This window comes from Vanessa atalanta, chromosome 20 (genome assembly GCF_905147765.1).
Source record: "Vanessa atalanta chromosome 20, ilVanAtal1.2, whole genome shotgun sequence".
Classification (NCBI taxonomy): Eukaryota; Metazoa; Arthropoda; class Insecta; order Lepidoptera; family Nymphalidae; genus Vanessa; species Vanessa atalanta.
The window spans coordinates 4,991,681-5,223,259 of record NC_061890.1 but is presented as its reverse complement, the minus strand read 5'-3'; the positions used below and the strand labels follow the sequence as shown (position 1 = coordinate 5,223,259).

Sequence of the window (231,579 nt, the reverse complement as noted above, 5' to 3'; positions counted from 1 at the left end):
TATATTGAGAGCGTCTATGCTGGATGAGCCGTTTTCACGAGACTTTAAAGTTAAGATTGTGGGCCAAAAATTTATCAGCTGCATAAAAATAAAATATTTGTTAAAAATGCATTTGTTCAAACACTTCAGTGTTTTACCCATAAAAATGCATTCTTTAGAAAAAAGCAATGAAAACCAAGCTAACTGCACAATATTAAGCTTCAAACTTCATGGTGTTTCTACAAAACTACATCGTTAACTTAATAAATATTTATAGTCCAGTCATTGTATATGAAAAAAAGCCTGAGAAATGCTAAATTTTTTTGATTTAATTTACGATTATTTATAATTTATTCATTTTGTAAAAACTACCCACCGACATTGAAACACAACGCCTAAACGGGGATACCGCGCCAACCGGAGGTCCGCCGTCAAAGGACATACACTTACGCTCGTCGTCGTGTGCCATACTCACACATATCTATTTCGTACTTAACTCCCTCTTGGTACAGGTATGGCGTGGCTAAAGCGTTTTGATCTGAAAAAAAGAGGAAATTCGATTGTATTTTACTATTGAATTGAGATATTATTGTTTCTTCAGAACTAGGTAACACGCATTTATTAGATCCCTTAACATATACCCAACCTTAAATAAAAAAAAACCTTAGTGTCTTTAATTTATTGCATTCATTTATTGAAGTACATACTCACGCAAAAAGGAACGGGCTATGATCGGAGTTGCCTATAATACCAAATCAGGAATGACGAAATCATAACCAAAATTACCGACATAGCCCGAAGAATAGCCGAACTGAAGTGGCAGTGGGTGGGGCACAAAGCTTGTAGACGGCCGTTGGGGCAGAAAAGTCAGGCAGCGGTGACCTCGAAACGAAAAACGCGTGGCCAGGCCTCCTTACAAGGTGAAAAGACTTGGTGAGAGTTGCGGAAAGAAACTGTTTGTGAGTAACGCAAGACCGGCTTTTGAGGAGATCCCGGGAGAGACCTTTGTCCAGCAGTGGACGTCTGCCGGCTGATATAATTACATCATTGGTCGAGGAATTGAATAATCTATGATATTGGCATTTTGAACGACAACGAAGCTGTAATCGAAATTTTAAAATTAAAATGGATATAAGTTGTTAAATGGAAAAGGGTTGAAGTATAAATAAGGACATCTGAATCAGACAAACAAAAACTGTTAGTAGTGTACAATAAAGCCACCTATTAGAAAATCACATGAAATGCGTAAATCTAAAGTGTGTTTATCTTTATGCCTTTTTCGATTGGAATATAAATTATGTGTCGCATGAGTATATGACACACGTGTATCCACTAACTCGCATTGGAGCAGCGTTATGAAATAAGCGTGAGGTAACCCAATAGTGGTACATTTATAAATTGTTTAGATAAATACAATCGTATATTATATATATTTTGTATGCGTGTGTGCGTAATATGTAAAGCCGTCCACAAACTCACCGTACGTAGCGGTAATTATATGGTTTAATGAAATTGACATTGAATTCCAATGAAAAGGAACTTCCATTACTAGTAATTACAATGAATTGCGTACCAGTAATTACAATGTGGCATACAAGTTTCGTGAAGCTATTGTCTGTTATAAAAAATATATTTACATTACATTATAATAATGATTTACAAAACACGTTAAAATAATTATTAAAGCGTTTGTCTATCCGTCTGTTGTCAATTGGTTGAACATATCAATTCACGTAACGGATGATTCTAGCGTGTACTGATTTTAGTCTTTTTCTAAATAAGATTATACTTGATTGAAGTCTTTTTAAACTTAAAAAGAAAACCAACCCATATGGACCTAATAAGAAAACAATTGGAGTTATTTTCATTTGTTTTTTATTATAAATTACAAGATGTTTTCGTCGATTCGTTATGGATTTCAATACTACTATAATTTTTTTTATGAATATTTTTTATTTAACTAGGAATGTTTGTTTAAGTGGAATCATGCAAGCTGAATTCGAGCAACTCCCAATTATCCCACGGATCTGAAATTTTGCATGATGTTTCAGTTCCGATTACAAAGTATTATTATAGTATGCACGATCTGATTTTATATGCAGTATTAGCTCCAGACAAAGGAACACTTCATCGGTTAACAGTATAGACACAAAATTTCGTATACGCTCGTTCTAAATACCACGAAATTGCGACTTCATACAAGATTGCCTCTAAAGAGTGAAGTCTGGAAAAGTTGTTTGAAAACAATGTCCAGTGAAAAGCGAAAACAAAATAATAAATATTAAAAAAAACAGAATATTTGTTTACATATTGTCATCAACACTAGCCTATCACAATTCACTGCTAGACATAGGCCTCTCCCAAGGTGCACCAAAGCACCGGTTCTCCGCCACCTTTTTCAGGTTATCGGTCCACCTGACTAGAAGGCGTCCGGCGCTGCGTCTACCTCTCTACTCTAGGTCACGTCTGCTTCAACGGCCATCGGTCCTTCGTCATACATACCAGCCAACTGTCACTTCAGTCTGCTAATCATGCAAGTTATGCTGGTATCTTCCGTTCTTCTCCAGAAAAAAACATTTATTTTGTTACTTTATATTTTATTAGATTAAACTTTACTGCAAGTCTCTCATTTTTTTGTTTTTGAGCCAAATACGTATCTTTACTTAAAAAAAAAGTGTTAAAAAAAAAATCTGAAATATGTGATTGTATTGTCCACAAACAATAAATTTTGTTAATACAGACATACATACTTCTATACTCTTCTATTATCTTCTTCTATACATACTTCTGGAAAAAAATATTAATCAGAGTAACTGCTCCCGGAAAAAGCTTTTTCTTATTTTTCCTATAAACAGGTATACCTCATGAAACACTTTTAGGCGAGTTTGTTTCTTATGAGCAATTGACTTACCTTTTTGGCTGATGACTCTTCCCTTGTTAATACAAATTTGAAAGACTACTTAACCAAATAAGACACATTTTGAGTTAAATGTGACATATACATAACAGTACATATTTAAGAAGTATGATTCGGAAATAGCATTTTATAATATTGGTACAGTTTCGTTCAATAAAATAATTTTCAGGAGTTGATTCTTAATAACATGAATACCATGTTTTTTACATACTTTGTACACAGCCTTTTTTCATTTTTTTCTTAGAAACATACATTAAACTCGATAACTAAGCTTGTGATGTTTTCGAGTTCGCTAAATTTTTTGAAGTTAAAATATTTTAGAAATTTTTCCATTTTAACCGACTTTAAAAAGAAGGAGAAGGGTCTCAATTCGTTTGTTTTGTTTCAAAAATCCCAATTTAAACCAAAAATATTATTTTTTTTCGGTATGGTGGGTTATACTTCCTATTTGGTCCCTTTTTAATTAGAATAAAAAAAAAACCGCTACTTGGTCTCGATTATTTTTATATTTATAATTTATTTTCTCAAAGTATTATTTGAAGTTGATTTTTGTATTCGTTAAAATAGCATATTATGTTTTTAAACTGCATTTACTTTCACAGCGGATATAATGCAACATTTATAAAGATATTATAATAAATAAATGTTTCTAGTTATAATATGAAACCTTGGCATAAGAAAACTTTCAATTTATTTACCTAATCGTATTTGTTAATTCACAAATCATAATACAGTTTTATTATCTATTATTTTATTCAAAATATCGTATTATAAAAATGAATATATTTATATATTAACGATTTTATAAGTAACGATTATGAACTAGTGATAAATATTTTAAAATACGTACAAACTTTTTTTTCGCCTCACGTCCAATATCTACTATATTTTTCCTCTAATTTTTACTTATAAGGAAACACTTTATTGTCATTTATGAAATTAATTTTGCCACATTGTTTTTTTTTTTTAAATTACATCATATTATCTTTATTTTTAAAAACTTCCAAAGACTATGTGTAACAAATATTTCATACAAAATACATTTAAATCATACCTATCATTCAAGTCATTCGCTTTGGCATTTTATTGTTTAATATCGTAAACTCAATGTTAACAGTTTTGAATCAATCAACGAAAATCAAATACTATCAATTGGGCTTATACAAGCACTTTTGAATCGTCAATTTACATAACTATATTAAAAGTGTAGCTACCACCGGTTCGGAATGTAGATTCTAACGAGAAAAACCGGCAAGGAACTATAGTTTCAACATCAAATCACGTCACTTCCACCAAAGGATTAAAATATTAATTAATTCCTAAATATAAAGCGTTGTTACATCTTTGCCGCGCCATATAATAATTTTAAAATACAACATGTAATAACTGTCTTTATGCAAGATTATATGCAAATATGTTAATTAGCTCGTATGAAGTTAGTATTGACGAACTATTTCGTGAAATTCCTTTTTGTTAAGAAACGCGGGTAACGAGCGGAACGACAAATAGAATCGAGTTTTATTTAAAATTAACCTCGAAAAATTATGGCGTCGTTAACATAATTTCGCATTACGGTTTCTTAAGGTTATGTTCTAGACTTATAGTTAAAATACATTTTTATTGAAATTACAATTCTTACAGCTTGATTATGTCACGTTAAGAATGCTAATACTAGAATTTGCTCATCGTCGAAAGACGATAACGACGACAAAAAAGACCTACCAAGTCGAGCCGAAAGAACACAATCAAAATTATCTTGATAAGAGATTTTTCATTTTTTTTTCTTTAGCATTAAAATTAAGTGAAATTTTCATCATTCGACATTCACAATCATAGTAAAACAATTATTATAAGAAAATTGCACACACCAGCACAATTATACAAGACGTTTTCTTTTCCGACACCCACCTCAGAAAAACAGCTAAAAGAAACTCAGAATCTTTACGCATTTTTATGACATAATAACAAATAAATTTAAATTAGAGAATAACGCTCTCATAAGATTAGAGCAGCCTGTATAAGGTCGAGACAGTCTACTTTCCTCAACTTTTGGTTTCAAGGTTAACTGTACTTTGAAAATTTGAGATATAAAAATACCAAATCGACTTTACGTGGAATAAATTAAAATTCCAATAGTAGTAGCAAGCTATCATAATATGAATAGCTACATTGGTACATTATTTATAATGACAATCGTGACATAAAAACGTGCCAAACGTCAACCAAAAAAATACTAAAGCATGTCGTATTTTAAGCTCTGAGCTGTATGTTTTTGTTTACGACTTATATCTCAATCTTATCTTTTATCAGCATTTCTTTGAACAATGATATCATTCCCTGATCACAGATCATAATCAAACGACGAACAAATAAAATAAGGCAAGTTTATAAAGAGTAAAGTTAGCAATTATCTAAATATGTTAGCTTGTCTATGAAAGACCGTTTATTATAGTCCAATGAAACTTGTATAACTAAACTTGAGCACGTAGTCGTTAAATGTTCGTATAAATTTTATTTATGGTTCGTTATTTATAAATAATTAATTGTTCGATCGAACAATAATTGTAAGAAATTACTTTGTCAAATTAATAATACAAAACTATATTTAGATTAAAGAAAAAAAACGCTGTATTCATAGATTTTCGTGAATAACATTTAATCTATTTTGCTTAAAATGCCTAAAGGGCAAATGCCTCCTGTCCCTTTTGAGGAGAAGGTTTGGTGCTTACTCCGCTACGCTGCAATGCGGGTTGCCGAGCAAGAGCAAGTCGTTGCGGCAAACGCCACGACTTACGGATCGGTCATACAATGACTCTTTCGAAACGTTTGCGCACATACAATGCCGCTAAAGCCAACCCTAGCATATTCCCGTCGCTTCAGCGTTCAAAGGCACACGTAGGGCTGCGCCAACTATGCTTCGTAAATAAAGAAAAGTCACAACCCTCAAATTTAGTTAGTTTGTCAAAGTAACTCTGCTTTTTAGATTATTTACATTTTAAATATAAATAAAACAACTTACAATAAATCAGACTGTATTTCAGTTTACAAAGCAAAAGAGCACTTACAAAATCTATACATTACCTATGACGATTTGAAATGTCAATTAAAAGGAACCCTCAGTTTTAGTCAATTTGTCAAACACCTGTAACTTTGGTTGCCGCCACGGCTTACTAGTCGGTCATACCCCATATAAATAATTTTTCATATAAAAAAAGTATAACATTCCGATCGTAACGTAGAGAATTGACTGGATTGATTTAATTTATCGATACAGCAAACAATGTTAGACGTTAAGAAATTATAATTGTATGTAATTCGATTAATTAACGCTATGCGAAATGTGTATTAGCGAAGTAATAAGTAATTACTGAACGATGCGGATCGAGCGAGCCTAACAAATTGTTTATTTGAATTGATTTTTTACAAAGTGCAAACATGTTTCCAACGAGAACAAACAAACGTCAAAATAATTGTTATCAAGTAATATGTATTTTGAAAGTGTTGGATCGTTATTATTATTATTTTTTTGTTTTTTTTTATTGTAATTTATATATATATCAACATTTATGAACAAAATAATACATATTTTACCATTTTTTATAAAATTTATCGATTTAAAGAATCAAGATGGTTGTGGTCTGTTTAAATGTCAGGTGTAAGGAGAGGTTAAAAGCCACGAACGCTTCTCTATATTGTAGATATCTATGGGCGAGTGTGACTACAAGATTACCACCAGGTAGCCCTGCTATAGAGGGCAGTTATTTTAAGTAGAAAAAATCTTAAATGTCCATGTTAAGTACTACACAAAATATATTTTTTTTATCGAGTCAGATCAGTCATAAATTCCTGTCATTTCTCCATTGAAAATTGTATAACAAAATAAAATGTACCTCATTTTAGTAACATGATATTCAATTTTTTTCACCGAACCCAAAATAGTTATTATATAATTCCTACTTCTACACTATTTCCATTTCAAATACTTTCATACGGAATAACACATTGAGTAAGTTTCATAGTGAGTCAGTGATCCACTTTAATTTGAAACTTTCAAACATTAGCCTTAATTGAAAGTATTAAAACTTGTACACGACCATTGAAATAGATTTATTGTACTGAAATTACCTAATTATTATGTTTAAGCTTTTTGGGTGGACATCTAATTGTATATATTTTTACATTATTAATGTTTGTTTTTCACGTTCACTGTTCACCTTACTTAATTTTCTTTTATATTATATTTAGTATTTAGATATTACATGATATTTCATGTTTTTTTTTTATGATATCGGTAGGCGGGGGAGCAAATGGGCCACCTGATGCTAAGTGGTCACCACCGCCCATAGACATTGGCGTTGTAAGAAATATTAACCATTCCTTACATCACGAATGCGCCACTAACCTACAAAATGTTACGTCCCTTGTGCATATAGTTACACTGGCTCACTCACCCTTCAAACCGGAACAAAGCAATACTGAATACTACTTTTTGGCGGTAAAAAATCTGATGAGTGGTTGGTACCTACCCAGACGGGCTTGCACAAAGCCCTACCACCAAGTAATTTAATGTAAATACATATCTAAGGCAGTTAAGTTAAGGCAATTAAATTATTAATGAAGGCATGGGTTCTGCGCTAGGGTATTATCTTCATCTGAATTTTTTGTCAAAACCTTCTAAAGACACCCTGCCCTGGTGGGTCAAGGTCCTGGGATTTAAGTGGGATTCCTACACATTACCCTGATATGGCGGCTCTCCCACCTTTGTCTCCACACATCCTCCTGTAGCTTCAAAGTCCAATTTCTCACGAAAAGGGCTCCATAAAATTATACTGTGCTAAGGGTCGTATAAAAGTTCAAAACTATTACTTTTAATCAGTTTGTCAAAATTACTCTGCCTTTTTTTATATATATATAAAATATAAATAAATATATTTTATTTACGACGATTCCTGATTAATATTTTGTCAATTAATAATAAAATAATCAAATATATATATTAAAATTACGATTAATGCACCTGAAGGTAGTAACTAGGCAGTAGATGGTACCTACCCGGTATACATACGATATCAATAAGTAATATTAAAGGTAAACTATTGCGAAACACGTCGGTGTCCCATTTGTATTCTCCGGCGAACCCTGCAACATAAAGCACGTTGACACTGTATCATGACTGCTCATATTTCTGCATTGTGTAAACATTTGTTTCAACATTCCAAAGTTTACACGAAGCGGGCGTTTGTCGAAACATGATAAACGATAATACGATTGAGAGATGTCATATCACTGGATTTAAGAAAAGAGATTTACTATCTTAATGTACAGTACTTACGATATACTGAAACGACAGTCTCGTTAGTGTAGTTGCGTTCGCGACTGATGCAGTCCCAGGTTTAAATTCCGTCGGGAAACATTAAACTTGTTGGGTTTTTGTTAAGAAATTCTCAGTAGCCTTTGTTAACTCATTATTTTCAGCTTGTAATCTATTATTGTCTCAATATATTCTCTTTATATAATTATGATGTAATATTTTGTTTTAAATTGAAATAAAAAAATACTTACGACAAGTTTATTAAAAGAAAACTACGCAACGGATTTTAATGCGGTTTCTTATCAATAAACAGAGTGATACAAGAGGAAGGTTTATATGGTATAATACATGCGGACTATAGTAAAAATAAGCTGAGAATTTCAACTTTGCTAGCCGGAAAAAAAAATTATATTTGGTCTTCCATCAAAGTTGAAGTCGAGACAGATAGGTAATGTTATGTAAGGTCGCAAAGGTATTTATTGAGATATAACTCAAAAAGAAGTGAAAACACATTATCACCTGGAGTCAGGCTTAGTCTCCGAGAGAGTATATGCTTACCACATACCGCAGAGCAAAGTCGTAAAATACTTTCTTTTGTCACAAGTTCATCCGCACATTTCATAATGTAACCTTTTTCAACCAAAGTTTCGTATTTAATATTTATCTGTTTCCTGCTAATATCGCTTAAAAATATATAAAATATAACACAATTCTACATCCAATTTAATTCTAATATACGACAGTTAATTACAATGTTGCCTTAATGAACTCAAAATATCACACATATGCAAGTTATTTATACGGAAATATTGAACCGGTAAATTTATACTTCCGTATTTAAAAAAAAATTCATATCCAATTTAAAAAAAGTTATCGAGTTGTCAGTTATAATCAGTCGAAAAGTTAATCAATTGTAAAGATTATTAATACTTTAACTCATCACAAATTGTCGGAAATCCGGATATAAAGACGACGGCGCACAGAACAGGTCAAAGTGGAGACAATTATTGTTTCCCACTATGTCCAGCAGTGGACCTCTAAATGCTGATAGCTAAGAAAAGTTTTTTTTTTTTTAAATGTTATACTTATAATTTTATGTGATTATGTGATATGTGATTTTATAGTAACATAGTTCACAAATATTGTATTATTAGAAAAATATCTAACGCTGCAGTCTTTTATTTAGTGAATGAACGCAAATACCTGTTTCACTGTTTAATTCCTTAACGAAGCCTTGAGCTACGAGAAGTTATTTTAATTAGAAACAAGTAGTTTCCTTTTTATTTTACTTGACATTTAATCTGGCCTACAAATATCTTTAACTCCATGTGATCTTTACTTCGAGGAAGGCTCCTTAAAAATTATAAAAAGATTACCTATATTTTTTATTGTGTGTATGACCGGACTGCTCCCACGCACATGCGTCAAAATACCTTAACTTACCTACTTATATTGATTTATTTATTATACATTCCAAGACAAAAATAGTAAAATTTACGTAAATAATAACAAACTATAAGTACTCGTATTATCAAATATCTAAAAAGCTATTAATAAACCTTACCATTAAAGTATAAAAATACTTCTAAAGTTTGTAATTAGTAGGTACTTTGTAAATAAAATCCAACTTTATATATGTAGGTATCAATGCAATAAATTCGGTTGATATTCACTAAAACTACCATCAAAACTTATCAATAGATACTAAATTACTAAATCAAGAAATAAAACAACCAAATACTATAGCCTTGAACGCGAACCCTTCATCTCGTAAAATAAGTACAATGTCAACCGGTACATTTATACTAAATGCGCTATTTGCAACTATCCGATATCAGTTGATAGTCCACCGCGTGCGCAGCGCTGCGCAACGCGCAAATTTTATCTTCAGAAGTCAATTTAACATTAACAAGAATATAATATCTCGACCACTTTTTTACTTTTTCGCAATTCCCGGGTATCGAGTCTTTAGATTAAACGTTTGACATTGTTGTGTCATGTGTAATTTAGCATCGTGTCTTCTCCATCGCACGTGATATTGGCGAAATAATCTGTCCCTCACGGCACAAATAAAAACCAAAGTAATTTAGTATTTTTTTGGTATTTTTGTATGCATCCTGTTTATTTTGAAATGTCACTTATTACGGCGCCAAGAAGGAATAATTTTAAGGTCGAACTAATATTCAACGCTGATAACGTAAAATAATTTTCCTTTTTCATTGTAAAGATTTTTTTCTAAGACAGACAAAAAAGAAAAAATAATCCAAGGAGAGAACGACATTAAACTCTTAGAGTAGACCTAGTAAGCATGTATACTTAAAAGTATGCATCATCGTTTCATTTGCATAACACAATTGAAGTATGACTTTGCAATTCAAAACGGTAAATCATCCTTTAAAACCACACTACAAGTCATCTTGCTTTAAATCGCATTTAATCTGTGGTTTACGACCTTTAAAACATTATATCGGTGTTAAATGTAGTTGGAGTATTAAATTCATCCTCGAAATATCTGTCATTTTTATTATTCGACTGCTTAAAAAGGAAAAAGATTAAAATTTATTACATAGAGAGTATATCTCCAGAACATGATTTCATGAAAAGTGTTCGATACAACATAAGATACCTTTCAAAAATATCTGTGGAAAGCACTTCACTGTTCCCGTTTAAGGAATAATCGTAAAATTATTGCTATTTTTATTTTATATGAAATACCTACATATAAATGTTTATCGGACTAATAAAAACGAATGACTGTCTTCAACAGAAAAATGTGTAAATGGTACAACGAACCACTAAAATAAAAATTATGCTACACTTTAATACAGATGACGTCCTCCTGACCGCCTTCGTTCGTGTCAGTCATTTTCAACGGAGGTTGGGCAACTGCACAGGTTATATAATTGCTTAAGTGTGTGCGCAAACACTAGTGCATCTTCTATTTCCTTATTATTTTTCCGATTGGATGGCAAGAGAGATTAGGCATAGAAGAGCAGAACCAACAGCTTTACCTGTTTTTCAAGGCATATTCGTGTTAATAGCGCCTAGTTCCAATCTTCAGGACGCTTGATGACTTTCTTGACAGAAAACCCAATAATTACCTTTTGACCTGAGCCGGTTTTCGAAGCCAAGGGCTAGAGATCTGCAGCCTTGTGAACTAGCCGTTAAACCAATGAAGCGATTGATACAGATATATCGGATTGAATCACCGTCTCATGTGTCCAAATTATCGTGTAATAGATTTTTATTCTGTCACTCATATTTTTGAAATACAATATTCGCTTTTATACTTAGTTAAGCTATATATAATATCAGTTGTTCCTCGTGGTTTCCCACGTTAGCTCTAAATAAATTATATATGTTTGGATTATTCTGTGACCTACTCAGATTCCGAGTGTAAGAAAATAGATAGTCCGTCTGGTTTTGCGTTTACGTTTTTGCGCAGTTGGCTAGTCCCTTTTGAGAATGACCGCTGGAAGCAAAACCTGTGTACCAATATGAGTATTGACTTTCTTTATAAAATAAGGCTGGTGAGCTAATGGGCCATCTCATGTGGTCGCCCACCGTTGGTACCATAAGAGATATGTATGCATGCATGCATGCATGCATCACAGGTTATGTCCATTTTGTTTGTTGTTGTATTATCAACGAACACAATAATATTTATTTTTGCTGTTTGGTATTAAAATATATGATGAACCACCCATTTGATGGTACCAAATAGCTACCCAGACGGATTTTATTACCTAGCCCAATCTAAACAACGAGGCACTCTAATGGGTTCAACCGTTCATGAGCAATTCAGTTACTTAGCGACGTACAAAAGATTTATATATATATAAAGATTATAGATAAAACATTGTAAAAGTCTCTTACAAAACGTAGTTCGAATTATTTTAATCATTTGTTACGATCTTAAAAGAAATTATTAGCATATTTCGATCAGTCGATGAGGCCTAAAATGCTTTGACCTTGAACGTTACTTAAGTAGTAATCGACCATCGATTCGAAGTTTTGTGCTTTTACGCCTTATCATTATCATCACTTTGACTGATTAATTAATTATTCTTTTACGCCTGCTGAAGCTGTTATTTACTAGGTATAACATATAATCAAAAATCAAAACAAGCACTTTTGAATCGTCATTTAACAAACTATTTAAAGTAAAGCTACCATAAGATTAAGTGTTCTCAAAAAAACATTTTCAATTCGTGCAATTAGATTCAATAGTACGTATCAAAAAGAAAAAAGTTAAGTGCGTCATATATCATGAATTTCATCGTATTAGGAGCCAAAATGGCGTCGTGGTTAGAACACATGCATCTTAACCGATGATTGCGAGCTCAAACTTAGGTCAGCATCACTGAATTTTCATGTGATTAATTTGTGTTTATAATTCATTCGGTGCTCGGTGGTGAAGGAAAACATAAAAACTGCATGTGTCTAATTTCAATGAAATTCTGGAACATGTGTATCCAATAATCTCCAAGCCTTTTCCCAAAAAGAGAAAGGAGGTCTTAGCCCAACCGTGGGACATTTACAGACTGTTACTTTTTATTATTAGATGCGACTGGTATGTATAGAAAAGAATATACTTATTTTACAAAAAAGAAATCAAGGCTTTACAATGACACACTATACTGCAAAGTTTCTGCCGAGTTTGATTGTTTCATTTAGAACTACATATAACATTAATTTGCCATTTAAGTCTAATTGTGTAGATTTATATCAAATCAATATTGTATTACGAGAATCAATCTCAGAAGAGAAAAAAATCTCGAATTCATTATTTATTTCTGTTTGCCATGTAATTATGTGGCTCCATCGAAATCAATGATTTGCAATTTTGTATATTATGTATACGTATATAATATTAAATATATAATGTGACTATTCCATTAAATCATTTCGCACTACTTTTCTAGCTCTTTTTATAATTATATTAATTTCAGATTAGTATTGGTATATCTAAAAAGCCGAGATGGCCCAGTGTTTAGAACGCGTGCACCTTAACCTATGATTTCGGGTTCAAACCCAGGCAAGCACCACTGAATTTTCATGTGCTTAATTTGTGTTTATAATTCATCTCGTGCTCGACAGTGAAGGAAAACATCGTGAGGCCTGCATGTGTCTAATTTAAACGAAGTTCTGACACATGTGTATTCCACCAACCCGCATTGGAGCAGCGTGGTGGAATATGCTCCAAAACCTTCTCATCAAAGGGAGAGGATGCTTTAGCCCAGCAGTGGGACATTGCAGGCTGTTAATGTTACAGGTATATCTACCGCAATAAATTTATTACTAAAATGTAGGTATAAAAAACAATATTAAATTTAACATAAAGTAAGTATTTAAATTTCAAATTGTTTTTATTCTTTAAAAAAGATGATGAAATATAGAGCTGAAGTTGGTCATTATCGCGAGCAATCTTAAAAGCAGTAATACAAGGGCCTTATTCAGAAAATAAATTTAAATGGACGATTCGATCGATCATTGATTTAAAAAAAAAACATTAATGACCAGTAATAATTTAATTTCCCTTACATAACCCGTTCTTGAGGCCATCGAAAATAATACTATGTCATTAGCAATTACAGTAAATTATAAAAGTTTTAAGATATTTTTAGTTTTATCTTTATTAGAAAAAATATGTCACTCAATCATGCAGCGTAAAATAACTCTTAGTAGGTCATATAAACGTAATACATGTTCGTAACACGTGTACAGTCAGTCTCAAATATATTTACCAAATGACGAAAATGTTTTTTTTAATACACCAAGTTTTTTCTTGGTGTATTAAAAAAAATGGGTTATCATCAGGGAGCTAAAAATCAATTGCGAAAGACGACAAGAAAATATCCAAACTAATTAATAGAAGTATAGTACCTGTTACAGTTATATTACATAAAGTTTTTTTAAATTACAACTATATAGCAACATAAACACCTATACAGAAATTTAAACAAAACAAAGTCCTTACTTAACTAAAGACTACATACCCGACTGAAATACATTGGTATACAGACGATCATATCCACTCACTCATACACACACACTCAAAAATGTGACTGACTGAGCGTGTGAATGACTTCTCGATATATTTTATATTATACTAACAAGATATAAAGAAAAAAAAAACATTTATAAAAACCCGCTGAATGACACTCGCCCGCTGGTTCCTCTCATGTTATGGTAATTATTTTCCTAAATGCTTGATTTTTAGCTTTGACAATCAATTATTAAATTTTAAAGTATAAATACTATTAATGTTGTCCGTGAAATATGTATTACGTTAAGTTGTAGCTATATTTATAAATCATTGGTTAATGAGTACTAAACCTTACTAAAACGCTTTAAAGATGTTTGAAGCTGACTGTACGTAATAATATAACCAGCAGCGCCCCCAGACATACAATGTATGAAAACGACATTAATTATACTAAACATAATTGAATTACATACATAATAAAAACATACATAGTAAAACAAAATAACTGATTTTATTATACAAGTAATATTTATTTGTATAATTTTAAATATTTTCGGAATAACCTCAAATTAAATAATTGAAAATTAATAAAATTTATTCTTTTGAATCGTCAAAGATAATATATGGGCAATTTAATTTAATATTAAATATATTTTTACTAATTTGAATATTTTTAAAAAACATTGTAATGTTGCTAGAATGAAAAATCTCACAGATAAATAAAAAATATATTACATAATATAAAAATGTATCAAAAAAAAAAATATATTTAAAAGTAAAATTTAATGTATTCATATATTTCTCATAATAATATTTACATAAATATGACGTCATAATTTTGATATATAATTCAGGTTGGGCATAAGCGAGTAAACATGGGTCAATTACTACCTTCATACTAATTACAGGTAATAAAACTATCGTGTGTACTTTATTTGAATAGTACTGATTTATATTCCTAAATTACTATTTAGAAATTATTACATGAATAGCCTCGAAGTTGATGATGTGTGTTTTTACAAATATTCCTTGTGTTGTCAAACAATATTACTTTAATTAAGATATTTTACCCATATGGTTATTTCTTTATGATATCTTTAAAACTAATTTTATAATAAATATAAATAAATTATTAGTGACAGTACATTTTTAAAAGCATTTCTACCTATTCTGTCAACTTCAACAATAAGGTCTTGTTTTATTAGAATAGTCTCTGCTAATCTAAGAAACGCATAATAAACAGATATTACTTGTTTTTATAACGATTTTCTTAAATGTTGATTATGAATCGATGTTAAAGACTATGAACAACCAATAACTTATTAATTAAAACAAAAAACTTAAAATATTTTATTCATATAAATAACCTGCTACGATTATAATTTTTTTTTAATAAAAGGGCTCTAATGTTTTTTTTTTTTTAAATCGGCCTGAGTTATTTTGTCATTAGTGTGCTTAAACAAACAAAATAAAATCTACAGATTTATAATATTAAGTAAAGATATAGGGTGCAATCCAACTCAGTGTAATGTAGCAACATACCCACGACATAAAATAATGTCTTCAGCGTTGAATTGAAATAAAGTCTAAACTAAGAACGAATGTTAATTCTTAGATAACCAAAATTGATAGACAAGTTTTGTGTGAAGTTAAGTCATTTTTTTCGTCAGTAGATCAGGGCCCATTAAAATTAAACGTAGTTATTTTAATTAGAACACAAGTACCTTTTATATGCGTGTAATGTATTCATATTTTAATGTACTTCTAATAAATATGTTAGTACATTAATAATATTTTAAGTTATTCGATTGTCATGATTTTGATTGTAAATACTTATAAGGTCGGTATGTCAGTACTCAGTAGCAATACGAAAATGAATGACCATTGTTACTAATCAAATATGACCTTTGTTGTAATTTATATTTGCATATAAAACAATTTGATATTTTATTTGTACATATTAAGTATTCAAATTTATAGTATTTGAATAGTAATTGAAATATAATTTATTCATATTTATTTTTCACATCTATTGATAACAAACTGCTCTATAAGGGATTTTTTGTACACAGACGGACAGACAGACATCTTTCGGGTTCGTGTAATGGTGCGACATCTTATCGTGGAAATCAACGTTGCACATAGTAACAAAAACACGTAAGGCGCGACGTTACGCCGACGTGCTATTTTTACGTGAGCTAAATCTTTACAAAAAAAAAAAATATTATTTACCTACACACGGCCCTGATACAGTTTCATTAAAAGGCTAGATAACAAAAATACTTGTAATATAATAATATTATTAAAAAATCGTTGATATAGTTGATTTGATCATAAAAGTCACTTTAATGATGCAAAAAACTGACCTCTGTAGTAATGAGCATAATCTAATTCAACGCGCATTCCAACACGCGCCATATTTAATTTCTACTATGTAAACGTTTTGCAGGAACTGTTCTTTATTAGATTAATAGAATACTTACCTCGTAGACAGCTTGGCTAACCATAAAATAAAAAAATAAATAACTGGGCTTCATTAAATGTTGTAAACGACAACAAATGTGTGACACAATTTTCAAGAATTTTACTATAATTTATTTTTAAATTTTATTAATAAATGTACTGTAGGAACATTCTCGAAGGTATTTTACTTTTAAGGCTTGATTAAAAAACGAGCTTATTATATAAATTATGAGAACATACATTTAAAAAAACATAAGCGAAAGTATAATCGTAATCAAATGTTAATTTAATTTACCGTAATTTAGGCATAACTAGCTGTCGATCGCGGCTTTGGTCGCGTTTTATGGATTGGTCAGTTGTTAGGCTAAAAAGTCTATGTCCTCCCTTGGAGTTCAAGCTTGCTTCGCACCATATTTCAACTAATTCGATGCAGTGGTTTGGACTTGAAATAGCAACAGATAAACAGACAGACAAATTGAAATACTTTCGTATTTATAATATTATTATAGATAATAAAAAGTATATTTTAAAATAACGTAAAAAAAGCTGCTGTTTTTAAAGCATTCAAACTTACAGAATAAAATAAAATATATAGAGAACTAATTATATTTAGAAATTTAACTAATTACTAATAAATAAAATTTAAAGTTTATATATCATTGGTGCTTACATGCATCCGTAAGACTACTCCGCTCTATTCTCGATGTGAAAAAAAATTAAATGTTTTATTTGAAAGGTAAAAACTTGATGGGAGATTACGCTTCTGATCATCTTCGTTCTTCGCCGAAAGTATCCATATATGTATATAGAAAATCATCCTCATCTGCAGACTTCACTAGCAGCTGGGTAAAGGGTTCTCTGGTCTGTGTCTATTTATAGATAAAAATAATCTTTAACTATTTACAGTAAAACAAATGTATTTATAATAAATTTTACCAAACAATCGGGTTTTGATACATTTCATGCTCCAAACAATCCAACTTGCTTCGGTATAATAGGGACAAAGATAATTTGAAGGTAAACTTAGACGCAAAATATAACAATCTTAGACTCCATTTCCAGGCCTACAAATTGGATAATAAATTAAATGAATTTCTAAACAAATCGCGTAGATTATAATTAAAACTATTCTTTCTCTTTATTATTCTTCTATACTGTGCTATTATCATCATTTACGTATATACGAGCCGCTTCGTGCCTAGCGACACGCGCCTTTCACACTTGACTCTTTTAGAAGGCGATTGGCATTCCAGTTCTTTACGAACAATCAAGTTCAAGTTTTAATGAGCTTGATTTAAAGCTTTACCTACGAATAAAGTAAAAGTTGATACTGAAAGTTATCTTGCCACAAATATTCGCACGCGGAAACGATCACTTTGTGTTTTCGTTAATATATCGAAAAAAAATTATTTATAAATCTTTTTTACTCAAAATGAAACCTATGTATTAACTACTGCATCGTCTTTTTTCTTTGATGATTCTCATGACTTAATTTTTTTTTACTACCAAAACAATTTTTTGTCTTTATAATTTTTTTAATTTAATAAGCTCACTAAATGTTTATATTTTGTAAGTGTTATTGTGTAACTTTCTGTAGGATTTGCATATTGTTGCAAAAAAATGTAACGCTGTAAAAGGTATGTGATAGCTGACATGTCGCCCTTGCGACCGGTCACGTAATAACTAGACTTGTGGGTTCCGCGGGCTCACTACAATCTGTTATTTTATCACATAGTTTGCTGTTATACCACATATCATTCGGAAATTATCAAAAACATTTACAACAACAATATTGTATTGCGAAATATAAATAGCAGCTAAGTTATTTTTTTTTTTTACATTTTCAATTAACAGCCTGTAAATTTCCCACTGCTGGGCTAAGGCCTCCTCTCCCTTTGAAGAGAAGGTTTGTAACATATTCCACTACGCTGCTCCAATGCTGGTGGAATATACATGAGTAAATAGACACAGAATTTAGTTGAAATTAGACACATGCTGGATGTTTCTCAGGATGTTTTCCTTCACCGCCGAGCACGAGATGAATTATAAACACATGAAATTTCAGTGGTGCTTGCCTGGGTTTGAACCCGAAATCATCGGTTAAAATGCACGCGTTCTAATCACTGGGCCATCTCGGCTCTGTAATTAATTTAATAATCGTTAAATAACAAATTCCCAAAACAAAAAACATTTTTTTGAACGAAAAACATATCAAATATAACTACTTATTTTTAAATTTAATGATTATTTTATGGTTATTGATAAAATATTTGTTATTTATGAACAAAAGTCTCCTGCTGATATCACGTAGCTAACTAGCTAATTTTCATTTGTTTTACACCAATGGACAGAATGTCTCATGAAGTATGTAGGTTTATAATTAGTTGAGGTTTTGTTTTAATTTAGTGAAATATGGCGTTATAATTATTGCATATGTCAAAAATAATCATTCCTTGAGCTTTTATCAAGATATAATCTATTTATGTAGACAATTATTTAAACCGTGCGAAGACGGGAAGAACATAATATGATATGTCTATAATCATTTTAAGTTTTATATTTGCCGTATCTTAAAAAAGTTTGACTCTACAAGTCTACATATATCCTGCATTGGGTTATTTTTAAAAGCATATTTTCATAAATCAAATTTCAGAAAATATAAAAGTAGACGTCTGCTTATACACATTAATCTTTCTATATTCGGAAAACATCTGTTACTTGATAATAAATCAATAGTGAAGAAAATACGTTTAAAAATGAATAATTGAAATAAATGGAACGAGCCAAAACGGTATGTATGCGACCAACCTTAAATGAGATCAGAGGCAGGCTTCTTTTTGTGGCATTCATTGGCGCAATGCTTCCCGTCCGCTGTGGCCTGACCTGCCAACCTTGGAACTCGAAGGAGACGTACAAACTTTTATTATGTAATTGCTTTGATTTACGCTTGCCTTATTTATTACCTGCTCTACATCTGGATGATCTGCTAAAAGTAACTAACTGATTGATCTAAGACTATATTTTGAGTTGAAATCCTCAGCCGGGTTTAATTTAAGTATGATTTTTCTATCAAAAAGTTCTCAGTAGACCTCACTTACGGAATTGCGTAACTCGGAGAGCACATGAATCGGATGATCCAGCACCTAATCTTTCCGAATTAATATCAAAATATTTTTTCATTAATCCCATCAAGTCATTTTACATCATTGTTTTAAATGTAAAACTAGAAACGGTTCGGAAAACAAGCTCAGAAATTAATCAATATCTTACCAGTTTTCATAGAGAGGTACTACAGTCTGTGTCAGTCAGAATAGAATTTGCGCACACTCGTACAAGTATTCGAGCAAGCGCATGCGTAGACTGACAAGACTGACCAAAACTGACAATTTAAAAATTTAAATCAAATAGAAACGTTAGAAGAACATCATATAATTCAACTTACCTAAACTTATTCGCATGTTTTTAGTTTTTAAATCCGAATGAACCTTTAAAATTTAAAATCAATATAATATTCTTTTTTCGAATAAACTTATAAAAGCAGTTTTGAATCGTCTTGTTACATACAGTATTGAATTAAAAGTAAACATATCACCGGTTAAAATGTTCTATTTATAGTTTATTTTCCAAAGTTAATATACAAATTAATTTTGAATTAAACAAAGTTAGCAATGTTATTTACCGTTAAATTTGTCATGTAATGCAAATCGATGATGAAATCATTTTAACATTTAGGATAAGTTCAAGGATGTCAAACCTTTAATTTTAGGGCGTATTTTATAAATTACATGACTAACGCGTATCGCTACAGTCATGTTATTTATCCTTCATAATGAGGACAAATAGTAATGAAAAAATAATAAACCAATACGAACCCAATACGTGGGTACGATTATTATTAAAGAAATAACTTTGTCTCACGCAATCGAAAACAATCAACGCAAAACAACGTAGAACATTATATGCCATTTATAAAATAATATCTTATATTACAGTTATGTGGTCATCCGTCTGTATTCATTTTGACTGCGTCAGTGCATTTAGGCTGTTTTCACACACCGTCCTAATATATTATTTAAATATATGAAGGTATTATAATTATTTATTTACATAAGAATAAATAAATATTAAAAATAGTTACTATACATGACCGCGTAGAATGGTGGAAAGAATGCTAGCAGCATTTCCCCGTTGAATCGTAACCGAACCTCTGGGCAAAAAATGAACCAGTCCTCCTGTGGTGGTTTTTTCACTATTACTCCGAGTCCAAGTTTGTGTTTTAGTTTTTATATTAAGGTATATATAATATAAGATTTTAACAATGTGTATGTATGTTCAAAACTCAGGTATTTTTTCACCCTGTTTTTATGTGTCTTATTTGTTTGTATAGTTAAAATAATGCTCGTCGTTAACAGAGAGCAACGTGAGTTAATCTGCATGTGTCGGATAAAATTCTCTCATATATATACAGTAGCAGTGGCAGTGGAAACCTCCATGAAGATACTCGGTGTACCGGATTATGTAGGATAACCCACTAAAAATGACTGCAATAGACGTCTTTTTACATTTACATTTACGACGCCACCCGTGCTTTGCTCTGCTCCTAGCTCAGTGGAGCTCTCGTCATACATATGTATGTAGCCAAACCTAAGAAGCCCTCAGCAGAACATCTTTAGGGCATAAGCAAGAAATCTGCTCCTCCAGTGGGTCTTTTATAGGCTGAAAATTTAACATAATCTTAATTAATAATAGCATTAAAAAAATTGTGGTGCATATTCAGTTACAACTACAATTTCTAAACCGGAACTATTATTAAAATTGCTACATAATGTTGTATATTTTCATAAGTAATACATTCTTGCGAATACCAAGACATATTATCATAAATTATTTTTAAACTGCAACAAGAGTTTACTCTGATATATTAAAATATAAAGAATGTTGGAACTCTTTCGTCAAATTTCCTCTAAAGTACGATACATGTGATATATGAAGGTAATTGGCAGCCGCGGCTTCGCTCGCGTTTAAAGGGCTGGTGGTCAGGTGTTAGGTGGTTTAGGTGTTACATTTTATATGTAGCTATGTCCTAGCTTGGGGTTCCAGCTTGTTTCCAGCAAGAGACAAACAGACAGTGTTACTTTTGCATTTATAATATTAGTGTAAATGTGACATTATAGTTTTTAATATTTCTATGATATCGTTTTATACCACCATAATTACATAAGATAAAACAAAGTCGCTTATCACTGTCTGTCTCTGTGTATGTTTAAAATATTACACAACGGATTTTTTTTTGGATGCAGTTTTTTTTCATAGTTAGCGTGGTTCAAGAGGTAGTTTATATGTATAATACATGCACAATATAGTAGATAATCATATATATAGTCATAATTTAAGAGGTTTCTAATGTGATGTAGTAAATAAACTGGTTTTTTAACTTACATTGGAAAAACTGGCTGAACCCAACGAAATTCGGCAAAATAATATAGTACAGTATTGTACATCTTAAAAATGTCTACAAAAATTCCTTGATGATATATGTCTGTCTCTTAGACAACCCACATTAACCATTTTTTATCTTTTACTTTTTACGATAAATAATGGCTTATTTACGAAGCAATTTTAAGCAAACTAGCATTAATCCTTATCCTAGTAAGTACCTTAAATATACTGTGCATTTAATATAGATCAAATTTAACTAAACTTTTTTTAATATACGTAAAAAGGATTGACTCTAGCTTATATGGCTTTAGATTCCGAGGTCAGTAATAAACCGGAAAATCAGTGCTCCCGAACCTGGACTATTTTAAGTCGTTTTGGATTTACTGATCCATCAGCTAGTAGGCAGAAACGTAATCGGGCCACTTGGTGCAATTTTGGGAACTAAGATGTTATGTCCCTTGTGCCTCATTCAACCTTCAAACTAGAACACAACAATACCAAATATTGCTGTTTGCACAAAGCCTACCAACAAGTAAATGAAAAATACTGGAAAGCGCGCATATATTTATACATTTATTTACGCACACATATGTGCAATGCAGTATGTCCTGCGCAGTACGCTATTTTCCCTTGAGAATAGCGATCGTAGCAGAAATAGGCCAGGAAGACTCATTATACTCAAGATTAATATTAGTAAAACGAAAGTCACTTTGTCTGTTTGTTTGTTACATCATAACTTTTAAACCACTGTACCGTGTGTAATGATATTTATAATAAAGGTAACCTAGGACTGGGTAAGATGGATGAGGGAAAGATAACGTCACAGATATACAAATAGACAGAGAGTACTAGAAATGGCTAAGTAATGTAAAACTTTTTTTATGTTATAATCACATCCACAATAGAAGTAGCTACATGATATTTTATACTAACTCATAAAATCGCATAAAATTAAATGTTGCTGTTCAACCAGTTCTGAGCTTAGTTGATAACAGACAACAATTATCTTTGTAACATGGCAAGCGAGCTTTTAGTAAAATACGTCGTATACAATACAAAACTAGCGACTTGCTTTGCTAATGCTTATGCATTAATTAAATTTTATTGTATATTTTTATTTATTAAATTTTGCACATGATTTTACTGTGCATGACATACTCTTAAATTCAAACATTGCTCTCATTAATCTATTTCAAGAAAATACATTTATGCATCCTTCCAACTCTTAGTGGTATTGGATCTCTTTAAACCAGCAAAATATGTACGACATGTAATGACATCACAATACTGCTTTTAATGTAGCCTCTTACAGGGTATTACAGCGTCATTGACACTTGACGTCTTGTCAAATTTTAGAGGAATAAAACACCATGCTTTTAAAATATACTCTGAATTTCGAACTTAAAATCTTATACTATAGCACAGGTTTATGTAAACGCACCTTTATTTAAAACCATAAAAATACCTTCACACGGTCTATGCAAGTCTCGTATCGTTGAAATTATGTAGGTAAGAAATAGAATATATGTAACCAAGTTTGGGTAAAAGATCACATTAAGATATTATCATAGTACTAGAGTTTGACTGAGACTTTTGTCAATGTCATATTTCGAGCTATTTTGTGCAATAATGCAGTAAATGAAGATAGTCGAGAGCTGACCGAATGACAAAGAAAACTCTGTGAACTTTAAAATAAAAGAATACTTCAAATGGTTTTGCTATAAAAAAATCCGATAATATTAAAATAATTTTATTTCATATTTTTTATAAGCATATATATTATTTACATGTAGATAGTATACTTGTAAAACAAAATTAATTTCGACGAACAAAATAAATTAATTCGATACTATCCGACGAGATTTTAATGATTACTAGCCCGATAAAATCGGACGTCTAGACATTTCAGTAATTGCAAGTCAAATAAATGTCTAACCATTTTTTATAAACATAATATGAACAAGAAAATAATTAAATATAATAAAGAATTAAATGATATATATTAAAAACATTTATTTAACTTTCAAGCTAAATTAGAACCACTTACATTATATTAATCGTTCTAATGACAATGCATTTTCAGGGAAAGAGCGTAATTAGATTTCAAAAACAGGATTGGTTCCAGGCTTTGTCGATTTCGCGCGTTAAAAAAAATATTTTCATATAATTTATCTTTAATAATCAGAATAAGTCTTATGTCTACAATAAATTAAATTTGAGCAATGTCAAAACAATCAACCTTCCTCAATTTCATTCCTTTCTTTATAAATATATGTTTTATTTATTCACATACCTTTTATAGTCAGCGTCATGTTTTAACATGAGCTGCAATACAGTGTCCCTGACATTTATGTGTAAGTTTCTTTTACTTGTTTAGACACACATTCTCGATAACAAAGCTTAAAAAAAAACTGTAATACTTCCTCGTTCCTTCCTGCGCGTGTCATGACATTTAATTGCGCTGAAATTATTGTTTCGATGAGTTTTAACTGTTCAATCAAATGAGTGTATCAAAAATTATCGTTGATTATATTCAATATTTTTAATATAATAAAACTTAAAGGAGAGAATAATTACGAGATAAATTTAAATTCTAATCATGTATGTGAGTGTCTGAGCTTTTTATTCTATTAAATAGGCAGACAGTAGTGATCACCATTGCTCATAGCTAATGTGCCAATTTTGGGAACTACAATATGTTATTATGCGTATAATTAGAATACGTCAATGTATAAACTTTCACATGATCGAGCTGTATTATCATATATCTTGTATGTAGACAGACAGTAGTAGGTATGTATGTAGCTATCTTAGAAAAAGATCTTAGAAATTAAATATAAAATTTAAAAGGTCAAAAGATTGGTCCGAAAAATTGTCTATTTTCCTCGTCGTGATATTTGTATGATATGTTTATTTGAATACGATCTAATGACAATTATGATAATAAGCCTTTAGAGAATTAATCATAAACTCTCAAAGTAACGCTTATCCTTTATATATATAGGCATAAACTTACATATTTACGGTGAACAAGAACTCCAAACAACAAAGTGAGATTCAATCACTTTAATAATTTTAATTTAAGATCAATAAAGTTTCATTCAATGGTCTCCAATATATTCATTTTGTTTGTATGTATGTCTTTTATCTAAATATTTAAAATACAAGTTTTTAAAAACACATGAATGGAATTGAGCGTCGTTTCCGGAATTCATGCGCTTATTTGTATTATCGTCAGGAAATGTTTGTGTTAATCGTTTTCCATCAACTAACATTAGTGTAGAATGAAATAAGACCCATTAAAAGACGTTACTTTATTCAATTTCGAAAGCATCCTTACACTTTGATGATTCACTGTTGTGTAAAATCCGTTAGATCATTCTAGAAGCAAGGTAAGTCAAATACTTTAAGTTATTAAAATATATGTTATCTCTTGATGACCTTGCGTACATTTTTCACATAGCTCAAGTTTCCGCTCGATGACTTTCAGATTGGTAGACCTTAATTAAACCGCTTATTGTGAGTTTATATTGGATGTGATTATATATCTTCAAAATTTAATCTATGACCGTAAATTCATTATAATAAAAAAAAAAGTTATTCAAATCGTATCAATATCATATTATTATCTCAGTTATTTTTTTAATAATCATCATAATTAAACAATATAATATTAAATAAAAGGTACTTCATAAAATTCACATCAACAAAAATAAATGTATATAATAGTCCGAAAGGTGTTGTCCTGATGTTTGGCTCGCAGTCTCTATTAGAAAACCCGTGTAAACTGCTAATGCCGTAAACGCCCTTAAGTTTTCAGAATATTCTCAATTCTCTGCACATTTTTGTTAAGGTCTCTTTCCATTAGAACCAACAAACAAACGCAAATATTATTAAACTTTATAAAAAAAGATGAATTAAATCGATAAAGTCGTTCTTAAATTATAGCGTAACCAAGAGGAACAGGGATTACTTATATATACATATATGTATATAGATAATTCTTCTGTATGTCAAACAAAACCAGACTTAGATTCGACCTAGTAGGTGAAACTATAAAAAAATAAGTCTGTTATCACTCGTATGAAGTCAGAACAGACGGCAAGTATAACTTAACATATATATATAATACTTTAAATTATATTTTATACACAAAACAATAATATTTCCATATATAAATACAAATGAATGCCAACAATTTCAAAGGAAGCAAATAAAAAGGTAAAGTTCAGTGAGAGACTGACGTGAAACACGATTTATGCGAGAAAATAGCAAGATAAATTTAAATAATCGGAAGGCACATTGTTAACGTTGGAAGTATACGTTTGAATTGTGAAAAGTATCCACGATCTCAGCGGGACGCGATGTGTTAACAAAAATGTATTACAAGCTACTTACTTTACACATTTTATCTGACTTTAAAGATGTTTTTGGTGTTAGTTGATATCATCATCCATTCATCATCCATTAATACATTTTAATAATTACTTTGTTATTAATAAAAGTGGAATATACAGGAATTCGTTACTTTTTCTAAACGGTGCAACCCTTTGTGACGCATTTTTTTACTTTACATAGGATCGCACCCAAACTGGTGATGATAATGTCATCTTGACCGGCTACGTCAGCCAATCCTAAGGGAGGCCCACTAACGCAGGATCATTCTCTATTTCTCATAATCGGATGGAACACCAAATCCGATACGATCGGAAATAGTCCAGGCGCAGGACCACGGACGTGTACACACTTCCAACTTAACAATTTTTGGCCTTTACTGTGCTCGGCCCGACCTTTGGTTTGAACCCAGGACCTCGAAACCGGCAGTCTCTAGACAAACGAAAAAGTCAACAGTCAAACTATAATCTATAAACGATTAAAAGGTTTATGATTATCGAAGATATTGAGCAACTACCTAACAAATTAAGATCTTCCAATTTAAAGTCTTATGCCACTCATAGGGATTTCTTAATGTATGTGGACCACATACTGAAGTCCTTTCAATAAAATAAGTACAAAATGAATGGATACAATATAAATAAAAGAAACAAAGCCATTTGGGGTGGTCTTTTTTTAATTTAACATGCTCATAAAAAATAAGGCTGAATTGACACACGCCACATATTTAAAAAAAAGTTTTTTTATGATGTTTTATAACTGCGACAATTAAGATAAAAATCTATTCTAGCACATATTTAGCCATGCATATGGAACGTTCCGTAACTCTGCTGTTACTTAAAAGAAAGTTATTCAAACGTTCACACGATAGGTATTCTTAATGAGATTGCATAAGTATTATAATATTTCTATTGAATATAAGACACGTCAGATTTAGATTTAATGTAAGTATAATAGTTTATATTGATTGTATTCAAATCACATTATTGATTATAAAGCGCTAGGAAAGCTGTTAAACCTTGTCCGGTTTCTGTGTGTACCGATTGTCATTTCGATCGGTTAAACAGTATAAAAAATGAAGTGCTTCAGCGCTATATACTATAAAGTTACAATAAAGTGGATCACTAATTAACTTTATTCATGAAAAAAAAAACATACACGACTATATATGCCGACGTTGATTAAGTCCAAATCTCACCTTATATACTGACATACTTTTTTATATGTGAAATGCGAAATTTGCACAGATTATTCTTTTACTTTAAATATACAATTCTTATGTATGCGTGTGTGTCACTGAATTCCTAACAGCTGGACCGATTTTGATGGGTTTGAGTGGCTGGATGGTTTCAATTGGTTCAGTTAGCGCTAAGTGTTCGTCTAGAAAATTTTAACAATAGTAAAAAAGGTCATATTTTAACCGTACGGAGTCGGGACGATAAATTAGTACGATTTATATATTTATTGTAATTAAATAAATACGTTATACAGATACGTCATACAACGACCTGTCGCTTTTGAAAGTTTAAAAACGGGCAACTCCCAGGCCGTGGGTGACAGGTTATAATAAATATTACTCAATTATTTAAATCGGCATGGCGCCGTCATGTTCGATTGTTAATTAATAGTAAGCTGACTTTTCTTTTAAAAACAGCATTATAAATGTGCCTCTCCTTTAAAATTGTATAGCATGTTTATTTGACACGCCTTTAAGCATGAAATTAAAATTCATTTGATTCGTATTCTTATGAATAGTTTATATGACATACAAAATGAAGACAATGTTACCTGTCTCAACGGTTCATCTTGGATTCGAATACCGGATAAAGAAAATAGGATTTTTTTTTATCTATGAGTCTTTAATAGTTGTAATTCGCTCCGATTACGTAAAGAACATGGCGCGTGATTTCAACAGTTGTGTCCAATTTTTATACCATTGTGATATAAAAATTGGACACAACTGTACTCCTTACTGTACTCCATTTGCGTACGTTAATATCTCCAGCGCTTTTGGCTAGTCTCCGCTGAGAACGCCTTCAAATCAATCAGAAGGAACACATACAAATAATACTTATATTTATGGTCAAAATACACAAATCACGAGATTCATGATAAGGGAAGAAGTAATTATCTAATATTTTCTAGAACACTCGGTTAGTTTTCAGTCAGACTCAGACTGAAAACTAACCGAACCGATGACTATTAAATAAATCAAAGACTCAAAAGCGCAATAATAACATTGGATTAATTTGAATGTCGCAGCCCACTTATTTTCCTTATTAAGAAAAAAATAGTAATATTGTAAGAAAATATATAATGCTTGTTGAATTTCTGATCGCTGACGTCCTTAAATATCAATAGTATAATTAATACACTAATTGTAAACGATTACGTAATTCAAAATACATATGTATCATATTAAATAACATTAATAATATAATTTTTATCAGTTTCGTAATAACTTTTATGTAGCTGTTTTTTATATAGAGCCGCCGCTTTCTTCAAATTTATATTCAGTTATTTTATAATAGTTGGACTAAACATGCTCTAAAAGTTAGTAATAACTTTATTTGAAAAAGATTTATCGCGTTATGGTACTCTTTGAGATTACATATCATGGTAAACTTCGAGTATAAATGCCTAAGATTCCGCGTCAAAGAGTGTAAAGCTTGTATTGTATGATTGGAAGGAAGCAATGATATCAAAAATATATCCGATTTGTATTTTTGCGTAGAGTCCTTTATTAGGAAAAAAACGACAATCTGCTGAACCAGCCGCATCGCAAGCTTTAACCCGATAGATACGTCGTCCCTTGGGACTGGCGATTGATATTCACTGTATAATCTTTCTCAATAAACAGGCAATCCAATGCTAAGTATACAATAAAAGCCAAAGTTCTTCAAATGAAGCTGATAGATGCTTGTAACAAAGAAACAAACTCATAAGTAAATTTACATTATGAGCAATATGATAAATACGTTTAATCACCATAAGTATGGGCTTATTTTATATAAAATTATCGCGATAAAATCGCAAGCCACAGATAGTGATTAAATAAAATTTGAAATATACATAATCAAGGTATAAAAACAACGTAATGGCCCGCCTAGGGCATTCTGACACAGTTGACAGACTCGCGGCGCCCGCACCTCAGCAAATTTTCAATTTAAGGATTACAAATCGATCCATAATACTTTTTATATTATAACCTTTATCATATTTTCAAAGTCGAAATATTCGGTTTTATGTTCACACGAAACACGTTAACATCCGAGGATACATAAAGTAAGGACGGAAATAAATTCAGCGCAACAATCATGGCCGTTGAAATCCATAATAAATGACGGTATTAAGAATGACACAGCTTTTGTGCCAAATGGATTATTTCTTTAATAAATCATTGGAATTCAATAAGTGTACCTCTAAAATGTACACACAATGTACAAAATTGCTTAAGGATGAATATTTTTATATGTACATCATTTTTTTATTAAAATTCATTTTATACTTCATCAAACCGCATTTGAGCAGCGTCATAGAAACCAAGCCATCTCCTCAGAAAGGGAAGGCCTTAGCACGGAATTGGGCTGTTCTGCTCCAATGCTGGTTGGTGGATACATTTATGGCAGAATTTTACGTCGAAAGTCCTCACAATGTTTTCCTTTATCGCAGAGTACGAAATGCATTATACACAAATTAAGCACATGCAAACTCAACTTGTTCGAATTTGAACCTGCAATTTTCGGTTAAGATTCACGTGTTTTAACCACTTCACCATCTCAGCTCTTACTCAGTTACTTTAAATTGCATTTAATAATATTCCATTTTTTAACAGCAGGTATTTTATTTTATCGTAATAGATATTATTTTATATATACAACATGCCAAATAACAGTACACTGTATTGTTCTGTTCCGGTTAGAAGGGTGAGTGAGCCAGTGTAATCACAGGCACAAGGGACATAATATCTTAGTTCCCAAGGTTGGTAGCGCATAGTTGATGTAAGGAATGGTTAATATTTCTTACAGCGCCTTTGTCAATGGGCGATGGTGACCACTTACCATCAGGTGGCCCATATGCTCGTCCGACAACCAATGCCATAAAAAAAAAACTTCTAGATTTCTATTCGTAAAAACTCGTTCAGAATCGGCGAAATATAATAAAACTAAAGGTAATTCAAAGTAATAAATCTTCTATTAATTATTCATAATAATTATCAGAGGACTGAGTACTTTGAATTTCCATTCAACAACCCAATAAGACTAAAATCAAACCTGCATTTGTTGCAATATTAAATTAATATTGTGCTATAAGCAATTCTTTTGTAGTTATGTATACTTATAAATTAATTACAAAGAATGTGTATTTTTTTATTTAAATCGCCTTTTATAGCACATGAAATGCTTTCATAACTGTCCGTAACGTAATGTCGTATAAATTATAGCTGTTATGTAAAATAATTATAATATTCATATAAAAAGTACACAATATTCAAGATATAGTTTTAATGATAATGCAAATAGTAAAGAAAAGTAAAATCTCTATAAAAATATATATTTAAATACAAATTATATTGTATGAGTTAATAGTACAATAACAGACCCAAGGAACAATAGATCCCACGATTGGGAATTTTTTTTTATGGCGTCGGTTAGCGTCGATCTAAGGTTTTAAGATAAAGTGCTCACCAGGGCCCATAGACATTGACGCCGTATAAAATTTCAAGCATTTCTAACATAACCATAATGTAATTTACTATCAACCTTTGGAACTACGATGTTCTGCTACACTGGCTCACTTACCCTTCAAGCCGGAACATAACAATACTAAGTATTACTGCTTGACGGTAGAATATATGATGAGTGGGTGGTACCTACGCAGACAGGCTTGCACAAAGCCCTACCAACAAGTAAAGTCGATATGATCGTTATGAATGACTAATATCTTTCAACATTATAAGTTACTACCATATAAAATTTCAGCTGTATATATTTAAAAAAAAAACCTTCGATAATTCATTCATTCATTCATTCAAAACAAAATATCGATTTCGAGTTTAATATACTTATGTGAAAATGAATATACAATTATTTATAAAATAAATATGACAATACGCTTATTGCACGCACTTGACCGGTTTCGCAATCATAAAATAAATAGCTTTATGTGATGTGTTTTTATTATGCTTTCATAAGGATAATAATCACACGATAAATCCGTTTTACAACATTACAGCGTCCCATCAATGATTCGACTATTTTGGTGTCACTTACATAAGCATAACATAAGCAGCCCGTAAATGTCCCACTGCTGGGATAAAGGCCTCCTCTCCCTTTGAGGAGAAGGTTTGGAGCATATTCCACCACGCTGCTCCAATGCGGGTTGGCGGAATACACATGTGGCTGAATTTCGTTGAAATTAGACACATGCAGGTTTCCTCACGATGTTTTCCTTCACCGCCGAGCACGAGATGAATTATAAACACAAATTAAGCACATGAAATTTCAGTGGTGCCTGCCTGGGTTTGAACCCGAAATCATCGGTTAAGATGCACGCGTTCTAACCACTGGGCCATCTCGGCTCTCACTTATTAATTTATATATATTTTATAGTTGTAATGGAATAGGCATTTGTCTTCCATCTCACCTGGTGGAAAGTGTAGATGAAGACGAAAGTGGTACACGCCCATACAAAAGAAACCTGATCACTCTACTCTTAAGGGCTCCAGAGTTCAACTTATCAGGAAAAATAGACCCAGGCAGTTCCAAATATGATTTATATTTCCGGGATTTAATAATTATACAAAATGATACAAAATATTATTAATTAATTTATTTATAATACAAAACTGTATACATATCATTACAGGACATGGTTGTCCTAATTCGATATTACAGTCATACAACAATATTTAAAATAAGTCTCTACGTTATATATGATATAGTCCCAAGTGGCTATAGTTGTGAGTTCACTCAGGCTGCAACAAAACAAATCCACCATGTCGGCTATGATGTTGAGGGTACGTAAGAATTATTGTTATTTAATATGAATTGTCACAAGTGAACAGTGCAAAATTTGTCCCAGTGTGCTGAGTATAAGCTAAACTAAACTTCTTTAGAGTTTATACCATCTCGTTGCTCAATGGTTGGTTAGTGGTTATGCATGTGGCAGATTCATGGCGTTTGCGAGAAGGTTTTATGCTTATTCACCACGCTGCACCAATATAGATCAATGCATTTAGATTCTACGGATTTCCATCTAACACACAAGTTTCCTCACGATGTTTTTCTTGATGAAAAATTTTCTTTATTTTTTCTTTATGTTAGAAAAACATTAAGTGGATGCACTTTGGAACCGAGATGTCCAAGTGTTTAAAATGCATGCATCTTAAGCGATGATTGCAGATTTAAACCCAGGCCAACACTACTGAATTTTCATATGCTTAATTCATTTCGTTCTCCGTGGTGTTGGAAAGAATCATGAGGAAACCTATGTGTGTCTAATTTCAATGAAACTCTGCCACATGTGTAAGTTCCAAACCTTCTCCTCAGAGGGGGAGGAGGCCTTAGCCCAGCAAGGTCCTCCTCCTCACCTGCCTTAGCCCAGCAGTGAAAAAATTTACAGGCTGTTACTAGGTACACCTTATACAAAATTTTATGAACTTTATAAGAAATATGAAAAATAAGCAATAGGGAAAGTAGGAAGTCGATAAACATGACTATATTATTTTTAAAGTGGCTATTATATTAACAGTAACGAGAGTAACGATTGAAAATCACGCGAATTACTTCCGTTACTTGAGAAAAAAATAATCATTGTATTTTTTATTTAATACATTAAGCGCAAAATCATAAAAATTATGCGCTATTGTATATTTGTAACACATCTATAGTTTAGAAATAGTTTATTTAACCTCGTTAATTTTAAGGCGAGGTCTTGAGATCTTATTTGACTCTCATGTGGGACCTCAAAAATGGCTCATTTTGAACACATATAAGTTTTTATTTTTGTTTTCATTGTTATTTGAGTTAGCAAATAAAACTGATTCCTAACTTGGTTTAATAAATATTGAGCACGATGATATCATTTTCAATGAACTATTCTTTATCAAAAACATTAAAAAATGACTTCTAGAATGTCAACTTTAAAGTCTGAAAATAAGATTTCTTAAATATTGCATTTCTTTTCTATTCGACACTTCTGCAATCGTGTATCGAATTCCTAAAAATACTTATGCAAAACCTCAAGAATTCCAGTTAATATTATTCTCTGTCATAAAAGCAATAAAACTATTTTTTAAATGCAATTAAAAGTAGTGCAATGTTGCAATTTCCAAAGATCATTTCGCCTTCGTTACAATAGTCGCTTTCAATAAAACGTAGTCATAATTCTTTAAACTTTTTTTTTTTTTTAAATACCAAATCAAAATACTTATAATAAGAACGAATTCAAAATAAGTGGCTTACGTGTCTCTCCGTCTGTCATACGAAAAAAGGTGTATAGTTTTTTATAAAAATCTCTAAACACATCGGTGATAAAGTATTATGCAAGCCAATCTGGGTACCACCTATTATTCAAGTACCATACAGTAATGTTTAACTACCTATGTTACAAAAGCTGTTTTCAGATCGAAGCTTTCATGTGTAATAAGCACAGGATATAATATCTTAACGAATGTGTTTACGATGCCTCGCTAAAGTAAATACATTAAAAAAGTTAGATGATACCAATAACATATATTAAAATCTTGAACCTATAACGTATACATGCATGTATATACATTATGTCATCTTTAACGTGTTTTTTTAAATAAACGTTTGAAAGTAACTACTTTGTTTAGATTTTTGTAAACTTAATCAATTTGAGCTATCAGTTAACTTTAACAAAATATAAAGTTATAATAAACCAAAACACAAATATATTGAACATTTCCTTTGTATATCTAGGAATACTTAATATACCCGCAAACATTACACACAACCGTATTTATTAAAGGAAAATAATTCGCTTCTACTAGACTTTTCTTTATTACCCCTTAGACCTAAAAGATTTAAATGTTTTAATATTTTCCTTAGTAAAGACTTCAACGATGTTGTAGCGAGCGATGTTAAGCGTTTAACAATTTCGTTATAAGAATTATTAAGATGTACTGACGTGACGATAAGGAAACTAACTAAGACAAATACTATGTTAAAATTAAGTTATAATTCTTAATTATTAAAGAACGTCTTAAGTACGTTGAACATTATGAAAATAAATCTTGGTTCGAAATAAAAATATATTGATAAGTTGACATCCCGATAAATAATAATTTTTTTACTAAATATTATATAATAGTATTTACTTTGAGAATACTTATTATAAATGCAAACACAATAACTTCGATATATAATATATTAATATATTAGAATAACATGTAACTATTAACCGCGTTAGGACCGCAAAGGTATTCTGGCAATGAAATATTAAGATCAATGTCGTGAATTAGCGTATTATGTATAATAATTAATTAATAATATGTTTAAATTGATTTTATTAATATGAACTTCACTTTTTAATAAGTGAGAATGAAACCAAATCTAGGAAGTCACTTCTAACCTATTTATAATTGTCGTATTGATTTGAATCTTAATCCATCAAAAATTAGGATAAATTAAATTTTAAATTGCTTGTAACATTATCAAATGTATTTATTTTTTAATTCTTCAAATACTTTATAATAATTTAAATAATCACCTTTACTTATAAAAATTATAACGAATTAAAAAACTATGTATTTTATATTACTGCTCAGTTAGACACATTTCGTTTAGATCTATTAAGAAATTGACAATCGAACTTGCATTAAAAAGGTTTATTAATAATCCAAATGCACAATAAAATGTAATTAATATTACTATTATACAATCAAATCGAATCTTAAGTTTAATATCTCGGTTAATAACACGGTTTGTATTTATTTCACAAGTGAAACTAGAACGACAAATATTGTGAATTATAACAAATAGAACCTAATAAAATTTTACTTCTTCTATTATAAGATAGAGTTTAAGAAAAACATTACTACTTTATCTTATTTTTCACTTTATTAATAATAATTATGAAGAAGAACTTGAAATCACAATCACACTGTACAAATGTAAAATCATAAAAATTATGCGCTCGTTTATTTAAAACATTGAACACCACACGCAGTAATAAGTCCAAAAAGTCTGCCATTGAAATTTGTATCTATCATATTCGCCTATTATCAATGGCATGTCCCAATACTTTCACGCGCGAACTACGACCACCCCCTCTGCGCACGCGCCGAAGTATAAAAACACGCTCCCGCCCTCATTTCAATCAGACGCAAGTTGCACTTCAACATAGCGATTCCTGGAAGACACTAGTCTTTCAGCAGCGCTATTAAAAAACAAAACTCAATATATAATATATAACTCTTTCTTTCTTTCACTTCTGTGCTTTAATTCTTATTTCAAAATGAAATCCATGGTAAGTACACTTTTTTACTTTAATTTCTTCTTCCACGCTGTATTTTACTATGAAAAAAATTATACTATTTTTTAATGATTAATAGCAATCTAATGATCTAGTATACATCACTTATGCTAATATTGATATATTTCGAATGATTAACTGCGCGCCGGTGGTAGTTTAAACGTTATGACTTAATTTATTGCCGTATCTCTTATCGAACCAGTCGCTGCACTTTGTTAAGCAGCCTCGCCTAATACTAAGCTGCGGGATAGCTAGGCTCTACCCTGCCTGAGCAAGTCTATAACCTAATTATATGGCAGTACAACAAGCTGTTTCTTTCACAAGCTTTCAAAGCGATCAACGAGCAATATTCTGTTAACAGCGTCGGTATAAATGTTAACATTATGCAGTGTAAATTAAATTATAATTTACGATCGTTTTATTATAATAGCTTTATCTATTGGTAAAAAATCGTTTCTCATATCTCAAACGTCTCAAATTCATTTAATTTCCGAAATAACTCTTGACAGATTACAAATGTGTACAAAATATTTTCGAGCATGCTTTTGTTTCTGCATAAATACCTCATGGTTTTCTTGAGAAACTATTGTAACGAAAAAACCGGAAACTGGAGGTCAATATAACAAGTAAAATCGACAATAAAATCTAAATAATATTTATACCCTTTAACACCAGAACTCTAGAATTGACATATTACAATAACTAGTGTAAACTAGTGTAACGACTATGTCGTAAATTAAAAAGTTATCGAGAGTGCCCGTGCGCCCGCGCAGCACGCGAATTGCGGGTCATTGTCACTGAAATATTTTTTTAGTTCGCGCTCCACTTGTAATTGTTTCCTCATATGAATAGAGCACGCTCATGCTTAGTTAATAGTTAAATTATGGTAAATGTATTTCAATTTATTTAAAAAAAAAATCCACATCTACATTATAGACTAGAGTAAATACTGTCCTGTACTTTTCTTTGCTTTAATTAAAAAGGAAATAGTTTGTCAAAAAAATATTGTAAAGTTACACACCAAATTAGATTCTGACAATCACATATGTGCAAATAAAAAGCACTGAATAATTTAACCAAAAAATGTATAAGTAAAATTTTAATATACATTCAACTATTGATAGAGTTAGCAACATTTTTTTTGTTACAAGGTTTCAAGCGTAGCGAATCAGAGCACAAATATTCCCGCGAACCGACGCCACCCTCCGCGTGCGCGTTTCAATGACATTGAAAGTTATCGATTGATGCAATCCTTAGAAAATGCATAGCGTGAATTCTTTGTTTAAAAAATATTAATAGTCTTAAAAAAGTTTATTATTTATTTAATGACGTAATAACTAAATTATCTCTTTATAATATTATTCGTGGTACCATCTCAACTCACATATTTTCACTATATGAAATTCAGAGGACGACTCAAACACCAATACAGTTTTTTCATAATGACATATGAAATATTATAGTTTTTAAAATTATAACTTTGGACGCATAATTATAACACTACTAAGTACAAAAGTACATAAAATATATATACTGCTATACAAATCTTTTGTCATTATTCGTATAATCCTTTTGATAAGTGATCACATTTATGTTATTATTGTCGTCGATTTCAAGAGCATTTTCAAAATTAAAATAAAAAATCATATGATAATGTGCAATCGCAATTACTACGTAAAACGCCCAAATATAGTAAGGTGAACGCTTACAGCTATCACCAATTAACTCGTTCGGTCTGATCATAATCCATTTAAGCATGCAATGTCAAATGGACCAGTGTTGCGAGCCGCAATATCTTACCTATACGTCACCTGTATCTTAATCTTGAAGCAATAAGGTTGAGGTCTAATTTATTCATAACGTTCACGCATCGTGCATCAAATACTCACTAGTGTTGATAACGATTTTAATCAATACGATCGACATATAAAACTAATAAGCTACAATTGAAACACTTTATTATAAAATCTTTGTATTTTGATATGTGATTCTATTTGTAAAGAAATTTTACGTAAAGGGTTTAAAGGTACTGAAAATTTATCATTTTCATATCATGAATTATTGAATCGGGGCCCGTGGAAAAATATTCCGGAGACTACCGGATAAGTTGTTTGTTATTGTCGTTCGCCTCGCCGCTCACTGGCTTTTTGTCTGCATTCCATTGCACGCTAATTTAGAAGGGCAGGCCTACGCGTCAACTCGCAGTATCGATATTCCAATTATATCAAATTATAAAACGCCCACCTCTATTAAAAATTGTATCTGAACTTTAAAATTAAATATAGTACTTAGTATTTTCACGATTTTCATAACTAAGATATTCAAACAACCATTCGAATATAAAATTTTAAAAGGTTTTTTAGCTAGTCCGACCTAAAGTTCTAGAAACGCATAGCATAGTCATAAGACATATTAAAAAAATGTCATATTGATATGCGAGGGAAACCAGTCACTATGTGGCGGTGGGCAGGTCCGGAAGGCTGGCTTCCTGCTCCGTGACCTTCGGACAGCCTTCAGACCTTGACGCCATTCACTTAGTACTGCTTTACTTTTATTTATTGTCAATTATCTACGAAAGCGTTGACTTTGCTTTGTTTCGCGCTTGCGATCATTTACGCACTGAGATATTTTTTGTTCAAGACCAGAACGGAATAAATTAACTTTTCAAGTACTCCAGGAGTCATTTTAACTGTTTTTTTTTACGTAAACTAGGTAACGATTCATCATCGTGAATGAATTAATTTCACCACACAATGCATAAGATATAAAAGAAGGTCGAAGCGCAAACACGTGCGATTTTATCAACAATTTTGTAACTTCGCGTGCTTGTCTTACATTTGTAAAATGTATTTATTAAATCGTCTTTGTTCTATGTCGTGTGAAAAACTTTACGTAATTAAATTATTTTAATAGAAATTACAAAACATTATTTGATTATTCTAGTTATTTGACGTGAGTGATGTCTAAATTAGTCATTTGATTATCTCACTCAACTGGGTGATCGGATCGGACATGACCACAAGCCCTGACATCATTACGTGATTCTGAACATAGGATCGCCACGAATTCCATAATAAATCTATTAAATTTTCGACCATATTAGCTTTCACGATAAATATTTATTTTCTATTGCTATCATTAGCTACATATGCTATATTTTTGCGTGACTACATACATACATATGACTTAATTTAATTCATCGTATCGATTTAATTCTTGCTTGTGCTCGTGGATTTTGTCTTATATTTCCAATAAAATAACATTAAATTGCTTTATAATAAAGCCATTTAGAGCTGGTATAATGTTGAATTTAAGAATAATTGCGTGTAAATTTTATTGCATTTCAAGCAATAATTATATATTTTGTTTCTCATACCTATAATGTTCTCGTATCCTTATTTAGAATGTGCCGTAGAATAAATACGTAGTCTCTATCACTACATACTACCAAGCCCACTAGTTAACATTGATATTATTTCTCACAATACAAGGGCTCTCATTATTTATTCAATAAAAAAAAACTATTCTGAAATACCGGCATGTAGTAAACACTTGAGTAATGCTGTATGACTATCGTTAGTAGCTTTTAAAACGTTCGATTTAATTCAATTAGTTTATGATCATTGTGAAATGTAAGAAATGTGCCGTTAATAAACCTTTTTACACCTGAATCGCCGGCATGCAGGTTTCAGGGTTCTCCATTAGTAACTATCTATTTAAAAAATTACAACCTTTTTTATAAATATTACTTATCGGCTGATTTTATTTTAACAATGATTGATTTGAAATTCGAAATAAGACATAGACAAACATATTTCTTGACTTATTACACCCTTAAACAACAATTATGTATAGATTACTTTTATAAACAAATTTAATTTTTTTATAAAAGTAATATTTTATAAAAAAATTAAATTATATATAATAAGTTTTTTTTGTTGAAATAGTAAAACAATATTTAAATAATAAGAAATATTGTGTTTAATAATTTATTTAAATTTAAACATTAGCTTTGATATCTACCGATGTTTACATTTATGCTTATTACGATAATAATACATTAGCAGTCAAATAATATACCAGTTCATAATATGTAATTCGAAAGATAAAATTACAATTTACAAGACATTTTTGGACCTAAATTTATATAATAAGTGCATAATTCGAGGTCTTTTTATCGGCGTTTTTTTTGTAAAGTTAATTTTAATGTCATGATCTTAATGTTAATGTACCATTCGGTACTCATAAAGAAACATCTTATATGAAAATAATCGATGAAAAGTTTTATACCAGCACAAAGATAAAAATAAAAATTTTGGTTTTTTAAGTCATATTTCCTTTACAGATCGTTGTAGCTTGCTTGGCGCTGGCGTGCGGAGCCCATGCTTCTGGATGGACCGGTCCTCCAGCCAACATTGCGCTGTCTCAAGATGGCCGCAACATCTTAGACACACCCGAAGTTGCTCAAGCTCGGTCAGCCCACTACGCCGCCCTTCAAAAAGCCGCCCAAAACAACCCCAACCCTCAAGATGATGGCTCATACGATCCCCGCTGGAACAACGAACAGTACTGGCAGGGTGGTGAACAAAAATGGAACGGTGCTCAAGCTCAACAGTGGAACGATAACTCCGGACAATGGAACGACAACTCTGGTCAATGGAACGACAACTCTGGCCAATGGAACAATGACGCTCACCAGTGGAACGACAACTCTGGTCAATGGAACGACAACTCCGGTCAATGGAACGCTGCCCCCGCTGCTCCCGCATGGAACGCTGCCGGACACGCCCCAGCACCCGTCGCTGAGACCCCTGAAGTAGCACAGGCCCGTGCCGCCCACCTTGCCGCTCTCTCTGCCGCCAATAGCGCACCCAACAACAACGGACAGTGGAACGCCCCCGCTCACAACCAGTGGAACGCTCCCGCTCAAAACCAATGGAACGCCCCCGCTCAAAACAAGTGGAACGGTTCTCCTTCCTGGCAGGGACCTCCCGCTCAAATCAGACTTGCCCAAAACGGCGCTGGTATCCTTGAGACCCCTGAGGTTGCTGCTGCGCGCGCTGCTCACTTAGCGGCCCACTCACAAGTTGCCCACGCTGCTCCCGCTCACCCCCAGCAGCACTGGTGATTCGTTTCCCTTCTATTCTTTCCGGGTAACTAAACTTCTCTGGGGTGTCACGCTCTCAGAGAATGCGAGTAAGTGACATCCTAGAGACACTTTTAGTTCCTCTTTCTCCTTCGATCTCCTCTTCGTTTAGTAATATTTTCAAGTGCTAGTGCGTCAGACTATTCCTTCCTGTAGCTTTTGTTACTTCTCCTAAGAAATTTCTATTATACGAACATTTTGTACATAATAAATAATTATATGTATGCATAAACGAAATATAATAAACAAAAATAAAAAAATGATTTATTAAAAAAAACCTTGTCTTACTTAACTGAAATCACCCTTATACGTTTAAATTCACCATTTTCAAAAAGTCGAGCTCTAGCTTACTAATAAACTATACTTTTGCATAAAACTCATTCACACATTTCTGTCTTCAAAGGAAAAAAAATGTAATGTAATTGAAGAACATCAATACACACTCAGCCACAAATTGAGATCTAGGCACCTACACTCAATTTTTTTTTTTTAATTTTTCTACATCACATACATTACTCTGATCCCAATGTAAGTAGCTAAAGCACTTGTGTTATGGAAAATCAGAAATAACGACGGTACCACAAATACCCAGACCCAAGACAACATAGATAATTAATGAACATTTTCTACATCGACTCGGACGGGACTCGAACACGGGACCTCAGAGTAGCGTACCCATGAAAACCGGTGTACTCACTACTCGACCACGGAGGTCGTCGTAAAATATAACAATGAAATGAAAAATATCTGCGAAATACTTTCACCTAAATAAAATGGCGTGCTTCAATTATTGAAAATGTTATATAAAACAATTCTAATCGCCGACTTGACATGCAATATGTAAACGGTGAACATCACATAAAACTAGCTGTTCAATATTAATCGATATTTACGGATAATACACTTCATACAAATTGTACTTGCATGCAAATGTCGAATTAAGTATTATAATTAAAGCACTAAATGCTGTTTGTTATATTTACGGTGTATTCAGACCAATAATTACATGGATGAGGTCAGGACGACGAATACCTGTAAAATGTATAATTTTGCCATCGAAAGTAAACTAAGGTGGAACAAGGTCGATTTGTCATGTCCGCCATCAACCGATTAAACCACAAACATTGACAATGTGAAATTACGTTAGATCATGGAAATTTGTAGCTTTTCGTTTTCGTTTTTAGTCGATCAGAATTTCCTGATACAACAAACACAACACGTTAAACACTAAGTTAAATTCTTTTAAAACAATGGTCACTAAACATAAATCAAATATAAAAAAAATGCCGATGGACAATCCTAAAATGGTATGTTAACTTAATATGAAAACAGTTGCGCTTTAAACTTAATTAACTCCAGGTATAGAAAAAAATACTTGTTAAGCAAAGTTAGAGGCATGCGCCTTGATTTCTAGTAATGTGATTAATGAAACAACGATTAACTCAATTAACAAATGTTTAAAATTATTTAGCTAAATTTCTGGGCTACTCAATCAACGTCAAATCCGTGGTATGACTGGAATACAAACAAAACGTCGAGCCGTAATAAAACCGAGGTCAGTAAGTTATTAAGCGAATTGGTTTTAATCACACTAAAGACTTACATTATAACAAAGTCGCTAACTTCTCGTTAAAAGATTACAGTTCATGTGTATTCTGTAATTTCATCATTTCACTAGAAAGCTTCTTGAAAGTGTGATCAATGAATATATATAATATTATGGTAATTTAATATTTAATATCATAATTGTAATTAATAAATAACCTTTTTATATCATGAGGCTGAATAATTACTTGCTTTATGCATTATAGAGTCTCTTTGCAAAGTAAAATATTATGTATTATACGTTAATGGCTAGGTATTAAAAACAAACATTATAAGTTAAACACTGTCAATCTACGTATTTTTTATGTTAATTGTACCAAATTTCACGCAGAATAAACCCTCAAGCCATCTAAATTTTTATCGGTCCTTCAGTCAAGACCTTAGAGAATATTTGTTAACTTCTACGCTGCACGGTCTTCGCTACATCGGTGAAAAAAAACTAACTTGGTTTGAACGGTAAGTAAATAAAATAATAATGATTTATTACTGTGTGAAGGTGAATTCCTTCGCGTATAATTCAACCAGTTCCATTAAAATCAAGTCAATGCTAGTAATTATTTTTATCAGATAATAAAATATGTACAATTTCAATCATTGTTATCGAAGTAGATACCCTTAGATAGATTTATTGAATAGGTATTTTTTTTAAACTATGACGCTTAGAAACAAACATGTTAACAGAACTTAATCATTTACTTAATTTTGTGTATCAGAGCCGGCACATATTACTTAAATAAATATGATACCAATATCAGCCTTTATATTTTCACATACATAAATTACAAGTAAACAGAACTTAGCTGGTGCTAAGCTTAATTTAATTGTATAGATAGTTCATCAGGCGAAATAAATATCTTGCATGAAGAACTATCTGTGCACTTAACAAAATATATATTTTGGCTTCTCGAGCGTCATGACTTAATAACTTCACTGATCGAAAATATATAAAATGTATATTTGTATATATAGCTTAGACTGATAGTCTCACATAATTTTTGACCAATCATCATTTTTTACTGTTCAGTGCCCACTTTCGTGAATCTTACCAGTAAATGGCACAGATGACGAATTTATAGAAGCGTTCACACTGGGCATAAGTTTACTAAAGTTAGTAAACATGAGTATGTGATGCTGATGTTGTCCTAGCCGATATCTCAAGGGAGACAACTACAACTACACAGGCCAGGCCATATGCACAAGTGTGCAAATACAGGTGCAATCTCTATTCCTCACTCTCATAATCCGATGGAACGGCAAATCTGACACGATCAGAAAGAGTATAGGCACATGACCAACGCTTTTACGTGCTTTTTAGGCATAGAAGTGTACACACTTTTAACTTCCAGACTGTTACTCAGAATTATTCAATAAAAAAACCAATAACCTTTTATCAGCCATACTTGTGGCTTAAACCTAGAAAATCGGGACTCTGGCCTTATGTCTAGTCTTTCTTTTCATGCTGTGGAAACCTTGAGAAAGGTACTTGCGCCCCTTGCGGGGCAATATATCTAGTCACTAGGCCAACGAGGCAGTCTGAAGCTAGTATTAGTTATATAGTAATATTAATTTCTATTTTATACCACTATCAAAGTCGAACTTAGGAATCGACTAATTTCATTGAAAATTATTTATAATTTATAGGTTCTTCTGGTTAATCGCGTTCGGTAGTTCCTTGATATGCGCAGGATTCTTCATTTTAAATGTTTACGCAAAATGGCGAATGTCACCTATGATTGTAAGCATTAATCCAGAAAACATGCCTCTTCATAAACTACCATTCCCTGCACTCACGATCTGCAACGTCAATCAAGCTAAGAAATCAGTTGCTGAACGATATAAAAAGTTTGGGTAAATAAATATATATATATAAATAATATTTATTTTGAAAGATATACCATATGTATAAAAAACTGACTCTGTAAGTAATATTAGCTATTTCTTATCGCTATCATTGTACTAGCAATGTTCTGTCTCTTGTTCGTGTTAATACACTGGCCCACTCACTATTCGAACCGGATTAAGGCAGAACAAAGAAAGATAAATTGTCATTGTTACGTAATTCGTAACATCGTTTGTTGACAGGAAATCAAAAGGGCTCGAGGTTTTGTGCACCGAAACTAATTATTATTTTTAAAGTGACAATCATCGGTACAAATGTAATCTGTAAAATAATACTGTCTTTAGTAATTCATCATCACAATTTTCATATTTTCTTAAATTAAGATTTTAGAAGATTCAAGAAGAAAGAAATAAATTATTCGATTTTGTTTATTCCAAGAATAAATTGTTTTATTTTTTTATTGGCTTTTCTTTATCGTAAATAAATCATTTTTTTTTCTGTATAGCGATTCAATCGACAAAAAGCTGTTAGAAAGTCTGTGTTCAGATCAGACGGATGCTGATATTTTTGAAGATAATATTGCTGGAAACGCCGACTGGGATCACACACGCTCTTTTCTTATAAATGTCTGTACTAAATTTCAATTTTATAAACTCATAACTCTGCCAATATCTGCCATATCTTGATTTCCTAAGACTTGAAGGTCCTTTTAAGAAACTAGAAAACGAGGCAGTTTAGAATATTGTATTTAATCAATTAAGGCCGAATTAGGTAAATAATTACACAAATTTGCGTGCTGAGAGAATTGCTAAAATGTGTTCAATATGTTTTTTTATTTCATCTTGTAATCGACAGTGAAAATTAGGAATTATCTACCCTTAACTTTCAGGAATATAAGAATTAATAAAAAGTTGTAGAATTGCCTACGTCTAAATCTAATTGTGTTTGATTGGTATCTATTATATTTGACAGTACGCCAGAAGGCTATGTTAAAGGTCAATCCCGCAGGAAATATGAACTGTAATTATAATCTGTTTATAGATCTTTATATTTTAAATATTTATAGAAAACCTACATCCATAGGTTATGAGAAAAAAGTCATAATAGCTTAATTCACTTCACTGTGGAATTCAAAAATATATGTATAACGCAAATAAAATAAAATTTTCCTCGTTAGTTTTAAAATAAACAAGACTTATTTTCTTGAATTAAACCATAATAAACTTGTATACAATAATATAGGTAACCCAACCGTGCAACGAGATGCTATCATTATGTATTTGGAATTCAGCGAGTATGAATTGTCAAGACCTGTTCAATGCCCAACTCACTGATGAAGGTCTTTGCTGCACATTTAACGTGGTCCATCGGGAAAATATGTTCCGGAATCCGTAAGTGAATTAAAATTATACCTAAGGCAACATTCACACACTTTCCGTTGCGCAGATTCGTTTTATCATAAACGTTATTTTTCGGCGATAGCCATAGTTGAATGAACGCTTCATACGCAACAGTATTCCAGATTCCGTAAAAAGTACCGATCCAACAAATATATCAGGTCTTTACAGGTTCACCAGTTAGCTTAGCAACGGTCTTGTAAATGGATTGTGAAAATAACATCTTGTAGCAAAAGATCTGTTAAATACCACCCATCTGTGTAAATGTGCACGTTGTTGATACTTATTTTTATTTTTAAGTAGTTTTAGATGCCAACAGTGACTTTAATTTTTGATTGGTTTTACGAAAGCTTTTCAGTTTACATATAGAATAGCAATATTAAAAATTGTAATAATTTATTATTGTAGTAGAGACCTAAATGACATGAACATAACATTTCCATTACCGTCTGTGGATTGGACTCCTGAAAGTGGATTCCCTGACAATGCACCGGCTGACGGATTCCCTTGGAGGGCAAAGGGTAAGTACATAATTTTATATGAAAAACCTTTGAATGTTATGTTTTACATGAATAAAAATTTGATTTTAGTTTTTAGTGTACCTTGATGTCTGACGCTTTTACAAAATAATTTAATTAGGTACCTACTCGCCACTCGGCGCCGTAACATATACGGCTCAAGGCTTTTACAGCCAAAAGTGACGTAAAAATAGTTTACATGTAGATGTCTTGTAATATACAACAAGTATACTTACAATTGCTTCACAATATGTTTACAACAATGTTGTGTATATTCACAATAACACAGATTTTTTCGAAAGAATCGGTGACAATCATTGTATACATACAGGAGGAGGAAAGGAAAACTAATATTTCACCTTTCCAGCTTCACACAGTCAATACAATAGTCCTGGGGTATTAAGATTCTACAGTTATTTTTAACTTGGTCTAGTAAAAAGTTTAAAGATCATGTTAAGAAACATTGATAACTAAGGCATATTACTCAATGCAAGATTAAATTAAAGATAAAAAGTTTGACCCTAGTATTTATTGGTTTCTATATAAAAAATGAAATATATTTTAATGACATTCTCTGTAATTAAAATAGTGGAAAAAAGTAACAACTGAGTTGCTTGCCGGTTCTTCTCGGTAGAATCTACTTTCCGAACCGGAGGTAGCTTTACATTTAGTTCTACATTGTACATGACGATTCAAAAGTGTTTTCATGAAGCCACTTTAATCAAGAATATATTGATAATGATTCAATAATAAAAAATAAAAAAATGCCTGTTTATAACTATGTCTAATTGTTTAAAAAAAAATTGTAAATCTTTAACGCTGCTTAGGAATCGGAACTGATCATGGTTTAACATTAGTGTTAGATGCTAATGTTGCTGAATACTATTGTGCGTCTACGAAGAGCCCCGGTTTTAAGGTAAGTGTTTTTTTTCGCAATCATTAGACCCTGTAAATCTTTGAAATACCTTCTCATTACCTGGGCTTATTAGTGCTCATCTATATCAGTAATTTAAATAAGAACGGCCTTAACTGTCTTGTAAATTTAATTAATGAGTCGAATGACAGTTCGAGGATATTTGTTATTATTGAAATAAAGTTTTTGATATTTACGTTAAAAATTATTATTTACAAGTTGATAACTCATTCGCTTGATAAATTTAAGCGATAATCTTGTCAGATATGCTATCTCGCGAAATCCATATTAATTAAAAATTAATGCACTTAAGAGTACAATGAAGTTCAACTAAGTGGCTTAAGTTAGACCGACAGTCTATAGAATAATCTGCTTTTTTCATGTCATAATTTTCCTTTCAACATTATTAAAACCAAAAGTTATATATATATATATTTATAAAGAATTAGATAAAATATAATTATAATTTAATATTAAATTAATTATATCATAAGCATAATCAACTTTAAACAAACTCTTAGCAAACACAAGTAAAGCTGTATTGAAGTTAATTAGCTTTTAATATAATTTATTCACATTGAATGCTCACCTATAAATCTATAATATCGAATAATACTTTATTTCAATCTGTATACACATTGAAATAAAATACCTACTGTACAAACGTCCCAATTAATTCTTCTTCTTATTAATATTATAAATGAGAATTTTGATGGGTGAATGTATTAATACCGACAGAAAGGCAGAACGAATCTCAAAAAAAAATGGCACAGAGATATAGATATAGTCTATCACGTAGATCTTTATCCCATAAAAAATGTTTCTAGACAAACCACACCCAATATGGAGAGTCATACCAAACATAGTTCATAATATATAATATGATATTATTAATTACAAAAAACTTGTTTCACTGCATAAGTTTATTGAATCATACCTAAATATCTTCGTGTTGTGCTACTAGGTACATAGTAGTATCACGTTCAATTTTCATCCTAATTTTTAGGATACATTCGTGACACTGCGCCGTTCGCTCGCATATGAGTCACCTTTTATAATAAACTAGCTGAACATGAGGCTTTACCCGCGCGAAATTTATAAAACACAAACTTCCAATCCCCGTTTTACCCTCTTAGGGGTAGAGTTTCGTAAAATGTTAGCGAATATCTACATCATATAAAGAACCTACCTGCCAAGTTTCAATTTTATAGGTGTTATAGTTTCTGAGATTTCGTGATTAATCAGTGAGCGGTATTTCGCTTTTATAGATAGATTACTTATAAAATTAATAATTTTTGAGACAAGTGTGAGACAGGTCTGCAAAAAAATTGATTTCTTTCTTATATTTCTAGATACTTCTACATAACCCGACAGAAACGCCGAATATAGCAAAACTAGGGGAAGTTTATGGGCCCGGGATTGAGGCTCGTGTGGCAATACAACCTAGGATTCTAGACGCGCAACCGTCTTTGAAATTCATTGATGTCAATAAAAGACTTTGTCTTTTCTCCAGTGAAAAGAAATTAGTCTTCTACAGGTGATTATCATTTTAAGTTAAAAATACTACTTCTAAAGGTAGCGTTTATTTTTAAATATGTAACCAGCGGTAATATCAGCAAATAATGAAATTATTCTATGAAAATTCTAAGAATTATATCCCTATTAATTGACTACGACCCAGAATTCAATCATATTTATAGATATAAGACTAATTGATTGATTGTTTTGTTTTACAGAACTTACACACTGAGGAACTGCGAAATGGAATGTGAAGCTCGTATTATGTTGGATGTTTGCAAATGTGTGCTTTACTACATGCCGAGTACGTAACATTTTATACATTATATTATATTTTATGTGTAAGCCGAGTACAACTAATAACTACTTCTATACATTCTAATAGTTTCGGAACATCAGTTTCAAATAAAACATACTTAGAGTTATATATACCTACAGACGTCAAATTAAGTATGGTTTGGAGAATAAACGGAAAAAGGTTTGGAAGGTGTTTCAATGCGGCATGGTGGAAACACTCGTGACAAATTTCATTCGGCACATGCATATTTCACAGTCAGATGAATTATAAACACATTTAAAAATTCTAAGATACTTGCCTGGATTTGAGCCCACATTATTTGGTTGAAATAAACGTGCTCTAATAACTGGGCCATTTCGAACCTTAGAAGAAAAGAGCTTAGAAAAGCTTAGTAATAAAACTACTTTGGACTTGCCAAACTTTTCTACCAGCAGTATCAAATCTTGTCATCGCTTAGGAAGACCTTTGGACAGCAAGCCCAGACCTATAGTGGTCAAATTTACCGAGACTGCTATTAGGGATAAGGTCTGGTTCGCCAAAACGAAGTTGAAGGGCACCGGTGTCACAGAGTCAGAGTTCCTGACGAAAAGCCGACACAATGTGTTTTTGGAGGCCAGGAAGCGGTTCGGCATTAACAAGTGTTGGACACGAGACGGTTTGATACACATTATCGCCCCAGATGGATCTAGACATCGTGCCGAATGTTTATCTGATCTTGACTCGATTTCAACTTGTAAGTCCCCAGTCCAAAAAATTCCCATCGCAAACACTAGCGATAAAGTTACATTGCAGAGGTCAAAACGCGTAGTTAAGAAATAGTTATTTTATATTTATCTTTCTTCTTATTATTGTTTGTTTTTCTATAATTTAAAAATTATTTCTCTGTCTACCTGCTTTCGATTTAATTTTGTGTTGTGTAAAACTATTTACGAATCTATTTAGTTAAAAGTTAACGTCATTCTGACGTTTGTCAATCAGGCGCCATAGTTTTCTTGCTTTGGATGGTTAGTTTTTTAGTTCTATACTGGACATTTATAAAGATTGTCTCTATTTTATTTTCATATTCGATATAGATAGATAATAGATAAATATAGATATAATATTATTCCTTTTTAGTAAAAAATTTTGTTATGGCTGCCTGATAAATATATGTTTTTTTTTTTTTGTTCATATTCGTTATTAATGTTATTATTGCTTCTATTTTGTTATGTTTGTGTTTAAGTGATTATTCCTAGGCAACTGGCGGGTGAGTGTTCATATGAAATTAATTAACGTATAATTATTCATTTACCTATTTTTATTTTGTAATTATAAAATTAATATATATTATTATTATTTTACATATATATTTTATATATTTATCTTTATATTTTTACTTATTTTATTTGCTGAATATTTAATTTAAAAATGTCTAGAAACAATGACGATTTGGACGAAACTTTTCTTTCTTTTTCTTCTGATGGATTGAGCAGTAATGACAGCTTTCATAGTATCCCTTCGCTCGGTGAAACTATAAATTCTTTATTCACAGACTGTCTGAAATATTTTAATGTTATCCATATTAATGCTCAGAGTATTCCTGCACATTATCCTGATATGTTATCATCATTCGATTGCAATAAAATACATGCTATCCTCGTATCTGAGTCCTGGCTTAAACCCTGCTTACCTTCTACTTCCTACTCTCTTCCTGGATTTCATTTGATCCGTAACGACCGTGTAGGTCGGGCAGGTGGTGGAGTGGCGATCTATCTCCGTTCTCACATTCCATTTTCAATTATAAGTCAATCGACACCTCTGTCCGTTGAAGGGGCTGAACACCTTTTTATTGAGGTTATCTTTGGTCATATTAAGATGTTATTAGGTGTTTACTATAGTCCTAACCTCACGGTCGATTACTTTTCATCATTTGAAATCCTTCTAGAGCGATTTAAACCGTTGTATGCCCATACCATTCTTATGGGAGATTTTAATACATGTCTTTTAAAAAATGACCATCGCTCTAGTCTGTTGAAATCTGTACTGAATAGTGCAGATTTACAAATCCTACCCCTATCTGCTACTCATTCCTTCCCTAACTCTATCCCTTCTCTTCTTGACTTAATTTTGGTCTCTTCCGTTGATCATGTTGAAAAGCATGGGCAGTGCTCCGCCCTTGCTTTTTCATATCATGATCTTCTTTACCTCTCCTATAAAATCAAACCACCCAAAGCAAAATCGAGAATTCTTCTGCAGCGTAATTTTGGTGGAATGGATTTGAATAGTCTGCGGAAGGATGCTGCCAACATTGATTGGAGTGTTATTTTGAATGTTGATACAGTTAATGAGCAAGTTACAGTTTTTAATTCTCTAATAACTCAACTGTATGATTTACATGCACCAATTCGTCCTGTCCGGCTAAAACACCTTCCGGCACCTTGGCTCACCCCAGAAATAAAGAAGCTCCAAGAAAGAAAGAATGTTGCCAAGGCCAAGTATAGGTGTAATCCGACTGACACAAATCGCGACAAGTATCTGAAGGTTCGCAATCGCTGCAACAGGCTATGTAGGGATAATCAACGACGCCATATCCATAAATCTATAGCTGAGGAAGATGAGTCAGCTAGAGTCTGGAAATTTCTCAAGTCCTTAGGAGTTGGAAAAACATCCAAAAACATTAATACTCATAATATTAATTTAAATGAATTAAATAATCATTTTTCGTCCTCTCAAACTTTCGACACTGCTGTGAAGTCTAATACTTTAAAAGAAATTTCTGCTAAATCAACTCCTGAAAATTCTCCTTTTTCCTTTAGTCAATTTACTGATAGTGATGTTAAGAAGAACATTTTAGCAATAAATTCTGATGCCGTTGGTTCGGATTGCATTAGTCGTAAGATGATCCTCCCAATCCTAGATATCATAATTCCTGTAGTCACACATATTTTAAACCAATCCATTATCCTTTGTGAATTCCCTGAATCCTGGAAAGACGCACAAGTCATCCCCCTCCCCAAAAAAACAAATCCCTCATCTTACACTGATTATCGCCCTATATCCATTCTCCCTTTCCTGTCTAAAGTACTTGAGCGCCTTATTCACAATCAATTAAACCAATACCTTTCAAAAAATGTCCTATTGAATCCTTTACAATCTGGCTTTCGTCCTGGTCATAGTACGACTACGGCTCTGATCAAAATAACTGATGACATTAGATTAGGAATGGATAATCAACAGGTTACTGTGTTGACATTATTAGATTTTAGTAATGCTTTCAACACTGTAGACTTTGATATTCTTCTTGCTATTTTGTGTTCTCTTAACATATCTCCTAAAGTAATCGATTGGTTTCATTCTTACTTGTTTGGGCGCCGGCAACGGATAAGAGTTCAAGATTCTTTCTCAGAATGGGCTCCTATAACTGCTGGCGTTCCACAAGGTGGCGTGTTGTCTCCCCTCTTGTTTTCGGTCTTTATAAGTACCATCACTTCTCATATATGTTCTCTCTATCACCTGTATGCAGATGATCTTCAGATCTATTCACAAAGTAAAATTGCGAACCTTCCTGAAACTATACATTTAGTAAATAATGATTTATTAAATATTTCAAAGTGGTCTACTGCATTTGGATTACGTGTAAACCCAAATAAAACACAGGTGCTGATTATTGGTAGTTCAAAATTAATTTCACGTATATCTTTTTCGGATCTTCCGGCTGTACACTTTAGCGGTGTTAACATACCGTTCAGTGTTACAGCTAGAAATTTGGGAATTACCTTTGACCAGCACCTGTCTTGGGAACCACAGATAAGTGAGACTAGTAAAAAAATTTTTGCAGCCGTTGGCTCCCTTCGAAGATTACGCAACTTTCTACCCATCCCTACCAAAATTATGTTAGCACAGTCACTCCTACTACCAATTCTCGATTATGCTGACGCATGTTATCTTGATCTAAAAGAGGAGCAACTTAATAAACTTGAGCGTCTCCAAAATCTTTGCATCAGATTCATATTTGGTCTTCGTAAATTTGATCACGTTTCTGAATTTCGTAAAAAGCTCAAGTGGCTCCCAATCCGGCTTCGCAGGAATACTCACATCCTTCAACTTCTGTACTGTTTTCTGTTCAATCCGTCCTCTCCTTCATATCTAAAAGAACGTTTTCAATTTCTCAGTTCTTCACATAGCCATAATCTTCGTTCTGAAGAGAATTTGGTGCTAAAAATACCTCCCCATACAACATCTTTTTATAGTGACTCATTTACAGTCCATTCAATTCGTCTTTGGAACTCTCTTCCACTAGAAGCAAGACGTGCACCAACTATTACTTCTTTTAAAAAAATGATAAAAGAGCACTATCTTGCTTCATGAAGAAATACTGCAATTCAATATTTTATTTATTATGTAAGTATCTATAGTATGTAAATGTATATATTTATAATGTATATGTATATTATATTGTTATATAATTATATATTTATGGAATATTTATTTATGTATCGTATATATACATATATGTGTGTGTATATGTGTATATATATATACATATATATATATTGTATCTATTTTTTTTTTATGTATTAAATAATTTGTACACCCCTACCATCCTATCTCTCTCCTCTACCAAAGGTTGCCTGGAAGAGATCGCTGTTTTAGCGATAAGGCCGCCTATTGTACATTTTTCTTTTCTTTGTTTTTGTTGTACTCCTATTATTTTTGTCTATATTGGTGTGCAATAAAGAGTATATAAATAAAAAATAAATAAAAATATAAAATTGTTGACCAAGATTTTCTATGAACTTTCTCCGCTATCTAGGAAAAAGAATACATTATGTTTTTGAGTTAACTCAGCTCTGCGTCATGATACAAAAATAGTGTTCATATATTATGCTTATTTGTTAATATTTTCATGATCTACAATTTAGGTGACATACATTTGCCACTTACTGTTGCTCGATGTTGAGATATCGAAGAGGAACAAAAAATATTACGGGACACATCAGACATCGACGTCTAATAAAATGTCTATTATAAAACTTTTAATACAAGTTGAAATAAATATACAAACCCTAATTAATATTTATAATTTATTATTTTCAGAAAATAAGACAACTCGTGTATGTGGCAAAGCAGACGCTAAATGTTACGGCAATATGAAGAAATATGTTCCTCGTGGTAATATACTTAATAGATAGAGTACAGTTTTTTTATATAGAATACTAGCAATACCCCAAATTAATTAAGTAATTACTAATATTCCTATTTACCCCTCCTTTTAAGCTTATCACTTGTGTTAGGAATGGGGACGACGATAGCCCAAGGTATCAGGATCGATCCTGCGACTTTTTATAAATCTCCTGTACTATCTAACGTATGAGCTTATATGTCGTCTTTTACATATGTCGGGTGTCGGGCACGAAAAACAACAATGAATAGATCTACGAAATGATCAAGAGAAATGATTACTGCAAGGGCTCGTTTAATATTATATGTGTATATGATACTCTGTAATCAACCTATACCAGAACTATGCCGATGAGTATTAATATAGGTATGATTGACACTAGAGGCTGTTTGATAACTGACAATCATGCAACGATTACTACGGATTGATAAATAATAAATCTATAACACACTTACCGCGTATTAATGATCGATTCGTATAAATTCATTATTTCACTTATAATAGAAGACGAATTTTTGGCGATGGTGCTGAACAATTAGCAGAAAACTACTGCAAGCGAATGAATGGTGCAAGATATCTTATCGAATATAGTGCACATAAATGTGCGGAAATATAGCTCCGCGCTCTCTATTTCACAATTCCCACTCTCCACAAATATATCCCCAATAGTCCCAAAATAAAAATAAAACGCAATTTTACAGGGTCGAAGAACGACGAACTGCTTTTTTTCCTTATCAGACCATCGGTTGTTACTAATATTGTGTATTCCTACGAAACTATTGATAAACAATCAATCACACAAAAAATAAACAGCCGTTGTTTGCAGGGCGCGAAAGAGCTTGCGAGGAATGTCTTCCGGCTTGTACGGAGATCTCTTACTTCGAGAGACCGAGCAGCGCGATGCTAAGCAAATTTCTCGTGGGCCACTACACCCAGAGCATTACCCTAGCGCAAAACAAAACAGCAGAATATTTTACGTACGTAATAATTACATTTTTGTTTATTTTACAATAAAAAAGTTCCCAGTTTGTTTATGACCAATAAGTATAAACAGCGCTAATCTGTAAAATTCTTGGAAACCGGCGAACAATTTTATGGTTCGCTATTTCCTTAAAATATAACTTTCTATCGTTTCAAATAAGATAAAATTATATATAATAATAGTGTTGCATATGGATAGTCCACTATCGATAGTCTATCGGTAGTTAAGGTGTAAGCGATCGTATCGATAGTTTATCGATAGTATTTTTAATAGAATGTCTTATTACTTTTATTTCAGTGAAAACATGTTAGTGATTCATTTTTACTTTGAAGATAATTCATTCATGAGATTCACAAAAGGAGAAATATTCGGACTCACGGAGTTTTTATGTAAGTCTTTATTTATAGAAATAGTAAATATCTGGTAACCAATCGTTTTAATTAGTCTTCGACATTAACGGATAATGTTTTTGTTTTGTTTTATTAACTCATGCTTGACAGTCAGGTAAAAAATCGTGAGGAAATCTACATATCGGATGAAAATCTATCACACACCACAAGTAGTAGATTTTCATACGCAATGGACCAGCATGGTAAAATAAGCCCCAAATCTTCAGAAGGCGTTAGCCTCGCAGTCGGACGTTTATAAACTGTTTTTATGTATTCTACCAAATATTGATTTAACCTGACTTGTTACTATATACTTAATTTTGGAAATAAAACGGTGTTTGAATCACTTAACGTATTTATTTTTAACTATATACAAAATAAAAATTTAAATATTGAAATCAATCAATGGTAAATTTGTTAAAACAGATTTCTATTGATGAATTTGATATGAAATGAAATGTACCTGGTGTAGCGTACAACCGAACGTCGTCATAATAAGTTAGTCCGGTGGTCGGTGTTCATTTTCAATCATTTGATAATTTTTAAATAGTTCTGTTTTTTCCAAATAACACAGAATAAACACATTAACTCGAAATAAATAATGTTCAGAGTGTATATTATATCCTGCACAATTGGCTAGTCATAAGCATGGCAAGATAACTGCCATGTCTCAAGTCGGTCAGTAAATAAATCCTACCGAAATCATACAAGATTTAATTAAGATATTATATTATGTAAGAATAAAAAGTTATTTTTTAACTCTTCTCTTCTGTTGGATGACAACTCGTAATTATTTTTTCAGCGAACACTGGTGGACTTCTTGGTCTCTGCATGGGCTTCAGTATGATGAGTGCAGTGGAACTCTTGTACTACATCACATTACGAGTCTTATGTGTTGCGAGACAAAGTAAATCTATACAACCATTTAATAAATAAATGATTTGAAAATAACTTACAATGTTTTGTTCAAAGTTAATTTTAATAAAATTCAGATCTTTTCTTATCTGGTAACGTAGTTTGCAGATGGAATGGGATGTTTAGCAACAGTTACTTATCCCCATTTTAAAGACAATAAATAGCATATTTAAATTTAAAATTTTATTCTGAAAGACATTATTATATTTTCTCACAGTTATTCAATCAGTCTCAGACAATTGTATGATAAATTACTTTTACCAATATATCCTATTATCAGGAGTTAACGTCATAAAAATCAACTAATTGCATATAAAGCTGCAATTCCACTGAAATTATTAGTTATTTCTGTGTTGGCAACTCAACTGTTTCCATATGGTCCTTTCCAAATTCAAGTAAGACATACTGAGCAAGGATGCACACAAAGCACAAGAGGTAAGGCCTTACAAATATTCTTTTAATGAAAAATGGAAACATGATCATCAAGATTATTAATGCTTTAGTTGAACATGAGATTTGCCCGGAAACTGTCATCACTAGCATATTGAGAATTTGAAACTGCAATAGTTGCCATTATCCAGTTCCTAGCTTTACCAAATACTAACCAAAGAGACCACCAAATAGAAATCTTAGATATTAATTTCAGGCAACATTAAACTTTCAATAATTTACTTCAATACTCCATATTTAATTTTAAATAACTGTTCACTCAATGTTCACTTTAGCACTTAGTTCATGATTGTTGCCTTGGTTGTCCTTGTTGTGGCGGCGCAGGGGGTGCGGGGGGCGCAGGCGCATCCGGCGGTTGTAGGGTACGCGTACGCCGTCGCGTGTAATGTTGCCATAACAAAATAGCTTGGTCATCCATAAATTTGCAAACCTAAAATAAATGACAATCAATCTATTAATTTAATATTTAATTTAATTAAGACAAGAAAAAGTGCATGTTTTAAGAGTGATAATTAACAATGAGAAAATTGAACCAAAGCATTAGACAATTGAAAAAATTCTTAATATTAGTATGATACACAGAACAGTTGAATTAAATAAAGCTATAATGTAGTTTATACATACACCTTTAAAGACATATCACTTTGAATGTTACCCAATTCAGTTATTAATTTTAAGTGCTTAGTGATGAGTTGATGGTGTAACTTTTTCAATAAATAAATATACAGAATGATATTTTGTATTACTTAAATAGCTAGTTTTGTTGATGGTACCTCTTAGTTTAAGGTGTTTCTATCACTATCCAAGTGCAATAGTTCTATTATATTAAAACCGTAGACTGACTTTTAATAAATTAATATTAGTAATAATACCAACCTGAGCGGAGACACATTCCCTCCTGAATGCTTCATGTTGTAGTAATTCTAGGAAGTGCAAACACATAGGGTATTTCAGATAACGAGCATATTCTGGTTCACGCCAATACTGAAGGTACTTCAAATAGTTGATGAATGGCTGCTCCTTGAGATAGCCACGTTGTGCTAAAACTATGACAAAAAAAGAAGAAAAATTATATAATATTTATAAGTTTTTGTTTCGTTTTGATGTATGATTTTTTTGTGACATAATAAGGCAGAAGGGCCATCTGGTGATAAATGTTCACCACTGCCCATAGACATTACTCTTTTATATACTACGATATTACGATATTACCTCTGTCAAAAATATTTACCATTCCTTACATTGCCAATGCACCACCAGTCTTGGAAAATAAGACTAAGGTTATGTGCCTTGTGGCTGCTCACTCACTATTTAAATTAAAATTATTTTAATATTCATAAATTAAGATCATATATAATTTTAATATTTAATCAGACACAATCTTTAATTAAAATAATGTTTATGTTTATAATCTGTATAATAAACATTGTATTACAAAATATAACTTTATGGAATTGTAATTTATTATAATGAATTTGTTCAACATAATTTAAAGGAAGTAGCTATCTGCTTAACAAAAATGTATAAACTTGTTATATGCACAATAGTAAGATCCTAACCTAAATAAAAGTATTTAGTACACTAAAACTTAACCTAAATGTAAATACAAAACTAAGTTAAGATGTTCTTAATATAGTATAACTTTACAGATATTATGTTGAGGTTTAGCTTGTGGTTATGATATTAAGAATAATCAGATGAAATAAAAAATACAGTTTCAACTTACAATGAATATAATTAGGATTGGCTAAGCACTGCACAAATTCAAGTTCCACTTGAAATCTGATTCTGTTTTGTTCCTCAGTTTCCATGACTGAAATAAACTAATTTATGTTAAAAAGTTCACACAATAACTGGACTTCAATCAATATACTTACTTATTATGAATTATCTGAGGCTGGCAAACACAAATTAGTAAACAGCACTATCAACAAGGAATAATATAAATATACATTACTGTTTTTACCTTTTCCAGCCATCATTTTGTAAGGATTTTTATTTATGCGTTTTATATTCAAACAAAATAAAAGAATTTGTATCAATTCAATTTTCTACATCAGCATTTTAAGAACAAAATAATAAATAAAACTTAATTTACGAAATGAAAGTTACAAATTTCAAAACAATCTACATTTTCATCCATATCAAATAGATGATTCAAAATTGTATTTACATTAATATATTATTTACAATTGTATTCAATTAAACAAAAGGCATAAAAAAAACTTTGGATTCGGAACTGCAGGCAGATTCTAACTTTTAAGTTCTAGCTTTAATTTAACCTTTTAATAACTGTCAAGTGTCAAATGTCAAATTTTAAGTTGGTGATTCTTATATCCAAAGAGTATAATTTAAATTCCATAGTCCACAGATAAGGCTAGACGCTAAAGATAAAATAAGTTAGAGGCACATGTTAAGGCCCAACAGCGGTAGTAACATTATAAAACATTATTAATTTTATTAAAATTCTAAAATAAATTAAGTATAAATTCCTAGAATATTTGAAATCAATGTTATTAAAATAATTAAACCACCGGATGATTATAGTTTTTGTCAACACAATTTTAATTTTAGTCTACGTAAGTGGAAACTTGATTGCTTTTATTAATTATTTATTTTATGATAACTGTATGTACTCCTTAACAATACCTAATAAACAACACACAAATGAAAAAAATTACACATTTGCTAATTGTCAATAATAGTCGAATTGTATTAGATACTTATATTATACCATAACATCTGCTTAAAAAAACAATTCATACAAATAAACGATTATGATTATCAAACTGTAAAGTAACTATGAAAATATTTTTAAAGTTTTCCACCCTGAGACATACCGATTTCCGATTCTTAAACTCGGACTGTCATTCAAAATGTTCAATGACAAACATGTTATTTAACTTGATTTTAACAAAAAATATTTCTAAAATATGCACAAGTACATTATGTCGTTTATATCCCCTAATAACAAGAAGCGCAACAACCACCAGCAATGCCGAAACAGTGGACTTGGCTTATTCATCTTACGAATATACTGATAATACTTCAGCGATGCCTCCGCTAGTTATATTACATGGACTTTTGGGTTCGAAAAATAACTGGAACAGTATGAGCAAAGCCATTCATAAGAAAACTGGTAGAAAGGTCATTAGTATTGATGCTAGAAACCACGGCGACAGTAAACATTCACCTCAACACACTTACCTTCATATGGCGCATGACGTAATGAAGCTGCTCAAAAAGCTGGAAATATCAAAAGTCTCCGTAATGGGACACAGTATGGGCGGGCGCACTGCCATGGTGTTGTCACTACTCTGTGTAAGTTGATCGTAATTTTTATCAATATAAAACAGAATTTGGTTACATATGGAATAAACTGAAATGGATATGAATACATGAATAATATATATTGTAATTTCAGTCTGATTTGGTATCGAGCCTGATTGTTGTAGATATATCTCCTGTTAAGACAAGCCCACAGATATTTTCAATGATAAATCTCTTTGATGCCATGGTCGCTGTGTCTATTAGATCAGGGATTGCCATGTCCAAGGCAAGGAAGCTTGCTGATGACCAACTGAAAGCAATAATCCCAGATGTCAATCTACGAAACTTTTTAATCACAAACTTAGTACAAACTAACAATGGCTCCTACACTTGGAGAGTTAATATACCTTCTTTGAAAGACAATTTTCAGCAAAACATTGCAACCTTTCCAGCCAGCTTAAAAGGTTTGCAATATGCCGGCCCTACTCTCTTTATTGGAGGATCTCTATCTGATTATATTGGGTACTTATTTTTAATATATTTACTGAACATACTATAGAATAAATAACGGTTAATACATGCTAATATATTAGTTTAATAAATAAGTACAATAACATTACTATTGAAGAAAATACCAGGATTAAAATGCTAAAATTTTTATTTATTGTTTTATATTGCAGTAAAAATGACCTGCCAGAGATTCAGGAGTACTTTCCACTAGCAGACCTCACATTCATTGAAGGTGCCGGACATTGGGTACACAGTCAAAAACCTGAGAAATTCCTTGAAATTGTGTGTAAATTCCTTTCAGAAAAATAATATTGGCATAAATTTACATAATTTATTAACTTTAATTTTACTAAATATACTGTGTATGGTATATAAATGTATATATTATATACTTTATAATATATACTCACTATTCAATAAAAAATTGTTTGTTATTAGTTTTTTAGTTGTATAGTTTTACTGTTAATTAATTATATAATTGAAAACAAATGTTTTTGTTTTTATTTATAAATAAAATTATAAATATGTATATTTAAGCAAATTGAGATTAAAAAACTTATTATATTTAGGTTCATAAGCTAACCAACGAGTTATTCACTTTTTAATAGTTGACTTTGAATGTTGCAAAGCTAACTTTAAAACAGATACAAAAATAAATATAAACTGCCTCATCTTATTTATAAGTTCTTAGTTCTTACATACATTTTAATACAAAAAATGTATCCGTTTTTTTCTTATACAATTATTGACATAATATGTCCTAAATATAGTTACATTCTATGGCACTCAGTGATGTGACCGAATACTTTCGCTACAAATGAATAAAATATTTTAATGCTTATTCATAGATATATAATTATAGGAATATCTTTTTTCATTTACTCAAATATGAATAAAATGCGATGTTGAGTTTACAAGATACCTACTTGATAATAAGTTAATAACTATAAAAAATGAACTTCGAAAGTTATATGATAAAAAAGATGTTTCATAAATTTGAAACATTTTGTGTGGATCTATATAAAAAGGCAAAATTTATTATAAAATTTTAACAAACAAATAACCGACTTCAGATTTTTTTTTCATATTTAAATACCAAATGAAAAGTAACTCCCAAATACAAAAAACAAAATTATTTTAATGAATGACATAAATATTCAACCGAATTAATAATCATTTCCTTTTTTGAAGTCGGTTACAAGCCGTTCGTTTGACCTGTCATTTTTGTAGCTATGACGAGCTTTAGTGTAGCTAAACTATCAATAAAAGGATATTGGAAAGAAGAGTGGAAAAAATATTGTTCGAAACACGCAAAACTCATATTGTTATAGACTTTTCATCAATGATTATGGTCGAATTTCGACCAATGAACGTACAAACAAATATAGTAGCTATAAAAGACAAAGGTGAGATCGGATCAATTACCAGTAGAAATATATAAGATTTTTATAAGAATTCATGTATTTATCAGTACTTGTTGCGTAAAGACACAATACAAAACGTTTTTTTAGGTTTTTATTAGAGGATGAGAGAACTTATAAAAAACTTTCTTTTTACAGAGACTTACTATTTTCTATAAAATGTCTCTTATATTGTCACTAACACAAAAGTGTGTGCACAAAGCATGGCTGAATATGAATCTTGTTCTTGATTAAAACTGGTTGCGATATTTGATTCACTAATAATAACAGTTCATGTTAAGTTTTACCTTCTAATGTACCAAATATATTATACAATTAATTGCAGTAACCACATTTTAAACAATAATAGATACTCTCTTATTTATTAACTATGAATAATATATTCTTCCCCATATAAAAATATTCCCAGTCTTTACCATTGAAAAATGAAAATAGGTACTATTTCAGAAAGAGTATTGTTCGCAACGACATAAACGATTTGATTTTTTATTTATTTATTTGTAAAAAAACCGCTTCATAAGAAATTGTTTTAAAAATATAGATCTTTTTTTATTAAACAATGCCTCCTATATATTGTTTGTGACCAAAAAGACAAAACGTGTCTTTAATAAAAATGAACCAAGAATTGATCCCTGAGCAACCACACGTTAAATCGTCACATCATTATAATTTGTATAATACATTCACATTTTTATATAAACGCTAAATATTTTTGAAAACGCCCAATAAATTTGAAGTTAAAATTAAAATTGTTTAAATAGACGGAAGTAGGGCAACAAAACATGTTCATAGAACACACAAAATCGAATCGATGATTAATAATTTAGTTAAAATATTTATTTCTATAACCACAATATAGTATATACATATTATGTTCAAAACAATATTTATATACTGAACGTTAAAGGAAACTCCCGCTTATCCCATCTGCTTAGAGATGGTATAATTATAATCAAAACTGTTTATTTTAAAAGTATTTTTAACTATTAAGTACACTTATGTATGTCTACTACATAGTAGAGTTTTATAAAGAACTAAATTTTACTGAATAGGACCTTTGGTCAGATTGTAATTTTTTTTTCAATAATGGATAATCTATCCAATCTTTTTTCCAGATCATTATACCTAGAAAAAAAAGCAATATGATAAATAATAATAAAAATATATGACTTATTTCACAAAACACATATCATACGAAATTTATCATTTCCCTTTGTGGTTTTGCACTCGATGGTACAACGATGTTGCACACAGAACTAATTATAGGTAATGTAGTATAAAATAACGTGTAACACCGAATTTAATTATTCCCACTTCTCAGTTTGATACTGTGAAGTGAGAAGAAGTTAATTATTAGTGTTACAATATACCCTTTTCACGATGGCTTCCGCACAAAGCTTTGCCTTGTTGTTCGACCGACTTGGTGAACCTATGATAACTCCTAAGGGCGAACAAAACGCTCTATTCCGGCTGACGGAGCAACACTTGGTAAGATACTTACAATAATAATCTATACAATTATTATAAATGTGAAAGAAGCTCTGGCTGTATACCTCTTTACACTTAAACCACTGAAATGATTTAGATGAAATTTAGTATGGAGATAGTTTGATTACCGGGGAAGGACAAAGGATATATTTTTTTAAATCCCAATGTTAGCTGTTAAAATGGGGGGTGACGGTTTGCGGGCTATAGGTAAAGTTTTATAAATTTTGTTTAAAACTGCAGGTTTAGCTAGTTAACTTTACGATGGAAAATATAAAAAATAACAATACGTTAAATACCTAAAGAAAAAAAAAACATTCATCTTTTTGCCTCTTTCTGCCACGGAACTGCCTCTTGTGCGTAATAGCTAAATTTATAGATAAATTTTAATGGTGGTTTATTTTTCTAGTTTTTATAGTGATTTCACATGCAATTACATAAAAAAAATATTTTATATTAATTTTTTTAAGTGCATTTTTATCGCATCAGCTTAACGGCTAAAATAAGTAAAAACCACCTGGTATTTGAGGACAGCGCCAGTTTTGTACCGCCACACCGAGGTCCTCATCCAACTTGCACTGCTACTGTCTATATTAGCGTCATTTATTTTCAACTATCAAATATAGGAATTCGATTTAAACATATTTATGGCTGTCGCTTATTAATAATTAAGACTTACAAATATTTGCCCTATTTGATTTGATGATTGATAAAACTTTGTAATGGTCAATTAAAAACGACGAAAATGATTTGTTTTTTCAAACAGGGAGACAACTATCAAGCTAATGGCATCGAGCTCAACAACCGCTTCGGCGACTCTGCGAGTGAGGAGATATTGCTAGCGAACATGAAAAACGTTCCAGAATTCCGTAAAGCCAAGAAATTACCTCACGATGCAGATTTTTCATTGTTCCTGCCTGCTCATCAAGAGATGGCGGATGAAGTGCTCGACGTACTTATGGGTAAAACACTACATATATGGAAATATAATCGTTGTATTTCATGGGTTGGCGTAGTTCAGTTTTCATCATTTTTTTATCAAAAATTTACAGTTTACAGTTAGTTTTAAGGACCTTGGTCACAAAACATTCTTTCACAATTTACTTAAATCACATTTAAGGACAAAATGTAATTATACAGTGTTTGTTATTTTTTATTTAAACCCTAAAAAGTTGCAACATCAAGAATCTTGAAGAGATAAAATCCATTCAATTTACCATATTCATAATTGTATTGTATATTGTATGTTATATTCTGTCATCCAGCAAAAAATCATGAATTTTTATTGATAAACAAGAGGACTAGAGGAAAAAAAAAACATTCATACAATAAGCTTGCAGTACAAGCAGGCATTATAAATATATTTTCCAATATTTACATAAAAAATTAAAAGCAATTAGTTAGATTAATAAATTAATTGTAAAAATAATTAAGCCAACTTATATTTGTTTATTAGGAATTCCGGAAAATGAACTCCAGCAGTTCTTGTCAACATGTGTATTCACAAGGGTAAATCTTAACCCTCAGCTGTTTAACTACTGTTATTCGGTAGCCCTAATGCACAGGTCAGTACATAAGTACATTATATTTCTAAATTATTAAAGATTTTGTACATTGTTGTTGATAAAAAAAAAATTAAATTGAATAACAGATTAGCCAGAGTTTTGTAAATTTTTTTATTAAATTACTAATTTATCAATTTGACAACTAAACTCATAGAATCTTTGTAATTGTTGTCATTAAGTGATGCTAAGAGACCATTTATTTAGTCCATATATATCTGGTAGAATTTTTCATCTAAAATAATCTTGCAGGCGTGACACAAGGAATGTACCAATTCAAAACTTAGCAGAAACTTTTCCATCTAAGTTCATGGACTCACAAGTTTTTGGACAAGCAAGACAAACTGCTGCAGTCTCAGCTCAGGGTGCACCGGTAAGTCACTTTTTCTCTTTACCTTTACCTTCACAACAATTTTCACACTTTTTGTCTGTACCGGAACATAAAATAGGCTTAAAGTTAGGAGTCCATGGTCCTAAGCTTTCATTTGAGTAAAAATCCATAGGATATGTCCCATCATCTTTCAACCATTTACTATTTCCAAGTGACACAGAAAACTCATATGGTGTAAGTAGAGGCTTCGGAAATGCTGTACCCCAGTCAATAGATAACCTTGGACATGCAACTTGGACAAATGCACCCAGAGAAAATAGTGCTAACTTGCTAGGAAAGATCTCTGATAATAATATTTTTACATATTTCTTTCCAGAATTCTGAATTTGTTTCTCGAGATTACCTAAAACTTTTGTACTTCCTTGCCTGCCTAATGTGCCTAGAATGAGGCCAAATTCACTAGCTTTTTCTGCAATTCTTACTTGATTTATTCTATTTTCTTTCATTAGTTCATGATCATAGGTTTCAGATGTAAATTTCTTATCATATGGATCATATTTGAAAGCAGGAATATTTGGATTGGCTATCATTATAGATTCTAAATGGAATCTTCCATCCCCCAAATAAATGATGTTATCTGAATTGAGCTTAGGGGCTGTACAACCAAGGATTTCTCCAGGCGATAAAGGCTTACATTGAGGCACTGTGACAATATATTCTTCACTACGCAGGGTTTTAGCTACAGAATGTAATGTTGTAACAAATTGAATTGTACTAACTATAGCTAGATGTGTCCGTTTAGGAAAATTCATTTTAATTGTGTCTATAAAGTGTGACGGGTCTATTTTTATATCTACAAATATATACAGCACCTTTATATCACTAGTTTGATCTATTGGTATAAGGCAAGAGTGACCGTAATGTACAAGGAGGTCGACACCAAGCGCAACCGCTGTGAAATCATCTATACAGCAAGCTCCATATGTCACATCTCCCATTATCACAGTATCTGCTTCAGTGAATGTCTCGATTATATCACATAAAGTTGTGGCAAACATTGTTAAGCCTAAAAAAATAAAACAATACCAAGTTAAATACTATTTCAACTTATTTAAATAAATTAAAAGAATACGGACTTTTTGTTAGTAAACAAAAAAAACTAACCTTCTGGTAATTGTAAAGCCACTCTTCTCGCGTTTAAAGACCTTATCCTCCATATTGTCTTATGAATTTCGAAGTTATAATTCTGAGGTAATGTTTCACATGCCCGGTTTAATAGTGGATCATTCAACAGTTCATCAGGAATTTTATTTATTGCACGAATATTTGGTTTAAAAGTTTTTCTTTGACCCTCGGGCTTAGCACGTACCACAATAACATTAGGATCAACTTCTAAATCATCCATTTTAATTGCACATTATTTTTTATTTATAATTTAAACGAAGGTTATATTTTTAGAATATTACAAAGTTATAAACACGCGCGAATTATTTCGATGGCCTACGTGACTTTTAGTAAGTTTCTGCGTTTCATTTCACAACTTAATATTAAAAGTCATAATTTTGAATTTTAAGTTTTTATAACGTATATGTTTATTATTGACGTTAAATTTATTAAAAACACATATTTATTTAAAATGTTAATACAAATGTATACTTTTAATATTATTTAATAGTTAATGCTATTAAAAATAAACTTGAGGAAATGGAACGTAGCTCTTAGTCAACTAGATTGTTGTTTGGTTCTTACCAGTTCTTATAAAATACAATATAATTTCAAATTACAAAAAAATATTTCCTCATTTCTCAAAAAAATAATTTGTAATCCTTTTATTAAATAGCAGTCTTAACAAATCATCATATTATCATATTATAGCACCGTTTTTTTCTTATTAATATAAATTTATATATATAAGAACTATATTTATTAATATAATAGTTTATTAATTTGTTGAAAATTTTACTTGAAGTTTTTAGAAACATATTTATTCAACCGACTTTTTACGCTACTTTTCCGTCTCTTTGTGCCCAGATCAAAGACTTGAACAATCCAGACGACGAAGTATCAGAAATTTGACTAACTGATACAATTATGTGTGGTTGTTTTCCGGGGTACAACGGGGTACACGACTTTTAATACTTAATACCTCTGCGCTGTAAGAAATACATCATATCAATGCTCCACCAACCTTGGGAATTAAGATACTATGTTCTTTGTGCCAGGAAGCCAGTATAACTACAGAGTTACGCTGGCTCATTCAGAATGGGACCACAATAGGTACTAAAGGCATCTGCTTGGCGTAAAAATATCTAATGTGTAGGTGGTACCTACACATACAAGTAAGCACAAAGCTCTTACACCAAGTGATTGATAGCTATATTTTAAAATCGAGTGACGAGCAATGCGAGCTTAAAATATTATTCATACCATTCTTATAGTTGGCCTTAGGTACGAGTAACTGTATATTTAACTCATCTTTTAAAAGTAATCAAATATAATTATTAAAATATTAAATTAGGTATATATTTTCCCTTTTCATAATAGCGTATTCCAATCATCATTCCGAGAGATTACACGGCCACGGATTTAGATATTGAACATAGAATGGCGTACTTCCGTGAAGATATCGGCGTCAATCTCCACCATTGGCACTGGCATCTCATTTACCCTTTCTCCGCCAACCAGCTTAGCATTGTTGCCAAGGACCGTCGCGGTGAATTATTCTACTACATGCATTCACAGATCATAGCTAGGTATGTATAAAATATTAATTATATAGGTTCCGTACCTAATGTGGAAATGTAATAACATATTACAAGACAAACAACAATTATACATATCTTTAATATTTCCCATTTAATAAAACGACAAAAATTTAAAAATACAGGTACAACGGAGAACGTCTCAACAATTCTTTAGCGAGAGTTAAGAAGTTTAGCAACTGGAATGAACCGATCCCCGAAGCGTACTTCCCAAAACTTGACAGTCTGACGTCATCCCGTGGCTGGCCACCACGACAGGCCGATATGGTTTGGCAGGACCTTAACCGTCCTGCCAATGGACTCAACATTACAGTAAACGACATGAAACGCTGGAGAAGAAACGTGGAAGATGCTATTTCGACTGGTTTAGTTAGAAATGTAAGTTTTTATGGAAATATGTATTAACGTTCAAAAACATTGTAATAATGTGTACTTCTTTTTATAATACGTTCTAATTACCTTTTATCATTACATAAAAATAAATACAAGCTGATAAAAATGCATAGTATTGCGAACAAGTTGTACGATGTAAATTTTTGCACCGAAAAAACTACGAGAGGTTTATTTAAGTTTGAAAATATGTAATAGTCAATAGATGAACGACAGTTAAACTGAAGCAGACGCCTTACTGCACCTCTTCAGCCGAACCGGCCAGCCATTTGGCCAAGGCAGTAATCGAATTATATATTTTCAATATTGTTATGTATGTTGTGTAATCTGCGTATTACGGTATTTTTTAAATTTGATTCATTTTATTTAGCCTGATGGAACAACTAAACCATTAGACATCGATACGCTGGGCAACATGATAGAAGCGAGTGCACTATCGCCCAATAGCGAATTGTATGGCGCCCTCCACAACAACGGACACAGCTTCACCGCGTTCATGCACGACCCCACACATCGTTATCTCGTGAGTAAACCTAGTTATTAGTAAAAAGTTCACCAAATTAAAAAGTTATAATTTATTCAAATATGAATATAATATTCTAATTTTTTTTTAATTACACTCAGTCTACAATGAAAGGGAATTCCGAATTAAATATTACGATAATTTTTTTAAAAAATATAGTGGGGATAAATGGGTTTCCGGGGGGTTAGTGGACACAATGTCGATTGACGCTGTAAGAAACATTAAACATTCCTTATGTCGCCAATGCGACACCAACTTTGGGAACTAAGATGATATGTACCTTAAGACTAAAATCACACTGGGTCACTAACCCTTCAAACCGGAACACAACAATACTAAGTATTGCTGTTTGGCGGTAGAATATATTACCTAAAAACATATAATCCATTATTATGTTATCTCGGTGTTCAAATATATCTCATGTTATTAGGAAAACTTCGGTGTGATGGCTGACGAGTCAACAACGATGCGCGATCCCTTCTTCTATCGTTGGCATGGGTTTATAGACGATCTGTTCCAGAAGTTCAAGGAGTCCACCCACGTACGCCCATACACGAGATCTGAGGTAACTCACATTATAAATATAATTTAATATTTTACAATAGAACACGTAGGTCTTAACCGAGGAATACAGGTTAAAATACAGACAAGCAACACTGATATTCATTAAAATGTTTTGATATTTCATCCCATGCTTAGAAGTGAAGGTTTTTGTCGTGTAGTAAAATAATCGCCAAACCTTAAAAAGGATAGGCCTGCTGCTATGGGACATTTACAGAATTATGCTTTTTTAAAACAGTGCCAATTTACTTTATCTTACAGCTTGAGAATCCAGGTGTGCAAATATCATCGGTCCGTGTGGAAAGTGGAACTGGTGAAATGAACACTCTCAACACGTTCTGGATGCAGAGCGACGTTGATCTTTCCCGTGGACTTGACTTTTCTGAGCGCGGTCCCGTATACGTACGGTTTACTCACCTCAACCACCGATCATTCAAATACGTGTAAGTATTTAAAACTATATTATTGTCACACTACGACTCTAGTCTCAATTATGATTTAATTACTTTATGTTTCTGATAGATCATCCTGATAGATTCAACTTCCGTAAAGACCTCTGGCGTACTTTGAATTATAAGTTTATATACTATACTATCTTATAATAAATACTTAAATAATCTCGTAGACAATTATAACGCATATTAAATATAACAAGATATGTATATATTTTTTTCAATCGAAGTTGGTATTTGTTCGTCATGAAATTCATCAAAATTATAAACACATAAGATTTCGTAAAACAGCGGTTTTTCTATGTTCATAATTGTAAGCCAATACTAGAGAAAATTATTCAAATTATATTGGATTCCAGGATCGATGTAAACAACACCGGTGATGCTCGACGCGCCACGGTGCGCATATTCATGTCGCCCAAGTTCGACGAACGCAAGCTGCCCTGGAAACTGTCTGACCAACGCAAAATGTTTATCGAGATGGACAGATTCGTCGTGCCACGTAATTATATTATTAAATCACTACAAACATAAAAATAGTATCGTTAAGACACACACAAGTTATTCCAACACACTGCTCCAATGTGGGTTAAAAATAAAAACATGGCAATATTTATCTGAAACATTTCCTTAAGATGTTTTCCTTCACCGTCGAGCACTTGATTAATTATAACCTGAAATCAACAGTGAACGCCGGTCAGAACACAATCACGCGCCAGTCAACGGAGTCGTCGGTGACGATCCCCTTCGAGCAATCGTTCCGCGACCTGTCCGCACAGAGCGGCAGCCCACGCGCCGACAGCCTCGCCAGCTTCAACTTCTGCGGGTGCGGCTGGCCGCAGCACATGCTGGTGCCGAAGGGAACGGAGGCGGGTGCGCCGTACGACCTCTTCGTAATGCTTTCCAATTATGATTTGGACAGTGTAAGTACCTAATGCGTGAACGCGTTTACTTGGTGGTAGGGCTTTGTGCAGGCCCGTCTGGGTAGGTACCACCCACTCATCAGATATTCAACCGCCAAATAACAGATCTGTGTTGTTGTGTTTCGGTTGGAAGGGTGAGTGAGCCAGTGTGATCACAGGCACAAGGGACATAACATCTTAGTTCCCTAGGTTGGTGGCGCATTGGCGATGTAAGGAATCGTTAATGTTTCTTACAGCGCCTTTGTCTATGGGCGGCGGTGACCACTTATCATCAGGTGGCCCATATGCTCGTCCGCCAACCAATGCCATAAAAAAAAAAGAATATCATAAAAGCAGGCATTCGGGTGGTGACAAAAAATAATAACTATTATTGATATTTATAGTCAAAAGAATCAAATCAGTTCCAATCACAATTATCCTTACTCAAACATCATGCAATTTAGACAATTATATTATAAATAGTGTAAAGATAAGAGAATGATGATGATAAAAATACCAAACACTCTAAAAGGATTCCAACATTTATAACAAAAAAATAAATATAACATATAATTTAGAATTGATACGAAATAAAAAAATTATCTAGTTGACCCACTTGAAAAATAATGTATGTTTCAGGTGAACAACCCAGATGGATCCGAAATGAGTTGCGTGGAAGCATCCAGCTTCTGCGGGTTGAAAGACCGCCTTTACCCCGACAGACGCAGCATGGGTTACCCCTTCGATCGTCCTTCCAGCAGCGCCGCCAACATCCAGGACTTCATCCTACCTAACATGTCACTCGTTGATGTCACCATCCGCCTGCAAAACGTAACAGAGCAAAATCCAAGAAATCCACAGAACTAAAATACACCTTCTTATATTTTTTAATTTATATACTTTATTATATACTTTATTATTCATGTTTTTTATATCATTTTTTTTTATTATGAATAAAGACTACGTTCATTTTGTATTACAAATAGTATTAAAAATGAAAGGCTGGTAGGTTAGTTCCAATGAATTGTTAAGTATTGTACATAATTGTTAAGATTTAATTGCTATTTAAGTGACCTGTTTATAATTAATTATGAATAAAAAATCAACCAAACACAAACTTTTATTAACTTAAGAGCTATTAGTGACCTTACTAAATTGACTTTGAATTAAACGTTGAATACATTTTTGTATTTATGAAGTACCAACATACTCGTAATATGCATGTTATGTTAGTTTTTCTTAATTTTCACCAAAACGTTATTATAAATAATCATAGACCAATCCCCTAGCAAATATAAAACTTTTTCTCTAAAATTCCTGTTTTTAAAGTAATTCTCTCTTATATCATTTTACCGTTACTACTCAACAATCACTAGCATCACTCATACACTCATACACACATTTTAGAAATATGTCTGTTTGTTAAATTTTAACTGATCGATATCTGTATTATGGAAGATATTTGGGAAAAATATTATTGGGGTCGTTTATTAGCGCAATAGATGACATAACTATGATTTTTAGAATTTATGTCAGTTTGTCTATGCGTTTGTTACCGCTAATCTCAGCTAAGCTAAACAAAGATGGATACGGTTTTTACTGATGTGCTGTAGTTACCTTGGGACAACATATGTATAGTTTGTTTTAAAAATCGGTTCACAAATAAAAAAAATATACTTTTTTTTCGTGTCCCAGGCAAAAATTAAGCGTTAAATTCTAGAGCTGAATTAAACACTGATGTATGAGAATGCATCGCGAAAAAAATCTTCTACCTAATTACCAAGTTTTATGGCGGATGCGCGCGTGGCCGGATCTTTATTAAAGCATTAATTAAAAATAATATAGAAGTACTCGCATTTTTCTGAATGGTGATATTAATCTATATTAATATTACAAATAACTCTGTTACCTCTTCGCGCTTAAACCACTGAAACGATATAGATAAAATTTGGTTTGGTGACAGTTTGAATCCCAAGGAAGAACATGTTCTACTTTTCTTTTATTCAACAAAGATCTAAGGTTTATTTTTTCCTGAACGCAATGAAAAACATAGTGCAACTGTCAGGTGGATTTCTGCTACTTTGCTTTCTAATCGCATCTTGAATTATATCTCTACCCATTATGGACTATGGTTCTGACCCAGCAAAGTCATGAAGGCCTTTAAACACCATTACATACTTAAAGATAAAATCAATAAATAAAAAATATCATTAAAATTCAACGAAGATGCAGAATCAGTTCACGCTTACTATAAAAATGCAGTACAATGTTATATACAATGTACTGTGGTAAAATTGCACAAAAATAAGCAAATCTACTAAGTACCGACTAGAAATTCTTCCCGACTATGCGCGGATAAAATCAAATTGTCCCAGTTTGAAAAACTTGAAATTAATGTATTAAAAAAAAAATTGAATTGATTTTTTGTTAATTAAGTTCTGTGTTCATGTTTTTTAATGACTTTCTACTAAATTAATTGACGCCTTATTTCTTATTCTTCTTCTAGGAGTAGATTATACCAATGTGGTTTCGACAAGTTGGCGCCAGAGAAAATATTTATTTATTACTAGCGACCCGCCCCGGCTTCGCACGGATGCAGTGCTGATACCTACTAAATATACTACAGAATGTCTTACAACGTTCACAGTTTTTCAGTCATTAGACAACAAACCGCTATGTCCCTGCGTTTTAAATCTGTAATATTTTCGAAAACATTAATTTAAATTACATGCTGTAAAGGGTCATATTGATCTATATTAAATGCATAATGTATTTAAGGTACTTAGTTAGATAAGGATTAATATTGTATTGCTTAAAATAGCTTAAAAATAAACCATTATGTCTCTTAAAAAGTAAAGGATAAAAAATTGTTGTTGTGGGCTATCCCTAAGACATAGACATATAGGTACCATTGCGGCCTTTTTTGAAGACCTTTTTAAGGTGCACAAAACTGTAGTACATTATATTGATCTATCATTTGATATCATTTGATAATGATAATATATACATTATATTTGTGGCACAGGCGTTTGCTTATCACAAGAACCAGGGAACTCATTTTAATCTGTGAATCATTTATATATATTATTATTAAGTAGGGTTCAACCAACGTTTGCAATATAAGTCCAAAAAATTTGCTTATTTACGACATTACTTCAGTAACCTCTAAAATGATCAGTGTTTCTCTACTATATTGTGCATTTATTATACATATAAACTTTCCTCTTGAATCAATTTATCTATTCGAAAAAACCGCATCAGAATCCGTTGTGTAATTATAAAGATACATAGGGACCGACAGCGGTAAGCGGCTTTGTTTTATACTATGTAATGATGATGATGATAGACTCTTTATTGCACACAAATAGTCAAACTAAATTATATAAAACATTTAGATTAACTAAAGTTACATGAAGTGCATCTCTTCCAGCCTTTGGTTGGATATGATTTTTAGAAAAAAAAAACATTTAAAAAGGTTCATCTTTGCAACTAAGTATTTTATTTTTACTATGAATCAAGCCAAACTCTTTAATTTCTATACTTTACTGATTAATCTTAACGCGAGCTGTACAACAGTAGAAAGATTTTCAGCGTTATTTCAAATATTTTATATTGTAAAATCATCAAACCGTACAAATTTTTTAATATAAAAAGGAAATTTGCTATTCGTGGTTAAAAGTAAATATGATAAAGATGAATTAATGTTGTGTTCGATAAAGATTATTGATAAATACTTTACCACACTTTTTTTTGATCATTTTTAATTAACTAGGTTACTATTAACAAATATATATAACATATTGTTGATGAATTTGGTTTTGTGTATAAGATTCAGATTTTTTATAAATTAAAACTAGTGTTTATATATAAGTACAATATACTGTACTTACCTATACATTATTAGACTCCCAACCAGTGCCGGATTGAAGGGAGGCCCCACTCCCCACAAGAGAGGGGTTCCCACAATAGTTACTCACATTATTACGCCGAGTTTACAATTTTAATTAATGTAGTATGTGTCTAGATATCTAGATATAGTCAAATAATAATAATAATATACATTTATATTTTTGTTGTAGTTTATTTTTAGTTATATAAGCATGAGTATTTATTTCCTTTTACGATCAATCAATGAATCAAAAAAAGATGAGTAACAAATATTAATTACACATTTTACCGGGACTCCCCGAATAGAGTAAAAGTATAAAGAAAATATAAAAAAGTAAATATGCGTGAATTGTGCTACACGTTAAGTACGTCAAATTCTTGAACGCTTGTTTAAGTTCTATTTACTCCTGAAGGCATGCCCGTTAAATTATTATCGAAAAAATATTATCGAAATGAATTAGTATGAGGGAGTGACGCTCGTGCTAACAAGATGTCTTAATGTGTGTGAGGCGATTAAGAGTAAAAACAGCAACAACATAAAAATATTATATTATATTTATTATTTTATTAAAAAATTATAAATTAGACGTGGAACGAATCTTTCGATATGGACAACGTTAGTTTATAACGTTTAGTAATTTTTAATAATTTATTCTCTTTTCAAATATTTTCTCAATGTCAATGTCAAAATTATATTTAATAAAATAAACTGAATATTCTTAACACATTTATTATATAAACGGTTATGTGGAATTCTTACCTACTAAAACCACTGAGATGGCCTTCTTCGATATGGATCCAACAGGTTGCAGGACCGTGTCGATATAACGCATTCGAGCGAGGTCTCGTGCCTTGCTTTGCTCATGGCTTGGCGGAGCAGTCTACTAGGGACGCAGGTAAACGTGCTTGCAGCACGAGACCATTCCAGCTACTGTCCGTGTCCTCCTCAGGGCCCGTCTTAAACAGGAAACGCGAGGCCCCAACCTTACTCGTCCACGGCCCTAGTTTCACAACTCATCATTTAAGTCCCAGCCCTATCTGTCTAGCCACTAGAACAACGTGGCAGTAGCCTATCTCAAACCATGAGTGTCATACGATAGGGATTTTTTGTAAAATGTATTGATCAATTATATAACTGTATAGTGGTCGTAAATAATAACATAAGATGTGATGTGATATAAAGAATAACAGAACCCAACAAAAGGCCTCTCTAAGTAGAGTTAGCGAGAGGCTCGGTTTTCAAGAAATCGTGCACAACTTAAGTATAGGATAACCGGAAATGAAATAGTAATCAAATATATAAACGTATAAATAGATAATACAATAATAATAATATTGGTGATAGATAACGCTTAAATATTTAATAAAAAAATATCTACAACTAACCACCATCGTGGTGGTGCTTAGTTCAAACAACACCAACATATATTATATGTCGCAGATGGCATATATTGCTTTATCTGAGACTTAAAAGAATGTCAATTACGTCTTTAGTACGCTTGAGTGAAGTAGATGGAGCGGCGGCGATTGGATGGGCGTCGGGCACGGATTGATAGCCATCATTGAAAAATAAAGTGAAATATTAGGTATTTGAGTTTGCTACGATGTCCCATCATTCAAATTACGAATCTCATACATATCTCATACTAGATTCTCATTTACTTCCGTTATATATGTATATAATATCAACAACATCACATATCATATACACCACAACCAAGTAGCAAAACTGCTGCACCAACATTGTTGTGTTCCGGTTTGAAGGTCGAGTAAGCCAGTGTAACTACATGCATAAGAGACATAATATCTCAGTTGCTCAGGCTATTGCCATATTGCCATACGATGTAAGGAATGATTAAATTTTCTTACCGCGCAAATGTATGAGCAGTGGTGATCACTTACCATTAGGTGGTTCATTTGACCGTTCACCGATGATATAAAAATAAAAAACCACTTCCGTATACACAGTACAATGAAGTGTGATAACAAATAATTTAATCGTAAAATATATTAATAGTTTTATAACATTCTCACAGTGATTTTATCAACGCTAATGCGGTTTGTTTATTGCACAAGTTTTGCACTCGGAGCTAAGGAAAACGTTTATAAAACGCTATTCATGGTAGTTGTAATATAGTCACTTCACAGACTCTGTGAAGTGAGCTAATTAAGTTTCTTGAATTATAGTTACGTCTAAAAGTTTTGAAAATGGCGAACGTCGTCGATAGCTTCGCGTTGTTATTCGACCGCCCAAACGAGCCCATGGTTTCTCTGAAAGGCGACAGAAAAGCTCTGTTCCAACTTACCGATCAGCATCTTGTGAGTATAAAATATTTGACCTATATGAAATCATTTACATATAAGAATTGTTAACATTAAATCCTGAACTATATCAATAAAAAATAAAAATTGTTAATGTATAAATCATGGCCGCGTGGAATGGTGACAAGAATGCTAGCAGCAATTCACCGTTGATTTGCAATTCCAATTATCTGGGCAAAAATGTATATCATGTTTTTGTTATATCATTCGCCCCGAGGTAAGCATAATAACCCCGTCTCAAGCAAGGTATAGGCAATATTGACCCCAAAAAATATTTTTATTTGAGCTTATGGGGTGCCTCACCGTTGATATTAGCCTTGACCAACATCTTCGAGGTGCACTTTTTGTACCCTGCATTAGGATGGGCCTATGCATCAATTCGTATAATCTTACAACTATCTTTAGACTTGTTTAACTATTAATCTATACTTCTATACTAAATGAGTAACTCTGTCAATTTCGTTTTCACGGCTTAACAATTGAACTGATTTTTATGAAATTTATTACGAATCAAGCTTGAAGAAGGACGTAGGAAACTTATTATTCACCCATTCAAGAGGGTAAAGTTGGGATTGAAGGGTTATATAAGCAAAAGGGTATATTGGTTGTATAGGTATAATAATAATAATAATTACAATAAATTGTTATCATGTGTTTATGATAAACGTGTAGCCTATTTAAATAAATAACATTTTTCGCGGGACTTTACTTCAATAGACGTAAGGATAATTTCCAGGAAATAAACGGTAAAGTACTATTTAATTAACCACACTAAAAGGAAAATCAATGTTAGCGTGTAAACAATGACACATGCTGATATAATTATTATGTTTTAATTTGGATAATAAACATATTATGGTTACAATATAAAACTTATAATTAATATCGACAAGGAATGAACTGTTGACTTTTCATATCAAAATTTGTGTTTATAATTAATCGTTAACTAACAAGTATATTTAAAATGAAGTTCTACCACATATATAACAAACTACAAACATTGGAGCGTGTAGGAAAAATTACCGAACTTTCCATCGTCAGGATATTTACAGACTTTACTCTAATATATATAAGTATATATATATTTAATGTAAATTTAAAAAATACGGTAAGATAGCTAAATAAGGTGATTTTTTCTTTTAGTCCAATTTCCGCCAGTCACTTAAATTGTATTAGAGCCTATCTAATTTCATTTCAAGTTTTGTACAGCTTTTCATACACCTTACGAAGTAAGCCTTGTAATATTGCCGGAACGTAAAAATGGACAAGTAAAAAATGCATCAGATCAAACCCAAGTGTAATATCATATATCATAATGTTTTAATACAAATGTTAAAAGCACTAACAAAATACATAATTCAATTGGGTAAGACATTTTCTTGTGTAAAGATTTGGAACTTCATCCACATGTTTTTTTTAATCACGAGTTTTTTAGAACAAGCTAAATAATAAACACAAATTAAGTGAATGAAAACACAGTAGTCCTGGCCATTTGGGACTCACCTACTTTGTTTAGATTTTCATCCTCGTTGTTTGGAATTAATCACAATACTATAAAAACTAAAATATCGCTGACACACAAAGAAATAAAAAGTAATTTATAATTAAAATATATAAATTAATAATTAAAATACATATATTATACACCAAAGTAAATCACTGTATTCGCATAGTACCTAAATCGCATATCAGTCGCTTAAACACAATCGTTTTCTGCTAATGAGTTTCGAGTTATTTTAACAGAATAGCTCTACTTATCCTAAAATAATGTGTTTGAATGTTGTGATTTTTATCATTTTAATGTTTTTAGGGAGATCAATACAAAAGTAATGGAATTGAGATCAACAACCGTTTTGGCGAGGAAGCAAATGAAGTTATACCTCTTAAAGAGTTGCGGAAAATACCAGAATTCAGAAAAGCGAGACAACTGCCGACAGATTCTGAATTCTCAATACTACTTCCAGCTCATCAAGAAATGGCTGATGAAGTAATTGATGAACTTTTAGGTAAAAAAATCAAAATACCTTGGCCGTAAATGGTAGTAAAAAATGTTTGGCACCTCACGCTTTACAGAAAATTATTACGTAGCAGCTAGCACCAACATAAGCACTTTTTTGTGAATATTTTTATCGCGAGTGTGACACAGAGTAATTACCTACATCATAGGAACTATTGATATAGGAAAATATATTAAACATTAACTTTCGAAAATAGCATAATGTTACCTTAAAAGTTTATTCAAGGTTGATTAATTATTTTTACTATTTTGTGATTAATTAATTGTTTAACTTTTTTTCCATTTATTCAATTAATTATTTATTTAAGTGTTAGGTTATATATTGTACATTAAATTACATTTTCTATCTATATACATTTTACAATGTGTTTTTTGACTATAAATAGTTTGTACCTCTGCTCTATTTTTTCTAGCTGTTCCTGAGAATCAACTTCAAGATTTACTGTCAATATGTGTGTATGCAAGAGTAAATTTAAATCCTCAGCTATTCAACTACTGCTACTCTGTGGCATTAATGCACAGGTCAGTTTCTACACTTGTTATTTATTTCAATACAGGTACATTAAATCCATGCTTGTCACATCAATAGTCTAAATTAAAAAGCCAACTACTTATATAAAATTGTATATATTAAAAACTCTTCTGAAACGCGCTACGTATTCTGATATAAGTGCCTTTTCAGTTTGAAAAGTATCTTCAATTATTAGTAGATAATATAACTTACATAAAACCTCATTACAGACCTGACACTAGGAATGTTCCAATTCAAAACTTTGCTGAAACCTTTCCTTCGAAATTTGTGGACTCCCAAGTATTCTCTCAAGCTCGGGAGACAGCTACAGTAGCCGCACGGGCATCAGAAGCTCCCGTAAGTTACTTTATTTAAATACAGATCGATGTGTATCATCTAACAAGATTTAATTTTTTCAAAGGATATATACTCAAGAACACGTGACTCTGTAAAGATTGTGAATTCAAACTCCGGAAAGGACCACAAATTTTTCGTTTGTTGTAATTGTGTAAATGTGTATTCGCCAAGCCGAATTAGAACCGCATGTCGGAATAAGCCCCAATACTTCTCCTGAAAAGAAGAGTAGGTTTTAACCCAGTGGGACATTTACAATCCTTACTTCCCTTTTAACTATATGTATAATGTCATGCCATAATTAATCTTCATCAATAATAACTTCGTTACAGCGTATCCCGATTATAATCCCAAGAGATTATACCGCAACGGACTTGGATATCGAACATCGACTAGCCTATTTCCGGGAAGATATTGGCATTAATCTTCATCACTGGCATTGGCATCTAGTGTACCCATTTACCTCTAACCAACGAGAAATAGTCGCGAAGGACCGCCGCGGTGAATTGTTTTTCTATATGCATCAACAAGTTATTGCCAGGTACATTTATAACAATTATAATAATTTACATTCCACTTAACATTCTGTATACTACGTCCCTAAATTATTATTTAGAATTTTAGCCTCTGTATTGTTTCAAAGATAATATGTAAAATATTTATAATCTCTTGTTTATTAAAATTATATTTAAAAAAAAAACCCTTAAGTTTGTATATATTGTGTGGGAAAAACATGTTTCACTGCAGCTAGACGCTCTAACTTTATTGACGAGTTTTATTATTTCGGCTTGAGTGTCGAGTTGTTGTTTTTGTTCTATGACCCTCCCTTACGTCACACTCAAATATTTAGATCTAAATAACACACCATACTTTAATCCAACGGGCCCAATTTTATCTATCGTATATTTTCTTTTTATATTCTGATCGGCTCCCTAGACGTACGACTATACGTATCTCTCCTTATGTTGAAATGCCACGTTTGAGTAAATCCTAAAATTCCCTATTGGGTTCCATATTATCACCAATTCCATAGAGTATAACATAACATCTGCAACTTATTTTCAACTATTTATTTATTTCTATCCTTTGTTAAGGTATAATGGCGAACGTCTGGCCAACTCCTTGGCAAGAGTGAAAAAGTTCAACAACTTCAGTGAACCTATACCTGAAGCTTACTTTCCTAAGCTGGACAGTCTGACGACATCTCGTGGCTGGCCGCCGCGACAGGCCAACATGCGGTGGTATGACCTAAACCGTCCCGTAGACGGACTCGTTGTGACCCTCGCGGATATGAATCGCTGGAGGAAAAATATTGAGGAAGCTATATCCACAGGGCTTGTTAAGCTGGTAAGTTTGTATTTTAAATGCACACTTTACACACATCACATTAATAAATCAAAGCATTGAGATTAATACATATAGATTGAAATTGAGATATTATAACAAGAGTAAACTACAATAATTGATATTTTTGTTCCAAATCGATTAATCTAGCACGAAAACGTGTGTTAGCGGTGGACCAATCTATCAACAATAACAATCACGAAGGCAGTTCTTTCGTGTAGTTTACAAAATGCACTAACAATCCCGAATAGATGAGAGAATTTCATGCGAATAATGATGTAATATTGTCATTTATATGTTTTATATGAACTTTAACAACTTCCTAAAGAAAGTGTCCATGCCTTGGGTAGAAATATAGTATAATAATTATAATTATTTTTACTGTATTAATACATTAGCGCTCCTTTAATATTTCAGTATTCCGTGAAAAAGTTGCTTGTTTTTGCTCGCTGCTTTAGCAACTTTTATTTTCAACAGGGATTATAGTTAATTTTTATTTTACAGCCTAACGGATCAACTCAACCTTTGGATATCGACACGCTGGGCAACATTATTGAGGCCAGCATCTTGTCCCCCAATAGGGAGTACTACGGTACGCTACACAATAACGGACATAGTTTCGCCGGCTATATGCATGATCCTACGAACCGTTACCTTGTAAGATAACTTATAGACAATTTTTCAAAACACATGATGTTACAGTATATTATTTAATTTACAACTTATTGTTTTCCAAATAGGAATCGTTCAACGTGATTGCAGATGAAGCCACTAATATGCGGGATCCATTTTTCTATCGTTGGCACGCTTTTATCGATGACATCTTCCAGCGTTTCAAAGAGTCTCCTAACGTCAGACCATACACACGTTCAGAGGTAATTACAATGATATATGTACACCGTAGATATACGTAATAAATAAATATATAATATTCTATTAACATATCATAATATTCTTTGAATTCAGAGAATGTGATGAAATCAAATATTTTGAATATAAAGAACACAAGTTTAAAAAAAAATAAAAAAAAATAATCGCAAGCAAAATTAGACAAATATAAAAACATTCGATTTACACGTAGTTATTGTCTTCTTGTGTTTTGAATATAATTATTAGAGCAAAACAAAAGAGTAACTAAATTAGTTATAATTGACCACTATTGTTGTTTTTTATAACAGTTGGAGAACCCAGGTGTCCAGATATCATCAGTTCGCGTAGAAAGTGCAACCGGAGAGATGAACACCCTGAGCACATACTGGATGCAGAGCGACGTGGACTTGTCGCGTGGATTGGACTTCTCCGACCGCGGACCGGTCTACGTGCGCTTCACTCATCTCAACCACCGCCCCTTCCAATACGTGTGAGTTGGAACGGAATATCTTATAATTATATTACCTATCGTCTACCATAATTTTGAGAAAATAGTATATATCAATAATTCTAATAATTTCGATTGGCAATACAAATACAGTGGCTCATTGAAATCAAGCCAATTAAAAGAAAATATACACCAAAGCAGGATTCGCGGATGATGATATATATCACGATATATATCAATTGATTTTTTCCTATCTTCTAAACAACACTCATAGATCTATGCTTAAGGCCTGACTCTGAATGATTACTTTTTATGATTAGTCGATTACAAATTAATATTAAAATATTGTATTAATATTATCTCACAAACAAATGAAGATATAATAATAAAAGGTACTTGTTCTTTAACGTAGAACTAGACACTAATTCCTTTGTTACTTTTTTTAAATACAAAATGTGGTATTTCGACACTTGTATTATTTTACAAATACCTTTCACATTTTTAAGTGCTTACAGAATGAAATTCGCTTCTTTTTCTTAGCCTGGATATATATATCAGATATATATGGGATATATTTAAAAAAATCGGATTTTTTCGAACCCTGCACCAAAGACACCAAAATATATGTATACCTAAAGGTAGAGATGAGTAGAGAGAGCTGAGAATTGACAATTCAGGCAAGAAATTAAAATTCCGGCCTGAATTGTTTGGCTCTTGTAAAGTCTACGAAATATTTATATTATTATTCATTGACAAATATTCCGAAAACAATTTACTTACTCAATTTCTTAACTTATGAAATAAAACATTCTTTACCAGAATCGACGTAAACAACACGGGAAGTGCTCGGCGTTCTACAGTTCGTATATTTATGGCTCCGAAGTTTGACGAACGCAATTTACCGTGGATTCTCGCCGATCAACGCAAAATGTTCATTGAGATGGACAGATTTGTCGTACCACGTAAGCAATATTACCTATCTATTACATATATATTATGGCTTATAAATCCACAAATTTTATAACAGAATATTGTTAAATTATTATAAATATTGCTTTGAGTTATTATTTCTATAGAACTTACTTATATTTAATTAACGACCTTCGCAATTCATTAATTAAGAAAATGATATCATATAACTATAAATTATACTCTATAGCATTAGGAATACTGTAGATTGCTACCAATGAAAAAAAATAGCAATGTTATATAATTATAATGAAATGAAAAAAAGTTATCTTTGTTTTAGTCGCCCTTGTTTTTAGATGCTCATATAGATATATTTCTCTGAATTATATATATAATACTGGCTGGTTATACAACTTATAGATTGAATAACAAACATAAAAAGAAAAAATGCTCTGTCCGGTTAGGAAAAATTAATTTCCTCAACGATAATATGGATTTTTTTTATGTATCGTAGTATTATACCTCTTGAATCACGCTATTTATTGACGAAAACCGAATTTGCGCAGTTTAAAACATCAAAGCGTTAGACTTTGGAAGCAACTTTGTTTTATACCATGTAGAGATTATTCCTTAATAAGTAAAACCTAACTAAACATATATATGATGTTTACTTTTGTGTTTATGTGAGTCAAAATCGATCAAAAAATACTTTATTCAAGTAGGCTTTACCTTACTTTTGAACCATCATTAAAACCGCACAACAATACTTAATTACAACCATAAGCTTATATATTATATAAACTTAAAAAAAATGGTGTATTCTTTTTACAGTAAAGGCCGGAAAAAACACAATCACGCGCAAATCAACGCAATCGATTTTGACAATTCCCTTCGAGCAGACGTTCCGCGACCTATCCGCTCAGGCGGGAGACGCGCGGGCTCCAGGCCTTGCCAGCTTCAACTTCTGCGGCTGCGGCTGGCCGCAGCACATGCTGGTGCCGCGCGGCACTGTGCCCGGCATGCCATATGACCTCTTCGTTATGCTATCTAATTATGAGTTGGACAGTGTAAGTCATTCAAAAACATTCCTTTGGTGTGCATTTGTTATATACTTTCATGATCTTGCTTATATTTCTTAACTCGACTAAATAAGAAAAGCTTAAAATTAAACATCGATAAAAACATTTTTAGGTGAACAACCCTGATGGATCCGAAATGAGCTGTGTGGAAGCATCCAGTTTCTGCGGATTGAAAGACCGGCTATATCCCGACAGACGCAGCATGGGTTACCCCTTCGATCGTCCTTCCAGTAGCGCCCCAAGCATCCAGGACTTTATCCTACCTAATATGGCTCTCGTCGATGTCACCATCCGTTTACAGAACGTCACCGAACAGAACCCGAGGAACCCAAAAACCCAATAGATTTGTTTGTCAGTTAAAAATTATTTAGTTTCAATATTACATTATATAGTATTTTATACTTTTAAAAAAGAAAGGTTAATAGATTAAGTTTTAGTGAATTATTAAGTATTGTATATACTATATATAGATTTAACAGCTACAAGTTAATGTGACCCAATTATTATAACGATAAATAAATTAATAAGCAAATAAAAATGAGTTATTTATTTTTACATAAGGTAAACTTTAACCTATAACTAAAATACCATTTATATTTTATTAAACTAAGATACAAGCTCTTGACGCTGAAACTAATATAATGGAAGTTTGCTTTACATTATTGCAAGCAAAACAAATCTTAAATAATAAAGTAATTATTAAAGATTATTTTTGTTTAAATTATTTAAAAGAAAACAAAAATGATAATAATAAATAAAAAAAAAATTGTTCACATACTGAAGCATATTTGACTAATAAATTAAAAAAAAAATTGATATAAAAAAACTACAGGGTATAAATTATATTTAAACCATACCATTTTCTTTATTAATAAATTGCATCCGTGCAAGGCCAGGGCAGGTCAAGTCCTATAAATAAGGCCAACTATTATAAACACCATCCGACAATGCCATGCACGTTATTAATTTTGATATTTCAAATGGTCAGGTCAAATCTCAGATATTTATTAATTTAAAAAATCAGTTCATACTTAATAAATACCAAATAAATGTTGATGAGAATGTATCAAAATAAATACACATTTAAATTATAAAATATATTCTTTATTAGCTTTGAAAAGTAATTAACATATTTTGAATTACAATATATTTCTATATATGGCGTATTGCCTGAATATTTGATAAAAATTATATAATTCATAAAACAGAACATTGACCAGCATCTAAAACAATTATTATAACAAAAAACTTAAACTATTTAATTTTACTATGAACGCAACAATAAACTACTTAAAACATGACTTATAAATTTCGATGAATAATAAATTAAACAAGCTTTTATTTAAACGGTGTTTTAAATGTACTAGACAGTATCGTTAACAACACGAAAACTGCACACAAAATTTAGCTCAATGATGATGGACATAGTTAAAAATTAAGTTGCAAAATTGCACACATATACAAAAAGAATATGATAAAACCAAACTGCAAAAGACACAAATGAAAATATCCCATAAAGTAATTTTTTATTAAGATAAAATTAGATAAATGAATTTTATAACGATTTATTTTAATAATAAAAGAAACAATTTTAATTAATAGAAACTTTGCTAGCTGAATTATCATTTATCAATTAGTGACTTTTATAAGTTCATTTGATATAAAACAAGCTTATACAGCATGTGTTGCATTACTCATTGATTTTTTATAATAATTAACAAATTGTTTTAATTAAATCAGATAACTGATTTAATAAAATACTGTGATATTTTTTCTATATGAGTAATTTTAATATTATACATTTTAATCATAACTATAAACATTACACCTAAATATCAGAATAAATTCATCTTACCCGCCGCTACACGCCTTTTAGAAGATACCTGATAAATTAAAATCGTTATTGAGTAAATGATTATAGAAGCATATCTTAAGCTTATGACTTGAAAGAAGTCAGACCTATCATTACTTATCATTTTGTTATCATAATAACACATTTTCGGCTCGTGTTTTTTATCATCATTCCAAATATTAAAATGTAATCCAATTTTGTTAATCTGATAATAAATTATTGTTAAATCAAATCTCACCTACACGTATCGCTGTCGGCATCTGAATCGGAGTCCTGTAAAAATAAATATACATATATTTAATTTTTGAATACTACATAAAGTACGTATTTTTGTTATAATTTAATATTTCAGCCCTATCATTAATAATCATGTGTTATTCATACAAACACATTTCGGCTCGTGTTTTTTGTCATCATATTATCTTTTGAGGTTTACTGACGCTTCCGTCGATAGATAAAACGTGTTATCGATCTTTGGTTTACAAATATTATGTCTGTGTAATCTTATCATAAACCTGAGAAATCTCAATATTTGTTTGGGTAATCCTTCTTATAGAAAGCTCAATGCAAAATAAGTTGTATAGGTTAATCTGACCACGTGTTAATGATTAACCTCTTCGTATTGTATTACCTAAACATAAATAAATCTATCGCGAATATGTCGACTTACCCATATGCTTAACCAGTTGATTTTCCTTTGCCGTTAGTAAATCTAAAGAAGCAGAAAATATTAAAAGGTACAGGATTTGAAATTAAATTAATATGACCAACTAGTGTGAAGTTCAGGACCAAACAAGAAATGACAACGGGATGAGACAGACGTCAGTGATACCCACTCCCACAGAATGTTAACTCTAGGACAAATTTCCCTAAATTCGTCGTGTATATTTTTTATCGCAGACCCTTTTTGAAAGATAATATCATATAAAAAATTAAAATAGAATTAAATATTATAAAATAGCTGTTGTGTTTATGTGGGTTTTGTTTTTTTTTATTTTTTTCAATACGACGATAAAATGCCTTGAATAATGTACCTACCTACTAAAAAAATCTTCTTAAACAAATGTAATACATATAAAAAACAATCTATACATCGCCTAAATTTGGGGAAAACTCCCCAACTTGACATCACTGCAAAAGTCAAAGACAAAATGTAGTCAGTAAATGATAAAAGTTGACACAAGAATCGTAAAGGATGTACCATCAATCCATTAGGAACTATCGATAGATATTAAATATTTTTTTTTAATAATTGATATCTAATATAAATTGAAAGAGATGACTATATTGTTTGCATACTTATACCTAAAGTGTCATCAAAACTTCAGTTACTGTTATATTTCTAGTATAAGACGAACTTATAAATTTATTAAAGCGTTACACTTAAGTTAAGCCAACGTATTGGGTCAAAATAAGAGGTATGGGAAGGCAAAACAAACATTGGGGTACATGTCAGTCATCGTGGTGTACCTTGGGCAACGGGGCCGGCTTGAGCTTGCTCGTCGGCCACGGCTAAGATTGGCGGGAGGGATGCCGCCGTTCTGCTCCTGGTACGTCCCTGATCGGCGTCAGGACGGACCATGTGAGTGGTCTCGTTGGCTTGGAGGGAGTGGGAGGGCTCGCTGCTCGAGCCTCCCAGGTGTTTTCATCGGCGGTCAGCGGCGCAGCCTACCGGAGTTCGCCACATTCCCACGTGGAGGATGAAGGGAAATGCGCGCACTAGGCGCGCTTTCCATGAATATTTACGACTGCCGCTGGTGGGGTCGCGGTTACATGTCCTTGGCGATCCTGTGGCCTCACCATTCAGCGGCATGGTGGAAACCCGAGGATGGTTTTAGTTGAGTCCCACATACCCGTCCCGGTCCCCCGACCGGGCGGCATGCGGAAAAGCATTTCCTCCTCGTAAAACAAAAAAAAAAAGGCACAACAAAGTGTACCTACTCAATTAATCAGTTGATAATTTTTGTCAAAGGTATTTTTGATAAATGGAAATCATATTATATCAGTTACATATACATATTTATTTATTTTTTGTTTTGTCATGTCGTTACTCGTTTGCGTATTGTACTTCGACTTGGGAATTGTTGGTTTGGTAAGGGAGGTTGTAGAAACTACATATTGCAATTCCAAACATTTTTAGTCTACAATAGAAAAAAAAAATATAACGTTTCTTTTATTTTTAACCAGAACTAAGTTTTATTGTTCTAATGTCGCATACGTATAAACTTTTAAAGAAACAGATTGACATTAGGACCATTAGAGTATGGGCATACTAGTGAAACGTGAAACGGCTTGATCCTCAGTCTAAGCTATCTCCAATCATGCAATTTCGGGTTAAGGCCATAGTTTTATTGTATTTTACGAGAAGACTTTGCATATTTAGGTATAGGAGGTACCACCACCAATTTTCATTTATTATTTATTATATGAATTATAGGTTTTATATTATTTTTCAAATGTATTTTTTTTACAAGATAAAGATATAATACATGTAGGTAATATAAAATTATATTTGAAATAACTATTTTAAACACAATTGAAAAACATCCAAGCCCAAGAACACGTAAATCGAACAGAATTTTCACGTGATTAACTTGGGTTTATAATTTTTTCGTGCTTAACTGTGTTGGAAGTCATTGTGAATCAGGTTTCTTCACGATGTATTTGAGTATTACAATATTTTCTTGGACAAAATCATGGTAAATAGTGTTTTTAATGATGTCATGTTAATTCGAATCGGCCATTACATTCATTAGTAATGCAATTAATGAACAATATCATTTTGTTACATGTTACTTATGTTACTCAATATTATATGAACGAAAGCTAAAAATAAATAATGCAAAAAAAATAAAAACTTTAAAAATTTAAATTATATAAAATATAGTGAAAATTGTATCGTTTCACTCCTAGAAAGAACTATAAACGAGAAAAGTCAAAATTTATAAATATTTTATACAAAATACCCGAATTTAGACGGAGATGTAAGCAATGTAACAGAAAACTGTATGCCAATTTTATATTATTAATTACATAGGTACTTATATAAACTATTAAATAAAAATACCTACTTCGTTTTTTTTTTCATTTTATTTATTAATAAATTGCACCCAAACGAAATCGGGGTGGATCGCTAGTCTATATATGTATATATTTTATTTTGATTTATTGATACTTCAGATTCTACTATAATATGCTTAACCATGTCTCTCTTTATATCATTTACATATCCAACGAGGCCTAGTGAATAGAAGATATGAATTTAATAAAACAAAAAATAAAAAGAGTTCAAAATTTCAACTCTTAAGGGATCTTTTTAAGGGATAATCATAAATTTTCAAGCGTGTTTGTTGTTTGTTAGGTATTGGAGCCCATGAGAATTAGAGGCCTTGGTGGACGACCTTTTTACCCGTCTCGATTTATTTAACATTGTAGTCACTATACAACTTTTACATCGAAGAAAAAAAAAGAAAAAATCCTACTCGGACAGTTTAAATTCTCAGCTATCCTCTTCCAATATTATACATGATAAAACCTTATTCTTCAATCACTCTGTTTATTTATGAAAAGCGCATTAAAATCCGTTGCATAGCTTAAAAAATCTAAGCGTGCTGACGTGGGATACGACTTTGATATATAGTATATAGAGATATCAAATGTGATGTAACAAATTAAAATAAATTTGTTTTGAATGTTGCCCGATGGAGGTCCCCTTCCCCTTACCTCAAGGAGCCACGCCGCCGCCGCCGATAACATTAACAAGAAAAAACGTACAGACATATATAGCACAAACCTATCTGGGGCCCCTTGAGATTGAGGTTCCTGGTACGTGTTCCGTGTGCCTTTGTGGTAAAGATGGGAGAGCCCATATGCGCAAAGGGCGCAGGATAATAATATGGGCTTTAAATAAAAATATATAATTGTAGAAATTCTTCAGGTATATTATAAAAAAACTACATATTAATAAACAGTAGTTTTGTCTGAAAATATATAAATCTGTTTAATCGCTTGATATTTTCTTTCAAGACAAGCCGACTGAAAATGTATGTGAATTTTTTTCTCCGACGATGATGTAATGAACCATAAATACAGAAAATAAATAGTAAATGTAATAGATATTGTACGTATGTCGTATTGTATGTAAAAAAGTATAATTGTTGAATGTATTTGTTATAATTGAGGGCTATTTTATTACAAACTTTGTATATTTAGTAATTGTACAACACCCTTTAGGCTCAGATGGTCTAATTGAACGAGCCACATTACGCACACTCAATAATACTTTACACTAATGAAGCAGTTTAATTTTTTATTAAATAATTATACTATTAAAATAATATTTGCCAGGATGTTAGTGGAAAATTGCAGTTAAAAAATCTTTAATCGTTTTCTGTTGGTAGGTACAAAAGTGTTTCATAATAAGTTATAATAATCACCAATAACTTAAGTAGTCGTGAATCGGCGATCTTGACACTACAGAGTAAATTAAATCTGTGACATGGTGTTAAAAGTAACAATGTAGGAGGTATATTTTTCAGTAAATGTTAACCACACTTGTAAAATCATTATTAAAAAAATACTTTGTGCTAAAAACGGCACACGTTAAACATTTTCACGCCAAAAGGCATATTAGTATAAAACAATCAACAAATATAGGTACATCGTTTCTCTTCTGATTACGATAATAAGTCAGGATTATTGATATGAGGCCTTTTAGCACCGGCTACAGAAATATACTTTGACAAATATGTAAATAATTATAGAAATACTATTTTAAAATTTGGCCTGGAAAATTCATATTTATCAAAAAAAAGGTCAAAAATCATATAAAATTCGGCTTATAAGCATTCTGTTTATATATATTTTAATAAGCAACAGATAATTTAAAATATCTCGCTAAGGTCGCTAATTAATTAAAATTCTTCGCCCAAAATTCACCTATTCATCGTCAACTATTATTGTAAACAATTAATCAAAAATCTCAAATCTCAAACAAGTTTTAATGAAGTGCAATTTTCTATTGGAATTAAGCTGAAATTTGTAGGTATTCAATGAAATTAAAAAATGTAAAGACAAGTAATATTTCAAAAGAAAAACTGTGAAATAAAATTGTAATTATAAACTTACAATGGTCTTTTTTATTAAATAAAAAAAATACATCATTTCAGTTCTATAAGTACGTTAACAATTTAGTAAACTTTTACCAAATCAACACTCCAGTCTAACCTGAGATCAGAATTAAATAAGACCGATGTGTTTTAGAAGTTTGTATCCAAAATGCAAGCATTTCGGTAGGGAGTCAAAGGATCAGGCATTTACATTCTTATGCATTTATAATTTAAAACTACAATACAATCTTAACTAACACCTTATATCATAACATCATAATTGATTTACATTTATCATTAATGTCTACCTAAGTTATAATATAATACACTTTTATTAAACAAAGTTAGGTGATAATATGTATTACATATTAAATAAAATAGGCAGACAATAATCTATAGTTGTCACAGGTTATACAACACGTTGCAAATAAATTACTTATCAATGATTACTGGAAACTAATGTCTAACTTGCGCATTCAAATCTTTCACTAACTATTATACAGCAAAGTTACAGATCTCAAATTTTTAGAAATTCATTTGTGACAAAGAAACCACAGCACACAAGTCACAATTACACAAGGAAAGTGATTCTATAATATTGAGGAGCACAAATATGAAGTGGCATGATTTTCTGTTGTTTTATACACTGAATTTACATCTTATTTCAAATGTAATTTAACTTTGTTTTAAAAAATAAACTCATTTTCTTGATTAGTGGAAATAGTCATTAATATTACATCCTGCTTTGTAGATTAATATTGTAAACATGTATGTATCTCATTTATTTACACAATACTGCAATAATTATGGAAGTGCATCACTGATTAAGCAATTTGGGCAAAACATGGTAGGCTCTTTGTCAGTTTTCACACTTCCAAATATTAATGTTATTTACCCTTTGCTGTTATAGTCAGTGTTGATTTAGCAGGTTGAGGTATTATTGTAATCTCATCACTTATTTTAAGTGGTTTGAGCAAGGGATCAGATTCTGAAGTTTTAGGCTGTGGGGCTGAAGATTTATTTTTATCAATAACACGTTTAGCCACAACACTATGGGCAGAATAAACATGATTCTCAAATTGTTTGTACATACCAAATGTAGCAGTGCACACTGTACATTTATATGAGAGATGGGCTGGCTTTAAGGTCATATTATGATCTCTAGACACATGATTGAGCAATTTCCATTGGTAAACTCTTCCACAAACTGGGCATCTACCTGCATCCTTACCTTTGTTAGCTGCTTCTTGCATAGAGCTCGTAACTAGACCATGAGAGCCTAACAAATGTCTTTCCAGACCTTGGTCAGTGAAGAACCTGAACTGGCATTTTTGGCAATTTAGAGGAGGTCTATTGTAAATCATCTTAGGATGAATCTTTACTTTGTGTATCCATTGCATATGATTCCGCAACTGTTCTAGATCTTTAATATAACCATCACATATCTCACATATTACAAATGTAGCTTTAGAATTTTGTGTAGAATTAGATGAAGAAGGCTGAGGTGCACGAGGTAGAGGTGTGATTGATATCTTAGGTGTGGCTGAATGATTTCCTTGACTATTTTGTATAATTGGGTAATTAGAAATTGTGGTTCCACTAGGAGGATTATTGTGCATAATCATAACACCACTGCGAATAATAGGTACACCAGAGACTGGGGCCCTTGCAGGGCCTGCTAAAGGAGGCCGCCCTCTAGGTCGCCCTAAGACTGGCATACTTGGCATAACAGGATTTGACATATTCAATGGTGGTCGACCAAGTGGGCTCATTCCCACTTGTGACCGATTGAAATTTGTTTGATATGGACCAACAACATTGTTGCGGGCTCTAGACAACTTTGGTATTTTAGCTGGTGGCTCCCATTCGAGAGGTGGTCCAAGATTAAATTCAGGTTTAAACTTCTTGGCACAGGCTATGAGATGACGGGCCAGCTTTGTTTTGCTATTATCCTCAAAATGACAATTGGGACACTGCTGATATGCTGGCGCTCTTTCTAGTCTTCCTCTTATATTATGTTCAGCTTCAATGTGGTAGAGTATATCATGTGGACTTCGAATTTCAAATGGACATGTATTACATTTATAAATATTATTTTTCATATGAGGTGCTTCTAAATGATGAGACATTACTAATACAGATTCAGTTTTAAAACTACAAAATTCACACTTTTTCTGTTGAAGGGCATAGGGTGCATTAATTTTTTTGCTGTAAGCTAAATTCTGTGTCAAGGAGGCTATTGCAGTTTCAGTAGCTTTAGTGCTACGGCCTGATTTCTTTTCCTTGTACAGTTTACGATTTTGTGTTTTCAATAAGTCACTTTGAACATATTCTTGTACTAAATTAATACCAATATTAATAAAGAACTGTCCCAATGAACAGTCAAAATAACTGTCAGATTTACCACCAATACCTTTTATAATCATATTAATGGGATCTTTCACTTCCTCCATACCATCATCCTTATCTTTAATAACTACTGTATCATCATCACTTACACCATCCTCTTCAGATTCACTACTGGATTCACCATCCCAAGAATCATCCTCTTCTTCATTTCTACGCCTTCGATGTTTTTTCTCCAACTTTTTCTCTTTTGCTAGATCTTCTTTCTTTTTCATATCATTATCACTCTCAATCTCATCATCAACTTCTTCCCCTCTTTCAATCCTCTCTTTTCTTAATTTTTCTTTTCTTTCCTTATCTGCTTTTTCTCTTTCCAACTTTGCTAGCTCTTCATTCATCTTGATTTCATCTAATTCCTTACCTAATTTATCTACAAACTCTCTGAATGGTTTTACTGAGGGTTTTTCATATACATAAGGAACTATGAATGATGGTGCTTCAACAACAAACATATCATCTGTCAAAGATGGCAAAATGTTTGGCTGAGGAGTAGATGTATTGTTTTGGTTAGCTCGTGTATTGGTGCTTGATTTACAACTAATCGGAGTTATTGTTGTTCCACGTGCAGCAATACTCTGACATAAATTCTGTGCATCCATTATACTTGAACTAGTTTTATTTGAAATTGTAGTTGTCCCTTTTCCAGATAAAATTGAATTTGTATCTATTATAACAACAGTAGGTTCCTTGCTTTGTTCACTGTCATTTGAATCTGTTTGTTTTGTTGGTGTATCGGACAAACTTTTAGTATCACTAATAATTATTGGTTTTGTTTTACCATGTGACTGATTTAAAGGATCCTCTATAGTAACCTCTTCAATGTCAGATTCCTCTTCACCACCATTTTCTAATGGTTGTTCGTCTTTATCTTTGTCTCTATCTTTGTTACTTTGCTGTGAACCATCGGAACTTTCATTACTGTCTGTACTTGAATTTGATGTATCATCGTCATTTGTCACTACACAATCTTCATCATCACTTGTAATTTCATGAACTTCAGGACTAATGGATCCACCATTTTGATTTTGAGTCTCATTTTCATTTTCTGAATCACTGCTATCATCTTTGGGATGACTCCCTTGTGAAGTGTCATCGTCACCTTCTGTGCGTTCATCTGTAATGAACAATTGAATTGTATATTAGAATCAATATTTTGAGAGTAAATAATTATACAGTTCTGAATGGATGGAAAAACATGGGAACTGATCTTTTTAATATTTTGGCAGTTGCCTTAAAATCTTGACAATAGCATGCATAAAAATAATATTTACTTTTAAAGTAATTCAATAAAAAATATATGAATCATTGCAAAGAGGTTTTAATTAATAGGAAACAAATATATGTATATACATAGATACAGTTCATGCTAAGAAAGACTTTATGGGGTTCGCAAAGTTTTTCAAGGGATAGATTCACTTAGGTATAAATTTAAATGAACTATAAGATTTAATAAGTTCCATTTCTGTAATCAAAATTAAAATTGAAATTTATACAAATAAATGCAAGAGTAGGTTTCCAAAACAGCCCTTGTCCGGCGTCAGCACTTAACAGACGCGAGAGATTTAAAAAAAATGTAGTATATGATATTAACCTAACGCAAATTTAACATTAAGTTTAACCTAAAAATTAAGGCTTTAAAAAGAGGAATTTGCTAGTTACTGACTTAAACCTAACAAACAAATATAGTTTTTCGTTACGTAGCGTCATTAAATCATGTGGAGTAAGGACCGCCATATGGGATTCCATGGCTTTACTCCGAAAACATAGATGTATCACTTTTAATGTCAAATATAGGAAATTACATGAAATCACAGTTATACTAATATATATTTCATATATTCATGTACCTGTAGCCGTAGATATCGACATTTTCTTGAGATTATTATCGAAAAACCAAAAAAATAGCACAATAGCACAGTAGCGGAAACCAAACCAAATCAAGCTGTCAATTTAAAAGGTTTTTAACAACGTCATTTTCTACGGACGTATAGACGCCGTTACCACTGTTGTATAAGAGTAAATGAAATATTTTTATTAATTATTGTATCACTCTTAACTTGCAAATGTAATGTTTTTATTATTATCATTTAATTGTGCCCGCAAATTGTAGATTGACAATTTAAAAACGAATGGATACTCTCTGACTAAAAATCGACACAGAAAAGACCTTTGCTTATGAAGAGGGGAATGGGAGAGATCTTAGAGGGGAAAGGACGCGGTATTCCATGATGGGAATAGCGTAAAAAAGCGCAATATTTAAAAAATATAGCAATAAAATTATAAACACTTAATGTTAATTAAGTTTTTTCATATACATATTCCATTATTTTTGTTTGGAATAGACTCTTTTAAAAACCAATAATTCCTTTTTTTGTGTAATAAATTAGAACAATAATATTCAAAAAGTTTCTTATATACAAATAGTTAATATTTTTTTATTTTAATTTGATATGTATTATTGTCTCAGACTAATTTAGTAAGTAAACGAATCAGCTTAACCGAATTTGTCTCTGTTATGTCGCATCTTCAAAAGTATTTGTATATTAAATTAGACAAAGAACAACACTGAAATCGTATATTTTAAAATGTTTATAATAATAAATGTGAACACTACTTATAACTATACTTTATAACAAGCTCTTATATTGATTCTAACGAGAAAGTTAATTATGAATTCTTTTTTTATTTATATTAGAATAAAAACATAAACTGTTATACTTAAGTTTTTGTAGGGCAACTATTTATTAAATAAGAATAATAATATCATAATCCATATTAGGGTAATATGGGGTTGCCAGGCTTTTAAATATCTCGTAGCTGGCAATAACTTAAGCGTTCTAATAAATCCATAGGTCCCGACTTATAGATTCCAGAAAATTATATTGAAATAAGTTCATGTCGGTACCAGTAACTTACAAAATTAGACTACCCCTGTAACTTGTCACACGATTATTATAAAAACGTTGTTTGTTATAAATAATGTTTACATCTTGATAAATAACGGATATTTAAATAAAATACTTTCGGATACGCCATTGTTTTACGTTATATTTATATATGTTTAGTATTTTTATGACTGCTTGCATTTGACTTTGCTTACATTATGTATTTCAAAGAACTCTTGTCGCCGCTGAAATTCCTGCTCCTGTAAGCAAAAGACATGATAGACTGGCCTACCTTATTAAGCCTAGCAGGGAAATAAAGTTCCAGACTTTGTTTCGACAGTAAAATTGTTCATAAACGTCGCAAATATTCGTCTCTATTTACAAAAAAAATAACCCCTTATAGCAATATTACGTAAAAAATTATCACCCTATTCAATTTTATAATATTTTGATTTTTTGCATGTTACAAAATTATACGTATTACTGTGTAAACCAGATACATACATATCATATAAAAACAATGTATATCTTATTGTATGATATTATTATATTATTCGGGATTATCATTAGATGGTTTTCGAATTTTGTACTAACCAGCAAGAGCGATTTAAACTGCCAATATTTTATGTAGAAGCCTATAATTGTTCCACTGCTAGACTAAGATATCATCTTCTTCTCTCCAAAGTGTGGTTTAGAACACATTTGACTGATGTTCATCCAAAATGGAATAAAAACGCAAATTAGAAACATGAAAATTTATTCCTAGAACTCGTAATATTCAATTAAGGGGTACATACTCTAACAACAGGGTACCTAATTTCTGCTTCACCTTTTAATTTTAATATTCTCAATAATAGGCTTTTAGGTTTCATTTCTTAACGTTAATAAAAACGGAATACTTAAATATTCCCTTAATTAAATGCATAATATGACGCGTTGAGCCTTTTTATTAAAATGCAATTATTAGATAAATATAATGTTTTTAGGAATAAAACTGAGCTACGGTTATCTATACTATAATCTTACGAATTATAGCTTAAATGTGATGTCAGCACAATAATTAGTGTTCTTTATTATACTTTATCCAACTTTTATAAACTCATTAAAATATATTTATTCTTAAATGTGTTTATATAACCTTCAATTTTTTATTCCGTAAGATTTTCCGAATAAATAAATAATAGTAGTAGGTAGTAGTAGGAATTTTTGATATTAGCCTAAACCGTTTTATTCAATGAAAAACGATATTCGAGTGCTACCAACTGCTTAAAATTAGATAATTATGTGTATTCAGCCATCTAAATTTTACTAATCGTTATAATTTTTCCACTTTCATTCTTAGACTATGAAAGAAAAAGAAATACTCGTACTTGTTAATCCAAATGAATTTAGAAGTACGATTTTCATACCTTTGATCTACATTAAAATAAATAAAATTATATTTTGTTACTATTCCTACAGACATGGCATACGCAGCATACATTATGAAGATACTATAATATTTAATTATAAAATATGAAATATTAAATTAGAATTTTTGTCTCAAGCATTTTTTGGTATAATTTCAGAGACAAATTCATTAAAATAAAAAACAATCTGTTCAGTATCATTCACTAACAATTCCTTTAAATTATAATTTACAAAAGTAATTTGGAAAGTTTAATAACTCTTATAATGGTAACACTAAAAAAATGAGCATAAATTAATATTCCTTGAATATTAAAATAAAATAAAATTAGTTTTCTTTAAGTATAATTTGTTAGAGAAAATCTATTAGTTGCAGAATAAAATATATAATATACTTTTCTATTTGCTGCTAAAATACAAATTTAATATTCCTTTTTTTTAAGAAGATAATAAATAAATACTGATCAAACCTTTATTAAAAACAATAAATAGACAATAAAATCACTCACTAATATTAAAATACGCCTTAATTTTTCTTACTCTAATTAAAAAATATATTAACATTAATATTATCTTAATCTTCTTCATCTTCTTGAAGAGGATCAATTGCCAACTCTCCTTCTGGTTTTCTTATAACTCCTAATTCTTCTGCAGTTGCTAAGCACCTCTCAGCATATTCTTTACTTCTTTTTTGTTCAGCATCAGTTAGCTTGGTAAGTGCCATCAATATCTCCATTACATCAGTTTCAAATACTTTTGCGGCAATATCTTTATCATCTCTTATAATATTATAAAGCATGTAGACACCTCTGTATTGAACTTCATTGTTAGGATTTGCCAATAGACATCTCAAGGACTCTACCCATGACTGTAGATCAAGTAATTTTCTGCAGCATGTTTTACTAATAGATGTTAGCATACATAACGCACCTGCTGCAGCCAATACTGTATCAGTATCTTCTTCCTGACAAAGCAAATATAGGTATTTAGTTTTATCATTATTACCTTCATAGGTTTTTACAACTTCTTCTGATTGGACCAAGTTGCAAATACATTGCGCCGCAGCTCTTTGTAACATCATATGGTCTTCATATAAATAAAGTTCTATTTTGGACAAGCCACCCTCTTTTAATATTCTGTTTCTTGTTGTTTCATTCATTCCAGCCAAATTACAAAGGGCCATTAGAGCTTCAAAATTTTCCAATGCAGTACAGTCAGGATGTAATAAAGATACTAGAGGTCTTACAACTTCCAAGTTTCTTTGACCAGGAAAAGCCACTTCTGGATTAATTGTTATGCCTATTCTAGCTAAAGCTTGCGCAGCTTGTTTTTTTCCAATGTTAGTACCTTCTAGAGCCATTGGAATTAGAATTTTAGCACCTCCTTGTTGTACTACCATACCCCTCAATTCTTGCAAACCACAAATGGCATTAAGTACCCTAGCAATCAATTCTCTTGAATTATGACTTTCTGTTTTAGATAAAGCTACTAATCCAGATGTCACTCCAGCTTTGCAGAGTATTGTTAATCTTTTATTTACAAAATCAGGATCATCCAATTCATGCTGTTCTGGGATATGATGTTTAGCAAACTTTGCTAATTCTAACATTTCTGGCATGAGTTCCTGTTTGTCATATGCATTACATAAATTGACTAATGTTGTAACTACACCATACAAACATGATTGATCTCCAGTTTTTGCTAATTCAATCAGAGATTGAAGGGCTGGTTTATCGTCAACTAATTTTTCTTTTACATCTGCATCTAAAGTAAGATAGGACAGACCTTCAGCAGCCCACTTTCTCATATCTTTGTCTTTTGCAGGATTGACTAGAAACTTTCTACAAGCTTCTGCTAGTTTTTTGGTCGATCCATCTGCAAATGGACGAATAGAAGCATCATCACCACCAAAGCTGCCTATTTTACATAATCCTACTAATGCTCTAACCCTGACAGCATCGTTTTTGCTTGCATATAAGCTTTTCAATATGTCAACACCCTTATTAATTATAGCTCTCGCCTTATCTTTTTTAGATGCAGCAGCGATCAAACACTCACACGCAACTTTCTGTTGCAAAGGATCTTCAGTTTGAGCCATTACCAAAATCATCTCTATGATACCTTCTTTCGAAATGACATAGTTACCAACATCGAGTGGTCCTCTTAGGAGTGATGTAATGGCTACTACTACCCTCACTTTGGATTCTAAATCAGGAGTCAAAAGCTTTTCCTTAATGAAGTCATCAATTTGACTATTGAAGTATTCTCTAGCTTGATCATAGTACATATTCTCATATACCCTAGCTAAACAAGCAGCAGCTATGGTTCTCGATGACTCTGATATATTCATTGCTGATTCATATTTATATTCTTCTAACTCACTGCATACTTCAAGCAAACGTTGAAGACCTCTGATTTCTACAAACCTTTCAGCCCAATTTAGAGTACTATAGTGACAGTTTCGCATAACAAGTTCTATTATAGCATCCCTAGCTTTTCCAGTAATAACTCTATTGGTAATAGAATATGTCAGACAAGTAAGTAAAGTATCAATTTCACTTTTGTACTGTTCACATAGTACAGGGTCTGGTTTAGTATCTTTTTTTGTATCCATGCCAGAATATGTATTTAAAATGACTTGCAAGCAATATTGAGCAGCATTCACTCTGTCTTCATCATCACTATCAATTATTTCTAAAAACCAAGGTATTCCAACAATACTTATAATATTCTTAGTTCTATCCACACTTCTTTTGCATAATTGACCAATTACACGAATAGCATTTACATATATATCCCAGTTCTTTTCAACCTTAACAAGCTGTTGTATTTTATGAACAACTCCGTTCTTTATCATGATGTCAGCACCATTAGTTTCTTTGGCTAAAACAAGCAAATTTGTCATAGCCTTTTCACGTTTATCTTTATCTTCACTAATTTCAAAAGCCAATTTAAACATTTGTTCAACCTTACTGCTGGTTTGGGCTGCATTTTTGACTCTTTCTTGAACAATTGCATGTAGACGAGCTAGCATAGGTTGAACAGCTTTATTAGAAGGATCTACTGTAAAAATATTTTTCGCATCTCTGTATGCCTCTTCAAATCTCTCCAAACTTTCGAGTGCTTGGGAACGTCGAAACAAAGCTTTTGGATCTTCGGGGACGATTTTAAGAGCTTCATCGCAATCCCTTATAACTTTATCATAGTCTTTAATTTTAAGATAAGCAGCTGCCCGATTTTTTAAATATGTAGCTAACTCACGTGCATCATTTTCTGCTAAATTAATAGCTTTACTATAAAGAGATATTGCTTCTTCATATTGTTCAGATTTAAAGGCTTCGTTGCCCTTATTTTTGAAATTCTCTGCTTCAGTGTGATTTATCATTTTAATTTAATTTTGCAGTCAGCTAATATGTACGAGTTCGCTCAATAGTAAAACTAAAACTACGTTTCATCAGCAGAGTTTATGTTTTAAGTGAATTTTCTAGCAAACTCTGGCACATTTTATGATACTGTACTGTAACTTAAAATAGAATATTTATTTCTGTACCTACTTGATACTTCGAGATTTCATACTATAGACTCAAAAGAGTAATAATAGTGAGTCAGATATTGACATCTGTCATAATTCATTCAAAACATTGTTAATTTTGCAGAATGTAATTTGAAACCAACTTTATAATTAAATGAAAAACTCAAGTAAATTAATTTAAGCATGACTTATCCGAAAAGATTTGCTTTTCTTAAATATATCATAATTATGTTTTTATTAAAAGTTACTATTATTACCATTCTTAGATTTATTTAGGGACTCGATAAAGAAAGTGCCCGAGGCGCGCGCCCTGAAAGCTACGTTTTGGATCCTCAATAAAATTTTATGCATTTCTATCTAACTATTTCTATTATTATTTATATTAACTAAATTTTTTTATATCAAGCACGTCGCCTGTTCTCTCCTAAGCGCCCTTACCTATCTTATTCCTCTATCCGCAAATATTTATTACGTATCATAATTATTTACATAAGAAATTCTATTAAAATAATTAAAACCTTCACCTAGATAGTTTAATGAAAACAATAGTCTTGTTAATAGAACTTAACCTTTTGGTGATAACTTATTGGTTGACCATTGAAATAAAAATAAAATAAAACTATTGACATGATTTACAAATTATAGAAAAAAAACGTGTTCTATGGCATTACTCAAGACGCCAGTACTACTTTACCCCTCTCAACCCTCTCAGTCTTTGAGCTAAGTAATTTATATTTTATTATGATTTTTATCGATGTATTTTTATAACATCGATTCAATTAAAAAGTATACATGTAGAAGGTACATAATATTTCGTGGTCTTTGGATTTTCTTTTTCTTTAGTCTTTAGTATCTGTGGTTCCGTTTTTAAAGTGTGACTTCAGAGTTCAGACTCAAGCCTTTCTTCTAGTTTCTATAATTCAATCATTTTGTTTAATTTAATTCTTGAAAAACTTTAAACCATGGCTGCTATAAGCTTATTAAATCCTAAAGCTGAGTTTGCTAGAGCTGCACAAGCTTTGGCAGTAAATATTTCAGCAGCTAAAGGTATTCAAGATGTGATGAGAACTAACCTAGGACCTAAGGGTACAATGAAAATGTGAGTTTTTATTTATTTTCACATACATTTTCTTTATTTTTTGGAAATTATTTGTTACTTTTAACAATACACGTTTATAGCATTAGTGATTATTATATTATATTAAATATTTATTGAATTATGGGCATTTAAAAAATCATGTGTGACCCACCGGTACCGAACCCTAAAGAGATTCTTTTAATGATTGACCACACTTATTATAATTATGCTGATTCATGATTTTAGTTCAAGAAACTTAAAAAATAATACCGTACAAATAGTTTATATATAAACTTTTTTTATGTACATTGTAGGTTGGTATCGGGAGCAGGTGATATCAAAATAACAAAGGATGGCAACGTTCTGTTGCATGAAATGCAGATCCAACATCCCACAGCGTCGCTAATTGCGCGCGCGTCTACAGCTCAGGATGATGCAACCGGTGATGGCACTACTTCCACTGTGCTGCTAATTGGAGAGCTTTTAAAACAAGCTGACATTTATATAAGCGAAGGTACATTAAGCTCTCCGGATACTAAGAAATTTTATAATAACTTAATGACTTTAAAATTGGTGGTCATGAACATCACAATTGTCTTTTTAATTTTTATTTATAGGATTACATCCAAGGATTTTAACCGAGGGATTTGATGTTGCTCGAACCAAAGCACTGGAAGTTTTGGAATCCATTAAAATTCCCATTGAAATAAAGAGAGAGAATCTTCTGGATGTGGCACGCACATCATTAAAAACAAAGGTATATCTTAATTAAATAGCAATAAAAATAGCTTAAACTGAGATATAGTATAACAACTTTTAGCTTACCTAGAAAATAAGTCAACAGAAATGAAAATAAAACCGAATAAAAAGACCTAAATGTTATGGTGGTTGATATTTAGTTTGTTTTTTAGTGCTAGTAGGTGATGAACACAAAGTATTCTGTTAAAGTAGGAAATTAATTCTATCTTATTACATTGTTGATGCTTTTTATTCTATTTCTAATATGTCTGAGATCAATGTTTGACTTATGTGTTGAATTCACTATATAAAAGTGAAAAACATTTTTTATTTTATTATATAGAAAACATACCTTTTATGACATATATATTATATTTAATCTCTTGAACTGAAATTATTTTATAATAAATGATGTCATTTTTTGTGTCATGCCACACTGAAAGATAACTTTAAGCAAAGGCTTTATGGGTATATATTCAGATGTTAGATATGATAACTTTTTTATAAATTGTGTTAAATCATGAGAAACTGTATAAATTGCTCAAACTTCTTTAACAGGTACATTCCAGCTTGGCTGATGTGTTAACAGATGCTTGTGTAGACGCTGTTCTTGCTATTCGTACCCCGGGTAAACCTGTAGACCTTCACATGGTTGAACTTATGGAAATGCAGCATAAAACTGCCACTGAAACAACTCTTATCAAAGGTGTGATTTATTATTTTAAAGTTATATTTATTTTAGTATTGTATGGTCTTTTGCCAAGCATCACAGAATCAAAATAGTTTGTATACAGTTGTAAAGATAATTTATTGGGAGATCAATTTGGTATTGTACAAAAATTGATTTAATGTGTGTTTCTATAAACAAAAATCAATTTTGCTGCATGTTACTCATGTTTAATAACTTAACAGGTATTGTTATGGACCATGGTGCCCGTCATCCTGACATGCCAAAGCGTGTGGAAAATGCCTATATTTTGACATGCAATGTATCTCTGGAATATGAAAAGACAGAAGTTAACTCTGGTTTCTTCTACAAATCAGCTGAAGATAGGGAGAAGCTTGTAGCTGCAGAAAGAGATTTTATTGATCAGAGAGTTAAGAAGGTGAATATTTAGTTTTTAGTAGACAGGAAAAATTAATTTAATTATAACTTTGATTATTGATAAATATTTATTCCCATGGAGTTGACGGAAATGTGCAATAATCCTTAATTATTTTTACTATACAAAAAAAAAATATAACTTTTATTATTTAATTTCAGATCATTGCTTTGAAGAAGAAGCTCTGTGATGGTACTAACAAATCTTTTGTGGTCATCAATCAAAAAGGTGTGGATCCTCTTTCATTAGATGCTTTTGCCAAGGAAGGCATTGTTGCTCTACGTAGAGCCAAGAGGCGTAATATGGAACGTTTGTCCCTCGCATGCGGTGGGATTGCAATGAACTCAGTTGATGACCTCTCAGAGGAGTGTCTTGGATTTGCTGGACTTGTGTATGAACATATTCTTGGTGAAGAGAAGTACACTTTTGTTGAAGAGTGCAAGAATCCTCAGTCAGTGACAATTCTTATAAAGGGTCCCAATAAACACACTCTCATTCAGATCAAAGATGCTGTCCGTGATGGTCTTAGAGCCATTAATAATGCAATTGAAGACAAGTGTGTTATTCCTGGAGCTGGTGCATTTGAAATTAAGGCCAATTTGGAGCTACAGAAATTTAAGGATACTGTTAAAGGAAAGTCTCGTCTTGGCATACAAGCATATGCTGAAGCATTATTAGTTATTCCTAAAACTCTTGCTGTAAACTCAGGTTATGATGCTCAAGATACAATTGTAAAACTTCAAGAAGAATCACGCTTAAGCCCTGATCCCATCGGCTTGGATCTTAGCACTGGTGAAGCTATCAAACCAAATGACATGGGTATTTATGACAATTATATTGTTAACAAACAAATTATTAACTCATGTTCAGTAATAGCTAGCAATCTTCTTCTCGTTGATGAAATCATGAGAGCTGGCATGTCCAGTCTTAAGGGGTAGCTTCTCTTAAAACTTATTCCATTTTGCTTCACAAATAGGTATTACTTATTAATTAACATGAGTTTACTTCAAGCATTTATGCATATTAAAATTGTATTGATTTCTTTCTATTGACCTTAACATATGCTTTGAAAGCATTATGAAGATAGTGCTTGTGTCTTTATTTTAAAAAGAATATTAATTACTATTAATAAAATAATTACTTATAAAAATATTGCATTTTGATATCCTGATCGACCTTCCTCTAAATAACTGATGATTGATGGAGATCTAAATAGGGCTATCACACATAAACGTGACAACGCCGTGACAGAAATTAAAACATTCAACATTAATAGGACGAGGATGTTTTGGAGTGAGAAAGTCGTAAATGAAGGGGTTGGGATAGTAAAACATAATCTCATCTCTAAACCTGTTATTCAAAAATAAGATCAAAAAGACAGCAATGGTTTTAAGAAAAATATTCAATACTAATTATTAAAAGTATATTGAATAACTGACTAAGTTTATTAGTCGAGAAAAGTTAAAACTTACCTTTAAAATAAGATTTAGGCTAATAGTTGGTTATCAATTTATTTTAATTTAGTGAATGATAATTTCAGATTGATTCACCAATTATACCAGCGTTGTAGAACTATCGATAGTTTGAGTATCGATCATTGACCTCGAAAACTATCGATAGTATCGCTTTGATCAATTCTATCTCCGTGAGTAACACTATTGATTACCGCAATACTATCGATAGTATCGCTAGCTCTCTGTAAGTAATACTATTAGTAGCAGTGATACTATTGATATTTTTGGTTAAAAGTAATAGTTTTTGCAATACTATCTAGTGGTAGTTAAGGTGGTAGCCCACTTTAACTACCGATAGTCTAACGATAGGGGACTATCGATATGCAACATTAATTATACCGTTCGATATCAACTACTGTCTGTCATGCAGGTATCATACCTGCCTACATACATATTGTAAATATGTAGGCAAATAAAAGATATTGGTATCATTTTTATAGGAATATTTTTATTTGGAGACTAGTTATTTTTAATCACTTAAACATGATTTATGCTTATAGAAAAATATTTTTCAAATAAATATTACAAAATTAACAATTAAAACAAGAGTACTTAATCATAATAAAAAATACCATAACAGTTTTTGTAAAGAAAATTGTCAATTTTTTTCTCTGATAAAAGGTAACTGGCGATTGTAAAATCAGAAATCAAAATAAAATAATTAATCATTTAAATAAAAAACTTAAAAATACTGACAAAAACTCATTTGAAATAAGTTAAAATAAGCGATTAAAAAGTTTGTATACAAAATTCTGCCTATTTTTATAGTCCTTGTGTAATATATTAAATTAAAATTGTTTATTTAATTTATCATAAGTCTTAAAATTAATATTTTACACTCAACAGATAAAATATGGATTTCTATAACTTATATAATATTAATTATTATATACTAAAATATATTAAATGCATTATTAAATTTAAAGTAATAATGACATCAATTTTGATATAACAACAATAGAAATATGCATGTTTAATGTTTCCACTAGTACACAATTTTTTTTAAAACTTTTATCATCAAAAACATACATTATGCCGAAAAAAGAGATTGCTCTTACTCGAGATAGTACATGTTTAATTTATATGGTAATAATAAATAGAACTATTTTCAACCTTTGTTCATAATATAATTGGACAATAGAAAATTGGATAACATTACTAATCTGACAAAAAATACATACAAGAATAATTAATTGAAGGTTATTTTTATATATTAGAATTGTATAAATTTGACTTCAAAATCAAATTAACTAACATTCTACCTCTTTATATTAAACGCTTCAGGAACTTAATTATTCTGCTTCTGGGCAATGGCCGCTCGTTCATTGACATCAATAATGGATAAATTAATTGATGCAACAATTCCATGAAGAACTGATATTGCTGCTTTTATAACTGCCACAGGCATGGATATCAAAGCGATCAGTTTAAATAAACCAAGTCCCAAAACTGAAAAATAACATTTTAGGATATTTAAACATACTAATAGTATTAGCAGAGTTTTGATGTAAATAAATGTAATTAGGTATTAGCATTAAATGTAAATGTACTAACCTGTCGGGCCTGTGAAGAAGTACATCACATACAGGGCTGCATAGAATGCTTCATTACCAGCACACATGAAGAACAGTACATTTTTATTTGTATAGTACAGATGCATTATGGGATTCTCTGACATATCAATAAATTTGTGTGAAGTCTTCCCTTGTAAGGTAGAAGTGTGCAAATAGAGCCAATGGCATGTTATGTCAATAACCATAGAAAGTTGGAACCAGAAGGTGTACTTTGGATAGAATGTAGCCAAAGTCATCATTAAGCCAGCAGTTCCAGCACGGTCTGTTAGCTGGTCCAACATAGCACCAAATTTAGTACCTGAAAATTTTTAAAAGAAAATTTTTAAATTCTAGTTTGGCAATTATTTTTATTTTATTTTTTATTTAGTCAAGAACTTAAACCAAGGGGCTATTAAGGTAATAGCATAGCAAATATTACTATCAAATATTTGTTGCAGATTGACAAATGTTGCAGTCGATAAAATAAGTAATAAGGAAGTATTATGCTACTGCATAGGTCCATAATATGGATTTATATTTTTTTGATTTGATATCAATCTGCAACAAATATTTGATAGCAACAGTTGTTATGCTATAATAGCCCAACTGGTATCATTGCACCTATTCATCAATTACATTACCCCAACACAGCAATATGTGATACAGATATGTTTGACGGGGCAAAATCTGGTTTATACTTGTTACAATGCCAGCTTTCTTTATGTTACATTTAGGGATATATATTGGAATTACACATATCAAAACATTAACAAATAAAATATTAGAAATTGTATAAAAGAAGTTTGAAGCATTAAGTGGAAATAATTCATCATTGAATAATTTTATATCTTATCTGATAAAATATTTGGTACAAAGTTATAAAAATTAATAGTCTTAATACATAAAAATGTATTTGCTTACCATTTCTTTATAGATGGTTTTTAAACGACATAACGCAATAAATATACACATCTGAATAAACTCTCTTAAAATTACATATTCATTCTAAAAGAATTTGAATATTCATATTATTGATCTAGTTAGCAATATTTAAGAGTCATAACTATTGATATAGAAGACATTAAACTATAATTGGATTGAAAGATGCCATACAAATTACTACTTACTTTGATTGAAGTACCGTGCGGCATGTCCGTCGAAGGCGTCCAGCAACGCCGATGTAATATAACATGTACAAGCAAGGATACAATGGGTTGGCATGTAGTAAAAAGATATAATAGCAAGAATTACTCTCCCGAACCCTGAAAAAAAAATCAACAATGACGCAAGGACAACAAGTGTATGATATTAATATTAAATCGCCCTTATATTGACTTACCGATTATGTTCGGTACAAACAAAAATATGTTTTCTTTTGTTTCAGACATTTTTATAAAAATGTAAAATCAATATATTCTAAATAATAATTGTATATTGGAAACGAATACAAACACTGCGATAATTTCAAGTAAACTAAGCTACTAGCTAGTAAGCACAAGCAGACTTGAAACTTGAATTGATTTTGATTTCCAATCGAATGGGTAAATGACTTTAACAGCCAGTATTACCATTACCAGTATTATTTTTAGCCTATTTTTTAACAACCAATTGTACATAAGTCGGAATAATGAATAAAAAAAACATTAACATCTACGTAAAACTACAATTTAGCTAAAATAAATATAAACACCCTAGCTTGGTAATAAAATTATTTTTTTGGCAGCACTAAATTTTGACCTACGAATTTGAAATAACACTTACAAAATATATTGTTTATATATAAATATATAAATTGCAACGCTTGCTTAGCGCTGTGATGTTCCAGAGGGATTGGATGAATGTGTCATGTATGTGTGTAGTCTTAAATTACCTAACAAAATCCACATTGTGGGAAAAAAAAGTAGAAACAGCGCTTTCACTGCTATTTAACGTTTTTTACATACAGGCTTATCTGATTGTTTACATGAGACAATAATCTAATTTCTGAAATTAGTTCTGCTGACCCCTCCTCTCCATGTTATGTATTTTAATGTAGCCTAATTTTTCATAAAAAATACTCATAAAGATAGTTTAAGCTGATGTAACAACAATAATTTAGCTTATATTTTTTTTTTATAAATAAATTGTTATTATCACATTACTACCTAATTTTAGCCATACCTGTGAATGTTTACTTTATTTGCTGGATTAAAATGCAAAAATCGAAAAGATAAGAGCTACTCAGTTAATATATTTTTACTTGAAATAAATTTAATATGTTTTTTAAAGATTTTGAATATTTTTTATTAACCTAATGGGATAACCTGCTAATAATAATTATTGTTATTTAGTTTATAGTATTGCTAGTTAAAATAATACTCGATTTTCTCCGTTTGGATTGGGGGCGCGAGTGTCGTAAAGTCATCATTAAATCGCTAAATTTGTAAAAATGTTAGCTGAAACCTGTCGAAAATGATGGATTCGCGTTCGCGGAGTAATAGAACTACAGATTAGATAGCTTACAACAAAATGGTTTATTAGTTTAATTGTGTAAATATTCTAAAAGAGGTAAAGAGTGATTTCAGTGTGCAAAAGTCATAAGACTTGTGTCATCTGTCTGCTCTTCCTTCAAGATGGCTCCTCCACCGGAGTATGATAAGGAACCAAAAGCCCCGGATAAAAGTGTCACAACTGTTTCCAATGACGATTCCAAAATACTGTACAATATCATTAAGGATCAGTCAATTAACTCTGATCATAAAATCACGACTGCGGGTGCCAACTCTGAAGGGGAGGTAAGTTGACCTTTTCTGCTATTTATTTCCTTTCCTAATAATAATATAACTTTATTTACTTTTGCATTCGTACGAGGTATATTGTAAGTCAATCTTTTTATATTGAAACAAATTCCTTAATGACGAATTTTCGTAACATGACGTTAATTAGTGTGTAGTAACGAAAATGGCGAAGGATAGAGTAAACGTCAAAAAATAGCTGATTTTACTATTTTTATTAATATCAAATTTATAAATAATCCACGACGGTTTTTCGTACCCTAAATGTCCTCGACATTAGCGAGTTGTATATATTTTTTTAAAGAAATCAAATCATATATGGTTCATTTAAATTCATATGTGTAAAGATTAAATTTGAAAAATGTTTACATTAATACAATATTTAAAATAAGTCTAAATAATAAATTTTCAAGCCTTAAGGTCAACCTAAAGGCTGCTTGTTGATGAATAGATTAATTATTAAAGATGAAAAGATATGTACTATACCTAATCCATAAAGGTTTTCTGTTTGAAACATATAGTAAACTTTTTTAGAAATGTCACTTGTAAAAATCACAGACTTAAACTTAAATAAATTCGACAGTATCCAAAAATCTCAACTAAAGATTATTAACCAAATTGTTTTTAAATTTTATCCTCATTCAAACAGCCTTTATAAAGTAGACAATTTAAACCATATTATTTTCTCAAAAGTATTACATTGAATTGAAATTGACTTCAGTTGTTTAATTATTCATCTCTATAAGACAGTAGATATCCCAATCACCTGATATTGAATTTAATATATGATGATGTAATTTCTAATGTCTCTTATATGACTAATTTTGTTATATTCAAATAAATACATATTTATTAAATTACAACAAGTTCTCATGAGAATAGTGATTTTGTTTTTACCATTCTCATGAGTTATACTATACTCAAAAGTATGTGTCATTTGCACGGATTCACATAGACTTCAAGATGACTAGAACATGTCAGTCTTAACTGAACATTCCCAGGTAAGGCAGACTTCCTTTTTGCCTAATTTACATTGTGCAGAAAAGCGTAAACATTGTGAGGTGATTTTGGTTAAATTCAGTCTAATGTGTAGTTGTAATAAACTTAAGACTTTCTAAAGAGGAAAACAAGGCATTTGCAAAATAGTGGAGTTTTGTCAGTCAGCTTCTATATAGTATAGTTTATACTTAATTATTCTTCAAATATATATATGAAGAGAAATTAAATAAATATAAATAGGTGCAGCTAAGTTTTGTTAACATGTTAAAATATATTTTAAACAAACTAATTTCTGCAATATCAAAGTTTTTTTTTACAATATAACCAAGTTCGATTGTGTTATTCTTGTGGCATGATTGTGTAGGTGTTACGTTAGTTACATAAATAACTATCCAGTTATTTATGTTCTTTCAAGGGGTTATAATTACTCTTGAAAAACTATGTTTTTGCCATATTTAATAATAATAAAATGTTTAAAAATTGTGTAGCAATCAACTTCGAATAAAAAAATTAGTTGTGTTTAAATGTTTCGTAAATTCTACTATGTTAAATATCTTTTCAAATTCAAAATTGGTTTATCAATTGCAAGAATATTTTTTTATAACCGATTGGTAGATCAAGAGATGACAGTGCATTCTACTTAGACACACACTTCAGTTTTATGATATAATTACAAATACCAATATAATACAGTTTCCCAATATATATTATGATTGCCTTTAACTATTCAACAATGGTGCAATGTCACTGCTGTAATTATTACATAATTCTATAAGGTTGCTTTTCCAAACTGCTTTATTGAGGTGTTTTTTATATATTGTTATCATATACAGCCCATATGGTATGTGGTACTGGGGTTTTGAATAATATTATTTAATTCATATCCCGGGCTCAACTTTTTAACACTCTCATACTCTCAATCATTTTTAATTTTTTTCTCAGCATTGCAACTTACTTGCAGGCAATAATTTAATGTATGGCCATTTCCTTTTCCGTTTTGTGACATCACTGTTTGCTCAGGCTTAGTTTAATATTTACAAAAAAAATATGATTCATCATCCTCCTGCCCTTATCCCAAAATAAAAGAAGACATCTTCTTCCATACTTCTTTGTCTGACGTCATCTCACAAGTAACATTCTTTCTAGCCATATCGTCTTTCACGCAATCCATCCATCGTTTCTTTGGGCGTCCTCTACATCTATATCCATCCACATCCATGTTCCAGACCTTCCTTACAAGATGATCCTCATTCCTCCGCATAACATGCCCATACCATGGTAGCTGGTTTCCACATAGCTTTCGGTTATCGGTGCCACATTTGTACTCATTCCTTACTCTATCCATTCGCGTAACACCACACATTCCTCTCAACATTCTCATCTCCGCCCAAAAACATCATTAAAGAAAATATGATTATGAATATGTATTTGAAAATTCTAGAATGTGTTTCTAAATTCTCAACAATGTCCAGTTTTTAAGTCCGGGCTGCTCTTGCGAAATCACTTTTATATTTTTATTTACTGAATGTTCATCATTTCGTGAATAAAAATACACAAGTTTTGTGCTGGTCGCCCTAATTATGCTTGTTAATTAGGAGACTACCACTTTACTGCAGTTGGTTCAAAGAGTATCCTTTCTTCATCACTTTCCTTATAATAATACGAATTATTTTTGTTGTAATTATTAAAGAAAAACACAAATATATCCAAATCAAATTAGAGTAAGAGTAAACAAAAATAAACAACTTTGACATTGAAATGACGCGATGTCATTGGTCGACATCTTGAATAATCAATAATATTCAATACGAATTCGCCAAAATATCCGCGCAAAAAAATAGCGTTTTTAATATTGGCGAAGTAATTTATCGGAACTTTCGAAGAAAAATTAAAGTGGGTATTAGAAGTTAAATGGAATAGTGTTTCAGTATAACTAAAGAGATATTAATCGAGAACTGTGTAGTGGATAATAAAACAGAGTATTTAGTAAATCGCTTTGAATGTGTAGAGAATAAGGTTTGTTTATTTTTACTCCTTCCTCGATTTGAATAGGATATGATGTTCGTTTAATTTCGTTTTATTCTGGTTAATAATAATATTTGTTAATGGAACATATCAATTATAAACCTGCGTACTTCTTTCGTAATTCAGAAACATTAAAGCATAATGTATAGCACATTTTAACCCTATCGCATCATTCATTTACGAGTAATCATTGAACAAACAAGTCGATCCGGATAAGTAACGCAATAATAGAGACAAATTGAACACTGCGCTGTTATAAAGTTCCTGGCGAAGTAAGGAAAATCCGCAACGGCCAAGAAGAGTGAGATGGAAGATGTTTATATAACTCACTGTTTTAGTATAACCATGAATGTGGTATGGCCTATAAAGAGCAGAACAAGAATAGAGAGGAAGACAAATTCTGCCTTAGACGGCTGATTAAAGCCATCTCATCTAGAATGGACTCATATATTCAACCAGCAAGCAGTAATACTTAGAATTGTTGTGTTGCAGTTTGAAGGGTGAGTAAGCCAGTGTAACTATAGGCACAAGTGATATAATATCTCAGTTCCAAGGTTCGTTGCGCATTGGTTATGTAAGAAAATATTAAAATTTCATACGGCGCTAATGTCTATGGGCATTGGTGACCATTTACTACTGATTACATAAAAATTTTCGTCGATAAAGATGAAAAATTGGATTTAGAAGGTGTCTGCTTCATATATCAGATAGCTGTAATAAAGAGAACCTTACATGAGGAAATTGGAATGACTAAAAACTGTTGCTGAAATTTTTGACGCAACAATGACATATTTTTTAAAGGGTTAGAAAAGCTATAAGCCCGATTTGCTTAAAATATTGAAGTTTTGGGTGAAGGGGAAATTAGTTCTGATATTTTATTTACAATTCTTACATCCCGTGGACTTTCAGACCTCACATTATGTGCTCGTCACGGTAACGAAGCTAATTAATCAGCGGTTTTAAATATTTACTGTCGCTTCTCAATACACATTTGATAGTATTATGTATAAGCAAAAACCACATTGAGGCGAGTATATTCTAGTACAAACAATGTGACACGTCGGAAATATCATCGTAGGCTTACTTTACATTTAGCGTATTTATGAATTTCCTATTCGATAATAACATTCAAAACAAACGTACAACTAAAAACCAATGTCAATAACTATTAAAGGTGAAGTGAATTACAAATATTTCACTTAACTTTATATCTGATCAGATCAGAACTGCAATCCCATCTTTCCGTGTGATTTTAATTTACTGCACTGTGTGAACGTGTCAATCTCGTTATTTGAATTTATGTATTTATTTGAACCATTTTGATAATCCACTACTTGAATTCCGACTACTATATAGACTAGAAATTCATTTGACATCGATTTGGCGCGATAAATCTTGAAGATTTCGATCAATGGTATCGCTATGGTAATATCGATATGGTAATGCTATTATGTATGGTGTAATGCTATGGTGTATTCATTATGGACTCGCAATAAGATGGCGTTTTGAATGATAGTATAGTTGTTATAGGAACGTTGGAAGTAAAATTGGAATATATGCTAGTAGTTACGTCAAATATTTGTATAATTGTTGTATAAATCAATATTTATTCATCTAAGGTTTGTTTATTATTACTCCTACTTCGATCGGAATAGGCTATATCTACTTATTCAGGTCTTTCCTTATATTTTTACGATTTTTCTATAACGTCACGTCACTTAAATATCTACAACTAAAACATTTATGTTCTTAGCGAAACTCTTGACTTTAGACTTGTTTATTTGTTTTTAAATTTTATTCGTTTTTGGTTTCAGAATTGATAAAAATATTAGTATCATAGGTTTTGTTTTACTTCAATACCTTATTCTTATACAGTAATGATATACATAAAAGGGTCTATTTCATTACAACTTCCATAAAATTATCCACATATAAGATATTTTAAGTTTGCCAAAATACACTAGAAAATTGGAAAAGATCAAGAGTCATATTTAAATAAATATATTATCGTTGTAGTTAAATAATATTATATTGACGTTTCTTGAGCTGAGTTTTTTTTAAATATCATTGAATGATTTATAAAAAAAGCCTACTCATAATTATTTCTATAACCTCAAATAGTGCTTGAAATATTGTATAGTACTGTACTATTCGAATGTTTTGGTTTATAACATTAAGTTTAAATATGCTATTTTGTAATTTGATTAAGAAAACTAGAGCTAAACTAGATTTGAACTTCAATGGATTTTGGGCACACTAAAGCTTTCAAAATCTAAATCAAAATCATAGTTAACATGCGATGTGGATTTAAAAGATGAAGGCTTTCATGATATAAGATATATATAAAACGAACACAGCAAACAATATGAAGTAATTATTATACAAAATCCCATACAATTTAAAGTTCTATAAATCGTATTGTTAAATATTTCACTAGTCGTTTTTATGGTATGGCAATGCTTACAGAAACGCCATTGAGAAAAAATCGTATAACAACTATGGATACAATAGCAAAAACCACGTCAATCGAATCTGTCGTTTTTGTACGATGTCGTGTTGCAATAAAATATTAGTTTCTCGTCGGTATCGTGATTGCCTAGTTGTTAGAACACCTTAATTTTAATCGAATTTTGTGTTCGTAAAGTGGGTTCAAATCCAGGCAAGTGTCACGGAATTTTTATGTGTTCATATTTCATTCGTGTCGTACTCGTCGGTGAAGGAAAACCTTTTGAGGATACCTATCACGTGAAATGTCGGATGAAATCTGTCACGTGTTTACACCAATCCGCACTGGAGAAGTGTGATGGAACTCCTAACCCTTTCAAATGGAGAAGAGACTTTAGCCCTGAAATGGTACATGCTCTTATTTCTGTTAATTTTATTAGTTTCTCAGACTTTTAATAGGCTTTCGTACAGTTAGCTTTCACATTTGACATATTAGAGCTGGCAAGAAATTTGGTGTATGACATCTCAAACCAAATACTGTTGAACCTAAAACTGATTGAAACTATTAACATCAAGTTTCGTAACACTCCAGGAAGACAACATTTATTTATAATTTTATATATAATATTTAAATATATTTGGCTAAAACTAAATAAAAAGAAGGAATTGAAAATAATTAATTGAAAGACGTACGACGAGTTCTCAACACAGATGGTGATGATTACAAACACATAACATATATACTAATATGTCTCGCTCTTCAACAGGTGGTCGCGTACAAGGAGCCTTATAGAGAAACCATATTTAAATAGAACTCAATACGGCATTGTTATCCAAATGACACAGAAACCATTTTTTTACTGCAGTGATCAATTTAAAGATTTATGTTATTAATTATAATACATTGAATATTGTTCGTTGTGTGGGTTCAAATCCTGACAAGTTCCATTGAATTTTCTTGAGCTTAATTTGTGTTTATCTCAAAAATATTTTGAGGCCACCTGCATGTTAATGTATAGTATGCATTCAAATATGCCGCATGGTGGAATAAGGTTCACGCCTTTTCATCAAAAAAGTTGTGGAGGCTAAAGTCCAGCAAGACCACTGGCTACATTGCAGGCTTTTTTAAGATTTGTAGTCAGGACCTAGATAAAGCGATATAGCGATTGTCGATTTTGTTTGAGAAAAACCTGGGCCGCATTTAGGGGAGGGCAAACGGGGCAATTGCCCTGGGGAATCCACATGAGAGGGACCACAACAGAGATTCCAAAACTTCTAACAAAAATAGCAAAACACCGTCAATTTATAATAATGTTACTAATTACTGTTTAAAAAGTTACCGATATAAGTAAATAAATTATAGCTTACTGATTGAAATTAAAATATCCAAATTATTTATACTATAATTATTAGGGTCTCCACTCCTCTGTTGCTTTAGGGTCTCCATTCCTTTGCGGCCCCAGAGCCTCCAGACCTTTAAATCTGACTATGAGGAAGTCTTAAATATATGGATATTATATTATTATACAAACGTTTTATCACGTGATCTACAGTTGGCATATTTAATTACATAGATTATTAATTTTGAGATAAGCGAACTGCAAGCTATGATTATATCCTTTGTGCTTGTAGTAACAATAGCTCATTCACCCTTCTAACTGGAACACGACACTACTAAGTATTGCTATTTGACAGTACAGTGACAGTGAGTGGGCTGTACGTACGCAAACGGACTGGCATAAAGCCCTACTACCGAGAAAACTACCGCGAAGCAGTCTAATAAAATGCCATGATTACATCAAATAATACCATGCATAAACAGGGTAAACCCTTTATAATCATAGTTTGGTTAACAATAGACACATTATCCTCTTTTAAAATTAAAATGACGCGATTTATACTGTAAAAATTATAATAATAAAAACTATGTATGTTTAAAGAGATAAGTATTAATTCAGCGCTTTTTTCGAAATAACCTAACGGGAATTTATATTTTTAATGCGTTTTTTTTATTAAGTTGTCCTTTCGTGTAAACATTGAGTGTGTCAATGGCAGAGTCCATATGACACCGTAAATTTGTAAAAACGGTTAGATTATAATTTATCTCGCGATATTATGAACGATGAATGAAAGATTGTGAACATGTAACGCGTTAAATTGAAAGCATTCAATTTAACGCGTTATTTTTCGGTAGAATATAATCTACCGAAGCTAATTAAAGTTAAATTATAAAAACTCTAACCTAACCTGATCGAAATATCGTAAAATATCGAAATTTTTGACGTTTTATTTTGAGTTAAATCACCGTTCACAATATTTAGGCGGCTTACAATCTCGCGAGATAGATTACAATCTTACGGTATTTTCATTTCTACAGTGATACATATATAGCATAGCATATCCCAACTACAGAGAAGACATATAAACAATTTTAACATTGAATTGCTGCGATATCCTTTGTCGATATCTTGATTAAACAATGAAATTTATAATGGATTCGCGATGAAATTGGGTTTTGAATGTCGCTGAAGGTATCCAAACTTTAAATAAAATATACATAAGGAATTTAAATGGTGATATAAGTAGTTAAATGAAAATGTGGATAACTGTATGTAGTGAATAATATATAAATATAGCAGAGCTATAGCTCTGCTATATTTATATTTTATATGGTATGCTATGGTTTTATATTTATATGGTAATAAGTAATACCTTATTACCATATCAATCTAAGTTTTGCCTATCTTTACTCCTTCGAATGGGACAGGGTATATCTCAATATTTCTTACTTCCTTCTTTTTGGTGTTTCCTTTAAAATTTACTTACTATACTATATATGACGCATTAATTATAATAATAACGAATTATATTAAAATGCATCGTCCCTTTAATGTTCTCCGTTTGACTAATATTAAAAATAAACTAAAGAAGTTGGTTTTAAGTGTTTTTCGAGGTACGGAAGTTTGAAGTCTAAACTAACTGGCTGCTACTACATAATAAATTATCGACAGCAAAACCCAATAACCTTTTATTAGCCCATGGCTGGTTTGCTGGTTAAGCCTAGAATCTCGATCCAGGCGGCCTTATAAGCTAGTCATATATACATATAAAAAAATTGGAGTTTCTGTTTGTAAAATTAAAATAACCGCTTTTTATAACAGTTTTTTTCAATTTTTGTCCGTCCGTCTGTCTGTTTGTTTCGGTTAATCTTAGGAAAGGCTGGACCGATTTTGACGGGACTTTTACTGGCAGATAGCTGATGTAATAAGGAGTAACTTAGGCTACAGCAATAACTATTTTGTTAAATTCAAACGCGCACGAAGTCGCGGTTACGGCTAGTATAAAATATAAAACAAATCAAATGATAAACGAGAAAAAAAATTAAGCATCATTAAAATAATATTATATGTATAAAGCATTTTTGTTACTGAGTCACGTCAGAACGGCTGATTGGAGATGAATGAAATTTGGCATAGAAATAGATTATAGTCTAGACTGGTACATAAGTTACCTTTTATCCCCAAAAAATACCTCATCCTCTCCCAACTCATACGCAGGCAAACTCACGATTGTATACAAGTACCTTCTAATTCGTTGGCTTTTTATAAACATGATCCTAAACAGAGCGACAAATAGATGTTTTTTTTAATTTAAAAATATGTAAGAAATAACAAACGCTACGTTTCGAATTTAACAATTAAATAAAATAATAATATTATGAAGTTGGATTTTGTATGAATCATGAAGAAAGTGTGGTATAGTATTAAGATGTAATTAGCTTTCACCGTACGATTAAAACAATTGCTGCAGTACGGTATGAGTTACCGCACGGTGGTTGTGACATAGATTACCAGCAAATGTGGTGTAGATGCTGTGGTGGTGGACAATGGTCGTTGCGGTGTGAGTTACGTTGGACTCGGTGTAACGGAAGCTTTCGGCGCCGTATTGTTTCCTAGCTAGACGTTACGCTCGACCACACAAGTTTAACTGTAGTTCGGCTCTTGAAAATACGTTGTTTAATTTGTCATAAATCGTTGGTTTCTTGTAATTCCTTGATATACCTAACTTTTAAGCTTGGAGTTAGCATTCATTGATCCTACTTGTTTGAAAGTACTGAATTTCTTACCAGTTTTTCTCAGAATAATCTACACTTTGAACAGAGTGGTTATATTAAAACTATATCTTGTAATATAAAATGATTAAAGTATATTATTTTGATTTTAAATGGAATTAATTAGAAAATAAGGTAATCCTGTTATTTCACTAGGTAATCCAGTGAGCTATAATTTATTTAAAGTTAGATTAGTTAGTTAGACAAAAGTTTTATATTAAAAATGAAATAAATCGCTCACAATTGCACTGCTTCAAATAAGATGTTATTGCGGTTGTGTTATTCGATTAGCTTGCCGTTCACTTCCAAGTTAAATATAAACGGAAAAAGCATTGTAAGCCAACTATATATAACGGAATTTTATTTATTTGAAAACTGTTGTGTCGGTCACCTATAGTTAATAAAACAGTGAATGAGCAATCAATTTTTGGTTACTTTTGAGAAACTCATTAAATTTTTTTGGTATAAAAAGAAGACAAAAAGTACCTATTTTGATCCAGATTGAGAGCTATCAGAATTAAGGCATTTTTTGTAAACTATTCATTGTAAAAGTGTTTTCAGCAATTGGTTTGTGAATTGATAAAATGTACGCTCGCTAATATTGAATAGAACAAAATGATAAGTATTTTTTTTCAATATACAAATAGCTGTTTGTACTCTTCAAATAAAATTATTTATATAATGAGAAATATATTTTTTAATGAACAAAATCCAGTTATATACGTGTTTAACAAACAGGTATTCCAAAAAATACACTTTCTGACTTAACTTAATTTAGGAAAATCAAATAAACAGCCGCGCGCCAGTGAAAATAAAATTTACGATATTTCTTTATTGGATGGTTAAGTTATTAATTCGTAATTCATTTTTGGATGGTTTTGGATTAAGTTTAGTTTTTTTTTAAGTTATTAAAATGGGTGACAATTGATATCGTCCCATAGTCTAAAGGACCAGAGGCCTGATATGTTTACCAAACCTCTAGTCCTGCAATGATGCAAAAAGTGGAGTGCCCACCAAATACGATAAGACTAAAAATCTGAAAGATGTAAAAAATATTGCTGGTTTCGCAACGATCGAGAAGTGTTGCATCGAATATTATAGCCGGCGAAGACTTCTCACGGAAGCAGCCAAAACAAATATAGCACTTACTCTAATGCACAGCGGTCCTAATTGAATACTATATGTATGATTAAAAAACAATTACAAAACAGAAAGTCGGTTGTTAAAATAAATTGCTTTGTAAGAGAATTAACGTAGAAAACCTCTTAGTATCCTGTAGAGCAGAAGTGGGCGGGCGGAAATGGGATGCTATCTTATTTTTTTCAGTAAAAGTGTAAAAACATTTATGTTATCGCGCGTCGGTGATAATAGTTTCTGTAATTAAAATAAGTTATCAACTAAAATTGTCAATGTTGTGTAATCCATAATGACTTTTTGAACAATGGCAAAAGTTACGATTTAAGCAGAAATCGACAACAATTTAATTATGAATTCAACAGTACGTTTAAACCCAATTTTCTAACCCGATTGGTGATTTTAATGTGAATAGCCGGATCAAAAACGTGAGTTTCCTTATTTTAGTTACTTTAATTTAAAACGAAACTATTGCAGAATTTGTTATTTGTCTTAACAGATTACGACGGATTTTTGTTGGAACATCTTAACCAATTATTCGTGTAATCCCATTAATTTGTATCATTGAATTATATTGAATTGATTTTTAGTATTTCAATTAATTAATTGAGTTATAAAGTTTGAGTTTGAATTATTAAGTTTGATATTATTAACGTTAGTTATATATTGTAACATGTGACGTTCTAATGTAAAATTTAAACTTTACTAGATTAAAAAAGTGAAAATAACAGCCCATAAATATCCTATTACTGGGATACGTCTGCCTCTTCACCACTTCAAAGACCGAAGAACAAGTTTACACAATTTGTTTGGTTTGTAAATCGATATAAATTTTCTTCGTCGTTTTCTTCACCGTGGAGTATCAGGTTAATTACACAAATTAACAAATGAAGCCCCAGTGGTGCTGGCCCGGATTTGAGTCTGCGACCTTCATTTAAGATTCACGTGTTCACGGTTATCTTGAATGTAGTGAGGATGATACGTGTAATATTGACTATTGATTTATTGTGACAGTTTTAAATTAAATAATTAGTTTTATTTTCTTTTTTCTTGTTTACTTTGTCCCATAACACAAGCGGTAACTTGTTGAAATATTATAATATAATAATGAAGCAATATGTACGCTTATTATTCATAAAAATATTTATAAAAAAGTGAATTTTAGTAGTGATTATTCAAAATGTAAGCGTCCACCTTGCTCTAATATTGTCTCATTTGTCGTGGGTAGCGGTAATTGTAACGTCATAACATTGACTCAAATGCAATATTTGATGAATAAGCAAATGTAGGTAAAGATACAAGTTTATTTTTAGTCTGTCTCTCGGTCGGTATGTATCATTGTGTCGTACACACTCAATGAGTCGTGTGCGCCATTTTGTAAAGATAACGTAGAGTTGCCATGATGCGTACAGATAAAATTACTTTCTCGTGACATTGACAACACTTATCAAAATATATTTTTTTAATTAAATTAAATAATTTTCTAACTAAAAACAAAACTGTTCAAGGATAGTTTTTTTAACTGTTTTTTTTAACTATTTTGTGTAAAAATTTTGGTATGTACAAACACTCTACACACATATGAAAATAGCTTCATACAACCGAAAAAATTAAATGACTTCGATGTAGCAAAATTTCCAACACCTAGTCTATTTATCAAAAGAATATATATTAGAGGTGTATTATGCATATTTTCTAATACTTTCAATAATAATGTAACAAAACTTTAGCTATCGAACTCTTTAAAGAGCAGAAAGTCGTAATAGTTGAATAAGCAAATCGTACAATTTCGAAGCGTTTCTGCTGTGTCTTTACGGGAATCCCGTCTTCTTATCCCATTTTTAGTATCTCTGTATGCAAAGTCGTACCTTTACATTCCGAAATATGTTCAATATTCATTTGACATTATTATTGGTCTTGATTCTGTACCTAAAATCATATTCTATTAAGTATATAGGTATATATGTTTAACATGGTGCTGGGCTACCACACACTCACTCAGATATTCTTCCAACAAACAGCAATACTTAGTACTTTCGTTATACGCTTTGAAGGGTGAACTGGAGTAACTACAGATACGAGGAACATAATATCTTAGTTCGTAAACGTTGGTGGAGAAGTGTCGATGTAATGGTTAATATTTCTCACAGCGCCAGTATCTGTGGATGATGGTGAACAATTATTACCATTAGGTATTGCCCCGTCCTACTTATAAAAAAGTTAGTTACTTTTTGGCCGTTTAAATAAATATGTTATAATATTTTTCTGTTGAATGATAAAATTGTGTCTAAAAACAAACGTCGGATAGGAAATACTTAATATTCCTTCTGCACTGTGGTCTCTGGATTACAATTCAATGCGAGATTTTGCGGTTAAAAAGTAGTGCAGGTGCGTTAGCGCGACACCGTTGCGGCTACGACGCGGCTTCTTCTACATGATATATATATACATATATAGCATGTACAGTTTGGAGATTCGACGCCAGCTCTATGGTTGTGGCGCCTTGTATCCAAAGCAAATAATTATCAGAGAGTCTGGACTTTTTCGCACGAAAGCAGATGTCTTATATTTTTGAGACCTTAATTTTAGGACCTTAACCAAACTCAAAAACCGAGGTCAGGTCATGTGCATGTAGCATGCAGTTATATACATGTAGGTTCGTTGTAATAATTTTCCCTTTTATTGTTTTTTACGTGTACTTAAAACATTCAGACGTTTTAATGTTTCCCTATAAAAAATATTTAGAAATATTTTAGATTATTTGTTTTTTTTTTGTATTGCAATTATTTTTCTTTTTTGTGTAAAAAAAGTATATTACTTGTAGTAAATTAATGAACAGTATTAATATGTTTAACATGTTTATACTAGGAGAAGTTGTATTTTATAATAATTTACAATTTTGAGTAATACTTGAATATTGTTGTCCCAAAAATGCTTCTTTTTTGACGTGCTAAAGGACCTACGAAACTTGAAAATGTTTTGGCAATACTCCAATACTGCATACTGGTTATCGTAAAAATAACTAGCGCATCATTTTCGGCTGACCCAACTTTCAAGAAAATCCTGTTATAAATCTAACGAAACTATCGTATTTTTTGAACGAATGTGTCGAATGTTGATGAAGCTAATAAAAGTGACATAATATGAAAATCAGGTGAACTTGTAATTTTGTATTTTAAACATTTTTTATACGAGTAGATATTATTTAATCGCTGATATCTCGAGTAGGGGCAGCGCTCCCTTTAGTTCGAAGTGATGACATCAGGAAGGACCGGAAAAAGCTACAACAATACTACTCTTTCACCGATTTCAAAATTATTAAGGAGGTCAATCCATTCGGTTGTATGTTTTTTTTATGTTGTTACCTCTAAACTCCGTCATCTACGGACTGGTTTGAAAAATTATTTCGTTAGGTTTATAAAATTTAAAGAAAAAGTCTGATGCCGGTTATTATTTTTTAATTTATATTTTTACAGGCATCAAATACTAATTCTACGTTTCTAGAATAGACATTATATAATAGGAGTATCTTTTTCTAATTTATTACAGTATTTCGTGTCAGTTTTATGATGCATTAAGTACTTACTATATACAAATCTAAAAAGGTAACAAATTTTGCGCAGTTGTCAGGGACGATGAAACACGACAAAGGCGCTCATCGATCCCGATAAGTCCCGGACCCTGTCCTGACCCTGACCTCTTCGAGTGCTCCGTACATAATATTACCATAGAACCTCCGTGACGATAATAATATTATTGATAAATACAAAAAGTTTATCCATAGAGAACTTTAGAATGTTATGATTTTATTTTATAATTAGTATGTCTTTTGTGAAAATACTAGGATAGGAAAAGTGCAGTCAGCAATAAGATAAGATAAGTTTCTTACAGAAGGTTTTTATAATAAGTATATATAGTAATTATTTAAAATTATATGTGATGATTAGCAAAGTAAAGTAATAGTAAATGTAACAATGCTGAGCTAAGGCTACTCTATCTTTTTGAGCTACGATGTTTTCACCGCTAAGCGCGAGATGAATTACACAAATTAAGCACATTTAAATTCAGCCCGCCTGGGAATGAACACGCAATCATCGGTTAAGATGCACGCGTTCTAACAACTGCGCCGTCTCTGCTAAATAATTAATACTCTGATGTTAGTTTATGTTAAAATATAAGTTACCGCCTCTTAATAATGTATCCGACACAAAAAGGGAGTCTCGATCATATTATATGGGAATTTATAGTTTGAATAAAACATTACCAACCCTTGTTAGTAGGACAAATTTATATGACAATTTACTTTACAACATTACCAGAGTTTTCTGAGTGGCCAATTACGATCACATGAAGAAGCGAAAATGTATTAAAAACAAAAAGTCGTGTAGCGGAAGTGTTAATCGCAATAACATGCTTATAAATAATATATAAAATTACAATTAATATTGATAAAATAATACTTGCGAAAAATTTTGTACATGGTATGTTGTTGTTATAATAAATCAATAACGTTATTAAAAATGGTATGGAAACGTAAACTCCGCGCTTTCGTCTAAATTATTCAATAAAATACGTCAATTGCAGATCATGTAATAAATTAAATATTTACGACATTCCGATACATTGTAGCCTTTCCACAAAGGAAATCATCATTCGCTTTGTGCTTTGTACGCCGATGGAAGCTAACTATTTAATATGTTATAAACATGCAATAAGGATTGATGAATGTAATATAATTTTAAATAGGTATATATGTGTGCAAAAGATTATTATACTATTGTTTTGTGAATGGTCATAAATAGCATATCTAGGGAATGATACGATATAATAAGGAAAAAACTAAGTTTCATTTCTCGGTTCATTCTGAATCGGTAGTGGGTTTTGCTTGAATTATTAATAGGTAGTTAATGCTCCTACATTGAATAAAACTGTTTGAAATTTTGAATTAGATATGATATCTGGATCGCTATTAGGGGTAACACACATGTTTATAAGCAGTGCGCTGCGAGAGCGGCACTAAAACTAGGGTTGTTTTGCGACTGTCTTGACACGTTGCAAAGCGTCTATCATGGATCGGTGATTTGCTAATAACTCTGTTATATTATGCAATTGAAACAGTTCTGTGTTATATATTTATTTATTACTATTTATTTCATTAATAACTAATGAGTTATATTAAATTTAAGACATTTACCAATTATATTACGACAAGTAATGTAAAATATGTTTATTTGTCCTGACTCTTTCTTAATAGACTATATAGTGTTTTTTTTAGCAAAGTGATGGCCACGATAGAAGAATTTAAGGTTTTGTAGGTCTTACTTATTGGAGATCATCATTTTGGAAGAGTCCTCGTCAAAAGAACTTTTTTTTTTTGTTGAAAGTATTTATTTAATAATTTCTACTAAATATTATTAAAATAAACATTCTAAGAAAGAAATATAAGGTACATTCAATTGAAACTTTATTTCAAAAGCCTACAATGTCTAAAACGTAGTAAGTATTATGTATTGAACATATACTCACTTAACGTTTAACTTCTTGCAAAATTTGGATTTCGATTTAAAAAAAAAAAACCATTTTATTTATAGTCTCTTACAAAATTCAACGGAATTAGTAAACATTTTTACATAAAGAAAATATGATTGAAAGGTTTTTCGACTTCAATTACAGATCTCTAAGAAGGAACAGTAACGTCGAGACAGTATGTCGCGTAAATATCGGGGAATTTGGCTCGCGGCCATTCTCACCATCGCGAAGACTTGATACGCCTTCATGTATTATTATACGTAAAGTTAAGCTGTTCAGCGAAACACAACGATATGATGTATAAAATAAAATACAAAATTGAATTTACCGCAATCCTTATCTCTTCAGTGGCGCGGTCTTAGATGCTCCGTTATATTAAACCAGAACATCCGATACCGTTTTTTATATATTTTTTACGAATAATTAAAAAAGAGTTTTTATTATTGAGAGTGCAAAGCAGACAATGAAATTGTTATTTTAACTACGTCGACATTGAAAGTGTTAAATTTTACTTATAATAAAAAATGAACATAATATATTAATGTACTGAACTGGTCCGGGTGCGTGGGTCGAAACAAGAAGGGCTTCCTCGTGTCCGCCATGTATTACTACATCATAATATGACAACAAGGTAAGTTTTTTATTTTCGAATTCATACGAGAACTACTAATCCGATTGACGAGGAACTTTTACATTATCAGAGACCAAAGTAACGTTGCTAGAATTATAACAGATACAAAATAACTATATATTATGTAGCGAATGTTACTTATCATTATAATTATAGGTATATTTATCATTACTATTATAAAGTAGGGATTTTATGGAGCTCCGTAACTGTAACCGAAAACGATAAAAATATATTTTTTATAATTTAGTTTTTGTATAGTGTTATGTTTTTGTATATGTTAATGAGAGTCGCTAATTGTATATTATAAAGCTATTTTTTATTTTCTGTGATAAATTTAAATTGATATCTTGTAATATTTTATTTTACAATATTTAAATAATCTCATATCCGAAACAATCGGATAATATGAATATTTCGTATCCGTAAACGTAGCTGAAACCGGTTATTAGTATTAATAGTATTAATATATCCGTATTAGTATCCGTAATTATAAGTATTAATAGTAATAATATATCCGTATCCATTTCCAGATCCAAAAGATTTTGTTTAACATTTCTTACAGTGCCGTGCAGTTGTCAGATGTCTTTAGGCAGCATTTAGCACTTAACACCACATGGTCTATTTCCCACTCTGATAAACTACCTTTATTAATATAAAGAACCTGTTACTTACTTTAATTATACGACTCGTATTATACGTACTTACTTAAATTATACGACTCGCTTGAAATGTTATACAAATTGTGGTCCCTAGACTTTTTTATTTATAAATAATAAATTCATTACTTTTTTCGAAGTCAGTTGAAAAAGTTAGTTGATTTATTGGACCAAGTTTGAAATGAGGACACAATATAGGTGTGGGTTGTTTCAACGCTCTGGGGTGTTATTGTTCGTAAATATTTTATCTGTTATTAGTTTTCGCTATAAACTTTATTAATTTTACAATTATACCGGTTGAATATGACCTTATAAGGTTGCAGACCCCTCAGTCGTTGAAACCCCGGGTAAGGATTTTCAACAGCCCAGAATGTTGGAGCTTGGGAGTGCTTAAACACCTGGACCTCAGATGTAATGTAAAACCATTGTGATCTTTTTCCTGAAATCATTCTGGTTGTGCTGGATTTGCTGTACGATTTTATGTTCCTTGTAACTGCATTGGGTCACTCAAATTTCGAAACGACACACAGAAGTGTTAAGTACTTATTACTGTTTGGCGATAGAATATAATATGATGAATGAGGGGGAGGGGTCCACAGAGTAAAGTAAGTTGTAAAACTTATTCTTACTTTAATACTTTTGGTCTAAACTATAATACATATATCAAAAGTGTAAACCTACTCCAATGTAAAATTATAAAATTAGATTTTTGTTAAACTTAATTTCGATGTTATAATAATAATTAATTGTTAAAAAAATACAAATAACATGAAACGATGCTTAACGTGACAAAATTGACGAGGTTCAAATCGCTGGATGAGTAAAGATAATGAATGTCCTCGGAGTTGTTGTCGGAACCTTGTTAGGAGGGTTGGAAAAAATCTGGATTTTTAAAAAAAACGAATAAAACACCATTTTTTTAAAAAGTTTGATTTGACCATTGTTTTGATTTTTTCGTTGTATTATTTAATTTAACTATATTTCGGGAAGAGGAACAGTCAAACATTGTTCCAATTATGAAGCAATTGCTTGGGGCGATAGCTTCTTAAGTTGCTGTGGAAAAAGTGTTTTTCACCTTTGTAATTATTTAAAACAAATTAAGAAACCGACTAGTAAGTTACTGTACATGTTTATGGCACGATGAGTTACTACTACTAGTAACTCATCTTGCCATAAACATGTACAGTCTTATATCCCACCAATTTTCTACATAATAATTATGTAATATATTTAATTATTTAACATAATACATAATAATTGAGACGCAAATCCGACACGATTGAAAAGAGCTCAGACGCAGAACTAACGGTGCGGTCTGCGGCCTTGTATCTAACGACTCTGCCAACGTGGCGGTCATTTTTATCAGATTTTTTATCAATAGATCTTTAAAACGTCAAAACAATCGCCATCGCATATAATGAAAAGGCCATATACATGTGATAATAAAATAATTTAATGATTATTAGGTTAGTTATAATTTAAAAAAATAAATAAAAACGCGGCTAGTACCTAATGTTTATGCAATTTATTATAGTGTAATATATTTTACTAGTGTACAATTTACTCCCTTAATAGCTATTAATAGAGGCTTCTATACACATTACAACGTCCTCTGGAATCTTCGACTTCTTATGGACGACTTAAAATGGTTATTGCATATGAATACCATATTTCGTAGCACACTAAATAAACAAGAAAGTGCAGATTAATGATTATGTTCATCAAAGGCACGGACACCGTTTGTTTCTAGAGTTGCTGACACAAAACGAAGATAGAAAAAAGGTCACGTGTAAATAAATTATTGAAAAACCTGACTGACAGAAATGAAAATGTTCGAATTAATATGTTGTTTGTAAAATAATAATAAGGGCACTCCGCTTCTTATTTGGCATGACTTATTATAATTATTTTTTACTTTAGTCATATGAAAAGAGGCAAATACCATGCGCTCTCACCTCATAAATATATTAAGATGTGAAAACAATAATGATTATAATTACGATAATATTTAATCAAATGATATTATAGGCTTAAGCAATATTATCACTTAGTAATCCAATCATCAAAAGCACCGGCCGCTTAAATATCGCGTTGATTATAAATCTGAGCACTAAATACTATTTACGATTAAATACTTAATTTGTTCATTTTTGATCTTATAACAATTTCTCCATGACCAAAAAGGTTTTATTCAGTCGCTACCCAACTAACACGACTACGCGTGACACGTGACTACATATTAGTTTTATATGATTTTTGCGTGAAAACACAGAATGCTATAGGTGTATTCTGCGATTTGCATTAAGCTTTCGATTCGGTACATGAAACTTATTCAATTTAGGGATTTTATGTAACAAGTCGACTGAGAAAGAATTCTAGTTTTATATAATTATTGAGAGACGTCATACACGTGAGATTACAATATTTATTAAATAGGAAGGAAATTGGACAAGTGTTGCCACTCTTAAAAAAAAATGTTTATCGTTACACCTTTAACATTTGAAATTTTAATTAATCTATTATGTAAACTTGAACATTAAGGTTTTTCATGAAAATCTCTTGCTTTAAACTTTAGTCAAAGTAATCAAAAAGTTTTACCGATATTGTAATAAATTTTCTGGGTGTTTTCCAAAAAACCTTTGACATATGTAAACAACTACCTTTTCTATTCGTTTAAAGGTTTTGGTGATATTGTATTGTTTGCCTATGATAACGTTTTAGAAGAGACCAAATCATTAACTATTATTGACATTGTAAACAATGCATTATCATTGCTACACAATGTTCTTACGATAAATTATTTAGTTTTGAACTCAACAACCGCGTAACTGATAAATAAGTTTCTTTTTTTAAATTACTTTAAATTCAATGCTCCAATGTTATTCCCATTGTGCATTTCGCAATATACGCTGTTAGGAAAATTCAACAACTAAACTAACATCGTTTGATTTGTGTAATTTTTATATTTACTTATCCTGTCTTATGGTTAGTTAAAGGAAATGGTATTAAATCTGGCTTTTAAAAATTGCTTGAAACAGTCATTCAGTCATATATTGATATAAAAATGTAAATAATTAATTTATTATTTTAGGTTTAATTTTCTAGTTTCAATTTTGTTACATTTCGTAGCTTCGTGATATACAAATTCAAAGTATCATATATCTTATATAATATTTAAACTTTACGATAGTTTATTATTCCTAGTATTTATCCGCAGAACCTTGAATCTAATGATTCAGCATCCAATCGACCGGAACATAATTACGAAATTAGTTACGTGTCTGCAGCGAGCATTGATTTTAAACGTTTTCTAGAGACATTGAACCTCATGACCCACTAAGAAAAAAGGAAATGTAAACCTGCTTTCGAATATTTAATGTTTTATATTAAAATTTCAAAAGCTTTGTTCGAACCTTTTAAAGGAAAGTTTTGGCATTATTATCTATTGCGAAATAATAGTGCGTTGTCCGTGATCATGACTAGCAGAGGTTATGGAGGTTGTGATAACATTGGTAATATAACGGCCTTGTCTCTGACGTCACTGATATACGAGGGCTGTCGATTTTTTCATATAATACAAACGGAAACTGTTACAATGGTGTAACATCAGTTATTCCGGCTAATTAAGCCACATAATTGTTAAATATCTTTCATATTAGGCTGAAGTTATTCTAATATGTTTTTATATAGTATGATTTATTTATACCTATGCGCAAGACGGCTGGCAGGAGCTGGATGCGAGTTGCCGAAGAAAGACCACAGTGGCGTGCATTTGGAGAGGCCTATGTCCTGCAGTGGACGAATGCGCGCTGATGTCATGTTTGTGTGCGATGCGATACCTATCCGATTTACAACTTTTCTTTTTTATACTGAGAATTCTGTCACAACTGGAAGTTGACAGCCCAAAGTCTCAACTTACCTTTAAATTTATAGAGGTAACCCATTAATAGGAGATTTCTCAAGGCCAAAATATTAGAAGTTAAATCTAAGAGTTGGCAGCCCTGTACATATTATCTTATATTGAACTATTTTGCTAATACTCTCGTTGCAATTGGATTACGTAACGCCTCTTCGCAGCTCTGTATCTTTTGTCATATTATTATTAATAGGTTCAGTGTATATATGTAACAAATATTCTCGTGTAATATATATTTAATACTACTAACGTTGACACAGTGACCGCAATTCGACCGTGATTAGTTGATATTATGAAGAGGATATGAATTTGCATGTTTAATTTTTTTTAATCGTATCATACAACTACCTCAGGAAAAAGTAAAGAAAATGTTTGGCAAATACAGGAGAAAAAAGTATACAGATGTCATCTTTCCTATAAATAGTATAAACAAAAAAACGATATATTTAAGAACGAATATAAATAGTATTCGTTGTAATTATGATATTTTTACCAACCGTTCTAAAGCTCCATTAAAATTTGTTTAAAAAAAATCTCTATAGTTTGAATAACACAACCTAAACAAAAAATAAATAAATAAATTGTATGCTTGGTGGATAGTTTATTAAACGTATTTCGTGTCTTCATGAGAAATGTAATCATATGTATTTTTTATTGTAATTTTTTTTGTAGACCTTTGAACATAAAATAAAATAAATAAAAAAAAAGAACAAAATCGCTCTCTGCCACTGCCTGTATCTACATTAACTTCTAAAAAAACTCACCGGTTTTTAATGCGGTTTTCACTTATTGAAAGGGTGACAACCGAGGAATATTTGTATGTAGTTATAATTGGTTTAATATTTTGTACAATGTAGCTGAATTGTGACGTATTGTTATCGAAAAAAATGTTTTCGTACGGTTACAAAGCTAACGAATGTTAAACCTTAAGAGATACATTTAAACAATGTACTAGAAAATTTTAGGCCCACAGAAAAGTGCTGAAGCAATACTCTTCAAAGGTACAGTTATAATAAATATTTTTATCTATAGGATATACAGAAATTAAATATATTATTATTTAATTTATTATGTTGACATGAATAGTATATACAGAAAAAAAACCTATAGGTTATTTGCGAAGCCGTATTAACTAATTCATAATTCATTCTTAGTCAGATAAATATGTATATTAGTAAGTTTTGGTGTTGCATAAAGACTGAAATTGTCTTTCACTCCATATCGTTCAACTAAATACTTTGGAAGATAGCACCGATTCCGTGCAACCAAAATTATCGTTCGCAGCGAACGGCCGATCCGATAACTGAAACTAATAATAAAATTTTGATCTTCCTTAAAATAACATCTATGTCACTAAAATTACAACTCAATTTTTATATCATATATTTTATTTTTGACATGTTTATATAGAACTAATATTTCCTTGCTAAGACGTTTTATTATCATTATTAATAAATTTCACCGGGGCGGGTCGAAAGATATGTATAAAATTTTGTTCTATTTGTTCATACCTACTGGCGTTACTATCCAAAGTACAAGTAATGTTTAAAATACGAATGTCATTAACAACGATAAGAGACTAATAGCGGTTTGTGGACAACTTTTCGTGACAGTCGATTATCTTATCGGCTACTTTGTTATAATTATATTGAGCATTATTTGAAAACATAACTATACGTAGTCGTTTTTATCAAAAGAGTGTAGTTTTCTACTGTTTGTAGTTGTTTGTAAGTTCTCACTTGAAAGTATTTGTCTTCAACTTCATTCTGCGTTTTTGGAAGTATGTTTTTTTCGCGTAACTCGATGGCAAATGATAATATATTGCCGCAAAACCCCATTTTTATACTACGCGTAATTACATGTGAATACGGGATTAAAATGTTATTTCTAGGAAGTGATAAGTGTGTTTGGCTCATAGAATGCCTCAAAGGCGTTTTGTAAAACTTAATTATACAATAATATTACATAGAAATATATATAATAAAGTTTTTTATTCATCAAACTAATTCCTATTGTAAAGGTTTTTCACCATAATGAGTTATTCTGTTTATATATTTAATAGGTGGTGTTAATATTATTATATATCAGCTAATGATCAATTTCAATTCAATGCTTCTTTAATATATAAACATAATACGGCTCAACCGCTGTCTGTCGTATGTACATCTTGCTAAGCAGAAACCTTAAACGAAGTACTCTCTTTACTACTAAAGTGCCAATAACGATAATTTAATAAACTTTTTATGTCCTTATACGTATCAATAATAACTCCGGGTGGATTTAATAAAACTCTCAATTCAATTTATATAAAACTTTTCATTGATTGAACGAAATGAAATAATACAAATACAGATAGCAAAAAAATATATTCCGTACAATAATGATTACTGTTGTACTGATGTACTATACGTACAAAGTTAAGAGCCATTCATTATCACTAATTGGATTGTTGGGATATATTTGAACGCTCGTCACATTTAAAATACCAATAATGTGCTCGAAAGTCGTATTGATTAATTTTTTTATTTATTTTATTTGTGCTAAAAAGGCATAAATAGTAGTAGACGTAATTAAAAACCCACAACCTAAAAAAACACAATAATAATAATTAGATAAAAAATTGCTATTTAAACAGAAGAACAATCACAAAACTATTTATAGTATTTATTTATAAATAATATATTATTTGACAGAACAAACACGTGGAGACTCTCGACGACGGACAACTACGCGCGCTGCTTGATGAAGCTATTACATACAAGTGTCCCAAAGACCGCGAAGGGAAGAGCAGTCTGTTCAAGGTACGAATATATTATTCAATTCATATAAATAATGTCGACGTTTCGATTTAATCATAATTATTGATTATTAAGTGAATGTTTTAATAATATATGCTTCGGAATAGCCATTTCATTCAATAGGCTAAGTAAATTAAATATCGATCGAAATGTTCTACTTGAGAGCGAGTTATATTTCGTAAAGTGTATTGGTTTTCGGTTTCATGACCTAATTATTTTTTTTGTTACTGGTCAGCCTTGAGGTATTTGTTACTTTTATTTATTTAATTAATTAATTTTGATATAAAATAGTATTTTTCAACGTTTTCAGGAACTGCTCGAGGAGGTGGAACAAGACGAGCAAGCGTGTGAGGCTGCGGCGAGGGGGCTGGGAGCGGGACGCGGCGGGCGGCGCGGGCGAGGCCATCGTGAACATCACTCCAGCTTACAGGTATTGTTCTTTTACATACTGTGACGCATAGTGAAGGATTTAATGTGTTTGAAAGTGTGGAATAATTTAAATTCCAGAAGTTATATCGATAGTATTTTTACAACATTATATATGTGGAACTGTATTCAACTCTACATATATAAAAATTTACCCGATCGATCGACTTTCCATGCACAAACAAAGGTTACAAATTGTTTTTTTTTTAAATGGTTTGATGGTCGCCTGCTTGCTAGACTTCGTAAAAGAATAATTTATTCTTCAATACGTTGTCCGCAGGACCTAGTGGCGGCGATGGCGGGAGAGGCGGCGCCGCGACGCGGTCGTGCGCACGCGCACGCGCACGCACACACCGCGCCGCCCGCCGCCAGCGTGTCCGCGCGCGCGCTGCACGGCGGCAGTCTGCCCTCCGGCGTCGACACCTGTACGACACCGACATCTGCCGTCTCGGGCTATTTATCCAACAGAGAGAGCGATAGAGATCATCGACATACTAATGGACCCAATATAGTTAATTCTTTTCTACAAAAATCCTCTATCTCTTTTCTCTAACTTGAAAAAATCATTTTATAATTTTGTTTTGCGATATTTAAGAACGAATAGTATTCGACGTAATATTTTACACAGAGGAGTCTCTCCGTATGTATAATTAAAAAAATATCATAGCTTTCCTGCTGAGCGAGGACGCGGGCGGCATCGGCTGCGGACCCACCCGCGGCGGGTACCTCGCCACGGTGCGCTGCGTCAACCCGCCGCCGCTGGCGGAGCGCCGCGTGTCGGCCGGCGACGCCAACCCACCCGAGCAGGCGCTGGTCTCGCAGGCGCAGGACGATACTGCCAGGTACTCGTCGAAATCAGTAAAGATCTGATGAAAGTCAAATTTTATAAAGATAATAAGTGAATACTATTATTCGCTTTATTCAATTGTATCTGCTATAAATCAGTTTCCTAATATCCTAACGTGTTTGCCCAGTTCTGATTTTATAATGTATTGTTTCTAATAGTCGTTAGTTTAATCTCTAGTTGAGTATAATAGTTATTTAATCACTTAATATAAAATAATAACTTAAATAATATTATTACTTCGATTATGGTGCTTAGATTATAGGGCTTATTGCAAGTAAGACAAGTTACATTTTAATGTAATCAAAACGAGATTAAATGTATAAAGCTAAGCATACGTACAAAGCAAATCCGATCGTCCGCAGGAGGAGTAAGCCGTCGTTCCCGATGACGTACACGGCGCGCGCGACGCTCGAGATCGGCAGCGGCAGCGTGTGCTCGGGCCGCGCGGTCACCACCACCACCGCCTCCAACCAGGTGCGTACCCCCTCTCCCTCCGCACAATGCGACCTCGACGCGCAAACGAGACTGACTAATGCCTTGCGCGTTAGCACGGCACCGAAGGGTGGTGGTGTCCCCGCCGGCGTGGCGGGTGAACCGCGTGGCCCCGGCCAGCGGCCGGCGCGGAGCGAGCGATGCGATAGTAAGATGAGTACTAGCCAACCGGTGGACGTTCGCCGCATCCGAGAATACGAGTCGCTGTGGATGGATAGTGTGAATAGTTGGTACGACGGTTTAGATAGATATTACAATCTGACTGTTGCGGCCGTTGACAGTCGAACCGATGGTGCTCCGAACGAACAGGTTGTGACGAATAATTCAAATATATATTTAAAAAATGAAACTGAGCAAGGAAATAAACAAACACGACAAATATTTTTAGATAGTGCAAATTTTTCGAATCAATTTAATGAAATAAATAGATTTACTGAAAGGAATATGAAAAACGTAGTCGATAAAAAGAAATATTCAATTCCCGGTGAGACTGATACATTTAGTAATATAAAGATAAACCGATGTGATACAGCTGGTTGTAATTTTGAAAACGATCAGAGGGTTGTTAGTGATATCGATTGTGATAATAGTTTAAGAAAAAAATATAGAGAGAGAGTAGGACATAATCTAGTAGCACCGAGTGCGTCGATAATAAATCCTAAAAATTTCCGAAACATGACTATAGGCAATCCGTTGCGTCCTGATCCTGTAGAAAAATGTAGCGACAATTGTCATAAAACAGAAGAAATAATTCCAAGTAATAAAAACAATACTCTCGAGTCTGGCTTCAGCAAAATGTACGAAGAGGTAAATTCTTCTAAAAAAATGCAAATAGATTCAAAAAAGGAATTTGAAATGAAAGATATGATCACAAAACCAAAAGAAAAAACCTCAGAAACAATCACCGATGTAGAACTTGTAGATATAGCGACTGATATCAATTCTGTCGTACATTCAGATTCTTTTTTCAAATATGTCGCTCAGCAACAAAAGTTTATTAAAAATTTAGAAATCAATGAGACTGAAGATATAGACTTAAATAATGATGTTTTTAATAAGAAGTACGATACAGATGCAGTATCAATTGACAAATCCCTTCATATAGATATTAACAGCGAGACAGATTGCTCAGATGCAAGTGCGGAGAGCCAATCAATCGAATGTCCAATGAACTACAAAGATATTGCACCACTAGAAACGGTAAAGGATCAAATAACGCCCTTGGATCAGTTTTTATTGACTGACCTGCCAAAAAATTCTTATATACTCTTAACACTTCCAAAAAGTTTTAATATGGCCGCTTTTAATGAAAATTGTCAAACTATTAAAATAACCGAAATTGAAATTAACAATGATAACATTACTAACGATTCTGATGGAAATAAAAGTGTAACAAATAAAATCGATATCAAGAAACATAAAAAAATTAATGAAAATATTTCAAATAAAACAAATTTAAACAGAAGCGATCTTAAAACGCTTCTCTATAGTGATAATGACGAAAAACGTGAATACGTAAAAATGAAATTGTCTTCCTACAAGGATTTCGAGGTAGGATATTTTGAACTTGACAAGTTATGTGGTCGTGATTTAATTAGTATGTTATATATACAGTAATTGTTTTACTCCGCAGGTCGATTCTGCGATACCGTTCAGCTGCATCACAACACCAGAGGTCGTGGCGAGCTGTAACACGACGTCTTCTACGTCTCAGCCGACGACCGCTATCGATCCTAAGGTATCGTTGTTTTAAATTTTATTATTATTAACATATCTTATAGCTTTCGTATTGTATTTGACTCACACCATTTGCAATTTTTGTTACTTATTCTTTGTATATTTTAAGAAGTTATCTGTTTCAAAAGAAATAAACGACGGACGTTATAAAGTGTAAATAGATAATAAAATTAGAATTTTTACTGATTTATCCTTTATAAACACATGTAAAGCGTTACTTTCTTTAATGTAGAAATGGTATCATTCCGTAATGATTATTCGTAACATTTCGTAACAGTCAACATTATTTCAAATATAAAGTAAAATACATTGGAAAAGTTAAATAATATAGTTTAATACTATTTGATATTAAAAGGCAACGGATGTTTCTATTATAAACAATCGCTAAACTAAATTAATACCTCGGTCCTAAAATCATGGTTCACTCCTTAACTTTACATGTATGTAACGGATAGTAACGTTTTTTTTAATCATGTTAATTAATATCGGATTACGACACCGTTATGTGTGTTGATACTCCTAGGTAACAAAATACTCGCACCTTATAGATGATAAGCGAGAATAATCCGGCATTATTTGGCCAATGATGGTCACCCGTATTAACCAAGAGCAATTTCCTTTGGGAGCTCGTTTGGTGGAATACGAACTTGAGATCAGCGGAATCAGCGTAACGGAAGCATAAACTTGTACACTGACTAATGGCCGTACTAATAAACGATGTTAATTGTGATCGCTCTGTTTCTGTCTCTCTCTTTTTAACTAATACGTCATTCAAAAGAAAAAGACAGCATCCTATAACTGTACTACCAACAAGCTATATTTATTAGTAAGTTAAAATATCTAATTATGAAATTTCTTTTCCGAATTCTTTCTTACCGTTTTTATGTTTAGTTTAGTATTATTTTACGACCCCTGAGACCTTTCTTTCAGTTACATTTAATTTATCAAATTGTGTTCATAAGGAAATGTCTTTTTTTTGATACAAACTTTGGTATCTATAATAAATAGTCTAACACAAGGTATATTCCTCTATCTATATTTCTGTTTACTTCTTTAATAATCTAAACAGATTTTGGTTTTGTATATCACTAATAGAAAGAGCGATAAACGAAAAACGTCTGTATAAATAATTTGTGAATATTTTGCATGAAATTTTCTTAAAAATGTTCTGCAGAAAACTCGTATACTATTTAACTATTTTTATTTATTTGTTAAAAAACTGTAATATATTTGCAAAGTCATTTTGCCCAATTCGTCATTAATCCTCATTCAGATAATAGGTTACTTTTTGCTTTAATACATTGGAAGATATCACCGACTGCAAATGACGTGCAAGCAAAATTAACGTTCGCTGCGAAACTGGTGATCGGATAACTGTTAGTAACGATAATATTTTGACCTTGGCAGTTTAAACTATCCAAATTTACATATAAGAGGAACAATTGTGATCTGTTTCAAAATAAAATTACGAACATTTTTATATAAATAAATAACTACATATACTACATACTAAAAATATAGCAATTTTTTTTTCTAAGCTCATTTCTCATTTTCTTTATTAATAAATTGCACCCGTGTGATGCCGGGACGAGTCGCTAGTTAATTCTAAGAGTTCTAAGAATTCTTTTGTGGACAATAATTTTTTTTTTTGTACGAGTATGTCGCACACACAAAGCACAAAGGTACTGTTGTTGTTATATAAGAGCATTTTATACGCTTAAATAAAACATTAATAAAATTTGCAAAGATAAATTAAAATTATTTTTAGAGTGCAATAAATTATAGATAGTTAAAAATTAGTTTTCGTTTTCGTATCATAATGGCAACTCATATATTTATGTACATAATTCATATACATACCGTTTAATCGTACATATAAAAACAATGAGCATACTTCCGTAACCACAAATGTCTCTATCGTACCGGTTCGGATTACACACATATCGCGCAGAGTCAGTGTCGGCGAGAGATTAGAGTGAGTGTGAGCGTGTATGGAGGTGGTGGAGGGGCAGACGTGGTAGTCGTGCGATAGGAGCTCATGGCGTGATGTGCGCAGCCGCTGCAGCTGGAGTCGTGTTACCGCGCCGTGGCGAGCCTGACGGGCGGCGCCGAGCCCGCCGCGCCCGCCGCGCCCGCGCCCCCCGCGCCGCGCGCCCCGCCCGCGCTGCAGGTACCGGTATTTGTGGTAGCGTTCCTTACACGCGCGAATTTTTTATTAAGTTGGCTGGCTTGCGAGTTTCGCGTTATTAACACTGAGTATTATGTCATTGTGATATATGGTTTTTATGTATTCGTATAAGTATATGTATGGAAATTGTAAATGGTGTGAGAGTAGCTAATCGTTTACAAATATCTCGAAGATGACGTTTCTTGATAGTTTCGAGTGTGCTTATGAATGAACCTATAAGACCGTGTTTTGTGTTCGGTGCAGCCACGCAGCGTTATATCGAGCAGCTTCAACGGGCTGCCGTTGTCGCGGCCCGGTTACGGCTCGACCACGGACGACTATAAGGTGCGCCCCTCCTACTCGTCACCCGATACACTTCCGTCATTCGCACTCACACGCATGCATCACTCATTCCACGCCGTCGCTTGAGACTAACTCGAAAGTATCTACGATTTAACAGTCTTAATGTTCCACGCGCTCTCTCGATTGCTTCTGTCGAATCGATTATCCATAACGACGCCCTCCGTGACTTAACCCCGTGTTCTAAAAGATCTAACGTTGACTTTTCCTTTCTATTCAGGTGCCTATACTCACTGTGCACTACCGTTTACAGAAATCTCTTGATGAAAACGGCAATGCGGTACAAGGGTTCAGTTCACCTCTCTCAGGCTCTAGTCAACTAAAGAAACCGAGGAGGAAAAAGTCGTCGAAGAACGAGACGGTGATCAAATCCCACCAGATAGACGGCTACCAGGGCAACAAGGATCTCAACGAAGTGCTCCGCTTCATCGAGTCGAACGCGGAAGGCGCGCGCGGGCCCAAGCTCGGCCGTGTCAAGCACAAGGACGACTCCGACGACAAGGGGGGCAAGAAGCGCTCCACCGAACGCCGCAAGGACAAGGAGAGCAAGATGAAGAGAGCTACCTCCATGGAAGAGCTATCGCGCACTAAACTCGAGGACCTCACTGATAAGCCCGCTTTGCGCACAGCCAAGCCTCGCGGCTCCGTCGCGCCCGCCAAGCCCGAGCGGCGCTCCTGGGGAGACGATGCGCGCGCATTGCTCTACCGCGCGCCGACCTCCACGGACCCCGATCCCCCGGCCCTCGAACTCACAGAGTTCCAAACTGTCACCAAGAAGCGCAAGACTCGGCGTCGCGCCGACGACGGCGAGCGCGAGACCGACGTCGCGCCGCGACGCACTCGCTTGCCCTCCGCAGAATCCCGCGCGCGCCCCTCGGCCCCGGCCTCCGCCGCGCCCTCCGACCGAAGCAACGACTCCAACGACGACATGGACTCCGTACACTCGCTGCCCGCCCTCGCCCCCGTCGCGCCGGCGCCTCCCCCGCCGCCGCCGCATGCATCCTACGCGGACATCGCGCGCACCCGACATAACATACCGGACCTCATCGAGTCCTGCAACTTCTACGCGGAAGGTGAGGCGGAACCGCGGTCGGACGGGGGCAGCGTGCCGACCGGAGGTGCGGCGACGCCGGGGGGGGTGCAGGCGGGCGAGGCGGAGCAGTACCCGGCGCTGGCGGCGCGGCGCGCACGCGAGAAGCCGCCGCTCCCGGTCGTGCGAGCGCCGCGCAAGGAGCGGCCGGAAACGCTGACGGCGGCCGAGCCCCCGGCGCCGGCTCCGGACGTGGTGGCGGACCGGCGGCCGCCCGTCATCCTGCTCGACTCGGCGGCGCGGCCCGGCGACATGGACGGCGTGACGTTCGGGTTCGACATCAACGAGCAGCTGCTGGGCGGCTCGGCGCGGCGCGGCGCGCGCGTGGACCTGCTGCGCGACGCGCCGGAGCACGCGCGCGCGGGCGCGGCGCCGGCGCTGCTGGCCGTGCCCGTGCCCGTGCGCGCGTGCGCGGCGCTGCGCTACGTGCCGCCCGACTTGCCGCTCGACGCTGCACATTTGCTGCAGATCGTCGATTACGTAGGCGCCGGTTAGTATAGATCGCTACATTTTCCCTCGTTTTTTAATTCAATATTGATTATGTTTCGATCAGTAATAGCTTTCGTCTTCGTCATTTCAGCGTGGGAGGACGTGGTGCGTTGCGGAGGAGGCAAGGTGCGCTACTTTAGCGAGTAGTGCTGACATGTTGCGTGAAACGTGAAACTTTCGTAAAATATACTGACGATACTGATGTTACGTGTTAAAGTGAGAGTTTATTTTAAATATGAAGTTCGCCGTGTAAAAGAACGGTTTTCATGCTAGTGAGTGAGGACCTGCGCGTGTGTACGGTTAATGTTATGCCGCTTACTGTTTCCTCTGATGGAAGTATCTGCAGCCGTAGGCCTCGCGATCGTGTAAAGTGTTTAGTGCATTCCGAGTCATTCGGACACTTGTTGCAGATGGTGAATGTAAAGTGAAATATTACAAACATCCCGCGGGCGCGACCGCAGTGTGACCACGTATGCCACAGCTTTCGCTCTGGCTGATGTCTATTCCATATGTCACTATTTTGATTCGATCGATGTAATGTGACATTCAAGTTATAACCAAAATTAATTTCGTTTACGCTTTGTACATAAGAAAGCCTAGAGCATTTAATATTTGTAATAAAACTTTCATCCCTATTAAAAGAAATTTTATATTACAATCTCAGTTATATTATCGTCCTAAATGTTATAATCTTCTCACGTGATCTGGTATCTGAGAGTTTAATCCAAATGCGCAGGTGCTAACAAATTGTACCATTAAACTAAAATATATATTTATGTATTTGAATTTTTGAGTATGTCTAAAGAGGATATGCGAGATTTCTCAGTACCAGACATGTCGATTGGAGAATTTGGTTTGTACTGAATGTAAAAAGCACATTTTGTTTCTGTTAATGTTTTATTGTGCTTGAATTTTGTTATGTAATCACGATTATAAATCCTCTCTAACTACTTACTTTTAATTTGTTATGTATTTTTAAGTTTTACTATTTTACTCTGTAAATAAAATAAACTAGGAAGTTGTAACTGGCCATGAGTGAAAAAGGGGTCTTAATATTTCTATTCGTTGAGTCAACTAACCTTGTCTTTTATAAAAGAAAAAAAAAAATTTTTCGTATATTTTCATAATTTACTAATGATTACAAGCTACTGGCAAGCACTGGATTATTAATTTATCGCTTAGGTAACTGAGCTTACCTTATGGTTTGAAACGTAATATTACCGTCAATTACAGAAATGAATTAAAAAACATTATTTGATGTAATAATTGAAAAGTATGGAATACTAGTACTGATAAAAATCCACTGGAATTGACTGATTTACTGTCTAGGCTAAATGCTATTAGCCTCTGAATGTATATATTATAAGCAAAAATCGCTTATAGTTTGTTTACAAAATAAAACGACGAAGCGTCAAAGTAATGCAAATAATGTCCACCTGTTTCAAAAATCTCTATCTCGTCTTCCAAAAATGTCTCGACTTTTTTTAATGATATATAAACCCTCAAAAGTTGTAAATGTATCAGTATTGTATTTTTATGATTGTAACCAAACCCAGAACAATTAAATATAGATTTTATCATTATAAAAATGTGATACTATATTTTATTTGGCTGAAGTGCTCTGAGTTCTCAAAACGTTATACTTGTTATAATGATAATATATGTGATGTTCTCACTGATTATAAACAAATGTATTAAAAATTGCGGCATATGTTATGAATTCTCATAACTTTTCTTGGGGCTCAAATTTCTTTGTTTAAAAACTGTACTATTTCCTTGGAGACATACTTTGCGTCAAACTTTATGTATTGCTATACAATGATTCATATATTTCTTAATTCTTGTATAAAGCTACTCATAAAACTGACTGAATTTATAAGACCCAAAGCTAGTCCACATAAATGAAAAATTAAAAAAAATAACATATTTTTGTGAGCCTAGTTAATAGTTATTTACTATTCATTCATGTAAGTAGGTGTATGATTAGTGGATAAAAATTTATGTTATTATCTGTCCTAATATAAATTATGAATATAATGAATACCAATAACCTATTTTATTATTGCACTTGTTGTGTGTGATACGCATAGGTAACTGTAAATCCTGCTGATTATAATTATTTCAATAGGTCACTATGTATGTACACGCGGTCCTGGTATTGCATTTCTTTTTTCGTTACTGTAAGTTTAAAAAAAATGTAACACTGAATTATTTATTTTGTTATATGTATGTACTAGCAAAAAATATTTTTAAAAGCTTTTGTTATAATTTCTTTTTGTTTGTTTTTGAGTGAATCTTCTCCTAATATCATTAAAAATTGTTGACCAATATGTAAGCGTATTAATGACGTGAGACGTCTACCAGGAATGTGTGGTTGTACGCAATTGTGCCTGTTCCCACACAGTGCACAAATATACAAAAAGATCCTACAAATATTATTTTTTTTCGATTTCATTACAAATATCGCACACTGTACAATCAATGTCACATAGACTAAATTTATTAAGACAGTGTAGAAAATATTAAAAAATCCAAAAATAATACTAAATTGTAAGTAGTAAGTATACTGTGGTGTGTTTACTTTTCTCATTAAATAATTATAAAAGAACATTATCGAAGTGTATGTATTGTAAAAATGCTCATATCAAAAATATAGAAATATTATTTATTGTTTCTTTTCATTGTAAAATATGTAAATAGTTGTGCAAAAATATTGTATTAATCGAAAAAATATTCAGTTGTCATTATTAGTGCATTTGGAGGGTTAAAGGATTCACAAAATTAGATATTCAATTGAACCGGTGACCGCTTAACGTATCGTTACATCGCTGGTATTTTGATAATTTTACGATGAGCTGGTATAATTAGCGAAATAAAAATATGTAAACTGCATCGGGTTTGAAAAAAACTACAAAAAAATTACCAACTTTTTTTAATTATACTAGCTCATACAACGCTGGAGGATTTATTTTTGTACTCCTTAGGTATTTTGAAACTGCCCATATTTTATAAATAAGCAAAGAGTGCGCTTTGGTTTTTTCGACTTGCTTCATTGGCTGTCTCTGAAAATGTTGCAATATAACCTTAATAATAAAAGACTTGAATATTTTATGCGACACGTCTGAGAGTCTAAATAGTTTTACATAAGAGAATAAAAATATAGTATGAATGAGCTAATTGTTCTTTTTAAGTTCAGTTCCTAAGAACTGGAGTGATAATTAATGCTTAGAAATTATTGGCAAAGTGTAAATGTATAAATAAATTATTGCGGAAACATAAGTTTCTACAATTGTCTCTTTGTCTGATTAAATATCACATTAAATTTTTAAATATAGAGCTATTTATTTTAAGATTAGATAAAAAGTGTAGAGAATATAAATGTATAATGGCTCTGGCTACAATTTTATTTTTTTGTTCAGAAATCGAGACAATTGTTCATGTATATATATAATAACCATATTAAATATATATTTATCTGCTTTACATCTAACTTTGCGATTCTAATTTTTTATTCTGTTTCTGAACCGGATGTTACTTTATGTATTAATGTTTGGTTTGTGACTTTAAACCTGATATTTTTTTATTAACTTTAAAAAATAAATTGCAACGAGATGCTTTTGTTGTATTGGTTTCTATTATTAATAATTATTTTATAGTAGTGTCGGCAGATTAAATAAGAAAATAGCATTTTCTTGTATTAAAATAAATAGAACCAAATATATCAAAGGATATTTATTATAAGCTTGTGATTACTCAATTATTATATAAATATGTTTGTTTTTAGTTAAGGAAACAGAGTAAAAATCTAGCGTCGTTTTAACTGTAAATTATTGGTTTATATAAACAATAATGTAACCAACTGCAATTTACAGTTATGTACTTTTTCACTGTTTCCGTTTTCTTAATAAAAATGTTGAAAATATTTTTGATTGGTTTTATTTTAACGCTTTGTGATATCTATATTTGTCATATATATTTATACAAATATTAGCTGCCCCCACCTCGTGCACGAATAGTTCTAAGTAGCTTGAAATACCGCAGAATTTTAGGACCATGTAAGAGGATACAATTCCAGCGAATTCGATATAAAATATTCACAAATTATACACTGTTACATATAGGACTATAGGTACATATATTATAAAGTTATACTTACACCATCCTCGAGTCACGATATTCAGTCTTGAGTATTTTTGAAAACAGAGTAAAAAACCTCGCTTTACCTTCAGTGTGGGACATTACCAGCGGCGGACCAAGCCCATCAGAAGCCCGGGGCGGCAAAACTGAACGAGGCCCCTCAGCTTTAAAAAAAAGTAGTTTTACAAGCTTTTTATTCAGTTTATAAGTGTTTATGTTTATTTATTTTATTATGTTAGTTTCCCCTTCCGCACCCCTTTTAGTCAGCCACTGGACATTACAATATTATAAATTAAATATGTAAATTTAAGAGAAGCTTATATAGAAGACCTATTACTAGTTTGAAATATATATTTTTTAAAAGTAAAAAATTAAGGTATTAAAATAATAAGTACAGTCAACGACTTTATAATAAACGATTTCAAGAAATATACATTACTTTAGATTGATCGGGACCATTGGTATGAATGTTGTTTTAAGCAATATTAAAACACTTACAAATTTACTTTTATAAATAATAAATTTATTAAAAAATGCTGATTTAGTTATGGAAGCTGTACGTGTGTATAGAATTACGAGACGTTAAATAGTAAATAAATGAATAAACAAGAAACATGATAACTTAAGTTATGTCTGTAAAATTACTACATACCATAATTGATCGTTGGGCAGTCGGTTATTTAAAATTCAGTTTTGAATTGGCATTAACTTTAAAGTAATGAAGAAAACAAACAACGTTACTGCGACGTATTTTATTTTTAAAATCAACATGATACACAGATGTTATGGCTTTGTATTCAAATATATTTTATTATAATAAAATATTAACAAATTATTTTACATCCACTTGAAAATGTACAATTTGTAATAGATCTTATAAAATACTACTGCAAATCGATATCAATGGCACAACAACTTACACTGAGGTAACATTGATATCAATTTAAGTCAATTAGTCAATTTTTAACACTTACAAAATAATCAATTGCTCCTACGTTAGGAATTTGCAAAATTTATCGCGATACAGCAGCGAATGTTGAATATAATATTTTGATTAAACATCGTAATTGTAAGTAATTATCAAATGAGACTTTCGTTTCAATCAATGTACCTACTAAACATTATTTGGACGCAAGAGCAATTTTATTATGTCTGAAACTGTCTTATAAAGTTACCAGTCCCAAAATAAATCTTTTTTTATTTTACAGCATAACAAAATTCTTACACTTAAGCTTTTAATGAAATACAAAGTGGATTTTTTGTTAAAATATAAGAAATAAATTACACAGGAGTTGACAAAATGTTAATGTTTTTATAGCGTTCCTTTAATGTACTATAAAAATATTAATGATTATATTTTGACCTCAGCAATGATTCGTTCAAAAAGCTTCAAAAGTTTAATTCGAGTGATCTATTATTACCTAAATATTTTACTGATTTTTAATAATCGTTCGGTGCTCACTATTATAATTTCTATGGAATCTAGAAAATAGAAAGGAGTGCTTTTTAAAAGGTAGTAGCACCGGAAATATACAATTTCCTAATTTTAAGCATAGTAAAGCTAATATTCAAATACTTCACTAAGTTTATAGAAAATATAATAATAAAAAAATCTGGAGTTTCAATAAAAGAGCAAATGGTAAAGATTATTACATGTTAAATAAAATATTCATAATTACATAAATTGTAGTTTTTTGCATGTTTCTCGAGGCATTTATTTAATAGAAGATTAATAATGTAGGAACAGCCTGCGAATATTTAATCTATATTATCGCTTGAACAAGACTACATTATACACAATTTGATTTTATTCCCAGTCTTCATATTTACAGCAACATACTAGAAAAATATAAATCAACTTTTTGTCGAATGCTGATAAGTAAATAACTTTCGTTGTCAACATTTTCTCAACTTGTATTCTTACTCTGAATATTAACAACTAAATAATAGGCCTATACCATGACAGGTTTCGGTATAGTTACAATAAAATGATTTTTTACCAAAAAAAAACCCAATTTCCAACTTAATATATTAGTATTTAATATGACTTCATGTTCAAATTAGAAAAAAAAACTAACTAGTTAAATAAATATAACATATTTTAATATACTTAATATTCTAGTCGTGTCATTCCAAGTAGATGTTATTTAATTAATATGGTCAGTTTGGATCTGTATAAATAAAAATAATCAATCAGAATCTGAGCGTGTCATGATGGTTTTAACGAAAATTCATAGTAGTTATACAAATATACTAGATCTCATTGTCTACAGAACAAAACCTTTGTATGGCAAAGTTAGTCATGCCATTCCACATGGAATAAATAAAAATGACTTTTTGTTGAAAAATACTACACATCAGTTTGCATTTTTCAATATTTTTCTTTCTATATATAAACTATATACTGATAGATACTGATAATAGTTAAACCATAATTCTGTTGTGTATAAGCTTATTACCTGTAAAGCTGAAATAAAATTAATGTATGGAATGGGTGCATAAAACTTTCATATGTAGAATCGATAATTACATAAATTGAGTTATAATATGTACATATTTAATGAGACTCGAATAATAACTTAAAAGCACGCAGTATCGTCATCCAAGCATTTAAAATATTTACTCAAACACTAACTTTATAAACAGTAAAAATGAACCTTGTTGTAATCACTAATCAGCTTTAAAATCAATACAAAAATAGAAGAGTCGAGAGGAAGTCAAAGAAAACGTTCAGGACCTCGTGGTACTCTGCAACAATACATTTGTGTCAGTTCATTAACGGCCACAGTACACGCTTATGGACTATGTTTATGCGAGCTTCGAAGCTATTTAAAATTTTCTGTTATTAATTCGTATCTCTTAATCCATACCTGCGCATGATTTCCGTCAATGTTAACCTTTTAATTATAACATTAGACATAATCGTGAATACTCGCTTATGTACTCCCAAAAGACGCACACTATACAATTTAATCATACAATTAAAAGTTAACAAGCAGTCATTTAACTTCGTTTAACACGGCACGCGCACGTGCGCGTCCTCACTCGGCCCAAGTTGATCGACGACTCGCTCGGATCTCGTGAGGCGCTAGAAGATGTCGGGGCAGCCGGTCCAGTCGCCGCGCCGCTTGCACTCCCAGTAGCGGTTGTTGTAGAGGTGGCGCAGGTGCGGCTGGCCGGGCGCGGCCTGGCGCGTGAACCAGGCGGGCGTGGGCGGCGCGGGCGGCGACAGGCCCCGCGCGGCCGCGCTCTCCGCCTCGGCCTCCAGCTCGCGGCGCGCGGCGCGCTGCTTCTCCTCGAGCCGCAGCTTCTCCGCGTTGGCCTCGTCCCAGAGGCCCTCCTCCATGAGGCGCTGGTCGGGTCGCTGCCGCGAGTCGGTCGGCGCGACACCGGTCTCGGGCTCGTTGAGCTGGGCGGCCAGTAGGGTGAAGTTGTACCACCTGCGAACGAGAGGATCGAATGAATCGTAGTATACTTCGATGAAAGAGGCGATGGGATGAGGTAAAGGACGCACTTGTCGGAATCAGGGGGCGCCGGCACTCGCTGCCAGGCGAGCGCGAACTTGCCAGTCTTGCAAACGGTGTTGTCGGGCGATGCAGAAGTGACGGCGGCCACCTCCACGCGACTGTCCCAGTGTCCTTGCAAAACATACCTCGGCTGAAAATCGATACAATTATTTTAGGATAATTCCGATGCAATAATAAACATGAAAAGGGCACTACTACGGTCTATACTCACCACGCCTTGCGGGTCTTTGATGACCCCGGTGACTTTCCGCTGCGTGTCCTTGCTGAAGTACCCGTAGGGAAGATACTTAAGATGTGCCACGTAGCCGGTGGCCGGGCCGGACTCGCCTACGATGTCCATGTCTCCGTGATTGTCCACCCATAGTTTGCCAACAATAATGTTGTGTACCGTTGTCGTTACCTAGAAATACACACATTATGTTCATTATTACCTTTTTTTAATAAATTTCAAGTTTATTCTAATAAGTTTAAAAATTACAAAACTAATTTTAAAAATAATTTTAAACCATCACTTAATAAATAAATAAATACTGTAACCACAAGTAAAAACACTGGATTTCAATTACAATTTGCATTTAAATGATGTCAACATGTTTTGTTGTCATCGGAAATAAACACTTAGTATCAGTAATTTGGTTTTACATTTAGATAAACATCAGTTGTTAACCTTATAAAACCGTACCCTGTACCTCGATAATAATTAATATGTATATATTGAATTAGTAGTTAAGCAAGACTAAATTTTAATAGTGATAATAATATAATTATATTATAAATTGTTAACCAGCTATGTTAAAGTAACAAAAATAAAATGAAACTAAATGTTTTATTTGCACTACATTTCGCCCTGTTATGATTGGCGTATTCCTACTACATGCTACTTTTAAGTAGAATCGAATTGAAAATTCTGTAATACAAAAATATTGATATATTTATACCTTTCTCCACGTGTACTTGTTGCCCGAGCTAGTAAACTGGGCAAAGGCGCCGCCCTGAGGGACGACCTGCAGGTATTTCCCCCTGAACTTGGTGGTCATGGTGAACTCCTGCCAGCACTGCCAGCCCGCCACGCCCTCGCAGAATTGCGCTACCATCGGCGGATGGTGAGACACCTAGCCAGATAATTTAGAGATTAGCATTAAGATTTTTTCTTATTAAGGCAATCTATAGATTTAAATAATAGGAATATCGTAAACACAGGTTTCTTATTTTAATTTGATAATAATGTTAACTTAATTCGTATTAAACAAAAATTTCCTAAAAAAATATACCGGATATTTAACAGGAGCGGTCAGGTGAGGGGAATAAAGGAAATGGCTAGTGCTGGGAGGAAATAACTATAAAAGGTGTCTATGAAGAAGAAAACTTCCAGAGATGAAATTATTATACAAACTTGCATACCTGTTCAGATATGGATCGCCATCCGAGGTCCGTCATACGGTCGCACTCGTATGTTTCTCCCAGGAGAGGATTGAAGGGTTTTGTTGTTCTGAAACCAGTCACCCAAAAAAAAAACACTTTAGTCGGACACTAACTACAGTGAAAATACCAATATGAACCATACAAATAACATAAACATGAGACTTAACTAGACACCTAGCTGGAATTCGAACCTCTTCCTACTAATAGTCCCATTGTTGGGAAGAGTACCGATATCGTAATTGTTACCATTACGTACTTTATTACCAAAATTATGAAATTTCTCGGTCAAATACTGATTTTGTACAGGATTTCATATACCGCAAAGTATGTCATATATAATGAGTATCAATAAAAATAAATTAAGTTCCATAATACCTATGATCCAGAATTAGATCTAACAAAATGACAATGTTTTTTTTTTTTTTTGTAACATTTATACTGTATTGAAATGTTACGTTCGAAGACGGGTCAGTAGGGCAATTGACGGCGTAACCTCGCTCATAGGTATTCGAGACATTCGACTGATTGCCTCATTGAGACAATCACAGTCGACGTACATCGGAACTTAAGGAATGTTTAATCGTATTCGGAATTTTTAAAATACACTCAACAGGAGTGAAGTTTTATCATTCTTATAAAATATAATGGTACTAATTATAAGAATATAGATTATTTATATAAGTTCTTGCTTATTTAGTTACAATAGAAAAGTAGCATTTGGACAATAACCAGAATCCTCCTGTGGATTTCAACTTACATGATCATTATAATAGTGACTATTCCCTACCATGGTATGGCATATGGAGATACCTGCAGGCCGTGGTCGCATAGGAGGACACGGTGAAGGCGGCGACGTACGCGAGCTGCTGCGCGGGGTCGCTGAACTTGGCAGCCTGGTCCAGGATCGAAGAGTACTCGTAGTCCTCCGTCAGCCGCTGCAGCATGGACAGCGGCTCACTGAAGTTCACCGGGATGGGAATTTTCGATAACTCCTTGCCTGTAAATTTTTAAATTAACATTCATATATAAACTATGCAAATTACAGTAGATGAATAATATGATAATATAATAAATGAAGAACTCCGACGTGATATCTTCGATAGTTTATGGTATTTGTAATGTATTCGTGAAAAATGAGTAATTTTTGCAGTGTATAATTAAGCGGAGCTTTTGGCAAATCGCATGAAATGTGTACATCTAAGGTTTATGTATCTCTAATCTATCTATGTCTTAAATCATCTAAGCATCTACGATCTTATAATCCAGTGAAAAATTTCGTCTCTCGTCAGAATAATACTTGAGCTCAGTCGTCTATGGTATCAATACTCACCGATACAATTCTTCATAATGGACCACAGCGAGAGCGGGTAGTTGGGCTTGTCCGGCACGCACGTACGTCGTACGTGTCCGTCCACCATGCCCGTCACTTGCGACACGTGCGGCTGAAACAATACTTTTACTGTTACCACCCGTCATGGACATAGACGATAAAACTCGGATATTTATTTTGGGTATGTATCGACAATGACGGTAGATTATTTTCATTGAAAAACCTTTAGACAAACACATATATTTATTTGTACTAAACTCTTCTTAACTTTTTTTAACTTGGTCTATTTTAAAGTTAAAATTTCAAGCTCATGTCAAAAAAATATTAATATATAAGAGGCGTATTAATCAATATAAGACTATATTAGATTTAGATTTAGACTAAATTAGATAAAGCGTGGTCTTCGTATTTATTGATTTCTTGACTGGATATATAAATATTTAATTTGTTTTTACTGACATACTATATAAGTAAAAACGTGTAAAAGAGTAACTACTGAATTTCTTGCCGGTTCTTCTTGATAGAATCTCTTTTCCGAATCGGAGGTAGCTTTACGTTAGTTCGACACTGTTGCATGATTGAATGTTTTGATTGATTTTTTCGATTGACTATTTGAGCAGCTTAAGTAATTGTAATATAAGATCTTCTTTTTTTAAATTCACTATATAATTATACTTATGCTCACTTTATAGGGAAACTAATGAAAGTTTATTTTATATAAGTATATCGTTCTAAATCATATCAAGGGTGGTTAAATTATATTGTAAAATTGATATTGTTCCTGTTCAAGAAGTATTAAACAAAAAAAATAAAAATTTTAAGGCATGATAGCAGAGATGTATTTAGATCAAATTATACACTAAACCGCCGTGTCATTGAACTTTAATGTAATTTTATCTCCAAACATGAATATTTGTTAATCTCGTAGATAAATAAATATATTTTGTAAGATAAACACACTATGTTGCATTATCAGTTTTTTTTACTACAATCGGTCGTCCTACAATAAGATAAAAATGTGTATTACCGTCAATGGGAAATAATCAATATGGAGTACGCGTCTGTCTGTCTCAACGCGGTAAACACAAAAACTTCCGAATTAATTTTATATTATATTAAATTCCGTATTGTCGTAATTAGTACGTTCAGAAATATAGACTTATTACATATTTTTTTGAAGGACGCTGAATAGTATACAAGTTAAAATACTAAGTTTTAAACTCTGATAAATATATCCGATAACGGCAACTATGTCAGACTTGAAAAAAACGCGACCAAAACAAAACACTAAGCGGAAGTCGATATAAAAAAAGGATGGAAACATGTTTGAATATAAGCGAGTATGTAAATAATATTATAATCATTATTTATAGCGAAAATCTACAAGTAAAAAATAACAATATTTATTTTGCGGATAAAGAAAATATCGATCCCAAATAAATAAATAACGAATTCTGTTACCATATAATCTAAAACAATATTATAAATGCGAAACTCTGTCTGTCTGTTGCTCTTTCACAACCAAATCACTGAAACAATTCAATGAAATTTGAAAGAAAGAAGTTCAAGCCTGTTTCTTTATGGCTAGAACCTAAAACACGGGCGAAGCTGCGTTTGACAAGTAATTCGATATAAAAGGAAGACATACGTACATATTTTGTAAATATATCAACACCTGATTGATTGGTCACTAATAGACATTTATATTATGCAAGGTATCAAAGGGCAACAGATATATGTTGGTGGTAAAACTCAGTCATAAAATTAAGAATACATACATTAGATACAAAAACAAAGTTATTGGAATACTTGCTCGCAATAACTATTAAAAGAAGTGAAACTGTGTGAGACAAGTGATAGCGTGCTAAATAAAAAAAATAAAAAACATACTTTAAGGCAAGGGTCATATTTAATTAATTTATTCATTTAAATGCTTTATTGACCACCATAAAGTTAATGGGACAAAAGGCGGACTTAATGCCTGAAGGGATTCTCTGCCAGTCAACTTTTAGGTCAAACAGAAAAACCATGAAGGCGGTGATTAAAAATTAATTACATACAAGATGGGAAGACAACATAGACACTATAATACACGAGGACTGTATCCAACAGAGTCCAATAAATTTGTGAAAGAGAAATTCTATATTTAAAAATAATATACGACTTAAATGAAAATTGTAAGTTTAAAATAATGAAAAAATACAATTTCAGAAATAAAAGTAAAGTTGTTTTTGTCTTTTATTAGTAGTCGAATTAAAGCAGACAAGGTTTATGTTATTGTAACTAACGATTATTGGAATTAATGACAAAGTCGATTGATAGATAACTGTTAATGAGTCTGTAACAAAGATATTTACAACACCCGTTAGTTAGCTAATTTTTATATTCATCGTTTATTTAGGACAGCTTATTGTGTTTTTATATGTTTCATTTTAATGTAATCTGGAATGCGAACGTTATACATACGATAAAAAAGTAAAGGGACTCATAGCTAACTAGAGTTTTTACTTTATCATTGTGATCATAATGGTTGTCAATATGTTCATTGTAATGTATTATGTATATCTACTTATGACGTTACGAAAGTGAGCAAACTTTGAATTACATCTTGGAATATTCTTGCCCGTATCTTCTAACACATGCAAATTTATTTACGTTATATATTTTATTTTAAAACATAAATTTGGCAGCTTTTGGTACCTAACAAGTAGCTTGAATATCTACTTATGTTTACACTGTAAAATCTCAACCAGGCGAGGATGTATCTATTGACCAAGACCAAGACCAAGCCTAGATGGCAGCCAAACTTGGTTGGAGAGCTTTTTTTGACCATGTTTATAAATAACACAAAACGTGTTTAAATTAAATCTAAAAAAAATGGTCTAATTTATAAAATTTTAACTTTAATAAATTCCTGATTTACAAGGAGTAAAAGAGGGCCAACGTGCTCAAAATGGTCATCAACCGTTCTAAAACTAGTACTTCGCGTGGTTGAAATACGGTAACTCACTTGGACAAAATTCGACCAATTAAAGTTGAAAGCAAGATCAGTTTATTTTCCCTCACTTCGTAATCAATACTAACAACAAAAATGACGTCAATTTTCAATGTTCACATACATAATTATAAATAGACATGAATCATATAGAAGGCAGTACACATAAATGCCACCAGCGTTGATACACACACAATGTAAATCAAAAACAAAATATCAAAAACTTTTATCTGTCTTATCAGTTTCATACAGCAGACAGTTGCTAGACATTTATTTTAAACTTATATTTGGTATTAATTTACTTCTAATATAGAACAATACAAATAAAAATAAAACGTTCTGTCATTTCTTTTACTTACCCATACTTTGATATCCTGTTCCTCCTTGTTATCAGCTGGTTTGCTGACAGTAGCTGCCTCCGCTCCACCCATTGTATTCTCTGGCCTTTCTTTATCTTCCACAAATATCACCTACAAAAGAAAAAGAAATTAAGTAACAATCCTATATGAATCTTTATACACTACAGAGCTAAAGTTTGGATTTTATTCCAACATGCGAGTTGGTGGATAATGAATACATGTGACATATTTTATCGGACATGAGTTTTACTCAAGATATATTCGTTCAGTGTTAAGCAGGAAATGAATTAGAAATAATTACAATTGCAGAGAAAAACAGACTGACCTGTTGAGTTTCAGTCACAGTTTCACCTTCTGATTCATCAGAACTTTCACCACTCTTCACTTTATTTTTTCTATTTACCTGCAAAAATAAACCACAAGTATGTATTACAATTTAAAATGTTTGAACAAATAAAGAACAATATTAGTTACTGATAATATGAGATTTATCATAAACTTTGAAAACAATGCAGTATTTATACTAAAAACACAGTTACTCAACTCAATTACTAAGTAATTTCAATATTATTTGTGTGATAAGATTTTTATGCTTTTTTTTTACAAAGTACTAGCTACAATTTTACTAAATTTGCTTAAATAATATTAGCAATGAATAAAAACAGGGCACACTTTCACTAAGCACAACCTACAGCTGCTGCGGGGTACTAAGTAATTAAGCATATTATACTCACAGGCACTTTAATTACAAAGGATGTCTTATCCTCCATTGCAGAAGAGACTTCCTCTTCCATAGCATCGAAGAACTCATGATCTTCATCTTCTGTATCGTTTCCTTGTCCAGAACCGTTACCACCTTTCGATAAACAATATAAAACCAATGATAATATATAATCATTACATATACTACAATAGTCATACACATATAATAATAAAAATAATTGAATATTCACATATTGGCTTGTGTATTTATGTATTCATAAAGCAAACACAACTAATGTCATCATCCTATTGGCACAATCAATTTCTTTAGTTAATAGTCAATGTGTCACTGCCAAACATTTATAATGTAATGCCTTGTCCTCATTTTAAATAATAATATAAAAAAAACAATACATGTGACATTTCATAAAGGATAAATGCTACTGTAGATTTGAACTAAGAACCATTTATAAGCGACATTACAGTGATGCAGACAATGATTGCTATTAAATGATAACAAAAGATAACTGTGCATTTATTTTATTTATATACTTCACAGTAATTTAATGGGAAGCAATTTACTCAGAATAAATATTTAGTTAGGTTTCTACTTACATGGATGATACATATAAATTGAAACTTTTTCTTTTTATTATAGGTGTGTTTGTGTATTGATTTTGATTTAATGATTGATACCATGAGCAGCAAAGCTTGATGGGATACAATTAATTTGATTTTTATATTTCATTCTATGTAATATGAGGTAAGTAAGAGACATATATAACAAATAATAATGATGTATTCTATTTCTGATCACTATATCTAATTCTCAATAAAACAAAATATAGAAACATGGTTTGTTTGCATCGTTATGAATATCTTATGAATATCTCAAAACAATGGTTATCCATTGTTTTGAGATATTCATACTAAATAGAAAGCATAAATTATAAAAATCAGCAAAAAATCACTTTGATCATTCCTCGGAGGATAAAATATTTCAAACAGGTAATTTTTAAGCGATTGAAAATAACTTGACATTTCCCATTCATTAGACACTCAATTTACACCTAGAATAAGTAAATTTTACATTGTCAATTTCATTTCTGAGAAAGCTGATCACAATAATATTTGATGATTTATATGCTTGTTTACGATAATAACCTTTACACAGCAATATCACAATATTGTTATATGTACTTTCACATCTTCTATTGCCTTATAGTTTGTTTTTCTGAAACTATAGATAATTTTAAAACCCTATACTTGTAGTTGCATTCGCATGCAAATAGCAAAATAAGCTTGCAAATGAAGAGTGACTGCAGTCTTTCGGTATTTGTAATCTTTTACCTTATGTTCTATGTGCTTTATGGTTGCAAACAGAATGACATCTAACACTTAACACAAGGTAGAAGCCTTGTTCACTTACCGCCCATGACGTATTTTATTATGTACTCATCATTACAAAATAACCTAAGTTTTTAATTTTACAACAGTAAGGCCAAAACCACGATTTAAACGTACTACACAAATGTAAAAATTATATATTGTACGGTTCCTACCACGCCACTGCTCTTCGAAAACACAACACAATACCGAGCAGACGGTAATTAAATCAACGAAGACGCAACAATCCGCAACGTATCAATTATTGCAATTTGTAATGGTTTGGGTTTGGTACTAAACTGCAACCTTGAAGTTGCCAAAAGTCGTGAAATGTCGAATAAAACATATAATAGGACCATTGCGCTGTTACGTACCGAACAAAATGCTTTTTAAATACTTTTCGATTTTTTTTTTATTCTTACTTATAATTTTATTCACATAACAGATGACACGAGATAAAAAAGAATTCAAATACAATTTTACATTTCACCCATAAATTTCCGAATAACTACGATTATCCGTCACGAGAATCATGCCAAATCCCAATTCAGTCAATGTCGTCAAGTTAACGTTCCGTTTTCCACTTTTGTATTTAATGTTTATGTCACATATAAATGTTTTTAACTTGTGTTAATATTGATGGAGAAAAATAAAAAAAAATAATAGATTTTGTTTTATTTAATATCTAAATTTAAAGCAAAAGTTTTTTTTGCATTTTTAAAAACAAAATATTTTTTATAATTTGCCTTCTTCACTACTTTTTAAAATGATAATATTTATCCGTAGACTGTAGTTAAACACATACCATGGTTGACATGGAACTACTTTTTCAGTAGTCTCAAGTTGACGCGGGGATTTGGTTTTTTTAATTTAATATTAAAATATTTAGTTTTGTTCAAGTGCCAGGGATCCATTTTTTTATATACGTTTTTGTTATTTTGTTAGACTTTATTTTATATTAAAACAAAAAAAGTCCGTCATAGTACTTACTAAATCTATTTATTAAAAAAACACCGTTTATGAAATAAAAGTGTGATGTTATGATGTTTTCTTTAATGTTATTATTATTAAAATTGTATTATAATATGTAATGTTTTTTTTTATAATTGTCTGAGTCGGTATATAGATGTATATTTGAGACTGGCAACTGGAATAACAAAACGATGCTATCGTTTTATAATATAATGGGCCATAGACAGTTTTGATTTTTTTTAGTTAGGCAAACTGGTGATCTTACATCATGGCATTGTGCATTTCCGGCTAAGTAGGTACCAGCCACTCATAACATATTCAACTGCCAACACCATACTTAGTATTTTGTGTTTCGGTTCAAAGAGTGAGTGAGCCAATATAGTTACAAGTAAAAGAGACAAAATCTTAGTTCACAAAATTGGTGGCGCATTGATGATGTAAGAGTTTAGTTAGTTTAGTTCAGTTTTTTTTTTTATGTGTGTCACATTTTTTACTGACAGTAGTGGCCGCTAACCGTCAGTCGCCTATTTCTCAGTCTGCCTAAATATTTGAAATAAAAACTCCTTACTTCGACTGCTATTATTCCTTTTTTGATTTCTAACAGCCCTATAAGCTTAGTCAACGTCACCGGGGCCAAGTAATGAGACTCTCACTCTCTGAATCTCAGTGAGTCGAACGGTCCGAAAAAACAACTTCTACATAAATGCTGAACACGTTTTTGAAATGGGAGAGACCCTAAATGGATGATATACTGTCGTTAAATACGAGTCCTGGCTGCGACGAGTTTTCGCAAGCCAAGACCTCGTTTTCTTCCACAGAGATTTAAGTGTGGTGTATATCGATTTCTGCTCTAGTGGATTGGAAGTGTTGGCTATTAATTTTCTGGTTTCATTCCAGAGTCTCTATGGTATATTTGCTCTACTTATATAGGTTCTGGCATTTAGCCCACTGGGTTTGTATTCATAGCAAGTATTTTGTAAATTATGTAATCATATACACATAGCTCTATTTGTTATCTTATTTCTAAGAGACCAGTCGCTCAGTCAGAGTAAGTTTAAGTAACTTCACGGAATAATTCATATTACATATACTAGTTGGCACAGAGGAGACTAAAACAATAATTGTTAGAGCAGAAAAGGAATATTTTGTAGGAGACTGACGCTTATTAGTGCACAATCATGATGTCTATATGAAACAAATATGCTTCTTAGAAGGAAACACGATACTCAATTGCTGGCCGGTCTACACATGCCACGAGTCAGAGTAAAAGGAATGGAGTGACGTGCCGAAATGCGAACTAGTGCTTACACATTCGAATGTATAAATGGACACGTATCAGCCTAAAGCCACATGGTTACCTCGCCAAACAATTCGTCGAGCGAATGACGAGTACGCATGTGTAAATGCGTAAGCATAATATTACGATTTAATTTATACTAAGTCCTTTTTTATATTAATTGTTATATTAAGTCCTAACAAATACAAAATTACACAAGTTTCAAGATAGCGATAAAGGCAAACGAATATCACTTGGAAACACTCTTATTATTTCGCTAACGTTCGTAAACGAAATTCAGTAATGACAACACTTCGTGAAGGTACCAAACGATATCCAGGAAGCCACGGTCAGGAATAAAATGATATTAAATTGAAATTTAATGTAATGTATTATACATATTGCACTGAGACACAAATAAATTTATTAGCCTATGGTGTTACAAATTTTTCGTGCAATTACGTCTGAAAAAAGTTATTGCTGCTTGAAAGTGCAGTGATTTCATTGCCACGTTTATTTACGAGACATCAGAAAATAATCAAAATAAGTACCGCGAATTTGACAAGATATCTGAGACATGGTCCTTTGTCAACCATTAATCAACATAACGTGCTAGAAAGAAGTATTCTCATATTAAATTAAGTAACAAATAAGTAAAGCATCCAGGTATAAAGTACTAAAATTTAAAAAGACACGAATGATCCAAACGTTTTGCCAGAACTTGGTACAAACGGATAAAAGATATTAATTCCAGGAAAACTACTAGAGTTCTATTTATGAAAGAAGTGTATTAACTAAATTCCATGAAAATATCGTAGGATTGTAGTGATTTTCTGTAAGATGAATCATGAAACTCGAAATTCATCGCAGAGACATTCTGACATTTGACACGAGCGTCGAATTTCAGAATGTGATGAATGACAATGACAATTTTTTTTGTTTTATGCCATAGATCGGTGGACGGTTTACGTATTTCATTCCATTTGCTAATAACTCAGTTATATTGTGCACTACTAAGAGTTTATGATTAATATTTATTTATTTATAATACAACACTATTGCACTTAACTACTTATTTCCACTTTAATTTTACTTCCAAAATTCCGATAACAGTTTCGTCGACGTTCAAAATGCCATTTTTTCGCAAATCCAGTAAATATCATAAATTAATCAAGCTCTCGACCAATAATATTGCGTCAATTTACTGTCAAATGTTGTTTATTTGGCTTTATTCCTGTTATGGTTGGAATAGACTATATGTGTCTATTTACGGAAAGTGTCTATAAAAGCAAAATGAAAACTAAGAACATTATTATACATTCCATTATATTGTTCGAAAACGTGTTTGAGATAATTAGGTTAATTTCAGAATATGTTGCTGATAAGCCAGCTGAAGTCATAACAAAAAAATGCTGTACTAAAAACTTAAACTGGTTTCGAAATTAATGCACTTATACATGAAAAACAACACAATTGGGATTTTTGTTATAAAAATTTAGCTTGTAAAAGTTCTTTACAGAGTTCGGACTCTTCTTGTTTTGAGGAGTAGATTTGGTTCAACTGATAATTGAGTTATTTGTCTACTTCATTCGTTAAAATATAACACAGGAGTGGCGTGTACATGGTTAAATAAAATTAAAGGAATGTATAGTACGACACAATTTAAATGTAGCATCGTCAACATCTTACATTTGCGTAAAGATCATTTTCGCATAACAAATAAATAAAGATGATGATGATGATGATTTCGAAGTCACTTAAGATATGATTCAGATGTGATCGGTTTTACGAATTTTGCTGATGCTACATCGAAGTTGTGTCGTACTAAATTTACACGTATTACACGTCCGTTACCGCTAAGAGGATATGAGATTGATAATCTGGGACGGGGATGTACAGTTCGTACAATTAATTTAATTTAATTTTACTTATACATGTTATGGTATTCATTTGATTAATTATATATATTTAACGCTCAAACTGCTTTTTCCCAAGTTGTGAGTGCAAACTTTTTTGTAAAGAATATTTAAATTTAATACCTAGTATATACTATTCAGTATACAAGAGTTATTTACAGATATGTGGTAATATTTACGCAAATATAAGCCGAAAACAAAGATATTTAACTGCTAATCAGTTAGGCCAATTTAACAGGACACCTGTTAAAGTAAGTAACTGTTACTGTAAGTCAAAATCAGGATGGGGTAGAAGGAGCTCACGCAATCTTCGTTGAAATTACGGATTTTACATAATCTGCAAATGGATAATGCTTGATTTTTACTGACTTCATTTATTAAAATGACATTCACGGAAAATTTTGACCCGTAAAACCTCGATATAACGAACTTGAGGGAGATTAGAAAATAATCTTTATACCGCGTGTTTGGTTAGAATGTTTTTTTATTATATATACTCAACATCCTATAACAGTATCGATGATAATGCTTCATAAATACTAGCGGGTCAATAAATTACATAACATACTAGTTTCCGCCCACAATTTCGCTCACGTTTTAGGGGTTAGTCGTCGGGCATTAGTCACAAAATCTGTCGTTCCTTGGCTACTAGTTCAAGCTTGCTACGATCAAATTTCAACAAATTTAGTTCAGAGTTTTGTCCTTCAAAGACCGACAGATAGACAGACAGTGTTATAATCGCATTTATAATATTAGTATAGATTAATAATCTAAAGTAGTGTAGCACTATATTCTAAGATAATGCAGCCAATGTCAATCTGATCTTTATCTTGTAGAAGGTTTTCTTGCAATTATAATCTGGACCCTACATTCTGTAAATCAGAAACTTAAAGTAATATAAGATAAATGGACGTATGTTCGTAAAAACATTAATTTTATTATTTATGGTAGTAGATTCCTGACAGTCCTTAAACAAGAGGCTTTGATATCAATACTAATTCATCACGAAAGTATAGTTACGAAAATGTTTCATAAATTCATTAATTTTCATGAATTATTCAAGACTTCCAGTGCTTGCTTATTCTTAGTCCAAGTTGCAAATTAATGACTCGTACACTCGAAAACTATTTAAATATATATTTGTTAACAAAGTATTCTTATCTGAACAAAAATGTTTTAGTAAAAATTAAAACGAATTATAAAAAATCGCTTGAATGTACCCTTCAAATAAAAACATTTTATGTAACACACGAGGAATAAAGATGATGTGATATCATTGTACGAGATCTTCAATAAAATAAATGCAATGCATTATCAATTCGTGAAAAAAATGTATTTTGGACGTTACCGAAGTTGTGACAACGATTAAACTCCACTGAGCGAACACTATAGAAATAATAATTCCGTAGTTTGTTTGTTATTTTATTTTAGATCATTTTTAATGTGTACACATGAGGTGCAGCAAAGTTTTTGTGAAATAAATTTGTAGCGATTATGTTTTATTCTTCGCTGCCTATTTGAACAGAATCAAATGGAATGCTCTAATTCTAGAAACTGCTTCGGAAGATTTATGTCTTCTTTGGTTATAAATTCCTTATTATCTTTAGACCGATTGCAATAACTTTAGTTTTAACCAAATTGAATTATTACCTTAATTAGAGGTCATTACCCCAGTTGTTTTGAGCTGATCAGTAAAGTTATGAGGTCGTATTGGAATTGGCCTAATAATATTATTTAAAAATGCACGTGCTCACGATCTTTAATTAACATTGTAAAATAGGGTTAAATATAATTCCAATACAATTGGTTTATGAACTAATTTATTTTGCTGGGATTATGGGACATAAATGCGGATTCTTCATATTTATTTTGTATGGGAGAAAATTGATTACTTGAGTTTCTTTGCGGTTACTTACAATCATGATTGTACCATAGATATCGAGAGATATACCATCATTGCGTTAAATTTAAGATTGAAAGTATCACCGCTCTTGTCCCGCCTAAATAAGTAATACAATAAACAAACGTATAATAAATATTCAAAGAAATTTTAACATATTAAAAAAATGTACATATATAATTTGGGCGGAACTATCTATACAGTCATTCAACGCAGATACAATTATGATGATATTTAAAGAACTAGGGAATCAAAAGCAGTTCTTCAATAGTCATTTAAATTTATCGTATTTTTTTTTGTTTTCAATTAAAAAACAAACCTACATTTATACCTTTAATAAAATTTTAAATAAAATATAGAAATAAATAATATAATAATAATTAAACTTAATATAATAGTATTGCATTAGAACAAGATAGAGAAAAAAATATTTAAAAGAAAACTGTTTGAAGTAAGGTATTCTATTTTTACAAATAACATCATATCGATTCAGAATTCATTAAGTATGTTGGTACTCTCGGTAGCTGCAATACGACTAAACAGCGAGGAACGATGGTGAGGTCAGTTTGACCGCATTAGGCGAAACATGCCACGTACTAAAGGCATACCCTCACATTCGCGGTTTCTAAAGTCAAGATGACTTAAAAACGGGACTGCGCGAAACAGCGAAATGTGCCATCATTGTTTTACGGAAAATGCGATCATGCGATAGTGTTACTATCCTATCGACGGTCGTAACCAATTAACTTTGCATATGGTATTAATTCAAAATTAGTATTAAACTGTTGTATGGTGAAGTTAAACTGAGTACAAACCGTTGTCTATGCGTTGAAAATCTGTAATATCTTCGAAAATTTTCATTTGAATTACATGCTGTAAAGAGCCATATTGATCTATATTAAATCCACAATCAAAACAATGATACTATCGATAACGACAGCTCTCTGTAAGAAATACTATTGGTAGCAGCGATACTATTGATACTTTCGATAGTATCGATAGTTTTCGACTATCGTTAATCAGTGAATTAATTTCGAGAAAAGGATGATGTCAAGAAACATTAACGACCAAGTCGTTAATGTATCTTGAATCAAAGCTTCATTTATCATTGAATCTTGTTATTTTTTGAAACGCGTCTTTGGACATCGACGGTCGTATGTAATTATGTAAATTTTACATTTTTTCTTTCTTTTTCCTTATACTTTAACTTTTTTTTTCATAAATAGAAGAAAACGTCATAAATATATTAATTCTTGTACTCTTTACTGGCACCAATTTAATTAAACTTATTAAAATATAATATCGTTACCTGGTTCACTAAATAACTTATCTTGAGAAAGTAATACTATCGAAAAATAACTGGCTATCTGGTCAAAGTAATGGTTTTTGCAATACTATCGAAAGTATCAATAGTATTGCTCATGAGGAGCTATCGATCGATACTTGCCACGTGGTAATTCTATCGATAGACTATCGATTATCTATCGATGATGGACTATCGATATGCAACACTATTTCACAATCTTGGCTCATGTCCTAGGCTTGGATAAAACTTAAAACTATAAGATTGTACATACCTGTGTGTGGTGTACTTCTAGCAGTAACAGTTTTTTCTAAGTTATCGTGTTGTCTTGCAAGTTGTTCTACAACCTCCTGCAATCGCATCTTCTGTTCGCGCTCGTGTTGCAGAGCGCGACTCATACGGGCACTGGATGCTGCGGCCGCACTCATGAACTCCGAACAAGCCTTTAAGGGAACATAATCTAATTTATATGTACAATACAAGAAGAATAAACAGTATGTCATGTATGACATTTAATTTTATAACTTTTGATGGACATTATTTTAATTTTAAACTTATAAATGAAATGTATGAAGCCCAACATAATAGACATTTCAATTTTAATAGTAATTATTATAAACATTTATATAAATAGTCATAAAATCAAAAATCTTTATTCAAAATAGATTGTTTATTGATTAATAGCTAAGGGTGTCGAGTTAAGTCAAACCTGTGGTGAAATACTTAAAGATTTAACATATGATTCCATATTCGCAATTTGTGTTTATGATTCATCTCATGCTCAAAGAAAAACATTGTAAGGATGCCTGCCTGTGTCAGATAAAAAGCTGCCAAATGTTTATCCACCAATCCATATCTGTTAAGTCCACCTTGCTTATGTTATTAGCCTTCATATATTTTACATATTTTTAAAGATTCAGAATTTTATTCAATAACTTTTTTTAGTATAAGATTCATGCATAAAATACAAAACCATTTGTAGACACTAGCTGTTTAAGTTGTATTTGGTACAGATTTTTATGGCACAGGGAACAAAAATTGTCGATTTATTTAAAGCAAAAAAGCTTGTTTATAAGATTCATAGTTTTTGAAAAAGTCTACAGAAAAGTATACATCATCTTTAAGAGAAAACCAGTAACAAGGTTGTTACTGGTTTTTTTGAAATTTTTAAAGGCAAGCATTTTATTAAATATATGATTGTAACTTACATTCATCATTGCATTACAAGATATCCTAAATAATGTAGCTCGCTCTGAAACTTGCTTAGTTGTATCAGTTGGTGGTATCTCTAAGTCTACGAGTGACCTTTGCAGAGCTGCCCCATGTCTTGCCACCAGTTCAGAACATGTACGTAGATCATGAAATCTCGCTGCGAGCTCACGTGCTATTCCCCCTGCGTCCTCGCCTTCACCCTCAGTTCCACCCCCAGCCACTGGTCCAGATGACATTTGATCTTCATCATCATCAGATTCTTGTGCACGGCTAAAGAAAATTTTTTTTAGTAGAACTAGTTTAGTCTTCAAATTGATCATAATTATTTCACCAAATAGGTACCTACATTAATATAAAACTTGCAGTCTTTTTAAAAAACAATTTAACCAACTTCAAAAATGAAGTTATTTATATTTAAATTCAGAATAAAAAATCAGAAAGCATTTGGTAATTACTAAAGAAATATTACACAAATATGTATATATTTATATTGACTGAATTTTGTGAATCAGAATCCAATAGATTTTTGATTATAAATATCAAATATTCTTTTTATCATCTTTCATGATTAATCCAGTTTCCTGATGTTATTGTTTTATTAAACACTGTTGATAATAAAATGTATGAAGTAATAATTAATATTAACTTACATTGCTTTGGCTTTAGCTAGTTCTAAAGCTGTCACCCAACTTTGTCTCTCAACTTCATCATGGGCTCGTATATGAAAAGTCTGTGTGCCCCCATTGCTAATCACAAATGTACATGAATCTGCAGTGTGAATCAAAGCTCCTAGAAGTGATATTGTACCCCGACATGTATGTGCCATTTCCGCTTGATTTCTGAAAAAGACCAAAAATATTTGTTTTAAAAAAATATAAATTATGGAAAAAGATAATTAAGACTAAATACTTTTTTTTTAATTTTCTTACAAGTATAAAAAATATAGAGGTTATGAAATATTAATTAAGTAATGACTATTTTAGTATATTAACTATAATAATGTATTAAGAGGAGAAAAATTTTAAGATAAAACTACAACAAATAAATGTTATGTAAACATTACTACACAACACATACCATTAACACAAAAGTTTAACATTCATTTGTTAAATGATTGACATACATACAAATTTTACAAATTAAAACAATGTTATGGAATCTTGCAATTATTCTTTTAATTAAATACATTTAAAATTAAAATCATGTAATAAAATATCAAATTTGACTTCATAATTTTTATTGACATGATATTATCAAATCATAACATTGGTATTGATATAATATTTTCTTAAGCTGACTATTGATTAAAGGAAAATATTTTCTCATTTATAATCATTATACCTATATCTCAATAAAATAAATATGATATTAAATTATGTAAATGTATAATGATGTATTAATTATTTATAAAACATAGATTTTCTCTATTCCATCAAGTTACACACTTTAAATTTTAATATATAAGACGAATAATTTATAATCACAAAATTAACTAAGAAAATTTACAAGAAACTATTTAAATGTTTATATTGTACCTGTAATACGATAATAATCCATTTGACAACACGAACCATCTTCTTTGATATCCCTTGAGGTAGTTCGTCCACTTAAAAAGCCACCCCTTTTTTTCTGGATCACCGGGAACAGGTTGACCTTTAGGCACTATTACGTCAGACATTTTTTATACACTTAATTACTTTACGATGATAAGAAAACCATAATACACCGAGTTCCTCACTGAGCCACGTTCATCACACACCATAATCAAAAATCAAAATTACGTAGCTGGGTTGCCCTCGCTTCACAGATCAACTCAACTTTATAATTTATATAATTATAACTTTTTTCATTAGAGTTTAAAACTAGATATGTATTTGATTTTTGAAATTGAAATATACAGTAATATAGTTCACACTTGTCACGAATCGTAAGAAATGAAAGAATGCTTTATTTAAAATAAACACTATATTTATAACACATAATAACATATAAGCCTTTGTAAGTTGTTGTTTATTTTTGTTTACTGTTAAAATATATTCGACATTGCAATTAAAATAGTAATTTCATAAAATATAAGTAACTATAAAAGCACTCTGTGGTCAATAACGAAAAATTCATCAACAACAAATAATAAATGTCAGTGTATTCTTTTTTCTTTTGCTACTCGCAACACCTATTAACTTCAAATAAATATGTTTTTATTCAACAGCTGTCGTACTGTGAATAAGGTCGTAAAGAGAATTGCTCAAGGTGAACCTTTCTCTTTTTTTAAATAAATTACTTATAAGTCCCTAGATTAGATATTTTTTATTCCGTTTAATATTCTTAACAAAATCTAAGTTATTATTCAAAATAAGTTTACAATTTTTAATGCGTAAGAAATAATTTATACTTAATATAGTTTTAAACTTAATAAATTAACTGCAGCAGGCACAAAAATGGGAAGTTCATACTCCAGGTCCTATTCACCTAACAGTGGGCAGCCAAAAAATAATACGGAAAGCCGTAAGTAATTATATTTGATAAGATTTTTTAATTAAGTACCTACCTGATTAGTCAAACTTTTAATGTGCTTGCACTTTATTTCTCAAGAGGCTGCACTTCGCTTAGTTCTGAAGGCAGTTGCGATATCAAATTGTAGATTAGAATTATTTATAAATAATCGACAATACACATATATTGCGTCTGAGATACCATATATTTTCCGAAAACTAAAACTACTTGTGCCAGATACGACACTTCCCATCAAACTCCTACGGGATACTAAAACCTACCATAAATTAATGAGTACATAGGTTCTTCTTTTTTCATTATATATTAAAATTATTTTTACTCCAAATGAATTTAAACAGATGCATATATTATATTCATAGACCATAATAATATGTTTAGTCAACTATCTAACATAACATGTTCCAACCTTATTATAATTATGTTTTAGGTGGCACAATCTCCTCCACCGAGTCAAGTAGTCAGTATGTAGAATCAGTTGTGTGCAAGGTTAATGATCTTAATGAAAATGAGATGAAAGTGTTTGACATAGGAGAGGAAGGAAAAGTATTGCTTGTGAAACAAAAAGGGGAGTTTAGTGCTGTGGGCACAAAGTGCACCCATTATGGGGCACCTTTAGTTTCTGGAGCTCTTGGGGATGGCAGAGTGAGATGTCCCTGGCATGGAGCATGTTTTAACTTAAAAACAGGGGATATTGAAGATTTTCCTGGTTTTGATTCCCTACCATGCTACCAAGTTACAGTATCTCAAAAGGGAGAGGTCAAGGTAAGTTGAAGTAGTTTTTGTTTTTTTTTACCTGTCCCCAAAAAATTATTACTTTTGTGATAGATCACAAAAAAGTTGCAATATGTTTTACCACCTGCATATTTAACTTAATTAGTCTGGTTAAGTTAAAAATATCCAAGAAAATGTCATTGCAAAAACATATGGCTATATATTTTTACTTACATTTCTGTTTTAAATAACAATATTCAAATGACAATTTACATTTGCTAGAATTATAGATATATTCGTGACTATGTTAACATAATTAACCATATCTCATAAATTATTAAACATTGATATGTTTTATATTTTATAGATTGAGAAATGATTATAATACCTATATGAAATATACCTACTCACTTTATGGCCCACAGTTAACGCCTACTATTTCGTCTGTATAGCAAACTATAGCGCCAACAATTTACGCTATTTTTTTAGAGTGTATTTAGACGACGTTTAGTTATGATGTTATTATAGTTTAAATTTTTCAGTAAACTCCTTACTACAAAGAAAATAAAACACTCTTTTGTAGTTTTTGGCGTAGCAAATCCGAGTTTAAATGATATAATTATGTGTCTTGAAGCTATAAGCATAAAATGGAGAATCACGTCGATCGTACCAATATTTTATACAGTATAAGTCCGGAAATAAATATGTACATCAATTTGTTTTTTAAATTTCATTCAAAGTTTATTTGGATTATGTTTTATGACAAACTTAAGATTAGGACTTTAACATAACATTAACTAGCTTTTTCTTGTAATTTATTTAAAGTTATTAAACGATAGATCTTTATAATTATAATGAATTGAACAACATCCGAAGTCGATGTTTATTGACTCCATAATATTTCTCCAAAACTTCCTACGAGAGATTTTTTCAATTAAACAGGTTATACGAATGTTTTAAATTTACATTTCAAAACGTATACGCCTCTAAACAAATGTGTTAAAAATTACGTCAGCGACCTTGTTTATAATTTCATATTATATTTATTTCATAATATGTATGTACCTATAGGTTTTCCTTAACGAGTAATTTGATAGTAATAATTGTATATGGAATAGCAAACTCGTTAATATCGTACATAATACCTTTATTTTATGTACCGTCTCTGTCGACATAGTTAGCACTACCTACCTACCACGGCTATCGCGTGTAAAAAAGTGGACAAATTATGCGACCATGATAATTCAAATTTGTCTTGGAATTTGTAGTAGATCATTCTGTTGTCAATTCAAGAAGTAGCACCTGCTTATATTGTCTAGCAGTCTTTCTGAACGATGAACTGTTAAAAAAAATACATTTTGATACAATTGTATTCTCAATAAGTCGACCGAATTGAATAGACTGTGTAAAAATCGGCATTTTTTCCTTCACCAATTTACTTAAAAAAAGGTGCGACACATTATCTTATGCAAGAATGTTATCGTACTTAACATTAAAAAGAATTCGATAAGTGCATGACGTAATATTAGTTAGTTTTTTTTATATATTATTTCGCGAATAATATTCATCGCAAGTCTGACCTGTTATACTTATGCTATTATCATATAAATGATGATGTCATAAACTTAGATCAAACAATAATGTATAACTATTTTCCTCAGACCAAAGATTATGATAGACGGAGCGCGTTAGACAATAAAATAGTGATCTAGGTTACTAAGTCAAAACAGGTATTCACTTGCAAATCCGGTGAGAAGTGACGGCCGAATACTCGCAAGTCTTAATAAGGATTTTACTCGGCATTTGACTCATGGCATTGTTTGCTATTCATCACGGCGACCACACATAATATCTTCGTAAATTCGATTGTGTTTCTTATTCATAACAGCACAAAATTAATATACAATTGAAATATTTTAATTTCATTGAAATTAAATCGCATTCTTATCCACAAGTGATTAAAATCACACATTTAAGATAAGAATCTTATAATAAATTATTATCATAATACTCCAACCTATTTCTTCCGTAAAATCAGTTATCTTGACAAAATAAGCTAAATCCCGAAAATTTTTTTTAAATGTCTGTACAAGAACCACATTTTGGATCATAATAAAACTTTTCAGAAAATCTTAGAGATTAATTCGAGTTATACCTACATAATTATTTACGTAAATGAAAATATTGGTTTTAAAAAAATGTATCTCCTTCTCATTGTAAACGTGCTAATTTTTTATTTTACACTCAAAAGTTAAAAATATATTTAAAAAAGTATACGTTTTAAGAAAACATACTATTATTTATTTTATCTTCAGAACGCGTTTGTATGTTTCTCACGTTTTTTAAATTTGGAATGACTTAAAGCTTATCTACCAGAATTATTTGTACTTAAAGCATATTATAAATTAATTTCGACAATAATTATCTTAGATATATATTTACACATTTTAAATTTCAGGTAAGAGCAAAAATCAGTGATTTGAAGTCAAACAAGCGTATTAAAGATATGGGAATGGTATCACCGTGTAATGAATCGTCTGTAGTAATCGTGGGCGGTGGGCCGTCTGGAGCGACTTGTGCTGAGACCCTGCGGAGTGAGGGATTCAAGGGTCGTATTACTCTCGTCGCTAAAGAAAACTACCTCCCATATGATAGAATTAAAGTGTCAAAGATCGGTACGGCAACGGATATAGAAAAACTTCAAGCTAGGTCACAAGAGTATTACCAAAATGCTAACATCGAAATTCTTAAAGGTGTAGAAGCAACGAAGGTTAACACAGAAAGTAAGACCGTTGAATTAAGCAATGGCTCGAAACTTTCCTTTAATTCTTTGTATCTCGCTACCGGTTGTAAACCGCGTGTTCCTGATATCCCTGGTATAAATCTAAAAAATATCTACACTGTGAGAAACTTCGAAGATTCTGTTAATATACTAAAAACATTGGGTACGGAGAAAGACAAAGAAGTTGTTATTTTAGGTTTAAGCTTTATTGGATTGGAGTCGGCTTCTTCGTGCGTCTCAAAAGCTAAATCTATGACAGTAGTCGGAAAGGATACTTTCCCACTTGGCCAAATATTTGGAAAAGAGATAGGCCAAAGTCTTCTCAAGCTATTTGAAGATAACGGTGTGAAATTTTATTTTGAAACCACAATCACAAAATGCAACGGCGATAACGGTATCATAAAATCAGTCGAACTGGCTAATGGTACAACACTTCCCGCTGATATGCTAATTTTGGGCGTGGGAAGTACTTTTTATACGGACTTCCTTAAAGATAGCAATATCGCACTAGAATCAAATGGTTCCGTCAATGTAAATGATAAATTAGAAACAAACATTAAAAATATATATGCAGGAGGTGATATAGCCTTTGCACCAGTATTCGCCCTCGAAAATAAACAAATGGCTATTGGACACGTTGGCCTGGCACAATACCACGGACTGATTGCTGCTAAAAATATTTTGAAAAAGGAGACACCTTTGAGAACCGTTCCTTATTTCTGGACTATGCTGTTCGGAAAGTCAATTCGTTACGCGGGCTGTGGAAAATCGTCTGACTTCCAAATAGAGGGTGATGTTGCGGCGCTAAAATTTGTAATATTCTTCTTTAATGAATCGGATAAAGTTATATCGGTGGCATCGTGCATGAGGGATCCAGTCGTTTCCCAATTTGCAGAACTACTGTATCAGGGTAAGTCGCTATACAAGAACGATTTAAAGGGAGATCCATTTGCATGGACGACAAGTATTAATTAAAAACAAATAATACATTGATGTACAAAAATCAGTATTATTTTATTCTTTATTATAGTATTTATTTTTAAAAACATATATGATTCTTTCTATATAATATGTAAGCCAATAGTTATAATTGCATATATTCTATGCTTTAAAATAATAATGTTTATAATTGCAGATTTATCTATATATCTTGGGTAAATAAAATAGCCAACTAAACTTAATATTTTATTATAATAATATATGGTGATAAATATAATATTATATGTATGTGATAGCGTTTTGTAATAGTCTATTTAGATTATACCAATGTAAAATGCCTGATAATATATGCGGCTGTGGCCAATATAATTTGATAATGAACTAGTTTTCATAGACTTTTTGTGATCCATATATCATGGACATTACGAAATAACTTACGTAACGTTAGGTCCACTATACAACATCCGTGACCGATTTCTTACTTGAACCATAAAGTAATAACTCATAAATGTTGAAAATATGTAACAATTTATGAAAAATATTACTCGTAACTATTCTTTTCAAGTTAGAAACTTTATGAAAGAGGTAATAAATAAATAGATCTTACAAAAGTCGATGGCTTTAATTGAATCAAGGTCATAAAAAATAAGTTTCATTGACAAGAACCTTTGCAAAGGTCTTTTTCAATGTAACTTTGGTCGGTATTTTACGGGCAAAGACTATACAATGAAAACGTTTTAAGATAAGACACTGATAATATTTATATATCGCGCATAAATTATAATATTTTGAACGAAAACCGATTTGCGATTTACCTTCACGCTTTAATCGAGACTTAGGACAAGCAGCTTTTTATAAACTAAACTACTTCACTCTAAGCAATCACGTTATGAAGTGAAATAATTTTATTTTATGAGAATGAAAAAGCGAATTTTCGGTACCAGATTTTTCATTCGATTCAGGAACGCTTTAGGTATATAGATCGTTACCGTTAAGTTCGGCTAAGTGGGTTTTCCAGTTTGAGAAATTGGTACGAAACGATTTGTGTGAGTTGTTTGAAATCGGATTTTAAGTTCATTTTTATAGATCGGGTTCATGTCTAGAGTTAATTGCCATAGCAGAAGTCGATGACGAAGCACTATTTCAAAATACGTAAGATTTTCACACCTTATCCGCCCATTGTACACACCTGTGTCGATGTTATATTTATAAATATTAGATACGAAAGTCATTAATTAAATAGAAGTTTCATAATCAGTCAAACAGCTTATTACGGAAATTTTGTACTTTTTACGGAATTAAATATTGTTTTAGAAATGTGTGATCAGATTATAAACAAATCTACTCCAGGCTTATCTCTCCTGATCTTTGATACTAAGTGTCAAACAGTTAAATGCATCATACTTGATGACATTTTAATAATAATTTGCATTGTTTGTTGTTTGTATTTATATTATATCAGTAAGGTAAATTTATAAACATAAAAAATATTGGTATAAAAAGGTCTGTAAAACATGATTAATTAAATATTCTGCATTGAAGCAACAGGGCTGTTAATGCCTTATTAATAAAAAAGAATTGTAAACATATATATAAGAATATTTGGTTAGAATATTTGTCTAGATAAAACGTTGACTCGCTCCAAAATAAACAATGCAAATTTAAAATGTTCTATACTTTATTCTGTTTTAAATTCGTCATGTATTACGTAATGACCGATGAGTCTGCTGAGTGATGAAAGGAACTAGTAATTTTTTCCTAAGTCGTAAATTGTATGTAAATTTTAGTTTTTAATAAATTTAATTAGATTTTTAAACGTTGCATCTTTTGTCACCACATTTAATGTGTTTATATTTCTGCACTAACCGTAACGAGCTTATGAGCTTACGTTTGTTTTTTTTTTTTTTTGTATACCTACGCAATTATAAGCTCTATCTAGACAAATAAATAATGGAAATAAAACACATAATTTTATTTTTTGTTTGAAATCCATCAATGGTTTTATAAATTAATACTAATATTATTTATCTTTTGTAAGGTCTAACGATTTTATAGCGCACCTTATTGTGATATGTTATTAAGGTGTGTTTATGTTTAATAAAGTTACGTAAGATATATTTATTTCATAAGAATTAATTGTGATGTTCTTGTATTGTAATTGAAATATATGTATAATATTATAAATTTATTTCTATCAACAACCATCAAACCCAACCTGCACAGTATTTATGTTATTTTATTCAAGATAATCTATGGAATTACAAATGTTCATAATTAATTTAATTACCCTCCAAATTTGGTGTAATCATTGAAATATGAAAAAAAAGGAACGTACATATTTTCTCACAAAGAATGCTCATAGATAATACATATAGACTGCTTGCCGCATTATACTAAAAAATGCAAAATAATATTGTATTTTCTATTTGTAATTAGCGAGGCACCGACCATTGCGGTTGCCATGATGATATTACGAACACTTATGACAACCAATAATAAAGTGCAAGTGTACTTCCCGAGGGATTGACGTCCCTTTACAACTGGAATACAGAGAATTCGGATACTAGAACCCCTTTGGTTATATTGCCTAAATCATTCAGACAGTCAACCTATTTTCACCTGAGTTTGTGCATACAAAAATGTCGTGCATAGTTGGCTGGTCTACCATTCTATTGGGTGCCGTGGCCAAAATCAGCAATTACATTAATGCATCAAAAATCCAAAATTGTGTTATTGTCTTTACTCTTCTTGTGCTACTAATACCTTTGTTTCAAAAATAAAATAATATGGCACAGTAAGGCATTTTTTGTCGAAAGCCTGGATATGAATTTGAGAATTTCAACAGTTGAAGAAATTCAAAGTACAAAAACCTTTTTTATCTAGGTCTAGATTTAAGTATAAATTTCTCATTCTAATAATTAAATTTATCTAAAATGTGAAGTTTGCTATAATATAAAGTGTTTTAACGATATGGTGCTGCTTAGCCCAACGGTCTGAGCGCTTAGAGAGCTACTGACCTTGTGTGAGAGTTATGCTCGAAAACATGTTCTCATTTATAATGTTAGAAAGAGTGAGTTCATTGTATTCAAGGCCCAAGGTTGTAAATGCCCAGAATATGTGCCCGTAATAAATCTGAATGGAAGTGAATTAAAACGAGTTCATTAATTTAAATATCTTGGGCATTATGTAACCGATAAGGGAACGTAGGGTGCTGGCAGTTCGTTATAATGCGTTAGCGCACAGGTTTGCACGTTGTAGCGCCGATGTTAAAACAACACCTCTTTTAAAGAAAATTTTCAAGTTCTACACATGCAGCTAGGTTAACACTCAGCGAGCTCTCGACGCCCTGTGGATCCAATATAATAATGATTTAAGATAATGATGGGGCTGCCGTGGTTATGCAGTGCATCACATATGTTCACAACGGCTTCTGACTTCTATGCCATTATCAGACATAAATCTACCTCATTGCTCTGCAGAGTATGGGCCAGCTCCAACGCCATCCTAAAGACAGTAGCTGAGAAATATGATTCTCCAATTGTGCGTCATATTGTTCGATTATGTATAACCGGCAAAGAACTTGTGACGAAATAGTAATTAATAATAAATATTTCACTGACATAGACTGTAAGCTATTCATTATTTTTACAAACCCACTATGGATGCTACTTATCTAAAAAAAGAGTATAATTATTAAAAATTATTAATAATTAAATCCTGGTTAAATATATTTAAACAAAATAAACTTTTTAAACTCCATATTTTATTTATCTTATTGTAAACTAAATTTAATCTAACCAAGTACAAATATTTTGTAGGTACATTTTAATTCTCCCAGCTTTCTTTAACCCTAAGATGTTTGAGTCGTTCATATAGAGTTACATCCTCTTTGAAGATTCTTCTTGTAACATTTTCAAATGATTTTTTCCTTTGTTGCTGTTTCCCTAAAGCTTTGGAGTGCCCATAACTTTCAGCCTGAAATGTTTATTAACAATAATGCAATTATTTTATTAGTATTTCATGTAGAACTTAACAACACTTAGTAAAAAAGTCCAAAATTTAGTTGATTTTCCATATTATAATAATGTTATTACTGATTTTATAAATTACTTGTTTACGTTTGATTATCATTGCTTGCATGTTGGGTAAAAACATACCTCAGTCAGGTATGGATGACGTAAATAAAACATATTCTGCTCTTCAATTGCAAAGTCACTTTCTACGGCACGAAGATGTTTTGGCTCAACTCTTTTTACTAAACGGTCTTTTCCACGAAAAATATGACCATTTGGTAAACGATTCCGACGGAATAAAATTTGAGTTAATTTCATTTTTACAAAATGTTCTCTCCAACTATTTCAATTATTGTAGGTTAGAAGATAAATCTGAAAATCCATTAAAATAATATTAACCACTATTGATTCCTAAACCTTGAATTTTTAAATATTTTGCTTATTATTTAATAATAGTATGCTTACAATTAGGACATACTCCGGTGAAAATAACAATGAAAAATCCGTAATTATCCACGAACGTATGTCATTTGTCAATGTCAATAGTCTAATGACAATTAACTATTTAGTCCACAGAATACATAACAACTACATTTTAATCAGGTCAGGCGGCATCTTTATATTGTTTTGCGGCCTTAACACATAAATATAATATTAGTTTGGATCGTATAGGCTGTAGGATCGTTTTCATAAATGGTTGCTGAGAGTTCGCTTCACCTTAGGGAAAGAAATCTTGCTCTTCCGCACTGCTTGTTAGTGTATTTAGTAATTGCAACGTTCATACCGGCAACTATCAGCTTGAAAAAGTACATGCAAGGCTATTTTTATTTTAAAAAAACTTTACTCAGAATTCCAGTTTAAATTGATGCTACATCAAACAACCTACCCACCTACTAGAAACCTTGAATGAAGACAAAAGTAACACTGTTTCTTGAAACATCATACAACCTATCACAATGGGAGTCCTGAACTCAAGACTCAATGAATTACTCACGAATAATAATCAATAAAAAATAATAATAAGCGATACACATTATTTAATAAATCACAAAATAAAATATCTTAATGTTTACTAATGCTGTCTAAATAAATATTGTATTAAATCTTATAAATTTATCTTAATCTAATAAAGAACTTACTCTTTATTAGACTAAGATTTTAATTTTTAACGTTTTAATAAATTTGTAAGTTTATCGAAATTAATGTGAAATAAATACGTTTGTCGAGAAGAGTATTAAATGCTAACAAAAAGATAAATATCTATGGTTAAACTATGGCTGTCGAATTGTCGATCGACAAGCGTAAGCCGTGGAGTAGTATTAAGATTTAGTTAATATTTTTTGCGTAAAATAATGTTCTAATGTAAGTTGAATATTAACTGTTCGACAAATATTAAGCATGGCATTGTGGGGCTGATAAGTGTTGTGATTAAGGGGCGGTTTTCGTCCTTGGTTAGTATATTATTGTTGTATATTTTCCTTCCTTTATATCGGTTTGCTTTTAGATATTATTATCATAATAAGTTTGATTTGATGCGACTAATTATTATATTTTCATCGTGAGGCAAAGCCTTAATTTGGTGATACGTGTTTTTGTCATCAATTAATTGTAGTTGAATCTGAATTCTGAGTTCCCTTTCACTTCAACTCCCTCACTGTATTCGTGCTCTACTTATTTTTAAATGTTTTACTTCCTTTTTTTATTTCTAACAAGCAAGTCAGTTTTAACCAGAAAATATAAAATAACAGTACAAAGTTCGGTTACTATAATTAGATGTTAAAACAATTTTTAAATATGACCTACTTAAGGATCACTTTATAATTGCTATCATATCTAGATATACGCGATAATAGATGTGTTGTTTTGATAAGAAAGTTGTATTTAGATCAATTGTTTCTTTATAGAATATGCATTGTAAAGAAAAATTTGAAGAAATCCAGACATAAAGAGTTTGTTAAAGATTTTGTTTGTGTTTATTTATTTTACAGTAAGCTCCACATACAATAATTGCTTTTGGAGATATATAACTACTACGGCTGAGATCTAATTGACTACAAATATGGCACAAGTAGGAGCTAATATGGAGTATCAGGAATATAAGTGGGCTTACTCAATCATGGATTCTTCAAAGTAAGTCACAAATTTTCATGAATTATTTACATTGAATGGTTTTTAAAAGATTGACCAGGAAAAAAAATAATTAATATATAAAAGTTTTGTCTGTATGTTTGCATCTAAGAGGAACTAAATATTTTAAATTGCTATTAAATACACTAATTTTAATCAAGAGAACTTAAAGGTATTTATCATTAGTCAATAATGTTATTGTATGTACTGACTTGATATAACTTGTTGACTTATTACAACTGAAGCTTATAATTTTACTCTATAATTATATTTTACATAATGACATAAATATTAAAATACAATTTATTTGTTTATTTATTTATTTGTTTATAAAAATCACACTTACAACATACATATTGAACATTTACAGTTAAAGTGACTATTAAAACATATTTAAAATATATTTTATATCCATCAAGCAATCTATGATCTATCCATATATTATATACCATTAAACCATACTGAACCCATTACATCTTTCATAAGAAAGAATAATTAAAAATAATAAATAAGCAGGAGTATAATGCTTACACAATTTTGATGTACTACTTTTCATGTTCAAAAAAAAAATGGTAATTTTTTCTTCTTTGTTTAAAATACTATACTATGTTTAAAAATAAATTATAATAATGTATTATAAGAAAACATTTAAGATTTTAATATATTTTTTTATAATTTAAGACAAAAATAATTTTTAGTATTTGTAGATTATAGTGCATTTTTGCATTACTTTAATATTTAATACTTTTTGCATTAGGGAAATATATTTGTAATTGTAATAAAATAATTCAAACAAACAATTTATGAAGATATACCTTTAATTGAAATAAGAAGAGAATTATTTATCTTATCAATTTTATTAAATATATAATATTAAAAATACCAGTATAAATCATGTCTGCGTAGAATTTTATATTTAGCCTTCCTGACAATTGTCACTAGGGGAGATAGTAAGACTGTTCAGCTCAGGTTTATATATTTTTCTTTGCACTATTCTTCATATCTGTGCACTGAGATATTCCATTGGTTAATACTGTTTCACTGATATAAGACGAGGCCATATGATGATCTGAGCGTCAGTCTATCAAGCCTTTGGCATTATTACAACTAATATAAGAGTGCGAGAGTGAAGAGAGAGTGTGATGGAAAAGTGATGATGGCTATAAAACTTTTTATTGTATTATTAAGACAACCATCATCAGAAAAACTTACTTCTTGGACAAGACCGTGTAAACCGAAAAAAATCACCTTAAAACACTTTCTATAATGATATGTTCGCATGGCACAGTAGCGATCCCTTCCCTTCCCCTCTTATCCCCCTTATCCCTTATGCAAAAACTTTCATTCATACATGATTAATAAATTGTATAAATTATGTTAATGATATTATTAAACACAAATAAGTTTTAATTGATATTGTCTACTAACAATGGCGACAACAAAGTGATAGACTTACGATGACAATATCCAGTATCTACAATTTTGTCTTAACCTGCCGACGACATGGGTGAATTTTATACCCTAGTGAATTAGTTAAGATATATGAAATATATAATATATCTTTTATTATATCTTTTATGTATCTATATTATATCTATATATAAATGCATTTTGAACACATAATATAAAAATAAAATAAATATCATCTATATATAATATTTATTTACACACGAAATATTAGCATTAAGTTCCTAACAATATACAAATAAGTATTAAAAATAGTTACTGTATAAATCATGACCGCGTGGAATGGCGGTAAGAATGCTAGCAGTATTTCCCGTTGAAACGCAATTCCGACCCTCTGCTCAAAAGATGAACTATATTAATATAGTAGATACTGTTTCGTATTGCTTAACTAAAATTTATAAATGAATTACTACATAAAACCCATACCAAAATATGCAGCTCGTTTTGGAGCAGGTTTTAGTATGTACATGATCAGCTTAACGGTTTTGCTCGTCAACAATAAATAAAACAAGACAAGAAAAAATTCTAATTTTATTAAATTTTGCCCTCATCTGCCCTATATAATATGATCATTGGCTTGTTAAACGAATGTGGTATGTGCGTTGTGTGATAGAAGTTAGTATTGTCCATGCTATATCAGGCTCGAATATTTTACGTGTTCGATAAGGTGAATTACTGTTTATAATGTGCTTCTCGTCTGCCTATTGCTATAAAATAATCCGTTTATTTTAATCATTACCTCAATTCCAAGGTTTTTTATCATCTCCTGTACACTTACATGTTAATTTTACAGAATGTCTTACAACGTTCACAGCTTTTTTGTCATTAGACAACACAAAAGTCCTTGCATTTTAAATCTGTGATATCTTCGAAAATATTCATTTAAATTACTTGCTGTTAAGTGCCACATTGATCTATATGCACAATGTATTTTTTAGATAAGAATTTATGCTGTATTGCTTAAAGTCGCCTTGAAAATAAGCCATTATTTCTCGTAAAAAGTAAAGGATAAAAAATGCTATATAATATAACGGACTTTTTTGAAGACCCTTTTAAAGGTGTACACTGTTCAGCACTGTTCAACACTGTTCAGCCTGCGTTTACAATGTAAGCGCCAAAAAATGTATTTATTTACGACATCTCTTTAGAAACCTCTAAAATAATCAGCGTTTCTCTACTATATTGTGCATGTATTATACATATAAAGGTTGCTCTTGAATCAATCTATCTATTGAAAAAAACCTCATCAAAATCCGTTGTGTAATTTTAAAGATCTAAGCATACACAGGGACAGACAGCGGTAAGCGACTTTGTTTTATGTAATGATAAGTAAAAAATCTCTTTTATGAATGAATATAAATTTTCAGTTATCACTGGATAAAGACAAATTATATTAAACAAAATTAATATACACAATCTCTGAAATCATTTGATAACACTAACATATTAGTAATCTTGTCGTGTTTATTTAGTAAACTTAAAAAGGATTATAGTCTTCTTCTATCTGTCTACTATTACCAATCTCAAAGTATAATCAATTAAATTATAATCATTTAAGTTAATTTACAATAGACGAAGATATGGAGTAATACGCAAACAACAAGTACTTAATCCCTTAGTTATCTGCCCTTTCCGGCGTCAACCGTGTGCGGCGAATCAATGTAAAATGTATGAAAACTACAGGAAATATGCTGGTGCCGGTGTTTTTGGGTTGTGGCCGGTGGTTCGTGTATGGTGAAAAAGTAACCATGCTTGACGTATTCCATCTATATTAATATTATAAATGTGAAAGTAACTCGTGTCTGTCTGTCTGTCGCTCTTTCACTACCAAACCAATAACCGAATTTGATGAAATTTGGATTGAAGTAAACTTGAACTCCAAGGAAGGACATAGGCTACTATTTTTGCCTAACACGTGACAACCAACCCCCCTAAAACGCGGGCGACAACTAGTAGCAAAAAATTAATATCGCTGAATGTATCGAGATATAAAAAAAAAATCTCACTCTTTTTTTACTGTAATAAACATTATCTTTAAATTTAATGAATTTATGTATTTGATGGAATTACCCTCAGATTAAAAAGATTATAAGATGTAATTCTATTTTTTAAATAAATATGTTAGAACTAGTGGTCCTTTTGATATTGAACTTATCGTATAAATCGTTTTAATATTTACGATTGTAAGCAGTCGAAGGAAAAATGGTCGCTGTCAAAAAAAGTGACCCATTCATTCTTATGAAAATAAATATCATATTAATTTTAAATATTTCATGTAAGTAGATACATACATATTTACTTTCACATATGCAATATGAATCGGTGGTTTTAGAAATATTACGAGATGTTTAAAGAAACGTAATAAAATACGCAGAGCGTATTGTACGATGCATAGAACTGTTAAACAGATCGGTTAGCAAATGTATATATACTGCTCCGACCTGACTTCTTTAGTGTGAAATAAGAATTTAATTTACTTCCCATTTGCAGCGCCACCTACAGAGTCTAATACTATACCATTGAGTAGTTACACAACATAAATGATATCATATTATACATTCCTCTTAAATCATTCTGTTTTTTTATGAAAATTACATTAATATCCGTAGCCTAGTCAACGACTTTGTTTTATACTATGTAGAGATAAAGATCAATATCTCAATAGACACGAAATTCATATATTACCCGGTGTCAGAATAGGTAGCAAATTATAAATGTTGTTGCATTGTATGATATTTTTCGAAGGAACAGGATACAGATACTTAAGACGCTTAGATGTCTAGCGGTTAATTAGTGCAGGTCATTAGGTTCGCCTTAAATGTACCTCTTATGTTCAATTGTAACGAATTTAACGCTATCTATCGTTATCATATATTTGCATAAATTTATTGTGTACTGAGAGTCGTTGAACCGATATTATTTATTGTTTTGTTATGTTATTGTTACATGTTTCAAGTTATTATTAAACAATAATTAAGTTAGATAAATATCGAGAGTAAAATTTAGTGCAATCTATCCTAATAAACAGAACAGAAGCGTACTAATAATATAAAAATACGTAGTTCGTACCGTAATGATCATCATTATTATTCACTTGTACTTATGCTATGATTTAACGACAATATTCACTATACATGTATGGCCCTGCTGGAATGTGCAGTGTACTTGATCATTTTAATGAATGAAATGCAGAAGCGAATTCTATCGGCTTTAGTTCCATAGAGTTCTTCTTCCCAAAGCGGACAGAGGTATGGATTGTACTACAGCTTAAAGCGTACCCGATAATGTTGTCATCTACCGTCAACACAGCCCTTCGGGACCGTGATGGGAAAAAAAATAAAACTATTCTTTAACTTTCCATCAAGACGATCCGCCGACGCGTCTCCATTCAAGACATTGAAATCTCTTTTTCAAACATCCTCCTCCTCCTGAATATTTAACGTAATTTGTTTTTTTTCTGGATTCAAGTAAAAACGAATCATACTTTTGAAACGGTAATGATAGGCTATAATTTCAAGACAGTCATAGTCATAGTTGTATACCACATGTTGTTTTTTAAAAGTCGTGAAGAGAAAATAAACGATACGAGGTCATTCAATGACATCAAGCGAACGTTAACAAAAAGGTCAGATACAAAAATACTCCGTAAAATTTTGACAGATTTCTAAAATGTCTTTAGAACTTTAGAATACTCCAAAAATATGAACCTGTTTTTCCAAAATATTTGTCTTTCATAAATGAGTAGAGTAGAGTAGTAACCAGAGTAAGTTAAAATCTATGATGAGCCTTTATTTTAATTTAATGACATGTTATTTTAAACTTAAAAAACATAAAAAACCCTATAACATAAAAAAAAGTGTAGACATTCACTAAGCACGGATTTTACGTAACCGTAAAGGGTGGGATGGAAGCTTGTGTTTTATAAATTTCGCGCGGGTAAAGCCGCAGAGGTTCAGCTACGTATTTAATAAGAACTTTGACTAAACGCATGATAGGGCTTTGTGCAAGTCGTAACGGTAACCACCATCTACCATCCATTCATCGTATATTTGATCATAGATTGAATGATGAATGAGCACAAGGGACATAACATCTTAGCTCCCAATTTTGGTGGTGCTTTGGTGATATGACGAATTATTAACACTTCTCAAAGTACCAGTCTATAGGCAGTGTTGATCACTTAACATAAAGTGGTCCATTTGCCAATCCGCTTACCAATATGACATAAAAGATAACACTAAAATGAGTTCATTGTACCTGCTTTTATTAAAAATGTCACTATTTTAAATTGTAGTTTTTATTAAATTGTTTTAATCTACTTCAAGCTGTTACTATTGTTAGTTAACAAGTAGTTGTTATATATAATTAAGGTAACAACAGGTCTTTATCTTATAATTATTTTAATACTTGTGATGTGGTGCATACTTCCTTGTTGTTCTAATAATAAATGCCAAAAATGCGTGTTGATGATGATCATAGGTTAAGCTTGAATGTACTTTGGTTTGGGAGATATATCTATTAGCTCGATATTTATTGTAAAATAATATTTATTTGAAACCATCACGTAGTGGTAATAAATACAACTAAAAATTATTTGTTGATATTATATGTAATGGTTATAATTTCCGTTTCAGAGTGTCAGCATGCCTAATTTCAATGCTGCTAATAGTATACGGTAGCTTTCGTTCGCTAAACATGGAGCGGGAGGCAAGAGAGAGGGCAGAGAAGGAAAGAGAGGCAACTCTACTCGGCGGCAAGCCGTCCACCACCTCCTCTTCTAATAATAGTGAGTATTATTTCTTACACTTTCATTGACATTGATCGAGAGACTTAAGAAAAGGAAAGTTTTAATTTTTTTTTTCATGGTCTAGATTGATTGTGTGTGGTATAATGTCGGTTATTTTACCGTCAAACATGAATAATTACTTTTTATTGTATTTTTAGTATTCAGGCTTAAAGGATGATATAATTCAGTGTAATTATAGACAGAAAGTACATTATATTTTAAGTCGTACGCTAGTAGTAGAAGCGCATTGATGGTAATATGTAATGTCGTTGTAAGATCAGTTGGTAAATTACATCCATTACAAAGAAAAAAAATTTTGTAATCATAATATCAAGATTGGTTTCGTTTAGAATTTCATGTGTAGTCCATTTGCCTGTTTAATTTCTTGGTAAAATATGTCATAAGTAAGCATAGGAATATTGAAATAGGAATGTATTAGAAAATGGGAGGGGTAACTTTTTATGAAAGTCTTTGTCAAGTAGTTGTTAAAAAGTAAAAATTTGAATCAATATTTTACTCGTACGAAGTGGCAACGAGCAGCTAGTGTTGCCTATAAGATGTACATACCTAAAAAGGAATACGTTAGTTCACTACGGTATTTTAATGAGACTTAATATAAACAATTTAATTATTGATTTCCGGTTTTGAAGTAACGGTATCGGCTGTTTATCAAATCGTTAACACTATCGGTTCGATAACTTTCGAAAGTACATTTCCGGCCAATGTAAGAGATTCTTCGTTTAAATTTTAGTTAAATACTAAATGTGCTATTTAACGGATCTATAATTACATTAACTTTATCACCTGTAATAAACCAAACGTTTTTAGTAAATTCAAAAACAGTAAAACCCTTGTTTTAAAATTAATTATTGAAATAACTAGTGATGCTAACGTAATTCATACGAACATCTTATCTCTACCAGAGAAGATCTTTTCATCTTTAATATTATTTTTACTTTTTAGTCACGTGATCTAGCCACCGGGTCATCTCGAATATTATGTAACTAACTAATTAAGTAACACATTACAATTGCAAATCCCTAACTGAAATAGATATATGATTTCGTGAATAGTATGTGATATAAATTTAACTCGGCACCACAGATATTTTTTTAATAAAAACCTAAAAATTTTCAGACGTACAAACGTTGAGCACGATGCAAGCACTGTGCTTCCCGCTAGGCTCATCCGTAGCACTGCTCATCATGTTTTTCTTCTTCGACTCCATGCAGACTCTTGTAGCTATTTGCACAGCTAGTAAGTATAAAAAAAGTAATTCAAAATAATCAACAATCTTTTTTACTATAGTAAATGAACCAAAACATACCTCCAAAGTTTAAATACGAAAGTTTTTAATCAGTGCCTCCTCCCTACCTGTAGTGACATAAATCGAGCCGATTGAAAATATAATCTTCAATATATGGTAGTTTGGTAATTAATTCGAGACTACATTCTACTCACCTTTTGAAATAATATGTACTCAGTTTTGTTGTGCTGGCTTTGTTTCACTTTTAGTTTAAATCTTCCCGAATATACTTGGGATTTTTACAAAAATTAATAATTACAAAACCTGTCAATACCTCGCTGACGCTACTAAATGGGTTTTTATAGTATCCCAGCATGAGATCATAACTAACATTCAATTTAGTCAGTGACTACGTCTACGCAATGACCGGCACAAATCCAAAATTAATGGGTTAAAGGAATGATGATGCTATAAAACTTATAACACGAACTCGTCCGCTCCGCAGTAATAGCGTGCGCGGCGCTGGCGTTCCTGCTGACGCCGCTGTGCCAGTACGTGGCGGGCGGCTCGGGCGCGTCGCGCGCGCTGTGCGGCCGCTACTCCGCGCCCGAGCTGGCCGCCGCGCTGCTCGCCGCCGCCATCGTCGCCGTGTGGGTGCTCACCGGCCACTGGCTGCTCATGGACGGTAAGCAGGCGGAGTTAAGACAATTAAACCTTACATTTTTGTTTTGATTAATATATCTTTATTTATTATACAACATTATTTAATTTAACTAGTTACATCCACATATTTAATCTGGCTCTTTTTCACGAAAACACAATTAATATCATGGATAATTTTGATATGATGTCATGTCAATTTAAGTGTAATTGTTTATTTTACTCCTCCTGCCATTGGATTCGATTGAGTGTTCTCTTAAACACTATAACTTGTATTGATGTTAGGATCTGATATGAAGATATTGATGATAGTCGTCATACGTTGTTGAGCTTATATAAAAACAAATAATAAAAATATTCTGTATTCGAGTAGACTCTTAGAAGCACTTTGAGTAATTTTATTGAATTGAATTAATTGCACCAACAACAGTCGGCAAAAAACTCTTTTAGATTTACTTTTAGATCATCAACACCATCAAAATATATTCTATTAAATTTATATATATTGAATAGAAATCCATTGTTCCTAACTTCATTATAATCCATTTAATCATGCATTCGGTATAAATGAACCAGTTATCTGGTTTTGGTGCTGGTACCGGTCTGAGGGACCGTACCATACCAATCGAGTCTGGTTGTAATTTGCTTGTGTTTGTTTTTTTCTAGCTATGGGCATGGGTCTGTGCGTAACATTCATCGCACTGATCCGATTACCTTCGCTAAAGGTTTCGACGTTGTTGCTGACGGGACTGCTGCTTTACGATGTGTTTTGGGTCTTTTTCTCATCATATATTTTCACCACGAATGTGATGGTCAAAGTGGCGACAAGGTACGTATATTAATATTATTTTCTGTAATGAAAATAAAATTATATTCTAAGATATTTCTAAGGTTCTAATAAAATAATACCGAAGAAGAGAATGTTTTGATAAAATGGTTTAGATAAAAATCAATGATGTTGGTGTTCCATAACATCATTGATTTTTACCGTAAATTGTAACCGTAAACGAAATAAAAATCTGTTCGAAACCGTAACTGAATCCGCTATTTTTTTTAAATTATAATTTTGCCTTGTTAAACCTCGAACAAAATATTAATAAGTACCAATGTTACAGGCCAGCGGAGAACCCAATGAACGTAGTGGCACGTCGGCTGCAGCTGGGCGGCGCCATGCGGGACGCGCCCAAGCTGTCGCTGCCCGCCAAGCTCGTGTTCCCCTCCATGCACCACCAGGGACACTTCTCCATGCTCGGTTAGCTTACGATTACTTATTCAAGTTATTAAAAGAATAGAGTAGTACTACACATATGGCGGACTGTTAGTCAACCGCAATTCCTATATTTAAAATACTTATAAGAGTTTAATTTAAATTTATATAAATGAATTTATCAATATTTATTTACTTAGAGTCAACTGAAAATGACAAATAAGAATAAAACCATGGTAACACATTAAAGCTTATACAATTTTTTTTTTTTAACCAGGTCTTGGTGACATCGTCATGCCGGGCTTACTGTTGTGTTTCGTTTTGAGATATGACGCCTATAAGAAAGCGACGCTCGTTTGCCAAATGGGCCAAGTACCCGGCCCTCGGTCTATGGTGAGTAGTTTTAATTTGATATATCTCGACGAAGCAGCACTAAATTTTCATGTGCTTATTTGGTATTAATAATTTATCTAGTGCACGGCGGTAAAGAAAAACAGCGTGACTTATGTGCGTCTAATGAAATTCTGAAACCTTTGTATTCACCAACAATTTGAATAAGTTCCAAATCTTCTCTGAAGAATCGAGGATATAAGATTTTAATGTGTAATAATTTACTAATACAGGGTTCCCGCTTAACGTACTTCCACTGCTCGCTGCTGGGTTATTTCCTGGGGTTACTGACGGCCACGGTGTCTGCGGAGGTGTTCAAGGCAGCGCAGCCTGCTCTCCTATACCTCGTGCCGTTCACGCTTTTGCCGCTGCTTACTATGGCATATGTTAAGGTGATTTAACAATATCAATGTTATTCAAATAGTGCCTAATAATATAAATATTATTCAGTCTTGCCAGTTACAAAAAATGGTAACACAGTATCAGTTATCAGTAGTAGTGCTTAAGCATGTAAAAGATTTTTTTTTTACGTTATTACCGTCCGTAGAATACCTGATAAGTGGATGGTACCTACCCAGACGGGCTTGCACAAATCTCACCCACCAAGTACTTCTAAAAGCCTTTTCGAACAATAATATTATTTCATTACTGTTATATAAGTATGTAGAATATGTTTTTAATAAATCTATTTAAAATGGGTTTTAATTTTATAGAGCGATTTCACGGCCTCAGATACATATATAATATATTTGAGTTCTTTCGTTTTTGGCTTTTGTTATGACAAAAGCTTCATTACAAAAGCTTCTTTATATTGATATGTCAATATAAACCTTCAGCATCAGCAAAATCTTTTAAGCCGAAGTACTGATCTAGATGAACCGTAGCTTCGATCAGAATTAATATCCAAGCAGTAGACTATTATCCAACTCTTGTGACTTGAACAGAAAATGTATTACATTGCAATATATCATAAAATATTTTTTGCAACAAATCCTACTTCACTTTAAAAAATTTTCTTTATATTAATAATAATGTTTATTATACTCTAGGGGGATCTCAGAAGAATGTGGAGCGAACCATTTATAGCACCCACGACGGGCAAATTAGGAGCTGATTTTGATGTGTGACTGCCTCGTCAATCTACATAGGAACACAGCCAGAGGCCACAACATCTTCAGTTAGGTCTAACATCTACTTCTTAATATTTATCAATTTAGACATTCAAAATGTTGATTAGAAATATACAGGAAGTAGATACTAAAACTGTAGTCAAGTATTATGAGTTAAAAGGCAAGGTATGCTGTAAGTAAAGCTCTTTTTTATTATGAAAGTAGAAAGTTATTGCTTATAAGTAAAAAATGATTTGTCTGATTATTATTAAAGTGGAAACTTTCAAAACTAGTTGTCGTATAAAAGTCCGAAATCTTGTATAAAATATCTTGCTTTACAAACCTAACTGCATTTGCATATTGGCCTCAGTGAACATTAATTTGTTTATGACAGAGATAATATAAAGACATAAGATGTATGTTAAGGTTAGTTGATATGCTTCTATTTTGTTCTAAAAATGGTCAGAAGTTACAGGCAATGGTAATTTTATATAAATATGTTAGACCAGTGAAGGATATGATTATGATTTAATGTTATTCCTAATTAACTCTTACTCAATTGTTGAAAGAATAAAAAATATTTGGTGACAAATGTGTATTTCGAAGATTTTTTTTGTAAAAACTATTTAGAAAACAAGGGAGCCAATTAATCATTTTCATCAAATAGCATAATAAAATTGCATTTTCAATTTATCAATTATTAAGAAAATGTAGTTAAATAAAAATGTAAACTTTTATGAGTATTTGAAGACAGCTTTTTATGGGATCTGTTTAATTTTCCTTAATAATATTTGCTCTAAGCATTCACCCTGAATCAGCTATTAGTGTAACCTTGTTATTCATTTAATGCAGGAGTAGTTTACACAGACCGATGAAAACAGTTTTTGATCTCTATATTGTTATAAATCCGTTAAACTTCTTTAAAAACTAAACTAAAAAAATATATTTATCCAAATTTAAGAAAATATAAATTTTATTTTATTTAAAAATAAAATGTGTAGATGAAAATAATGTGATCCAGTCTTGATGAAGTTCTAATAACGAATTCTTATATTTAGGGGTTCTAAATGGCTCATGTTTTTGAGATTAAAGATTTTTCTACATTATTTATACACCATTTATTTGTAACTTAGAAACGTCACACCAAAATAATTGATACTGGATAATTATTAATTGGAACCAAAATAATTGATAATTGGAACTGCTTAAACAAAAGTTATCAAAATATTTTGTATAAAATATGCATATTCTTGATTGGAAAGCATAACAAAATCGTCGCACTCTTTATTTAACTTTCTTTACTGCTACGAATTATATTAAATGTACAGCATGCCAAACAACAGACTCAGATACGATTGTTTCCAGACAAACACTTTTTTAGGATCTCAAAAATTGCGCTTCATTACGTAACTTAATAGTACAGAATTGGTTTGAAAACAATTCATCAATCATATTTATGGTGAACACAAAACATTACTCTAGATTTTTTAAAACCTTTATTATAATAAATTAATATAAAGTATTGAGATTAAACCAAATATTAGAATGAACTAGGTTCTCAGCACTCATTTTAGTTTCTTGCAACTTGAAAGTAGCTTAACAGATTAATATTGTTATACATACTTTAAACCACCTTCCATGAATCTCATTTAAAGATAACTGTGCAGATGCCATGTTTATTATATACCTTTATACTTATAACTAATTATGTAAATTTCTGGAATTAAGACTAATTTTAGCATTTTTTAAATGATACTAATTATAAAATATGTAATGTTTAGTTTGACAACTATATATTTCTTTAAAACCGCATACAGTGACTGATGATAATCGTACCTTGTTGTAAAGGGTTATGAAATGAAATAAAAATGGATTGTATAATAAGATAACATCAAATTTAGACATATTGATCAAACATCTAAATTAATGTCTGTCATAAATTATAACAATACCTTTAATTATTAATTGAAGTAGTTTTTAATATAAAGGTATATGAGTTCTAAGGTTTATTTTGTCATTATGAACAAAACTTTATTATCACTGCCTTAGACTGATGTTTTCAATGAAGATTTTTTCTATATGTTAAAGGAGTATTATAAAAAGATAATACCCTAACTAGAATTTAGGCTAAATTGTTGTTGTAATTATAGCAACCCTAATGTTGTAAAATATTTGATTGAATTTAATAAATTTATTTTAGATTTAAGTAAACAGAGTGTTTGTAGAGGATAATGTCAAACTTTTTTTACTAATATTTTTCCTTTTTTATTATCCTGTATTAGATTTATTGAAACTAATAAATATTGAACAGTATTGTTTTGTAATGGTGATATAATTTTATTGAGGCTTATACATGATGGTTTTTCGAATAGATTCCAATGTTTAATTTTATAGCATATTTTTTTCTGAACCGCCTTCCAGTGGACATATTGTGTGACATGTACCTAGAAAATTCTGTTTGTTATTTAATATGACCGAATATATAAGATCTGGCTAAGTTTGGCTATGTAAAGGAATATTTTGTAATTGTTTTTTGGAATATTTTTAAAGAAATAATTTCAACTGTTTTTCCATTGTGTACATAATAACTATTGTGAAATTGATGTAATATGTCACTGTCTCATCACATCTAAAGTGTTAATGTATATATTGCCCACACATGACATTCTACTTATCCACAAATTTGGAAAAATACATTTAATATTTTTATATGTATATGAGATGGATGGTAAAAATACTTAATAAAAATATTAAATGAGAATTTTTTTTTTATTTCCTGTTAAAAAGCGCATAAATAATATTAGTAATAATCTATTATTTGATATCAAAATGTTTTATACTAAACAGTACAGAAAGGATAACTCAACTCCAAGAATAGCATTCTCATTCTACTGTACAATATATAATTTGAAGGGTCTTAACACTTTGTTTCATTTTATGCTTTGCATAAATGCATATGTTTTCTTCTTTGTATGAATTATATTTTATTTTTAACAGACTTTAATTAGCTTGACCTTTCAAGATGTATTTCACCATTATCAAGACAGCTCATAAGTTCGAAAATGAATTGCCTGGGCAGGCATACTAATGACTGACAACAATTTATTTAAATAATCCTAGTATTCTGGCTAGGATAACAAAATAAAAATGACAGGTATTACAGATTACCTCCATACCATCTTCATAATGTTTAAATAAATGTAAAAATGCTTTTGTTTGTTTATTTAAACTATTATATTAATATTTGGTATTTGCAATAACTAAGTTGTACCAAATGTCTTCATTTTGAAATTAGGTCTATTTAATAAAAAAATAACAGATGAGTAAAAATATTTATTGTTTACTATTAACAGCATTAGTATCTCGCTTTTCAATAAATTTCAATTGCTTCTTCTTCATTCTCTTAAGTTTAGCCGTATTGGTTATAACTTGTACAATTTCAGACTTCTTTTTATTTTCTTCTGTACGTTTTATATTCTCCCGCCTTCGCTCTTTCCTAGTCAACTCTTTTTCTTTAATTTCTTCCAGAACTTGTTTCGATAGATCCTTAGTATGTTTAAGTTCTATTCGTAAAGCTGTTTTCTTCTTAAAGTCTGGTCGTATTCCCTTTGTTTTGACCACAGAAGAAAATCTGAAAGTATAAATAACAATTTTTTAGTACATTGGAGTACTAGATGGCTTATTTAAAAAAAATAACGTAAGGTACCTTTCTTTTTTCGTCTTCCAAAATCTTCCGGACTTAGGTTGGCCTCTTAATTCCTTTACGTTTTTATCATCGTTGGTAACTTTTTTAGTTGATTTAGATGTTTGGTCTAAAGAAGTACTTTTTACATCAGAATCAGTATTATTTTTCTTTATATCTTGCAATATTGAAAGTACAGCTGAATCAGTAGCGACAGACATTTTAAGACATATGCAACAAAACCTTATTGAAACATTAAAATAAATTAGATTATTTATTGAAATAACCACGTGAATTTACTGTCAGTCGATTTCGGTGACATATTATTGGTTAAAAGTGTCAGTTGTCACTGTTAATTTCGCTGTCAACTAGACTCATTAACCCAACTTTTCATTGACCTTTTCAAATAATAATCAGATTTCTTTTGTTAAATTAATTAGTTTTCAATTAATAAATTTAATACAGACAAAACGAGCGTTTTGTCATTAATTTAATTGATTTGTTTGAATTTATCAAAGAGATTGCCACGATTTTTTATAACTTATTAGTGGAGCGCCCAAGGATTTTGACCTCGGAAAATGGTTACAGTGAATTAATTTTTTTGGTTGAGGTGGCATTTTCTTCTTTATACTATAACTTTCAAAGTTTACCAAAAATTTTTTTGTTCTTTATTATTTTTTAATTGGAAAAAAGATTAAAAAAAAATTAAAAGATAATTTGACTTCTCCTCAAGATTTTTAAATTGTATAATTGTAGATAAGATGATTGAAGGTCAATTCAAGTAAAATAAAAAATTACAATAAATAATAAAATACACTTAATATTGTTACTTTTTATTTATTAAAGGTTTCAAAAAATGGATAAAACACGTAACAGTATCATGGCAGATAAGCATAGATACATACTATGTGATAAATTAGGTTCAGCATCCGAAACGAATCAGCTATTTAAAAAAAATCAAAAGCACAAACTTTCAATAGGTAAACTTTTTTATTTATGTAATTAGCTAAACATTACATTTTTTTTATTTATTATTTCATCCACTGTAACAAAAGTCCGAGGTTTGTATGATTTTGACGCTCAAGACACTTGTAAACATACATATACATAAATATGTCTACGTAACTAGTTAAAAAATTTAGTAGTAACTATAAGTAAGTAATTTTTTTTTTCTGTACAGTATATTAAAACTAAAGCAGATATCGGAAGATATATTTTTTTTAAGCTACGGACAGTCTTGTCAATAGCTTTATATCTTCGTGAACATCAGTTATTTGTCATCCAGGCATCTACTGTTGGATATTTCTGCTGCTTCTACTACTGCCCTCTCACAAGGTGCTTCAAATTAACGATAGATCAAACAAAAATTATGGAACTTAAGATCGGCCCTCGAGGAAAGGCTTTATGAAGAGTTATTATCATTATTATTTTTTATTTTAAAAAGCTGAGCTTATTGTATTTAAACAAATATGTATATATATGAATTTATTTATTCGTGAAATTTAGAATAATCATGATGTATGTATAAATGTTTGCACATGTATACATAAAATAAAGAAACCTTTTTTGCCTATGGTCGACAAAAATTTCTTCTCGTTGATATTTATAATTTTATATCATTCGTTCTTTGTTGTCTGTGTAATAAATCATTCCGTTATTCGTTATTCCCCAATCCCCATCCCATTCGTAGTCGTACTTCGAAAGTTCGAACTCAACATATTACTACGAAGTACCAACATACCAAGTACCAAATATCAAATACCAATCTTTCGTTTTCGTTGCCTGACGGTCATAGCGCTGTAAAAATATTACTTACATTTATATATTCAATAACTATATGACTGTGGATGTTTTTCAATTGTGTGAAATTAATTAGAAAATACTGCGTTTTCTAAGCTAGTAATAATTTTTTTCGCTATTAAATAGCAGTTTAACTGGTGTTGTGTTTTAAGGATAACAGCAATGTCAAGCGAAACCGCAAAAAATGTAAGTTTTGTTTAGTTTTATTAACTTATACAATACATATTATAACTATATCATAAAGGTATTAAGGTGTATATATAGTGAAGAAGTATCATTGAACTTTAAGATTATTTATGGATGATTCATTGATTTGTTGTCATTATCGTATTGTTACAAATAGGCTGAATTTTGTGCGTGCCGATGGTGAAATGGAATATGGATCTCAATACAGTTAGCGACGGATGTGTGTCAATGTTTACGCGTGCCGGCTGAATACTTATCAGATGACTGTTTCAAACTCAACGTGCATATGATCTATTTATTTCTGTTTAAAATTATTTTAAGTTATCGTGACTGGCTTTGAAACGTTCATTTAGTAGGTATTCGGTTATCACATCCGTAATGAGCTTTAAATAAACTATACAAATTTATTGTTTGTATGAGTAGCTGATTACCAGTACTAATAGAATTTAATGATTTATAATAAGAGTATACATATTATAAGATATAAGTTATATCTAATAAAACGAATTATTATACTGGTAATAGTTGACTGATATACTATTTATAGTTTTGAGAACAAAACAAACAATTATTATAAAATGTTGTCTGACTGTTATATTTACAATTATATTATATAATTTTCATATATAATATTAAGAGCCCAGATGGCCTAGTGGTTGGAAAATAAATATTGAGATTGTAGGTTCAAACCCAGGCAACCTCCACTGATGTTTTATTTTTATTTACAATTGCGGTGAGGGAAAATTTTGGGATTTTTTTTTATATCAAATTATATTTTTATGGCGTTGGAGCGTGGTGGTAGAATAAATCCCCAAAACTCCTTAAAAAGAGGTCTGCACTCTGTAGTGGGGTTTTTCATGCTATTGTACTATACGATTCAAACAAGAAACAGTAATTATGTATATAGGGAAAATTAATTTGCATAAGATTGTTGCTGTTGTCATGCAATTGAGTATGTACATCAAGTTTATGAATATTTAGAAGCTCATAAATAAGCATATACATGGTTGCTATACATAGGAAAACTGGAAATCAAAGGGCTTTTTTTGTCTTGAATAATCAGGGAAAAGTCAGGGAAATAAAAAATTTATCTCTAAAATTATTATTTAAAAATTTATGATATATTTACGAATATTTATTACTGTTATTTATTTTTGTATGTGTTTAGGTTGTATTTATTTTAAGAGTATTTAAAATTGCACCACCCTATACTGTCTTCCAAACACAATCCTCTAACCCAAGGTAGTCTGGAAGAAATGGCTAATAAGCCATAAGGCCGCCTTTTGTTTCACCATTAGTTTATTAGTTTGTATATTTTGTAATCGTTTGTGATTGTACTTGTGGTGTACAAAAAAGTGTTAAATAAATAAATAATAAATAGTACTGATTTGAAAACGAAGTAAAAATATATTTTTTTTATTCTTTTGTTGATGAATTAAATAAAGTTAAATCAGTACTAAATAAATTCAAAACTTAAAATGTTTATATAATTGATCTTTAAAGAACTTTCAATATAAGGATCAAATTGAGAATTTGTGTAATAAATATTTGTAAAATTTGTGTGGATAATTTGGAAAAGTAATGGAATTTGAGTCAGTAATGCCAACCAAGACTTAAATGATGAAGCCATACTTTTTATTGTTTTATTAAACTTAATTGCCATGGAGCTCTTTTAATTATTAATCTATAATTCTTTATATTATAGTTTTCAAATCTGGAAACACCGGGGTATGTTGGATTTGCAAATTTGCCAAATCAAGTACATCGAAAATCAGTAAAGAAGGGTTTTGAGTTTACCCTCATGGTGGTTGGTGAAAGTGGACTAGGAAAATCCACTCTGGTTAACTCTCTGTTCCTTACGGATTTATATCCTGAAAGAGTTATACCTGATGCAATTGGTTTGTATTATTTTGTTTTTAAATGATTGATATTTGATATAATTTTCTTACAACAGTAGACTCAAAATACAACAATTGCAATGTTGTATTTATTTTAATCTATTATATATTATTTATATATATTATTGCTTGCTTTACTTGAAAGTTGCAAGGAAACTAACAACAAGAGTCACAACAGCTGACAAACATACATTCAACCATAAATTGACCTCTGCTTTTCTCTTTACTTTCGAGAATCTACTGTATACATGTTATTTTAATAAAAGCTGAATGAATGCTTTGTAAAGATAGTTTCAAAATTGAATTTTTACATAATAATATCCTTTAAAAAGCTTTTAAATAGTTTTGATTGTATAGATATGTTAGTTTATTTATTATTTTGCAGAGAAGACAAACCAAACAGTTAAATTAGACGCTTCCACTGTGGAAATTGAAGAGAGGGGTGTTAAATTGAGGCTTACCGTAGTTGACACACCCGGATATGGTGATGCAATTGATAACACAGATTGTTTTCGGGTATATACATAATTACTTTAATTAATCTGTTACTTTAATTAATATAATGATTGACCTAATAAAGACGTTTACCAGATATATTGTTTGGTGAAAATTGTGATACTTTAGAATCAATTCAAATTGAACTTTTAATTTTAGTCAATAATTCAATACATCGACGAGCAATTTGAACGCTTTTTGCGCGACGAAAGTGGTCTCAATCGTCGTAATATCGTTGACAATCGCATTCATTGCTGCTTTTATTTTATATCGCCGTTTGGACATGGGTAAGTCTTTCAAATTTGTTCAAGTGTTTTAAAGTCTCCATTTCTCTCCATACTCTATAAATAAAATTGTATCAAACTAGATTCTGAGTAAGAAAAAGTGCCGATAGAGTAACTTTTGCAGTGTTCCTATTATCTATTACATTGTCTCAAGAGTAGATATTAAGTGTTTTAAATCAAATCATCATTCATCATCAAAAATTTCAGAAATTAAGTTTCTTTTGTTTATAAATCCTTTCTAAATAAAAGTATATTTAGATATTTTCGAATTACTTGTAAAAAAATACATATAAAATGTATGTAATGACTAATTAAAATGTATATATGTTGATACAGTTTTGTGATAAGTTTTTCCTTCTTTTAGATTGAAACCACTAGATATCGAATTTATGAAGCAATTACACAATAAAGTTAACATTGTTCCTGTTATTGCAAAAGCGGACTGTCTTACCAAGAAAGAAGTACAGCGACTGAAAACTAGAGTTAGTATTTTGACATATGATTTTATATATATATGTATAATTTTCTCTACTGAGTTTTTAATTTTATTCAGTCACTATTGACACTACCAGTGGCATAGATCTTACTCTAACATAGCCTTCTGGTGTTCTGTCAAATATAATGTATACAGTTCAACTTATTAATGAAAAACAGAAAAATATTTTTCCTCACAGGAAATAAACAAGAATTACATTAAATTATATGAGTACTATGATAAAGAAAAATTTGTTTCAGGTAATGGAAGAAATTGAAAGGGAAGGAATAAAGATTTATCCTCTCCCAGATTGTGACAGCGATGAAGATGAAGATTATAAGGAACAGGTAATTATTTTTTAAATCTGGTACACTGGTTCATTTGTTATTAATAATTAATTGAACAATGCGATAGAGTTCAGGTGCAGTAGCTGTGGCTTCAATGTGCTTAACAGAATATAACAATAAATAATAACCCCACGGGTTTATGTAAGGTTAGTTTACATTAATGGTATTATAAAATCGCGATTGTTTAAATGTTTTTTGTTGGTTGAGTTTTTATATAATCTGTTTTAGGAAAACGATTCCAATGACCAATGAAAAAAATTAATATGGTAGAAAAAATAACAGACATTTTTAAAATCATATTTTTTTTTGCATTTGGCCACTTTAATGCTCATTTTTTAATTCGATTGGAATAGGCTGGACAGATAACGACGTATGAGATGTCGTTAGAATCCTTACATCATCCCGAGTAACACGTTTTAATTAATTAAGTCGGTCGGGGTATAAAATTGTGTTATACATATGTCTTATGTCTTAAACAACACGATACTATCACTTTAATTGGGTCATATATCATTGAATACTACCTAGCTATGATAATATATGTATTCAGCACGATTGTTACTTTTCGTGACTGATTGCTGTCCCGTCAGACTATGTGGATAAGACAGTGAATTTTAACATCGTCTTATAATAAACCACCCCTGCTTCGCAAGGGTGCAATGCTGATACTAAATACAATATGTCTTTATATACAAGATTCACACGTTTTTTTGTCATAAGACAATACGAATCGTTATGTCCCTACATTTTAAATCAGTAATATCTTCGAAAATATCCAATTGAATTACATACTGTAAAGGGCAAATGCTTATTGTCGGTTATCACTACGAGATAGACATAAACCATTGAAGACTTTTTTGTAGACCTTTTTAAGGAGTACAATACTGTAGTACATTATTTTAATATATCTTCTAGGGTTCAGTCAGCTTTTGCAATGTAAGCTCAAAAATTGTGTTCATTTACTACATCACATTAGAATCCTCTAAATCCTCCTCCTCCTCTTCTTGAATCACTTTATCTATTAAAAAAACCGCATCAAAATCCGTTGCTTGGTTTTAAAGATCTAGAATAAAGCGGGACTGACAGACAGCGGGAAGCAACTATGTTCTATACTATGTAATGATATTTCTTAGCCATATAAACAAATGTTGTGGTATAGCCTTATAGCTTGTTGCTACTACTATAGACATTTTAATGATTTAAACGTGTTTTAGGTGAATGAGAATGCATTGATTTCGTTATGTACTGTAAAACAAAACCATGTATGAGTCGGTGGAAAAAACATTCGCATTCATCGTATTTGTTTGTTTTTATTGTTTATGATTTCAACCCAGTTCGCGTTTTTATAAATGTTCTCTGACAACAAGCATTCCCGATAATCGGAAGTGATTAACTTTTAATTACGAAGATTCGTGACTGTTTCGATTTCACCAACGATGGGAAGGTGATAGTGAAGCGAGTGGATCATTTATTGGTTCGTCTCGCGGGCAGGTGCGGCAGCTGAAGGAGGCGGTGCCGTTCGCGGTGTGCGGCGCGGGGCAGCAGCTGGAGGTGCGCGGGCGCCGCGTGCGCGGCCGCCTGTACCCGTGGGGCGTCGTCGAGGTCGAGAACCCCGACCACTGCGACTTCATCAAGCTGCGCACCATGCTCATGTAACTATGCACACTTCCCAACCGTTCCAACGAGTCCTATCTGTGATGATAGACTTACTATCTAAGTATACTCAATTCCAACCACAAGAGAACGAAAGCCAAATAAACAACGTTTGACATCGAAGTGACACGATATCACTGGTCGAGAGCTAGAATAATCTATGATCTTCATTATGGATTTTCGAAAAATGCCGTTTTGAACGTCGACGAAGTAGATATCGAAGTTTTGGAAATAAAATTAAAGTGTATACAAGTCGTTAAGGGAAACAGTGTTGTTTTATAAATATGGAAATATCAATCAAGATCTGTTAGTAGTGTACAATATAGCTGAGCTTTTAGCAAATCTGTTATTTGATTGGAATAGACTAGGTATATGCATTTCATTTCCGTATACTGTATTGATTTGTATGTTGTGTGGGTTGTACAAATGTCTCAAAGTCATTGAGAGTTAACATTTAATTGCTTAAATCATTTTGTGTTTGACTGCGCGTGTATAGTGTAAAATAATTTTCTCCTATTTGCAAGTCTACCTAAAATGATTTTTAAAAATACTCTATTAAACCACACTCGTTCGTACTAATTATATAAAGTACTTTAATAATACATTTAATATTTTGCGATCGTTTCAGTACCCACATGCAAGACCTACAGGAAGTGACGCAGGAGGTTCACTACGAGAACTACCGCTCGGAGCGACTAGCACGCAATGGACAAATTCCTAAACGCCACACGTAAATTTAATTATATTTTTTCTGATTTAAGTTCTTCTAATCAAATATCTTTACACAAACCAAAAACATTATTGATTAAGAATTGTAAAAGTACAGTAATTGTAATGTTTATTTTTCGGATTCGAAATATGAATGTTTTACGATACTTCAATAGAGCTAGGACTAATATTACTCAACTAAAATGTTTGATTTTGTCATCAATTAAAGTATTGTTTAATTTCATATTATTATTTTTCCAGTTCAAATGAGAGTGGTTTGAGTGAATCAGACTCTGGCCTGACCAACGGCTCTAACGAAGACTCAACCGAACGCGAACGTGCTCTGCGTGAGAAGGTAGATTGCTTTTTTTTTTAAATATTTTCAATGATATGCTTTCATATAAATATATCTGGCAAGTGTGTAATTTTATATTTTACTTATTAAATGGTTACATTTTAAAGGTATAAATAAAATGGTATTGCAGGGGTTTTTAGACAGTTGATCTAATTGTATATATAAAAAAGCCTTCTATGGTATTTATATTTAGCCTTTATTGAATGTAATATGTTCTTAAACGACATCCTCTTAGCTGACTTTTACAACAATGACCGATTACGACGTGGTGTTTCTTTTCTGCTATGTGGTTCTGCACCACACGATTTTAGCTATATACATATATATGAAGTTCAATTAGTTTAAGTACAATAATTTGACACACCGTGTACAGGAAGCTGAACTGCGGCGCATGCAGGAGATGCTGGAGCAGATGCAGCGGCAGATGCAGCTGCAGGCCGCCGCCAACTCCTCTGCATAGTGCACGCACAGCGCTCAGGTAACATACATATATGTATATTTTACCTCTGCGACCTTTTCAGTGTCGGATCCCTAGACCTTCTTGAAAAACTCTCAGATTTCTTGCCTAATTCAACCAGTGATTATCATTTAATGAGCAATTGCCAAAAAGTGAACCAGTAATGATTATTAAATAATTATTTTCTACTAATATGCAATCGATATGAGGGCGAATGCAAATTTTTAGTATCACCGATGATAACGTTATATGTTACATGTTGCATTAAACAAAGGTAGCTTGACGTATTTTCATAGGTATCGAGTGACAAGTAAAACAAAAAAATAAACGCAATTCACTGTTTGGTTACATAAAAATATTTCAGAGAGTATGATATTACTCTCATCGATAGGACAAATTAAAAATAAGACATGCATGCTTTTTTTTTGTGTGCGATAAGTACGTTGAGCTATTCAAACTAATCCAATGTAAATAAAAAACATACGTCAACATTTTTATATGCGATTTAAATCTTTTTAATAATAATTAAGTAGTATTGATTGAACGGTAACTTTTTCTTGATTATGAGATTTTGTTTATAAACGTGTGTTTTTGTGTTTAGCTGGATACTAGTAGGGCTGTCCAGCTGGTGGAGGCGTGTGACGTCGTCAACTCCATTCTACGCGCTATACCCTACTGCGTTACGTCAACATAAACGGTAAAAGTAACGAACAAGAAATCTCCATCGATATCTTAACATCACTGCTTTAAAATGTTTGTAAGATCAACATCAAATGGCTTTGAACACGTCACCAGTTATATATAGTAAGTAATGTATACTTTATCAATTAAATGACATCGAATAAATGTTACATATAAGCGGCTTTATCTATAAATGTTGTTTGGGGGTGATTAGTTAATGCTGTCTGATTCTTTCAAATATGAAATCGGTGATGACAGAGAGATAAATCAGTGTTTGTCTACACACCAGTTAAACAACGCTTATAAGTAAAGCCGTACATTATCAGCATTCCGAACAATGTCACATGATACACTCAACATGGAAATATAATTTGTATGATTACAGTAAGCACAATGAGGGTGCGTTAAGTGTCTTATTCTAAGTAATTATTAGGTTATGGACATATTATACATAGATTAGTTACATGTAATTGTTTTACTGTATACCAAAATTATATAAACAATAATAGAAAATTTGTCCGGCCCAGTAGGTAGGAAGTAAAATACATAACATTTCTCTTATTCTGTCACAGTAGCCATTCTATAACGTTTTATTTTCTTTAACTGCTTTTCTCAATACGGCCTCTGGCAAATTCGATACAAAAAGGAAAAACGATTAAAAATATTGTATTGAAAGAGCTTTACTACAAATTGATATCATCCATTTCATTACAAACAGTCAGGAAGGCATTTTTCAGTGGCTCGGCTTAAGAATTGAACATATTTAATTGACTATACAAATGAAAATTGATTTAATTGATAAGTATTAATGACATCATAATCATTGTGATTTTTTCTTGACAATTTGAATCTACTGTTCATAAGTACCGAAATTGTGCTCTGTTGAAATACCTATAAACTTATTAGGGGATGGTGAGTTTAACAATGTTGTCTTCTTCTTTCAATTGTCAACTCAATGATGACAAATAGATAAATAGATAAATCAGTGTTTAACTAAATACCGCTAAACAACGTTTTTAAATAAGGTTGTTTATGCTGAAATCGATAATTCAATTTATATCTAATTAGATTAAAAATTTCATGTAGACTATCTAGACTTTTCAAATTCGTATGATTCTCGAAACTTTTACCTAAAATTGAAGATATTAAGTACTGATACTAGTTATAAACAAATTTAATCGAAATATAAACTTAATTATTAGTGTAATATCTCATTAACATATATTTTTATTGTAATTTTTTTTTTTTCATATATTTTAATATTACGTAATGATTAATGTTACCTATTATATCTGCAATAATATATAGTTTATATGATTTAAATAGGATGGCATAAAATTGGTTTATATCATTTATAAAATACATATCATTTATAAAATACATTCACAAACATAAATATAAAATAAACTAAGAAATACTTTAACATTGGTCGTAAAAAAACATTGGAGTAATTTTGATATAGAAATATGTTTAAACAATAAAATGTTTATAAGTATAACAATGATACATTATAATAAATTTGTGTTTGTTATTTGTACAAGCAATAATTTAAACGATTTTACTGTTCTTTATATATTTTCAAATTTTGTTTTATAAATGATAAACACTTTTATGCCAGCTATAATAAAACATAGTTTATAATGATATACACACAAAATAAATGAAAAACTTATTTGAATGTTTAATCACAATATTATTTTAACTATTGTTTTACATCAATTTTAGTGATAATTTTTAATACTAATTATGCTTTTATATATTTGTGTTTAAATAAGTCTGCTGCGCAAAAGTAATTCCAATTAAATCTTAATAATATCCATGTTCAATTATATGCGGTAGGGATTTTTGATAGCTCTTATGTGTGGGCTAACACACATTCATTATCCTAAAATATCATAACCTTAAATAAACAATATCTAATTAAATATATCTAAGATATCAAACAATTCCTAGATTTTAGGTCTTTTCTATTTGACAGAACTAAAATATAAAATTCCTTAAAATTATATGCAATGATATTATTTAAAATTATATTTAAAAAATATTTATTTTAATTGATCTGAGATTTTTGATATTTGACTTGTGCCATCTGTCTTAAATTTAACGATAAATTTGTCAATCATAAATTATCATTTTATTTCTTAAGAAAGTTAGACTTGAAATTATGTCTATATTATGTTCTCTATACCTAGTATTATTTTGATTTTTTTTTTCTTAATATGTGGACTGATTTACTAGCTTCCGTTTGTAAGTATTAATAAGTATTTTTAGTTCATTTCAATTCTATTTATATAAATACATAGTATAATTTAATGTGTGGCAGTTATGTGTACCAACGAGGTCTTGTGTCTAAATGTGTAGTGTACACCCATATGCTGTCTGTATATTGATCCGTGTTCATCCATAAGCTTGTATTGTTAGTCTCACAAGAATTTAAAGTTCTGAAAATTAAAGTTAAAAGTACATGTAACCAAAATTCTATGAGAAAATAATAATTAAAATAAAAAAATATAAAAATAATAAAAAAAATAAATAAATTGGGAAATAGATCTAACTGTAACAATATAATTTATTATTTTTATTTCAAAAATGTTAGAATATTTATAGATGGGATTGAAATGAACTTTTTAATTTTTTATAAATTGTTTGGTCTATGCAATTTAATCATATTATGATTTAATTTTATGATTGTATTTATTGTGTTAATGACATGGATTATAAACGGAATACTGACACATTAGAAAATAAGATTTTTTTAAAGAAATATAAGATTTATATTTAATTTCATTATGTCTGTCAGCTACACAATACTACATTATGAAAATAATAAAAGAAAACTATATAAAATATTTATACTGTTTGCAAATGTATATGATTTTATTGTCACAGAGTTTTCTGTTTTTTGTATTCCTATTTTATATTTATATATCATTAGATCATATATTTTATTTTGTCCAAAGTTCATCGACTACGCGAGAAAAACTCTTGCCCCCAGGAGGACGCACAGGGCCTTCAGTGTTTTCGGAACTTGGCAAATATATCTTTGTTAAAATGTTGGCCAAAGTAATATATATGATCGCGAACATAACCCGAGTGATATATAAATATGCTATTAAGTCATGTGGTATGGTAAGCGTTAGCGATATTCTGTCACCCATAAATTAAAGTATTACTGAAAAAGTCATATTAAGGCTTCAATAACTGTAACTTCATAACATATAAAAATATATTTCAACATAAAATTATCCTCTTGGTGCATTTATTAATTAGATATTATTATTGTGTAGAACTACTCTATACATAATGTTAAACAAAATAAATGAAAATAATAAATAAAAATCATGAAATATTAGATAATGTTAGTAAATCGGCTAGAATATCGTCATAGATGTTAGTGCCAAAGTCGTGATGCGAAGTATAGGACTGTCGACGAATGTCAACGAAATTTGACCTTTCCGTGTTAAAAAACCAAATAATTAAAAAAAACCATATGTAATCATATTTTTTTATAAAAACAAATAAATTGTAGACAAATTATTCAAGTTTTATTTCTGTACCCATACCCTTATTATGATATCAAAATGATTTTAAATTTACTACCCAGATACGATGGAAAAAATGATAAAGCGCAATAGAATATTTTTATCCTGTTTTTAATCTATTTTGATACGATTATCACTACTCAATTGCTTCATTGAATTAAGAAAAATTATCATCTTAGTCGAATGACATCCACTGCTGGAAAAAGGCCTCCCACAAGGATCTTCACAACGACCGGTCTTACACCATCCGCATCCAAACGCTTCCTGCGATCATTACAAGATTGTCAGTTCACCTTGTCAACGGCCTGTCTATAGTATCGTTTTCCGACCGATACAAATGTAGAATTAGCCCTCAGCTAAAGCTAAGGTTTGTATTTGTAAGAAATAGTCGAAGTTGGCCGGCTTGGCCGGCAACGCACCTGCAAGCCCCCCGGTGTTGCAGATGTCCATGGGCGGTGGTAGTCACTTTCCATCAGGTGAGCCTCCTGCTCGTTTGCCACCTTATGACATAAAAAAAAAAAGAAAAGTTAGATCAAAATAAAATCGGAATAAACTAGTCGAATTTCTCCAGGTTTACGAAGAATGTCCATTTGATATACTACGGTATTTGGGGCGAGAAGTTATTACGCGGCTTCCCAAATGCTGCCCAGTCGAATTGGATTCGGCGATTGAACTCTTCCCAAAATTGCACCTGCTGGTATCCTGCACCTACGACTACCTAGGTAAAAATAGTTCTGAGTCTAACCTTTACTTAAGTAGGTGCAACATGCTTTGCGGAAACCAATATATTGTGAATATTATTTATTTTTTGAGCACACATTATGATGTTCAGCAATTTAACTGAATATAGAAGACATGTAGTAGTAATTAAGTGTGTAGGATTTGTGTTGTAGTTATTTAACTACACCTCGATCGATCAATTAAACTACTTTAAAAGTCTATATAACTTTAATAGGTTTATTCAATAGAAACGATCATGTTTGGGGTCACTTATTCCATAACTGCTGATTCTGTACAGTTTTTATTCTATAATTCTTAGGTAAAATTATAATTCTCATCTATTGTACTAATAGTTCAGATGACCGATATATACGTTTCTTGAATACTTTAATAAAAAGTGTAATAGTGTGTTCTGCTATTGTAGCAACACCCATAAAAATAATATTTAAATAGGCTGGTTAAAGATTTTTTTAACTAGCAATAATGTTTGAGTGTCAAATGTCAATAATTGATTTTGGCAGATTAGGACCGCCATAGCGTTTATATTGTATGTTATCAAACAGTCCAATTTTCTTATTTATAGACCATTTGATCCAAGAATATGGCTATAGTTGAAGATGAAGTTAGAAATGGATCTGAAGAAGAAAACGAAATCGAAGTCGTTGTTGAAGAAGACGACGCTGACCAGGACTCGGATGATTCAGACGTAAGCATTTTTAGATTTCAATTCGATTAAGTAAGGTTACTGTTTCACATTTGCCCGTTTGCCCAAAAAAATTGAGCTACCTTATTTTTTTAAAAATAAATTTTAGTGTTGATGTCTTGCATACTGGCAGTTCGTAGTAGATTTGAAATTAAATATCTTGTGCATTTGTAGTCTAATAAGAAGTCTTGTTCCCGTTTGCAGGACTCGAATCACATAACGGTGGCAAATAGCAATGTTAATATTTTATTATAATTGAATATTAAAAATTCATAAACATAAAATAATACTTAAAATGATGATTGACCTAAATAAAATATCATGTAGGTTTTTAAATAAAAACTGTCTGATGCTTATCCAAAAAACTGTAGGTTATTGCAGATATATTATAATTTTTTCTTTTTTATTGTTGTCACATTATACAAAGCTTAAGTAATTGATCCTCGTGTTTCTAGCCAGGAATACATCACACATTTGTTGCTGCAATTATTATATTAGTATAGCCTAATAAAAATGTGAAAGTACTTCTGTCTACTAGACTAAACCATTGACCACTGTAATGAAATTTGACATTGAGTTAATTTATATTTATTTTGAAGTAGGATGATGGAATTTATGGGAAAATGTAAAGCTAATGTAGTTGAGGTGGAACAGTTAGACATATATTAAGTATACTGCACAAGTGACGCTAATGCAATCGTTTTTTCTTTCATATTTATAGTCCATTCCTACATAATATTTGTTTAATTTGTGACTTTGAAACTGTTACAGGATGATGACGATGAAGAAGCAATGGAGAAAAAAGTGACTGATTTAGAGCAACGAATAGCAGAAGATCCATATAATTACAATGATCACATTGAATTGATTCAGGCTCTCTGGTATGTGTTTTCTTACTTGTAAATAATAGTTGCTTATTATATACTTACTTTAAGTGTATAGGGAAATGAGTGCATTGGGAATTTTTAATTCAAACCTATGTTTCCAATATTTAATGTAATAAAGTTGTTCAGGATTTTATACAGTATAATTTAAATTTTAAAAACACTAATGTTTTTTCTTATTATAAATTTATTACCACAGACTCCTGCGCCAATGTTTGATATTACTGATTATATGATTTATATATACAATAATTATTGTTCTTACTATATTGCATTAGTATTGCAGCTCTGGCACCAAACTGAGAAATTAAGGCATATATCAGTTTATTATAGTATATTATATTTAAAGATTAAAATTATGTAATAGTAAGTGATTATAATGTAATATCGATTATAGGAGTCTCTCAGAGCTGGATCGATGGCGTGCAGCCTTCGATCGACTACAACAGTTATCATTATTACGCGCAGAGCACTGGCTCCTAAGGCTGCAGACAGAGGAGACTCTGGCACATTCACCTCAGTCTCGGGAACACATTGCTAAACTCTTTCAAGAAGCCACACTAGACTGTTACTGTAAGTTTTAAGTTAGTTATATTTTTTATATACAAACTTTATTATTTATATTATGTAATTAGTTTATGTTAATTTTGGTTTCATCACCCATTTTGTGGTCTATGTCTCATAGGGTTAACAAGTGTATGTTATTTTCTAATATACTTAATAGTAACAAAAATAATTGCATACAATTCATAATAATTCATATGTAATGTCCGGTCAGATAACCAAGTGAGCGCACAAACTAGTTTTTTATTTCTTTACTACTCATATTGGCACGTCATTCAGTGTGAAATTGGGTCCCTGCATATTACCTGTTTCATTGTGTTCTAATGTTGTGTGCTGTGCAAACATAATAGTTCGTTTTATTTGGCCGTTAACTAAAAATCTTCAGCTTCGGCCAATATTGACGTAGTTTGAAAATAGTCAAAGGTTCGGTCAGAAGCTATTAATATGAAATAAATGGGATTTTATACTAGACAATGCTCCTCAGCCATCCCGATCCTAAGTGAGTGGTGCTCGTGGTCGCTGAGCGCTGGCGAGGCGGTGTCTGCGCGCGAGCAGCTGGACGAGGTGTTGCGGCGCGCCGGCGCTGACCCCCTCTCTGGAAAGATCTTCTGGGACGCTAAGCACGAACTGGAAAAGGCGAAACTCGAAACTATGAGGTTTTCTATTGGCATTGTTACATCAAAGTAGACAAGCAAACTGCTATTCAATGAAAAACGTCCAAAATTCGTATAAGCTTTACATCTATTTATTGTTATTCTTCAAACCACAAATTACACCGTCTATTAGTACTAACTAATTTCTATTTCCAGATACTACTGTGTCTGATTTCTTCTTTTTTAATATTTAATGTATAAATATAAAATTTTAAAAGTCAATAAATCGTAAACTCAAAGATATCTAGGAGTTCTGTAACATCATCGACTTTTCGTGTCATCGTATTGGCCCAGGGAGTGGTTAAAAAGTTGTGCGGTCCGAACAGCGAAGCCGACCCCGACTACAAGGAGCAGCGCCTGCGCGTGCTGTGGTGCCTGGAGGAGGCCGTGTCGCGCCCGCTGCTGCGCGGGGACGAGGCCTGGCCGCCGCTGCAGGAGCTGGCGCTGGCGGTGCACGACCAGGACTACGTCGACAAGGCACGTCTTACGTCTGTGTTTTGTGACTTGGCTAGTTTCTTGAAGGCAATTTAATTATCTTTGCATTAAATTTTTGCGCAGGTCAAAAAACAACACGACGCGGCTGTGGAGTATTTACAGAAAATAACACCTTTTGAGGACAAATTATTAACCCTAGAGTGAGGAATTTCGTGTTTATATTGTGTTTATTTATTTCTTATGCTACGAATATTAATTTGTTGATTTAATTTTTTAGAGATCCAGAAGAAAAATGTAAAGTGTATCTGGAGTACATAGATGCAATAAAGGAATTATCCAAAGAAGATAAATATGCCGAATGTGACAGCAACGGTATACTGAAGGTACGGACGAGTCCCACGAAAATTACAATTTTATACAATATGAATTATACAAAATAACATTGTGGCAGGTGGTGTACGACCGCGCCACGTCGGAGTGCGGCGCGGGCGGCGCGGCGGGCGCGCTGCTGGCGGCGCTGGCGCGGCTGGCGCAGCGCACGTCGTCGCGCGCCGGCGTGCAGCGCGTGCTGGCGCTCTGCGCTCGCCGCTGCCCGCGCCGCGCGCTGTTCTGGGTGCTGCGCATGCAGCAGGCCGAGCGCGACGAGAAGGACTTCGACGAGGTCGGTGCGCGGGCCGGACCGGCCGGAACCGTACATGGTCATCTCGAAAACCGTATTGGTGACCCGAGTCTTGTCGCAGGTGAAGTCGATCTTCGAGTCGGCGCTGTCGAAGGGCATGGAGTCATACAAGCAGGCGGAGTCGCTGTGGCTGGCTTACCTGGAGTACACGCGGCGCTGCACCGACTTCGACGACGCCGCGCTCGTGGAGCGCCTGCGCCGCTCGTGCCGACTCGCATGGGACTCGCTGGCCGAGGTGAGCGATAAGGAACCAATATATATATATTTAATAAAATAAGCCCACGTCCCTGCATCATAAAAAAGGAAGAGGGGGAAATAGGCATACGCCCTCAACCTTGGTAATTAAGATATGATGTCCTCGGTGCCTGTAGTTACACTGGCTCACTTTCCCTTCCAACCTGAATATATCAATATATTGCCGTCTCGCGGTAGAATATGTAATGAGTGGGTGACTGCTTGCACAAAGCACCGACTGTTCGTCGTTCTTTTCTGGCGGAGTATTCGAATTCAAAAAAGAATAATAAAGAAATGTAGGAAAATGTCCACGAAATTGTAGATAATAATAGTTAAGTAACGTTCATTTTTTCTATATAACCTTTTAGATCACAAAACATCAATGTACATTTGTCAATAAAATTTACAGCACTATTTGCTATATTTAACCGAGGAATGTTAAAATCCTTTCTACTGCGAAATGTAAGTGGGCGCGATAATAACTTTTTCGCTATTATACATTGCGTTTTAACAAAACACACCAAGTTTATTGTTTTGACTTAAAGTCGTAATGGACAATGAATGAAACGATAGTCATTTGCATAAAGAATGAAAAGTAGCGGCCTTCGCTGGCCGCTTCTACTTATTAAATATATCAACAATTACGAATCGATGTTTATTGTATTCTTTTGTATAGGCTTGGGGTGAGGAAGCGAATGATTGCGAAGTGCCTTTATTCTGGGCGCGACTTGAATACAAAAGAATAAAGGATCCAGTACAAGGGCGAGAAATTTTTGAAGAAATATTCAGTAAGTAATTGAAATAATTTTATTTTATGTTAGTATAAATTACTTCTTAATTTGTTTTTTCAACAAGTTATCCGAAGTTATGTTGTAAATAAAGTTTTGTTTATGAATTTTATAAATTAATAATTTCTACTTTAGAATACGGCGAAAATAAAACTCTATCCAAGTACTGGGAAGCTTTAATTCATCTCGAAATGACGCGCGACCCACCAGCTTCCGAGCGCAGGTTAGTTACATTTTCTTTTCCTTTTCGAGAAAAAATGTAGTAGATGTATAGTTAATCATAACACTACTAAACAAAACGTTAAGACAAGATGCGTGGAACGAAATAAATTCCATGATGGGCATACGTATTCATGAACCAAAAAAAGATGACCACGCTTCTGGCTTTATACATTCGAGAGAGATATGCAGAACTGAAATCCAACATCCATCGCTGTGCCAAGAACTGAGTTGAGATGGATGGCTCAAAGTTCATACACGTGGCGAGTGATGACGAGTATGCCTCGCACGCACATGGTACGAAGTGCTGCAAGTAGTCGATGTAAGCCTTTAGCAAGGCAGGTGAACAAGAGGACTGATGGTACGAACTATAAAAAATATAAACCACTTCTTACAACACTTTTTCAAAATGGACTGTGGAGGTAAGGGTAATCTTATGTTTTATCAATTGTATGAAAAAAACAATCACATAAATTACTATTTTGGCAATTATAGAGTATTAATTGAAATGAACTGTTATGCGTTTATTTGTAGCGATTTATAAATTTGATTAACAGAATAGTTTCAGCCTTCTGGGTGAGGATAACTTTTTTCCTATCGGTTAATGGGACACGTCCCATCCAATTTAATTCTCCAGCTGCAGCCTAAATTTCATACATCGTCATCTCGTCATCGTCGTCGTCTATATTCCATACATCTTCTTACTCTATACCCTTTATTTCAATTGAGGAGCAGCGATAATCAATCCATAGTTTCACACATTTCATGTGTTTTGCTTATAGCTCTGCTATACTAAGCACTACAGGCAGGCCTCGATTAATATATCTTTAGATATGATACAATACTATTCGGCTTTACTACTTATATCTACTTTAATTTTACCTCCAAAGTTCCGATAACTACTTCGGCGCATTTTAACACCATTTTTTCGTAAATCCATTAAAATATAATTGATTATTGAAGATCAACCAAGGCTTCGATTCAGCGTTGTTTCGTCCCGTGTGCGTCTTTATATAGATAGCCTAATCTGTTCGGGTGTGGCCCGCAGGCTGCGCGAGCTGCACCGGCGCGCGCTGCGCAGCGTGAGCGACTACCCGCCCGCCGTGGCGCGCCTGTGGACCGACTACGAGCGCGACCACGGCAAGCTGGCCACCAGCGTCGAGTGCGCGCAGCTGTGCGAGGTACTCGCCTAAGTTGTCAAATAAATCAAGCGATTGACGTATGTGTCGATTGGCAATTAATAACTTGATATCGAGTAATATTTTTTCCGCTCACTGACGCAGATTTATCCATTATATTATGATTTGGGCAGGTTAACATTTTGCCTCTGTTGGTAGGAAAAACTTGAAGAGTGGCGTGAGAGTTACCAGGCGATGAAGGAAAAAATGATGGGTCAGAAACAGAAAGGTAAACAAGGTGCGAACAAGAAATCAAAAGTCGACAACAAAAAGAAAAAGGACGAAAAACCGAGCAAAGGAAAGAGAAAGTCTGACAGCTCGGTCCAGTCCAGTTCCGAAGCCAGTGAGGTGAAGAGAAAGAAAGAAACTGATATGGAAGTAGATACAGAAGGGGACAAGGAGGGTGATACGGGGGGAGGGGTTAAACGGTCACATGACGATGACACAGAAGGTAATATTGACTTAATTGCAAACTTTATTTAATCACAGATTTAATCGTCAATAGCCCAATGGTTTGGTCGCAGGATCGATCCTGACCCCTTGGGCTATTATCGTACCCACTCCTAACACAAGTGATAAGCTTAAAGTAGGGGTAAATAGAATTATTAGTAATACCTTAATTAATTTGGGGTATTGCTATTATTCTTATAATTAATAATTCTAATAAATAAAAAAAACAGGTCTATTTAATAATCAGACTTGAAGTTAGGAGGTCGGTAGTAGTACACACGTTTTTCAGAAATTAAGTAAGACTGTTCATTCTGTGCCTGATCTCTGATTCTCTTTCCGAACGCAGTTTATCAGCCCATTAGACTATGAGATTAGAATTAGATTAGAAGATATATATTATATGGAGGAAGACAGAGAAACGCCGTCGGTTGTCTATCTGAACACGATAAATTAAAAACACTACGAAAATAATTTTCATAAAAAGTGACAAAGAAGATTTAGATGTAATTATAATTCATTGGGATTATGTAAATTTTCTGAAGTTTTCGACGATGATTGTTGAAAATGTCGGAAAAGATGTAGTACGATATACGTTGACGTTGTCCTTATTCTATACCTAGAAGGCCAGTACGGGTAGCTAAGGTACCCTTTAACGTTTGAAGATACCATAAGCTAGTTATATAGTCGCATGTTTATTTTAGCGGCAGATAAAAAGCGGCAACGAAGAGACTCGTCTACAGAAACTACTGGCGCTGGAAGAGAGGCCAGCACTTTGTTCGTCAGCAACCTTGACTTCAAGTGAATATATTTTTATTAACACTTACTTTTATTTGGAGCGTTGAATTGTCGTTTTTCTAATATCCGTTTTTTTCCGTTTTTACAGAGTAAATGAACAGAATTTGAGGAAGAAATTGTCGGAATTTGGGGATATTGTTTCATTAAGAGTGAAAGCCGGCGTCAAAGCGTTTGGTGGATCTATATGTTACTGTCAATACAAATCGCCGGTAAGCAATTGTTTCATGATAATAAAAAATGTTTGAAAATGTGAAAAAAAATGTTTCCTTTCCATTCCTTTTAATGCTTAAGCGCGGTTATTTATATTTGTGATTGATTGAAAACGAGTAACAACTGAGTTTCATCGCGGTTGTACTTTTTAGAATATATATTTCCGAAACTGTTTACGTTTAATATAGTTCTTTATAATAACGATTCAAAAGTGTTTGTTAAAGCCTAGTTGAATAACTTTTATTTTAATTTAGTGCTTTTTAATTATTTATTCATTCTTTTATAGGAGTCAGTCGAGAAAGCGCTGAAGGAAGACAGAACTCCGCTGGACGGAAGACCAATGTTCCTATCTCGGTACTCGTCGAAGAAGTCGAAGCCCACATTCAAATACGCGATGACCGCCGAGAATAACAAGCTGTTCGTACGGAACCTGCCTTACTCGCATTGCAATAAGGAAGCCTTAACAGAAATATTCGATAAGTTCGGCAAGTTAAAGGATGTTAGGATTGTCACCTTTAAGTGAGTAAACCATTTATGTAATAATATTACTTGGTAGGACTAAAACCTGCACTACATCAATTACTTCAACACCCATCTGAATAGGTACCATCATATATTCTAACGCCAAAGAGCTACACTATTCATAATATTATCTTCGTGAACAAAGAACATAACGTCTTAGTTTCCAAGGTTGGTAGCACATTGACACTACATCAAAGTATTGCCAGTCGGCTAAAAATAAAAAAAAAAACACCAATATTACCATTTCATTTTAGTTACTTGTCTTAATATACAAAATTATGGTCCGTTCACAGAGACGGCAAGCCGAAAGGTCTAGCGTATGTAGATTATGAGGATGAAAATTCGGCAACCGAAGCTATAAAAAAGACCAACGGTCTTCTCGTAGCAGATAGGAATATAGAAGTGTCGGTAAGCGCTCCGCCGCCGAGACAAGAACCTTCCACGAGTGCCATTCTGGGACTACCTAAAAGGGATACAGGAGGAGGAATGTAAGTGTTTTAAAATTCCTTGATTTAGTTGTCAATATTTTTTTTCTATTGTTTACATAAGGAACCGTAAACTTCTGTACGCACAGGAGTTAAGGTAAGCGTTGCGTAAAAACTCTCAGAGTTATTTTCCTCTTTGCTCTCACACAGTTCTAAAATTACATTAATATTACACAATATGAATACACAAAGTCAGTATTTAAACTCTTGTAAGAAAACCAAAACTTTTTGTCTAGTTTATTAGTGGACGCTTGAAAGATCTGCTTTTGACTAATCTAAACAGTTATGAGATAAGCAATTTAAGCCCTTTTTACACTTTAACTAAGCTATTTTTAAAAATGTGTTTTAATACGTACTAAACTTGTTTTTTTCAGGCGACGAACGCAGCTGAGCAGTTTTATACCAAGGGTTTTACAAACCCCATCGACGAGCAAGTCCACTAGCGGAAACCAAAGTAACGGGGACACGAAGCGGCCGCTCAGCAACAACGACTTTAAAAACATGCTCCTTAAGAAATAAGTGCAATTATACCTAAGATTTTTCACTCACGATGATGATAGGCGGTTAAGTATTTAATAAAGACCAATCTTAGGGTTAAATTTCACTATTCAGTGAACCTTTGCCTATTAATTAACATGGTTATAGTCGAAACATAACATTAAATTTAAAAAAAACAAGGTAATTTGAATCGTGGAGATTTGTTGATGTATGCAGTGTTTATGCTCTTTGCATATAATAAGCTCATTAATTACGACATTGACTTAAAATTCATAAGTATTTACTTGTATCGTGTGTGGTCGATGATCGCCATTTTCTTTGCACGAAATGAAACGAATTTAAATTAAAATATACAAAAAATACGTACGATAATTTTGTATGTTCACGTTTAAAAATATAAGATTATCATTAGCAATTTAAAGAAGGTAAAAGTCAATTAATTTTTTAATCAGTAAATAGTGTTTTTTTATTTATTATTATTATTTTATAGGGATGTGAAAACAATATTTCAGAATAGATTCCAGTATTGCTAACATTGCATACTTAACCAAGTCTTTCAACGACCATGAAGGTCCAATATGTATATATTTTCAGTACAGGCATACAACGGCTGATTAGTAAATTTGACCCTTTGACTTATTTTCGGGTGCTTTATATTTTGTACTATGTGACGCTTGTTAGCAGATATTACTCGCAAATTACGAGTGGAGGTCATGGCATACTAATAATGAGGAAATATCGACATCCAGTGGAAAATATACTTTTAGTATTAAATATATGTGTTCATTAAAACGTATTTTTGAATATGTTCGTTAATTATGTGTAACTTGTTCTCTTCACAGTTGTGTCGGAAAAGTTGTAAAATATTAATTTCTTTTTGTGTATTTGTGACTGTTATAGATTAACTTTGAACAAAATTAAAATTGTTATTGTATTTGAATGCAAAACCTTGATTGCAAGAAAGCAGCCGAAAATAAGTTTAAATAAGTGCAAAGATTCTAAGATCTGTTCTTCATATCAAATGCACAACACTCGTTAGAGACGTTATTAGGTCAGCGACAAGCGAGCAAGTCCTATTCCATATTTTCTTTTAGACGTACTTATAACTGACAAAATCGATATCTTCTCTAATAAAAACTACCCTAATAAACTGGTTTTATACTTGCATTAGTTACATAATGATTTGTCTCTTTCTTACGTATGTCAAATGACTGATGACGGAAGGAGATAAATCTATGTGTAACTCACTGTACAAAGTTTATTAGTACGGTTGATAGGCATAATACACGTCATAAGATTATCGAGTGTACATTAGTGTATACATAGGAGGCCAAAAGGCAACTAAACCTATATACGTCTATGTACTCTTTTATATAGAACACGTACATGTTGTAAATATTGTGCTGTCTTCAGATTTCCACTTGAACCATTTCACAGTGACTATAATTATGACCGATTTTTTAATCTGCTTTGGTGTCTACGTTTATTACATGGAATGTTTTTTTTCAATTGTTATCTCTTAAAAATACCGCCCAATTGTATAACTAGCGAGGCATGTTACAACAAACTTCCTAAATATGTAACAGAGATTTTTTTTTCCAAAAGTGAAACCGATTTGTTATCTTGGTTTTGACGATGTTTTATAAGTTTTGTTGAAAAAAATATATGTTATTTTGTATCAGTTATACGTGTATGTCAACGCTCTGTGAAGGCAAACTTTTTTACTTTTATTCAAATTCTAACCTGCAACGCGTTACTTTGATGAATAAAACTTAAGTATAAACTGTTTTAACACTCTGTTTTACTTATTACCTAACTAGCGACCCGCGCCGGCTTCGCGCGGGTGCAATTTTGATAGACCTTTTTACGGTGTACAGTACTGTAGTACATTATTTTGATCTAACTCGTAGGGCAGCCGATGCAATCAAAGCGGAAAAAAATATATTTATTTGCTAGTTGCTACACTACATTAGAAACTTCTAAAATTATCAGTGTTTCTCTCCTATTTTATACATGTATTAACATATAAACCTTCCACTTGAATCACTTTATCTATTACAAAAAATCATCAAAATCCGTTGCGTAGTGTTAAAGATCTAAGCATACATTGGGACGGACAGAAAAACAGCGGGAAGCGACTTTGTTTTATACTATGTAGTGATACGTCGATAGTGTCAGCGAATTCAGGTTTTGCTTCTATGAAAACGCTTATTTAGGGAATGAGCTTTAGGTACTTTCACGATTTGGCAGCATGTTAAAGGGCGCTTATTTCAAATACCATTGTGTATTTAGGATTTTTTCAATAGATTTTCTATTAATAAGAGACACACTTTACTACAGTATTCTTGTTTAAGTAACTGATAAATATCGGGGTCCCAGTACCTTTAAGAAAACTCGTGTAAACGGCTAATCCGACAAACACAATATTCAGTTTATGTAACAGCTAATTTTATTTTTTATAGAGGCCCATTTTTTAGGTAAATCTTAGGTTTTACTGGAAAATCTTAAGATTTACCGTACTTCGAGCTTTTACAGTAACATATATAATAAATTAACATTTATACACGAATGTAAATTAAATAAAAAGCTCGTAAAAATACTTTTTTTCTTAAATGCCTCATTCAACTTTGCCGCTCTGGCCCTCTGACGAGCATAGTCCCCTATGGACTCCAGTTCTTTTGAGTCTAGGATCGTCTAATGGCCAAAAATTGTTTTCTACTGAATTTTCCGTGTTGCCAGACGACTACTGCTCTGGATAAATACTATTCAGGCTAACACGTACAATTAATCTTCAATAACTTGTAAAAGGTATTTGAGAGGCCCCTTTAGGTGTGAGGACGTGTTGAAATGTTATTTTTTTTGATGAAATTATAATCAGTTACTATACTCAAACGATTCGTTTTGCTTACGGGTAGTAGAATTGGCTACGAATCGTATTTCAGAGCCTACTGTATACTACTTTTTAACATTGAACAGAAGGCTACAAATAATGCATGGTAAATATTGCTGATATTAAAAAATAATAATTAAAACTAGTATTATAAATTGAAAAATATATTTATTTATAAAAATACATTTAACATTTTTATCTCAATAGAGATATCTTATACACAATTTGCAAATAGTTAACAATAAATATCTGTAAGCATTTCACAACAAAATTACCATCTAAACTGAACACGCTCAAAGTAAACGCAATCTTTGTACCTCGGATTGGAAATTAAAGATTTATCAGTTTTGACTCATTGTTTCATATTCAGTTTTGTGCTCTATCTAAAAAAGCATTATGGCATTGTTTTTTTAATAATAACATTAAGACTAGGAAACTATCTTGCTAAAATAATCAACACCAGCTACACTAAAACGTTCAAACAATTTAATAATAAACTGAAACTAAAACGACTTAACAAACAACACGACTCGACGATTTAACACACACTATATTTTTATATATATATAATAAAACACTCTTAACTCTATGTATAATCGAAAAATCGATTTTAATAATTGATAATTTAAATGGTTTTTTTTTAATTATAATGTTACTGATTTGCAAATAGTGAACTAATTTGTAGACGATATTCAAAAGAATATTCGCGACTACTATGATATTTATATCTTTAAAAGATTTATTATTATCTAAATTTTAATGTAATTATATTATTGCAGTAAATTTTCGATAGATACTCAAAAAGTATCTATTCTCACAGCACTTGGCAAAGTTGATAACGCCTTCCGAGATAAATATATGTCGGAAGAATTAAATTGTATAATAACGACCGTTTTAAGTTTCGGTTAACATTTTAAAAAGAATGAGTCACTACGTATATGACGACGACGCGACACAACTTCTTTGAAGGCAGATTTCTAAAGTCTTACACTCAGTTTAAATTGTACCTAATTGTTTCATATACGTATTCGTTAAAGATGTTTTCCATCATTCCATTTCTTCTTAGACCTCTCAAAGGCTTCCATGATGCAAGATCTGGAAATGAATAACGATAAAATATAAACACCAATCTTCTAGATCTGTTAAATAAAAAGCAACACAACGACATCAGATTTCCGGCGCTTTATAAAAAGAGCTACACTATTCGAATATCTGGTGTTACAATGAAAACTGCTTCCACCTGTTTGTGGGTTTCACTCATGTTAAGCGCCTCCTTCAAAACTATGAGCACTTAGCAAGACATTTGTCTGATGGGGAAACTGGGTCATTATAAAAAAGATTTCACCCACTCCGGGTGTGACAGGTGTGGTAGGCGACTCATTGCGTCGATCCCAAATAAATGCAATAGGGACAGGGCGACGATCAGTGTTGGGTCGTGTAGGGTGTAGAGCTGACCTGAAGAGCGACTGGTGCAAGATGTAGGCGGACACGTGTCCCGCGTCGACGTAGCGCACCTCCGCCCCGGGCCAGATCTCCTCGAGCGTGCCGACGTCGTCGCGCGGCACGTACGCGTCGTGTTTGGCGCACACCGCTGCGGTAATACACATCACATACAGTGCCACCAATCTGGATCCCGATCGTCCGGACGTTGAATTTAAATGAGATTTGAAATTAAAAAATATTATATACTGCGGAGTCTCACAGGGGTCTATTTTGGGACCTCTGTACGACGTACGACGCAGTCCTGCGTATTGCTATCCCCAACAGCGACGCAATAGCATGTGCATATATTAGGTGCTAGCATCGGGCAGTACCTCAGGAGGAATAAACAGTTTACTGAGCTCGGGGTGAACATTGGGGTCGTTAAGAGCTGCAAGCTCTGTCTTCACATACCGTGAATTGAATCGACATAAGGAAAATTTTATAGTAAATTCTATTTAATCCACACAAAGTTCGATCACTCTCCGTCAAAAATAGCAGGGTGTCATCAAAAATATACAAAAACATTTGAAATGTTATAGTAGGACTAAAATTTTAATTTGAAAGAATTTCAACAATAACAATCAATTTGAACACATATAAACCTACCGATGATTAACGAAGTGTCGAAAGGTATCGAGAAATTACTCAAATGCGTGCATTCGTCCATGATCCCTCGCATAAACTGTAACGCCTCTCTATCTCTCCAATGGATTTTTCCTATGTCTATCTTTTTCCCGCTTGATTTAAAAAATGGCAAATTGACCCAAAGATCAGATGTAAAATCTGACACGGTCCAAGGTTTTTTATCTTTTTTGTTTGTTGAAATCGTTAATTCAGCACTCTCAGTTGGTTTAATTTCACCGTCGGATGTTTTTTGTTTCACTATTTTGTTTGAAGCATTTTCAAATAGTTCCTTTGACTTAGCATCTTTGTGATCGTCACTATTATTTTTATTATCAGTTTTGGACTCGACTTCGTTGGTTACATTTGTTTGCTTTGATGTAACTTCCTTTTCTAGATCTGTGAAACCAAAAATGACCTTTGGATTAAGGGCATACATTATGCAACATAATTTATATTAAATAAAAAAAAAACATACCTTTATATTTTAGTAATAACAATTTAATTCTTCCATCAGTTAATTTATTTATGTTTTCTATATCTTGCGGTTCTAATTCAAAGTTCTTATTTGATGTTAATTTATTATACAGTACTTCAGTAATCTTATTATTTTCAAGCATTACTTTTAAATTTTCCTTTAATTTTTCTTCATCCTTATTTGACATCCATTTGGTGTTAAAAGGCACATTTGGTTTTATTACGATATCACTGTTACAGTCTTCGTTTACTTCACTGTGCTTGTCACCACCAGCCTCTTTGTAAGTAATGTCAACCTTTTTGAGCGTGTTGCAATCCAACGAATCTATTATGGCATTTTGAGGTTTCGTATCAACGCTAGGCTTCGAATTACTTTCCATATTTTGAGAATACGTTCGAGCGAATTTCTTTCCGGCAAGGAAAGCTTCGTCGACTATTGTTACCATCTTGGAAAGTTTTTCTCTGTAAGCCCCATCAGAAAGATATTGATCTTCTAAGAGATCCCAGTTTATGGAATGAGACATTACACCCTAGAACAAAATTAATTTAAATTGGTTATTAATGAAAGACCAAATCATTAAATTCATCAAATTAATTGCAATATGACAAGATTTAATATTAACCTGAAGGAATACAGCAGATGCAGTTGACCATGACAGACACGGCACAAGAACCAATGGTTTCGGCCAGTTCGTAGCAGCTAATGACGCCATCTTCAAATGTTTATTTTATTGGAATGTTGTTAATCATATTAATCGAGGAATATATTATATTTATAATATAATACAAATATAACAAAAGTTGCATAACAAATGAACACAGACGTTATACATTATATAGGTATAATGTATATAGATTTTGGAACTATGATTTTTGATCCAAGTTAAAGGGAGACCGAATATTAAGCGAATTCAATTGTTTCATTTCAGATCTTACTCTCTACTACACGAACAATTGTTTATGAGACGATATTGCCAAGTTCTAGGATCTCATGGAACTTAACCGAAAACCGTAAATACGAATTCGGGAAAGCACGACTTTTTCATGAGTGTATTATTCATCTGTTACTTAAACGATTAATAAAAAGAGCATGAGAAAATCTGCATGTCATCTAATATATTGTCACATGTATTCGAAATTGATGAAAATTTTTGATTTTCGAACAATTTTTTTTACTAGACCTAGACAAAACTGTTACCGAAAAAAAAAGGTACCAAGCTGTTTGGTTTATGCCTAGTTGTATACATTATGCTATAAATGATTTTATTCTTACATGACCACCCATAGAAAGTCCCGTAACACCGAGAGGACCGAGTCCATTCCGTTCGCACCAGTGAAAGAGCACCAACGACTCCAATATCAGGCAGCCGCCCATCACAAAAATATCCGAAACATTGTGTAAAGAAGATCGACTATAAATAGAATATGGGAAGAATATTCATATTAGATTTTTTTTAATGATTCATTTTAAGTAGGCAGACGTGGAATCTTATAGGCAAGGATTAATTTTTCACTTGAAAATAATTTATTTTATTATTAATTATTTAATTTTATGTTACTATTTATTTAAAAATAACTCACATTTGATCAGTCGGTTTACGAAGGCCATAAAAAGGATTCTCAAGAATAATTCCACCGATACCCGCTTCCTTAATTAATGGTTTTACCATGAGATTTCTCCGTCGCCAAAAAAACTATTAAACAATTACATAGTCATCAAACTGAACTAAAATAAATACAAAACGTTGTATATATTGTGAGTAAATAGATAAAAAATGCTTTATAAATAAAATTTTAATAAGCTACTGCAATAAATATGGCAAGCCTAAAAATGGCGTCTATATTATATGTGTATAGATGTGAGTCACATATTTACGGGAACGTGTGTTATAAGCTATTTATCACTCATATCAATTGTGAGCCAAATATTTCTATTTGTTGCTTAATATAAACAACCTAAAAATATCTGTATTCACACTTGTACTTTCAATATGAAATAATTCTATGAAAAACACTTTTTTTATAGCAGAGTATAATGTGTATTTATACTTTTCAGATAAATAAAATTGCCTATGAAAATCTTAAGAAAAAAAAACTTTTTAAAGCATATCTATGCAATGATAGAGAAATGACAGTACTGTGATTCTGTTTACAATAAGTGCATTAGTAGTTGATTTTATTATTATTGTATCAGTTAAAAATTAGGTTTAATGTTTTTATATCTCAAAAAAAAAACTTTTTCTGGTCAATCTTATTTGATTTTATTGTGGATTTGTTGGTAAATATTGTATCCTGAAAGTGATTAAGTACAATAAAATGTAAATTATCTTAATTTACATTTTATTGTACATTTTCTTAATTCTGGCTTTTATGTCCTTTTATTATTAAATATTAATTGTTTAAATCTATATATAAAAATGTCAATAAGAATTATTTGAAAATGTTATTAAAAGTGAAACGAGCAACTTGATGGTTAAGAGGAACAAACAAGACATACACCTTTACAGTACGAACAAATATAGGTTCTAGGATATTATGTTATCCCCTGTGCTCGTAATTACACTAACCCTTTAAACCGGAACACAATAGTAATTAATATGGTATGAGTCTCTGTGGATGGTGTAAAATTATTTTCTATAGTTTAATTTACTAATGCCCAACTACAAATAAAAAAAAAATTGTCATTATATTAAACTGTGTAAAGTGCATTATGACAATTTATATATATATATAGAAGAGTAATTTAATGAATTTAAGATCAATGTTATTGCTATTCTTACATGATCACCTGTCCCAGCTAAATGTAAGCAAACAGGTTTGCAGTGAGGGTCAGGCCAGTGGACTGGCAACAAAATTTGGAAGTGGGCTTTCTGTGCTATTTCTGGTACAATACCCGGTAAATGCTTCTCCAAAGGCGTTAAAAAGTATCCTTCCAGTAGATGACAGTCTGTTAGGTTTTGTTCCTATAAGATTTGAATTAGAAATAAATAGAATATCTTTTTTTTTCATTTGTTTCATTTTAATTTGTTTTAAAAATGTAGTTATTTTAGTAGTTACATAAGTTTTAATTTTTATTTTATCACAGAGAAAATTGTGCTTAATTTCAACCCATAAATGGAAGTCAAAACCTGGAATAAAATTTATTTAAGTATTTTTGTTCCATCATACAACTTCAAAGTGTACTTTAAGTCTTACCTTGGTTATTGTTACTGGATAGTCTTTGTCAACTAATTTAAAACATTCATCACGATTTGACACAATCTTCCTGAATTCAAATAACCTAAAACATGTGTTATGAAATTTGTAAGCTTGTCATAGATACAGAAACTTAAGCTGCTTGTATACGTTTAAGCTAAATCAATGAGAAAAACTACGGACTACGACACGCTAAATGCACTTACCTTCTTAAATTTTCTGGTTTCCCCCAACCTTTTGTAAAAAATTTCGTCAAGAGTATACTTCGGTAAACGGCGTCTAATTTACTGGCAGACATTTTTTGGCTAATGGGCGGTTGCAGAAGTAATTGTTCTAATTTATAACAGATTTTACGCCGTTCATTATCCGTCAATTTATTTTAGAGAAAATATCATAGGATTGTCATTCATGTCAATATTGTGAATTGGGATAATGAAATTGTCAGTGTCAATACCAGATTTAAAGTCAGCTGTTTACCGATGTTTTGTTTTGCGTTTATTAACTGCTAAAGGACAAAAACAATAATTAATATTAGTTAAACTTATGCTATAAATAATAGATGAAGTATATTTTAATTGCTAAAAGTAAGTTTAAGTATTTTATTTCTATTGCATCACTCTTATGTAATTAAAGGAATATAGATAAAATATGGAATAAAATTCAGTTTATCTACTTTAACATAACAACATAGTTGAACTTACACTTCTATACTATCAGGACACTAGCAAAGTCTAAACCAGGCAATTAATATAAAGCAAACTGTATTTTTATATAATGTATTTAAATATTACCTATTATTAGTATTAGACTATAAAGGCTCAATAAAATTTCTCCTAAAATGGAGAGATAGTAGTAATTAAGTAATTACATAATATTTATATGTTTGTGATGAGCAATAGCTCGATAACATTGGCGGTTAAAAAATAAGACTGATAGTGTTATGTACCCAGATCTAATCTATAACGTCACAATTGTCTCTTGAAAACTTTTGTATGAGAATTATAAAATTAAATTGTTATACAGTACATAGGTAAATAAATTAACTGCTAACAAAGTGCTTTGCAGTTTATATTTCATTGAATGGTAATACATATCTTTTAACTATTAGGTACTTTATAAATTTTGAATAACTCGCCTGGCCTAAAAAAATACAAAATTTACATAACTGTAAATTCTCTTAATGTTTTTACAAGATGATATTTTGTATTTCCGTCATAATAATTATTTTAGACAGTTACGAAGAATGATTCGATAACAAATTGACCTAATTATCGTTACTATGATAGTGACCTACACGTATTCTATCTGTATGATATCATAGTTATATTGCGTTATTTGATAGTTATTTGTACCTACTAAGATTTACTTATCTAACAATTTTTTTTTTTTTTTACTCTAATGAGGATGTTTAGTGCTCAAAATTGTGACCAGCACATTGAAATTGTGTAATAGGTAATGTCCTCCAGACCGGATTTCGATATCCGTTGTCAAAGATTAGAAAATGGAAAGACAATATCTACATTTGTATATTAATTCTGTATGAATGAAAAATGCGTAAGTCCGTGTAGGTAGTAAGTAGGTAACTGTAGCGTGTATTGAATTATATTTTGCATAAATTGTTAATTATTGATAAAATAGTAATAAGGAAACTAATTCTCCTTCAAGCATTTCATTATGTTTTTAAACCATACATCAAACGAAGCCAAATTAATCTTTTAGTGTGTACATATATGTATCTGAGATTCTTAACTACGAAGCTAACGTATATTTTTAAATCATATACAGATCATTGAATTAATTCAAAATGAAATGATAAATAAAAATAGATTGTTATTCTTTTCTTTATAATGGTAATTTATTTCAAAGACTTACGTAATCTATGTGGGTCGAATAACTCAGTTACTAAGCAAGAAAAACAATCTGTTCTAAGTCCATAACCATAAATACATGGTAATGTTGGTATTTAAGTTGGACATTAGGCGGGTTTTTTGAACCGATCTTCTTTGAATTTGTTTTATTTTTTTATTATGTATATCAGGTTAATATTAATGATTTGTATATTATTCATTTTTATGACCAGTTCAAAATAAAATAAAATATTTTAACGTTTATCATAATATACTGGCGTATTGTTTCATTTATACCTTTACCTATACCGTCTAAAAAAAAGCATAGGTAACTATTGCAATTATTTTCGTTGCTCTAATAGGTAATCTTCGTTATTGAAAGATAATAATCTGCTATGCATATTTCGATGACCTATAGTTTTAAATTATTCATTTAATTGAAATGTTAAAAGAGCAATAGTGTACGGACCACCTAACGATCTAGATTGCGCAGGTTCGATCCTGACCCATTGAACTATTGTCCTTATCATTCTTAGCCCTATATATATCAAAAATATTTAATATTTGCTGGGTAAAAACGAGCCGAGATGGCCCAGTGGTTAAAACGCGTGCATCTTAACCGATGATTTCGGGTTCAAACCCAGACAGGCACCACTGAATTTCCATGTGCTTAATTTGTGTTTATAATTGATCTCGTGCTCGGCGGTGAAGGAAAACATCGTGAGGAAACCTGCATGTGTCTAATTTCAACGAAATTCTGCCACATGTGTATTCCGCCAACCCGCATTGGAGCAGCGTGTCGGAATATGCTCCAAACCTTCTCCTCAAAGGGACAGGAGGCCTTTATCCCAGCAGTGGGACATTTACGGGCTGCTAATGCTAAAAAAAAATATTACTGTGTAGTATATAGTATATAACAAAATTTGACGCCGTAGCTGATTGCAAATTTTGTACAATCAGGCTAGTCTTAGAAATAATTTTTATTATCGCTGTTTCTTAGACCAATCAACATCTTACTTATGTTCTATGATCTATCTTAATTAAAATAAGGGGCAAAAACTCGAATTACCTCACAAGTTCTTGGAATGTAAAACAACCAACTTGTGGACGTACATTATATTATGTACAATAATGTAGTTTTAAAGTATTCACAAGTTTACGCGGTGCAATACAATTCATGTATAGTACAGTAGATCTATTGTATAACAATCGAAGTAAAACATTAATTTTCTATTTTACATTTTGTATTCAAATCCGCACAAGCTACATTTATTTTTTGTGTGCTTAATTAGGGTTTCCCATCCACCTTGTGGTCGACATGATCTTGAAGCAAATCATCGAGGAGAATTTCTCATCCGACCAATGGCGTAGCTAGTAGTAGGGCAAGGGCCCAGGTGCATAGAAAAAATCTTGTAAGCAGGGTCGAGGTTTTCTATCTTCAGGAGTTAGCAAGGTGGCTGACCCTGACTTTTTCAAAGCTTAGGCTAGAGGGTCCTACGATAACTACGCCAATGCATCCGATATGTAACCTATGTCAGATAAAATATGTTGTTATATATGTATGTTAATTGTGAAATTCAGATGCACGACAATCCACCTCGCTGAATTGATGTAGCAAGAGTGTTCCTTTTAAGACGAATGGAAGGGTTTTCTCAATCGTAGTACACTCTCAATTTTTTTTTTTTTTTTACTTATAATTTACACGATTGTTTGGTTAAAAATACATACGTTTTCTTTGTATAAACGGAAATAAATACACGCGGCACCGAATCATCTGTAATCTACGTCAGTAGTTTTTTCAAAGCACACAGAATATTTAACTTGTCACTTGTATGTTAACTTCAACAGGATCTTAATTAACGATCTAATTTAAAAATATTAATTTAATCAAAAATTTTAGTCATTATTTATTCACAAATAAAATTGATTCGAAATAGCAGTTTTTTAGATCTATCTTTCTCTATCTTGAAGAAGTTATTTTGATTTTTTTAGCGAGAATTCAACTCTCCGTCTTGATACGATATGATTATACATTTTTTTTGTACACATACATATGTACAATTCAGGTCAGGGATGCTTTGGAGCTACGTTACCGTAACGGAAACTATCGGATATCCGAAATAAAAATCTATCCGTAACCGAAAACGATAAATAAATATATTTATAATAATTTTGTTCTTGCATAGTGTTCTATTTAAAGAGAGTAGTAAATTGTATTTTAAAGTTATTCGTTTTTATTTCTGTGATAATACCAAATACTAAATAAAAGTATAAAAATAAAGTCAATTTCATATCTTGTAATTTTCTCTTTTACAATTTCTAAATAAACTAATATTTGTACCCGAAAATATCCGAACCAATCGGATAATCCAAAATAATTTTGTATCCGTAACCGTATCTGAAACCGGTAAAGTATTATTCACATATCCCTATCCAAAATGTCATATTCATAACATCCCTGGTTCTGGTAACATGATTTTTTCACCTATCGTTACTTATATATCGAATCCAATCGATGACAAAAGATCGAATTGTATAAACAGAGTTATTGTGTTTCAAATGTTGGAAAAGAGCAATAACTGAGTTTCTGGCGGGGTATTCTCAGTTGAATCCACATTTCTAGCCTGCGGTGGTTTTACTGTAAAACGACGATTTAAGAGTGCTTGTAAAAGCCTACTTGAATAAAGTATATTTTGATTATGATATTGATGAAATGTTTATTATCAAAATAGAAGAGCATGTAAATATTAATAAATGTTTTTTTTTTTATTTAAATAATAAATATTTTTTAAAGGCAAATGGTTAACCCGATAATAAGTGGTCACCACCAAGGAATATCAACCAATCTGTATATCGCCAATGAGCCGCCAACCTTGTCAACTAAGATGTTATATCCTTTGTGCCTGTAGTAACATCAACTCACTCACCCTTCATACCGGAACACAACAAGGCTGAGTATTGCAATTTGGCGGTACAACATGTGATAAGTGGGTGGTACTTACCAAGTAACCTTTGGCAAATTAGTTATTAGGCTCCATATAACTATATAAATTTATCATTATATATATCCATATATAATTGAAAGTAATAATTAAAACATCTGTTTCAACTACACATTTCAGTACCTTGATTACAGATTTGCAAATTTTACTATATTGTCAACAATCCCAAATGAGCCCAGAAATAATTTGACGTTCAACGTGTCATCTATATCTACAAAAGCTTATAAAATACAAGTTGTCGCCCGCGGCTTCGCTCGC

General features: G+C 31.8%; 19 protein-coding genes and 1 long non-coding RNA gene across 26 annotated transcripts; 11 read left to right on the top strand and 9 right to left on the bottom strand.

Moving 5' to 3' along the window:
* Positions 1-35,843: 35,843 nt before the first annotated feature.
* Positions 35,844-41,236, top strand: LOC125072001 (pupal cuticle protein-like). Its single transcript, XM_047682463.1, has 2 exons — positions 35,844-35,988; positions 40,340-41,236. The coding sequence occupies exons 1-2, from the start codon at positions 35,977-35,979 to the stop codon at positions 41,120-41,122; spliced, it is 795 nt and encodes a 264-aa protein (XP_047538419.1). The 5' UTR covers positions 35,844-35,976; the 3' UTR covers positions 41,123-41,236.
* Positions 41,237-42,423: 1,187 nt separating this feature from the next.
* On the top strand, positions 42,424-56,697 carry LOC125072110 (pickpocket protein 28-like). The gene is made up of 13 exons (XM_047682621.1): positions 42,424-42,447; positions 43,077-43,201; positions 44,387-44,593; positions 45,091-45,211; positions 45,828-45,976; positions 46,391-46,503; positions 47,328-47,416; positions 48,766-48,950; positions 49,150-49,235; positions 49,687-49,962; positions 55,217-55,367; positions 55,670-55,761; positions 56,564-56,697. The coding sequence occupies exons 1-13, from the start codon at positions 42,424-42,426 to the stop codon at positions 56,695-56,697; spliced, it is 1,752 nt and encodes a 583-aa protein (XP_047538577.1).
* A 418-nt stretch (positions 56,698-57,115) lies between these two features.
* LOC125071964 (mediator of RNA polymerase II transcription subunit 31-A) lies at positions 57,116-59,415 on the bottom strand. 4 transcript variants are annotated; one of them, XM_047682417.1, is made up of 5 exons: positions 59,093-59,415; positions 59,004-59,017; positions 58,853-58,939; positions 58,003-58,172; positions 57,116-57,556 (listed from the first exon to the last, which is right to left on the bottom strand). In XM_047682417.1, exons 3-5 carry the CDS (start codon positions 58,935-58,937, stop codon positions 57,410-57,412), a joined length of 402 nt encoding a protein of 133 aa, XP_047538373.1. In that variant the 5' UTR covers positions 58,938-58,939; positions 59,004-59,017; positions 59,093-59,415; the 3' UTR covers positions 57,116-57,409. The 4 variants fall into 4 exon arrangements, with proteins under 4 accessions (XP_047538373.1, XP_047538372.1, XP_047538371.1 ...); XM_047682416.1 differs by having other exon boundaries at positions 58,853-58,949; positions 59,004-59,415; XM_047682415.1 differs by having other exon boundaries at positions 59,004-59,415.
* A 537-nt stretch (positions 59,416-59,952) lies between these two features.
* On the top strand, positions 59,953-61,252 carry LOC125071882 (protein ABHD11-like). The gene is made up of 3 exons (XM_047682300.1): positions 59,953-60,447; positions 60,551-60,918; positions 61,077-61,252. Exons 1-3 carry the CDS (start codon positions 60,010-60,012, stop codon positions 61,213-61,215), a joined length of 945 nt encoding a protein of 314 aa, XP_047538256.1. The 5' UTR covers positions 59,953-60,009; the 3' UTR covers positions 61,216-61,252.
* A 2,387-nt stretch (positions 61,253-63,639) lies between these two features.
* LOC125071880 (phenoloxidase subunit 2-like) lies at positions 63,640-72,216 on the top strand. The gene is made up of 12 exons (XM_047682298.1): positions 63,640-63,815; positions 64,579-64,774; positions 65,269-65,377; positions 65,627-65,747; positions 68,250-68,458; positions 68,593-68,845; positions 69,228-69,380; positions 69,811-69,945; positions 70,203-70,384; positions 70,753-70,895; positions 71,081-71,316; positions 71,935-72,216. The coding sequence occupies exons 1-12, from the start codon at positions 63,708-63,710 to the stop codon at positions 72,160-72,162; spliced, it is 2,073 nt and encodes a 690-aa protein (XP_047538254.1). The 5' UTR covers positions 63,640-63,707; the 3' UTR covers positions 72,163-72,216.
* Positions 65,137-67,212, bottom strand: LOC125071881 (2-(3-amino-3-carboxypropyl)histidine synthase subunit 1). The gene is made up of 2 exons (XM_047682299.1): positions 66,870-67,212; positions 65,137-66,771 (listed from the first exon to the last, which is right to left on the bottom strand). Exons 1-2 carry the CDS (start codon positions 67,108-67,110, stop codon positions 65,753-65,755), a joined length of 1,260 nt encoding a protein of 419 aa, XP_047538255.1. The 5' UTR covers positions 67,111-67,212; the 3' UTR covers positions 65,137-65,752.
* Positions 72,217-77,324: 5,108 nt separating the features above from the next.
* On the top strand, positions 77,325-85,558 carry LOC125071878 (phenoloxidase 1-like). Its single transcript, XM_047682297.1, has 12 exons — positions 77,325-77,502; positions 79,316-79,511; positions 79,936-80,044; positions 80,264-80,390; positions 80,720-80,928; positions 81,482-81,734; positions 82,236-82,388; positions 82,472-82,606; positions 82,910-83,091; positions 83,869-84,011; positions 84,790-85,025; positions 85,150-85,558. The coding sequence occupies exons 1-12, from the start codon at positions 77,392-77,394 to the stop codon at positions 85,378-85,380; spliced, it is 2,085 nt and encodes a 694-aa protein (XP_047538253.1). The 5' UTR covers positions 77,325-77,391; the 3' UTR covers positions 85,381-85,558.
* Positions 85,559-86,209: 651 nt separating this feature from the next.
* LOC125071906 lies at positions 86,210-87,701 on the bottom strand. The gene is made up of 3 exons (XR_007119945.1): positions 87,560-87,701; positions 87,128-87,162; positions 86,210-86,920 (listed from the first exon to the last, which is right to left on the bottom strand). It is a non-coding gene; the product is annotated as an uncharacterized LOC125071906 (long non-coding RNA).
* Positions 87,702-91,978: 4,277 nt separating this feature from the next.
* On the bottom strand, positions 91,979-96,602 carry LOC125071827 (MOG interacting and ectopic P-granules protein 1). The gene is made up of 2 exons (XM_047682220.1): positions 96,251-96,602; positions 91,979-95,517 (listed from the first exon to the last, which is right to left on the bottom strand). Exons 1-2 carry the CDS (start codon positions 96,270-96,272, stop codon positions 92,885-92,887), a joined length of 2,655 nt encoding a protein of 884 aa, XP_047538176.1. The 5' UTR covers positions 96,273-96,602; the 3' UTR covers positions 91,979-92,884.
* Positions 96,603-99,154: 2,552 nt separating this feature from the next.
* Positions 99,155-102,258, bottom strand: LOC125071836 (protein unc-45 homolog B). The gene has a single exon (XM_047682234.1). The coding sequence runs from the start codon at positions 102,078-102,080 to the stop codon at positions 99,270-99,272; it is 2,811 nt and encodes a 936-aa protein (XP_047538190.1). The 5' UTR covers positions 102,081-102,258; the 3' UTR covers positions 99,155-99,269.
* A 656-nt stretch (positions 102,259-102,914) lies between these two features.
* On the top strand, positions 102,915-106,271 carry LOC125071960 (T-complex protein 1 subunit zeta). The gene is made up of 6 exons (XM_047682410.1): positions 102,915-103,326; positions 103,620-103,819; positions 103,923-104,062; positions 104,602-104,749; positions 104,956-105,149; positions 105,308-106,271. The coding sequence occupies exons 1-6, from the start codon at positions 103,190-103,192 to the stop codon at positions 106,082-106,084; spliced, it is 1,596 nt and encodes a 531-aa protein (XP_047538366.1). The 5' UTR covers positions 102,915-103,189; the 3' UTR covers positions 106,085-106,271.
* A 1,346-nt stretch (positions 106,272-107,617) lies between these two features.
* LOC125071809 (CDP-diacylglycerol--inositol 3-phosphatidyltransferase) lies at positions 107,618-109,739 on the bottom strand. Of its 2 annotated transcripts, none has more exons than XM_047682197.1 (5): positions 109,553-109,739; positions 109,341-109,475; positions 108,215-108,532; positions 107,916-108,109; positions 107,618-107,823 (listed from the first exon to the last, which is right to left on the bottom strand). In XM_047682197.1, exons 1-4 carry the CDS (start codon positions 109,599-109,601, stop codon positions 107,949-107,951), a joined length of 663 nt encoding a protein of 220 aa, XP_047538153.1. In that variant the 5' UTR covers positions 109,602-109,739; the 3' UTR covers positions 107,618-107,823; positions 107,916-107,948. The 2 variants fall into 2 exon arrangements, with proteins under 2 accessions (XP_047538153.1, XP_047538154.1); XM_047682198.1 differs by having other exon boundaries at positions 107,923-108,109.
* Positions 109,740-110,612: 873 nt separating this feature from the next.
* LOC125071682 lies at positions 110,613-146,646 on the top strand. The gene is made up of 10 exons (XM_047682012.1): positions 110,613-110,987; positions 135,127-135,234; positions 135,542-135,661; positions 135,938-136,082; positions 136,325-136,499; positions 136,867-136,978; positions 138,630-138,734; positions 141,165-141,245; positions 141,481-142,840; positions 142,931-146,646. The coding sequence occupies exons 1-10, from the start codon at positions 110,826-110,828 to the stop codon at positions 142,984-142,986; spliced, it is 2,424 nt and encodes an 807-aa protein (XP_047537968.1). The 5' UTR covers positions 110,613-110,825; the 3' UTR covers positions 142,987-146,646.
* Positions 146,647-147,713: 1,067 nt separating this feature from the next.
* On the bottom strand, positions 147,714-169,044 carry LOC125071657 (oxysterol-binding protein 1). Its single transcript, XM_047681970.1, has 14 exons — positions 168,812-169,044; positions 167,927-168,115; positions 167,273-167,546; positions 166,339-166,507; positions 157,344-157,465; positions 156,935-157,012; positions 156,610-156,720; positions 153,256-153,367; positions 152,736-152,922; positions 151,905-151,992; positions 151,442-151,615; positions 150,715-150,903; positions 150,491-150,633; positions 147,714-150,416 (listed from the first exon to the last, which is right to left on the bottom strand). Exons 1-14 carry the CDS (start codon positions 168,952-168,954, stop codon positions 150,065-150,067), a joined length of 2,331 nt encoding a protein of 776 aa, XP_047537926.1. The 5' UTR covers positions 168,955-169,044; the 3' UTR covers positions 147,714-150,064.
* Positions 169,045-169,440: 396 nt separating this feature from the next.
* LOC125071757 (apoptosis-inducing factor 3) lies at positions 169,441-177,450 on the top strand. Of its 2 annotated transcripts, none has more exons than XM_047682118.1 (4): positions 169,441-169,526; positions 169,704-169,781; positions 170,218-170,552; positions 172,960-177,450. In XM_047682118.1, exons 1-4 carry the CDS (start codon positions 169,469-169,471, stop codon positions 174,256-174,258), a joined length of 1,770 nt encoding a protein of 589 aa, XP_047538074.1. In that variant the 5' UTR covers positions 169,441-169,468; the 3' UTR covers positions 174,259-177,450. The 2 variants fall into 2 exon arrangements, with proteins under 2 accessions (XP_047538074.1, XP_047538075.1); XM_047682119.1 differs by having other exon boundaries at positions 169,500-169,526; positions 169,707-169,781.
* Positions 177,451-179,515: 2,065 nt separating this feature from the next.
* LOC125071671 (signal peptide peptidase-like 3) lies at positions 179,516-194,096 on the top strand. 2 transcript variants are annotated; one of them, XM_047681997.1, is made up of 10 exons: positions 179,516-179,686; positions 180,224-180,365; positions 186,464-186,615; positions 187,753-187,872; positions 188,367-188,546; positions 189,188-189,350; positions 189,637-189,773; positions 190,006-190,121; positions 190,352-190,510; positions 191,168-194,096. In XM_047681997.1, exons 2-10 carry the CDS (start codon positions 180,295-180,297, stop codon positions 191,243-191,245), a joined length of 1,176 nt encoding a protein of 391 aa, XP_047537953.1. In that variant the 5' UTR covers positions 179,516-179,686; positions 180,224-180,294; the 3' UTR covers positions 191,246-194,096. The 2 variants fall into 2 exon arrangements, with proteins under 2 accessions (XP_047537953.1, XP_047537954.1); XM_047681998.1 differs by lacking the exons at positions 179,516-179,686; positions 180,224-180,365 and adding an exon at positions 184,971-185,077.
* A 449-nt stretch (positions 194,097-194,545) lies between these two features.
* LOC125071674 (coiled-coil domain-containing protein 86) lies at positions 194,546-195,268 on the bottom strand. The gene is made up of 2 exons (XM_047682000.1): positions 194,934-195,268; positions 194,546-194,858 (listed from the first exon to the last, which is right to left on the bottom strand). Exons 1-2 carry the CDS (start codon positions 195,128-195,130, stop codon positions 194,561-194,563), a joined length of 495 nt encoding a protein of 164 aa, XP_047537956.1. The 5' UTR covers positions 195,131-195,268; the 3' UTR covers positions 194,546-194,560.
* A 1,330-nt stretch (positions 195,269-196,598) lies between these two features.
* LOC125071672 (septin-1) lies at positions 196,599-205,145 on the top strand. The gene is made up of 11 exons (XM_047681999.1): positions 196,599-196,895; positions 198,601-198,793; positions 199,179-199,309; positions 199,448-199,575; positions 199,937-200,054; positions 200,308-200,394; positions 201,886-202,046; positions 202,676-202,777; positions 203,017-203,110; positions 203,484-203,588; positions 204,169-205,145. Exons 1-10 carry the CDS (start codon positions 196,872-196,874, stop codon positions 203,568-203,570), a joined length of 1,125 nt encoding a protein of 374 aa, XP_047537955.1. The 5' UTR covers positions 196,599-196,871; the 3' UTR covers positions 203,571-203,588; positions 204,169-205,145.
* Positions 205,146-209,037: 3,892 nt separating this feature from the next.
* On the top strand, positions 209,038-219,599 carry LOC125071848 (squamous cell carcinoma antigen recognized by T-cells 3-like). The gene is made up of 18 exons (XM_047682248.1): positions 209,038-209,216; positions 209,985-210,094; positions 210,495-210,670; positions 211,146-211,317; positions 211,641-211,791; positions 211,873-211,949; positions 212,027-212,132; positions 212,201-212,410; positions 212,490-212,663; positions 213,339-213,450; positions 213,586-213,673; positions 214,718-214,850; positions 215,007-215,298; positions 215,999-216,095; positions 216,181-216,301; positions 216,589-216,821; positions 217,118-217,312; positions 217,684-219,599. The coding sequence occupies exons 1-18, from the start codon at positions 209,112-209,114 to the stop codon at positions 217,826-217,828; spliced, it is 2,697 nt and encodes an 898-aa protein (XP_047538204.1). The 5' UTR covers positions 209,038-209,111; the 3' UTR covers positions 217,829-219,599.
* Positions 219,600-220,848: 1,249 nt separating this feature from the next.
* Positions 220,849-226,907, bottom strand: LOC125071773 (protein ABHD18). The gene is made up of 10 exons (XM_047682137.1): positions 226,679-226,907; positions 226,473-226,557; positions 226,058-226,240; positions 224,859-224,971; positions 224,551-224,689; positions 223,901-223,990; positions 223,279-223,807; positions 222,786-223,199; positions 222,153-222,288; positions 220,849-221,792 (listed from the first exon to the last, which is right to left on the bottom strand). The coding sequence occupies exons 1-10, from the start codon at positions 226,768-226,770 to the stop codon at positions 221,729-221,731; spliced, it is 1,845 nt and encodes a 614-aa protein (XP_047538093.1). The 5' UTR covers positions 226,771-226,907; the 3' UTR covers positions 220,849-221,728.
* Between the last annotated feature and the right edge of the window lie 4,672 nt (positions 226,908-231,579).

What these genes read in the sequence shown, in the direction of transcription:
- LOC125072110 (XM_047682621.1), top strand. Translation starts at nt 42,424, where the DNA reads ATGCCGATGGACAATCCTAAAATG. An exon ending in GAACGATATAAAAAGTTTGG is followed by an intron (nt 44,594 to 45,090) that starts GTAAATAAATAT and finishes TTTTCTGTATAG; the next exon opens with CGATTCAATCGACAAAAAGC. An exon ending in CGAAGAGCCCCGGTTTTAAG is followed by an intron (nt 47,417 to 48,765) that starts GTAAGTGTTTTT and finishes TTATATTTCTAG; the next exon opens with ATACTTCTACATAACCCGAC.
- LOC125071964 (XM_047682414.1), bottom strand. An exon ending in CAATCCTAATTATATTCATT is followed by an intron (nt 58,173 to 58,852) that starts GTAAGTTGAAAC and finishes TTTTTGTCATAG; the next exon opens with TTTTAGCACAACGTGGCTAT. An exon ending in GGGAATGTGTCTCCGCTCAG is followed by an intron (nt 57,557 to 58,002) that starts GTTGGTATTATT and finishes CATTTATTTTAG; the next exon opens with GTTTGCAAATTTATGGATGA.
- LOC125071882 (XM_047682300.1), top strand. Translation starts at nt 60,010, where the DNA reads ATGACAAACATGTTATTTAACTTGATTTTAACAAAAAATATTTCTAAA. An exon ending in TGGTGTTGTCACTACTCTGT is followed by an intron (nt 60,448 to 60,550) that starts GTAAGTTGATCG and finishes TTGTAATTTCAG; the next exon opens with TCTGATTTGGTATCGAGCCT. An exon ending in TCTCTATCTGATTATATTGG is followed by an intron (nt 60,919 to 61,076) that starts GTACTTATTTTT and finishes TTTATATTGCAG; the next exon opens with TAAAAATGACCTGCCAGAGA.
- LOC125071880 (XM_047682298.1), top strand. Translation starts at nt 63,708, where the DNA reads ATGGCTTCCGCACAAAGCTTTGCCTTGTTGTTCGACCGACTTGGTGAA. An exon ending in TCTCAGCTCAGGGTGCACCG is followed by an intron (nt 65,748 to 68,249) that starts GTAAGTCACTTT and finishes TTTTCATAATAG; the next exon opens with CGTATTCCAATCATCATTCC. An exon ending in CGACTGGTTTAGTTAGAAAT is followed by an intron (nt 68,846 to 69,227) that starts GTAAGTTTTTAT and finishes CATTTTATTTAG; the next exon opens with CCTGATGGAACAACTAAACC.
- LOC125071881 (XM_047682299.1), bottom strand. Translation starts at nt 67,110, where the DNA reads ATGGATGATTTAGAAGTTGATCCTAATGTTATTGTGGTACGTGCTAAG. An exon ending in GGCTTTACAATTACCAGAAG is followed by an intron (nt 66,772 to 66,869) that starts GTTAGTTTTTTT and finishes TTATTTTTTTAG; the next exon opens with GCTTAACAATGTTTGCCACA.
- LOC125071878 (XM_047682297.1), top strand. Translation starts at nt 77,392, where the DNA reads ATGGCGAACGTCGTCGATAGCTTCGCGTTGTTATTCGACCGCCCAAAC. An exon ending in AGTAATTGATGAACTTTTAG is followed by an intron (nt 79,512 to 79,935) that starts GTAAAAAAATCA and finishes TATTTTTTCTAG; the next exon opens with CTGTTCCTGAGAATCAACTT. An exon ending in CATCAACAAGTTATTGCCAG is followed by an intron (nt 80,929 to 81,481) that starts GTACATTTATAA and finishes TCCTTTGTTAAG; the next exon opens with GTATAATGGCGAACGTCTGG.
- LOC125071827 (XM_047682220.1), bottom strand. Translation starts at nt 96,272, where the DNA reads ATGTCGATATCTACGGCTACAG. An exon ending in GTCGATATCTACGGCTACAG is followed by an intron (nt 95,518 to 96,250) that starts GTACATGAATAT and finishes TGTTCATTACAG; the next exon opens with ATGAACGCACAGAAGGTGAC.
- LOC125071836 (XM_047682234.1), bottom strand. Translation starts at nt 102,080, where the DNA reads ATGATAAATCACACTGAAGCAGAGAATTTCAAAAATAAGGGCAACGAA.
- LOC125071960 (XM_047682410.1), top strand. Translation starts at nt 103,190, where the DNA reads ATGGCTGCTATAAGCTTATTAAATCCTAAAGCTGAGTTTGCTAGAGCT. An exon ending in TGACATTTATATAAGCGAAG is followed by an intron (nt 103,820 to 103,922) that starts GTACATTAAGCT and finishes TTTTATTTATAG; the next exon opens with GATTACATCCAAGGATTTTA. An exon ending in GCACATCATTAAAAACAAAG is followed by an intron (nt 104,063 to 104,601) that starts GTATATCTTAAT and finishes CTTCTTTAACAG; the next exon opens with GTACATTCCAGCTTGGCTGA.
- LOC125071809 (XM_047682197.1), bottom strand. Translation starts at nt 109,601, where the DNA reads ATGTCTGAAACAAAAGAAAACATATTTTTGTTTGTACCGAACATAATC. An exon ending in GTTTGTACCGAACATAATCG is followed by an intron (nt 109,476 to 109,552) that starts GTAAGTCAATAT and finishes TTTTTTTTTCAG; the next exon opens with GGTTCGGGAGAGTAATTCTT. An exon ending in CGCACGGTACTTCAATCAAA is followed by an intron (nt 108,533 to 109,340) that starts GTAAGTAGTAAT and finishes AAAAATTTTCAG; the next exon opens with GTACTAAATTTGGTGCTATG.
- LOC125071682 (XM_047682012.1), top strand. Translation starts at nt 110,826, where the DNA reads ATGGCTCCTCCACCGGAGTATGATAAGGAACCAAAAGCCCCGGATAAA. An exon ending in AACATCACTCCAGCTTACAG is followed by an intron (nt 135,662 to 135,937) that starts GTATTGTTCTTT and finishes CGTTGTCCGCAG; the next exon opens with GACCTAGTGGCGGCGATGGC. An exon ending in CCACCACCGCCTCCAACCAG is followed by an intron (nt 136,979 to 138,629) that starts GTGCGTACCCCC and finishes TTTACTCCGCAG; the next exon opens with GTCGATTCTGCGATACCGTT.
- LOC125071657 (XM_047681970.1), bottom strand. Translation starts at nt 168,954, where the DNA reads ATGTCTGACGTAATAGTGCCTAAAGGTCAACCTGTTCCCGGTGATCCA. An exon ending in CATTATGAAGAATTGTATCG is followed by an intron (nt 152,923 to 153,255) that starts GTGAGTATTGAT and finishes AAAAATTTACAG; the next exon opens with GCAAGGAGTTATCGAAAATT. An exon ending in GGCGATCCATATCTGAACAG is followed by an intron (nt 151,616 to 151,904) that starts GTATGCAAGTTT and finishes TTATCTGGCTAG; the next exon opens with GTGTCTCACCATCCGCCGAT.
- LOC125071757 (XM_047682118.1), top strand. Translation starts at nt 169,469, where the DNA reads ATGTTTTTATTCAACAGCTGTCGTACTGTGAATAAGGTCGTAAAGAGA. An exon ending in AAAAAATAATACGGAAAGCC is followed by an intron (nt 169,782 to 170,217) that starts GTAAGTAATTAT and finishes ATTATGTTTTAG; the next exon opens with GTGGCACAATCTCCTCCACC. An exon ending in CTCAAAAGGGAGAGGTCAAG is followed by an intron (nt 170,553 to 172,959) that starts GTAAGTTGAAGT and finishes TTTAAATTTCAG; the next exon opens with GTAAGAGCAAAAATCAGTGA.
- LOC125071671 (XM_047681997.1), top strand. Translation starts at nt 180,295, where the DNA reads ATGGCACAAGTAGGAGCTAATATGGAGTATCAGGAATATAAGTGGGCT. An exon ending in ATGGTCAAAGTGGCGACAAG is followed by an intron (nt 189,351 to 189,636) that starts GTACGTATATTA and finishes CCAATGTTACAG; the next exon opens with GCCAGCGGAGAACCCAATGA. An exon ending in GGGACACTTCTCCATGCTCG is followed by an intron (nt 189,774 to 190,005) that starts GTTAGCTTACGA and finishes TTTTTTAACCAG; the next exon opens with GTCTTGGTGACATCGTCATG.
- LOC125071674 (XM_047682000.1), bottom strand. Translation starts at nt 195,130, where the DNA reads ATGTCTGTCGCTACTGATTCAGCTGTACTTTCAATATTGCAAGATATA. An exon ending in TGGAAGACGAAAAAAGAAAG is followed by an intron (nt 194,859 to 194,933) that starts GTACCTTACGTT and finishes TTATACTTTCAG; the next exon opens with ATTTTCTTCTGTGGTCAAAA.
- LOC125071672 (XM_047681999.1), top strand. Translation starts at nt 196,872, where the DNA reads ATGTCAAGCGAAACCGCAAAAAAT. An exon ending in ATATCGCCGTTTGGACATGG is followed by an intron (nt 199,576 to 199,936) that starts GTAAGTCTTTCA and finishes TCCTTCTTTTAG; the next exon opens with ATTGAAACCACTAGATATCG. An exon ending in TACAGCGACTGAAAACTAGA is followed by an intron (nt 200,055 to 200,307) that starts GTTAGTATTTTG and finishes AATTTGTTTCAG; the next exon opens with GTAATGGAAGAAATTGAAAG.
- LOC125071848 (XM_047682248.1), top strand. Translation starts at nt 209,112, where the DNA reads ATGGCTATAGTTGAAGATGAAGTTAGAAATGGATCTGAAGAAGAAAAC. An exon ending in GAATTGATTCAGGCTCTCTG is followed by an intron (nt 210,095 to 210,494) that starts GTATGTGTTTTC and finishes TATCGATTATAG; the next exon opens with GAGTCTCTCAGAGCTGGATC. An exon ending in GTTAGGATTGTCACCTTTAA is followed by an intron (nt 216,822 to 217,117) that starts GTGAGTAAACCA and finishes GTCCGTTCACAG; the next exon opens with AGACGGCAAGCCGAAAGGTC.
- LOC125071773 (XM_047682137.1), bottom strand. Translation starts at nt 226,770, where the DNA reads ATGTCTGCCAGTAAATTAGACGCCGTTTACCGAAGTATACTCTTGACG. An exon ending in AAACCAGAAAATTTAAGAAG is followed by an intron (nt 226,558 to 226,678) that starts GTAAGTGCATTT and finishes CACATGTTTTAG; the next exon opens with GTTATTTGAATTCAGGAAGA. An exon ending in TTGCACCAGTCGCTCTTCAG is followed by an intron (nt 221,793 to 222,152) that starts GTCAGCTCTACA and finishes ATTCATTTCCAG; the next exon opens with ATCTTGCATCATGGAAGCCT.